Raw genomic sequence first — 243,793 nt, forward strand, 5'->3', positions numbered from 1 at the left:
ACACGACCAGGAGCAAGGGTAAAGTGTCTTGCTCAAGGACGTGACTAGGATGGCGGAAGATCGAACCAGGGACCCTCAGGTTGCTGGCACGGGCGCTCTAGCAACCGAGCCACGCAGCCCCTTATACTGTAATCAATCTCTATCCTTTCAGCAGACTATTAGGAAATTGACATTAGTTAATTACTATAATATCTAACACATCTCAATAATAATACTTTATTTTAATATTGTATTTAGTCTCGTCACGGACGTTGTGTCGTTGAGCAAGACACTTCACCCACCTTGATCCTGATGGGTCGTGGTTAGCGCCTTGCATGGCAGCTTGCGCCATCATAGTGTGAATGGGTGAATGTGACGTATAATGTAGAGCGCAATTTGTTATTCTTATAGTGTCGGCTACAACTGTTGCCTGCAGCAACATCACGTGACAACCTCTGAGGAAGGCAACAGTTGTAGCCAAAACCGTCAGATCTGGCTATAAGAATAACAAATTGCATAATTTTTGGAAAAACCTAATGAACCGCTTTGGATTATAATGTAAAGCGCTTTGGGTATTGAGCAGGTATTGTAAAGTGCAATATAAATACAGACCATTTACCATTTTTATGGTACAGTAAACATTTGATTTTGGTCTATTTATTCTTTCAGAGTACTCTGCTTTTTGAAATATGAGTCTCTAACAAGTTTGTAAATTTAGAAAGTGTAGGAAATTGGTAAACAGCAGTGCCAAACAGTTGGTTCCATACTGGAAAATGTTCAGACATTTCATGAGATTTTTAGAGGGCATTTAAGCCATTGAATTCAAATATTTAGATTTCAGACTTTCAAGACCCTGCAGATACCCTGTCATCAAACTCATTTAAAGCATGTCTTTTTGGACCTTGATAGACAGAAACAGAAAAAAAACAGCCTCCCCTCAAATATTCCCACAAAGTTAGAATTGCCCAAAATGTCTTGGAGAAAATAAAAAACTAAGGGGTCTACTCAAAGTCCCAAATAATTGTGTTTCAAATGTTTGATCATATGTGCTGTACTAAAAAGAAAAAAAAGGACTACTTGACAGTCAAGTTCCGATTTAAAATTATTTCCCAGCAGCGTTCCCACAGACACAACATTTCTAGTGATGATTTAGCAACCCCAAACTTCCCACAACATATCATGTCTGCTAAATACCAAAACTGGAAAACACCACTCTGCAGTGCAGTGCTGTACATATAGGGCACTCAATAAATATGACATAAATCAATCCCTTTAGGATTTTGCAGGCTTTTTTATGCAATTGTTGTGGCCTAAAATGCCTGAATTAGCTGCAGCTTTTTCAGAAAGTTGCAGCAAAAGCTGTGATGTTTTGAGGCTTATTTGTAATTTTAGTGAATTTGTTTTCAAAGTTTTAAGTGTTCCTTACAACCTTAACTTCAAAAACACAGGATTTCAACAAAAATTGGAAAACAAATACTGTATTGATGTTTTACTCATTTTATACCATATTGATTTAAAGGTGGACACTGGGATTGCTACTGTTTGTACCTTCTCTTTTGTATAGAATAAATTGTCAATCTTCAATTGTAGTCCCCTCGCTTTATTCAGACAGCTTTAAAATTACAAAATCTGGGAAGACCTAGTCCTTAAAAAAACGGATCCAAACAGTCTACACAAAAAAACAACATAAGTGTTGATAAGACAGCAGACATGCGCGTTTGAACGTCGCTCAGAGACAAATTCAATCGGTGAAAATTACACTGAAGTTAAGGGCTTTTCGATAAAATTCAGAGGTCACGCAGAATTTCCAGGGATTGATTGAATTTACATAAATTGGAAATATCGCCACATTGCAAATTCCAGGAGAGACCGAAAAATGAACAAAATAATCAAGTATTGTCAAAATACTTTTGAATTAAATTGAATTACATTACACTTATGTAGCGTTTTTTCATCTAAAGACTCAAAGTGCTTTACATAGTGAAACCCATTATCTAGATCTTTAAACTACAATTAAACCAGTGTGGGTGGCACTGTGAGCAGGTGGGTAAAGTGTCTTTCTCAAGGACACAACGGAAATGACTAGGATGGCGGAAGCAGGAATCAAACCTGAAAACCTCAAGTTGCTGGCATGGCTGCTCTACCAACCAAGCCCTGTCACCAAGACTTGTTTTTTTCTATCTGGGAGAGATTGCACAGTTCTACTACCTTATTTTTAGGTGCATTTTGACTTTAAAATGACCAAACACAACAGTATTTAGAAACTTTAGGGTGCTTTGAAGAATGAGTAACTGTTTGACCAGCACAAACCCACCCAGGCAAAACAAATATTTGTCTGTGCTGACTTTTTCAGTCACAATCATCCGCAGTGACTCAATACGATCGATCACTTGCAGTCATCGCGCGCATTCTTGGCTTTTGTCTAAATAAAAGTGAAGGCAGAGAAGCACTCTCCGGGTAGGTAGTAATAACTTACTGCCCTCAAGTAAAATGGACTTTAAACTGCCTGATGCCTTTCTCAAACATATTACCCACATCTCAGCAAGTGGCAGTGATAGAGAGCCTGCAAATGCTGGGAATGTGATCTCGGAGGAACACAAAGGCAAACAGGGCCAAACTGCTCTCAAAGCATATCAATAACTGAACAAACACAAAAAGCACAGCCATGTAATCTTATAGCCTTCACCTCAGCAGATTCATAGGACACTGAATCAACATGGCTTTCACTCTGGCCGAGATGCTCCTTTAATATTAGCAAAGTATGGGAAGAAGAAGACAATATCTACTGTTTATAAGTAAACAGTATACCAACCTTGGAGTAAGGCCTTCAGGATGGCAACGTCAATGTCCTGGCTCTCTTCTGAGCTGATGTGAAACACAGTGATCTGTTTTGAAAGAACCACATTTCACAGTATGAAGGTCCCACAGACTTCAATGGCTTCTTCAATTGTACTGTTACAATGTGTGTCACAAAATACATGATGTTGGAATGCACTGCGTCACACAGAGAAGTGAGTGCAGCAAATCTGAATTAGTATGATATACTGCAGTTCTACAACACTGCAATTTACAATCATTTAAATTAGTAGCAGTCAATCAAAACCGACTTTTGTATTAAAAAAAAAAGTTTTGGGACGCCACATTGTTAATTAAGTTTAGTTTAGATGTACCAATTCTTTCCTCTTCATGCACTCCATCAAAGTCTGAAAAAGATGGATGGCGTCACTCTGGCTGAAGTTGAAGGTTTTCTTGATGGTTGCAATGATGTCTGCCTCCACGCCATCTGGAAGACCGCTGGAAAAGATTTACAGCACAATGCAGTTATTCATTCAGTAGCTCTACATAAAAAATACATACACTTTACTAAACAAAGTCCTGGTGCGTTGAAGTATCGTTCGCTTCCAAAAGCAAATGTCACAGCTTTTACAGTAAGGAGTTGAACCCTGATGTTCTGGCAAATGATGACTCAAAAGCCAAAGGAATTAACTCCAGTTTGTTTTTTTTATGCTACTACATAATGTTTGAAAAGTGTGATAACCATAGAACCAGAAGATTCAAATACACACTATACACATTAATTCTGCCAATTAGATACATTATGTTGAAAGTACAAATACTATTACTTTAGCTACCTGCTAACAAACAAACATAGGATTGTTCAGAATGTCTTAGAAGACGTTTTGCCTCTCACCCAAGCAGGCTTCATCAGTTCATGCTCACAGACAGGCTTTTCTGGACACCTAAAGCGCTTTACAGTGAAAACTGAGAACCCATCATTGATTCACAAGCTACATTTGTATCCACAGCCACAGCTGGGGTAGACTGCTACAGCCTCTCAGAACACCACCAAACATTCATCTACATTCTTATCCCAGTGTGAATGTGACGAAAAGTGTGAATTAACTCCCTACATTATTTTTTAAATGTTTATATATGTACCGGTATACACACAATAATACCTTTATTTCTCTTTGGTCTATTTTTGGTATCTAACTGGATTGCGTGGAAATAACTTGTACCTTTTTGTATTGTAACCAATATTGTATTTTGATGGCTATTGTGTGATTAATACTGGCATAACGATTGTATGCAATTAATGTGGAGCTGATGTTTTATTTTGAATGTGGTGTTATTTGTCATGTATGGATGTGCGTATTAATTTTTGCCTTAATGTTGTACAAATATCAAAGCATTGTGAGATTTAAAATTTTCCAAATAAAATTCTGCTTTGGGCCCAAATTTAGCCCTGTTTTTGTTAATTCTTTTGTAAAAACTGTCATCAGTTATCCGCATGACTGGATGATGTATTAAATATGATGCATTAATTTTTTATAACTGAATATACCGTTGACCAGTTTGTTAATTTGATGTAACAGAAACTAATGCAATTTTGCCCAAGCTCCAAAGCAGTGCTTTTATTTTATTTTTACCCATAAATCAGACATTTAGTAATGCACACCTTACAAATTAAGGTCATAAAAAGTAAAGATGGACTGGCCTTTCATATTTTGATGCTTTTATGTGCACTAATGTATTACTTTTGAAAAGTGTCATCTAACAGTTAAGCTGATTCTTGAAAGGGCAAAACAAAATCAATCAAACATCTGTGGCTGAGCCAGCTCGACAAGATGAGGTCACATTACACATGTGTGCATGCTGACATTAAAAACACACAGAATGTAGCTTGTGTGCAATTCTGTGTGCAGATTTACCACCTAGTTAGTTTTAAAGAATCCTAAAGAGATCAGGGGTACCAACATAAAAAAGCATTAATATGTTTGCCTTGTTTGTTTTAGCACAAAAATGCAAGTATGTCCTACCCTCCCTCCTCGGTCTGCTTGTGGACATACGCCAGTATGTCAGCAGCTCGGCCCGTTCCCTCACACACCACCACCGGGACAGGAGGGCTTTCCTGAAGGTAATCAAGCACGGTCAAGATCACATTGGGACCGCCCTCGAAGATGAGTGCCACTACAGGAACACCTTGACCAATACCTGCAAAGGAAAAAGACTGGTTTTGTCATTGAACCTTCCGGAATGATACTAATTACACGTCCGAGGCTCTTACGCGCATGTATTCTTTGGAGGTTGATGTGCTTCTCTAGGTCCCGTCGCAGTTGTACCTCCGCGCCGTACTTGCCCACCGTGCCGTCGTCCACCAGGAGAAAATGTGAGTGGAGGTTGTTGAGAACGTTGAGTTTGCTGAGAGGGTTGAGTAGCGTCTGATACGGAGCGATGATCTGCGGTGTCCAGATACAGCAAGCATTTTAACATCAGCTGGGCTGTGATACAAAAGTGCCATTCTTAAAACGACGGCTTACGTCTCTGCCGATTAGGTCATTCCTGTTTTCAATAAATCCCCAGGATGCAATCCCAATAGTGCAAATCTTCTTTGATGATCTGGAACAGTGCTCTTTGAGAGCGTCGCCTACATGCTTTGCTACACCTGTAAGAAGAAGGCAAGGATGAGAATCATCTGCATCTTCATTACACTTGGAACCCAGAAAATAACTTAAAGGGGTCATATTAGGATTTTTTTTCTACATTTAAAACATTTTCTTGTGGTCTATAACACGTAATGTGAGTACTTTCGTCAAAATTGTACATCGTTTATGTTTTACAGACCGTTTTCAAGCTGCTTTCTGACCGTCTCTTCAGGATGCGCCGTTTATAATGGGGTGTCTTATTTACGTGCTTATATTTCGACAGCATCCTTTCCCCGCCGTCTTTGTTGTAGCGATTAGCGCTTCCATAGCAAGTCTAAGGACAGATTAGGTTTGAACTATACGCTATTTTTTTTTTTTTAGTATTAGAAATGGTGGGGGATGCATGGACTGGCAAAATGAGCCAGTCCACAACAAGAGGATAGAAAATAAGAAGGAGCTTATTGGGTACAGCTACAATAGAGGACTTGCGCAAAGCACTTTGGGTAAATGTATACCATATACAGAGGTATGCGCTGATGTCACATATGGCAAAAATGTCAAGAATGGGGAAACTTTCGTATGGCTCATTTCCCGGAAGTATGAAGGAAGGTAAGATTGTTTTATAAATATCTCAGCAATGCCTCCACAGTTTTATTTCAAATTTTTGGGACTTATGCAGTTCCCAAATACACAACAGCAGGTACCAATAGCCCGATACGATCATCCATGAGTGACATCGGCCGATACCAATAACATGTATATACCATGTATGATTTTCCCATTTATTTAAGATGGGTGCTATTGACAGTTTAACAATATTATCACATTTACAAAAGTTCCTTATTCTCTTATATTTTAACTGTTTAAGCAAAATAAAGTCAATAGTATCCTACACAACTAAAGAAAAGCAACAACTATCTACTACTCATTTACGGTACTGTAAATACTTTGTTTGTCCACAAAGTCCCCCTGAGTTCTGAGAATTATTCCCGGAGTTTAAATAAAATATTTTGAGAAAATAAAAATATCGACTTAATCACTTCGATCATACTCTGATACTACCTTGGGTATCGACACTACCAATTTATGGATCGATCTGCCCTACTCTTACATGCAGTGACAATTTTGACACACCTACAGTTACTGTTATAATATAGACCCTAATGAATCTACTTGTTCATTTCCTGTTAATATCTGCTTACCATCTACACTTCTTAAACTTTACTAAGCACTTATTTTGTTACTGTTGTTGAAAGCTAGCTTAGCGGTTAGCTTAGATATTGCTCTCGATGTGTAACATGTTTAGTCTCGTCGTTCAGTGTTATGTAATGGAGGTGATTACTATTAGCTTAGTGGAGCAGGTCTGTGTACGGAATAATACACAATAAGCTGCTAGCAGCTTCTCAGACGAGGGACTAAAAATGTCAGCAATATTTTGGTACCAAAATGTATTTTGATACTTTTCAATACTTTTCTAAATAAAGGGGACTACAAAAATGGCATTATTGGCTTTATTTTAACAAAAAAATCTTATGGTACATTAAACATATGTTTCTTATTACAATCCAAGAACAAATTTGTCCTAAAATAAAATAGTGAACATACGAAACAACTTGTATTTTATTAGTAAGTAAGCAAAGGCTCCTAATTTGGATGCTGACGTATACAGTAACATATTGTGTAATTTTTCATTCTATTATTTTGTCAAAATTATGAAGGACAAGCGGTACAAAATGTATTATTAATTTACTTGTTCATTTACTGTTAATATCAGGTTATTTTCTGTTTAACATGTTCCATCTACACTTGGGTTAAAATGTAATAAACACTTATTCTTCGGTTGTTTGGATGCTTCACATTAGTTTTGGATGATACCACAAATTTGGGTATCGATCCGATACCAAGTCGTTACAGGATCATACATTGGTCATAATTTAAGTCCTCATGTGTCCAGGGACATATTTCCTGAGTTTATAAACATAATATTAATTTTTTTTAAAAACTAAAAAAGATTTTGTGATTATAAAAAATATCGATGTAATCATTGTACTATCGACTAGATATGCTCTTGTACTTGTTATCATTACAGTGGATGTCAGGTGTAGATCCACCCATGGCGTTTGTTTACATTGTGAAGCGCCAGCTTGTTAGGAGTGACGCCGGTGAGCTATTGTATCCTCCTACGGTGTGTAGTGAAGCATGTTTAGCTATTCCTCGTTCTGTAGGGATATTTGTAAGAAACGTACTTTATTTGTCGCCATGGAGGTGAGGATTAGTGATTTAGAAGTAGCTAAAACACTGCCAACTACGGAAAGACGTTAGCCACTAGCGAGCTAGCCAGGTCTTAAAGCACCTCTTGCTGAGCGGTGCTTCAGTGTTATAGCTTCACCTTTATCGTTAGTTTTTAAGTCAAAATGCATCCACTCTCCCTTTTCTGCCGACACACTGTGTCGGCCTGTAAGTGATTGTACGTTGCCACACATGCTCCTCTGCTCGTAAAACCAGCAATGTTAGGACAGACATCATGCCCGTTTAAAAAAAAAAAAGACAACCGCTACTTTTTAGAGGCGGTATAGTAGCGATTATGATTCATTAGTATCACGGTACTTTACTAGTATACCGTACAACCCTCATCAGCAGACGGGATCTGTGTTTTTGATTGGCCTTAAAAGGCATTAATCGGCAATGGTGATGATCACATAAATTTTCACGAAAATCGACTGATGCCGATCGATCAGCACATCCATATGCACAACATCATGACAGACCGAGTGATGCCCTAAAGCAGTGGTCAAACATGAGCCAGGTCAAGAAGCGGTACAAACACGATTGTTTTACAGGGTAGAGGGAGGAAGAAAGACGTTGAAAATTATTTGAGTTTTTCACACATTGTTGTTGTTCTATGCTCGTTGAGATGTGTGAGAAATTTCAAGTGAATTCTACTAATGGGGGTCAAACGGGCAACCTTGAGAGTGCATGTTCTGCAAAACTGGGTGCAGTCATTTTTTTACATGACATATTTTTCAGGGCGTACCCTGCCATCCGCCCGAGTGCATCTGTGATAGGCTCCAACCCCAAGTGAGCTGCACCTTTCTTAAATAAAATGTTCAAAACACCAGTGTGTCTCTTTTAACAGTCGTATTATCGCCATCTTTGTATAATACATCATCTGAATTCAGCAGGAAAAGACCACTTTAAAAGGCTTAATGGTCGTCCTTCAATGAACCATTTCTATTGGCTAGTTCATTGGTCACCAACGTTTTCTAGCCCAAGATCCTTGGTCTCAGCCATGACCCAAAACAAGATCTAGCCCTGCAACTATATATATATATATATATATATACACACACACACACACACACACACACACACACACACACACACACACACACACACACACACACACACACACACACACACACACAGTATATAACAATATATATATACAGTATATATACCGTATTTTCCGCACTATAAGGCGCACCTAAAAACCGCCAATTTCCTCAAAAGCTGACAGTGCGCCTTATAATCCGGTGCGCCTTATATATGGACCAATATTGAGCCACAACAGGTCTCGCAACTACGGTAAGCAGCCGCCGACTTTTCATTTTCTTCTTCTTCTACGGGGGAAAATGAAGTCGGCGGCTGCTTACCGTAGAAGAAGAAGCGCTTCTTTTTCTACGGGGGAAAATGAAGTCGGCGGCTGCTTACCGAAGTTGCGATACCTAAACTTTATGTAAAGACCCAAAAATGGCTCCTTTTAAGAGACACGCTTACGACACAGAGTTTAAACTCAAGGTGATCAGTCACGCAGTAGAACACGGGAATAGAGCAGCAGTGAGAGAATTTAACATTAACAAATCAATGGTGCGGAAGTGGAGGAAGCAACATGATGACCTGCGCCAAGTAAAGAAGAGTAAACAGAGTTTCCGATGGAACAAAGAGAGATGGCCACAGTTGGAGGACAAACTCGAACAGTGGGTTGTTGAACAGAGAGCAGCAAGTAGAAGTGTCAGTACAATCACTATTTGTTTTGTTGACATTCCCTTTAGCGCAGCTCCATCTAATGGATGCATAACGAACTCTCCCGAAGGAATCAATAAAGTACTATCTATCTATCTAACCCCAGCCTCTACTGTAGCGTCTATTCTATGCCCGCCTTCCGCCCGATTGTAGCTGAGATAGGCTCCAGCGACCCCCCGCGACCCCAAAAGGGACAAGCGGTAGAAATGGATGGATGAATATAAATATATATCAGTGACGTGCAGTCACTGGAGGCAGGTGAGGCGGGGCCTCACGTGCCACCATGGAAAGAAAAAAAAAGTAAAAAGAAAAAAGAAAAAAAAAATTATTATATGTATCAAGTGATTATACTTTAAAGTTATTTTCCATTTAACTTCACCAGTTTTAGATTATTTTTATTCAAAATCGCTGAAATTTCACATTTGCCGTTCAAATACTGACAAGAGACGGTGCGGTGATCAGCAGCCAGTTGAGGCACGTCACTGCGTTGTGCCTCAACATGGAATGTGGACTCGGCTAACTGCTGGCCTGCTGTGCAGTGAGACCGTATTGCTATATGAACTATATTATACATTTCCATAGTTTAGTTAGCTGAGGTATATTATGTACAGTGTATTTTGTCAACAACTGTATGTGTGTAACGTATTTCTTGTGCTGAGCGATCATAAAACGGCTGCAAAAGACGCACTGGCTGAGGCTCGCAGTAATCCCGCCTCCTGGTGGTAGAGAATGCACCCCCGCCGTAGAATGCACCCCCTGACGGGAGTGTTATATCAACTAAAGCCCACACTTAAACTTTCCACGTGCAAGATTGAATCTATTTAAAAAAGTTATTTCATAAGAAGCCAAAAAGTGCAAAAACAATAATGTTCGTGTTGGAGGAGTTGTGAATCACTGCAGAGCCACAACATTAGGTACACCTGCAGACTGCAGCATGGATTTCATATTTCATTCATTCACAACTGTGGCTATTTTGAAGAAACTAGAATAGAAACATGTTTTCAGTTATTTCACCTTTTTTTGTGAAGTACATAACTCCACATGTGTTCATTCATAGTTTTGATGCCTTCAGTGACAATCTACAATGTAAATAGTCATGAAAATAAAGAAAACCCATTCAATGAGAAGGTGTGTCCAAACTTTTGGCCTGTACTGGATGTATATATTTTTATTCGCTTGTCTCTCGATGTCGCGGGGCTGCACTCGGGCGTGCGGGCGTGTTCAAGATTATAATGGGTGCCTGTTGGTCACTCTCTGGGTGGGGGTGTTACTGATGTCATATTAATACATTTTTATTTTCCTAATAATTTAGTGATGGACTAGTCGAGTCTCAAAGATCGACTGGTCGATTGTGATCGACGGGTTGGGACACCTGGGCTAGTTTGTCTCAGTCAACCAATACTACACACCCATACAGATTGAAAATAAAGCAACTCCACAAACCTGTATTGACCCCGCCGGTGAGAATCCAGGCGCCCGTAGTGACGGCAGCCTTGATGAGACCCTTGCCCACCACCTGCTTGATGCGCGGGTGCATATCAAAATTCTGGACTCCCCCGTGGACAGAGATGAGGATCTTGGGCAACTCCATGTGCCACTCCTTCAGCATCAGCCGTAGGATGGTCTCCGGACGAGAGTCGTAGGACAAACGCACATACTGCAACACAAAACAGAATACAAAGAGACATCATGAATTACCCATTTACATTTTAGGTGCATAAAGACTTTTTTAAAATTATCTTCCCATTGAAAAAAATATATTATTGTTATTTTTTTTAATCCAAAGACATTCAATATATTGACATTGACAGTCTCCCAAACCCTAACCTCTGCTGTTTTTAAGGACCCACTGCAAAAACACTAATTAAAGATCCTCTACTTGACTGGAACAATCTAATTTTTTAAAGGTCTCACTGCAAAAAAACATGGGTCAAAGATCTTCTAAATGACAGGAACACTCTGCTGTTTTTAGGGGCCTACTGCAAAAATGTTAGACAAAGATCCTCTACATGACTAGACCAATCTTTTGTTTTTAAAGGACTTACTGCAAAAAAACATGGGTCAAAGTTCCTATAAATGACAGGAACACTCAACTGTTTTTAGGGGCCTACTGCAAAAATGTTAGACAAAGATCCCATACATTACTGCTGTTTCTACATCTACTGCAAAAACGCTTGTCAAAGATTCTCTATATGACCGTGTTGTGTTGTTTTGTTTTTAGAAATGTTCTGTTAAGTCAATCCTAAAATAAGACCTGAACTACCGGGTCGGCCTGATGTCAATAATGGGCCGGATTATGCCTGTGGGCCACCAGTTGAATACCTCTGCTAGAAAGACCCCTCCTCCTACCTTGGCTCTGTAGGAGTGCGAGCCTCCCTGGAAGTTAACGACACCATAGGCGTCAGTGGGTCTGGCCTCTGTGTGTTTTTCCACCGACCACTCCTCCAACTCCGGCCTGGGCCTGCCGGAGTTCTCACCCAGCTTCACGTCCGAGTACTTGTGGGCCAAGCTGGCTGTGAAGCCAACATGCTGTCGCACCAGCCGCCCGCAGCAGCACCTGCACGATCAGAGTGACTTTATTATTTCATTGCATATTCCATCAGCAAGCTGTCTTAAGAGAAACATGGCTGATGTCAAATTAATAGGTTTTATTGTTTTTAGGTTTTTATCATTAGTGGTTCACTTCTTTTTACACTTGCAAGACTAATGCATTACATCTTGGTAAAATTACAAGACTTTCACTCTTTTTTTATGTTGCTTTTTAATTTTATTTTATACACAAGTAACAATTGAAATGAGGTGAGGTGTGGTCTGATAACTGCTTTCACGTACATCATTTCTTGTTCAATGTTGATTATGTTGTGGTTGAATAACTCTTTTTTTGATTGTTATGTGGTTAACATTCACAACAAATACTGTTGCATAAAGTTGCAAAACAAAAGTAGGAGTGCTTTGATACACCCTTTTCACTTCCGATAGTGATCTCTGAGTGTTGAGTTTTGGCCGAAACAGATTTACCAATACGATATTGGCACAAATCATACATATTTTTTATCAATTTGTAGTATGGAATGTTAGAAAAGGCTTGATCAAGGGAAATTAGTCAAACCGAAAACAACGGTAGGTATGAAAAATACTAACCAATTTATTAACTCTCTGGAATGGACTTTTAAGCAGAAGCGCAGTGATCATAGTTTTTTTGTAGACACCTTCTGGCCACAGTAGTTATTTAATTTAAGCTCACGCAGTAAGTTGACTGATGCGGACACGTTTGCTACTGATTACTTTTGTAAAACGCTTCTGCCTTAGAGATTCAGACTGTCCATATAAATAATTTGAAACTATAATTATTCGATACTTGTTCATATTGACAAATGTTAGACTGCAATATTTTCAATTGAGTGAAGTGAATTATATTTATATAGCGCTTTTTTTCTCTGGAGACTTAAAGTGCTTTACATAGTGAATTATATATTTAAGCTACAATCAAACCCTTGTGGGTGGCTCAGGGAGCAAGTGGGTAAAGTGTCTTGCCCAAGAACACAACAGCAGTGACGAGGATGGCAGAAGTGGGAGTCAAACCTGAAACCCTCAAATTGCTGGCACAGTTGCTCTACCAACCGAGCCACGGCGCACCGAGACGTTAATTAAACAGACACTCAAATATTAAATATTGGAAAAGTGTATTACAACCGAGTACTGCGGCGGTCCATACGGACCACTGTTGAGAAACAGATATTTTTTGGCAGCTCTCTCGGGGGCGCTCGCGGCCCAACAACGGGCCCCTGTCCAATGGTTAAGAAACACTGGTTTTCCACATTAATTTAAAACAATAAATATCTCAATGAGCTTTAATAATGAGGTTGTGATGATACATAATGGCTAACATAAGCTTCTCCACTCAAGTGATTATCTTCGCAAAGAATGTCACACCCTAACGCACAAAACCCAAAGTTATTTGTTACCCCAGGCGAGTTTCGTTTCAGTGCAATTGTACACTAGCTCAATTTTCCCTCGGGCTCTTTCTGGGTCGCAAAATAATCTCTCAGGCTAATCCTGCCTCCTGACCAAAGAAGAATGCAGGAAACAAAAGACTGCTGAAGCAATACTCACCGGACTAGCTGCTGGCAAATCTGGCATCCTGGAAGGCATCTAGATGGAAATTGAACACAGCTTTAATTCATACATTCTAAGGCAGCATGATGATGCAAGAACACCACGCGGGCTGCCAAGGCGCTTTAAATGGCAGAATCTGTCTGAATGTTCTGAACTCTTGCTTCCATGCTGTTGAGGAATGTATACTGTAAGAAGGTATGTCATAGTGGATGTAGCTCAACTTCATGTTGCAGTTCTTTTGTCAGCAACCTAACTGAGTCTGAATCAACAATGCCATTGTAGTGCAACTTATTATTCAATATATCTGTCACGCAATGACATGTACTGCAGTTAGGGCAGAAAATGCAAATTATTTAAGCAAAAAAAACAAAAAAAAGGTAGAAAAATAATAACTTGGTGTGACAAACAGTAAGGAAGGAATGCACCTTTTTCAAAGAGTAACTAAAACCAGAGATGGTTGACACACAAGGTGGGTTAAACAGTAAATGCATGCAACTGTGGGAAATGTTATTGTTTTACAAGATTTTTCTACTAACAGATGGATGCTGAAGATTTTAGGAAATTTGTTTTCTTTCAGTGTGGCCTGCATCCTCAGACCCGAGTCATGTTTAATTTTACATTTATCTTTTTAATAGACTGCGGTTTCATGGCCCCTGAGCCACACTTTGGACAGCTATGGTTTGAGAAGAAAATGGCTCAATGGTATTGGTTAAATGGATACTGGGCCAAAAGTTGTTAGTTTAAAAGGATTAAAAGTGTAAAGGGAAATGACAGGTCAAAGGTAAATTGGACAGGATGTTGCACATAAAGCACAACTACATTGCACAAATGCTAGAAATGTTAACATAAACTGTACATATAGTGCAGTGAACACACAGTCTATGCTGTGTAATGTTAATTATTCAAGAGCTGCAGCACAGTGCTGACCTCTACCAAGGCCAAATTGTTCTGAAGTACCTTCATAGATACCAATATTCTGCTTATTCCAAAATAGCATTAATAGTCATTTAAAATGTACTTTTTTAACAAAATTGGGGGGAGAGATTATTGATCCACACCAGAAATGTTGATTAGCTTTTGTGTAATCCTGCTGACTAACAATGAAAACGTCAATAATCCCATGAAGGTAAACTTAAATGACAGGGGAAAAAAATAACAACTAGAAAACAGGGATGTGAATGTTACAATTCGATTTTGATTCTTGGGGTGACAATTCCGATTCAGAATCGATTCTCAATTCGACACTGTTGTAAATTCAAACTTGGCCTGGGCTAACAATAATAAATTAAAATTAACTTGATAACTTGCGATAAACTGCCTTGTCTGCTTGTTTTTTTTCTTCTTTGCTCGCTTTTAAACCGGGTGCAAGCGGGTTCACTTTATGCATCGCTCTAAGTGCCTGAGCATGTTTATTCAATAGTATAATTAAATGAATGGAGAGAACCCCCTTGTCAGTCAACCACAATCTTTGTCTCCGTGGGCGGAGGCAAGACCGCTAGCTTACAAACACAGGATGCACCAACAGAGCCTTACTTGTCTTGACACGCTAGTGCAGAGCGCCACAAAATAACTAAACTTAGGACAGAAAAAAAATGGTTGCAAAGCCAAATGTCCGGTGTGGGAATATTTTGGCTTCAAACAAGTGAGCAAGATGCGTCCATCAACACGGACAATGCCAAATGTGTTAGAAAGTGATTGCAACAAAAAAAATACAAACCAAATCACCAGACACAGTTTTACCAACAGGGGAAAAACTGCACTTTAAGATGTTCAATATTTATTTAGGTGCAATTTTTGCTAAAGTATTATAATAGAAATGATCAGGATCACCCCCAAAATGGAATCATTTGTTCCTTAGCCCATACTGGACATTTCCCTAATGTTTCACTAAAATCCGCCTTTTTGAGTTATGTCGTTAACAAACAAAACAAACAAAACCCGGCATTTGCGTAACTTCCTGGCGGAGGTAGGGTAAAGTGAACTCATAAGCTACTTCTATGGAGTAGCATGACAAACATCTTTAAACTGTAATCACTGTCAGACGTTACAAAGTAGGGGTGAGAACAGACAGTGATGTGAGTGCTGGTTGGGATTTAGGCCACTATACAACTTGTCATGTATCCATGGCAACAACCACAAGGCTCACAACTAGAATGCAAACACACATACCTGTGGGGGTCCTTTGACACTGGAAGTACGTACACGCATTCCCTCTTGGTGAAAGTGCTTTCTATCCAAGGTTTCTGGGACTGCCAAGGGAATAAAAGAAGAAACATCAGAAAGCAGTTATGCAATCAAAAAAATATTGAAATTATACAGTTGAGGTGTCTGTAAATGACAATGGGTTCAAAAAGATCACTTTAATACCATTTTCAGAGCAGGCATTTTTAATTCAATCAATCAATCAATGTTTATTTATATAGCCCTAAATCACAAAAGTCTCAAAGGGCTGCACAAGCCACAATGACATCCTCGGCACAGAGCCCACACAAGGGACGTCGATGTGAATGACTATGAGAAACCTTGGAGGGGACTGCATATGTGGGTAACCCCCCCTCTAAGTACAGTCCCTAGTGGATCCACATGACAGTGAGAGTCCAGTCCATAGTGGGGCCAGCAGGAGACCATCTCGAGCGGAGACAGGTCAGTAGCGCAGAGACGTCCCCAACCGATGCACAGGCGAGCGGTCCACCCCGGGTCCCAACTCTGGACAGCCAGCATCTCATCCATGGTCACCGGAACCGGAATAACCCGGCGAGGGGGCAAAGGAGAAAAGAAAACGGCAGATCAACTGGTCTAAAAAAAGGGGGGTCTATTTAAAGGCTAGAGTATACAAATGAGTTTTAAGATGAGACTTAAATGCTTCTACTGAGGTAGCATCTCTAACTTTTACTGGGAGGGCATTCCATAGTACTGGAGCCCGAACAGAAAACGCTCTATAGCCCGCAGACTTTTTTTGGGCTCTGGGAATCACTAATAAGCCGGAGTTCTTTGAATGCAGATTTCTTGCCGGGACATATGGTACAATACAGTCAGCAAGATAGGCTGGAGCTAGACCGTGTAGTATTTTATACGTAAGTAGTAAAACCTTAAAGTCGCATCTTAAGTGCGCAGGAAGCCAGTGCAGGCGAGCCAGTATAGGCGTAATATGATCAAACTTTCTTGTTCTTGTCAAAAGTCTAGCAGCCGCATTTTGTACCAACTGTAATCTTTTAATGCTAGACATAGGGAGACCCGAAAATAATACGTTACAGTAATCGAGACGAGACGTAACGAACGCATGAATAATGATCTCAGCGTCGCTAGTGGACAAAATGGAACGAATTTTAGCGATATTACGGAGATGAAAGAAGGCCGTTTTAGTAACACTCTTAATGTGTGACTCAAACAAGAGAGTTGGGTCGAAAATAATACCCAGATTCTTTACCGAGTCGGCTTGTGTAATTATAAATAAATGATAAATGGGTTATACTTGTATAGCGCTTTTCTACCTTCAAGGTATTCAAAGCGCTTTGACAGTATTTCCACATTTACCCATTCACACACACATTCACACACTGATGGCGGGAGCTGCCATGCAAGGCGCTAACCAGCAGCCATCAGGAGCAAGGGTGAAGTGTCTTGCCCAAGGACACAACGGACGTGACTAGGATGGTAGAAGGTGGGGATTGAACCCCAGTAACCAGCAACCCTCCGATTGCTGGCCCGGCCACTACCAACTTCGCCAAAATGTTAAAGTGGTATTATTAAATAGATGTCTCTTTACTTATTTTTTAGCCATTTCAAGGCTTCAGTCTGATTAATATAGCTAATCCTTCACATAATACAGAAGGAATCCATTAAATGAATCCAATTATTCCTAAAAATATCAACAACAACCTAAAAATGTCACAACAGAAAGGAGGGCTGGACAATTCAAAAACACATTTTCACCAATTGATAAGTGATTAAAAAATATACTTGATTTGCTAAATCTATTCCACAAATCGATGACATATTTAATAAAATATACAAAAACATCGAAGTAAATCTAAAACCAAACGGAAATCAGACTACATTTAATCCAGATGTGATTCATATCGCAAATTTGGCTGCAATTTAAGACGTATTCTTGAAAATGCCATTTAACATCAGTTCAGACATTAATTTTGGTCCAATCTCACACAATATGAAACAAATTGAAGGGTCAAAATCTAGAGTGATACCAGTCTTAATCTGAATCCAATCCTGATTGCACATTTGCATTTGCCTGGATGTTAAAATATATATAGTTTTATAAATAAAAAATAAATCTTGCATCATGAGAAAATAACATGCTTCGATGGATGGTTGTAAACACGGTCAGAATCCGAAATTAAAACAAATTATAAAGTACCTACCCTAAAACCAATCCAAATATGGCTGCATTATTAACTAGTTTAATATATTTTCTTACTATACATCTCTGCCAAATCGTATCTAATGTAGATGAATTTTTTTATGAATAGTCAAAAGCTGTTGTTTGAAAGGAATCTAAATTGAACGTTAGAAATTATATTTTACAATTCACATGTTCACGGTGGCGGAGGGGTTAGTGCGTCTGCCTCACAATACGAAGGTCCTGGGTTCGATCCTGGGCTCGGGATCTTTCTGTGTGGAGTTTGCATGTTCTCCCCGTGACTGCGTGGGTTCCCTCCGGGTACTCTGGCTTCCTCCCACCTCCAAAGACATGCACCTGGGGATAGGTTGATTGGCAACACTAAATTGGCCCTAGTGTGGGAATGTGAGTGTGAATGTTGTCTGTCTATCTGTGTTGGCCCTGCGATGAGGTGGCGACTTGTCCAGGGTATACCCCGCCTTCCGCCCGATTGTAGCTGAGATAGGCTCCAGCGCCCCCCGCAACCCTGAAGGGAATAAGCGGTAGAAAATGGATGGATGGATGGATGTTCAGGTGCTAAATTTAGATTGAAACTTAGATCCAAATTCGATGACATTTACAGTAGGGCTGCAACGATTAATCTATTAAATTGTTCAAATTGATTTAAAAATAAAACTCTGATTAATATTTTGTTGCTTCAGTTAATCGTTTAATGAGTGTAACAAATAAAAACTGATAAAATGATTGCCAGGAACTTTGAATACGCGGACAGTTTCCGCACCAATAGAGCGCACGTGAGAGTGGTCGTGTGTGGGTGTTTTGATCTGTGTGGTGGCGGACAGAAGAGTTTTTTCCCCCAATTTTTATTTTTATCAACCATTACCAGAACTTCTTTCCTCAGCGCATTTATTTCCGTTTCCATAGCAGCGCACTTCAGACTTCTGGCAACATATGTGTGTTTCTACTTCCAGAAACAAACACGAGTGTGTTCTAATTTTGGCAGACTTGGTAACAGACAACGAAGACGACTATTTTTGGACAAATGAGGATTCACAACCTTATCTTTTTTAACCTGGATATACGGAGGATGAACTTCTAGTTATAGAACCTAAGCATACGTGAAGAGAGGCTGAAACATTGGAGCAGACAGATGGTGAGAGAGTGAGGTCGGCGTGTCTTGATGCTTCAAATGTGGAACTTGGAGCCAAGTTATGCTGACATAAATGGAGTGCTTACCCAAACTAAGCTGGAAAAAATGTCCACGGCCAGCTGGACCAAACGCACAACTGTCCATCGAGTGAGTCACTATAACATTGATCATGATCACGTCATGCTTGTTATTACAACTACATACTCTGTCGAGCTAGCTCCGCACAAACAAAACATGAAATGTGGGCTAATACTTTACAGACAGTGCTATATGATTGTTCATGTTTTTCAGTCAGTATAGATTAGTGTCCTATCGCATTTTGTTCTGCATTACATACTCAAAAGCCATACAACTATTGACATAGTAGCGAGCTTACCTCTTGCGCGTAGCTAGCTTACGGCTAACACTGTAGCATGCCGTCGCAAGACGATGTGTTAGTACGCTAGAAAAACAGTTACTCAGTGTTCGCTCTTACCATAACAATGTCGCTACAGCTTGGTTATTATACAGGTTATGGAATGCAAATTAAGTATTATTGGCGGTTTTTAGATGCATTTCTAAAGTGACTTGGAGGTAGAATGGATTGCTCCCATTAGCTGCATTGTTAGCAACTTGGAGCGAGCCGATTATTACAAATTAGAATGCAAAAAAAAAACAACTCAAAAAAACCTTTTGTCTTCTTGTCTCTCATGAAGATTGAAAACGATAGGCAAAATTACTAAAAAAAAGTGCAGTTCCTCTTTAAGGCATACATGTTAAAAGCGCAATTTCAATGTTGATTTGTTAGAAAAAAAGAATGACTGTTATTGTGAGCAGAAACATTTGTTTATTTAAACTGTTTTCCCTAAAATACACATTGAGCTATGAAGGATTTTTTTCCCCCCTATTACTCGATTACTAAAATAATCGATATTTGCAGCTCTAACTTGTAGACTTTGTATTGAAAAGCTGTAAAGTCAAACCAAAACTTGTGCATTTGGGTTTAAATCTGAATTCACTAAGGACAATGTAGTTTTGAGTTACAAACTGCAAAAAAATTGGCAAGTATTTTACTTTAACAAAGACAGTTGAATCCACATTTAGCTGAATCTGGAAAATCCTATGAAACATTTGAAGAGTTTTACTGTCAAATAATTTTTCATGTGAATGCAGGGTCAGAAATCTGAAAGATCAAAACAAACTATATATGGATCTGATCCACATTCAAGTCCAACTTGTGAATGAACCACTCTCTGACGACCAGTGGTTACGTTCTGTCAGGAGTCCGCATATCAACACCTAAACAAACCGATCAAGACGTCGTACCTGAGTGTCCTCTTCTTCATCTCTGTGTTTAAGGGCTTTGTAAAGAAACATTCCAGTGCTCCTTGGTGCATCTCCTAGACAAAAAAACCCACTGTCGCCGCAACCTCTCTTCAACGCCGCATCGCCAGCACCAAATAACCACAAGCTCGTCCACGTGCAACGTTCTCTTCCGTGTCAAAGTCGACAGCGATGCGGTTAGTGCAAAAAAAGTTAAAAGCTAAGCGATCAGCGAGAGGTTGCAGCCTCTCCTACCGATTTGGACAGTTAATGTGTAAGAAGTCGTTTGGGTGGCAGATGAATGTGTCCGAGAGCGGGCAGTCCATGTTAGACCCAGGCGAGGGAGGCCCAGGCAAAGAAGGCGCGGGACAGGATAGGTGGATGGGCAAAGGCCTCAATGATAAACACCTATGTGTCTATTGAAGACAAATCACCTGCTGTGACACACACACACACGCACACGCACACACACACACATATATATACATGCACACACACTCACACACACACACTAAAAATATTGCTACACTGATGTCATTAAATGTTACATAAAGTGCTACCTTTACACTTCTACAGTAAACATTGTTTTTACTGTTATATTTATATTGTGCAAGGTGGTGGTTATAATAAATAACTACTTTACCTACAAACCCCAGTGTTTCCCACACATTCATTTATTTGTGGCGGCCCGCCACGAAAGAATTAAGGCCGCCACAAATAGTTTTCGTCTTTTTTTTTTTTTTTGTCCTGTCCAGCTTCTCAGGCAAATCATATAGTTGATGTAGATGCCCATATCGGCTGTTCAGATTTACTTTACAAAAGAGAAGTGTAGGATCAAGATTTTTGGAGCTCTTTGTTCAGTGGATCAGGGGCCGTACTTATCAAGCTTCTTAGAGTGCCATTTTACACTTAAGTCCTGAAAATTTGCGAAATTTAGTCCTACTCTCAAACTTAAGAATAAAAGCTTTTTATCAACGTTCTTAAGTCTAAGAATCACTCCTACTCTCCACGATATTTAAGAGACCTTCAGAGGTGTCCTAAGTGGTTAGGAGTTGCCAGCAGGGGATGGTACTGAGGCGAGAGACGTGCGCGAACGTTCATCTTTGTTTGATGACGAGCAGCTGATCAAACGGTATCGTTTAGACAGAGCAGGTATTATTTTTGTCACAGATTTAATAATTTTCGATTCCTTGTTGATTTCTGCATGTGGCTGCAGTGGACTAGTATATATAGAGCCACCCACACCAGTTTCAAATTAGTTGCCTAATTAATGAATTGGAAAGAAAATGTTATGAGAGTAGCGTATGTGTGTGGCACACACATACGCTAGGTTACAGCATGTGAGGTGAGTGACGTCAGTGAGTGTGTGGGCGAGAGAAGAGAGGGAGCGGTAGCGTGAGTGCGGGCGGGGACTAGTTTGTTTTGTGTTGGATTGGCTGTGTGCAAGCAATCAATAAAGCAAGATTTGCAACTAATCGCCGGACTCATCATTCACCCTAAAGTCGTCCGCTGTGGAGACCCACTGTCGGGTAAAGTGAAGGGTGTTGCCCCGAGCATACATCCTGGAGAAGTGTCTCCCCTGCCTCTTTGTTACGGTCTGGGAGCAGGAAGCAGGAAAGGTGCAACAAAAAGGAAACATTTATTTTTGATTCATTGCCAATATTGTTTGTTTGTTTTGTATTATTTTGTAGTTTATTGTCAAAATATACACTCCCATTGTCCACTTAAATATTTCTAAGATATTTCTTTATTCTTAGACAAGGGATTCCCTTCCGTGATTGATCATTTCTATGGACACAGAAATGACGTCACCTAAAATTCCGTTTACGGCACATAGTAATGTCGTAATTCAGCTCCGAGTGTGACACTTAAGATTCAGTCCTACACTTCGCTGAAAGTGTGAGTAAGACGCTTGATAACTAACTTTTAAGTGCAGCTTTCAGCGAATAATTTATTTACTCTTAAGTCAACTCTTAGCAGACTTCTTAGGAGTAATTTTAAGAAGCTTGATAAGTACGGCCCCAGATGTTTGATGAAGCTCTGTGTCTATCTACCACCACTACTGTTTTCTGTTTATTTGTTACTGACTGTGGCAGGACACATCTGCCTCTGTTTCACTTTATGTTGCTGGTAAATAATATGGTTGTAGTAGTAGGCTAAAGTTAAATTATTTAGTATGCACTAATTAAAGGGGCAGAGCTTTAAGAGACATTTTAGCTTTTATATTTTTATAAGATATATTTTTTGTAAGAACCACAATTGATAAATATATTTCAGTGAATAACTTATTGTTCAAATCTGTATATAAATATGTACATAAAGTGTTGTAATTATTTTGTAAAATGATGGATGGATGGATGGATGAATGGACATTTAAAACAAAACTGTTATTATTAATTATTAAGTATACATTTTTTTGAGCCTTTTTAGAGAAAATCATATCATTGTAGTAAATTATGCAAATTACTCGATGATGTCATGGTGACCACGCCCATAGCCACGCCCCCACCGCCACAGGTTTCATGGCAGTTTATGGGAAACACTGAACCCCGTTTCCATATGAGTTGGGAAATTGTGTTAGATGTAAATATAAACGGAATACAATGATTTGCAAATCCTTTTCAACCCATATTCAATTGAATGCACTACAAAGACAAGATATTTGATGTTCAAACTCATAAACTTAATTATTTTTTTGCAAATAATAATTAACTTAGAATTTCATGGCTGCAACACATGCCAAAGTAGTTGGGAAAGGGCATGTTCACCACTGTGTTAATAATAATAATACCTGGGATTTATATAGCGCTTTTCTAAGTACCCAAAGTCGCTTTACATGTTAAAAACCCATCATTCATTCACACCTGGTGGTGGTAAGCTACTTTCGTAGCCACAGCTGCCCTCGGGTAGACTGACGGAAGCGTGGCTGCCAATTTGCGCCTACGGCCCCTCCGACCACCACCTATCATTCATTCAACATTCATTCACCGGTGTGAGCGGCACCGGGGGAAAGGGTGAAGTGTCCTGCCCAAGGACACAACGGCATGGTCAGAGGCGGGGAGCGAACCTGCAACCCTCAGGTTTCTGACACGGGCACTCTACCCACTACATGGCCTTTCCTTTGAACAACACTCAGTAAACGTTTGGGAACTGAGGAGGCACATTTTTTAAGCTTCTCAGGTGGAATTCTTTCCCATTCTTGCTTGATGTACAGCTTAAGTTGTTCAACAGTCCGGGGGTCTCCGTTGTGGTATTTTAGGCTTCATAATGCGCCACACATTTTTAATGGGAGACAGGTCTGGACTACAGGCAGGCCAGTCTAGTACCCGCACTCTTTTACTATGAAGCCACGTTGATGTAACACGTGGCTTGGCATTGTCTTGCTGAAATAAGCAGGGGCGTCCATGGTAACGTTGCTTGGATGGCAACATATGTTGCTCCAAAACCTGTATGTACCTTTCAGCATTAATGGTGCCTTCACAGATGTGTAAGTTACCCATGTCTTGGGTACAAATACACCCCCATACCATCACAGATGCTGGCTTTTCAACTTTGCGCCTATAACAATCCGGATGGTTCTTTTCCTCTTTGGTCCGGAGGACACAACGTCCACAGTTTCCAAAAACAATTTGAAATGTGGACTCGTCAGACCACAGAACACTTTTCCACTTTGTATCAGTCCATCTTAGATGAGCTCAGGACCAGCGAAGCCGACGGCGTTTCTGGATGTTGTTGATAAACGGTTTTCGCCTGGCATAGGAGAGTTTTAACTTGCACTTACAGATGTAGCGACCAACTGTAGTTACTGACAGTGGGTTTCTGAAGTGTTCCTGAGCCCATGTGGTGATATCCTTTACACACTGATGTCGCTTGTTGATGCAGTACAGCCTGAGGGATCAAAGGTCACGGCCGTAGTTGCTTACGTGCAGTGATTTCTCCAGATTCTCTGAACCCTCTGATGATATTACGGACCGTAGATGGTGAAATCCCTAAATTCCTTGCAATAGCTGGTTGTGAAAGGTTTTTCTTAAACTGTTCAACAATTTGCTCATGCATTTGTTGACAAAGTGGTGACCCTCGCCCCATCCTTGTTTGTGAATGACTGAGCATTTCATGGAATATACTTTTATATCCAATCATGGCACCCACCTGTTCCCAATTTGCCTGTTCACCTGTGGGATGTTCCAAATAAATGTTTGATGAGCATTCCTCAACTTTATCAGTATTTATTGCCACCTTTCCTAACTACTTTGGCATGTGTTGCAGCCATTAAATTCTAAGTTAATTATTATTTGCAAAAAAAAAATAAAGTTTATGAGTTTGAACATCAAATATCTTGTCTTTGTAGTGCATTCAATTGAATATGGGTTGAAAAGGATTTGCAAATCATTGTATTCCGTTTATATTTACATCTAACACAATTTCCCAACTCATATGGAAACGGGGTTTGTGTATGACACAAGCGCACCACAGCTTTGGACTATGTGCTTTATTTTCTTTCTATATATTGCTATAAATCCAGATGGAGGTTAACATGACTAAGTGGCAGGTGGAGTGATCATATATTTGTTAATCATCAAAGATTTGTACGTTTAGGGCAGCATAAGCGATCAAGCTTAATTTTGTGGATTATTTTGATTATTATAGTTTATTTCTATTCTATAACATGGTGGGTATGATAACTAAATGACAGGAGAAGTGATCATATTTGTTTTATCTAAATCATGTGAGACGTACGTTTAGGGTCGCATTAGCGATTGGGCATACCACACGCTTAACTTTGTGGATTAATCGAGGTATTTATGTTTATTTCTATCACAACACATGGTGGTTACGATAAATAAAGGCCAGGAAGAGAAATTGCAACATTAAGCGGCATCGCCCGTGTATGAGTGAGTGTATTTTGGTCTGTGAGTTTGTGGATTATTCCCAGTCCATCAATTTATTTATATTACACAAGGTGCCGGTTATCATCAATAACTGGCGGGAGGAGAGGTCACATTGATTTTAGGTCAGTGACTTTGTGAATTTTTTGGGTTAATTCGTAATTATTCAAGGTGGCAATTGTCAATTATTGGTGCGAGTAGCAATCACATTTTTAAAACTATATATGATATGTACATTGTGGGCACAGGTGCTTTTGCGTATTTCAGGTTTATGACCAAACCTTTCCATTAAACGCCGCATGGAGACAAATTGGGGCCACATTGATGCATTTTGCATCTCTCCGAATTTTTTTTTGACAAATCCTATTTACGTTTTCTAGGTGACAATGAAAATGTGAGTAATATATCATAGTATATATCATCAATATTAGTTTTAAATCTTATCTTTATAGAATGCAGAGGGCCAATACAAAAATGAGCTAGGTCCGAACATCGCCTCCGGGTCAGACTTTGTGCACACCTTACTTAGTGGATTATTTTGAGTCTGTTTATTTCCAATATGCAAATATGATGATTAATCGATGTGAGAAGTGCTCACATTTTTTAAATAATATAACACATACGTTGTTAAAGTATATAATTTGCAAGGGCTGGTGCAGCCAGCAATAAAAGGTAATGAAGTTAAAAGCCCTGTTGGAGTTTTGGAGAAATGCTGCTGAGTGTTCCTGGTGGCAAATGAAACCTGTAACCATGGTACCTGAGAATGTCAAGCAACAAAAGACTAGAGCGCTCTTTGGACGCCCTGCCAAAATTACATGCACACACTTCAACCTCCCTCCTAACTCTTCCTCTCTGCCTTTTTTTAATCCCAGCTCCACAGCAATTTGTTTTATGATCATTGTTTTACTCCCAAAACATAGCATCTATTAGGGCTATCTTCGACTGAAGATGTTCATAGTCAATAGTCAATAGGTCAAACTATGGCGTAGCTTTTAAGAAAAATATACAGATGATGATATGTAGTAGTTAGGATTAGGGATGTCACGATATACGGTATTAATGACAAATGCGGTAGACCGTTTTAATTTAACCTTATCAAAAAACTTAATTTATAACTGCACTTTGATAAACTCACGGACTGACTGGTGCCAGCTCACTAGCTTAAAGGGGAACTGCACTTTTTATTTTGCCTATCGTTCACAATCATTATGAAACCCATAACGGATGGATTTTTTTTAATGCATTCTAAATATTAAATAAACGTAAATATGGGAGCTCCACTATTCTGCCCATAAAATCAGATAAATAACTATTCTAGAGATGTCACGGTCTGAAATTGTCTTATCACAATTATTGTGAACAAATTTATCAGTTATTATCACAGTATTTTTAAATGTGCTAAAACATTTCTAAAAGTACTATTCTTTTAACCAAGTTTTATTGCAAAAAACACAAACATCCATCCATTCATTTTCTATATACTGTAGCTCCTTGAGGAATGTTGTTCTTCAACTGTCCACAGACAAAGTGGTGACCCTCGCCCCATCCTTGTTTGTGAATGACTGAGCATTTCATGGAAGCTGATTTTATACCCAATCATGGCACCCACCTGTTCTCAATTAGCCTGTTCACCTGTGGGATGTTCCAAATACGTGTTTGATGAGCATTCCTCAACGTTCTCAGTCTTTTTTGCCACTTGTGCCAGATCTTGTGAAACATGTTGCAGGCATCAAATTTCAAATGAGCTTATATTTACAAAAAATAACAAAGTTTACCAGTTCGAATGTTAAGTATCTTCTCTTTGCAGTCTATTCAATTGAATATAGGTCGAAAAGGATTTGCCAATCATTGTATTCTGTTTTTATTTATGATTTACACAACGTGCCAACTTCACTGGTTTTGGGTTTGTACATAAGAATTACATTTTATTATAAATGTGCTCGTTACAACATTACATACAAACTTACATCGTGTGTGTGTGTGTATATATATATATATATATATATATATATATATATATATATATATATATATATATATATATATATATATATATACACTACCGTTCAAAAGTTTGGGGTCACATTGAAATGTCCTTATTTTTGAAGTAAAAGCACTGTACTTTTCAATGAAGAAAACTTTAAACTAGTCTTAACTTTAAAGAAATACACTCTATACATTGCTAATGTGGTAAATGACTATTCTAGCTGCAAATGTCTGGTTTTTGGTGCAATATCTACATAGGTGTATAGAGGCCCATTTCCAGCAACTATCACTCCAGTGTTCTAATGGTACAATGTGTTTGCTCATTGGCTCAGAAGGCTAATTGATGATTAGAAAACCCTTGTGCAATCATGTTCACACATCCGAAAACAGTTTAGCTCGTTGCAGAAGCTACACAACTGACCTTCCTTTGAGCAGATTGAGTTTCTGGAGCATCACATTTGTGGGGTCAATTAAACGCTCAAAATGGCCAGAAAAAGAGAATTTTCATCTGAAACTCGACAGTCTATTCTTGTTCTTAGAAATGAAGGCTATTCCACAAAATTGTTTGGGTGACCCCAAACTTTTGAACGGTAGTGTGTATATATATATATATATATACATATATATATATATATATATATATATATATATATATATATATATATATATATATATATATATATATATATATATATATATATATATATATATAGGTGTTTGAATGTTTTTAGGGGCTCTATAGGCAGAATTGAACAGCTCCCATAAGCTGCATTTAAAGCAAACTTTGGTGGCGGTCCGCTCCCTGTACGAACAGTGTCAGAGCTTGGTCCGCATTGCCGGCAGTAAGTCGGACACGTTTCCAGTGAGGGTTGGACTCCGCCAAGGCTGCCCTTTCTCACCGATTCTGTTCACAACTTTTATGGACAGAATTTCTAGGCGCAGTCAAGGCGTTGAGGGGATCCGGTTTGGTGGCTGCAGGATTAGGTCTGCTTTTTGCAGATGATGTGGTCCTGATGGCTTCATCTGACCAGGATCTTCAGCTCTCACTGGATCGGTTCGCAGCCGAGTGTGAAGCGACTGGGATGAGAATCAGCACCTCCAAGTCAGAGTCCATGGATCTCGCCCGGAAAAGGGTGGAGTGCCATCTCCGGGTTGGGGAGGAGACCCTGCCCCAAGTGGAGGAGTTCAAGTACCTCTGAGTCTTGTTCACGAGTGAGGGAAAAGTGGATCGTGATATTGACAGGTGGATCGGTGTGGCGTCTTCAGTAATGCGGACGCTGTATCGATCCGTTGTGGTGAAGAAGGAGCTGAGCCGGAAGGCAAAGCTCTCAATTTACCGGTCGATCTGCATTCACATCCTCACCTATGGTCATGAGCTTTGGGTTATGACCGAAAAGACAAGATCACGGGTACAAGCGGCCGAAATTAGTTTCCTATGCCGGGTGGCGGGGCTCTCCTATAGAGATAGGGTGAGAAGCTCTGCCATCCGGGGGGAGCTCAAAGTAAAGCCACTGCTCCTCCACATCGAGAGGAGCCAGATGAGGTGGTTCGGGCATCTGGTCAGGATGCCACCCGAACGCCTCCCTAGGGAGGTGTTTAGTGCACATCCGACTGGTAGGAGGCCACGGGGAAGACCCAGGACACGTTGGGTAGACTATGTCTCCCGGCTGGCCTGGGAACGCCTCGGTATCCCCTGGGAAGAGCTGGACAAAGTGGCTAGGGAGAGGAAAGTCTGGGCTTCCCTGCTTAGGCTGCTGCCCCCACGACCCTACCTTGGATATGCGGAAGAAGATGGATGGATGGAATTTAATATTTACAACACATTTTTAAAAATCCATCCGTCGTCATGTCTTTCATATTGATTGTAAACGATGGGCAAAATTCCCCCAAAAATTGCAGTTCCCCTTTAAATGCTAGCATAAAGACCAGAGACATTATTGTATTTCCCCATTAAGAACTTACATAACCCAATCTAAACTTATATAAACACATTGCTGTCTGAGCAAATAAGATACTCAATTGTGCACATTGAACATAAAAGCTGTAATCTCTTAGACACAGTGATCAGAGGAATATGAGGTGTCAAGGACCGCTGAACAGAGTCGGACTCCACAATGCCGGACAGAAATAATAAACAATAATAATAGATTTGATTTGTTAGAAACTTTTCATGTAATAAATCTTACAAGTGCTACAGTACAAATCAATATTTAGAACAATGAAAGCTTAGCCATTAAAACAGATACAACTATCAGAAAAGCATAAACACAAAATAAACAAAATAGTGGGTTTTCTAACAGTGTGTCTATTTATTTTAGTTATAAGAAAAACTTGCTGCAATGAATTCGGTGTGTGGGTGTGTGTATACTGTAAGTACATTTTGAGCACATTAAAAAATACCGCGATAATGATAACCGTGATATGACATTTTCATATCATGACATTCCTAATAGTAGTGTATACTGAGGAAGGCTGAAAGTGACAGCCAAAGCTAAGATTTAGCTCTTACTCCCTAGAAACTATTTGTCTTCACACAAGAATATTTTACTAAAATATAATGGAGACATGATGAACGCAATCAATTTATCCTCCCAATCGTTTAATGTGAGACAATTCGACTGCAAGATTGATTGTTGGATCAGACTCCTCCCTCACACAACAATGCAACAAAGCTGTCAATTCAAGCCATCAATCCTTCAGCAACTGTTTAGTGTGATGTAAGAGCAGGCCTGATAACATCTGCCCTGGCGATGGAACTGCCCATGAGACAAAACAGAGGCAAAGGTGGCAGCACTTCAGGAAAAAAAGAAGCCTTGGAGGCAGACACGAAGTAGGAAATGCACTTCTGCTGTTTTTGGATTCCATTTACTGTGGCAGCAAAATGCACGATATGGCTACAAGAAATAGCACGTTTTTTATTTTTTTAACCATTCAGTTTGGATGTTCTTGTGTGCGCTGCATTGTAAACGTGTGCAGTTTAGAGGGAACATTGTGAATCCCCATCCATTGTAATGCAGAGTAGAGTCATACTCTCCATTTATCCATTCAACTCTGGCTTTAATTCACTTTTTTACTTTTGATGGAGTTTGAGGAACAATATCAAAGACAAATCAACCACTACATAGTATGTGAGTACAGTGCGCAGGAGGAACTGGGGCATCCTGCACGCCTCAGTGAGCCATGTCTCTTCTTTTTCCACCTCACAGCCTCTATTCCACACCACATCACTTTTTACAGCAACTAACTTCGTCACTGCAACTGCAATGAGCAAATAAAAAAATATTTACAAAAGGTATACTATTATACAAAATTGAATGTATAATGGCATTATAACAGTAATAGAGCATGTTTATGATATTTTTAAAGGAAATACCTACAGCGCTGTGTATGATACACCAACCACTTGACGAAGAACATCTTCATAAAAAAAAGAATGAAATATAATGAATAAGGCTTTGCTACACATCTTAAAATGCACCTTAGAGCTCTGCCATCGATCTTTAAGTTGGCTAGAAACAGAGCAGTGGGTTTGATCTTTTGTAGGGGTTTTTAGAAAATAGGCTAACCTAGCATGATGTTGCGGTTTAAATGTGAGACAGTAGTGCACATAACATGCTAATTTTGCGAACATTCATGTACCGCCCCTTACTTAAATATTATGTAATCGTATCTGGTACATGGCATCTGTTACGTTGGACAAGTGCAAAGCTCTCTGTATATATAAAAAGTGGATAAAGGGCACCATAGCTCAGTGTACTATGGATGGGCAATATGGCCTAAAATCTAATGCAATATATATAGCAGCCTCCTGTGATAACGATGTATATCACATTATAGGGCTGGGCGATATATCGATATTAGACTTAGAGATTAGACTTAGACTTCCTTTTTATTGTCATTCAAATTTGAACTTTACAGTACAGATAAGAACTAAATTTCGTTTCATTAGCTCATGGTAGTGCAGGATAAAAAAGCAATAAGGTGCATATACTGTATAAATAAATAGGTTACTGTACAGATAAATATATTGCACTTTTTCATATGCATTCATGTTTATGGATGTATGTTATATTGTCTTTTTTATTCCAGCGAGTTAATCCATTTTGGGGGGAGTTGAGGGGATAATTATGATGCGTTCAAGAGTCTTACGGCCTGAGGGAAGAAGCTGTTACAGAACCTGGAGGTTCTGCTTCGGAGGCTGCGGAACCTCTTTCTAGAGTCCAGCAGTGAAAATGATATACTCCATATGTATATCGCGGGTTTGTCTCTGTGCGATATAGAAAATGACTATATCGTGATATTCGAGTATACGTTCTCACACAGTTGCTTTTAGCTGCGGGCATTACACTGCATGCGTTTCCCACTCTCTTGTCTCTCCTTCTCACGGAGACTTAAAACAAGCGCACCTTCTTACATACGTCACGTGTGCAACGTCACACGCTCCCGCGAAGCAGACAGGTAGCGACATGGTAACGTTCTGTGATGCTAATGGTGCGGTGCTGGTGGTAATACGAGAGAGAGAAGGTGCGAATCTGGTAACAAATAAAGGAATAATTAATTCCCAAGAAAAACAGCACGGGGTCCATCGTCTGGCGGTGGTTTGGCTTCTAGCGGGAATATGTTGAACAATTATGCGGCAAAAGCGTTGCTACAAAAAGTAGCAGCACTGCTAATGTAGCATCATTTGAAAAGTCACCCGCTAGAGAATGAAGAGTGTTTGAAACTCCGCATGTCAACATCTCCGTTCGGTGCCACACAAACAAAATGCCGAAGCAACTATTTCCAGATAAACACCGTATGAAAAAAATAGTCAACAACAGAAGGAGATAACGTCCGCAAGAACCTACCACATAGCGAAGGATATATACTATTTGATTTCCTATTATGCAGCTCATTTTTATTTGATAGTTATTGAAATATCTTGTGTGACATCATGCACAAAAGTGCACTTTATTTGTTTTAAACTATTGTAGTGGCGTTCTGTACAAAAAGTGCACTTTAATTTAGTGTTGTTTTGATAAGTCATCTTAGTGACATCATGCACAAAAGTGCACTCATAGCTTGTTTTAAAATGTCTCTGACAATCTTGCACTTTGTTTTGGAAACGACATGAATGTTTGTGCCACTGCTTAGTAACAGTTCTGTTAATACAGTTTTGGTCAATTGACTTAGTTGTGATTTCCCTCTCTGCATGAAAGTTTAAAATGAGCATATATTAATGCAGTATGAACAACAATGTTTTAATGTAGACACATAGAATCATCATACTGCTGTGATTATATGCATCAAATGTTCATTCAAGGCTAAGGCAAAATATCGAAATATATATCGTGTATCGTGACATGGCCTAAAAATATTGAGATATTAATAAAAGGCCATATCGCCCAGCCCTATCATATTATATTATTTGATGTATAAATGACAACAGAAGGATTTCAAAATTAGTAGGAAATGCTCCTAATTTATCTGCGGTAACATATTTTGCATTATTTTTGGTTGTATTAAAGTACTTTCTCAAAAGTATTATTAATCTACAGGTACTTGCTAATTTACTATGAACATCTGGTTACTTTCTGTTGAAACATGATTCTATCTACATGTCAGTTAAAATGAAAAGCACAAATTCTTCTGCTGTTTCAATACTTTACAATTCTTTGGAGCTATACTACACATTTGGGTACGGATCCAACACCAAGTAGTTAAAGGAGTGGTTTTGGTCAAACCAATGCTGCTAATTAAATTTTTCAAGATCATTGAATGATTGTTTTGGATCACAATTATAATCAGACAAAAACACAGAATGATGGTGTAACAATATCAATTAAAAGTGTAAATTATTTCCTATTATTGGCTCCAGGGTTTCCCGTTAATGTATTTTATTATGGCGGTGCGCCACAGCAACATTTTTAGCCACCACACCTTAAAAATGAGGTTTTTTTTTTACGCGAAAACAAAATAAAGTAATATAATGTATAGTAGCATTTAGAAGAAGACACACAAAGTCCGACGCTCTTTTTTTTTTTTAGCTTTTATTGACAATTTTATGCTAACATGCCACGTCAGTAAGCCTCATCATGATACCTTCCAGCAAGTGTGTATGCTACTAATGCCCACTGTATGCCATGTGATGCCTTCTTCTCACTGCATCTGCTGCATATTGTTTTGTGGGCCAATGAGAAGCAGGTTTAAAGGCCTACTGAAATGAATTTTTTTTATTTAAACGGGGATAGCAGATCTATTCTATGTGTCATACTTGATCATTTCGCGATATTGCCATATTTTTGCTGAAAGGATTTAGTATAGAACAACGACGATAAAGATTGCAACTTTTGGTATCTGATAAAAAAAAAGGCTTGCCCCTACCGGAAGTAGCGTGACGTAGTCAGTTGAACATATACGCAAAGTTCCCTATTGTTTACAATGATGGCCGCATGAAGTGAGAGAGATTCGGACCGAGAAAGCGACAATTTCCCCATTAATTTGAGCGAGGATGAAAGATTTGTGGATGAGTAAAGTGCAAGTGAAGGACTAGTGGGGAGTTGAAGCTATTCAGATAGGGAAGATGCTGTGAGAGCCGAGGGTGACCTGATATTCAGCTGGGAATGACTACAACAGTAAATAAACAGAAGACATATATATACTCTATTAGCCACAACACAACCAGGCTTATATTTAACATGCCACAAATTAATCCTGCATAAAAACACCTGCGTGTTTGTTATACTAGCGCCTAGCTCCTCTGCTAGCTCCCAGCTCCATAGAACACGCCAATACAATTCAAACACCTGATCAACACACACAATCACTCAGCCCAAAAGACCGTTCACCTAACCCAAGGTTCATAAAGCTTATATATTTTTAAAAAGTTACGTACGTGACGCGCACATACGGTCAAGTTATCAAATGTTTAGCAGCCAAGGCTGCATACTCACGGTACCTGATATTCAGCTGGGAATGACTACAACAGTAAATAAACACAAGACATATATATACTCTATTAGCCACAACACAACCAGGCTTATATTTAATATGCCACAAATTAATCCTGCATAATAACACCTGCGTGTTTGTTATGCTAGCTCCTAGCTCCTCTGCTAGCTCCTAGCTCCATAGAACACGCCAATACAATTCAAACACCTGATCAACACACACAATCACTCAGCCCAAAAGACCGTTCACCTAACCCAAGGTTCATAAAGCTTATATATTTTTAAAAAGTTACGTACGTGACGCGCACGTACGGTACGGTACGTGTTATGCTAGCTCCTAGCTCCATAGAACACGCCAATACAATTCAAACACCTGATCAACACACACAATCACTCAGCCCAAAAGACCGTTCACCTAACCCAAGGTTCATAAAGCTTATATATTTTAAAAAAGTTACGTACATACGCAAAAAAAAGTTGCGCACATACGGTCAAGCGATCAAATGTTTAGAAGCCAAAGCTGCATACTCACAGTAGCACGTCTGCGTCTTTGTCATCCAAATCAAAGTAATCCTGGTAAGAGTCTGTGTTGTCCCAGTTCTCTACAGGCGTCTGTGTATCGAAGTCAAAAGTCCTCCTGGTTAGAGTCTCTGTTATCCGAGTTCTTCCATCTTGACTGCATCTTTCGGGAATGTAAACAAAGAAGCGCCGGCTGTGTACTGTTGTTGCTGACTACGTTCGAAAAATACGTCCATTTCGCACCGACAACTTTCTTCTTTGCTTGCTCAGCTTCCTTCTCCATAATGCAATGAACATGATTGCAACAGATTCACGAACACAGATGTCCAGAATACTGTGGAATTATGAAATGAAAACAGAGCTTTTTCGTATTGGCTTCAATGTGGAAGGCATACCCGTGTCTACGTCACGCGCATACGTCATCCTCAGAGGCGTTTCGAACCGGAAGTTTAGCGGCAAATTTAAAATGTCACTTTATAAGTTAACCCGGCCGTATTGGCATGTGTTATAATGTTAAGATTTCATCATTGATATATAAACTATCAGACTGCGTGGTCGGTAGTAGTGGGTTTCAGTAGGCCTTTAATGCTGCTTGTAAAGAGCTGTAAGAAAACTGTAATATATGATATTATACATACACACAACAAGCTCTCAAACATGCAAGCTGAGTAGGAACTTCATTAACAAAACAACCACAAAGCTGTGACCATTTTCTTATTAAAGTCGGTTAAAGGTCAATGGAAAAACTTAATCAGTCATCTTCAAAGTAGCAAGTGTGTGTGGTGTAAATGGATTAGAGCGTGAGATAAGAGAGCTCAGAAACACACCGCAGATAAACACACGCACAGTTGAACAAAAGGCACGAGCAATCGATGACCATTTTACAGCAGCTCAGAGTAGGAAAGGACAATATTCATTTGATCTAAATGAATACTCAAATGGGACGGGTCCCTTGGGGCTGGTACCTGCTGTACTTGTTTGGGGTGGGGCTTGCTGGGCGCATGGGGGCTGTGCCGTGCCTTCCACACAGTTGTTGACAAATGGCACATACTGTATCTATTCATACACACATGCATACATACAATCTTTAGCAAACACATACTAAGGTTTTATGGTATTCCGGTACTAATAAAAGTAAGAAATGAATTAAAAAAATAAAAAAGTATTATACTGTCATTTAAAAATACCAGTACATTTTTTTGTTTATCGACATGAGGTGCGATGGTAACATCGTTGGTATATTGTACGAGCCGCGCCGTATGTTAGTCAACACATATGCACAAACAGCACTTGCAAGCAGAAACAATATGAAGACAGAATAGGGAGAATGAATGTATTTTGGCTTAAAAACTAACGATAAACACTATGCAAGCAGTGCTTAAAAACATAGCGAGTTAGTAGCTAGCTAGCGGCTAACGTCTCTCCGCAGTGTTTTAGCTACTTCTAAATCACTAATCCTCGCCTCCATGGCGACAAACTATGGTTCTTACAAGTATCATCCTGCAGGACAAGGAATATTTTAACATGCTTCACTACACACCGTAGGAGAATACAATAGCTAACTGCTAACAGCAAGCTAGCGGCCTTGGAGGAAAACAAAAGGGTGTATATATACAAATATCGATTGTAACAATACTAAGTACATGAGCCGCATTTAGTCAATACTACACTGATTACATCGATATTTATTATCCAAAAATCTTTTTTCATTTTGTATTGTTTATAAACTCTGGAAATACGTCCCTGGATACAGGAAAACCTAATTACGACCAATCTGACCCGGTAACTACATGGTATCTGATTGGTACCCAAATTTGTAGTATCACCCAAAACTTGTGTAAAATATCCAAACAACAGAAGAATAAATGTTCATTACATTTAACATAAGTGTAGATAGAAAATGTTAAAACAAAAAGTAAGCCGATATTAACAGTAAATGAACAAGTAAATTAATAATCGATTTTCTACCACATGTCCATCATAAATTTGACAAAATAATAGAGAAATGAGACAATGTGTTACTGCATACATCAGCAGCCAAATAAGGAGCTTTTGTAAGTTGGTTGCTTACTTACTACTAAAAAAGAAGTTGTCTAGTACAGTGGTTCTTAAACTTTTTTCACCAAGTACCACCTCAGAAAACACTTGGATATCCAAGTACCCCCATAATGACCATCAGGAAAATACAGTAGTGTAGCAGGCATAAGTATCATTAAAAATAAGGCAGAGTAATTATTAACAAGTATATTTCTCATTTTGGACACTGTAACATTCCACACATTTTGAACAGTAACACGATGTTTGAATATAGGAAAATAAAACATTGTACTTAAATAATGAATCAAATATTTGGCATACCACCAAATGGAGCCAGGGTTCAACTGGTGGCAGAATCATGTATTAAGAGGCAATGGCCAAAAAAACAACAGGTGCCCAAATGCATGCAATTGCTTTCGTTTTGACACAGAACGAGCAAAAAAAAACACCTTCTTACCCTCATTTTGCCAAAATCTTCATTTGCTTTGGACCAACAATCACGGAGAAATTGTGACTTTTGTGTGAAGTACTGTATGTCGCCTGTGGGGGCTCCCTCCAATGTATTTGTAATCACTGTATGTATCAAACATTATGTATTATTCTAACTGATCTTTCTTTTTTGTAACATGCTAAGTGAATAGGTGTACTTTTGTACTTATTTCCCATATTTCTGCACAATAACTCAGATATGGTAACACTAGCGAGCAGTAGAGAATATGGAGTGATTTTTAGACCACAACATATTTTGCTTTGTTCATTATATTTCATTAAATTTCTTGCCACTTTGTTGTATATTATTTAGGAGATTTTCAGTTCACTTTCTCATCTATTATTACACCCCAAATTTGGTTTCTTCTACTCATTCAATGTCTATTTGAATTTGTGTTTGACTTTATCGTCTGCTGCTGCGGAATTGCATTATTTTGGTTTTAATGAGATTCAAAAATACTCTGTTTTTGTCGAACGCTCTCTTTAATTTGTAAATTTCTTGTGAAATTTGTATTAGCTTCGGTGTGTTCTCTCCTAAATAAAATGCAAAATGTTTACCTGGCACAAGACACTGTAATCGGTAGCTTTCCAGTGTTGTTCGCAAACCTTCACTTCCCATGCTTGTCGTCGTTCCAAGTTGCGGGTAAAGCGATGTAAAATATTTCCACAATTCTCGCGTTTGGAGCAGCCCCATGCTGCACAACAGGGCATTTTTACATGTTGAAAAACTAACAAAGAAGCACCCCAAACACATATGATCAGCTCAAAGTTTGAGCAGTCATGGCACCCTGTAGTCAATTTAGTGCCTTTAGACCAATCATTGAGCAGATCGCCTGAAACCGAGTTGGCCATTATCTCTTTATACACGACTAGTGGTACACGTACCACAGTTTGAGAATCACTGGTCTTATTAAATGCTAAAATTGGTCTTTGATAGCAGTACGATTAGGGCTGCAACTAACAACTAATTTGATAATCGATTAATCTGTCGATTATTACTTCGATTAATCGATTAATAATCGGATAAACGAGACAAACTACATTTCTATTCTTTCCAGTATTTTATTGAAAAAAAACAGCATACTGGCACCATACTTATTTTGATTATTGTTTCTCAGCTGTTTGTAAAAGTTGCAGTGTATAAATAAAGGTTTATAAAAAAATAAAAATAAAAATAGCCTCTGCGCATGCGCATAGCATAGATCCAACGAATTGATGACTAAATTAATCGCCAACTATTTTTATAATCGATTAGTTGTTGCAGCCCTAAGTACAATACAAATGTTTGATGTATCATAAGATTTTTTGTTAAAATAAGCCTATAATTAGTTGTTTTCGACCCCGAAAGGGACAAGCGGTAGAAAATGGATGGATGGGATGGATGGATGGACTCCCCTTTGATTTGAAAAGTAGGGCTCTGCGATTATACAATTGTGATCGTTGATGGCAATTAATTTGAGTTTGATCACGGTGATAAGCTGTTAGCATATTTCCTCGATCAAACATGGCAGAAATGTCTGTTAAAAGTTACCGCAGTCGTAAACAGTAAGCAGTGCTGTACGGTACAATTTACACGCAAATGTGACTAAATTCACCCTGAAGGTGAATTATTTTCATATTGCAGCTGACCTTTAAACAAAACTTTTAAAGCCATCCATCCATCCATTTTCTGCCGCTTGTCCCTTTCAGAAGTGCACTTTATTTCACATTTTGTTTTTTTGTGTTTTTGTTAGCTGAAGAATTAAGCATAGCTAAATGAGATTGGAGATTATATTTGACTTTTCTTATATTATTTTCAAGGCTTTTTCTTATCTCAAAAACACCTCTTAAGTTGGGATACTATTACACAAAACCTAGTTGACTTACTTGTTGGTAATTGTTTTTGAGTATTTGGGATCCCCATCAGTCCTGAAAATCTAAAAACAAGGCACGGTGGAGATATTTAGTTCCGTCAACGAATATTTCCATTTATAGGGTAGTGTATGGGCCAAACTATATTAAAATATGAGCTATGGTCCATATCGCCAAGCCCTACACTTGTGTTAGCGACAGTGCTAGCACAGGTCAGGGATGTTCTCCGTGTTTGAGTGTTGCAGTAGGCCTTATGATAGCATTGTGTTTAAATGTACGAGTGCACATGTGTACCTTGTGAGTAGGGATGATGTTTGATAAGAAATTATCGAGTTTGAGCCTATTATCGAATCCTCTTATCGAATCCTCTTATCGAACCGATTCCTTATCGATTCTCTTATCGAGTCCAGATAGGTTGTTGTATATGGAAAAAAACACACAATATTTGGTTTAACAAAAGCTCACTTTTATTATATAAGAAAAAAATAAAATCTAATAAATAAATATTGACTGCTACCCCCCTAAAAAAATAAAATTAAATAAATACATATTGACTGTTGTTACCCAAAGTATATTAAGTGGGATTTTTCAGAAAAAACAATATATACAGTAACACAAAAACAACCTGTCTCTGTGATCACTATAAGTGTATAAATAATAATATAGTGTTAAATAAAATCAGTCCCTTGGGCACAAAACTTAAAATAATACAGCTCTCCAAAAAGTGCACTTCCGCTGCCATTTGACATCACTGTTTGTTATGATGCTTTGACATTTTTACACTTTATTTCTTTATCGAAAAAGAAAATTCTATAAAGAGAAAAGTTGTTTGCAAATGTGGTTACAATGCTAAAAAATGAAAAGTTTAACCTAAAAAAAGAAATACACTTTATTGAGTTAACATTATTTCTTTATAGGGGGAAAGATGTGATGTTATGAGCTAGGCTAGGGAATATAACAACTACACTATCCAGCATGCAACGGGAGCGACGAGCATGCGCTGTAGCCCCGAAAAGTGTTGTTGCATGTCCCCACCCAGCAGCTAAGAATGAGGTTATGAGCACGCTGTGAAAGTAAACGTCAAGAACTCAGCCAACACGCCTCGTCTGCATTATTTATAATTAGACAGACAACACATATACAGTGTGATTTTGTTTTGTTTACAAGGAAAGAAAAACAAAAGTTAAAAAAGGGAGATCATGTCATATATGTTGTATATATACGGTATGTATGTGCTGTGGTTGCTTTAAGAACATTGCGACAGCTGCCGTAAAGGAGGTGCGTTGCTAGCCTGGTTGCTATGTTTCCGGTTGGTCGTAAAAGTGTTCGTCATGTGTTTGTACCCTGCTCAAATCTCTCAGTAAAGTTATTCATTGGATTATACCTTTTGTTTTGAACTTTATTACACCTTGGAGCGCTTTTTCTGGTCCATTTTTTTCCTGCTTTCCCTATCTGCGCCTAATGACTGAGCTACGTGACGTCATTTCTCGTGATGTCTCACGGGGCATTTCTGGTCGGGACGGGATTCGAATAAAGAACCAACTCTTTTTCTTTACTATAGTGGTCTCGATAACGGGTACCGGTTCTCAAAAAGGGATTCGAGTCCAAGGACTCGGTTCTTTTCTTATCGAACAACCGGGAAAACCGGTTTCGAGTATCATCCCTACTTGTGAGTGTTAATAATGAAATTGTAAAATTTAAGACATTTCATAATGTTACAAACAATATTCTGTGCTACAAAAAAATTATGTGCTACTAATTTCTTAAAACTCATTTGTATACTCTAGCCTTCAAATAGACCCCTTTTTAGATTAGTTGATCTGCTGTCTCTCTTTTCTGCTCTGTCCTGCGTTGAGAGGTTATCAGGTGACCACGGATCAGCCTCCACGGATTAAGCACTAGCTGTTCAAAGTCGGGACCCAGGATGGACCACTCTTCTTTGCATCAGTTGGTGATGTCTCTGCGCTGCTGACTTGACTCCATTCAAGATGATGCCCTGCGGGTCTCCCAATCGACTGGACTTGCACATGAAGTCGGGACCCGGGGTGACCACTCCTTAAGCATCAGTCGGTGACGTCTCTGCGCCCCGACATGTATACATGCAAGGGGATCCTCTGCTGGCCCCACTATGGACTGGACTCTCACATTATTAACTGTATCCACTCGGCATCCATTGCACCGGTCACCCAGAGGGGATCCCCACATCTGCGGTCCCTTCCAAGGTTTCTCGTTGTACATTGGGTTGAGTTTTTCTTGCTCTGATGTGGGATCTGAGCCTAGTATGTCGTCATGGGTTGTACAGCCCTTTGAGACATTTGTGATTAAGAACTACACTACCGTTCAAAAGTTTGGAGTCACCCAAACAATTTTGTGGAATATCCTTCATTTCTAAGAACAAGAATAGACTGTCACGTTTCAGATGAAAGTTCTCTTTTTCTGGCCATTTTGAGCGTTTAATTGACCCCACAAATGTGATGCTCCAGAAACTCAATCTGCTCAAAGGAAGGTCAGTTTTGTAGCTTCTGCAACGAGCTAAACTGTTTTCAGATGTGTGAACATGATTGCACAAGGGTTTTCTAATCATCAATTAGCCTTCTGAGCCAATGAGCAAACACATTGAACCATTAGAACACTGGAGTGATAGTCGCTGGAAAGGGGCCTCTATACACTTATGTAGATATTGCACCAAAAACCAGACATTTGCAGCTAGAATAGTCATTTACCACATTAGCAATGTATAGAGTGTACTTCTTTCAAATTAAGACTAGTTTAAAGTTATCTTCATTGAAAAATAAGGACATTTTAATGTGACCCCAAACTTTTGAACGGTAGTGTATATAAGCTTTGATTGATTGATGATTTAATTTTTTACATTTAGTAGCACCGGTGCTACAAGTGTAAAAGCTAAGCATATACCACTGGTAGGGAAGCAACGATGCTTGGTATTATGCTGCACTGAACAATCCACATTTATTAACCCTGATCCTGTGTGTGTCTGTGAATGTGTGTGTGTTCGTGTACGTTTGCGTGTGTTGTGTGAAAGTGTGTCCGTTTGCGCGACCATCTCGTTCCACCGTCGCGAAAGTCAGTCTCCTCACCACGTAATTAATATTCAATCGCGTTGTGCCTCGTCCCTTTACAAAGCTGGAAGTGCAGCCCAGAAGAACAAAGTAAAGAAATATGACTAACACTATCATAGAAGTTGAAACAACATTTAAAAAGCAGCAGCAACTTTAGTTTCACCATCTGCTGCAGCTCACCAGTAATCCTGCCTCAAATGCGGACTCGCAGGCAATTAGAGAACGTCTATGTGACTGTGTCACGACTGGGAGAATCAACACACCCACTAAATTAAACAGAAAAAGCATTTTTATATATGAATATTTTTTAATCAGGCGTTCTGTTTGTGTCTGCAAAGATTCCACTCTGATATAACATGTACTAAAAAAGCTTGTCCCTGCTGTTGGAGTAACAAACACAATAGTACCGTTATACCGATATAAAAAAAAAACCTCTGACATTTTGTTCCTGAAATAATCATTAAACTTGTTGTATGTGTTGGTACACGTCATTTTACAGTACCTCCAATTAAAATTGCATTTTAATGTATTTCATTAAACACAGTATTTGGGTTTTAAAAAGTTGTTTGCCAAAAGCACTGGAGAGAAGCACTGCTGTATACAAGTAATTAAATAATACAAATAATCATTTACCATTTGCAAGTGTTGTTTAGTAAATGTTGAAATAAAAATCTTGTAGTATTCACGACACCAATTATACTTTGTTGACTGCAGAATGTTTGTGATGACAAGAAAAAAAACAAAAAAAACAGAGGCAAAAAAAAGTTGTTCTCTTTACCCCCACAAAACATAACGAAAAAGAAGCAAAACAGTGGCTCTAAAACCAAGTATTGACTATAGCGTACGGTTGCACCTCTAGTAAACAAATATGTATAAGAACTAAATGACAGTTGTAAGTTGTTAGCATATACAGTCGTGGTTTAAAAGTTTACATACACTTGTGAAGGACATAATGTCACTTTTTCTCCTCCAAACACATTGCTGGGTATTGTGGCCGAACAGCTCAATTTTTGTTCCATCTGACATCACATGGACAAAGATAAGACCTTCTGGAGGAAAGTTCTGTCATCAGATTAAACAAAAATTTTGCTGTTTGGCCACAATACCCAGCAATATGTTTGGAGGAGAAAAGGTGAGGCCTTTAATCTCAGGAACACCAATTCTACCATCAAGCATGGTGGTGGTAGTATTATGCTCTCGGCCTGTTTTGCTGCCGATGGAACTGGTGCTTTACAGAGAGTAAATGGGACAATGAAAAAGGAGGATTACCTCCAAATTCTTCAGGACAACCTAAAATCAGCGGCCTGGAGGTTGGGTCTTGGGCGCAGTTGGGTGTTCCAACAGGACAATGACCCCAAACACACGTCAAAAGTGGTAAAAGAATGGCTAAATCAGGCTAGAATTAAGGTTTTAGAATGGCCTTCCCAAAGTCCTGACTGTGGACAATGCTGAAGAAACAAGTCCATGTCAGAAAACCAACAACTTTAGCTGAACTGCACCAATTTTGTCAAGAGGAGTGGTCAAAAATTCAACCAGAAGCTTGCCAGAAGCTTGTGGATGGCTACCAAAAGCGCCTTATTGCAGTGAAACTTACCAAGCGACATGTAACCGAATATTAACATTGCTGTATATATACTTTTGACCCAGCAGATTTGGTCACATTTTCAGTAGACCCATACTAAATTCATAAAAGAACCAAACTTCATGAATGTATTTGTGACCAAAAAGTATGTGCTCCAATCACTCTATCACAAAAAAATAAGAGTTGTAGAAATTATTGGAAACTCAAGACAGACATGACATTATGTTCTTTACAAGTGTACAGTATGTAAACTTTTGACCAGGACTGTTGTTACTGTTGTAACAAACAGTTCAGGGTGTCCCAAGTTACCGGAGTGTGTTAGGTAAGGAGGAGTTTTGTCACTCCAGAGTTGTTGCCGTAGGGCTGTGACGTAGGGTGTGTGTGGTTGTGGAAGGAGGTGTGTGATGTTGACATTTAAAGAAGCGGTGGCTACCAAACCTGCTCTAATGTCTCCCGTTTATTATTATTTTTAGATAAGTACACTGAATAGGCAAACCCAGGACACTCGGCTACACTGCTAATATGTAGCATCATTTGAAAAGTCACCCGCTAGACAATGAAGAGTGCTTACTCCGCACATCAATATCTCCGTTCGGTGCCACACGCCCACACCATCAAAACACCGAGGCAACGTTTTTGAATCGAGAATCGTGTTGAATTGAAAAAAAAAATAAAACGATTTTGAATCGAATCGTGACCCCAAGAGTCGATATTGAATCGAATCGTGGGACACCCAAAGATTCACAGCCCTAATAGAAATGTAGTTTGTCTCTTTTATCCAATTATTAATTGATTAATCGAAGTATTAATCGACAGATTATATATATATATATATATATATATATATATATATATATATATATATATAAAGATATATATATATACAGTGTAATAATGATTACTGTAAAAACTGTATTATTACTGATTGGTCAAATTTTAGAAACTGATGCCGATAATAATGAAATTATGTATTTTTCTTTATAACGTTGACGCAAATATGAATGTTTGACGTGTTTGATTCTATGTGACATGCATAAGACATATTATGTGACGTGCATATGACAAAGAAGGGACTTGTACAGAGTTAAGTCATTTGATGTGAAAGCAATGCACAGAACTGCAAGACTGGATTTGTAATGAGAGAAGACGAGAGAGACCACTGGTATGTAATTACTATTGTTGGTCCCAAAATACAGCTAGAGATAATACTATATATGTTGATCATTATTCATTACGCCAGTAGTATTTGATGCTATCTTTCTTTGGTTTAAGGTTATCAATCTATCATGAAAAGTTCCTGTAATAGATGTGGTGTGAAATAACCCCTACAAAGTCTACTGGAGTTCAGTTGATAAAGCGTTCTCTACGATCTTCTCAGCCTTTTTAAGTGCAGGCGGACTAAAGTCCTAAAGAACTTGACCATTACTGTTCATTTTACTTATTTGTTTTTATGAATACCGGTACCAGATACTGTATTTGCTGATGTAGTTATGTTGTTGTCTGTCTTGTCCCCACAACTAACAATTATTTTAATTGTGGACTTAGTCAGCAATAATTTTTCGATAAGTCGACTAGTCAAACGATTATTGCTTATTACCTGCTGTAGACATTTGAGTTGGACGTTGAGTCCGCGACTTGATTTCACTTCAATTTTCATACCTATTATTATCGGGATTTCAATTGAAACAAAAGTAAACAAAATTAATGAGAAACTAATGGTTTTAATCTATACCAAAGTGTACAACACCAGTGAAAAATAAATCGAGTGCAGTTTTTTCAAACCGCTGTCTTTTTTTGCATTGTCATCACTTTCCATACGTTCAGGTGCTGAGAGCAAAGCACAGAGTGAACCCGCTTGTAACCCGTGTGAAAGCGAGAGATCAAGAAAACAAACACACATGGACGTGGTGATTTAGCGATGACGACTAAGTCATCAAATTAATTTTCATCGTTTGTATAATTTATTTAATAACTAGGTTTACGTGTCTGTCCTGGCTAGGAATGGCTACAGAATTTCATACTTTTAAAAGGCACCAACAGAGTTCCATCAGTACTACCGGGTATCGATTCACGTAAAACAAACGGGTGCCATGTTTTGATACCTATATTGCACGTGCAAGCTTCTGGTTGCACTGCTCTACTGGCTGCTCTGCTGCTGCCATTTCTTATGCCATTTAGGTGTTGTTTTCAAGTGTTTCCCAGGTACCAGGAATTGGTACTGTATTGGTTGAAATGTGAACAGTGCCCAACCCTAGTCCTGGCTGCTCGGTACAATATTGCTAAAAATTGGATGGCTAAAAGAATACAACATGCAGAGGAAGATTGTTGCTGTGAGCTGCAAAGGGACAGCAGTGACCCTCATCCAGCACTTAAGGGGTAAGCTAAGGCATTTGACTGTCTCACGTTTCCGCTGTGGGAATTGTTTTATTTTTTTTGTTGGCCATCACAAACTTGTGTTCCTATATTAAACGTTATATGTACCACTTGCCTCGAGCATCATTATGTAACTGTATAAGTACACAAGAGGCCAATGTTACTATTTGTCATGTGATTCATTGTCATGTGCAACACTTATTCCAAATAAGGGAGCAGCCTCAACACGGGTTGTCAATACAGTACAATTTTCTCACGTGTTAATTGGGGCTGCAACTATCAATCCTTTTAGTTATTGAGTCATCAAACAATTAGTTTGTTCGAATAATCGAGCAATCAGATAAAACACACTGTGTATTTTAAGGAAATATTTCAAATAAACAATTATTTTTTCTGCTTTCCATAACCTTGTTTCTTTTTTCTAATAAATCAACATTTAACAACAACAATTGCACTTACATAATGTCATAAAGTCCATAATCCAAATATGTTTTACACTAGTCCAGCGTTTCTCAAAGTGTGGGGCGCGCCCCACTGGTGGGGAATAGAGACATGACAGGTGGGGCGCGAGGAACGGGAGTAAATTTCACTTTGATTTGTTTTATTTTTTTATTATTATATTCTTTGATTTTTTTTTTACTATGCTTTCATTTTCTATACACACTGGAAATCACTTTGTGATTCTGTCTGTGAAATCCGCTATATAGATAAATGTAAATTACTTATTTTTCTTGTATGCTTTACATTTCTAGGTAGGAGCGAAAGTTTGACAGACAGCAACAGTAACTAATGGGGGCGGGGCTAAGCGGAAGCTTTGTGAATGGCGAGTCACTGTGCGAGGATTTGCTGTTTTGCAAATACATAAAAAATAGAGCCACTGCTGATGAGATGTTCAAGATAATGGACAGTTTCCTCAAAGAACACGACCTTAAATGGGAAAACTGTGTGGGCTTTTGCTCTGATGGCGCGCATGGCAAAGTCAAGAAATGGGCAGCAGGCTCTAATAAAGAGGGTTGCGCCAAATGCGCATTGGACACAATGTGTCATTCACCGGGAAACACTCGCCTCAAGGCAGCTCAGCCCCGAATTCAATGAGGTTTTAACAGTGGCAGTGTCAAGCCTGCAACCCCGATTTGAAAAGCTGTGCAGTGCAAAACAGGCTCATTGCAGCCACCAATGCTGGCGTACTGTAAAACTCATGTTCACTTGCCCTGTCCTCCTTTTTTTGGCAAAGATTGCAAAGTGGCACTTTTATTTTCATTTATTATTGAACTTGATGCAAGTTATTTGATTTATTATTGAACTTGATGCAAGTTATAACACTTTTATTTGATTTATTATTGAACTTGATGCAAGTTATAACACTTTTTTTGATTTATTATTGAACTTGATGCAAGTTATAACACTTTTGTTTTATTTATTATTGAACTTGATGCAAGTTATAACACTTATTTGATTTATTATTGAACTTGATGCAAGTTATAACACTTTTTTTTTTATTATTGAACTTGATGCAAGTTATAACACTTTTGTTTTATTTATTATTGAACTTGATGCAAGTTATAACACTTTTGTTTTATTTATTATTGAACTTGATGCAAGTTATTTGATTTATTATTGAACTTGATGCAAGTTATAACACTTATTTGATTTATTATTGAACTTGATGCAAGTTATAACACTTTTTTTGATTTATTATTGAACTTGATGCAAGTTAGAACACTTTTGTTTTATTTATTATTGAATTGATGCAAGTTATTTTATTTGATATTGAACTTGATGCAAGTTATACCACAGCTGCACAGTTATTTTATTTATTATTGAACTTGATTTTATTTTATGTTATTGAGTTTGAATGTATAAAACTTGATGTTACTTGATGTTCAATAAATTTGAAAATGTTAAGCTTGGCATTAGCGTTCTGTTGGGGCGATGGGGGCAGGTGGGGCTTGAAAACTCCCCTTTGTCCAAAGTGGGGGATGACAAAAAAAGTTTGAGAACCACTGCACTAGTCAAAGATGGCAGGAGCACGCTGCGGTTCTTAATAGGGATGATACTCGAAACCGGTTTTCCCGGTTGTTTGATAAGAAAAGAACCGAGTCCTCGGACTCGAATCCCTTTTTGAGAACCGGTACCCGTTATCGAGACCACTATAGTAAAGGAAAAGAGTTGATTCTTTATTCGAATCCCGTCCCGACCAGAAATGCTCCGTGAGACATCACAAGAAATGACGTCACGTAGCTCAGTCATTAGGCGCAGATAGGGAAAGCAGGAAAACAATGGACGGGAAAAAGCGCTCCAAGGTGTAATAAAGTTCAAAACAAAAGCTATAATCCATCGAATAACTTTACTGAGAGATTTTAGTAGGGTAAAACACATGACGAACACTTTTACGACCAACCGGAAACATAGCAACCAGGCTAGCAACGCACCTCCTTTACGGCACTTGTCGCAACGTTCTTAAAACAACCGCAGCACATACATATATATATATATACAACATATCACCCTTTTTTAACTTTTGTTTTTCTTTCCTTGTAAACAAAACAAAATCACACTGTAGATGTGTTGTCTGTCTAATTATAAATAATGCAGACGAGGCGTGTTGGCTGAGTTCTTGACGTTTACTTTCACAGCGTGGCAACATGCAACACTTTTCGGGGCTACCGCGCATGCTCGTAACTCCCGTTGCATGCTGGGTAGTGTAGTTGTTATATTCTCTAGCTCATAACATTTTTCCCCCTATAAAGAAATAATGTTAACTCAATAAAGTGTATTTCTTTTTTTAGCTTTAACTTTTCATTTTTTAGCATTGTAACCACATTTGCAAAGAACTTTTCTCTTCATAGAATTTTCTTTCAATAAAGAAATAAAGTGCAAAAATGTCAGAGCATCATAACAAACAGTTATGTCAAATAGCAGCAGAAGTGCACTTTTTGGAGAGCTGTATTATTTTCAGTTTTGTGCCCAAGGGACTGATTTTATTTAACACTATATTATTATTTATACACCTATAGTGATCACAGAGACAGGTTGTTTTTGTGTTACTGTATATATTTGTTTCTCTGAAAAATCCCACTTAATATACTTAATAATAATATACAGTCAATATTTATTTTTTTAGGTGGGTAACAAGTCAATATTTATTTATTTATTAGATTTTATTTTTTTATTATATAATAAAAGTGAGCTTTTGTTAAACCAAATATTGTGTGTTTTTTTCCATATACAACAACCTATCTGGACTCGATAAGAGAATCGATAAGGAATCGGTTCGATAAGAGGATTCGATAATAGGCTCGAACTCGATAATTCCTTATCACACATCATCCCTAGTTCTTAAAGGCCTACTGAAATGAATTTTTTTTATTTAAACGGGGATAGCAGATCTATTCTATGTGTCATACTTGATCATTTCGCGATATTGCCATATTTTTGCTGAAAGGATTTAGTATAGAACAACGACGATAAAGATTGCAACTTTTGGTATCTGATAAAAAAAAAGGCTTGCCCCTACCGGAAGTAGCGTGACGTAGTCAGTTGAACATATACGCAAAGTTCCCTATTGTTTACAATGATGGCCGCATGAAGTGAGAGAGATTCGGACCGAGAAAGCGACAATTTCCCCATTAATTTGAGCGAGGATGAAAGATTTGTGGATGAGTAAAGTGCAAGTGAAGGACTAGTGGGGAGTTGAAGCTATTCAGATAGGGAAGATGCTGTGAGAGCCGGGGGTGACCTGATATTCAGCTGGGAATGACTACAACAGTAAATAAACACAAGACATATATATACTCTATTAGCCACAACACAACCAGGCTTATATTTAATATGCCACAAATTAATCCTGCATAAAAACACCTGCGTGTTTGTTACGCTAGCTCCTAGCTCCTCTGCTAGCTCCTAGCTCCATAGAACACGCCAATACAATTCAAACACCTGATCAACACACACAATCACTCAGCCCAAAAGACCGTTCACCTAACCCAGGGGTCGGCAACCTTTACCACTCAAAGAGCCACTTTGGCAAGTTTCACAAATTAAAGAAAGTAATGGGAGCCACAAAAAAAATTTAAAATGAAAAACACCGCATACAAAGCTTTGATGCTTTGTGCTATGTTAACTAGGGGTCTCCGACACACGTACCGGCACGCACTTTAATGTGGAAATTTGGTGTTAGTGCAGCCCACGAGTTTTGAATGAATGGCACTTGATAGCGTCATACTTGCCAACCCTCTCATTTTTCCCGGGTGACTCCCGAATATCAGAGCGTGATGACACTGCATTTGGCGCCCTCTACAGTCTGCCCTAACGGTGTACCTGCTCGACCACACGTAGAATGCAATTTCAGCTTGCTCACGGAAGTGACAGCAAGGCTACTACTTCAGCAGCCACACATCTTACACTGACGGTACCAATACCCAGAATCCCATGCAGCCCTAACTCTTCCGCTCAACCAACGCACGGAGAGGGGGGGGGGGTTGATGTGTGGGGGGATTTGGTGGTAGCGGGGGTGTATAATGTAGACCGGAAGAGTTAGGGCTGCATGGGATTCTGGGTAATGGTTGTGTTGTGTTTATGTTGTGTTACGGTGGGATGTTCTCCAGAAATGTGTTTTTCATTCTTTTTTGGTGTGGGTTCACAGTGTGGCGCATATTTGTAACATAACAATGTTAAAGTTGTTTGATACGGCTACCGTCAGTGTAAGCTGTGTGGCTGATGAGTAAGTATGCTTTGCTGTCGCCTGTGTGTGCAAGTAATAACATCATGCAACATGTGGCTGGACTGGCATGCTGTATGTATATGCTATAAAGGACAATTACTGCAGTGCAATTAGAGCACGCCCTTTATTTAATAATTAGAGTGTAAATAGGATTATTGTTTCCCTGGTAGTAATCTATGAGAGACACTGAGATCCATAATTCTCCTGGGAAAATCGGGGGAGTCGGCACGTATGTAGCTGAGCCGCATCAGAGTGATCAAGGAGCCGGAGCCGCGGGTTGCCGACCCCTGACCTAACCCAAGGTTCATAAAGCTTATATATTTTTAAAAAGTTACGTACGTGACGCGCACATACGGTCAAGCTGTCAAATGTTTAGCAGCCAAGGCTGCATACTCACGGTACCTGATATTCAGCTGGGAATGACTACAACAGTAAATAAACACAAGACATATATATACTCTATTAGCCACAACACAACCAGGCTCATATTTAATATGCCACAAATTAATCCTGCATAAAAACACCTGCGTGTTTGTTACGCTAGCTCCTAGCTCCTCTGCTAGCTCCTAGCTCCATAGAACACGCCAATACAATTCAAACACCTGATCAACACACACAATCACTCAGCCCAAAAGACCGTTCACCTAACCCAAGGTTCATAAAGCTTATATATTTTTAAAAAGTTACGTACGTGACGCGCACATACGGTCAAGCTGTCAAATGTTTAGCAGCCAAGGCTGCATACTCACGGTACCTGATATTCAGCTGGGAATGACTACAACAGTAAATAAACACAAGACATATATATACTCTATTAGCCACAACACAACCAGGCTTATATTTAACATGCCACAAATTAATCCTGCATAAAAACACCTGCGTGTTTGTTACGCTAGCTCCTAGCTCCTCTGCTAGTTCCTAGCTCCATAGAACACGCCAATACAATTCAAACACCTGATCAACACACACAATCACTCAGCCCAAAAGACCGTTCACCTAACCCAAGGTTCATAAAGCTTATATATTTTTAAAAAGTTACGTACATACGCAAAAAAAAGTTGCGCACATACGGTCAAGCGATCAAATGTTTAGAAGCCAAAGCTGCATACTCACAGTAGCACGTCTGCGTCTTTGTCATCCAAATCAAAGTAATCCTGGTAAGAGTCTGTGTTGTCCCAGTTCTCTACAGGCGTCTGTGTATCGAAGTCAAAAGTCCTCCTGGTTAGAGTCTATGTTATCCGAGTTCTTCCATCTTGACTGCATCTTCCGGGAATGTAAACAAAGAAGCGCCGGCTGTGTACTGTTGTTGCTGACTACGTTCTAAAAATACGTCCATTTCGCACCGACAACTTTCTTCTTTGCTTGCTCAGCTTCCTTCTCCATAATGCAATGAACATGATTGCAACAGATTCACGAACACAGATGTCCAGAATACTGTGGAATTATGAAATGAAAACAGAGCTTTTTCGTATTGGCTTCAATGTGGAAGGCATACCCGTGTTCGCCGGTCTACGTCACGTGCATACGTCATCCTCAGAGGCGTTTCGAACCGGAAGTTTAGCTGCAAATTTAAAATGTCACTTTATAAGTTAACCCGGCCGTATTGGCATTAAAGTAGGCCTTTAATGATCTACTTAAAAAAAACAGTCCAGTATATGACAGGGGCGCGCTGCTGTTTTAAGAACATACTTTAAAAATGCTAGTCACTGACCCTGTATATGACAGTTTAGAGCAGTGCTGTTTTTAGGGACTCACTGTAAAGATCCTGTATATGACAGGTGAGCCATGTCTTTTTTAGGCAACTATAACTGTATGACAGGTTAGCCACGCTGTTTTTAAGGTTTAAAAACAGATAGTCAAAGATCCTATAAAGAGGAGCTGTGCTACTTTTAAGAACCCATAGTAAAGATCATGTATATGTCAGGTGAGCCACAATGTTTTCGAGGACCAACAGTAAAAATGCTAGTCAAAGATCTTGTATACGACAGGTGAGACATGCCATTTTTAGGGAACTAAAACTGTACATGACAGATAAGCCATACTATTTTTAAGGACCTACTTTAAAAACACTAGTCAAAGGTCCTAATTCCTGTTCCGGACTCACTGTAAAAGATTCTCTTAGTGACAGGTGAGCCATGCTGTTTTAAAGGACCTTCTTAAAAAACACCAGTCAAACATTCTGTGCTCTGCTGTTTTTAACAACTCACTGTAACGATCCTGTATATCAGTGGTCCCCAACCACCGGGCCACGGCCCAGTACCGGTCCGCGGACCGATTGGTACCGGGCAGCGCAAGAAATGTAAAAAAAATAAAAAAAATTAATTAAATCAACATAAAAAACAAAATATATACATTATATATCAATATAGATCAATACAGTCTGCAGGGATACGGTCCGTGAGCACACATGATTGTATTTCTGTATGGGAAAAAAAAAAAAAAACAATTCACCCCCCCAACCCCACCCCGTCCGTCCGTGGGACAAATTTTCAAGCGTTGACCGGTCCGCAGCTACAAAAAGGTTGGGGACCACTGCTGTATATGACATGTGAGCAACGTTCCCTCTAAGGTGCGCGCCTGCGCAATTGCGCACTGCTCACGCGTCTTCTGCGCACAGCAAATTAATGCCGCGCAGAAAATCAAAAATCCCATCTGAACTTTAAACAAAATAAACATTACAATTTATTCTGTATGATTTGCAATGCAACTCTGTGAGTGACAAGTGACAACAAGAGTGGCCCCAATAAATAAAACAATCTTTGTCAACACAGTTCAATTACCGTCTGTCTAGACACTTTACGGACAGGAATTCCATCAATCACTTTATTGAGCAAAACTGTTTGTAACCACACCAAAAACAGGAGTAAAAAAAACTTTTATCTATAAAAACTGGTAATTTTCTGCCATACAAACCAGGCTTAAACCAACTTTGTCATCCGTCATATCATCTGTCTCACCTGCACCAACACACGCACTCATGGCACTTAGCCAGTGCTGCGTTTATGGCCACACAAAAAGTCGGACAACCCCAACGCCACACAATGTGTAAATGCCAGGTTGTAACACTCTGACTCCTCAATCAGATGTGTGCTTATTTTACTGCCATTTATTAAGAATGTTAATCTTGGGATCTTATTCATGAAATATTGTCACTAAATTTCATAAATGCTAATAAAAAGATGTATTTTACAGACAGAAAGTTACAGGAACTAAATGTAATCTCTGAAAGGGGTAACATTTCTTTTAAAGGCAGGACGTGTTTTTTTGTTATTGTCATTGTAAGAGGGCAAAATCACTTATATCAGAAAATGATTTTAATAAAACATTTAAATTGTTATGATGTCAGGTTTGGGACAGGTGTGACGCTGGTGTGGCCACAGTGTGCACGTCTGATATTGCTCACATGTGCTCCACTGAATGCTCAGGGAGTTTGTGCGTTTCCTCACACAGATGAAAAATTAGAGGGAACATTGCCTGTGAGCCACGTTGTTTTAAAAGGACCTACTTTAAAAACACCAGTCAAAGATCCTGATCCAGACTCACTAAAAAGATTATGTACAGTAAGTGACAGGTGAGCCATGTTGTTTTTAGGGATCTAAAAACTATTCAACAGGTGAGTCACAGTTATTTTTAAGGACCTAGTTAAGAAACACTAGTCAAAGATCCTGTATATGACGAGAGCGCTGCTGTTTTAAGGACTCACTGTAAAGATTATGTACATGACAGGTTAGCCATGCTGTTTTTAAAGGACCTACTGTAGTTTAAAAACACTAGTCAAAGATTGTATACATGACATGTGACCCAGGCTGTTTTTTAGGACATACTTAAAAAACACTAGTCAAAGATCTTGTGTTAAAGGACTCAGTGTAAAGATCCTGTATATGACAGGGAAGCCACCATGTTTTTAAAGGACCTACTGTAAAAACGCTAGTAAAAGATTCTCTATATTACAGGTGAGCCACGCCGTTTTTAGGGAACCAAAACCGTATATGATAGGTGAACCACGCGGTTTTTAAGGACCTAAAACTGTACATGACAAAGAAGCAATGCTCTTTTTAAAGACCTACTTTAAAAATACCAGTCAGAGATCCTGTATATCAGTGGTCTACAACCACCGGTCCGGGGACCGGTACCGGTCCGTGACGAATTTGCTACCGGGCCGCAGAGAAACATTAAATAATTAATAAACGACTGCATTTTCTCCAACTTAACTTTCGCCTGTCCCACTAGACACACCAATAAGCTTGTTTGTAGATGTAGAATAAAAAAGTTGCCATTTGTTATATTTGTTATAACTTTGTGACATGATACAATGCACATTAATGAACATCCATCCATCCATTTTCTACCGCTTGTCCCTTTTGGGGTAGCGGGGGGTGCTGGAGCCTATCTCAGCTGCATTTGGGCGGAAGGCGGGGTACACCCTGGACAAGTCGCCACCTTATCACAGGGCCAACAGATAGACAACATTCACATTCACATTCACAACTCGGGCCAATTTAGTGTTGCTAATCAACCTATGTTTTTGGCAGTGGAAGGAAGCCGGAGTACCCGGAGGGAACCCACGCAGTCATGGGGAGAACATGCAAACTCCACACAGAAAGATCCCGAGCCCGGGATTGAACTCAGGACTACTCAGGACCTTCGTATTGTGAGGCAGATGCACTAACCCCTGTGCAAAGAAACAAGCCCAGGGCTCCCACTATTCAGCCTGATATTGACTTGTATTTTTCATGCGCTTATTTTTGCTGTATTTATCTGGCAGAAGTGGAAAAAAGGTTGGGGACCCCTGCTATATATGACAGGTGCGCTCTGCTGATTTAAGGACTCAGTGTAAATATTCTGTATATGACAGTTAAACCACACTGCTTTTAAGGACCTAAAACTGGACATGACAGATAAGCCATGCTGTTTTTAAAGGTCCTACTGTAAAAACGCTAGTCAAAGATCCCGTATATCAGGGGTCCCCAACATTTTTTGCACCAAGGACCGGTTTAATGTAGGCATTATTTTCACGGACCGGCCTTCCAAGTGTGGCAGATAAATATAGCAAATAAGTGCATAAAAAATGAATACATGAAAAAACTCACCATAACATTCAATTAGTAGGAGCCCCTGGCCTTCTCCCTTTGCAAAAAAGCTCTCCAAAGACTTTTGTTTTTTTAGTCGTTTTTGCTCGTAGGTTTTTTGTTTGGCTTTAGTATCTGATGGGTTATAGGTGATACATTGCATTCAAGAACAAAAGCATGGATATATAATCAAGCTAGAAATACTTGCTATTAGTTCCAATATATTTCTGTGGCTTTTTATTTCCATTTTTATTTGCAATATTTCATATGTATTGTAGATACACATTTTTGGTCCAATTTTCCATGCATACATAAAACAGTTATTGCCAACTATTTGTATAATAGGAATATGTGCAATAACACCAGCACTTTAACTTACTAGGCCAAAGAAGATGTGTATTTTCTACCTTCAGCACAATTATTATATGCAACAATTTAGCACTTCTCCATCTGCCTTATGCACTTTAACTACTACGGTCACTTTGTTCCTGATCTGCCCTGATCTTAGGTCATCAACCTGCTCCGGACTGCAGACAGATGTTTATAAATGAGCATTGTCCCATGTAACAAAGATGTAACAAATATAGCAAATGCCGACTTCGTATCAGGAGTTGTATAATAAATCTATGATCAAGCTTATTGGTGTCTGGTGGGACTGGTGAAAGTTAAGTATGAGGAAATGCGGTCGGGTATAAATTATTTAATGTCTCTGTGCGGCCCGGTAGGAAGCGTGTCACGGACCGGTGCCGGTCCCCGGACCGGTGGTTGGGGATCACTGTTGTAGGTGGTACATCACATTCAAGGACAAAAGCATGGATATATAATCGAGCTAGGAATACTTGCTATTAGTCCCAATATATTTCTGTGGATTTTTATTTGCAATATTTCATACGTAGATACACTAATGTTAGCTTTTTTTGGTCCAATTTTCCAGGCGTAAATACATCTGTTATTGTTAACTACTTGTATAATAGGACTATGTGCAATCACAGCAGCACTTTAACTTAATAGGCCAAAGAAGATGTGTATTTTCTACCTTAAGCACAATTATTATATGCAACAATTTAGCACTTCTCCATCTGCCTTATGCACTTTAACTACTATGGTCACTTCGTTCCTGATCTGCCCTGATCTTAGGTCATCAACCCGCTGCGGACTGCAGACGGAACCTAGCTTTTGGCTACGATTTGGCACCTTTAGATTTGATATGTTTATTAATGAGCATTGTCCCATGTAACAAAGATGTAACAAATATAGCAAATGCCGACTTCGTATCAGGAGTTGTATAATGCATCTATGATCAAGCTTATTGGTGTCTGGTGGGACTGGTGAAAGTTAAGTATGAGGAAATGCGGTCGGTTATAAATAATTTAATGTCTCTGTGCGGCCCGGTAGCAAGCGTGTCACGGACCGGTGCCGGTCCCCGGACCGGTGGTTGGGGATCACTGTTATAGGTGATACATCACATTCAAGGACAAAAGCATGGATGTATAATCGAGCTAGGAATACTTGCTATTAGTCCCAATATATTTCTGTGGATTTTTATTTGCAATATTTCATACGTAGATACACTAATGTTAGCTTTTTTTGGTCCAATTTTCCAGGCGTAAATACATCTGTTATTGCTAACTACTTGTATAATAGGACTACGTGCAATCACAGCAGCACTTTAACTTACTAGGCCAAAGAAGATGTGTATTTTCTACCTTCAGCACAATTATTATATGCAACAATTTAGCACTTCTCCATCTGCCTTATGCACTTTAAATACTACGGTCACTTTGTTCTTGACCTGCCCTGATCTTAGGTCATCAACCTGCTGCAGACTGCAGACGGAACCTAGCTTTTGGCTACGATTTGGCACCTTTAAATGAACAATAACTCCTAACAGTAGCTCCTTTGAATTCCTTTCTAAGTCTATAACAAGATCTGATAGCTCAGTTAGAGCTCTTGTTATTACCAAATCTGTGTTATATGTGTTTTATGTTGCACGATTGCACCAATAAAAATTCCTAGTTTGTGAACCCGTTCTCAAACAATGGCAATAAAATCTATTCTGATTCTGATTCTTTAGATATGTTTATTAATGAGCATTGTCCCATGTAACAAAGATGTAACAAATATAGCAAATGGCGCCTTCCTATTAGGAGTTTTATAATACATCTATTAACAAGCTATTTAGACTTAGACTTCCTTTTTATTGTCATTCAAATTTTAACTTTACAGTACAGATAAGAACGAAATTTTGTTACATAAGCTCACGGTAGTGCAGGATAAAAAAGCAATAAGGTGCATATATAATTAAATAAATAGGTTACTGTACAGATAAATATATTGCACTTTTTCACATGCATCCACGTTTATGGATGTATGTTATATTGCCTTTTTTTTTATTCCAGCGAGTTAATCCATTTTGGGGAAGTTGAGGGGATAATTATGATGCGTTTAAGAGTCTTACGGCCTGAGGGAAGAAGCTGTTACAGTCTGCTTCGGAGGCTGCGGAACCTCTTTCTAGAGTCAAGAACCTCTTTCTAGAGCAGTGGTTCTTAACCTTGTTGGAGGTACCGAACCCCACCAGTCTCATATGCGCATTCACCGAACCCTTCTTAAGTGAAAAATAAAATGATGGGTTTTTTTCAAATTTAAGACAAAGTTATATGTTTTTGGTAACACTTTAGTATGGGGAACATATTCTAAGCAACAAAGACTTAATTTAGAGTTTTTTGGACACTAGGGGAACATATTCTAAGTAACAAAGACTCAATTTAGAGTTATTTGGTTAGGGCCAGGGTTAGAGGGTTAGGGTTATAATAAGGCCATGCAGAATAAGGCAATAATAAGTACTTAATAATGACTAGTTAAGAGCCAATATGTTACTAATTTGCATGTTAATAAGCAACTAATTAATGGTGAATATGTTCCCCATACTAAAGTGTTACCATGTTTATTTACTGGTGCACAAAATGAACCGTGCATGAACATCACCTTGTTCAAAGAACAAAACCAACACAGTGCATAAACTCACAATAAATGACACACCTGCAAATCAGTGTGACTTCTGCTGTTGCCGTATCCATAATATGCCGATAGGGAGAAGTTTTTATTTACACGATGAGTTGGGTGTGTCTTGACCTCCGCCGAACCCCTAGGGTTCGATCGAACCCAGGTTAAGAACCACTGTTCTAGACTGGCGAAAGTTAAGTATGAGGAAATGTGGTCGGTTATAAATTATCGAATGTCTCTGTGCTGCCGGGTAGCAAACGTGTCACGGACCGGCGGTTGGTGACCACTGCTGTATATGACAAGAGACCGTTGCAAAGAAATGCACATCAAAGACGTGTGCAGCCAGTGATACATTTGAGTGCTATTTCAAACAAGGGGTGAGGAAAGTCAAAACCAGACTTAAATCAAACAAACAACATAGTTCGGATACATGCGTGGGAATGTCAGCTCAAGGCCTGGAACTCTTTCTTACCCAGAAACAATTTTGAGTCCTAGGCGGGAGTACACGGGCTCGAACGGCGCTTGTAAATTCACGCAGCGACACCCCTTGACCTTCCTGGCAGGACAAAGTGTCAAAAACTACACACTGGCGACACCCGGACTACGTCGTCGCCATCCAGACACAAATGTGTGTAAACGGTGTCGATGGTTGTTTACACCGCTGCTAACATCAGGCTGCTAGTTAGCATGTCGTGCTACTGAGCTAGCCAGTTAGCCTAATGTGCGCTGACGGCTGCGTGGGTCCTTTCCCACGCGAGACAAGCACATTAGTGCCTCCAAAAGCCGTATTCGTCAGCATGTGTTCAGTGTCAGCATGTGTGAAATGTGGCGCAGGTATCAACACCAACAAAGTAGCCCAACTGCGCTGAGGAAAGCCCAAGCATGCGCGAAGGGGGGGATGCTGCCACAATTGGACAAGCCGACAAAAGGCACTTCAAAGGCGGCTAAGAAGACGAATTAAGCGCCTACCATTCTCGTCACCGTTGGTACGCCTCGTCGGGGCTTTTATCCATCTATCGGCGGTGCTCTGTGTTAGCCTCGGAAGGAAAGCCCGGTGGACGTTGGTGAGATCCGCTTCGGCTACAGCTCCAACGGAAGGTTGCTTTTTCATAATTGTGCGACTCCGGACTGACGCGGCGTGACGGAGCGGCTGAGTCAGTCCGCCTGGCCCAGGACTCGCAGTCACATGGCGGGGGCGGGGCTTGTTAGCACGTGCCTTTGTTTTACTATGATACGCAGCTAGCATCGACACCCACTGGCGTTTTATATGTTGCCATGACGGACTATATGCATGCTCTTATTCCAGCTCTTTTTAGGTTCCGATTCATTTGACAAATGTCAATAACACAAATAATCCATAATTATGTCTAAAACCCAACTGTTAAATACCATTTTACTAGCTATCAGACACCACTGTTGCGTCCTTAGTCTGGATCGGGTTTCTTGGTCCAAGTGACGTCATCATTTGTGGCCAATTAATACGTTTAAAAATGCCAGCCACGCCCACAATGCACCGTGCCAGCAGGACCCGGAATTCGCACTGCCTAATGATTTTGATTTGATTTTTATTAAGGATCCCCATTAGCTGGTTGCCTCAACAACCCACTAGTCTTCCCGTGGTCCACAATTCAATACAATTACAAGTAAAAGCGTATAATTATAACTACACAATACAGAAAAAAAATAAAAATAAAAGCATCAATAAGAAAACAAGCAAACAATTTACAGTCACAGAATAATAATTACCATATAAATATAACTACACAATATAAAACCAAACAAATCATCAACGAGCAAACTAATTTAAAGACTCAGATAAAATATTACTCTCTTTTTAAAAACCTGTTTACTTTCAATGCTGGTGAGAATTCGGGGCAGGTTATTCCAGAGCGATAAAGATCTATAAATAAAAGATTTCCGCAAAGCATTCTTCCTGGGACGAGGGAGTACAAAATGCCCCTTACTGGACGCCCTGGGGTTATGATTATGTATAGTGCTACTGTCAACTATTTGGGCCATGAGAAAAGCAGGAGTTTTACTACCGGTTACTGATTTGAGCAATATAAGAGTATTGACTGAAAACCTGTTCTGCACTGTTAGCCAGGAAAGAGAAGCATGCATTTGGTTCACATTGGTTCTTAGTGAACAACCAAGAACCAGCCTTGCTGCCCTATTCTGGACAATCTGGAGTTTACTGATCTCACCACTTGCAGCAGACAATGTAATGATCATGATACGTCATTATTCAGCTACATACATTCCCACTTAAATTACTGAACTTGTGTGAGCCTATGGCTTTGTGCTTTGTACTTTGTTTTATATATATATATATATATATATATATATATATATATATATATATATATATATATATATATATATATATATATATATATATATATATATATATATATATTAAAGTTCAAGTTAAAGTACCAATGATTGTCACACACACACTAGGTGTGGCGAAATTATTCTCTGCATTTAATCCATCGCCCTTGATCACCCCCTGGGAGGTGAGGGGAGCAGTGAGCAGCAGCGGTGGCCGTGCCCGGGAATCATTTTTGGTGATTTAACCCCCAATACCAACCCTTGATGCTGAGTGCCAAGCAGGGAGGTAATGGGTCCCATTTTTATAGTCTTTGGTATGACTCGGCCGAGGTTTGAACTCACAACCTACCAATCTCACCACTAGGTAGGTAGGTATATATATATATATATATAAACATATATATATTGCATTCTATTGTAGTTACTTTGAGTTTACAACCCTCTGGCCCTGATTTGTACTGTTTTTGTACTTATTTTGAATATTAATTATTTCTCGATTGTCTGTAAATGTTGCCGTTTATAAAGGTTTATAAAATAAAAATACAAAAAATACAAAAAGTAATGTAATTTAATAATGGAATTTTTCCTTTGCAACCTCATTATATTATTGGCTAAGTTTTATATTCATAAATGTAAGTTTCTCAATACCCGACCTGTTTTTTGTGCCTTTAAAAAAGAATTACAACTCTACTTTAAAACACTCTCTACCTCTAACAACCAAAAAGCTTTGAAAACGATGATGCTGTGTTCCAAATTTGGATTGTTTGTGTGAGCCTATGGCTTTACATTTTGTTACACATATATATTTTGCACTCTATTTTAGTTAATTTATTGAGTTTACAATCCCCTGGCGCTGTTTTGTACTGTTTCTGTACTTGTTTTGTTTATTATTATTTCTTGATTGTATGTAAATGTTGCATATTACAAACAAAAGGTTTACAAAATTAAAAAAACAACAAAAAAAAACAACTTAAATTTAATAATGGAATTTTACCTTTGCAACCTCATTATACTATTGCCTAAGTTTTATATTCATAAATGTAAGTTTCTCAATACCCGACCTGTTTTTTGTGCCTTTAAAAAAGAATTACAACTGTACTTTAAAACACTCTCTACCTATAACAACCAAAGAGCTGTGAAAACAATTATGTGTTCCAAATTTGGATTGTTTACGGAACTTGTGTGAGCCTATGGCTTTACATTTTGTTACACATATTTTTTGCACTCTATTTTAGTTGCTCTATTGAGTTTACAACCCCCTGGCGCTGTTTTGTATGGTGTTTGTACTTGTTTTGTTTATTATTATTTCTTGATTGTATGTAAATGTTACATATTATAAACAAAAGGTTTACAAAATGAAAAAAAAAAAAACCCAAAAAAACCAAACTTAAATTTAATAATCACTTTTAACAATACATAATCAAAAAAAAGTTGATACATTACACATTGATTAGACTAGCATGGCTATTGCATCAAATAAATCATTGTTGTTGTATACTCACAGTACAGTAGTAGCATGTCAGCTAGTTGGGATAGAATTTATTAAAAAAAAGTGAAAGTACCAATGATTGTCACACACACACACACTAGGTGTGGCGAAATTAATCTCTGCCTTTGACCCATCACCCTTGATCACCCCCTGGGAGGTGAGGGGAGCAGTGGGCAGCAGTGGTGGCCACACCAGGGAATCGTTTTTGGTGATTAACCCCCAATTCCAACCCTGGATGCGGAGTGTCAAGCAGGGAGGTAATGGGTCCCATTTATATAGTCTTTGGTATGACTCAGCCGGGGTTTGAACTCACCAACCTACCAATCTCTGGACGGACACTCTAACGAGTCTAACCACTGGCCACTGAGAAGAGACATTTATTTTGTTTGTATTTTTAAATGTTATTTATTTATTAGTTACTGGTACACTTATGGAACATTTGAATCCCCGTTAGTTATTAGAATTAAATTAAATATTTCACACACCTAATGTCCTCGAGAAAATTTTAAATTTCTACAAAAATGTTTTGCAGAAAATAGAGTAAAACTAAGTAAATCCCACTATTCTTTGTGATGTATACAGTAGTTATAGCAAAAGCACTAAAATAGCGCAAACTGGTTGAAATGTCATAAAATCTCTTGATACTTCAGTTAAATAGTGAAGGACTACCTAATTTTGCTTTTTGGGGAACATTTAGAATAGTGCTCCAATACTTTTTTTGTCCAGTGTCCTCATAAGCTTTGTCACATGTCACAGTGTTATTTTTTGCTGACTTCTTTTTATGTTTGTACATTTAATGTAAGTTTTACTCTTTTTTTCCTGAACTCCGGCAGTTAACGATTGCATTCAATCTCCTTTAGGAATATGGGAAAGAAAATTAACAACACATTACAACAACATTGGCAATTTAATGTAAGGCAAACACACATTGTATAAACAGTTTACAGAGATTTCCAAAGCACTATCAAAATGTATTATTATATAGATACAATAATTATATCAATCAAATAACCTTTGCCTACCATATGAAGGAACAAGTGTCAAGCTAAATATAATTAAGTGCTCTCTATATTTCAAGTACTCGGTCACCACCGAGGCAGAGTAGGCAATGTTTGTTTTCTATGCAGAATCTGCTATACACAGCTGTGAAAAATCACCTAATTTTAATATATATTGATTGATAATCAGCCCTTGTTTGTTAAGTTTATAGTAAAATGTAAAAACAGAAAAACATGGCTTTGGGTCAGCGTTGTTCTGTTTCTACAGGGCAGTCAGTTCTGGCATCTGTAAAGAGAAAGCAAACATTCTATAATGAAAATGAGACAAACATCAAATCAATCAATGCCACAAGCCCTCCTGGGTAAACTGCAACAGCATAAACACATTGGTAGCTGCAGGAAGGATGAAGAGGATGAGAGGGGGAACAAAACTAACTGTTGAGATAAATTAATTAGATGCTTAATTGGTTTGAGGCACCAGAGTTAGTTTTTTTGGGACGCCTAGTGGTCAGTCAACTTGTAACATGTGATCCACACTTAAATGTTTGCAAGGTTTGTCAAAAGAAGCTTAAAAAGTGGTTAAAAAAAGCTGTGAGCAAAACAAATGCAATAGAACTGTTGTTGAAGGGATGCAGCATGCACACCTGGTAACAAAGGTTCCCTTGAAGAGTCCAAAACCTGATGAAGACAAAGCCAAGGTAATAATTTTAGCTTTTCTCTCAGGCTTATACACACGCACACATTTCACAAATGTAATTTAAGTTAAACGAACAGTCCATGCACTTTGTAAGAGCTGCAGGTGCTTTTGTGCAACTAGTTTTTTCTCAAAGGCTACCGACTTGCACAACAAGGAAGTCACTGCACAAACTGTAAATCACAAACTGTAAATTATGCAAGCACTGTCGTAGCAAATCCAAATTCAAATGTGTTTTAAAGGGATTTGTGTAAAAAAACAACATTTACAGAGCAGGTAAATCTTGCTCTGCAGAAAGTCAGCACAGACGCTAAAGACGTTACACATGTAGAGTGGATTTGTACTATATTATGCGCAGAGTGGCCTATCTGCAAATTTTATTGTGTTACACCTGAGCAACCTCTTAAAAAGCCATGTGTTGATTTATTACTATTACATATTAACACATGTATTTATTGGGCATGGGACAAGGGCAAGATAATCAAAGGTGGGTGAAAATCGACCACAAACAAATGGACAATTATATACATTCCAATGTACTGTATTTCCTCACAAAGTGGCTAAGGATGTTTATTTGAATAGGCATATATTACAAAAACATTCATTATTTATATTATTGAACTATATGTAATTATTATAAATAATTTGTTTAAAGCAAGTGTGTCAAACTTGTTTTCATTGAGGGCCACATGGTAATTCGGGCTGTCATCTGAGGGCCGTTTATTACAGTGAACAACATATAAATACAAATGTATAACAGGTTGCCTCATATTATTACACAATTGCCTATGCATTTGATTTTTACGGTCAAAAACTGGCAGCTCAGCCGCCAGAATTTAACCATACAATTAACCGTGGATTTTACAGCATTTACTGTGAGTGGGAAACTGGTACCAGTGTTTTTGTACACAGGAAATCTGGCGACTGCGCTGTCAATGTTTCATCGTAAAATATATGGTTGTTTTTAAACGGTACCACCATTTTTTTAAGGTAAATTTCTGGCAACTGAGCTGCCAGTTATTTACCGTAAAATCTATTATGATTTTTGTAAACACACACAAATTTTTTTTGTACAAAAACAATATAAAAACTGTTATTAGATCATATTAAAGTGTATGCAGTTCTATGCAGTGCATGTGTTTTTATTCTGTCAAAACAGAAATAAACAAATTAAGGAAAAAATATATAAAAGTACTTTATTGATGCCTATTATTTCCAAGCTTATTACGAAAAAAACATAAATCTCAAACACATCGGCAGGCTGTACACTAGGTAAAATTAACATGGAGACGCTAAGTTCCTGGACCATAATGTACACTGACAACTGAAAACACCACAGAGCGAGCACAGGTGTGACTGGAAAGCTCCAGGTAACTTAAGATTTAATACTCAGCTGGACACTTAGTTGCTTTAGTAATTTAATATACCTTACGTGCCTCAGCAGAGGCTGCTTTTTTGGTTAGCAACAGGGCTTATGCGCTAATCATATCTATGAGCTGACACTTTTTAAATAATAACACTGCATCCATTCAAGCGGAGGCCACTAGTTGAGGAAATACGTATGTTGCTAGTTAATGTCAGTGTGAACCCTAAAGAGCTATCAGCACCACTTTTGCTTACCTCATAGCAAGTTCCAGCCCAGAAGTGCCTGATTTCGCCCCTGCATCCAGCCACAGCGGCGGACGTTATTAACGTGAAGGGCACCAGGTAGAGCAGAGCGGGCTGGGCCATGTCCGACAGCAGCATCACGGCAATCGTTGTTATCATTCCCAGTAGATAGGCTGCAAAGAAAATGGACAGGCAGATAAAATGAGGTCGATATTGTACAGTGAGCTGCAGTACAGGATCATGTTACATGACACTGCAGAGTGAAAGCTCAATGATTTTGAGATACCTATCCAGGAGCTGAGGAAGTAGACCTTCTTTTTGCTGTTGATCCAAACATCAAACCTGCTGCAATAAGCCACCAAGAGACCTATTAGACCATAATGAGTAGCAAAATGCGTTAAGTATTCACTGCATGTTTTGTAAAATAGCGTGGCTGTAATTATAAGCAGGCATTGAAGTGGGCACATTCACCTGGCACAATTAAATCTCCAAAACCCAGAATGGCAAACTGCATCTGACACACGTTCTGAGCCCAAGCTGAGAACCGTGGGACACGCATGGCGATAGGAATCTAAAAATAGATCAGATTTGGTAATTAGTAATCATACACATTAAATACAGCATCTGCAGTTAGACTTAGACAAACTTTATTGATCCACAAGGGAAATGGTTCAACATAGTAGCTCAGTTACAAAGGATGGAAAGAGTAAGGATGGAAAGGATAATGCAAGTATAAACTAAAAATGTACCATAGTAATAATATAAAATATAACACATATGTAATATATACAGTGGGGCAAAAAAGTATTTAGTCAGCCACCCATTGATTGTCAATGGGTGGCTGACTAAATACTTTTTTGCACCACTGCATATATATTAATGTAATATATATTATTTTTGTATCTAACATATACAATATATTGCACTGCGAACACATTCATGACTTTTTGTATAAGAAGCTATTAGCCAATCTACACTTCACAATGGTACAATGTAATTTCTCTATTATGCCACCATACTGTAAACTAGTAAACTAGAGATCGACCGATATGTTTATTAGTAGTACAGAAGGCCGATAACCGATACTTGGAGCCGATGTTCATTTGCGGTAAAAGTTCTTTAAACATTAATAGTGTACGTCAGCAAACAGCTGGTCAAGGCAAGGCGCTGACTTTCTTTTTTTTCATTATTTTTTAGGAAATGCCGGACCAGTAGCGACAATCTTTTATGCAGTTCTGATGTTGTAGTTAATTTAGCACTAAAAACATAAGGACATTTTACAAAAACTTTTATTACGTGTGTCTCAAGGCTGCGGGGTCAGAAGAGCATCAACATTTGCATTTGAAAAAATGGGAAATCTCCTGGGAAAATTGGTGAAAATATGGGATTTGGGATAGCAGTTTATGGATTTAATACATTGCAAGGTTTTCTAGTGAGTGAATCCTGAAATATTGCAAAAAATTAAATAAAGAATTCTGGGCTCCTTCATGTAATTTATAATTGAGACATTTTTCAAGCTGGCTGACATTTCTTCCTGGGTGTTACACAAAGTACTGGAATGTGTGAGCTGCTCTTTACTTATATAATAAGTCACCTATTTGTCATCCATATTTAATTGAATCACAGAAAATGAAACTCTGTGCGCTCCTTTAATGAGCACACAGATCTATATATATATATATATATATATATATATATATATATTATATCTGCTGGTGTAGTTCTGTTGTAGTTGTAAACATTTTTTTTTTAAAAAGGCAGATACCGATATACTTCAAAATGACAAAAATTGGCTCCGATAATCGGCCTGGGCCAATCAGTGGATCTCTACTGTACACATTAATTTTCAATACAGTGGTACCGCTTATGTTGACAACCTGTCTAATACGGCCAACTCTTGTTTGTTTTTTAAGATTTAAACTGAAGTTATTCTTTATTGGGTCTAAATTGTACAATGTTTTGATACATTAAAGCAAAAGGGACTACGCACAGTCATACATAACACACATCAGATTCAAAATAAAAGTTCCACATTGGTGACATACAAGGACATACAAGGAAAACAATGTCAATAAGCTCGTATTATTATTGTTCATTTTCTTTATGACTCTAGCAAAAGTCGCAAGTAAAAGTGCAAGCAATGGCTATTTTTGGTTACAATTACCGTTACGTCGACAACTGTGGATGGACAGCAATAAGCCAGAAGGGCGTTGACTTAAATTGGTTCCACTGTATTATCAGCACCAACCACCTGACATTCAAGTGAGGGAAGTGTGTGTCAATATGGAACTAATTTCATCTCGGAGCAGCAAAAGGCAAGTTTCAACTCCAAGCGCTTCCCTTCACACCCAGTCGGCCATATTAGAGTAGAGTAGAATGAATGGGAAGAGAAAACATAGCAAGTCTTACTTTCTCAGTGGTAGTCTGGGGCTCGGCTGGAACGTTCACCATGTTACCTTGTGTCTGTGACAGAGCCCACCAAAGCCCAGCGCACAGTTAGTCAGGAGCAAGCAGGACAGACAAGCCAGAATGTTATTAGAGCCACATTCTGGCAGGTAAGCCCAGCACAATGATGAGGAGCTTATGGCTGGAGATGTTGAGCAGGTAGTTTCTTCAACAATAACCCCATCTGAGTGAAGTCTAAAACACAAGCTACACTCCTTATGTTTCTACAGAACCTCCTGGTCTCTGCTACAACAACTATAAATCCTCAAATAAATCAATTGGATTATTTCCATTGAAGGTCCTATTGCCCCGTTTTTTTTAAAGGTAACCTATGATGATGTTCCTCTTTTCTGACTTATAAATGTTGTTATAATGTTGAATACTTGTGTTAAACAATGTCAAAGCGCAAAATCATAAGGGTCATGCATTTGAGCAAGTGAGCCTGCAGGCAGTTTTGGATGCCTCTAGTATGCCTGTCACACAGTGACGTCACAAATTGTTAATGTGGGCATTTTAGTATATGCTCTCTGCCAGCACCCTTTTCTCTGATTGGCTCTCTTTAGCCCATATTATCTCATGCCCTCCAATCTCATTCCTTCCCGCCTGGTCTGAGTCTATAAATGAACACTTTCTTGTTTATTTGAGCACAACAATTTGCACGGGACTGTTTTGTCAACAAGTTGGATTAACCGCTAAACCTTATATGAGACACGTCATCATCGAGGACAAGAGCATATAGATACTTATAAAACTAGATATATTTGGCATTAGTTCCAATGGATTTCTATTTCTATTTCTAATATGTATTCATCTTTTGTGCAATGTTTCATACAGGCTTTTTGGGTGCAATTGTCCATACGTAAACACATCTGTTAATGCCAACTACTTGCGCAAAAGGACTATGTGCAATAATACCAAAACTTAAATAGGCCAAGGGGGATGTGTAGTTTGTTCCTTCAGCATACTTAATATATGCAGCGATTTAGCACACTTACACGTTAGCATGTTAGTACTTCTCCATCTGCCTTATGATATTTAACTACTAAGGTGACTTTATTCTTGGTCTTTCCTGAGCTGAGCTCATGCAGCAATTTACTCTTTTCTATGAGTCTCCATTTGATTTTATTTGTATTATTATATCTGTGTATTGTATTGTACTGTGCATGTCTGATGTTAGTGTTGTCTAACTTAACTTTTGATGGGCCTTGTTGTATACATCAACCTGCCGGTGACTGCAGATGGAAATTAGCCTTTGGATATGATCTGGCACATTTACATTATATATGTTCATTAATGTGCATTGTTGGATATAACAAATGGTGACTTCCGATCAGGAGTTTTATTATACGTCTACGAACAAGCTTATTGGTCTGTGTAGTGGGCCAGGTGAAAGTTAAATTGTAAAAATAAGGTCATTTATAAATTATTTAATGTTTCTGTGCTGCCCTGGTGTTGAGCACAAGAGAAAGCTTTAAGTGAATTTATCAGTGTCCTGTCTTTTTTGTGTAAAGGAAGTCAGTATAACGTTAGTTTACATTTCGTGAGCTAACTTATTATTTTTAAGCTATATTTGGCTTACTCTATACAGTAAATACACATGGATAAAGTATTACTATCATCTAACCGTGGAATGCGCACAATAACAGCAATGTTCAACACGTAGTGAAATAAAGTATGAAGTTATTTTTTGACCGTGTGTAAAAGATAAATAGTTTGTCTTCAATATATATGTATATTTAACATTGTGCAGGGTCAGAAGTGGAGATGTTAATTTGTACCTGAAAGGACAGCCTCCCAAACTGTTTTGCGGGCATGCTCAAAAAAGGTTTAAAAATGTGAGCAAATTTTACACCAAAGCATATCCAATACATATAATGCAAGCCGGTGATTCTCACACTGTAATACCACTAGTGCAGTGGTTCTTAACCTTGTTGGAGGTACCGAACCCCACCAGTTTCATATGCGCATTCACCGAACCCTTCTTTAGTGAAAAATAAAATGTTTTTTTTCAAATTCAAGACAAAGTTATATGTTTTTGGTAACACTTTAGTATGGGGAACATATTCTAAGTAACAAAGACTTAATTTAGAGTTATTTGGTTAGGGTTAGTGTTAGAGGATTAGGGTCAGGGTTAGAGGGTTAGGGTTATAATGAGGCCATGCCGAATAAGGCATTAATAAGTACTTAATAATGACTAGTTAAGAGCCAATATGTTACTAATTTGCATGCTAATAAGCAACTAATTAATGGTGAATATGTTCCCCATACTAAAGTGTTACCATGTTTTTATACTGGTGCACAAAATGAACCGTGCATGAACATCACCTTGTTCAAAGAACAAAACCAACACAGTGCATAAACTCACAACAAATTACACACCTGCAAATCAGTCTGACTTCTGCTGTTGCCTGCCATATCCTTAATACGCCGATAGGGAGAAGTTTTTATTCACATGATGGGTCGGGTGTGTCTTGACCTCCGCCGAACCCCTGAGCCAGACTCACCGAACCCCTAGGGTTCGATCGAACCCAGGTTAAGAACCACTGCACTAGTGGTACGCGGGTTCCATTTCATGATACGCCAAAGAATCACTTAAATATTGTACGTGCAATTAATTTTATATGAGTCATTATTGAAGTTGTGTTTTATTTTTTCTACATTCAAACAGTGTTTCTGTTCAAACTGTGGGTAATGTTACAGCGGCCAAAAATATTAAATATACTTGTTAAAAAAAACTCTGCATTGTTTTTTAGGAATACTTAGGCCTATTATGCTACTTTGTTGTCATGTTGGTATTATGGTGGTACATGGGGTGTTTTCGAAGGTGGTACCTTATGAAAAACATTTGAAAACCACTGATCCAGACCAAAGTGTAGAATCACTGTAGGTCCCTTTTGAATAATAACATTGGAATAAAAGGTAATCAGTAAAATTATATCCGACATTTCCTCATACACGTAGTGGAAGGGCATCTACTCAACTGCTGAAAGCACTCGGCATTTATTTGGAGTAGGACTTGTGCATTTTTAAATCTTCATATAATTTTAAGCTGTTTTCTTCCACAAATAAAAAATTGGGATGAAAAATGTTCTAATAGATTGGAATATACTGTAAAATGTGATTTTTAAAAAATAAACACTACTTAGTTCATTTTACAATCCCTAATTATTTTCAGAAGGATTCTTTATGCAAATTCCTTTTTAAACACCTGCTCTGGAGATGTGTGTTATCGTGATGATCCACAGTTGAGATGATTTCAGCCATATAGTGGCACCAAGTGTGTAGCAGAGTTTGGCTTTCATTAGATTTGGTATTTGATGGAATAAAGTACAATGAAGTTTTAAAAAAAAAGATATTTTATTCATAATCTCATATAATTGAAAAGGATTGACTGCATTTCACAAAGTTATCTAAAAAACAAATCATGACTATAAAAAAAGGAAAAAAAAGAAAGCAAAGAGGCTTACCCTCTCTCCTGATGCGTCTGGACCCAAAACCACCTGCATCATTAGGCTAACGCCATTCTGTGGAAAAACAAAGCAGTGCAGATGTGTTACGTGGGCTTTGCAAACTTTGCATGATGGAAATGATTAGGAGTGTCCCGTTCCCATATTGATATTGCTCCGATATCAGTATCATTATTAGTATCGGATGATATTGGCTTGTATCTAAAATCTCTTGATATAAGCTCCGATACCAGCAGTCCTGCAGCGTGTTCACTTGTGCAAAGTTGGAGAGCCAGTAAATAGCTGAATGTTCTCCAATAAGGCAAACATGGTTGGTCTTTTATTGTATTTTAAAAAGGTAAACATAGTATGCTCCTCTATAGGCCAGGTGTCGCCAACCTGTCGATTGCGATCGACCAGTCGATCTTTGGGACCCTACTGCTCGATCACGAAAATATTAGAAACATTTTTTTATTAATGTGAAATCAGTGACACCCCCTCATACAGGCATATCGTTAGATCTCTAATTGAGATACTCCCAGAAATGATAACATGATTTTGTAACAATTTTCCAAACCTTTAGGGATATTTAGAGTGTCATACCTTGGTGAAGAATGGAGTGATGAAAACAAAGAAGATGTCATATATGAGCAGGAGGCTCAGGAGAATCACACAAATCTGTGACAAAAAAGATCATTCAGGAACAAGGAAGACAAATGCCTCAAGATATGCCATTACCCCTCCTTGAGATAAATAAGGCAGCAGTCGTAAGGACGGTACCTTGAAATTGGGCAATGGGAAGTTCTTAATGAAGTGGAGACAAAAAACAATGCTCAGGAGATTGTGCAACATCCAGATCCACCTACAAAAAAACACCACTTTATTACCTGATCATACTTTAGGTATCTTGCAAAACTCTTTCTGCACTCAGTGCAAATGCAATGAAATACTTCAAACCCAAATAGCCAATGATGTGCCTTAACAGTACCTGTCTTCATTCCTGTAAACGACCCAGACCACTGAGATGCTTATGCACACAGCTGCCAACAGGATCCCCCTCACTGACAAGTTTGTATTCCGGATAGTGAAGCTAAAAAAGTAAACAAGCAAAAATGCTTTCAGGAGCTTAAATGTAACTCTGAAAGACTTAGTGTAAATGTAAGCAATACTTCTCTTTTGTGTTAAAAATACAACATTTAAAACAAGTTTTTACCTCCCAGAGGGGCAGCCCAGTTTTTCCAGCACCGCATCACAACAACTAAAGAGTGCAGATGCAGACGCAAAGCTGAACATGGCGATGAAGAAGTAAACTGAAAACAGAAATAAAACATTTGAAAACTGGGAATACATGTTTTCTTTTAGGATGTTTTCACCTACCTAGAATATTGTAGAAGTAATACATGAGGACCAGTACTGAACACATCAGGGCGACAAAGATCAAAACTTTGAGAGGAGAGGTGAGGAAACTGTCTTCGCTGTCTGCTTTGTCTTCCGCACTTATTTGTCCTGGACCTGAGTTTGGACTATCTCTACTACAAAAACCTGAATTTAGATGTTCCCTGTTGCAAACAAAAAGATATGACATCCATATTTTAGTACTTATGTTCAACCTGCATCTTCAAGTCCCAAAAGCCCCACAAAGTAGTGCAACTTGGGGAGTTCCAGACACATTTTCTGGACAATTGGCCTTAAACGTTTAACAAAACTTGATAGTTCAAACTATAAAACCTGTGTGTCATCATCACATCTCATGAGACTTCAACTCAGTGAGTGTTCTCCACTTTCTTTGGTATTTTTTGTAGTGTCTCCAAACAAATGTTACTTTTGTGTGAGTGCCAGAACAATGTAGGCGAAACAAATATGAATTACATACACGGATTAGAAACGCACTCAGAGCACAGACCTTCACCAGGCCCTATCTCCCAATAGTAAAGAATCCAGACAGTGAGCTGGATAACCCCTAAAACATAATCACGTATTTTTCGTCTCATTTCAGATAGTTTCTTAAAGTTACATCAAAATCTGCGCATGAATGCGTTTGTTCTTGAGTGGAATTTAATAAACTGAGTGAAACCTCTTGTCACTCATCCCCTCGTTGTCTCTGTGGGGGGAGGGGTTGCTGCTAGCATACCCCCGAGTAATGTAACGATAGGAAAAGTTAATGTCACGGTTATTGTGGACATAAATATTCGGATCAACCCCAATATCTAATCACTGGTTCCTGAGCCCATTTCTGACCTTTTCTGAAAGTTTCATCAAAGTCCACTCATTACTTTTGATTTATGTTGCTAACTAACAGACAGACCGAAAATGATAATTTCCTGGCGAAGGTTATTAACCTTGCCAAGCAGATGCTCATGTAGTATCGTACACTACACAATACTAAGGTTGCACTGTCGTACCGCTAACACCTTTCCGTTCCTGTTTTATTTTACGGCGTGGCGAAGTTGGTAGAGTGGCTGTGCCAGCAATCGGAGTGTTGCTGGTTACTGGGGTTCAATTCCCACCTTCTACCTTCCTAGTCACGTCCGTTGTGTCCTTGGGCAAGACACTTCACCCTTTGCCTCTGATGGCTGCTGGTTAGCGCCTTGCATGGCAGCTCCTGCCATCAGTGTGTGAATGTGTGTGTGAATGGGTAAATGTGGAAATACTGTCAAAGCGCTTTGAGTACCTTGAAGGTAGAAAAGCGCTATACAAGTACAACCCATATGTCTATCATGCTTCCTGAAAGATTGTGTACCGGTAGTTTTACTTAGTGGTCAAGCCTACTTTATATCCTACTATTGTATAACTACTAATGGTGACAGTTTTGACTCCGGAGCAGATTAAATTACTCACCATTATTTCCTATAGGAAATTTGCTGGAAGTCAAAAAGGATTGTGGACCACTGTGTGTTAATTTTAGGGCTGCAGCTAGAGATAATTTTAAATAATCAAGTAATCTACTGATTATAGGGATGCGACGATTTGTCATTTGTCTGCACACCACCGCTCTCATGTGTGCTCTATTGCAGTGGCCGTGCAGAAACTTTGTGTATATTAAAGTTCCTGTCCGGTCTAAATTTTATACATTTTTATGAGTTACACTCCTCAAACGATTAATCGAAGCAACACAATATCAATTAAAGCTTTTTTCTCTTCAAATTAATCGTTGCTGCCCTAGTTATTTTATCATATTTAATCATGTTATAGCACAGGTTTTCAGAGGGTGGCACAGTGACCCTGCTCTCAGAGAATATAATAGAGTTGGGGCCTCCCATACTTCCCAAGAAATAGTTTTCTGTAGAGTGTATTTCTGCTCACCCATGACGGTTTACTGTATGAACTAAAAATCTATTGATTTTGTCTTTAATCATAACTGAAATCACCTCTTTGAGCTGCTGTCCTCTGGAAAAAGTATTGAGCAGTGAAAGTGACAACGAGGAGAAAGAAGGACAGTTTCTTCCCAATACCCGTATGTCCTCAACAGACACAAGCACACCCATAAAGTCTCCAAATAATTGCGCCTTATTCACTTTTGTTGCCTGTCGTGTATTTTGTGTGTATAAGCGGTGCATGATGCCAACAGAGAGTTGGATAACTGTGTTGTAATGTACATGTATGTTTTACAGTGACAGTAAAGCTATCTAATCTAATCTATTTTAGCGGGTTTTTCTTTCAACAGAGAGTTGGATAACTGTGTTGTAATGTACATGTATGTTTTACAGTGACAGTAAAGCTATCTAATCTAATCTATTTTAGCGGGTTTTTCTTTCTTCTCAAACTGTTGCACCCGCGATATCAGAGTGTCTGACCTTTCACATGCTCCGCTCCAGTAGCCGCCCAGGGCTACCGTGATGACGGAAATCAGTAGCATGACGAAAATGCTAGAGTCAAGCTTGGAGGGTTTAGGAGCGTATAATCTCGCTTGCATCCCGTCGTCGAAAACCTGATAAAATAAAATGTAAGAAAAGAAGAAAAACATTAAACTTTCATTCTGTTCGAGGCCTCCTTCAGTTTACCGTAAGTACAAAAAGTAACAATGTGGAGGAAGGCATTTTCGTCCAGAAGCTTTTTTTTCTTAAATTATTCCCCCTTGGCATATTCTGAAAATTATATACATTAATTACTAATGTATATATCTTGTACAGCCCTTACCTTTGGGCTGGTACCGAGGGCGACTGTGTTGACCAGTTTGACGCGTGTAAATGATAGAATGTCCAGTACTGTAGAACTGTGTTTGGATATGACAATCCGTTTATTCCAGCTATCTAAATTAAATCAAATGTAAGTTATATAACATAAAGTATGCTGACCTTGAATGGCACATTATCACAGCATTGTCACGGCACGATACAACACGATACCACATGACACGTCACGACACAAACACGACCACGGTCGAAAACTGTTTGTCCTCCAATCGCCCTGCCCATGCTCACACCTGAACCCAATTTAAAGAGGCTACCATAGTAACCGCACCATAGCAACAGTCACCTCCCTGTCAACCCTTCCTGGTTCCTAACAGGAAGTGGGCGGAGCAATCTGCCGAAAAGGAAATTAAACATGCTGAACCCAACAATCAATTGGAGAAAATAAAAATAAAAACAATATAAACAAATAAGGAATTTTGGCTCCAATACTCCGGCCCCCAATTCAGAAGGGCAGGATGCCATGAACAATTCAAAATAAATAACAATGGAGCCATAAATATAAACAAATAATAACCATCTTTGAGTTAGAGTTTTTTCAGTTTTGATTTTAGCAGAACACACCAATGCTTTTTTATCTGGATAAGTCTCCATGACTCTTCCAAGTAACCAAGAGCCACGTGGAGCGGCGTTGTCTGCGATCAGTACAAAATGTCATTTGGGATGAGACTTCTTCTCTGTTTGCTCCACCTCTGCCGCTCCTGTAGCAAAGGTAAATACTCTCTTAACCAGCGTTTCCAGCATAGGTCAGAGATGTATTGGACTTGTCTTCTTTTTTAGTGCAGCTTTAATGCGCATAATTTCCTGATCCACTTTGTCACTTTGTGATTTCCTCGTTTGACTCATCTCCAATAGAGTCATTTTCAGGATCCAGGCGACTGACCTCTCAGGGTCCTCCGCTGCGATCCAATACTCCAACATATCAGCTGGCCATTCTTCCTCTGTTTCTTCAGAAACATTTCCTGATCCACTTCAACTCCTCTTGAGGCTTTGTCTGCAGGAATTTGAGTGGTATTAATGTACCGCCATTGTGTGACATCAGAAATCTTGCATCTTTGCCTCCTTTTCCGACCAAGTATGCGTTGCCTAGCAGCGTACTTTTTGTTGGGCAGAGACACATCATCTTTTTTAAAGGGAAGTTCCAAAGTGTTGTGTCCATTTTGAAGCTTGCACGGTTTAGTCATGACCTTCATGAACTTCATGTCATCTCTAGAAATGTCGTGTAAATCATGGTTGTATTGATTTTGCAGCAGCTCCTCTTGCTTCGTTATGGAGGTCCTGTTAACAGTAGTAGTGGAGCAGCCAATCTTACTCCTCTTCTTACTGTAATCAGGAAGGCCATTGATGACCCACCCCAATAGGGTCTTAACGGCATATGGTCCATTTCCATGACTGTTGACCACTTCCCAGGGTTCAAGCAGTTTAGACGCATTGGTCCCAATCACTAGCTCTACATCGGCTTGAATGTGAGGAAGAGTGATACCATCCAAGTATGGCCATTTAGCCAACTCCTCTTTATTGATGAGGTTGTTTGTAGTTATGGGCATCCTTTTTTGGGTGTAGACCTTGTGAAGGTCGTAGAACTGTTGCCCAGTAAGGCTTGAAATCTTTAAGTCTGTCAGCATGTAACTGGAAATTGATGTTTTTGGGCCCATGGTTAGGAGATTGATTTGAGTTATTCTTCCTTTCAAGTTGAGCTTGGTCATCAAATTTTCAGAACAAAATGTGCCTGTGCTGCCCGGATCCAAGAATGCATAGGTTTTTATGACTGGGTGTCCTTTGCTGGACTTTATCTGTACAGGCAGAATTGACAGAATTCCATTTCCAGCCCCCGTTTGTCCACATGTTTGCAGCGATATTTGTGCATTACTCACCCTTGCCTTATTTTGGTTTGGAATTATGTTGCTTGCTCTTTCCTTCTGACCAATATGAAGCAGACTTGGATGATTTTGCTTGCATATCTTGCAGGTCAAGCGCTTATCACAATCCCTGCTAAGATGTCCAACATGAAGACACCCAAAACAGCTTCCTTTCTGTCTTATGAAAGTTATCTTCTCTCTGTGGGTCTTCTCCTCCAACTGAGGACACTGGTCAAGAGCATGATTTTTAGAGCAGCAAACACAGGCATTTGTGGTATGAGCAGGTGCACTTTGCTTTGGAGCAGGTTTGAATCTGGTTTTATTTTCCGCATCAGGGGTTTCGATTTTAATGGTTGTGGCAAAACTGCTACCTTGGAATTTAGGTTTACCTTGTGATTTCATTCCTTTTACAGGGTTACTTCCTGTACTTTGTGGTGCATTCTGGATGTCTCCAAAGACTGGGTCAGAGACAATTTTCACCTGTCGCTCAATAAATGCTACAATGTCTGAGAACTGAGGTCTGCGATGGTGGTTTTCTAATATGTTGCATGCAGAGACTCTCCAGCTTTCTCGCAGTCTGTACGGCAGCTTGGAGATCACAGTTTTCATGTGAGCTGACATATTAAGTTCTTGCATATACTGCACGTTTTCCATGGCAGTGCAACATTCTCGAAGGTACAGTGAGTAGGCTTGCAGAGCTCGTACATCTTCGGACTTCACCACAGGCCAGTTGAACACTTTCTCCATGTAAGCTGCTGTTATCTGGTATTGGTCACCAAAGTGTTTTTCCAATAAAAACTTTGCCATCTCATAGCCTCTTTCTGGGGCCATGTGTTGACAGCTACGTACCAGTTCTTTAGGTTGACCCCTAGTGTACATTTCCAGATAGTACAAACAGTCTCCTTTGTTGCTTGTGTTTTTCTCAACACATTGCACAAATGCTCTGACAAAGGTTCTGTACAGTAATGGATCACCGTCAAAATAGGGAATCTCCCTTGGTGGGAGTAGATGAGAAGTTTGTAACGACATTTGCAATCTCATTTTGCCTGTGCAATAAATCAATTACAGTAGGGGTGCCATTGGTTGGAGGGGAAATGTTAGTTTGCTGTACAGGGGGGTCCATGTGGGTTGTAGGGCTGTGGTCCTGCACTGTATTCCAAGAGACCTGCTGCTGTTTTGGTAAAGACGGTGGTGGTTGCAGTTGTACCTGTATGGGTTTAGGGTGTGAAAGCATGGACTGTTGCTCTTGCCAAAAGGTGGGTGGTTGAATGGGAAGTGGTGTCCTATATTGTAGTTGCCATGCTGTTATTTGTTGTTGCTCAGATGGATGGTGAATAGACTGTGGTGGAGGTGGTGGTGAAGCTTGGCTTGACTGCTGCTGTGTGAGGGGTTGATAGTCCTTAGCCTGGGGGTTGAGAGTGACTGGTGCTTTAGCCTGGGGGTTGAGAGTGACTGGTGGTTCCTTAGTTCTCTGTAAGTAGGAGCTCATGCCATCAGATGCTGTATGGGAGGAAGCATGAAGGCTGGGAGCTTTTAAAACTGCTAATTTCGCATCAGCAGCTGCCAATTGAGCATCCAGATCCATCATTTCCTTTTTCTTTCTGATTCTTTCCCTCTCCTCTTCTAATTTCCTTTTTATCCTTTCCTCCTCCTCTTCCAATGCATGTTTTTCCTTTAGAGCTGCAGAGCGGACAGCGAGGGCAGCCCTTTCGGCCTCTGCCTGTCTGCGAGCTGAGGAGGTGCTTGACCGACTAGAACCAGAGTGTGTGTGACTCCCATGTGATTGGAGTAGGACTGTCATTTGGATTAATTTCGTTTTCCAAATCCTCAATATTTTCCAGGGTTGGTGTTCTCATCCAGGTGTTAACATGCTCAATAAATTCATGTACATTGATCAATTTGGCTTTGTACCATATGTCGGTTTTGATTTGGTCCTCTGTAGGTAGAATTGGTAGGAGGGATTGGTGTGCACTTGCAGCTTCCTTTACAACATTGATATATTTGGTGAAAGACGATTGCACTTCCATTTTGTCCTCTCCATTTTCCATCCTCTCCATGATACGTTTCTGCATGTTGCTTGCCTTGTATAATTTGGATCTTCTCTCCTTCTGAAGTGTTTCAAATCTCATCAGTAGAGCTTTTGGTGTCATTTTCACTGTGCGTTTTTTTACAACAGATGTTTGATTTGTGTCCACTTGATTTTCCATGTCTGCAGGCTGTGACTGATTTTCAGTCATTTCTGACAATTCAGCCTGTGAAGGTTCCCTTTGACCTTTAATTGTGTCACCAATTGAATGCGTTACATTTAACTCCTCCCTTAACGCATGATCATGCATTTCCAAAGCATCATGTTTGCCTTTTCCAGGATCCATGATTATACACAACCCACAAATTCAAAATCAAATCAAATATATGGAAACCTTGTTAATGTCAGTCAAAACACCAAAAATCAAAACCCGCAATTATTAATTTGCATTTGTTCAAATCAAACCTCACCCACGAACGGGCTTGCACAAGGAATCATAAAACACCACCTTGTAATTTAAATGTACCCATGAACGGGTTGCAATCATGCACAAAACATCATAGAAAATACCCACTAATGGGTTAAACAACAATGAAAATTAACCACCAAAGCATTGGATTTTTTGTTTCTGTCTTTGTGTGCACACTATTATATGGCCATATATTAACCCGTGTAGCGCGCTACATACCTTTACTTTGTTCTTGTCTTCAAAAGAGTTTCTTCGAAAAGAGTTCAATAACTTCAAACAGCGTTGCGTGTCCCAGCGCTGCTCAGCGGTCACTCCAAACGGCGAGGGCTGCAGCTGCCGTGGCTGTTGTTCGACCAGCGCGGCGTCCTCCGTCTCGATCAGCGCGGCGTCCTCCGTCTGCCTGTCGCTGCGTTGCTCCTGGCCCCAAACGACGATCCCGTCCACTGTCTGGCTCTTCTCCTGGTCCAAAGGAGGCGAAACAGCCCGGCCTGTGGCTAAACACCGTCTCAGCGTGCGCTCCAGGTGCACACACTGCGCGCTGCTTGCAGTCTATTTACTTCCTGTTCCTAATGAAGTGTCCACTGTTTGTCTTACTGACATTCAAACTTAGTTCTTTTCCAAAACGAATGAAGACTAAAGTTTTGTATAGTGGACAGTATCTCCGCCTGTCACGCGGAAGACCAGGGTTCGATTCCCTGACGGGGAGCCATGGCCAGCTGATATGTTGGAGTATTGGATCGCAGCGGAGGACCCTGAGAGGTCAGTCGCCTGGATCCTGAAAATGACTCTATTGGAGATGAGTCAAACGAGGAAATCACCAAGTGACAAAGTGCATCAGGAAATGATGCGCATTAAAGCTGCACTAAAAAAGAAGACAAGTCCAATACATCTCTGACCTATGCTGGAAACGCTGGTTAAGAGAGTATTTACCTTTGCTACAGGAGCGGCAGAGGTGGAGCAAACAGAGAAGAAGTCTCATCCCAAATGACATTTTGTACTGATCGCAGACAACGCCGCTCCACGTGGCTCTTGGTTACTTGGAAGAGTCATGGAGACTTATCCAGATAAAAAAGCATTGGTGTGTTCTGCTAAAATCAAAACTGAAAAAAACTCTAACTCAAAGATGGTTATTATTTGTTTATATTTATGGCTCCATTGTTATTTATTTTGAATTGTTCATGGCATCCTGCCCTTCTCAATTGGGGGCCGGAGTGTTGGAGCCAAAATTCCTTATTTGTTTATATTGTTTTTATTTTTATTTTCTCTAATTGATTGTTGGGTTCAGCATGTTTAATTTCCTTTTCGGCAGATTGCTCCGCCCACTTCCTGTTAGGAACCAGGAAGGGTTGACAGGGAGGTGACTGTTGCTATGGTGCGGTTACTATGGTAGCCTCTTTAAATTGGGTTCAGGTGTGAGCATGGGCAGGGCGATTGGAGGACAAACAGTTTTCGACTTAATGTACAGCCCTTACCTTTGGGCTGGTACCGAGGGCGACTGTGTTGACCAGTTTGACGCGTGTAAATGATAGAATGTCCAGTACTGTAGAACTGTGTTTGGATATGACAATCCGTTTATTCCAGCTATATAAATTAAATCAAATGTAAGTTATACAACATAAAGTATGCTGACCTTGAATGGCACATTATCACAGCATTGTCACGGAACAAAACAACACGATACCACATGACACGTCACGACACAAACACGACCACGACCACGGTCGAAAACTGTTTGTCCTCCAATCGCCCTGCCCATGCTCACACCTGAACCCAATTTAAAGAGGCTACCATAGTAACCGCACCATAGCAACAGTCACCTCCCTGTCAACCCTTCCTGGTTCCTAACAGGAAGTGGGCGGAGCAATCTGCCGAAAAGGAAATTAAACATGCTGAACCCAACAATCAATTAGAGAAAATACAAATAAAAACAACATAAACAAATAAGGAATTTTGGCTCCAACATATCTTTTATTAGATATTACACTAATAGATTTGCGCAATATATGATATAAATTATCTAAAAGTGTCCGACAGTAGAGCTTTAAATATAGTTATATCGTGATAATGCATGTTGCTGACACATTATAGCTGTGTCTCGCAAATGTGACAGTGACAAACGAATGAATGCAACCTCAACGCAATATAGCATTCTCAATAGTGGCTAACGTTCCTTCACAGTGCAAAGGCTAGGTCAGTCAGCAATCCTCACCTCCATAGCAGAAAATGAAGTATGCAGTTTTTTTTGCAAGTATCATCACTGGAGGACAAGACATAGTTCAACTAGCTTCACTACTCATTGTAGGATACAATAAACCATGCTAACTGTAAGCTTGAGCTTGTGAATGTCAACAAAATGTGGGTGGATCTATATAAATATTGACAGTATCGAATGTAGTGTCAATACTTAAGTGGTTAGATCAATATTTTGTTAACATAAAAAAAAATTTGTTTTGGTTATTGTTTACAAACTCAGGAACGTGGCAGAAATGAAATTATTTAAATCAGAGTCAAAAGTGGAAATTATTGTAAATATTTAATTTATATTGTTACATCACTATTCTGTGATTTTCTCTGATTATAATTGTGATCAAAAATGTAATCATACAATAATATGGAAAATTTGAAGTGTCAGTATCACCACTGTAATGACCAAAACTGCCCCTCTAACTACTTGGCATTAGATGAGAGGTGGGGGAAATAATCGATTTTTAGATGCATCACAATTCGGACATGGAGGATTATAAAATCGATTCGTAAACGTCAATTATCAATAATCAATTTATTTATTGTAAAGAAAGTGATGCAGACAGTTCTAAAATTTAGCTGACTGCAGCGAGCCACCTCACCATGAGATCCGACCAGCTACTTTATTATCGGGCACTTATGTTCCAGTTTTGCACACATTTCCATTTAATAAATGTGGGAATTAATTTAACGGTTTATTTTTACAAATGCACTGTTTTTATAGTTGCACAAATAACCGCTTATTTAGTACAAAGAAATGTAAAATTGTATTATTATAAATAAATTAAAGGTGCATTATTTATTTTTTCAATCAAATCCTAGATCCTGAGTCATAATCATAATCGAATCGTGAGGTGCCAAAAGATTCCCACCCCTACATTGCATCAATACTCAAACTTTTATATCACCCAGAACTAATGTAAAGTATCCAAAAAACTGAAAAATATGTGCATATTTGTTACCGCATATGTCAGCAGCCAAATTAAGAGCCTTTGTAACCCATTTTGAAATTGTTCCATTATCATTTACATACCAAATAACATATTGTGATGTATATCCTAATATCAAGAGGCCGCAGTATATATCGCAATATAGATTTTCCGCCATATTGCTTATCCTTAATAACTATTTGCTTCTCCACATAAAAAACACAAGCTAAGATGTCAATGTAATCTTCAAATGTCTTACACATTAGCATCTTTAATGTGCAAAATGTATTTAAGTCCTTCATCCTTGCATTTTTGTGTATCTTGGTGGAAAGGTTATACATCTGTGTTATAGGGGAACTGCAATTTTTATTTTGCCTATCATTCACAATCATTATGAAAGATGCATTCTAAATATTAAACGTAAATAAAAGTCTGCTATGGGATATGCCAATGGGAGCTTCACTATTCCGCCCATAAAATCCAATAAATACCCATCCAAAAAGCGCCAACAATACTCCATTTACATTTCCTGACTTGAATATTAACCAAGTATTAGTGATATTGTTATTATAAGCGCTAATGCAGACAAACTATTTAAAGCGGCGCCGTGATCATTTCCGTGTGTGCATAGGTTTACATCATCTTGTGGTCTGCTGTTTCCTCACTTCCTGGCACCCTGTAAGATTATTGTAGATCATAAATCATGTCTCTCACCTGAAAAGTAGATGGCTTAAGATATAATCTGACAAGTTGGGACACTGACAGCCATTTAGCACTTGGAACTGGCGAAAACGACACGAAAGGCTCTTGTTTCCCCCCGCCCACCCTGTTTCTTCACGAGGCTTATGAGACATTTTTCATCTAAATGGGAATATATGAACATCCTAGCAGTCAACATCCTAATGACAGCAGACCTTATACGGTAAGTGATGTTTTATTGAGTTTTTTGGCTCTCATAAAGTCTGCAGTGAGCAGAAATCAGTGATTCGAAAGAAAAAAAAAAAGCAAAAGTGATGCGTTTTTTAAATTAATGCACCACTTATGCTTAAAATGATCAAAGTACATTAAAAAAATGTTTATTATAAATGTGCTCGTTACTACATTACATATATACTTACATCATGTATATAAAACCCTAATCGAGGTCTTTGGATGTTTTTAGGGGCTCTGTAGGCAAAATTGAATAGCTCCCATAGGCTCCATTGTGAGAGGACTTTTGATCGAATGTATTTAATATTTAGAATGAGAAAATAAAATAACATCCGTTGTTATGTCTTTCATAATGATAGGCAACATTTAAAAAGAAAGTGCAGTTCCTCTATAAAAGGACAGTTGTTTACAATGGGAGAGGAGCTAAAAACAAAACAAAGTTAAGTGAAATCTGACCTGTTGTGCCTCCAGGAAGTCCCTGTACCTCATGAGCGTGACAGGAATTTGAACCTTTGCATATTCTGAGTCATCGGCCGATGGAACAACCTAAAAAGATGAGTGGATCAGAGCAGATTGACATTTAATACAACATTTAATACAGGTTTGGGGTGGGGGGGTGACTTCCTGTTTCATGCATGACAACCGTGATGTGCAATATTACGACCACGGTGATCTTATAAACAAACAGTATTATGTCCTACCAATGTGTTATTGCTGGCAATGAGCAACACTGCGGCACCAAGGTTTTGCGCCACCTGAGCCTTTTGACTGAACGCGCAGTCTCCCCTCATCACCACCAATGCTTTGCCCTCAACCACCTCAGGACTGACACCTGACGGGTCGCACAGAATAGTGGACGTCATATTAACGAGCGGATACTGCACCTGGACGAGAGAAGACAAAATGGTGACGGATTGCCAACGTAGACACCTATATCTAATGACAGCAAGACATAACTGCAGTGCAGTTCTACACACACGGTTAAACTAATGCTAGTATTCACCCTTGTGCGGGTGTACCTTGTTTTAGCCAGCAGGTTTTTTTCACCAGTTTTACACAAAAATAAATCAGGCAAATTTGCTGGTAAGAAAGCAAAACAAAAAAAGTGGTAGCTTACAGCATCATTTAGGGTTTGTGGCAGGGGCGTCCATGAGTTGTTGTAAACAATGCAGAATTCCTGTGTTATACTTCCATTTGAAATGTGCAGTACCCCCTCTTGACAGTTTATCTGTAGGGGAAATGCAAAATTACACCAAAAATAGCAAACCACGAGAGCATGAAGTATTAATCCATATAAATATAAAAGTGCTGTTAAATGTCCTTAAAGTTTACACACAATCTGACCCTATTGAGAAAAAGTGTCTGATTCCCAAAAACTGTTCTAAAAATATCACTTTCTTTTGATTTTATCTCAAACATGTCAGTCTCAGATAAAGAGATACTTTTTAAGTTGCAAGTCACCCTTGCACAAAACCGTGAAAGAAGTGAAATGTTGCTGCATCCTTTAAATGGGAAAATTGCAAGTTAATTAGCATTTAATCCAAACCACGAGAATACGATGCATTAAACCTTGTAAATAATGTATGAGTGCTCTTAAAAATGTCCTTCAAATTTACACACACATTTGACCCTGATGACAGTGTCCCACAAACTGATGTAAAACATCACATTAGTGTTTGTCAGTTTTAGATGAAGATACATGAGAAAGTGAGATTTTACAGCATGCTTTAAATGGGAAAGAAGTATTGCAATTTGGTGGGAAAATACACAAATTATAAGCCAGTGTTAAATTAAAAATCCCTAAAATGAGCATGTTTAAAGAGGACCCATTATACAAAACCAACTTTTCTTACCTATTGGTATTGGACGGCGTGGCGCAGTTGGGAGAGTGGCCGTGCCAGCAACCTGAGGGTTCCTGGTTCAATCCCCACCTTCTACCAACCTTGTCACGTCCGTTGTGTCCTTGAGCAAGACACTTCACCCTTGCTCCTGATGAGTCGTGGTTAGGGCTTTGCACGACAGCTGCCGCCATCAGTGTGTGAATGTGTTTGTGAGTGGGTGAATGTGGAAATAGTGTCAAAGCGCTTTGAGTACCTGGTAGAAAAGCGCTATACAAGTGTAACCCATTTACCATTTACCCATTTTTGTGTATTTGGGATCTGCCCAAGTCCCGAAAATTTGAAATCAAACCATGGAGGCATGGCGGAGATATTTATAAAATAATCTTGCTTTACTTCATAATTTTCTCCAAACGAGCTGTTTGACATTTTCAACATTATGTGACTTGTCTCCCAGTTGTGACATCGGCAGATAATCCATATATGGTAGAAATTTACCCGAAAAGCTTTGCGCTAATCCGACATTGGAGTCCTTGTAGTTCTTTATCTTTCTATATCCTCTTGTTGTGGGGCAGACTGGCTTGTGCATGCACATGCTGTTGCCATCTCCCCGTGACTGCGTGGGTTCCCTCCGGGTACTCCGGCTTCCTCCCACCTCCAAAGACATGCACCTGGGGATAGGTTGATTGGAAACTCTAAATTGGCCCTAGTGTGTGAATGTGAGTGTGAATGCTGTCTATCTGTGTTGGCCATGTGATGAGGTGGCGACTTGTCCAGGGTGTACTCCGCCTTCCGCATGAATGCAGCTGAGATAGGCTCCAGCGACCCCGAAAGGGACAAGCGGTAGAAAATGAATGGATGGATGGATATAGTTCTGACTTATATCTGTCAGATATGAAAGGCTGACGGGGAGAAGACGCAGTCCAAAGTGGAGCCAAGTAAAGAACACAGCACACAAAATGGGGTATCCTGAAGAGATGGTCAAAAAGCGGCTTTTAATGGGTTATGGGTTATATAGCGCTTTTCTACCTTCAAGGTACTCAAAGCGCTTTGACACTATTTCCACATTCACCCATTCACACACTGATGGCGGGAGCTGCCATGCAAGGTCCTTAGCACGAGCAGGAGCAAGGGTGAAGTGTCTTGCTCAAGGACACAACGGACGTGACTAGGTTGGTAGAAGGTGGGGATCGAACCAGGAACCCTCAGGTTGCTGGCACGACCACTCTCCCCAAATGCGCCATGTAGATGGTTTGTACCACCATTAAATGTTATGTAGACCAGTGTTTTTCAACCACTGTGCCGCGGCACACTAGTGTACCGTGAGATATTGCCTGGTGTGCTGTGGAAAATGATGCAACTTCACCTAACTGGTCCAAAAAATATTTTTTGCAAATCAATAATTATAATCTGCAAATAATGTGCCGTTGCTTAGTGTCTGTGCTGTGTAAAACTCGGCAGGGTAACCATGTAATACTCCATGTCAGTAGGTGGCAGCAGGTAGTTAATTGCTTTGTAAAAGTCGGAATGTGTCGGGTGAGACAAGGATGGTTTGTTGTGATCCCAATATGCAGACCACAGCGGGAGGCAGCGTGCATGTAAAAAGGTATGTAATGCTTAAACTAAAAATGAACAAAAGGGAAAGGGAAAAGGAAAGGAAAAGGCAATGGCTATGCAAAACGAAATTAAAACTGAACTGGCTACAAAGTAAACAGAAACAGAATGCTGGACGACAGCAAAAACTTACAGCGTCCACAAAGTACATCCATACATGCCATGACAATCAACAATGTCCACACAAAGAAAAATAGCAACAACATAAATAGCCTTGCTTGCTAACACAAAGCAGGTGCGCGGAATAGCGCTCAAAGAAAAACAGGAAAACACCAACAAAACAGGAAGGGCCACCAAAATAACAGCATAAGACAAGAACTAAAGCACTACACACAGGAAAACACCAACAAACTGAGAATAAGGCACAAGGCCTGGTGGAGTTTCATTTTTTAACGTTTCCTGCTGGTGGTGTGCCTCCAGATTTTTTACTGAAAAAAATGTGCCTTGCCTCAAAAAAGGTTGAAAAACACTGGTCTACACTGAGCCGGATAACCCCTTGTAGACCACAATGAAATGTTTTAAATGTTGAGAGAAAATCATAATATAAACCTACTAAGATAAGGATGACTCAAAAATCGCATGCTTATAAATTAGCCGTGTGTGTGTGTATGTAAGTACAGATAAGACACAGGGTGACATAACTGTTTATCTCTTTGAGCAAAGCTATTAACTTTTAAGGCATTCAATTTTTTTCCAGAGGAAAAATATTCCCTCTGCTTTGTCAATAAAACAAAAAAACGGCATGGCACAAAACGTTCCTAAGAATTGTTCAAACATCTGGATAAAAGTATTGTTTGTTTGGGTTTAACAAATAGTCACTGCCAATAAAGGCTTTAAAACAATGTCAAGATACAGTACAGTATTTATAAACATTTAACTGCACCACTAAAGGAATGCAGCAGTTGGTTCAGTTTCTGTTTACTGGAAAAACACTGGGTTGGAAAGCACCACAGAACATGTACTCAGGTTAGAGTAACTGATGTTTTTTTTTTGTGTATTTGTACTTTTAGGTCAAAACATTAATGTATTCATTTGACTTGCCAATTACTTATCTAACAGCAGGAGCTTTAATGTCTTTAGTTAATATTTCTTATGCATGCTACTTATTTATTTGGTTTCCTGTCACTATGTTACAATGAATTATCGGTAATACTAAAGGAGAATGAGGTAGGATCTTACCATATGAAGTATAGTGCAAGCGTAAACATGTTCTTTAAAGTATCGTGAACAAAAACAACATGATTCGGCACATTACTTTTACCACGAATGACGTCAGCGAAGTTTCCTCTTACTTTTTAGTACTTTGAACAATAAACATTAGCGTTGCATTAGTATCACGCTGCCCCTTAAGTGTGCTAACATGACATTGAATGTGTGTAATACCTAAATGTATAACAAAATAGCTGTTTTGTACACTAAAAAAGAGTGAATATATGCCCAGTCAAATCTGGCCTGTCGCTCGCTAACATAGCATCATTCTTTCTGTCTATTTACGTACCTGGGTCGTCAGGACGGCGATAAACACCCACACGACTAATAAGGCTGACCGTTCCATCTCAGAGACGTTCTGTTCAATGTTCACCGGGACGTGGAGTTACTTATTTCCCACTAAACATTTATAAGCGTCGTATCGTCATCATGCGAGCTGTTAGGCAGAGGCTATACTCGTCAAGCACTTCCTGTATTGCTTAGATTCCGTCACGTGACTTCTTCCCAAAAGCAGTGGTGGTCAGCCGAGAATGCTGTTGGATAACAGGAAGTGCGCGAACTTTATAAGTACAAAAAAGGCTTAAATATTCCTGCAGATACTAGTAAAAAAAATCTAACCATGTAATGTAATAGATTCCTATACTTTATCAAAAAATATTTGTCGAGTGATATCAAGGATTGTACGTCGGTCGCCTTTCCAGACTAATCGAAATACACGGCAAAACTGATGGAAACTTGGAATAGCATTGAGGTCTACAACTTATTTTTGTGTGGCTAAAATTGTTATCAAGACTCTACAGGCCGGACAAATATGCTTCGTTTTTGCTCGGGTACGGCGTTAAATAACACGGTTATTATTTAACTTCGCGTCCACAGCCATGTTTGCTGTTGCACACGCTGTTTACGACACTGCATGTTTTTCCGGTCTTTATCAAAATAAAAGTATAGATGTCAACATTGTGTACGTGCTGAAAGCTTCATTTGTGATAGCTGCCTTTGGTAAAAGATTAACTCTTTTATGTTTTGATAACAATTTTTTTTTTTAGACTCGCCGAGTTGGTGCTTTTCGAAACACTCGTAGCAAACATGTGTTCAAGAAATACAATAAAAAATAATACTTAAATGGGAAATAATAACGGTTAAAGAATATCAAACAAACCTTTAACAAAGTGATCGCCGCTGCTCCCTTTTCTCAACGTCGTTTCGTAAAATCTTCCAATTTTCCATCCATTTTGATTACCTCTCGAGGAACTCTGAAGAAACGTTTATCCTTTCTCGCGATTTGAACAATTCGTACAGACGAAAACCACACAATCATATGGCGTTTTTCCTCCGAGAAAGGCTAAATGTCGGCTAGTAGTATCCATCGTGAATAGATAGCTTGACCACCACGCATTGTTAATGGTCGGGACGTGACGTCAGTAAAATTCAAGCGATTGACACCTGTCACGTGACTCGTTTTTAGGAACAGTATGTACTACACGTTTCAGTATCGATTTGATACCAAGTAAACACAGGGCTAACGGATTTTTGGGGACATTTTTTTGTAATATTTTTGTCTTTATTAGTTGATCATGGTTACAATCAGAATAAAATGGGGCAAACAATACAATACTATCATATACAAAACAACAAACTGTAAACCAGGGGTCACCAACGCGGTGCCCGCGGGCACCAGGTCGCCCGTAAGGACCAGATGAGTCGCCCGCGGGCCTGTTCTAAAAAATAAAAATAAAAAAAAATACAAATTTTTTATTTTATTTTTTAAATTAAATCTACATAGAAAAAACACAAGATACACTTTCAATCAGTGCATCAACCCAAACAACCTCCCCCATGCACACTCATCCACACCCACTCACACAAAAGGGGTTATTTCTTTCTGCTACCAATATTCTGGTTCCCACAACATAGACAACACATCTGCAAGGGACACAGTCCCTGAAGCACACATGATTGTATAGGCTGCTGGTCCACTAACATTTTCATTAATTACTATTTTTTATGTAATTATTTTTATATTGTTTTACTTTCTTTTTTATCCAAGAAAATGTTTTTTATTTATTTATCTTATTTTATTTTATTTTTAAAAAAAGGGCCTTATCTTCAACAAACCAGGTTGTCAATGAAATTAAATTTGTTTAAAGGGTTTTTTAAACCAGGCCCAGTCCAGATAATGTCCAAGTTGGACTCAGCAACACACGCCTTCATTCATGTACACAGAAAAAAATTAGGGAACACAACAGATTGCATATAATTTATAAACAAAATTAGATTTTCAAAATAAGCATTTATGTACAGTCCAGATTATGTCCAGGTCACTCAAATTAGGGAACACAACAACAGATATTATATAATCTATAAACATAATTATACTTTCAAAATAAGCCTTTGAGGACTTCTCATCTTTTTTTTAATGTTTTTTGGCATCATTATCGTTTTCAACCATGTAACTTTCTAAAGTTAGAAAATACTGAATAAATGTTTTAAAGAAAGTAATACTAAGTGAATATCTGTTTTTGGCCTTAAAAATAAACATTTTACCGAGTACTATAATTAAATTGACTAAATCATGATTGTCAATGAACTCTCCTAAAATAACAGAAACCACATTAAGCTTCATAAACAAACCAATCCTTAAACACATTTTTTCAACTTCCACCCAAAACAAAGACACAATATGACAATACCAAAACAAATGCAGGGTGGATTCAGGCTCCTGACAACAAAATCGGCAATCATCTGACTCTGTCATATTCCATAATTTTAACATTTTCCCTGTGGGTAAGAAGTTATAAATAATTTTAATTTGAAAATAACGATTTTGCACATCGATAGTGGTTTTATAGATTAGTTTGAATATTGCATCCCACGGCAACGGGCAGTCAAAAAAGTCCTCCCATTTTCCATTTGTGTTGTATGAGGCAGCCTTCAAAGATTTCTTTATTAAATAGAAATTATATATTTTTCTATTTATTTTAGTTCCTTTTTGCCAACTAGAATTTCTTATTAGAGGTTTACAAACTAATAATTTAGTAGTTCCATAATTAATTATTTGTTTCCATCTTTTCCCAATTACTCCAGTTAGTTGATAAAATGAAAAGCTTGAGCAAGCATCACCATACATAGCTCTAAATTCATCATACTTCATAATTTTACCATTCTCATTGATAACATCATTGACAAAAATGATTCCTCTTTCAAACATATTTTTCCAAAAGAAAGGCTTTCCATCTATTACAATATTAGAGTTCATCCATATTATCTGCTGCAAAATATCGTCTCTTTTTTCTGGCACATAAAATTGAAAACACCACTATGAGTGGATTGTTTCCTTTATGAACCCCGCCATGTTTCCCAGCAGACTCTCTGGGAGGGGATCACTTGTAAAAAAGGATACAATTTCTTTTGATACAGTACATGTTTTTTGTCCAACAGGACGTTTGTGTACCACTCAATGTTTAAATACATCTTTGGAACAATTGATGCTTTTAAAGACAGACACATAGCTTCAAGGTTGAGAAGTTTCAGGCCCCCATATTCATACTCTTTGTACAAAACCTTTCTTTTAATCTTTTCTGGTTTGCCGTTCCAGACAAAATCGAAGACCCTCCGCTCATAAATCTTAAAAAAGTTTTGTGATGGAGCTGGTAATGACAAAAACAAATAAATAAATTGAGGAATAATTAACGAGTTGGCAATAGACATTTTACCATACAAGGTTAGGGATTTCCCTTTCCATAATTGCATAATTTTGTCCAGCTTTCTTAGTCGATTATCATAATTTACTGAGCCTAGATCTTCCAGATTTTCTGGGACAACAACACCAAGTATGTTAACTGGTCCATCTGTCCACAAAACAGGCACTTTGCATTCCATTCGAAAGGACGTTCCCTTTAGATTTCCCATCCTTAACATTTTACATTTATCATGATTAAGCTTAAGGCCAGATTGCTGTGAAAATATGTCCAAAAGATTAAGAAGGTTCCGCAAACAATGAGGAAAAATCTTATCTTTGTGAATCAGCCTTTTCTGACATGAACTTCATCAAGAACCAACACAGAACACGCCTCACTGATGGACATCTGCAAGACTCACTCAGAGTTGCAGTGTCAAGTTACACACCAGAGTACAACACACTAGTTAACAGCATGCAATGCCAGGCTTCCCACTAACTGACAAAGAAACAGATAACAGATTTGGTGTCCAGTTCAAAGTGTGACATGATTTAAAAATTTGAGATTTTACTTTTGTATTTTACATGAGCTATTATTTGTACAAACATGGTGCAAAGTAATTCATGATTTGTTAAAAAATATTGGTGGCTAGCTAGTTAAAATGGGATATTGTGATTTCACAAGACTGTCTTAGAAGTGATCATTTGAAAATGTTCAATTTGAAAAATGTGCACTTGGAGAAAATATAAAAATAAAGTGTTGCATATTGATATTTATCTGTTTCTATATATATTTATTGTGAGAAATCATTAAGATGATCAGTGTTTCCACAAAGATGAATATCATTAATTATTAATAATAATAGAGTTAAAGGTAAATTGAGCAAATTGGCTACTTCTGGCAATTTATTTAAGTGTGTATCTAACTGGTAGCCCTTCGCATTAATCAGTACCCAAGAAGTAGCCCTTGGTTTCAAAAAGGTTGGTGACCCCTGCTGTAAACAATAATATTAAAGTTAAAGTACCAATGATTGTCACACACACACTAGGTGTGGTGAAATTTGTCCTCTGCATTCGACCCATCTCCTTGATCACCCCCTGGGAGGTAAGGGGAGCAGTGGGCAGCAGCGTAGCCGCACCCGGGAATCATTTTTGGTGATTTAACCCCCAATTCCAACTCTTGATGCTGAGTGCCAAGCAGGGAGGTAATGGGTCCCATTTTTATAGTATTTGGTATGACCCGGCCGGGGTTTGAACTCACAACCTACCGATCTCAGTTAGGCAATAAATAAAAAAGTCAGAATAAGTAAACAAACGCAAAGCTACTGGCTCTCATTTTAAATTATTCGGATTTTAGCCCCCCAAAGCCCTCCTGTGCCCAAGTACAATATTTACCAAGTTTGTGAACAATATAATATATGTAATGTTTAAACATAACACAGATATTTGTGAAAATAACAGCCAATGGAAAAATATTGCACTCACCATGTCATTTATTGTATCATTATACAACTATTATTTATAGGCCTAAACATATAAACAACCACTGTATTATTGAAGTGTTCCTACAAGTTCTAAGTTTACTTGTCAGCTTTGATTGCAATGTACTGTCTTACTATAAACCCAAATAAGTCACTCTTCAGCTCAGACATTTGCTTTATTGTCGCTTCTGTTCAATAAAATCACCTACAAAATCATCAAGCAGCATGTGACCATGACACACATGCACTTTAAAAGTTCCATTTAATTTCCTCAAACAAGGCTGTAAGGGATTAAAAAGTGCGGTGTGCATATATCATTTTTTTTTTAATAAACCAATTTTCCATGAGATAGTGCAATCTGGAATTTGACCAAAAATTTATATCTGAAGTCACACAAAACTTACAGTAAACTTAGAGAGAATCAAATTATTTCTTTGGCCTTTTGGCCACTGCATCCAAAAAGTTGGACCGACTCAGAGGCGAACGCAAAAAGGAAAAAACATATACACTGGACAGAAAATAATGTTACAAAGTGAGATGTGCAAGGTTTCCGTTTGACAGACCAGAGTGTTTTTTACATCTTATTTTTAATTTTTGCATGACAGTTAAAAAATGTTAGAAAAATACTCAAAACATTGCCTGTGCGGTTAATAAAGTTAAGAAAACTACAATTTGACTCTAGAACTGATTAGAGATGACATTGTACTAAGGATGTAACAATCTGAAAATGTCATCACAGTTATCGTGACCAAAGTGATCATGGTTATAATTATTGCGGTATTGCTAAATGTGCTCAAATATTATTTATACACACTGAAATCTTTTGAACATGTTTTTGTTTTAAAGAACTAAAATTAATACAGTTAGAAAAAACACTATTTTGCATCTTTTGGGTTTTTTTTATGAGTCACCGATAGTGTTTTAGTCTTAACAATTTATCTGTTTTAATGGCTAAGCGTTTATTGTTTTAAATATTGGTTTGTAATGTAGCACTTTAAGATTTATCGGAAAAAAGTGTGCAACAAATACATTCTATTATTATTATGTATTATTTCTGGCAGACGTTGTGGCGTCCTATTCTTTTCAGCAGTCCTTGAACACCTGTCTTTTATTCCTCGGAGTATAGAACAATCACTCAGTAGTAAGTGAGCACAGTTTGTAGTTCAATGTGCACAATTGAATATCCATCCATCCATCCATTTTCTACTGCTTGTCCCAATATCTCAGTTGCTTAAACAGTAATGTGTTTTTATAAGTTTGGATTGAGAGACAAGTGGTAGAAAATGGATGAATGGATGGATTGGGGTATGTCGTTTCTTAATGAGAAAAGACGTTAATGTCTCTAGCTTTCACATTAGCATTTAAGCTAGCGAGCTGGCGCCAGTCAGTCCGTAAGTATATTAAAGTGCAGTTATCAATCAACGTTTTTCGATAATTTTAATTTAAAACGGTAATACTAACCACCAGTTTTACCACGGTTATCAGTTATACTGTTTATCGTTACATCCATACTTTGTACAACTACAAACATTTCATTAAAATAATTGTTGTGGTAAAAATGATCAGTTACTAATGTTATTGCTGAAATTTGCTAAAATATACATGTGCTTCATTCGCAGTCCTCTTTATAGGCGTAAAACTACCTTTATTTGCCTTCTGCCAGGTTTTGTTCTACAACTTCTAGCTACGTTTGTATCTAGTTGGTTTACAACTTAACATGTTTTGTGCACCGGACACTAAGACAATGACAGTTAAAATTGCATTTTAAAAAAGGTACAAAAATTATCTAAAATTATGTGTACTGCTTTATCCCAATTTCATTATTATTTATGGGGCAACTGATTAGGAATATGAGCAACCCAGCAATTCAGTGTTACACCTTAGAATAAATAAAATTATTGTTTCTGCACGCCATTAAAAGTCAGCAACTTTCAGACAGAATCCGAGAATAGATCTCTGGACCAATCGCAAGCTTCCTCCTGCGCAGGGGAGCCAATAGCAGCCCTCTCAATGCTGCCACCCCCTTGTGACCATGCAAGAGTTGGACCCAACAAGATTCTTTTACAGTAGCGTCCCTGCGGTGACGTTTTATCCGGAGAGCAGTCTGCTTTGACGTGTGTCGCAGCAGGAGTGGGCGGGACAATCACTTCGCTGTATTCTAAATGGCTCAGTGGCATGTTCCAAACACTGGAGTCACGTTTATGGGTTTTTGGGGTTGTGGGGATTCTATAATGTTTCCTGGAAGGCTTTTTTGAGCAGATTCTGGTAGGTGAGGAGGATGATGATGGGTCTCTTTTAACAATGGGAGTGGACTGAGAGCATGGGATAAAGTCAAGAATTGGATTACATGTGTTTTCAGCTGGTGTTTTCTGACCTTTTTGAATTATTTTTTGAACATATAGATGTTTTAAATTAGGCTGAGCTTTCTCCGAGTTGAAACTAAACAGATCCTGTGAACAATTGTAGTCATCACCTAGCTCTTCATCAGTGTCACCACCATGTGACTGTACACTTTTGTCATTGATGTCCGCTAACACCCTGGACCTGCCTACTGATGTCTTTGTGTCACGCAGATGAACAGAAGAACATTTAGCGGACAGGGGAGTTTCTGTGTTGAAATATTTGTCCTCCTCACTCAAAAACTGTTCCAGACTTTCAGAAAAAGGCAAATCCTCCCACACCAATGAGCTTGAAGTGGTTGAATCATTCAGTTGGAGAGAGACCTTCTGCTCAGAGCTGAGCCAAGGAGGCGTAGAGGAATTCAAACAGTTCAGGACATTTCTGACTGATGAATATTCAGCAAATGAACTCTTTTTTTCCTCCTTAGTGTTACAGTTCACATCGCAACCTCTCTCTACCGGACCCACTGTTTGCTCATTGACATCACAAGTGCTCCGATCTACTTCCTGCTCTTGCTCAGCGGATGAAGTGACTAGTCCCAGTGATTGTTGCCATGGCGGCGTTGGAGTGAGAGTGCTGTCATGGTACTGTGATCTGTGAGGAGAAAAAAATGTGAATGTAATGTGGTGTCAATATTTGCATGAACACTTGCATTGGCTTTGCCGCATGTAAATGGTTGTGACAAAGTGCAAACAAAACAAATTGTAGGTAGGTGTTGCAGATGTGCCGAATCAGCATCGGACGATTTTTGTGGAAAAGTTCGTAATCGGCCTTTAAATACCAATCCCAAAAAACAATCCCCTCCTGCTGAAACTTTGGCTGACAAAGCCAGCTAGCAGCTAACTGTGTATCTCCATACATTGTGTGGAGCCGCTATTCTAAGTTAATAATCGTCACCTCTTTTGCGGCAAAAAACGAAATTTCTGACAAGTATTTGGGTTGCGCGATAGACAATATTTATTTACTGTATATATATATTTAATATATATATTTTTTCTATTAATCTTCATATGTCTTACTTGTATTTTATTCTTAAGCTCTACACATGGTTCTTCTATTTTACAGGTTTTATTATTTTTATTTTCCAACGTTCCTCAGATGAGCCATCTGCCCAGGGGTTATCGGCCGTGCTTGTGGGGGCGCTTTTGTATCAGCGTTCTGGTGGTCATGGTCTGGTGACCTCCTGGTGCAGATGGCACCTGTGATAGTGTTTACTCACATGTCTCCTCTGTACTCAGCCATGCAATCATTGGTCCATATAGTTGCATATGTATGAATGTTGTGTGTGTGTGTGTTTGGTACCTGTGTCCGTGCGTACGTATGTGATAATGGGGCATATGGGTCACCGGGGTATTGTTTTTAACTTTGTAAAGCACTTTGCGTTGCATTTCTTTTATGTATGAAAAGTGCTTTATAAATAAAGCTTAATTTGATTTGATTTGATAAACAATAAATTTGGCAGACGAAAAAGCTTTGAATACTATTGTTACAATGCATGTCGATGAAACATTGTAGCTCTGTCCTGAAACTTAACAGCAACACACGAACGACCGCGTCCTCAATGCAATGTAGCGTCCTCGCTAGCGGCTAACGTGCCTCCACAGTGCAAAGCCACTTCTTAGTTAGCAATCTTCACCTCCATGGTGCCAAATAAACTAAATTGCTTTAAAAGGTATCACATCACTGGCTTCACTACACATTGTAGGTTATGAAAAGCAATACTAACTGCGAACCGCATGTTAAGCCATTCCTATAGCTTAACATGCTACACTATGCTAACAGCTAAGCTAGAGCGTAAAGAAAGGTCTATGGATCTATATGAATACCTACAGTAATGATACTAAATAGTACAGTATCAGGTCGATAGCCCAGTGGTTAGATCGATATTTTATACGATTAAAAAATATTTTGTCGTTTTTGTTATCGTTTACAAACTCACTAAACAAATCCCTGGACACAGAATGACTTGAAAGGCTAAAATCAAAATGATTTAAATCAAAGCCAATAGTAAAACATTATTTAAATATTTAATTAATACGGTGGCTTTTTCTGATTATAATTGTAATCAAAATATTAATTTATCAATAATGTTGAAAATTTGAAATATCAGTATCAGCATTGGTATGGCCAATACGGCTTAGATCAACACCCAAATGTGTAGTATCGCCTAAAACTGATATAAAGTATCCAAAAAGCAGAATAATGAGTGCTTATTACATTTTTGGGAAAATATTACAACCGGAAATGACATGTTATTGAATATGTCAGCAGCTAAATAAGGAGCATTTATAACCTGTTTTGAAATGGTTCTATTATTTATATACCAAATAATATATTGTGATGTATATCGTTATGGCAGGAGGCTGTAACATGTATCGCAATATAGATATAAGGCCGTATTGCCCATCCCTAAAAAGTATTATTATCAAAGGGGGAGTGGAAGATGATGCTAAACATGTAACACACCAAGTAAGGAAAAGCAGGAGCAGACAAGAAGGCATACAAATCACAAATATAGCATGAAAAACCAAGAAATAAAAGCTTAGTAAAGTTTAAGAAGTGTAGATGGAACCGTGTTACAGCAGAAAGTAAGCCGATATTGCTGTTCTCACAAAATATTTTTTTGTCCTTTTTGTTATTGCTTACAAATCCTGTGCATAACCAAAGGATGTAAAAAGTAGTACCAGTAGATAGTAGTTTTTACTTTTGTTTAGTTATTGTGTACTATTGACTTTGTTTTGATCAAACAACTATATATATAAAAAATAAATACAAATAACCTAGTTTGAATATTGTGTTTATACTGTGTTTATTTAATGAGACGCTCCTGTTTCTTCTAGTAAACAACTAACTTATCTATTGGAGGATATCGTTTACGTTGCATTCGTTACCTTGGCAGTGGGTGTGATACAAGATGAGAGAGCATGACGTGACTGAAACTGCTGGCTGGTGAATCTTGCGGAATCAAGGGTGTAGACGAGATCGTGCAGGACTTGTTGGGATCGGTAGAAACCCGCTGTTCTACTGTTCTCCGAAGAAGTATACGATAGTAGCTAATGACAGAGCAGCCTTCCAGGCCTATGGCTTTGGGGGAAATCATCTGAGTGGCAGTGAACTGGGCCATGTCCTTAGGACCAGAACCACTAGGAACATGATCTTCTGACCATGGACAACTTTGAGAATTTGTCACCTGCAGAGCACAGAGAATAGGCTCAAACATTTTGTGTTACAATGCAGTCTCAAAAATTAAAAACTTACTTTGGACCGTAAATGTCAGACTCGCTTGAGGACTAGTTATGTGGTTGGCGGAAAGAAATCTGTATTTGTGCATAGCTACACAGAGGAAGGACAAACTGATGCCTCTTCATCATGTCTCAAGTGTAAGGATGAGTACCTTTCACATTAAAATCGATACGGTACCAACTTTTGATACCGGTTCCTTAATGGTATTAATTTTTGGTACTTGTGTGTGTTCAAATGTGTTGAGAAATGGTTATTTGTTTAATTTAACACTGAGCTGTGCTGTCCAGTTACCTTGTTTTCTTACACTTTTGTGTCTCATTTGCAAGTACTGTATTAAAAGTAAACTTTGCATTCAGTTGCAATTTAAATATGTCAGATGGCAGCAGTGTATAAACCAGGGGTACCCAAACTACGGCCGGATCCGGCCTGTGAGCGTCCAAAATCCAACCCGAGGAAGTCCCAAGTTTTTAAAAAAATAATAAATTGGCCCCCGGCCAAATTGTTTTAACCCATTGCGGCCTCCGAGTCAAAAAGTTTGGGGACCCCTGGTATAAACTGGTGTGTAATTATTGCCATTAAGTTGAATGTGCCAGTCTTTTCTTTTGTTGAGCCCTGCAAAGTGTACTGTAAGTATTGTATTTATTACAGGTACTCACCAGATATTGATTGTAACGTGCATCTTAGCTGTTTTGATTACCAAATTAGGAGGTGTTTAAATCGCCATGTAAAATCACAAATACGATTCTTTGGCATGTCTATGACAAACCCAATGTACATTTTTGAGCGTTATTTAGCATCGAGCTAGCACATTTTGAAAAGTGGAGCCTTACTGTAATGTTAGGTAGAGTTTAGAAAAATAATATTCTCCAATGCCTCACAATTAGAACGTGGGTGATTGATGAATCGATGCACAGATATCCAAACGTCAATTATTTACATGTTAAATAAAGTAATACAGACGGCTCTAAAATGTGCCATTAATGCTAATGTTATCTAAACATTAGTTGTAGGTTTGTTCTAAAAAGAACAACATTAAACAAATTACAATTTCACCAAGAGTACGATGCAGTGTCATTTTAAGCTACTAGGTTTTGATTAAATAAAATAAAAACGAATGCAACTGAGAAAGGCTCCAGCGATCCCTCGAGACCCCGAAAGGGACAAGCGGTAGGAAATGGATGGCTGGAAAAACTTGTTTTGAATTATGTCATTTATATTCAATGTTTTTTTTATTTTTGCAAATAGGGGGAAAAAAATCGGAAAAAATTGTAAATTGAATTTTATGTGAAAAAAAAATCGGATTTAATTTTTAGGCCATATCGCCCAGGCATACCCTGTAAGGCAGATTCCTCAATGGCAGTACGCCGAGAAGGAAGCCACCACCAGGGAAGAACCATCCATCCATTTTCTACCGCTTGTCCCTTTTGGGGTGGCGGGGGGTGCTGGAGCCTATCTCAGCTGCTTTCGGACGGAAGGCGGAGTACACCTGGACAAGTCGCCACCTCATCGCAGGGCCAACACAGATAGACAGACAACATTCACACTCCCATTCACACACTAGGGACCATTTAGTGTTGCCAATCAACCTATCCCCAGGTGCATGTCTTTGGAGGTGGGAGGAAGCCGGATTCCCCGAAGGGAACCCACGCAGTCACAGGGAGAACATGCAAACTCCACACAGAAAGATCCCGAGCCTGGGATTGAACTCATTTTCAATGCGTTTTTATTGGTGTACTTGTCTTAATCCTTTTGAATGTGTTTTACACTTTTCTCAACAGACCATCTACGTGGGAGAGTGGCTGTGCCAGCAACCTGAGGGTTCCTGGTTTGATTCCCACCTTCTACCAACCTAGTCACTTCCGTTTTCACACTCCACCCTTGCCCCTGATGGGTCGTGGTTAGGGCCTTGCATGGCAGCTCCCGCCATCAGTGTGTGATTATGTGTGTGTGTGTGTGTGTGAATGGGTGAATGTGGAAATAGTGTCAAAGCGCTTGGAGTACCTTGAAGGTAGAAAACCGCTATACAAGTATAACCCATAACCCATTTACAAGCCGCTTTTTGACCGTCTCTTCAGGATGCCCCAATTTGGGTGCTGTCTTCTTTACTTGGCTCCACTTTGGACTGCGTCTTCTCCCCGTCAGCCTTTCATATCTGACAGATATAAGTCAGAACTATATCCATCCATCCATCCGTTAACTTTCTACCGCTTGTCCTTTTCACGGTCGCGGGGGGTGCTGGAACCTATCTGGGCTGCATTTAGGCGGAAGGCGGGGAACACCCTGGACAAGTCGTCACCTCATCGCAGGGCCAACACAGATAGACAACATTCACACTCACACACTAGGGCCAATTTAGTGTTGCCAATCAGCCTATCCCCAGGTGCATGTCTTTGGAGGTGGGAGGAAGCCGGAGTACCCGGAGGGAACCCACACATTCACAGGGAGATCATGCAAACTCCACACAGAAAGACCCCGAGTCCGGGATTGAACTCAGGACCTTCGTATTGTGAGGCACATGCACCCCCTGGTACCCCAGCACCTCCAAAACCCTCAAATCTAGACTCCAAACATCCAAGAACAAGCTAGTCAGGTTACTTCTAGACCTCCACCCCACATCACTCCTACCCACTTCTTCAAAGTGGGCTGGCTCAGGGTGGAGGACAGAGTAAAACAACTTGCACTGAGCCTAGTCTATAAAATCCGCTACACCTCCCTGATACCGAAGTACATGTCAAACTACTTCCATAACGTAAATGACCGCCATAACCACAACACCAGGGGGAGCGCCACAAACCATGTTAAACCCAGATTCCGATCTAACAAAGGTCTTAACTCATTCTCTTTCTATGCCACATCAATATGGAATGCACTCCCAACAGGTGTAAAAGAAAATGCATCTCTATCCTCCTTCAAAACCGCACTAAAAGAACACCTCCAGGCAACTTCAGCCCTTGACTAATACCCTCCCTCCTCCACATCCCACCTCCCTAGATTGTAAATAATCAAATGTAAATAATCAAATGTATATACTTGTTCTTATGCTTTCTGAACTCACTATGTTCACTGCTTGTTGTACATATCCTACAAAGTCAGACCTACACTGTTTCAATGTCCATTTCTCAGATGATGCAATTGTTGATGACTGAAGTGCTGATATCAACCAAACCTAACCCCCCCCCCCCCCCCCAGATTGTAAATAATTCAATGTATATACTCTGATGATTAACTTGTGTGATGACTGCATTATGCTGATAGTATATATGTGTACCATGAATTGATTTACGTGGACCCCGACTTAAACAAGTTGAAAAACTTATTCGGGTGTTACCATTTAGTGGTCAATTGTACGGAATATGTACTGTACTGTACAATCTACTAATAAAAGTTTCAATCAATCAATCAAACCCCTGTGCCATCGTGCAAAAATGCTCAGAAACGTTTTGTACCTTTATACCAAAGACAAGACGCCTGCCGACAAAACTGTCCTCGACCGCCTTCGCCAGCAATTTGGATCTGATTGACGCTTCAGACGGTCCGTCCAAGTTCTCCACCAACCTACAACACCACAGATAAATACCAAAGCTCTCAGCGGTCTTAATTGTGCTCACCTTTGAAACTCTGTTGCATGGATGCCAAAGAAAGGGTTCAATGAGCTGCCAAATACTGTGACTCCAAATATTCTTCTGTCTCTGGTCACTCTTAGGGAGAGGCGATATCTGTACTGTAGTTGTTCCTTTAAACAACTGTAACCACATTTCAGGCATATGTATCTGCCGTAGGGACACACATAAAAAAGGATCAATTCAACACAAACTCATTTCTCAAAGCAATGCTAACAATATACTTCACTTCACTGCTAGTGTTGATTGTTTTGATGCTTACCTCGTTGTGTCCCGCGTCTTAACATCCATTCTGGTAAAGCAGCCTCTACAGCACGGATAAAACACACAAGCATCTTGGGGAAACAAGACAGTACAGTCCACCAGAGATCGCCGAAAGGACATTTTTATCTCCCTGCGGTTGAATGGTGAGCAAAAGCTAGCCGCTATGCTATTAGTTCGCATGCTAAAGCTAACAAGTCAAATATGTCACTGTTTATGTTCATTATGCCTACTCGAAGCTTTTTCATTCCCATGAATTGTGTATAAAAAAAAACGTTTGAATTGACGTTAACGAAAAGTTTAAAACTCACATTGACATAAGAAGGCGTATTGTTGACTTTTGTTTGCTCGTTGACTACTTTTAAAAAGTTAAGTTTTCTTCTGCGCTTTTTGTTGAATTTGGAAAGGTGCGTGCGTGGCGAGGTCGCCCCCTCATGGAGTCTATCGGTAACACATCAACACAAGGCTTTCATATACAGTATAATCCATCCATCCATTTTCTACCGCTTATTCCCTTCGGGGTCGCTGGAGCCTCTCAGCTACAATCGGGCGGAAGGCGGGGTACACCCTGGACAAGTCGCCACCTCATCGCAGGGCCAACACAGATAGACAGACAACATTCACACTCACATTCACACACTAGGGCCAATTTAGTGTTGCCAATCAACCTATCCCCAGGTGCATGTCTTTGGAGGTGGGAGGAAGCCGGAGTACCCGGAGGGAACCCACGCAGTCATGGGGAGAACATGCAAACTCCACACAGAAAGATCCCGAGGCCGGGATTGAACTCACGACTACTCAGGACCTTCGTATTGTGAGGCAGACGCACTAACCCCTCTGTCACCGTGCTGCCTATATATATATATATATATATATATATATATATATATATATATATATATATATATATATATATATATATATATATATATATATATATATATATATATATATATATATATATATATATATATATATATATATATATATATATATATATATATATATGTATGAGATTATTTATAAATACAGTATTTGCACAATAAACGTTTCCATCGCGATACAATATGGTAGCCTATAAAACATTTGGACATTTTATAACATTTTCTTAATATTTGGTGGCTAACATTTCTAAAAAGTTGTGTAATAATAGTCTAGCGCAGGGGTCTGCAACCCGCGGCTCTGGAGCCTCATGCGGCTCTTTCATGCCTCCGCCGTGGCTCCCTTTGGCTTTGAAACCGAATGTCAACAAATAATGGTTACATGATTTATTATATTTCATTTTATTTAGTTTATTTGAATTTAACAGTTGTTATTTTGGAGAGTTCTGAGATCTTGTCATATGAAAATAAAACACATTTTAATATATTGTCGATGGAAATGTATGTCACAGCCCTTATGCGACATCTCTTGCTGCCATGCAGTTGTATTGTTTTTAGCGGTCAACCCCTAGCAATGGACGGATCAAAAAAGAGAAACATTTTATTTATTTATATTTTTATAAATTTGCTGTTTTTATTGATGACTAGGTAGTTGTTTAAAATTTTTAGTCAAATGAATATGCCGCAGTCGTATGCCTTCAGAACATTGGAATGAGTTGATTTGTATTTTTTTAATCATTAATAAGGGAAGGAACAATGTATATCAAATAAGTGTTTATTTTCATAAGTCCTATAGCACAAGTGTAAGGAAACTATAAGTGGTGTTATCGTCATTTTAGGAATCTAACAGAGTTTGCGGCTCTAGGTGGGTTTTATTTGGGGGGAAATGGGCTCCATTGGCTCTTTGTATGCTGAAGGTTGCCGACCCCTGGTATAGCGCATTCATATAGTATTTACAGCATGTTTTATTGAATTTTTTAATTCATGTATTTATTTGCCAGGGACAGTACAATTAAACATTGCTACCCACAGGTAACCGATGTCAAAGTACATATAGGACTTCTAGCCACAGGCTAATTTGCAACCCTTGTCCCTGGTTAGGCTTTTTTAAAAAACGTTGAGAAAAGTGTAAAACACATTCAAAAGGATTAAGACAAGTACAAAAATAAAAACACATTGAAAATGAGTTAAATCCCAGGCTCGGGATCTTTCTGTGTGGAGTTTGCATGTTCTCCCCGTGACTGTGTGGGTTCCCTACGGGTACTCCGGCTTCCTCCCACCTCCAAAGACATGCACCCGGGGATAGGTTGATTGGCAACACTAAATTGGCCCTAGTGTGTGAATGTGAGTGTGAATGTTGTTTGTCTATCTGTGTTGGTCCTGCGATGAGGTGGCGACTTGTCTGTACCCTGCCCTCCGCCCGAATGCAGCTGAGATAGGCTCCAGCACCCCCCGCGACCCCTAAAGGGACAAGCGGTAGAAAATGGATGGATGGATGGATGGATTAAAATAATTGGTCCCATTTGTCCACACTACATCCAGTTTTAGTGCTCACACTTCAGATTTTCCTTAAGCCACTTTTTCAGTTTTGTGGAGAAAAGTTTAATGTCCGACTGTGACTTTAACTCCAGTGGCAAAGAGTTCCACAGATGTGAGGCCTTCACTGAGAACGCAGACTGACCAAGGGTCGTCCGGTACCTTTTCGCTCTACAGCTACCACCGACTGCAGCTCGAGTCTGCACACCTTCACTACTGTATCTTTGTATTTCTTGACACACTACACACCACACACCAATCCATTAAGACACTTAAAAATAGTTTTTAAACATGAGAAATGTATAAAATTATCAAAACTCATCATGTTATATTTTTGAGTAATATGGCAGTAATGATGCTTCATTGGTTTTTGATCAAATGTCTTTAGTGTTTGTTTATATAATGACAACATAGGCTTCACTACACATTTCGTGGCCTGTCCCCAGACCATGGCAAAATCATTGCATGCATGTAAACTTGTGCAGCTTGAACAGATAAACACGGTCTAATAAGCCTAAAACAGTTTGTATTTCTTTTTATGGTCTTAGTCATTTTTATAATAACAAACTAACACCCCAAAATTCCTTTACCTGCTCTATTATATTTTGATTAATGTTGACCTGAATTTCATGATTGTTTCTTCAAAGAGAAACACATTGAGACTGTTTCGTTATAATTTAGGGTTAAACAGTTATTTTGATACTTCAGCAAGCTGTCTGTTTAATCTCTCTGAAACCTGTTGAGGGCTGTCGGCTGCCACATAAATGATTGTATCATCTGCATACATTTGGCATATAGTATTCATGCAAATATTGGGGAGGTCATTCATATATATGAGGTGCATGTGATATATTAGTTTTGTATTTCTAATACAATTGTAAAAAGGTTTCTTATCGTAATGATGTGGTGTTGTTAAATCTTAAGGAGAAAACATGAATTCATTCCAGGCTTTTTCCGAACAAAACATTATAATTGCTTTGTAATGTTAAGATCCTAGCAACTGGGATATTTCAAATAATAGCCAGAGATAATGTATTCCATCTTTTTCAGCCAGTAGACTTGCGGAGTCACTGCATTAATGATAGTGGCTGGATAAATATCTTGTTTTCCACAGATAAAAATATGCTCCTGTACACTACGATTATCTTGTTTAAGCTCTTACTGTCAGTCAATGAGTCATTTTTAAAACATATGGCTTGTTTTTCATGCTCTGTTCTCTTGTCACTGTTCACCATCTCTCACTCAGCCTTTTATGCCTCTTATCCTTTTAGTTGTGCCTGAACAGCTCCACTAATGCATGGGCCCTACAAATCAGCCATCCAAAGCCAACTTAAGGCAAGGAGGATGTGATGTCAATCATGTGACACACATACAAGGACCCTCAATACCAATTAGCTAATAGCAAGTAGGCCTGCTTAGCTCCAGATGTAATCGGGCGTCTATCTCACAATAATTAGTTTGACAAATGCAATAGTGTAAACATGAAGTGCTCCAAGACAGATGGATAATTAGCTTAAGTACTTAAGTACTCCAGAAGTGTTGGATAAAGGAGAAATTAATTAATACTATAATTACTATTTTTTAGCATATTCTAATGGAATACACAATATAATACTAGAGGCTTCCACTTTAATAGACACCGAACCTCAATAGGTCGATTGATGCCTCATCTATATTTTTTAAAATCAAACAGCATTATTCATTTCCAAAAAAATAAATAAAAAATAGCAGCCATCCTACTAAACACATACCCCTTATATTCAGGTTTCATACAATATTTCAATATGGTAACATTATCTATTTGTGGAGATATCATTTAAACATATTGTGTTATTTATTATTATTGTAAAATACCCTATAAAATATATATTGTGTTATTTTTAATTATTGTCAAAAATGTACTTGTTTAAACAAGGGGCAGACTAAATACCTTACACCAGGGGTCACCAACGCGGTGCCCGCGGGCACCAGGTCGCCCGTAAGGACCAGATGAGTCGCCCGCGGGCCTGTTCTAAAAATAAATAAATAAATAAAATAAAAAATAAAAAATAAATAAATTTTTTTTTTTTTTTTTAAATTAAATCTACATAGAAAAAACACAAGATACACTTTCAATCAGTGCATCAACCCAAACAACCTCCCCCATGCACACTCATCCACACCCACTCACACAAAAGGGGTTATTTCTTTCTGCTACCAATATTCTGGTTCCCACAACATAGACAACACATCTGCAAGGGACACAGTCCCTGAAGCACACATGATTGTATAGGCTGCTGGTCCACTAACATTTTCATTAATTACTATATTTTATGTAATTATTTTTATATTGTTTTACTTTCTTTTTTATCCAAGAAAATGTTTTTTATTTATTTATCTTATTTTATTTTATTTTTTAAAAAAAGGGCCTTATCTTCAACAAACCAGGTTGTCAATGAAATTAGATTTGTTTTAAGGGTTTTTTAAACCAGGCCCAGTCCAGATAATGTCCAAGTTGGACTCAGCAACACACACCTTCATTCATGTACACAGAAAAAAATTAGGGAACACAACAGATTGCATATAATTTATAAACAAAATTAGATTTTCAAAATAAGCATTTATGTACAGTCCAGATTATGTCCAGGTCACTCAAATTAGGGAACACAACAACAGATATCATATAATCTATAAACATAATTATACTTTCAAAATAAGCCTTTGAGGACTTCTCATCTTTTTTTTAACGTTTTTTGGCATCATTATCGTTTTCAACCATGTAACTTTCTAAAGTTAGAAAATACTGAATAAATGTTTTAAAGAAAGTAATACTAAGTGAATATCTGTTTTTGGCCTTAAAAATAAACATTTTACCGAGTACTATAATTAAATTGACTAAATCATGATTGTCAATGAACTCTCCTAAAATAACAGAAACCACATTAAGCTTCATAAACAAACCAATCCTTAAACACATTTTTTCAACTTCCACCCAAAACAAAGACACAATATGACAATACCAAAACAAATGCAGGGTGGATTCAGGCTCCTGACAACAAAATCGGCAATCATCTGACTCTGTCATATTCCATAATTTTAACATTTTCCCTGTGGGTAAGAAGTTATAAATAATTTTAATTTGAAAATAACGATTTTGCACATCGATAGTGGTTTTATAGATTAGTTTGAATATTGCATCCCACGGCAACGGGCAGTCAAAAAAGTCCTCCCATTTTCCATTTGTGTTGTATGAGGCAGCCTTCAAAGATTTCTTTATTAAATAGAAATTATATATTTTTCTATTTATTTTAGTTCCTTTTTGCCAACTAGAATTTCTTATTAGAGGTTTACAAACTAATAATTTAGTAGTTCCATAATTAATTATTTGTTTCCATCTTTTCCCAATTACTCCAGTTAGTTGATAAAATGAAAAGCTTGAGCAAGCATCACCATACATAGCTCTAAATTCATCATACTTCATAATTTTACCATTCTCATTGATAATATCATTGACAAAAATGATTCCTCTTTCAAACATATTTTTCCAAAAGAAAGGCTTTCCATCTATTACAATATTAGAGTTCATCCATATTAACTGCTGCAAAATATCGTCTCTTTTTTCTGGCACATAAAATTGAAAACACCACTATGAGTGGATTGTTTCCTTTATGAACCCCGCCATGTTTCCCAGCAGACTCTCTGGGAGGGGATCACTTGTAAAAAAGGATACAATTTCTTTTGATACAGTACATGTTTTTTGTCCAACAGGACATTTGTGTACCACTCAATGTTTAAATACATCTTTGGAACAATTGATGCTTTTAAAGACAGACACATAGCTTCAAGGTTGAGAAGTTTCAGGTCCCCATATTCATACTCTTTGTACAAAACCTTTCTTTTAATCTTTTCTGGTTTGCCGTTCCAGACAAAATCGAAGACCCTCCGCTCATAAATCTTAAAAAAGTTTTGTGATGGAGCTGGTAACGACAAAAACAAATAAATAAATTGAGGAATAATTAACGAGTTGGCAATAGACATTTTACCATACAAGGTTAGGGATTTCCCTTTCCATAATTGCATAATTTTGTCCAGCTTTCTTAGTCGATTATCATAATTTACTGAGCCTAGATCTTCCAGATTTTCTGGGACAACAACACCAAGTATGTTAACTGGTCCATCTGTCCACAAAACAGGCACTTTGCATTCCATTCGAAAGGACGTTCCCTTTAGATTTCCCATCCTTAACATTTTACATTTATCATGATTAAGCTTAAGGCCAGATTGCTGTGAAAATATGTCCAAAAGATTAAGAAGGTTCCGCAAACAATGAGGAAAAATTTTATCTTTGTGAATCAGCCTTTTCTGACATGAACTTCATCAAGAACAAACACAGAACACGCCTCACTGATGCACATCTGCAAGACTCACTCAGAGTTGCAGTGTCAAGTTACACACCAGAGTACAACACACTAGTTAACAGCATGCAATGCCAGGCTTCCCACTAACTGACAAAGAAACAGATAACAGATTTGGTGTCCAGTTCAAAGTGTGACATGATTTAAAAATTTGAGAGTTTACTTTTGTATTTTACATGAGTTATTATTTGTACAAACATGGTGCAAAGTAATTCATGATTTGTTAAAAAATGTTGGTGGCTAGCTAGTTAAAATGGGATATTGTGATTTCACAAGACTGTCTTAGAAGTGATCATTTGAAAATGTTCAATTTGAAAAATGTGCACTTGGAGAAAATATAAAAATAAAGTGTTGCATATTGATATTTATCTGTTTCTATATATATTTATTGTGAGAAATCATTAAGATGATCAGTGTTTCCACAAAGATAAATATCATTAATTATTAATAATAACAGAGTTAAAGGTAAATTGAGCAAATTGGCTACTTCTGGCAATTTATTTAAGTGTGTATCTAACTGGTAGCCCTTCGCATTAATCAGTACCCAAGAAGTAGCCCTTGGTTTCAAAAAGGTTGGTGACCCCTGCCTTACACCAACTTGTTATATTCTAAATATATAATTTTAGCATATATTATTATTCCTTTCTGGAAACATCATTCAAAATATAGTGTTAATTGATATATATATTTTATTATTATTTTTAGATTCTTTTTACAAAAACAACAAATAAAGGCAACCGGCCCCTAAACGCCTTGCTCTAATTTTAAGTATAATATATATATATATATATATATATATATATATATATATATATATATATATATATATATATATATATATATATATATATATATATATATATATATATATATATATATATAATTAATTTAATTTAACTGAGTAAAGCTATTTATTTCTGTAAAAGTCCTTTAAAATATTAAAAGTTATTCAATAATGTATTATAATGGAAAATAAATTGAAAAAACAATGTTAATAGTTAAGTATCATCTGTTTTTGGATAAAATAATTAAAATATATATTGTTATTTCATATTATTGTCGAAAATGTACCAAGTTCCAACCATATATAACTTTTTATATTCTAAATATATTATTTCAAACATCTGTACTTATTTATTTCTGGAAACATCATTTAATACTCTCATTGTAATATATGTATATGTATATCTCAAAACATCTGTCCCCCTAAATGCCTCATCCCAATTGTTTTTGTAAAGTAGTTATTTATATCTGTAAAAGTTATTTAATACAGTATTAATATGCAAAATAATGTAATGTAAAATGCAGGCCCGGCCCTAACCAATCTGGCGCCCTAGGCAAGATTTTAGGTGGCGCCCCCTTAAGAAACCGAATAGCTTTGTCTTTGACCTTTTTTTTTACTTAAAGAAAGCAAATTAACAATCAGAATAGTTAACAAGATAAAAAAAAATATGGATAAATGAATGAATACAAAAAATGAATATATGAAATACAATATTTTTTACATACATAAACACAAAATAAAACGTGTCAACAAGTTGCATAAAATAAATTAAAAATACAATATAAATAAGGCACTGCACAAAACAAGATATCAAACCAGTATGACTTTAACAACTATATTACAAAAAAGAGGATCCTACAGAGTTCTCTATTTGTGCTTTTTAATATTGCATTAACTAGAATGACTTACAAATTGCTGTACACCAGGGAGTACTGTAATTACCTAACGTTACATTATTATTTTCCATAACAATTTAGCCCCCTCCACAATATTAACCCGACGTTAAAACAGAACTAGCTATTTATTGATTAGCAATTGCCGAATCATGTAACATTAGCTTAATGCTAAAAATACAGGTTACTATCACATTCTGTAACAGACAAATAATTTCATGTAGGCTAACGTTACCTACCTGCTACCTGTCTTTTTCTCGTTTCTCCCCTTCTTTTCTCCCCTGGGTACCTGACAGTTTTGGCCGTTTTGACATCTTGAGTTGATTTTTTTTATGTGGTGACGTCCAAAAAGAGTCATGATACGGGAAGGGAGGGGGCGCACCGTGCCGGGGGAGGGGGGGGGGGGGGGGGGCGTAATGTTGTAACAAATAATATTTCTATTAAATAGGCTTTACTTTGCATTTTAATTAACGTGGGATTATTTTATGTATTTAGAAATAATAGTACCAACTTTTTTTTTCTTTTTTCCTCCAACATTTGTGGCACTGGCGTGGCGCCCCCTGATGGACGGCGCCCTTAGCATTTGCCTATACGGCCTATGCCACGGGCCGGCCCTGGTAAAATGGCATCCCTGCTACTGAACACTTTACCCCTATTTTCAGATATTATTTTTATGTATCATCTATTTCATAAAACAAAAATACATTGTGTATTATTGTAAAATACAATGTAAGCATTTTTTATATTCTAATTTATCACTTTATTTTTGGAACATTATTTTTTCTGTAAAATGTATTACAAATACTGTAGTTGCATTTACCATTATGAGCTGAAATTATACAAATAGGCCTGCCTATTAAAAAAACCTAACCCCTAACAAGTGTAAATAAACTGCACTATGAGTAAAAAATAAAGGTGCAGTGGAATTACCCTTAACAGATGGCTTTTCACCATACTGTATACATCCTAACCTACTGTATATGTGACTTTTTAATTTAGCAGGAAAAAAATGAGATCCCAAGGGGACAATTAAAGGGATTAAAATGTCAAGAGTTGTTCTGCACGGTGACAAAATCTTCCACTGTAATTAGAGTTCACATACTGTACATTCTCAAACAGCAGTGCAGGCTGAGCAAGTTGCGCTTCACAACCATAGGGGACGCGCTGGAGCAACCATTGGTGACGTCATATCTGTCTCATCGCCATACCAAATAACCTTTCACCACATCACGACTACCTCAGGTCCCTTTTCCCCCCTGGCCTTTAGTCAACCGCAATGGCTATATTGTGTGATGCTACCAATGCCAAGTTTAGTAGGAGAGAAACGCAAGGTTGTATCATAAGTCGTATGAACATGAAGAATTTATGCAAAGAATAAACTCCTGGCTGCAGAAGAATCAAACATAATTTGTCTGAAATAGTCGATTATGTGCAGCTACCGGAAGACTGCGCTTTTACAACACATATTTTGGGTCAGCGTGTTCCCAACCTTGCAGGTGGTAAACACCTCTTGATCCTCTACTGTGTACACAAGCTGGGAAATGAATACATCCAAACAGATCCTGAATGATAGCCAAGGGGTTATTTCAAACAGCATCCGCCGCTTGCAAAAATTATATGTGAATTTTGTATTACAAATATGAAGTTGTAAAGAAATGTTGTGATTAATTATGCAATGTCACTAAAATTAACTGACATTATTTTACAAATATGCGCAGTACAGCCACAGACTATAAACATAGTCAAAAAACAATATCTTATGATTTGATATATTTACATCTTACGCTTATCCGAGGTCGGGTCGCGGAGGCAGCAGCCTAAGCAGGGAAGCCCAGACTTCCCTCTCCCTAGCCACTTCGTCCAGCTCCTCCCGGGGGATCCCGAGGCGTTCCCAGGCCAGCCGGGAGAGATAGTCTTCCCACCGTGTCCTGGGTCTTCCCCATGGCCTCCTACCGGTCGGACGTGCCCGAAACACCTCCCTAGGGAGGCGTTCGGGTGGCATCCTGACCATCAATCAATCAATCAATCAATGTTTATTTATATAGCCCTGAATCACAAGTGTCTCAAAGGGCTGCACAAGCCACAACGACATCCGCGGTACAGAGCCCACATAAGGGCAAGGAAAAACTCACAACCCCAATGGGACGTCGATGGGACCAGATGCCCGAACCACCTCATCTGGATCCTCTCGATGTGGAGGAGCAGCGGCTTTACTTTGAACTCCTCCCGGATGACAGAGCTTCTCACCCTATCTCTAAGAGAGAGCCCCGCCACCCGGCGGAGGAAGCTCATTTCGGCCGCTTGTACCCGGGATCTTGTCCTTTCGGTCATAACCCAAAGCTCATGACCATAGGTGAGGATGGGAACGTAGATCGACCGGTAAATTGAGAGCTTTGCCTTCCGGCTCAGCTCCTTCTTCACCACAATGGATCGATACAGTGTCCGCATTACTGAAGACGCCGCACCGATCCGCCTGTCGATCTCACGATCCACTCTTCCCTCACTCGTGAACAAGACTCAGAGGTACTTGAACTCCTCCACTTGGGGCAAGATCTACTCCCCAACCAGGAGATGGCACTCCACCCTTTTCCGGGCAAGAACCATGGACTCGGACTTGGAGCCTCCTCTCCAGAACACCTGAATAGACCTTACCGGGAAGGCTGAGGAGTGTGATCCCACGATAGTTGGAACACACCTTCCGCTTCCCCTTCTTAAAGAGAGGAACCACCACCCCGGTCTGCCAATTCAGAGGTACCGCCCCCGATGTCCACGCGATGTTGCAGAGTCTTGTCAACCAAGACAGCCCCACAGCATCCAGAGCCTTAAGGAACTCCGGGCAGATCTCATCCACCCCCGGGGCCTTGCCACCGAGGAGCTTTTTAACTACCTCTGCAACCTCAGCCCCAAAAATAGGAGAGCCCACCACAGATTCCCCAGGCACTGCTTCCTCATAGGAAGACGTGTTGGTAGGATTGAGGAGGTCTTCGAAGTATTCCCTCCACCGATCCACAACATCCGCAGTCGAGGTCAGCAGAACACCATCCCCACCATACACGGTGTTAACATTGCACTGCTTCCCCTTCCTGAGGCGGCGGATGGTGGTCCAGAATCGCTTCGAAGCCGTCTGGAAGTTGTTTTTCATGGCTTCTCCGAACTCCTCCCATGTCCGAGTTTTTGCCTCCGCGACCGCTGAAGCCGCACACCGCTTGGCTTCTCGGTACCTGTCTGCTGCCTCCGGAGTCATATGAGTCAAAAGAACCCGATAGGAAATCTTTCTTCAGCTTGACGGCATCCCTCACCGCTCCAGCGGGTTCTAGGATTACCGCCACGACAGGCACCAACCACCTTGCGGCCACAGCTCCAATCGACCACCTCGACAATAAAGGTACGGAAGATCGTCCACTCGGACTCAATGTCCAGCGCCTCCCTCATGACATGTTCAAAGTTCTCCCGGAGGAGGGAATTGAAAGTCTCTCTAGCAGGAGACTCTGCTAGGCGTTCCCAGCAGACCCTCACAATGCGTTTGGGCCTGCCAGGTCTGTCCGGCATCCTTCCCCACCATCGCAGTCAACTCACCACCAGGTGGTGATCGGTAGAAAGCTCCGCCCCTCTCTTCACCCGAGTGTCCAAAACATGAGACCGCAAATCTGATGACAAAACTACAAAGTCGATCATGGAACTGCGGCCTAGGGTGTCCTGGTGCTAAGTGCACATATGGACACCCTTATGTTTGAATATGGTGTTTGTTATGGACAATCTGTGACGAGCACAAAAGTCCAATAACAAAACACCACTCGGGTTTGGATCCGGGCGGCCATTCTTCCCAATCACGCCTCTCCAGGTTTCACTGTCGTTGCCAATATGAGCGTTGAAGTCCCCCATTAGAACGAGGGAATCACCCGGGGGAGCACTCTCAAGTACTCCCTCAAGTGAATCCAAAAAGGGTGGGTACTCTGAGCTGCCGTTTGGCGCGTAAGCGCAAACAACAGTCAGGACCCGTCCCCCCCACCCGAAGGCACATACACACAATTATTCATACATACATACGCACAATTATTCATTCATACATACATACATACATACACGCACACATAGGCACATATGGTCGCACATTCATACACAAATACTGTACATACATACACACACACGGTACGTACAACCAGACACACATTCACTGTACATACACATGCACATATACATCCTGCATATAATCACGTTTCATCAAACATATATAATGTTGTGAAACTGGGTAAAACACGGCACACTGATAAAGCTTAACCTATGTTTATACTATAACAATCTATAAGGTTAATATAGTCCACTCCTCTTTCTTCCCCATTTATCTGCTTTATTTTTTAATTTGAGTAGTGGTACCTAATAGTCAGGTGAAGACTGAAATATACAAAAAACTAATACATTTTGCCCATAACAAATAATGCAAATCAATTCCAGACAACCAAAAATAATTAACACAACATATTATAGAGAATAATTGTAGTTTTACAAGTAGAAACCAATGTGAAATACATATAATAAGTTAAATAGATCAATGAGCGTTGAACATCACTTTTACCTTTCTATACAAACGCCAGCGTTGTAATTTGCGCAAGTTCTTTCTTGAATTCAATAGTGTTTCTCACCTTCTTTATCAAAGCGCTGGCACTTGTAACTTTCTTTGGCCCCATGATGGCTTGTTTAGCAGCCATACTCAAGAAAAGCAGCACAGAGACTGTTAAAGCTTTTGAGCTAGCACTAAAGAGCTCAGCAGTGCGCCTGAATGCCTCATCATGTGAACAGGACATGTATAGCCATGAGCACCGTGCTTCATAGGAGGAAGAAAGAAGACATACAGTATATTCATCCTTCTGTGTACATTCTATGAACAAATAAACACACACAAGATGATCAAAAGATTCCTTGGTGGGAATTTGTCTATATTGTGCCAACTCTATAAAAACTCATACATTCTTCACGCAGAGAGAGTCACTCCTTTGTGCAGAATTATATGCAGGAAATAAACTAACGTTAGGTAGCTGGCTGGTCGTACGAAAAACGAGATGTCATACGAAAACCGGAGCAAACCTTGGACTTTTGTACATATTGCTATATTGTTTACAAACTTGAAATAAATCCTAGAACACATGAGGGCTTTACAGACATAAATTCAAACACAAAAAAAATGACATTTTGCTTTTTTTTTCACTGTTGACTTTATTTTGCTCAAATATTGTATAATTAAAATATGTTGTTGATATTCTTGTATTGTCTTATATTGTTGTATTTATTCTAGTTCTGTCAAAAGATACATTTCTTATATCCAAATGATCACACTTTAGATTGTTAATTAATCGCAGTAAATTTGTTGCTTGTAAAAGTTTTATTGTTGTCACGGCGCCTGCGCAGTCCCGCATGCCTTCTGCTGCGAGCACGGCGCCTGGGACTAATCAAGACAAGCAGCATAAAGACCAGCGGACCCGAAGATCCTGTGCCGGAACGTAGTTCACTCCTCGTAGTAAGCATCCCGTCTCTGGCTCCCCTCCCGCGTACTTTCTCTCTCTCTGTGCCTCCCCAGTTCCCACGTCTTATGTCCTTTGTGTTTCCCGCAGTGGTTTTCCTTTCTCCCGTGATCAAGCTGTGTGCCTCAACTTCCTTTTGGATTCCGGACTGCCTCCCTCGATCCTCGAACCCTGCTTGGACACTTGGACATGTTGACGCCTTGCCATACCCCCCGCCACCCCCCCCCCCCCCCCCCACACACACACATAGTCTCACGCACACACTCTTGGAATTTAGTCACACTCCATTCTCGAGTTTATTATATTATTGTTTATTATTATATACTGTATATATATATATATATATATATATATATATATATATATATATATATATATATATATATATATCCATCCATCCATCCATTTTCTACCGCTTATTCCCTTTTGGGGTCGCGGGGGGCGCTGGAGCCTATCTCAGCTACAATCGGGCGGAAGGCTCTATATATATATATATATATATATATATATATATATATATATATATATATATATATATATATATATATATATATATATATATATTAATCACACTTTAGAATTTTGATGAATCAAAGTAAATTACGTTCTTTCAAAATTTCAATGAACTTTAAGAAATAACACTGTTTTACTTCTTCCCACACCCTTTTGGATATCTTGAACTGTGAACTGTAAACAACTTTACTACTATTACTGCTAAATATTTTGACTATATTGTCAGAATGTCATACGTGAACATCTGACGCATGTCATTTATTTGTTCAAAACTTGGGAACAGTATTATGTAAAGTTGTATTTAAAGCCAAATTTGCCAGCGAGCACACTAGTCTCCTCACTCATCTTCGTACAACACCCTGTGCCGCCTTTCAGGTAATGATCCACTGTTTAGGTAAAGGTGCAATAATCTGCGAGATTATTCGGTGTGTACATGATTAATGCAATAATATTTGTAATTAATCTCCGACATTAACGCATAAACTTGGACAGCTCTAATTTACATATCGTTCATTATTGCTAGCAACTTGTCCATAGTGTACCCAGCCTACCGCCCGAGTGCAGCTGAGATAGGCTCCAGCAAACCCGCGACCCCGAAAGGGATAGGCGGTAGAAAATGGATGGATGGATGGGATATTGTAAGTTAGTTATATCTGTTATTTTATAAAAAATATTGTTTATGTATTATTATTATTATTATTTAAATTTTATTATTATTCTTCAATACATTTTGTTATAATATTTATTTTTGTTTATTTAAATTCTAACCAAGATCGCCAAATTAAAGGCAAAATCACAACGTTTTAAGCAAAAAGTATCTAACGGCGTATTTTCTTGGCATTTGCATCATCCATACTGTATGATAGATAGATAGATAGATGGATAGTACTTTATTGATTCCTTCAGGAGAGTTCCCTCAGGAAAATGAATCACTGTAATAGAGAGAGTGTTATGTAAAAGATCCCCCCCACCCCACACACACACTCCCCCTTTGTGAGAAATAATAACAAATATAGCTTTTTTAAAATTGAGTATGTGTTTGTAACAATAAAGCATGGTTAGAGGTGAGACCACACCTTGCTGCGCTCTCATTGGCACACTGGCTGCATGTGAAGAAGGGGCACAGCATACACATGCATTCAAAGAGCTCCTCAAGCAGGACGGTTTTGTTTAAAAGCTTACTGTGCATGGGAGGATTCAACATTTACGCAAGACTGCCTTTTCTCCAAGACATGAGCAAAAGCCAATTTTTACATTGCGAGTAAGTACATCATTTTCTATTTTCTGCCTGTAGCTTACACATCAATATTTTACGTGACAATATAATTTGATGAATGTGCATTTTTATTCAAAATGTACTAACAGGATGTGACATATGAAGTTAATGTTTATTTGTGTGTCTCTCTGTGTGTGTTGTGTTTGTGTGCACAAAGTGTGCAGTAATAGTCCAGCTGGTCAATAAGAACATCCATTGCAATCCTAACATTACTATCAAGATCAATATGAATTGTTAAAATAATGCACAGCAATCAACTCTATCAAGTCAGATTTGAGCAGAAGTGTGGTTTCACTCTCTTATCAGCAAGTGTCTTTGTGTGCTTTATCATTAAATCATCATTACATTTGATACATTTTAATTCAATTATAATTCATTATGATCAGCACCTAATATAATTATAATCTAATAAATAACAAGAATCCTTGCATAATTTTGTTACATTTATACTACATTTCATATCACTAAATCACTTTAGCTAATTTGGTCATTGACTACATTTTATAATGAACAATCAATGCATGTTTTTAAATGTCTTGGACTTTGAATGTTAATATTTATGTCATTAAAACATTTATCAACATATTTTGGCCCTCATTCAAAATAAACGGCAACATATCTGATTATGCAATAACACTGCAGCTCCCTGGAGGCTTTACGGTGGTGCATCAAACGAGGTGTAAAATTGCAATCAACATATCACAACCGTGAAAGGGTTCCTTTAAATTCATTTAAAATTGTACGACAACAACCACACAATTCTGCCACAGTATTACACTGTCCTACACCCTGTGTGTACAATATGGACACAAATGCAATGACATCATGGACAATTATGCAAAAATGACTTTTTAGGGATGCTCTAATTGTGATATGTTTTCCTAATGCAATTCATCTGGCAGCCCAGGGGCCAAAACTGGCCTGGAAATGCAAGGTCAGTTTATTATTGTTTATAAATTGTTTATTTTTTTGCAGCAAAATCCAAAAAAACACTGGAGTGCAACTGTTTTATGGAGGAACTTGGACCACTTTAAAGACATTGGCAGATCATTGCATTGACATTTCAACCTAGCTAACAAACATAAAACACTGTAGTCCAAACTTGTTAAACTGAGGCGTTCCTCAAGGCACCCCTCTACTTTTTGGCAGCGTCAATTTTCTTTTGTAATGTGATTTATGTAACTACCAGATGCAGTCAGTGGACATTTGTTCAACTTCTTTAGTTATACAAGTAGGGTTCCTCAAGGTTCCATTTTAGGTCCTCTCTTTTTCATCATGTTAGCTATTCGACTGGTGGCCTGCGAGTTTATCAGTTGAAAAAACATTTTTGCAGCAGATTCTTAAAATGTTGTCATAGAGATTATCTTTGACTCGCTTTGACTTAAGTCCTTAAAAAAAGCAGAGTGCTCCTGTAAATAGACCAAAATCAAATGTTTTCTGCAGACATTGGTTCTCTGAATATACAAAATAAGACTAATAGTGAAGGGAGAAGTCCGGCCCCCTGGTCCTTAGCTTTTTTTAAATGTGGCCCCCAAAGCAATTTAATTGAATATCCCTGCCCTAAAGTCTTTATGAGCACCAAACATGAGGAAAAACTTGGAAATGTGGCCCCCAAAGCAATTTAGTTGAATATCCCTGCCCTAAAGTCTTTATGAGCACCAAACATGAGGAAAAACTATCACCTCCCTTAATTGTTTTGAGAAAAAAATAGCTTAAAAGCTCGCTTTTGATATTCATGACATCATGAAGGAAAAACTCTCCAACTCATGGACATGATCACCTCTGACCCAGCCTGACTCCACCACCAAGATAGTCTTGCAAAAAAATAAAATAAAAAAAATAAATACAATTTAAAAAATCTGCAGGCTTTGCTTCACGTCTTAAAACAAATCTGGCTCTCCATCCTTGATTTAGCTAGATATATGGAGCTGCGGGTTAAAAAGTTTAGTTTTTGTTTTTTTTGCAAATAGGCCAACCTAGCATGAAGTTGCTGTTAAAATGTGAGTGTAATGTTAGCACTGTAGCTAACATAACTCTGCTACAATAAGTAATGCTAACATTTGTTTCCTTCTGTACCACTCCTTACAGTTAAATTTTTGTATCTGATAATATGGCATCTATTATGTTGAACAAGGGCAGATTTAGAGCCCAATCTACTAAGATCCAAATACCACGCATTAAACAGTGTAAGCAAACTACAAAATTGTGTGTACTATTAGTAGGCGTGTTGTGTGTGATTTACTAAGACTGCATGTACAATTGAAAAGTGGTGGAGGCCGACTTATTTAAACAAGGTTTTTGCGTGTACTATGCAGTTCAAACCTGCAACAAAATTGATTATGTCCGCATCAGAGGTAGATGAAGGTCTTCCGTATCTGACGTAAAATTCTAACTCTCAGGAACATAATCGAGCAACGCCTACAATTTAACAAGAAACTACACATCATTTTTTTGTAGACTTCAAATAGGACTTCGGTAGTGTACATCGGCCTCAGTATGGAGCATAGCAAAAATCTATGGACTCCTACAAAAATGTATTACTATCTTCTAGAGTTTGTACAGTAACTCGTGCTGCTGCACCTGTCATTCAGAGTACTTCAACATCATCTCAGGTGTACGTCAGGGATGCATAATGTTGCCCCTGTGACGCGCAAAGCCATGAACAAACCAAGCTTTGAAATGAACTGGCATGACACTAAAATAACTGACCCAGATTTTGCTGTTGACTTGGCCCTTCCTAGAGACACAGCAAAGGCTCTACAGGAGATGGCAGTTTGTCAGACACAGCAGCTAAGGTGGGCCTCAAGATCAGCACTGAAAAAACAAATGTCATGTCAGTGAAGGAACAACACCCTCTCACTTTGCAAGTGAATAACGAAACTGCAGAACATGTACAGAGCTTTACCTACCAGGGGAGCATTCTATCCAAAAAAAGAAGACACATGAATTGATAGTTCAAGCAGGTTGGGCAAAGCTACAGCTGTCTTTCGAAGACTGACTAAGATCTGGACATACAGATCCATCACATCAAAGAGTAAAATCATTCTATACAACTTCTAAATCATCCCAGGAGCCATACTGTATATGCCAGTGAGGCATGGAAGATGACAGAGGCACTATCCCAAAAGATCAATGTTTTTAATCAAAGATGCCTAAGGAACCTTTTAAACATCACATGGAAAGATGAAGTCCCAAACGAAGAGGTGCTAAAAAAGAACAAAACAAATTCCGCTTAGCACTTTCGTAACGTCGACTAACAATGTTCGGCCACACTTTAACGATGGAAGTGGGAAGACACCCAAAGTCCTCACTAGTGAACCACAATATGGTAAAAAGAAAAGGGCAAGGCCTCTAACCACATGGAGGAGAACAATCACAAATGATCTGGAGTAAATGGGACTGAACTTGGAAGAGGCAAAGAGTCTTGCTATGGACAGAGTGAAATGGAGATCTGCTGTCGCTGCTCAATGCCCCGCAAGGGAAGGGAGGAACTAGGTCAAAGTATACAGGGGTTTTACCACAGAGACACTCAATCATTGACAACACAATCATGTTTTGCTATGTTTTGAAACAAGCAGCAGACATGTATCAATTTTTACCGGCATTTTAGAAGCCGTCCTGCGGTGCATATATATTGAAAAAAAAATGTTGTGCACTGAAGGTGCGCTCATGGGAAAGGCAGCGGCACTAATGGCGGAAAAGAAAATGCATATTGCAAGAAGTTTTTTTCACGTAAGAGGTATGTTGATAATATATGTGCTAAATGAAAAAAGGAACGATATTTAAAAAAACACCATCCATTCATCCATCTTCTTCCGCTTATCCGAAGACGGGTCGTGGGGGCAGCAGCCTAAGCAGAGAAGCCCAAACTTCCCTCGCCCCAGCTACTTCGTTCAGCTCTTCCTGGGGGATCCCAAGGCGTTCCCAGGACAGCTAGGGAGACAAAGTCTCTCCACCGTGTCCTGGGTCTTCCCCGTGGTCTCCTACTGGTCGGACGCGCACTAAACACCTCCCCAGGGAGGCGTTTGGAGGGCATTTTGACCAGACGCCCGGACCACCTCATCTGGCTCCTCTTGATGTGGAGGAGTAGCGGCTTTACACCAGAAGATACAAAAAAAACATCAATTTAATTTGTTTTAATTAGCCTCTTAATTCATCCAGCAGCTATGAAATTATAACATTATATTGGTGTAGACAATATGTCTGATATTTTTATTTTTGACAGTTCAAATATGTTGGCAAGCGTACATAGTCTGGGCTGCTATGCAATCGTCTCCTTTCTCACAGGCGTGTGTGTAACTATGTCAGTTTGAACATACTTTTCAGAAGTGCTAAATAAAGATGCAAAATAGTGCTCGCAGTTGAGTTTTATTCTTGGTAAATGAAACCGCGTGTGCAGAATAATTATAATAGCAGTTTCTCCTGTCAGTATTGTGGGCGTTCTGATGATGAGCATATATTCTACATATTCATGAAAACAGACACGCTAAATAGATTGTGCTCCTTGTTCGGCTCACTTAAGAGACGCAATCTGCACACAAGTTTAGTAGATCAGCTTTGCGTGTGCGATCAAGTTTGCGTATGTTTTAGTACACGCAAACCTTTAGTAGATCAGGCCCATAATGCATACATGAAAAGCCCTGTACAATAGCGTTTCTGGTAGCCACACGCTTAGGGCCTGATTGACTAAGATCCAAATACCTTGTGCAAGACAGCGTGTGCAAAATATAACATTGCGAGTACTATGACTGGGCGTGTTGCGCGTGATCTGATAACACTATTTAAATGAGGATTTTGCGTGCATACAAGGCTTTAACTCCGGAGACACTTGATAATTTTCTGCACATCCATGTTATCATGCTCCTACCTGCGTGCCATGTGGCGAACCAGCAGCGCACATCTATAATCTGTAACACTTTTTCTGAATTGCAATCCAAACAACAGAAACATATGCAGACTGACACTTATTTCTGAGCGCTCTGCTGTGAATCGCATCACCAGCGCATCTGTGCGCTAGAATGACTCACATTAAAAAAAATGCACAATGAAAGACATTTGCTTGTTGGAGATATCCATCCATCCATCCATTTTCTACCGCTTGTCCCTTTTGGGATATATTATAGTAATATATTTCCTAAATTAAAGAAAACAAACATAAAAAAAACCCCCAGCAGACACCAAAACACTAAAAAGACAATATGGCTAATATTTTTTACTTCTGGCCATCCAAATTGTTGACACACGCACGCAGGATGGAAGATTCTCGTCTGTCCATCGTGCAGCGCGAGCACTGATCCTGCATCTGTGTGTGGAACTGTCAGTTTGCATGTTGTTCTGACATGAGCTAAATAAAAAGCAAAAAAGTGCTTGTAAAATGTTGGTGAGACAGTGTTGATGTATCAAATTGCACGTGCGCCCGTGCGCTATCAAGTTTGCATGTGTTTTTAGTACACGCAAACCTTTAGTAAATCAGGCCCTTAGATGGAGACAACACAGCTCATTAGCATTAAAGCTACAGACACATAATGGCGTATTCCCACAAGGCTAACCAAAAAGCACTTTAAAACGTTCCTGCATCAAGACTAGATTTTGGACAAGGTACTTCCAATACTATTGTGGGACCTCTGAGACCTTTAATGTATGTATGAGCAAAATTGTAACCATGCTTTCCTACCCCCCCAGCAAACATGACGTCCGTATGAGTAATTGATGAAGCGTTTGTAGTTGTGCTAAATGACAAAAGATGATTTGCATGTAGTGCACAGCTTGTGAGTCATGGATGTTTTTGATGTCTTTGTGTGACCAACACTGACCTTCACGCTTGAGCAGAATGCCCCCTCCCCAGGAAAATGGGCACTAGCATGCATCAACTGAGCGCAGACCTACAGCTCGGCAACACCAGCTGCAATGTCTCCTCCTGGCCGTGCCTGGATGACCACCTGCAGCTGCCCACTTTCACCACGGCCGCCAAAGTCCGAGTGATCATCACCTTCATCCTGTGCGGTCTGTCGGCCTTCTGCAACCTGGCCGTGCTGCGGGCGGCCTACGCGGATGGCAAACGGAAGTCCCACGTCAGGGTGCTGATCATCAATCTGACGTTGGCGGACCTGTTGGTCACTTTCATCGTGATGCCGGTGGACGCCGTGTGGAACATCACAGTGCAGTGGTTGGCGGGAGATGTGGCCTGCAGGGTGCTGATGTTCCTCAAGCTCCAAGCCATGTACTCCGGCGCCTTCGTCACCGTGGTGATCAGTCTGGACCGCCAGTCGGCCATCCTGAACCCGCTCGCCATCAACGAAGCCAGGAAGAGGAACACGGTCATGCTGACGGTGGCTTGGACCATGAGCGTCTTGCTGTCCGTCCCTCAGGTGAGCTCGCTGGCTGCAGGTCAGTTTTTAAAAGGTCAAACTCGAATGTTACTTCATTGCAGCTGTCATGACATTAGTGTACTCATTTGAATATAAGTGTTAAAAACATATCCTTTGACCACAGGATTCACCTCCATCCAGAACCACAGCAAAACTATGAGGTCTTCATCATGCTAAAAAGGGCTTCATATAGATATTTAAGATGCTGCAGTACACTGTCTTATTTTAATAGTTCACTAAACCTAAGGTCGCCTTTAAGTTTAAGCCATGACATGTTTTATGGTATAAAACATTCAAAACGTGGGCGTTAGCAGCAAATTCCACATTTTCTATCTTTAAATGATCTTTTTCTTGTGTATTAGTTACTAAAATCTTACAAGGCTTGTTTTCTATTGTCCAATGGCATATTGTAAACATAAAAAAGATTCGACAGTTACAATGTTTAGTGGTTGTTTTTGCACAAACAGAAAAGAAAACATAGTTACAGTACACACCACGTGGTGGAGGGATACGGACGCGGATTAGTACATAGCACGTCACTACACTAAGGAAGGACAAAGTCACTTTTGTTCATATTACTTTAAAATTATAATCTCCATTAAATTTGAATATCCACTTGCAACTTCCATTAAGTCTCCCAATCATGAGGCAGACTCTTCTGGCAGCAGCGTGTAAAAGAAAAGGAAAGTGACGTGAAATTAGACCATACCACATTTAAGGGCCGCCCCTCCATCTATGCAGATCATGCGCTGCAAGTATGGCCCCGTTCTGTGTGAGGAAGTGGATGTAAAATGTCAATTAATGAATGACAGGACGCTTCATATGAAATTTTATCACACAAGTATTCCTAGCACCTTCCTGCTACGTCATTGATACAAATATAATGGCAACATTTCCCGTCATGGCACATAGTGTTATTATTGGGCTGATAAACTGAAGTACTTTATGTATTAGTTATATGAGTTTTTTTGCACCAACAAAAAATTATTTGTGTTGTGTTACTCCATTATACATGATTTTCCTAAGAGTGCTATTTTCATGTTAAATATTAACATTGCAAAGTTCAATTGTTTCACAGGTGCACAATACACTGGCAATTATTCCAGTGTACGGCAAACCAAACAGGATGTAAAATCCTTTGTAGAGATGTCCGATAATGGCTTTTTTACCGATATCCGATATTCCGATATTGTCCAACTCTTAATTACCGATACCGATATCAACCGATACCGATATATACAGTCGTGGAACACATTATTATGCCTAATTTTGTTGTGATGCCCCGCTGGATGCATTAAACAGTGTAACAAGGTTTTCCAAAATAAATCAACTCAAGTTATGGAAAAAATGCCAACATGACACTGCCATATTTATTATTGAAGTCACAAAGTGCATTATTTTTTTTAAGATGCCTCAAAACAATAACTGTGCAAATTTTTCATAACATGGTCACTACTGCCTAGTTTCTCTTGTTATATTCTTATTTTACTGTTATATTTTTATTCTCATTGTTGCTTTTTATTTTTATTCTCATTGTAATATTTTTCTATTCTGTTTCCATTTATACCCCCATTATTTACTTTTTACTTTTTAAATTCGATGTCAATTCTGTAAACTGCTGCTGGAATTTTAGTTTTCCTGAGGGAACTCTCCTGGAGGAATCAATAAAGTACTATCTATCTATTTATCCAAACAGCAGCTTGGAATTTGGGACATGCTCTCCCTGAGAGAGACTATGAGGAGGTTGAGGTGGGCGGGGTTGAGGTGGGCGGGGTTGGGGTGGGTGGGGGTAGGGGGTAGCGGGGGGGTTTATATTGTAGCGTCCCGGAAGAGTTATTACTGCAAGGGATTCTGGGTATTTGTTCTGTTGTGTTTATGTTGTGTTACGGTGCGGATGTTCTCCCGAAATGTGTTTGTCATTCTTGTTTGGTGTGGGTTCACAGTGTGGCGCATATTTGTAACAGTGTTAAACTTGTTTATACGGCCACCCTTAGTGTGACCAAGTATGCATTGCATTCATTCGTGATGAGAACAGCCGGTAGATATTATGTGATTCGGACGGCACGCACGCAAAGGAAATGCCTTTAAGGTTTATTGGCACTCTGTACCTCTCCCTACGTCCGTGTACACAGCGGCGTTTTAAAACGTCATACATTTTACTTATAGAAACCGATACCGATAATTATGAAACCGATACCGATAATTTTCGATATTACATTTTTTTAAGGCATTTATCGGCCGATAATATCGGCAGCCCGATATTATCTGACAACCCTAATCCTTTGTGATTCAAAGGACATAAAACATTTTAGATTCCTATTGTTTTAACTTTCTTTGCTTAAATCTCTCAATCCTTAACACAAATACAAAACAGGTCATGTTTTTTAACGCTTTAAAGCCCTTTTGATCAAATTATGTTCCATCCATCCATCCATTTTCTACCGCTTGTTCCTTTTGGGGTCGCGACATTTGTTAATTAGTATCGATTTGCGTGACATTAATTATTTTACTGGTTTAAACGTGTGACATTATCTGATCAAAAGGCCTACAAAAGGGTCATAATCTTTAAAAAAACATTACATGTTTGGCTTTTTTTTTTAAGACTGAAGTTTATTGAGAAATTTGAGAAAAAAAACGGGTGAAAAAACTAATCAAAATGTTTTTACAACCTTTAAAAACTTAAGAAATGTTTATGTATATCCTGTTTGAAGATAATTAAAATTGAATGTCCCCAGAGGGTTGAGAAAGTATGAATATTGTTTCATATAAATAAAAAAACTGTGGAAAAAAAAGGGGGTGAGGCCCTCAAAATAAATTTCTGCTTCGGACTCTGCCAAATTTTTTTATAAAGCCTTTTAAAAACAACTACAGTTGAAAAACAAAGGGCTGTAGATGTCGTAAAAGTGGAGAAGCAGCGAAATCAACATGGGCTGTATGCCAGGGCCAAACTACATAGAGGTCTCACTCATAAGGCTTCCTCCTCCCAATAAATCTAACTATCTTGTAATGTTTCTGCCAGTGCTCAAGACAACCATAGAAATATAAAAATAGGGCGTTATCTTGTTTATGATTGTTTTAATTATTGTATTAAAATGTTTTATTATACCGTTTTATGTGTTCTGTGTACATGAAGACTGTCCATTTAGGTATAACTTAGGTATAAGTTCAGACTTACCATATAACTCAACTGACACCAGTCATAGGAATGGAATTTGTGCATAAGTTTTAGTATCTTTATTGTATGCCCCTTGTAGACTTTATTTCTTATTGTATGCAACCTTTGGTAAAAACTAAGGCATACTTTTCTCTGGCTCGTTGGCTAACTCTTAGGTATGATATCTCTATGACTTCAGTATGTGCAGAAAACATACTGATTTTAAATAGGGGACCCAAGGTGGTTGTGGTCACTGAGGTCAAAGGTCCGATCAGTACTTATTCCTTACCAGATCTATACATGTCACATGGTCCTTTTCTTGTTTTAGAATTTTCATGGTTTTATTGTGTCAACAACAGCATAACAACTAGGACTGACTTTGACTAATGATTTTCATAGTCAAATCTGATTAGTTAGCATAGTTGTTTTTTTAAACAGATTGCGGGGATATGTACTGTATGCTCTAGAGCAGGGGTCACCAACCTTTTTGAAACCAAGGGCTACTTCTTGGGTACTGATTACTGCGAAGGGCTACCAGTTAGATACACACTTAAATAAATTGCCAGAAGTAGCCAATTTGCTCAATTTACCTTTAACTCTGTTATTATTAATAATTAATGATATTTATCTTTGTGGAAACACTGATCATCTTAATGATTTCTCACAATAAATATATATAGAAACAGATAAATATCAATATGCAACACTTTATTTTTATATTTTCTCTAAGTGCACATTTTTCAAATTGAACATTTTCAAATGATCACTTCTAAGACAGTCTTGTGAAATCACAATATCCCATTTTAACTAGCTAGCCACTAACATTTTTTGTAACAAATCATGAATTACTTTGCACCATGTTTGTACAAATAATAACTCATGTAAAATACAAAAGTAAACTGTCAAATTTTTAAATCATGTCACACTTTGAACTGGACACCAAATCTGTTATCTGTTTCTTTGTCAGTTAGTGGGAAGCCTGGCATTGCATGCTGTTAACTAGTGTGTTGTACTCTGGTGTGTAACTTGACACTGCAACTCTGAGTGAGTCTTGCAGATGTGCATCAGTGAGGCGTGTTCTGTGTTTGTTCTTGATGAAGTTCATGTCAGAAAAGGCTGATTCACAAAGATAAGATTTTTCCTCGTTGTTTGCGGAACCTTCTTAATCTTTTGGACACATTTTCACAGCAATCTGGCCTTAAGCTTAATTATGATAAATGTAAAATGTTAAGGATCGGAAATCTAAAGGGAACGTCCTTTCGAATGGAATGCAAAGTGCCTGTTTTGTGGACAGATGGACCAGTTAACATACTTGGTGTTGTTGTCCCAGAAAATCTGGAAGATCTAGGCTCAGTAAATTATGATAATCGACTAAGAAAGCTGGACAAAATTATGCAATTATGGAAAGGGAAATCCCTAACCTTGTATGGTAAAATGTCTATTGCCAACTCGTTAATTATTCCTCAATTTATTTATTTGTTTTTGTCATTATCAGCTCCATCACAAAACTTTTTTAAGATTTATGAGCGGAGGGTCTTCGATTTTGTCTGGAACGGCAAACCAGAAAAGATTAAAAGAAAGGTTTTGTACAAAGAGTATGAATATGGGGGCCTGAAACTTCTCAACCTTGAAGCTATGTGTCTGTCTTTAAAAGCATCAATTGTTCCAAAGATGTATTTAAACATTGAGTGGTACACAAATGTCCTGTTGGACAAAAAACATGTACTGTATCAAAAGAAATTGTATCCTTTTTTACAAGTGATCCCCTCCCAGAGAGTCTGCTGGGAAACATGGCGGGGTTCATAAAGGAAACAATCCACTCATAGTGGTGTTTTCAATTTTATGTGCCAGAAAAAAGAGACGATATTTTGCAGCAGATAATATGGATGAACTCTAATATTGTAATAGATGGAAAGCCTTTCTTTTGGAAAAATATGTTTGAAAGAGGAATCATTTTTGTCAATGATATTATCAATGAGAATGGTAAAATTATGAAGTATGATGAATTTAGAACTATGTATGGTGATGCTTGCTCAAGCTTTTCATTTTATCAACTAACTGGAGTAATTGGGAAAAGATGGAAACAAATAATTAATTATGGAACTACTAAATTATTAGTTTGTAAACCTCTAATAAATTCTAGTTGGCAAAAAGGAACTAAAATAAATAGAAAAATATATATTTTTTATTTAATAAAGAAATCTTTGAAGGCTGCCCCATACAACACATATGGAAAATGGGAGGACTTTTTTGACTGCCCTTTGCCATGGGATGCCATATTCAAACTAATCTATAAAACTACCATCGATGTGCAAAATCGTTATTTTCAAATTAAAATTATTTATAACTTCTTACCCACAGGGAAAATGTTAAAATTATGGAATATGACAGAGTCAGATGATTGCCGATTTTGTTGTCAGGAGCCTGAATCCACCCTGCATTTGTTTTGGTATTGTCATGTTGTGTCTTTGTTTTGGGTGGAAGTTGAAAAAATGTGTTTAAGGATTGGTTTGTTTATGAAGCTTAATGTGGTTTCTGTTATTTTAGGAGAGTTCATTGACAATCAGGATTTAGTCAATTTAATTATAGTACTCGGTAAAAGGTTTATTTTTAAGGCCAAAAACAGATATTCACTTAGTATTACTCTCTTTAAAACATTTATTCAGTATTTTCTAACTTTTGAAAGTATAATTATGTTTATAGATTATATGATATCTGTTGTTGTGTTCCCTAATTTGAGTGACCTGGACATAATCTGGACTGTACATAAATGCTTATTTTGAAAATGTAATTTTGTTTATAAATTATATGCAATCTGTTGTGTTCCCTAATTTTTTTCTGTGTACATGAATGAAGGTGTGTGTTGCTGAGTGCGACTTGGACATTATCTGGACTGGGCCTGGTTTTAAAAACCCTTTAAACAAATCTAATTTCATTGACAACCTGGTCTGTTGAAGATAAGGCCCTTTTTTAAAAAATAAAATAAAATAAGATAAATAAATAAAAAACATTTTCTTGGATAAAAAAGAAAGTAAAACAATATAAAAATAATTACATAAAAAATAGTAATTAATTAAAATGTTAGTGGACCAGCAGCCTATACAATCATGTGTGCTGCAGGGACTGTGTCCCTTGCAGATGTGTTGTCTATGTTGTGGGAACCAGAATATTGGTAGCAGAAAGAAATAACACCTTTTGTGTGAGTGGGTGTGGATGAGTGTGCATGAGGGAGGTTCTTTGGGTTGATGCACTGATTGAAAGTGTATCTTGTGTTTTTTCTATGTAGATTTAATTTAAAAAAAATAAAATTAAAAATTGTTTTTTATTTTTAATTTTTAATTTTAATTTTTAATTTTTTTATTTTTATTTTTAGAACAGGGCCACGGGCGACTCATCTGGTCCTTACGGGCGACCTGGTGCCCGCGGGCACCGCGTTGGTGACCCCTGGTCTACAGTATACAGTACATATCACTAGTGCCGATCTGGTGATATGAACTGAAGACTCACCAGTGAGTCATTACATGGCTGTAATGTTAAGTTCCCAAACTGGGGAATTTTTCACAACATCCACAGCCCTTACTTGAGACAAGAACACATATGTCTTTCTCTTTTTCTGTGTGTTGTAAATATTTTAAAAACGCTAGTACTGGCGAAGTTGGTAGAGTGGCTGTGCCAGCAATCGGAGTGTTGCTTGTTACTGGGGTTCAATTCCCACCTTCTACCTTCCTAGTCATGTCTGTTGTGTCCTTGGGCAAGACACTTCACCCTTTGCCTCTGATGGCTGCTGGTAGCGCCTTGCATGGCAGCTCCCGCCATCAGTGTGTGAATGTGTGTGTGAATGGGTAAATGTGGAAATACTGCCAAAGCGCTTTGAGTACCTTGAAGGTAGAAAAGCGCTATACAAGTACAACCCATTTATCATTTATTATTACTAGGCAACTAACAATGCAGGTAATGGGGATTGATCTACTCCAATATTCTATTCGCATGCCGTTATCTGCACATTAACCGAGCTTTAGCAACAATAAGGGAATAAGCAGTAGAAAATGTATGGATGGATGGATGATTGTGAGAGCTAATACCAAATAAATACTTTTCTGGCGTCGTGACACATTGCCTTGCTCACACTCCTCCGCCAACCATTAGCGAGTAGCTAGCTACTCGACAGTAGTGATGTGCGATACCACTGATTTTCTTTACAGTCCAATACAGAGTAAAATTCAGGCTGGTATCGGTGATACCAATTCGATACCTAATGCGTCAAGTAAAATTTAGAAAGTACAGTATTTCAAATGTTGCTGCCCTTATGCTGCATCAAGATCTGGTATCGACGGTATCTATATTTCAGTATTGATCTGCACATCCATATTAGCTAACTTGAGGTGTTATTAACGTTGGTTGAGACCGGCCATAGAATGAATAATAAGGAGCTTGAGCTGATGCTGTTTTTTGGCTTTTGAGTTTGTAAAAGGTAATGTCTGATTATAAAACATGCATCTCACCTGTACAGTAGAAGGTTGTGGCACTAAACCACACGCTGCCATCTTGATACTATATGGCTCTCAACTTGGTTAAAAAGAAATGGAACGCAGCATTAGACATTGCTCGGAAGCATTTTTTATCTGAGGAGTGAGGAATCTTCTGAATTTAACAACTCAAGGAGAACACAAAAAGAAGACATTTAAACTTGACGATTTCTAGAAAGTAAAAGGTTTCTGTAGTAAACCTGTGAAAGGATCTTTACCGTTGACAGAGGGGAGCAGGGAGGGAGGCCTCCTGCCTGAGCGCGCTAGTCAAAGCTACACCTCAGGGTGAGGCAGCCAATTTTCGCGGGTCTTTGTGTTGGGACTGCGAGCTTTGTGTCTTAGGGCGAGGCATCCCTTATCAAGGAACATCATCCCAACACAGTTGTCTCACCTACCCAACTAACCTTACTCTCACGGAGTGGAGATATATGTCAGACGATTCAACAGCGAAGTTGATTGTGGAATCAGACTCCTCTGAGTCCAATGATCCACCATCCTAAGATACCCCTTGTAAGAACTCTTATTGAGTTTTGAATATCTAAGCCGATCTAACCAAAACTGATGAGGTCATATGATTACATGTTCACTGCTGCTTCTGTACCTTTAGTGTTTTCTCTTCATCTTTGTATGTCAGATATACCTGTTCCACAACGTGACCATAGAGCATCCCGAGGACTTCACCCAGTGCACCACACGGGGAAGTTTCAAGAGACGCTGGCACGAGACGGCGTACAACATGTTTACCTTCTCTTGCCAGTTCCTGCTGCCGCTGGCCATCATGATCACGTGCTACACCAGGATCCTCTTTGAGATCTCCAAGCGGCTGAAAAAGAACAACAGTGAGTTCTATCAGCAATAATTTCTAAGTCAAGTTACATTCATTGAGTTTTTTTCTCCCTGCCAGTATCCTCCGGTGAGGTGCATTTGCGCTGCTCCAAAAACAACATCCCAAGAGCTCGCATGAGAACCCTAAAAATGAGTGTTGTTATCGTGTTGTCCTTCATCATCTGCTGGACTCCCTACTACCTGCTGGGTCTGTGGTACTGGTTCCTCCCAGATGACCTGGAAGGGAAGGTCTCCCACTCGCTGACCCACCTCCTGTTCATCTTCGGGCTGGTCAACGCCTGCCTGGACCCGCTCATCTACGGCCTCTTCACAATTCATTTCCGCAAGGGCCTCCACAGGTTTTACTGCAGATCAGAAGCCACTATAGACACAGATGTTAACACGGTCACAACCGGATACACCGGTGGCACAAGCCTGCCGAAACGAGAGGTTAGCGTCAGCAGCAAAGAGAAGTTCATGATGCGTGGCAATAATCACAGCTTAACAGCAGGAAACAGCATTTTAACGAGACATAACAATGCAGGGAGACACATGGAGAGCGGCATATGAAAACATTGCGCAAATATATGACATCCTGCATTTTGGGAACAAAAGCTATAAGAGTTGAGACACACCTCTTCGTTAATCTTAATTCTTCATCTTTTTTTCCTCTAACTTTGTGGGTACCGTCTGAAGAACACCTTTTTATGAAACTAGTGCACAAAGAAAGATCTATTAAGACATGTTTATGAGTCTATCAAATACTTAGAACGCCTTTTTCTGATACTAGTGCACAAATCAAGATCTATTAAGACATGTTTATGAGTCTATCAAATCCTTAGAACAGAGATTGCAATCTAAAGAAAGTAACAATAATTAGTAACTATTTACATTTTCAATTATACAAAATACTTTTAAATACCATTTTAAAAATATCGATAAAACATAGCAAAAACATTAGAATATTATATATATATATATATATATAATATATATATATATATATATATATATATATATATATATATATATATATATATATATATATATATATATATATATATATATATATATATATATATATATATATATATATATATATATATTAAACTTCCAAAATAAAAACAAATGTTGTAGTTGTGCTAAATAAAAACAAAAATTAAAATAAAACATTATTTAATAAATCATAAAAATAAACTAAGTAAAACTGTAGTTAAAATTTAGCAATAATAAAGAAAACATTTTAAAATTTTAAAAAAGGCACAGAGGCAAACATGTTTTGTGATATGGTCTGATGATTATCTACACAAAATAATTTCATTTAAATTATTTTTTATTAACTTTAATAGATCATTAGAAACATTTAATTCACAAAAGTATGAAATGATAAAAAACAAAAAATAAAAAATTAAAACATTTACAGTTTGGAAAAAAGGTTTGTTAATGATATTGTTGGGGGAAAAAACGTATAATAGTCTGATACTTTATTTAAGGGTAATTTTTCCAAACAATCTACTGTACAATAAATACATCTGGAGACTTGAGCAAGAGCCAATCAAAATGGGTCTGTGTGTGCGCTCCAAAATTGTGTAATTGTGGTATTGCTGATTAAAAGTGCTGACTGTAACTCGGTTGTCCCTTTGAGGTGAATAGAAAAAGACATAACTCACTTTTAAGGACACACATACACTGCAAATGCTGCACTGATCCTCTGCATAGATTTCATCAGCAAACACGCCTCAGGCTTGGTGCTGAAATCTCTTTGAAGGACTGCTGCCTATTATCTGTGCTTAGTCAATTCCCAAATGTTAAGGGCCATGTTTGTTTCTCCTTCCCCAATGGAATGCATTGAGATTGGTATGCAAAAACTATCACAAACATCATTTATTTTCTCTTTCGATCCAAAAGAATTGAAGTTAAAAGACAGCACACATAAAACAGTCAAGTTACATCTGCATAGAAACTTGATATCAGACAGCTTTCCTTAAATATTCTTCTTATACGAGATAAAACATTTTATAATGTGCAAACAATCTTTATGGGTGATCATGATCTAGTTATTACCACATTTTTTGCATGTATACCGGCTGTCACCAAGAAGATACTCATTTATATACTCATCATTGGTCCAACCTGTGGTGTTTTGTCATGTTGTTGACATGCAGCACACAAATATAATATACAGGGTATCCACAGGATCTTAAAAAGTCTTAAATCCAACAATTTTAATTTAAAGCCTTAAAATGTCTAAGATTCTCCCAAATCTCATAAAATATCTGAAATTCGATTTTGAAATGTCTTAAAGTTTTTATTTAAAACATGCATAAACTTCAGTCTTGGTTTTAAATGTTTCCATATATATATATATATATATATATATATATATATATATATATAACGTAACAACAAAACGGAACTAAAGTCAGCTACCTGTGCTGCCCGGACAGAATCTATCGAGCACCACCAGCATAGGGTGCTGCGCAACTAATAAGGTAGGACTATATTTGTAGCACAAAAGCTGCAAGCACAGACGGCGGTACGTGAGTGTTCACTATTACATGCAGTAATCACGCGCTAATATCTCTGTGGTAATAGCGTCCTCACAACAGTAAAACCATAAAAGAAACAACACAATTATTTTATATTACTTCCATTATTTATTCCAAGAATTTCAGGTCAGCTTCTCATGTCTTATCTGTTCTTCAAGTTTATACAGCAAGCGATATTAAAATCTATAAAGGTTGTCTGTTTAGTGTTTACACTCAGTTTATGGTTGGATGAGGAAAGCAAGGAAGATTTACGAATGTCATCTTGTCATGCTTAAAAACTATTCCTTGTTTACTAGCAATATGTTTTCAAAAAAGTCACAAAAACAGATAAAATGTATTCATACCAGATACAAAATGAGCTGATAAAATTTGAATGGTATCCGCATTATTCACATCCAAATTCTGTTTTAGGTTTGCAAGCTACAATCGCCTTCTTTCCTTTTTAGACAATCCTTCTGTCTACACACTCTGTTTTTCATAACTGTGTGCAGATACAGTAGTAGTACTGTAGATATTTTTTCAATTCTGAGTTGTATTCACCTAACGTCCCGTCCAGCTCATTTAATGTACAAGACCCGAGCGTCTGTTATCATAGTGTTCTGGGCAAGATTTTGCCTTTCTCAAAGAAAAATACCAAATACCGGGTACTTGCCTTTTTTTTAGGCTGTTGGAACCGTTCAAATCGCAAAAAAGAAAACATTTTTTCTTCAGAGTTCCTCGAGAGGTAATCAAAAAGGGCGAAAGAGGTCAAGATTTTACGGAAGAAGACGAGAATAGTGGCAAGCACTCCAGTCCAAAGGAAGCAGATAGAGTCGAAAAATGCACGAGTTTGCAGTGATCATTGTTAAAGGTTTGTTTGATATACTTTTAATGTTTAGTATTTACCATTTAAGTATTATCTTGATATTATTTGTAATTTATCTTGTTTCAGAGTTCTTATAAAGCATTTTTGTTATGGTTTTTCGTAAACCTTTAACTTGGCGAGTCTAATGTTTTTGTAAATTTTTGTCCGTATGGATGTGAAATGGTCTTAAATTATATTCATAATGGTCTTAAAAAGTCTTAAAAGGTAAATTTAAATTTGACTTGTTGAAACCTGCAAAAACCCTGATATAAAGCACCTATACATGACTATATTGAAACGTGATCCAGCAAACATAATCTAGTGAAGGTGCACTGTGGGAGGCACTGCAAGGTTGTGATGGTGTGTCTGGAATGATCCAGTGGCAAGAAAATGCACATTGCAATATTTTTATATAATATATATTAATAATGTATGTCCTATATGATAAAAAAAAAAACACCATTAAAAAAACACCAACACGAATCAGTTGAATTTGTTTTAATCAACTCCTTAAGTCACCCAACAGCTATGAAATGATTAAAAAAAGATATTGCTGAATAGAAGACATGCCTATTAGTTTTTTATTTATGACACTTAAAATATGTTGACATATACACATTGGACTGGATTCTCTGTCCATCGTTTGTCTTTTCAGCCCGATCGCCTCCTTTCTCACAGCTGTAAATGTGCGTTTGCACAAACATTATAAATACGCTAAATAGATGCAAAACAGCATCTATCAGTTTTAGTCTTGATAAATCACAATGCGAGCGCTAAATGATTATATTTGCATCTCCTCTTCCCAGTATTGTGGGCATTCTTAATATCAGCATATATTCTGTATATACCAGGGGTGGGCAATTAATTTTTACCGGGGGCCGCATGAGCAACCCGAGCACTGCTGGAGGGCCACACCGACAATATTTCAATTAAATTTTGCTCAAATTATTTTTGATATACCGTAAGATAGATAATAATAATAATAATATTTTCATTTAACCTAACTTATCTTTATACAAAAGCAGATGGCTTTTGATGGTTTTATTTTTAACACTTTCTTACACAACACTTCCTGATGTATATTACAATACAAAAATTTCAATTTCTGTCACTTTATCCTGCATCCTCTTTGTTGTGAACGTAGCACGCCTGTAAGGTGATTGGCGAAGAAGGAGGAAGCGTTGCTGTTGCGGAAATGAGGAGTGAGGATTGGTTTTCCTTTTGGAAAGAACGAGATAAGTTGAGCTGTGTTAGTATAGCATGCTCAATAAAAGTTTAAAAAGTGCATCAGACTTGGTGTGCACTTCTTCTGGACGCTACAATTGATGTCAGAAGTGGGATGAAATGCCTCCCAGTTCGCCTTGCCATCAAACCTGGGAGTCTTCATTGAGGGAGGAATTCCCCCCGTGGCAAGCAGCGTGGCTGCACCTGTAAACGCTCTCTCTCTCTCTCTCTCTCTCTCTCTCTCTCTCTCTCTCTCTCTCTCTCTCTCTCTCTCTCTCTCTCTCTCTCTCTCTCTCTCTCTCTCTCTCTCTCTCTCTCTCTCTCTCTCTCTCTCTTTCTCTCTTTCTCTCGCTCTCTCGCTCTCTCGCTCTCTCGTCTCTCTCTCTCTCTCTCTCTCTCTCTCTCTCTCTCTCTCTTTGCGGCGAGCTCCTCACGTGGCACGTACCTCCCGATGACGTAGCACACAAACAGTGCAGTATGCGCAAAGTTTTACTTCTGCCACCAATTGTAGCGTCCAGAAGAAGTGCACATCAAGTCTGAAGCTCTTTTTAAACTTTTATTGAGCAAGCTATACTAACACAGCTCAACATATCTCGTTACTTCCACACTCACGTCTCCTCACTCCTCATTTACGCAACTCAAGAAGACAACATCTACTTCAGCAGGTTGTTACACTATATTCTTTAAACACAGCAACGTGTGCACCACAAATAAGCACACGGCTTTACCTTTACTTGGCAGTCCATGTCTTGTTGAAAACACGCCATTCGTCATCAACTTTTCTCTTTTTAGCGTCTCGGGGATAACCGGGCATCACTTGTCGCTGTGCGCCTTCCCTCACAGGACATACGCACATATAACACTTTTCAAAATAAAAGCAGCACAGTTGTATTGCACGCACGACAAAGATGTTTTTTTAAATTTATTTTGTAATTTGAGATTGCCGCTGTGCGCACGAGCATACGTCCACACGGAAGTAATACAAATAACGCTTTTCAAAACAAAAGCAGCACCGTTGTATTGCACACTCGAAATAGATGCTTTTTAAAATTTATTTTGTAATTTATAATTGGCCTCACGCGGGCCGGACAGGGACGTACAAAGGGCCGGATGCGGCCCGCGGGCCGCACAATGCCCAGGTCTGGTATATACAGTACATAAAAACAGACACGCTTAATGTATTAAGCTCTCTATTTTGCTTATTTAAGAGAAGCCATCCTCTGCGCAAGGGGCTTTGTAGATCAGCTCTGCAAGCACTATCAAGTTAGCATGTGTTTTAACACACACAAGCCTTTAGTAGATCAGGCCCTAGGTTTTTGAGCCTTTTCATTAGAGTGGACTCAGTTGCGCAGTTATTACGTTCTATAATGCAGGCGTATCAGAAATGAACGGAAATTAACCCAGTTTCTACTGTGGAAGCAAACTACTGCTAACGGTGCCAAGAAGCTCTTTCATGACCCTCACCTGCAGCTCTTTGGCAACTATATCTCTCATAATTCAAATGAGTGTCTAAAACAAAACATTTTAAATCAATATCAGATCCCATAGAAGGGGGGGTCCCTATATCTGGAGTCCCTTCTAAGTTTTCACATTGCTCCCATTGGGTTGAGTTATTTCTTGCCCTGTTGTGGGATCAGATCTGAAGATGTTGTTGTGGTTTGTGCAGCCCTTTGAGACATTTGTGATTAAGGGCTTTATGAATAATCTTTGATTGATTGATTCATTCATTTAATATTAAAATGAGCCATGTTAGAATAAGAATAAATTAATCTCCATGCCCACAGAAGTTGGGACATCACAATATTTGAACTTAAACAATAAACAGCATTTTTTGCAATTTTTTTTGACAATAATACCAATGAGTAAGATACAAATGTTTAGCAGTTCTTTACGTAAGCACCTGTCTCCTGCAGTCGCTTCCATGTCTGCGTTATGGATTTGTGCCTTTCCTCCATTGACAGAGCTCTGCAAATGACACAACCCAATCATCTGAATGACTACAGGTATAGAAAAGACTGGAAAATAATATGGCGCGTTTAGGAAAGAAGCATTGAGATGAAGAGGAAGCCAACCTTTCATGGAGATAATCGTTGCAAGCTTCTTCGCCGGTCACACTTATTGCTTGTAGCCTTGGAGATTGTGGTTGTGACACAACATATGGCTTGGTGACGTCGTGCTCGTCGAAACGTAGAACGAGGAGTTGACTCGGACGTTCATCTCCTATGGATGAACTGCAAAGGGTGGACTCCTGGACACCTGGATGAGATGCACAAACCTTCAGTGATGCTTTACTCGTCGTTTATTCATCCAATACAGTACTTTTGACATTGATTGATTGATTGAGACTTTTATTAGTAGGTTGCACAGTGAAGTACATATTCCGCACAATTGACCACTATATGGTAACACCCGAATAAGTTTTTCAACTTGTTTAAGTCAGGGTCCACTTAAATTGATTCATGATACAGATATATACTATCAGATATATACTATCATCATAATACAGTCATCAATCAATCAATCAATGTTTATTTCATCACACAAGATAATCACATTGAATTATTTACATTATTTACAATCCGGGGTGTGGAGGGGGGGGGGGGGGGGGGGGGGGGGGGGGTTAGGTTTGGTTGTTATCATCAGACATCAACAATTGAGAACAGAGAAAAGGATATTGGAACAGTGTAGGTCTGACTTGGTAGGATATGGACAGCAAGTAGGGGAGAGAGAGAGAGAGAGAGAGAGAGATCAGAAGGCATAAGAAAAGGTATCTGCATTTGATTGTTTACATTTGATTATTAACAATCCGGGGAGGGTGTTAGTTTAGGGTTGTAGCTGCCTGGAGGTGAACTTTTATTGCAGTTTTGAAGGAGGATAGAGATGCCCTTTCTTTTATACCTGTTGGGAGCGCATTCCACATTTATGTGGCATAGAAAGAGAATGAGTTAAGACCTTTGTTAGTTCGGAATCTTGGATTAACGTGGTTTAACATAGAGCTGACAGTGTAGGATATAGCGTATTTCCTCAAAAAGGAGCATGTGACATGTGCAGACTCTTATAAGGCACATTATCAATGAACCAAGAAGTAAATTTGAGCACACACACATTTCACTTATATGTCAACAAACTAAAGAGCAGTGATGGGCAAGCTACTTGGAAAATGTAATAAGCTAAACTACAAGTTACTCTTTATTAAATGTAGCTAAGCTACAGGGGAAGCTATCCCTGGAGAATTGTAGCAAGCTTCATGGCAAAAGTAGCTTGCTACATCAAAGGTACATTTAACAGCATTTATATCTATGGGCCCACATGTAAAATATACATGTTAATGTAACTGAGAGTGTACAAATTGACCCAATAAGCATCCATTACTATTAATTATCTGTCATTTAGCGGGGGACACCCTACAACTACCTCAAGGGGTCCCCGCACCCCACTGGGTGTATTTATTTTAGTTTGCTTTTTCTTTGGCCCACCCCTATAATGTTATTAATTTTTTTTTCTACTTGCAGTAAAAAACAGCATCTATCTCTATCTTTAAAAAAAAAACAAAACAATGACTTGTGCGTTGTTTGGGAACAGTTGGTAATTGTTATTTTCAGTAAAACTTTTTATGAACTCAACTCACCTTAATGTGTGTTCCTAAATTTGTGTTCCACGTCTTTGATGAAGAGTTGTGCAGTTATGATTTTGGTTTACAGAGTGAACAACTAAAAACTAAGGTATTGGACATTGTTTTCTCTAAACGCATACATTTGTCTAAATATGGCTAAGGACACGCATTATTGTGGATTTCCTGCACGTCGTCTTCATCACTAAAGGAAAAATCTAATGTGCGGGACATTTTCAAGTATGTTTTCTTATTCTTTTGAGTCGTCAGCTTGAAGCGTCCCTCCGTCTCTGACGCCCTTGTCGTCATGTGACATGAGTGTGTGTCTGTTATGATTTTGCTAACTAGTTTCGATGACCCATCTCATCTTGCCTTTGATTGGTCAGTCCGTAATGTTTTGCGCTCATCTTAGCCAATAGTGACTCATCATATGAACACCAACCAATCATTATGGATTTTGTCCGTATGTATGGATGATCTAATTTATCCAGGTCATTGGATTTTCTTAAAACATTTTTAGGCCTGGATTCGCAGTCCTTTTTCTCTCTTTGTGGCTTGTAGATTTGATGTAAGCTACCTAGCAGGGCCGGCCCGTGGCTTAGGCCGTATAGGCAAATGCTAAGGGCGCCGTCCATCAGGGGACGCCACGCCAGTGCCACAATTGTTGGAGGAAAAAAATAAATATTTGGAAAATAAAAGGTTGGTACTATTATTTATAGATACATAAAATAATCCCACGTTAATTAAAATGCAAAGTAAAGCCTATTTAATAGAAATATTATTTGTTACAACATTACGACCCCCCCTGCCCCGGCACGGTGCGCCCCCTCCCTTCCCGTATCATGACTCTTTTTGGACGTCACCACATAAAAAAAATCAACTCAAGATGTCAAAACGGCCAAAACTGTCAGGTGCCCAGGGGAGAAAAGACGGGGAGAAACGAGAAAAAGACAGAGGTAGCATGTAGGTAACGTTAGCCTACATGAAATTATTTGTCTGTTACAGAATGTGATAGTAACCTGTATTTTTTAGCATTAAGCTAATGTTACATGATTCGGCAATTGCTAATCAATAAATAGCTAGTTCTGTTTTAACGTCGGGTTAATATTGTGGAGGGGGCTAAATTGTTATGGAAAATAATAATGTAACGTTAGGTAATTACAGTACTCGTGTACAGTAATTTGTAAGTCATTCTAGTTAATGCAATATTAAAAAGCACAAATAGAGAACTCTGTAGGATCCCCCTTTTTTGTAATATAGTTGTTAAAGTCATACTGGTTTGATATCTTGTTTTGTGCAGTGCCTTATTTATATTGTATTTTTAATTTATTTTATGCAACTTGTTGACACGTTTTATTTTGTGTTTATGTATGTAAAAAATATTGTATTTCATATATTCATTTTTTGTATTCATTTATTTATCCATATTTTTTTAAATCTTGTTAACTATTCTGATTGTTAATTTGCTTTCTTTAAGTAAAAAAAAAAGGTCAAAGACAAAGCTATCCGGTTTCTTGTGAGGGGGGCGCCACCTAAAATCTTGGCTAGGGCGCCAGATTGGTTAGGGCCGGGCCTGCTACCTAGCTACATGGGCCTAAAAGTAGCTAAACTACAGAAAAGCCTACTCGTTAAAAAAGTAGCTAAGCTACTGCCATCCCACGGGGCAATCTGTCCATTTCTGTCCTCAAAGTACTAAAATACACATGTATGAATACCCAAGATCATATTTTTTCTTCACCATCTTTGAAAATTAAACGATTTCCAAAATGATGACCTAAAAGTTGGTCGCTACCCAGTACTTGAGAATGTCTGACCTAAAAACAGGTATGCCTCAAATAATGGCACTGTGCTTCGTGAAAACAAATGTATAAATTAGCGCTGTCAAATGAGTATTAATCAAACTTTAGAATTTGGATTAATCATGATTAATCACAGGTTGTTTTAAATGATAGTTATATCTCAAATTTGCCATTCAGCACAACAGTCAGAGTCTCCTCACTTATCTTTGCACTGACGTATGCAATGACCTGATCACTGACCATATTACAAACCACGCCGCCTTTCAGGTATAGGAATCCGCAGTTAAGGTAAAGGAGCGTATACAGTCAAAATGAATCATGTGAATAATCTGTATATACAAATAATGAATGCGATATTTTGTTGTCATTAATCACATGAGATAACTCTGTATTTTTGATTAACCTAATACAAATATAATAGCTGGTGGTGCATTTCCATTGCATGTATCAAATAAGTGCAATCAAGTGCAACACAATTTTTTTGTTTTTTGTCTGATGTATTTCCAAATGCAACAGGCACAGGCTGTGTGTTGGGGCCCTGGTCGGGAATCAAACCCACACCATTGGCAAGAAAGGCAGCAGCGTGTACACAACCAACAACAATTTTTTTTTTACCTTGCATATACAGAATGTGCTGCTTGACGTTCAGAGCGTAAACAGGAGTGCAGTGGGTAGCCAGCAGATGATTGGTGGGAGGAATCAGGGCACATACTGTGGCTCCATTGACGACATCTTGCATGAACATTTTCCCATTACGATGCACCAAAAGTGACTTTACGCCAACCCACAAGAGAACAAAAATATGTTTTGCAACTGTTCTTTTTATGTGTTCCTACAGTACTCTTACAGTAGTAAGCTGTTTTCCTACCAAGCCCCGCAGAAATGCCACTGATGCAGTAACAGTCAGCATATCACCACTGTCTTTCGACCTGTGTGTGAGACAAAATATATAAAGGTGTTAAGTTGAATAATACATGCATTGATTCTTAAAATAAGGGAAATCTTACACAACCTTTGCGAGAGTTGCACTGAGCGGGTTGCTTTTCCTCTCCTTGTATTCATAATATAAACTGCTCCACTTTTACAAACCACCACAAGGCGGATTTCACCTGTGGTTAAAGTCTGGGTAATATCAGTGCATGCAAGGCAATAATCCGCAAACTGCAGCCTGAGGAAGGCGCTGTCTGTTGACAGCGTACAGACTGACAAGGGAGCGCCTGAGAGAGAAACGTTGATAGTGAGAATCAAACAAGCCCCGAAGCTGTGTTTAGGGCATCAAAAGGCCTAACAAGCACAAATGGCGGTTAGCATGGCAGTCACTCAAAATGCTTTTCTTTCCACAAACTGACTCATCTTCACTATAGCGTTTTGGGCAAATTTCTCTGAGGGAAATGCTAAATATATCCAAGCTGTGGCGTTCTGCAGAATCCTTTGTGTCACAGGCTACTAAGTGCATCTTTTTTTCAGGGCTCTTTCAGATGTCACAGACACTGGCTTATATGAGAAAGTTATAGTTTTTATATTTGTTGCTAAAAATGAAGATGATTTTTGTAGCTGATGATTCATACTCATAAATGAAAGTTGTGCACATGCAGTGTAATCAAAATCAAGATCCAATGGTGTATCTAAAACGCTGCTGTTTCAAAGATAATCACTTTTTAAATTTTGATTCCCTTTAATGTATATTTTTGCAGAGCTTGTCTTGACTCTCATAAAATTGTTCAGGATTACCTAATCAAATGGCCAGTGAGTGTTTGTTCAAGCAATGCAATTCAGCTTGTACAACAGTCTGTACTGTAGAACTGATGTGAGTATTATTTTTTCCAAAGTACATTATTGACATGAATATAGGCAGTCCTGAATAGGATTATAATATAAGAACAATCCATCTATTTCAAAACCCGTTTTTTGATAAATACTTTCTGAATCTGAAATTGGTGAGTCTTTTATTAATACTGACTATTACTGGGTATATTACTGCAATTTTTCTGACTTTGTGGACCATTCCAAGCCTGATTTGGAGTCGTTCTGATTACTTAATATGTACTAGGTTTACACTTTTAATATTTACTTGCAAGAGCAGCAATTATATTAATGAAACAACACGTTCTGATCTGATTTGCTGCAAATGCAATTACTTTGTGGGCTATTTTTAGTCTTATTTGTAGCCGTTCTGATTACTTACTTTGTACAAGATTTCCGCTGTCAATAATTGAAAAAGTGGTAATTACGTAAACATCACATTCTAATCTACTGTATTGCGGCAATTTCTATGCCTTTTAGGACTATTTCCAGTTTTCCTTGTAATCGTCCAACTTTTAGTTGCTTATTTTGTACAAGAATGCCACTTTTATTATTAGGTTGCAAGAGCGGCGATTACATTTTTTTAATGACATGTTCTAATCTGGTGTATTGCTTGCAACAGCGGCAAATACATTACTGTAATTAAACGGCACCTCTAATCTGGTATATTTCTTAAGGTCTTAACTCATTCTCCTTCTATGCCACATCAATATGGAATGCACTCCCAACAGGTGTAAAAGAAAGAGCATCTCTATCCTCCTTCAAAACTGCACTAAAAGAACACCTCCAGGCAACTTCAACCGTAAACTAACAAACTTCCTTTCACATCCTACCTCCCCGGATTGTAAATACTCAAATGTAAATAATCAAATGTAGATACTTATTCTTATGCTCTCTGATCTCTATCTCTATGTCCACTACTTGCTGTACATATCCTACCAAGTCAGTCCTACGCTGTTCCAATGTCCATTTCTCTGATGACGCAATTGTTGATGACTGAAGTGTTGATATCAACCAAACCTAACCTAACCCCTCCACACCCCGGATTGTAAATAATTCAATGTATATACTCTGATGTTTGTCTTGTGTGATGACTGTATTATGATGATAGTATATATCTGTATCATGAATCAATTTAAGTGGACCCCGACTTAAACAAGTTGAAAAACTTATTTGGGTGTTATCATTTAGCGGTCAATTGCACAGAATATGTACTACACTGTGCAATTTACTAATAAAAGTTTCAATCAATCAATCAAATTCTGCAAGTTTTATTACTTTGAGGACTATTTTCAGTCTTACTTGTAGTTGCTCAACTTCTCAATACTAATTATTAAGTACAAAGTTGCGGCTTTTCTAATTTACTTGCAAGAATGGCGATTACATTATTTGAATGACACGTACTAATCTGGTATATTAATGTAAATTCTATTTGTGGACTATTTCCAGTCTTATTTGTAGTCGTTTAACTTGTGATTACTTATTTTGCACAAGGTTGCCGCTGGTATTATTTACTTGCAGGAGCGGTGCTTACATGATTTAAATGACACGTACTTATCTGCTATATTGCTGCAATTTCTATGGCATTATGGACTATTTTCAGTCTTATTTGTAGTTTTACTCATTTTGCACAAGGTTGCCACTGTCTAATGTAATCTAATGTATTGCTGTAATTTCTATGACTTTATGGAATATTTTAAGTTGGTTTAGTTTAGTCCATGTGGTTATATATGTTGTGCAATGTTGGCACTGCCTTCAGTTTCACAAGTGCAGCGATAATATGAGATAAAGTTTATTACGCACACGAATTAAGTTGCAGGTGAGCGAGTGTCCTGTAGGTTTGACTTTTCAATAATTTTGAGTCTTAGTATTTTAATTCTAACATGAGAGGATGTGATGTACTGATGCAAAGATTGACCTCAGCTTCTGTGGTCATTTTGTGTCCCATTATCATTTTACATCAACAGGGTGTTCTGATATTTATAAATAATCTGAGGATGGCTTTAAATTCCATGTGGTTCCACTGGGGAACAAAAAGATCAGATTTTGTTCTGGTCTATCTTCGAGTCAACACTGCACTTTTTCAGTTCCGTTCATTTTATTCTAGATGTGCATACCAGATTACATTACAGGTTAACAGTTTTCATTTCAACGTATATGAAAAGGAGTAGGAAGAAGCTGAGCCTATTAAATCCAACCCCTTTTCCACATCACAACAATCTTCAGAGCAATATATATATACTTTTCTTTTCTCCTTGAGTTCCAGTATACGCAACTTAAAAGTTTTTACACATTAGGTCTCAAGATGAACCATTGGGACGGAACGTGGACACACTCCTGCCTCCAGAGATGAACCCAACCCGACACCACCCAAACCGCTGGCTGCACAGAGCCAAAAGTCCAGTGCCCAGTGCCCCCCTCAAGCAGCAAGCCAGACGACAAAACCCACAAAGTGCATGTGCCATGGCTGGACCAACAAAACTGCTAGCCCTGTTAGTATTGGCACTTCCAACAATCCTACTCCTCCTGTCGGTCACATCTCGACATCTTGGGACAAAGATCAAAATGCCTAGATCCACTTAGCTCAAAGATCCATTTAGTGCGACACCGCCCCGCCCCGCCCACACCATAGAGCAGCGAAACACGCAGAGAGCACCGGACCACGAACAGCCAGATGCATGCAGCCAGAGCCCCAGAGCAGGCCAGACCAGTCACCTCATCGCAGGGCCAACACAGATAGACAGACAACCATTAACACACACTAGGGCCTAAATAGTGTTGCCAATCAACCAATCCCCAGGTACATGTTTTGGAGGTGGGAGGAAGCCAGAGTACCAGGAGGGAACCCACGCAGTCACAGGGAGAACATGCAAACTCCACACAGAAAGACCCTGAGCCCAAGGATCAAACCCAGGACCTTCTTATTGTGAGGCACACACACTAACCCCTGTTCATATAGACACTGTAAATATATAATAACTAGAACTAAATAAAATCCAGCATAACTAATAAAATAAAAAGTACAGTACGAATGACTTCAATAAAATGAATAAATATTAGGTAAAAGCCAAATCAAAATGTCATCAGTCAGTTGACCGTTTGTTCTTGAATTCTCTTACTATTTGTATAATTGTACTTTTGTGTATCTTCTGATGAATATTGAAGTTGGATTCTGTCTAATTACGTCCTCCTTAACTATCTTTTCTGTGGGCTCTATAATTGTTTTGCTAGGATAGGACCTACATTTACCAAAAAAAAAAAATGTATTGGTAGTCTCTTCAATATTATCTGTGATATATTGTCACATATGAGCATATTTCACAAAGTGATATGGATATTGAACTTTTACTGATCCATTTGTAATTATTGTATATATTTTAGGTTCCTTGAGTATAAGATATATGCTGTTCCAGCTTTTTATGATAGTAATCCCTCTTATGTATTCTAATTTCTTATTATATATTTTTTATATATATTTTCTGTTTTCTTAGTTCTATGTTATGAATCCATACATCCATTTTATTTTTAAATTATTTTTTTCTTTTTATGGGCATTTTCAATACTTTTAGTGACCCAGAGTTTATTTTGTTTATTTCTATCTTTAGTTATGATTTTTGTGTGTGTGGACAATGTGTGTCATAGAGTTTGAGTTATGTTGACAAGAAAACATTATACACCTTATCTGGGTCACTATCGGCATAGAATCCTTCCCATTGCCGTAAACACAGGTCCGCTTTGAAGGCAGCCGGCTTAAGGTGTTTTACATCTAATCAATTTGTTATTGACTGTTTTAGTTTCATAAATATTATTTAAGAGTTGATGGAAGATACAAAAGACAGGAAGATGGTCACTAATGTTGTTTATAAGTAGTCCAACTATTATTTGGTTATTTATTGTATTTGTACAGATATTGGCTGTGTATACTGTGATCCTACTTGGCTGAGTTATCAGTGGGAATAAGTTGTTGCTAAACATTCAAGTATTCAAATTCAAATTTAATTAAAATGGTAATGATAATAACAATACTTTTGCACTCACCAGCTAGCCTGTCCCAGACACACACAAGAGTGTTGCTGAGGCCAAGCGCAATGAAACGAGTGCATCTGCTGACGGCGGAGCATACGATTTCTGCTGCGTTGGGCCACAGCACAGATGGCTGAGGTTCTGAACATGTGTAATAACCAGAAATTGTCAAACATTTAGTGATGGTTTATTGGTATGAACCCTGAAAACTGAAAATTATTGTGTGACCTTGTTTGAACTTTGTTGTTTTGGACAGCATGTGGTAGAGAAGATTGTAACTTCCATTCCACCAAAAACATACAGTTATGGGACATCCTGCTAAGAGAATGTAGAAGGTTAAAAATACTAGATAAAAAAATAGATTGTTTTAAATTATGATTTATTCTACTTTACAAACCTGACTTTGGTTTATTCTGGCCATGAGAGTGACCACATTTCAGGAGAAAGTGATAAGTGCAATGTCTGAGAATAACAAAATGTAATTAGCAACAAATACATGTAAATGTCTGTATTTGTATACATTTTTTTTGCACCTAGGAGGCTCGTTCGTGTCATCTAGAACCAAACAGTGAGTTAACATGTTGGAGAAATCCGTCATGGTCGCTGCCAAACACAGAAACGTGCTGCGTTATTTCTTAGCACATACTTTTAAGTGACACGTGCATGGATTGTGTAGCAAATAGTCATCAATGTCTTTATTTGAAGTACTAATACCTGCTGATGGCATGATTTTATTCACCCGAGGAGCTGGAGACCATTTCATGTTTGCAGAGAGTTTGGGATCCTGTGGATTGAGAAGGGCACTAATTATCCAAATTGGACCTTAAATCCAAAACAACAGAACTTTTGGACATAAAAGGACATCATTTAATTCCATAAAACAATTTTTTTTATATGTATATATTTATGTTAAAGATTGACGATAGGAAGTGAATGTAAGTATTAGTAATAGCTGTGAAAGGGAGAAAGGGTAGGATGGAACTTCCTACTCCTTTTTGGACATGTTGAACTTTGTGTGACACAGAAAATAAGTGAGTTATTATTGTGTAACCTTGTTTACATGTTTGAAATGAACATAAACATAAACTAGGGATGTGCAGATTGATCAGCCAACGATCAGTATCGGAAGACTTTCGTAAAAAAGTAAATGTAGATTAGATTAATGACAATCACAAAGGCCAATCCTTTCTGGCTGACACTGTATTTATTTTCTAGTCACCCGGCTAACAAGGGGCTAGCAGCTAATTATGTGTCTCCATACACAGTGTGGAGCCTCTTCCCTAAGCTAATAATAATCACCTCCATCACGGCATAGAAACTGCATTTCTTTGTCATAAACATTCTTATTAAGTAGCATTATCACTGGAGGATGAAGCTAAATATATTACACACCGAGAGCAAGCCAGGAGCACAAAAAAAAGTATTTCAATGAGCAGTATTGTCATTTTTGATTATGCTTAGTTATGTGTAACAGTGACTTTGTTTTGCTCAAATGGAAACTGGTTTAAATTTGATCCGATATTGTTGTCTAAAGCATTCACCATAAATCAATGGAAAAATTTACAGCTAATGCATGTGATCAGTATTGCAGCGGCCAATCTCACTCATGGATGATCGGTATCGGAATCGGCAGCATAAAACCTTGATCGGAACATCCCTACTGCTGACACTTCAGAATACCTTGTTTGGAATTACTATGTGGGTGTAACTGATCTTTTAATGTCAGTGTGTTAAAAGTTAAACTTGGGTTAAGTTAAACCTAAAGCAACAGAAAAAGTGCTTAATGAAGTTTAAGAAATATAGATGGAAGCTTATTACAGCAGAAAGTAAACAACTATTAACATGAAATGAACGAGTAGATTAATAGGAACTAGAAAGAGGGTAATAAAACAACTGTTGGTGTGTTAGAATTATCAGAGCCGGTAAACAACACGAAAGAGGGCAAATCGATGCATACGTTTGTGGAGTTGATACCAAGGATAGTGTAATTGATACTAGAGTGTTCAGATCAATAATTTTTCTCTCAAAATCATTTTATTGTTGTTTTTGTTAATGTTGTCAAACTCAGGTAATAATTCCTTGAACACAGAAGCACGTTGAGTGTAAAACAGTTGATTTAAATAGTTCTAGATAATAGGTTTTTTTTAGTTTAGTTTTGTTATTGTGTAATATTGGTTTTGTTTTGATAAAATAATTGTATGTAATAAAAGAAAATAAGGAACTAGTTGACATTGTTTAACTGTCAATAGACCTAACCAAAAAAGAATTTGAAAAATGTACAGTTAATTCATGTGATCGGTATTGGTATCGGCCGATATCACTCATGGATGATCAGTATTAAAATCAGCATTAAATCCTGATTGGAACATTCCTAACAAAAATTATCTAATTTTAAATGTAGTACAGCAACTACCTTAACCTCTACTAGGCCAAATGTAACTAAATGTCAACTACAATGTACAGTCACTATACCATACTGTTATATTGCTATACTTTCTTTAACGTTAACCAGATTGTATTTATCTGTAACTGTATTTACTATACATATATATATTTTTTCCATATACCTTGCAACCTGTAATGCAACTAGAATGTACATTTACCATACTGTACTGTAATTAAATACAGCCACACAGTATATTTATTAGCCCAAAATACACTATAGTACCTTTAACTCTCTCATCCAGTCCTCTACTGGAAAGTAATAGATATCCAGCCAAATATCGGTGTTGCCTGAAAGGACAAAGTTACCGGTAAGGTATTTTTTGAAATACTGTATGAAGTCAAACTGACAACTTTAGAAAGAAAATACTTGAGGATGCCAAAATGTTATCTGTGACCCGACTTACACCTCATTGATGCAGCTCCATAGTCGCCTCCTTCAGATATTTCAAAGTTGAAACAAACATTTCTTTTGTTGATATCCTCCTGACATAAGAAAATAAAAATAGTGTCCAATAACTTTAAGGCATTACAAATCCAGGAACATATGTTGATAGTACTGTATGTAATAACTCACCAATGAGTTAATAACGCTGAAAGGATAAATACATTCCAAGTTAAACATAAAGACTCTGGCAACACCTGAGGAGACATGTGACAAATAACTAAATTGCAATTGGTGTTATTCTGTTATCTTTTACATTCATTAACACTGCTACAAAGATGATTGCAGTAACAGACAATTGTGCTGACTGTCTAACAAGACAGAGAGGCTGAGTTTAATGTACTAACCCATATCATCAATACTGGCCAGCAGATAAAAGGTCTCGCCGGTGGTGGTCATGTGAAGGCACGTAATCTCAAGCCTTTCCTGCAGCCACTGGGCCTCATGGTTCAGTGTAGTCGCGCACCACACAGACAAGCCCCCCGCATGACCTAAGCAGAGATATCTGCCATCATCTGAACACGCCAGGCAATTAGTGTTCTGCGGAAGCTGCAATAGGTGAAAATAGAATCATAGAACATACTATCATTCAAAATAATACACACCAGAAAAGTAATCACATTTCCTCAGAAGTAATTTATGTTTGATTTTACTAACGTCAAGTCCGGCTCACGTCCCACCCATTAAATATGTGTGATGGTCAAGCTAGGTCTGTTCTTAATAGGTACTAGGCGCCATTTAGCCTTCCTCGAAGAAAAAATGCCCTATGCTTGTGTTGTTTTCGGTTGTACAAATCGTTCAAATCGCGAAAAGGATAAATGTTTCTTCAGAGTTCCTCGAGAGGTTATCAAAAAGGGCAGAAGAGTGCACGATTTTACGAAACAATGAAGAGAAAAGCATGCAGCTCACACTCCAGTCCAAGGGAGCAGAGTCAAAGAATGCATGAGTTTGCAGAGATCATTTAGTTAAATGTTTGTTTGATATACTTTTAACGGTTATTATTTACCATTTAAGTATTATCTTGATATTATTTGTATTTCTTAAACACATGTTTGCTACTAGTGTTTATAAAAGCACCAACTCTGCGTGTCCAAATGAAAGAAAGCAAATGTGAGCAAAACCTAAAAGAGTTAAGTTTTTACCAAAGGCAGAAATCATAAATGAAGTGTTTACCACATACACAATGTTGACATTTATAGCTATATTTTGATAAAGACGGGGAAAAACACACTACTCGTAAATGGCGTGTGCAACAGCAACAAACACGGCTGTAGACGTGAAGTTGAATCATTAAATGCAACCTTACACAAGCAAAAACTATGCATATTTATCCGGGAGAGTCTTGATACCAATTTCCACACACAAAGTAGTAGCAGACCTCCATGCTTTTCCATGTTTTCATCAGTTTTGTCGTGTAGACATGGCGTCTGGAGCACAGTAGTTCATTATGTCTAGGAACGAGACCGATGTATAGTTCTTAATATCACTCGACAAATCTTTTTTTGATAAAGTATAAGGATGTATTTCATTGCATAGTTAGATTTTTTGTTGGTATCTGCTTTTTGCGGGAATATTTAAGCCTCTTTTGTACTCAGTTCAGACGCTACTTGCTGTACGACAGCCATCTTATCTTGGTTGACCACCACAGGTTTTCACTTGAAGAAGTCACGTGTCGGAATACAAGCAATAGACGCCTTTACTAGCGGTAGATGTCTTTACTCCACACCCACCAGCAGCTCGGAAGAAATAAGAACACAAATTGGCAAGGCAAACTCCATGTTTGGAAAGCTCTATAACTTTATGGCAAAGAAAAATATGAACATGTAAACAAAAGATCAAAATATATGAAGCTGTAGTACTACTATATGTCATGCTATATATATGTGACATGGCAAAAAAACTGTAAAAGATCAAATGAAGATAGATGCCTTCTACCATAAATGCCTCAGGTGAATAATGGAAATTTCCTGGAGAGACCAGACCACAATTAAATGAAGAAGTACGCAAAAGATCAAAACAGAAACTACTGACACAAAAGTAAATGCAGACTAGAATGGCTTGGACATGTAATGAGAATGTCAGATGAAAGAATAATTAAAATAGCACTGGAATGGAAACCCTCAGTGGGCAAAAGAAAAAGCGGCAGACCATTGACAACATGGAGAACAACAAAGACCTCACAAGCAGAAATACCACCTGGGAACAGGCTAAATCAGGGGTGGGCAATTAATTTTTACCGGGGGCCGCATGAGCAACCCGAGCACTGCTGGAGGGCCACACCGACAATATTTCAATTAAATTTTGCTTAAATTATTTTTTGATATACCGTAAGATAGATAATAATAATAATAATATTTTCATTTAACCTAACTTATCTTTATACAAAAGCAGATGGCTTTTGATGGTTTTATTTTTAACACTTTCTTACACAACACTTCCTGATGTATAATACAATGCAAAAATTTAAATTTCTGTCACTTTATCCTGCATCCTCTTTGTTGTGAACGTAGCACGCCTGTTAGGTGATTGGCGAAGAAGGAGGAAGCGTTGCTGTTGCGGAAATGAGGAGTGAGGATAGATGTGCGTGTGGAAAGAACAAGATAAGTTGAGCTGTGTTAGTATAGGTTGCTCAATAAAAGTTTAAAAAGAGCGTCAGACTTGGTGTGCACTTCTTCTGGACGCTACAATTGATGTCAGAAGTGGGATGAAATGCCTCCCAGTTCACCTTGCCATCAAACCTGGGAGTCTTCATTGAGGGCGGAATTCCCCCATGGCAAGCAGCGTGCGATGCACCTGTAGACACTGCCTCTCTCTCTCTCTCTCTCTCTCTCTCTCTCTCTCTCTCTCTCTCTCTCTCTCTCTCTCTCTCTCTCTCTCTCTTTCTCTCTCTCTCTCTGCGAGCTCCTCACTTGGCACGTACCTCCCGATGACGTAGCCGGCTGAGCACACAAACAGCGCAGTATGCGCAAAGTTTTACTTCTGACACCAATTGTAGCGTCCAGAAGAAGTGCACACCAAGTCTGACGCTCTTTTTAAACTTTTATTGAGCAAGCTATACTAACACAGCTCAACTTATCTCGTTCCTTCCACACGCACGTCTATCCTCACTCCTCATTTACGCAACTCAAGACGACAACATCAACTTCAGCAGGTCGTTACACTATATTCTTTAAACACAGCAACATGTGTACCACAAATTAAGCACACGGCTTTACCTTTACTTGGCAGTCCATGTCTTGTTGAAAACACGCCATTCGTCATCAACTTTTCTTTTTTTAGCGTCTTGGGGATAACCGGGCATCACTTGTCGCTTTGTGCCTTCACTCACAGGATATACGCCCATAAATAACACTTTTCAAAATAAAAGCAGCACAATTGTATTGCACGCACGACATAGATGTTTTTTTAAATGTATTTTGTAATTTGTGATTGCCGCTGCGCGCACGAGCATACGTCCACACGGAAGTAATACGAATAACGCTTTTCAAAACAAAAGCAGCACCGTTGTATTGCACACTCGAAATAGATACTTTTTAAAATGTATTTTGTAATTTATGATTGGCCTCACGCGGAGGGACAGGGACGTACAAAGGGCCGGATGCGGCCCGCGGGCCGCAGAATGCCCAAGTCTGGGCTAAAACAATAGCTCAAGACAGAAAGCAGTGGAGGAACTTTGCGGATCAAAGCGCTTTAGAGGACGGAATTGCCTACAGCAAGGTCTAAGGCAGGGGTGCCCACTACGTCGATCGCGAGCTACCGGTCGATCGCGGAGGGTGTGTCAGTCGATCGCCAGCCAGGCATTAAAAAAATAGTCCTAAAAATGAGCGATCATAAATCTTCACTATGACGTCACTTTCGTCACTTGATTGACATTCACGGCACCTGAGGGTCTTGTGAGATGACGCTGGCTGCTGCCAGCTCATTATTAAGAAAAAATTACGACAGGAAGGCGAGAAACACTTTTTATTTCAACAGACTCTGACCTGTCGTCAAAACTACAAAGACCGACTGCACAGTTGCACAATAAAAGCTCTGCTTCATCCTGCCTGCGCTAACAAAATAAGAGTCTCAGAAAGCTGGCGTGCACAAGCTAGCAAGCTACGGAGTTTGCCGCCAATGTATTTCTTGTAAAGTGTATACAAAGGAGTACGGAAGCTGGACAAATAAGATGCCAAGAACCAACCACTTTCATGTGGTATTGGACAGAAAGGAGGACTTTTTTTCTCCTCCATTTGAAAATGCGGACGTTATCAGCACCACTGTCTGATTCCTATCAATGCAAGTCATCAGAATCAGGTAATACACCAACTTATATTCTTGTCGTCATGAAAGAAAGAAATCTATATGTGTTAAACATGCTTGTATTATCATTAAACACCTTTAACTTATTAACAATATTAACTATATGTGTTAAACATGCTTGCATTATCTTTAAACACCTTTAACTTGTTAACAATATTAACTATATGTGTTAAACATGTTTGTATTAAATTTAAACACCTTTAACTTGTTAACAATATTAACTATATGTGTTAAACAGGCTTGTATTATCATTAAATTCATTTAACTTATTAACAATACTAACTATATGTGTTAAACATGCTTGTATTATCATTAAATACCTTTAAATTGTTAACAATATTAACTATATGTGATAAACATGCTTGCATTATCTTTAAACACCTTTAAACTAGTTAACAATATTAACTATATGTATTAAACATGCTTGTATTATCATTAAACGCCTTTAATTTATTAACAATATTAACTATATGTGTTAAACATGCTTGCATTATCATTAAACATTTTTAAATTGTTAACAAAAACATATTTTTCATAAATAAGTAAATATAAATTATATATATGAATGAGGTAGGTCCCCACGACTTGATCAATTGAAAAGTATCTCGCCTGCAGAAAAAGTGTGGGCACCCCTGGTCTAAGGTAAGGTCACATGCAGTAGAGCGTACATAGTGTATCTGTACAGCTGATGAGCGGGAGAAAGTTAACATGAAGTTGCTCTTAGAGTAAGTAACCTTACCTACAGTAGGAAGAGGATTTATATGGCTCAATTTGTCCCAGTTAACCTGATACATGAAACGTGGCGAATTGAGGTGGTACACTATTCACCTTAGCCGCCAGATGGCAGTAGTGTTGACATTTGAGACGAAGCTGAAGCAACCGCAGGCTTAGTGCATCAACAATAGCAGAGTAAGCTAGCATTAGCGCACTGCTATCAACAAGCCGCTAAAATAGGCTGTTTTCGTTAGCGCTTATAATAACAATATTTCTCAAATTTGGTTTATATTCAGGTCATGACATGGACATGGAATATTGTTGGAGGTTTCTGGATTTTTTTTTAGTGGGTTGTTCTTGTTTTACAGTACGGCGTGGCGAAGTTGGTAGAGTGGCCGTGTCAGCAATCGGAGTGTTGCTGGTTACTGGGGTTCAATCCCCACCTTCTACCATCCTAGTCACGTCCGTTGTGTCCTTGGGCAAGACACTTCACCCTTGCTCCTGATGGCTGCTGGTTAGCGCCTTGCATGGCAGCTCCCGCCATCAGTGTGTGAATGTGTGTGTGAATGGGTGAATGTGGAAATACTGTCAAAGCGCTTTGAGTACCTTGAAGGTAGAAAAGCGCTATACAAGTATAACCCATTTATTATTTATCATTTACATAGGGATTGTGAATGATAGACAGCACATATCCTCCCAATTTTTGCATATTTCCAGACTGATCTGATGGTAAGAGGGCAGAGTGTTGGCAATCTGAAATTGTGGCATTTTGTGATGGTAAGACAGTATTTTCACATACTTTGCGAATTGTAAATATAATTGGATATGGTTTAATAGATACAATGAAACACAATTAAGCATATAAAGTCAATGTATTTTCCATTCTACTGTTACTTTGAAAATGACCAACAATCACATACATATAAAATGTAGAGCAGGGGTTCTCAAAGTGGGGCCCCACGGCCAAGTCTGGCCCGCAAAGTTGTCTTGATTGGCCCGGCAAATGGTGGCTTCTCAAATTTATCGCACTGTTTTTTTCGTACTTTGCGATTTGTTATTCAAATTTAAACTGCAATACAAATAAAATCTGTTATTATTATTATGTTCATATTGACCTCTTTCTAGCACATAGTTATTTATGGCCTGTCCGCAAGGCTATCTAGTTGCCATCTGTAGAACAAGACGATCTCCACTACCTTTTTATAGAGCACTATACCAGTATAGAACAGGGATGCCAAACTTGTTTCACATCGCAGTTATGGCTGCCATCAGAGGGCCGCTTGTAACAGTGAATAATGTATGAATTTGCATCTCGATTTCATTATTAATTATATAAATTACCACTGAAAAAGCTGGCAGCTTAGTTGCCAGAATTTTTGTGTTAAATTTAAATTGTTTTTTACAACATTATATTGTTAATGGAAAAACAGTACAAGTTATTTTTTAATTCTGGCAACTTTGCTGCCATTTTTTTTCTACTGTAAAAACAAATGTACCGTCTTTCTATTTACAGTAATACACAGTTAAAACAACAACCGTAGATTTTACAGTCAAAAACTCAGCTCAGTCAACAGAATTTTAACGCAAAAAACAATAGTAGTTTTTTTCAATTTACAGTAATATGCTGTAAAGAACAACGTAAAATGTATTATCCATCCATCCATTTTCTACCGCTTGTCCCTTTTGGGGTCGCGGGGGGTACTGGAGCCTATCTCAGCTGCATTCGGGAGGAAGGCGGTGTACACCCTGGACAAGTCGCCACCTCATCACAGGGCCAACACAGATATTGTCATTATTATTAATTTGATGGGTAGTTTGCTGTAAAGACCAACACATGTTTGGAAAGTATCATAATATACTGTAATATTTGTTGCAATATTGGATACCATTAAAGTTTAAAATGTATGCAATTTCAATTTCAAGCACTACTTATATTTTTTCTGGCAAAATGAAAAATAAAACAAAATTACATTTAGTGAGAAAATATTAAGTACTTTATTGACTCATATCATTTCCAGGTGTTTGCGGGTTTGCGGGGTATAGAGCTAAAGCCCTTACTCAAAGTGCTGCTGTGCACTTAAAATCACCGTGTTTAGTTGTTGAGAAACTTTACATCACATAATTAAATACAGCACAAATTAAAACATCCATCCATCCATCCATTTTCTACCGTTTATCCCTTTCGGGGTCGCGGAGGATGCTGGAGCATCTCAGCTGCATTCGGGCGGTAGGCGGCGTACACCCTGGACAAGTCGCCACCTCATCACAGGGCCAACACAGATAGACAACATTCACACTCACACACTAGGGCCAATTTAAGACAACACAAGTAAAAAAACAAGTAAAATACAATGGTTCTACAAAATAATACAATTAATAAAATCTAATGATTGGTCAAAGCTCCGAGAGGAAAAAGTGGGGTTTATTGTAATCAAATATATATTTGTGGAAATATAAATACATTTGAACATTTTTATATTTCTGAACAAACCAAAAATATACACATCGGATCGTGACGATATATTCTTGTATTATTTAATGTGTTTCGCTGCTGCTGTATATGAGGAAATCTGTTAATTAAAAGAGCGTACCTGTGAAGCATTGGTCAGTTTTAACACGAGTGGCTTCTTTCTGAGTTTCCTCGCACTGCCAGAAACAGACGCCATTTCTGAACTCGTCGAACTTTTTATGTTATACATGGACAACCTAAAATACATAAAAATATATATTTTTAAAACAGCCATTTGACGTGTTGGTGCTAATGTCGATTCAAGTAAGATAGTTTTAGCTAATGGTAATGCTAACTACAGTACTGTGAACCTTAGCAAACTGTAATACATATTACAATTCTAGATGTAAGAATTATTACCACCTTGTTTTAATTTTAAAGGTTGAACCAGTTTAAATGATCCTTTTAGGACCAAAGTTGGAAAAATGTAGCCTTTGAAATCTCCAACAAGACAGGATGTCGACGCTTCAATAAACTTCCGAAGTCATCATGGCGGAGCTGTGTTTGTAGCCTGTCGTCATGGCAACATCGTCTCCGTGGAAACGGAGGTTATGGGATATGGTCGCGAGGATAGGTTCGTTAAGAATTGGAAGTAACAGCAGCAGCAGTTACACATTTTAATAATTAGATATACTTACGAAATAATAAAAGCTGATTAGTGTAGTAGGCAGATGTTTGTTAAAATGCAAATAAGACGTCAGAAGAATATACAAACGTATTACTTTAATATTTTATTCTTTTGAAGGGTGCACATATATTCAAATTATTCCGTATGGTAAAATATTCACATTTTCAAAAGACAAAAACTGTTTATACATATGTTATAAATGCAATTCATTATGAATAATTCCATCAGTCCAGTGCACATTGTGAAACCTCTTTCAATCTTTTTACAATTACACTTCCAGTAATACATTAAATAATTTGTCAGATTATTCTTCAATAAAAGCTAGATGCGAGTTATCCTCAGTAAAATGCAATTTTTGTAACGTTTGTTTTCTCAATTTTGAAAGTGTGACTGTAGGGTACAGACATCAAATATAGCCAATTTAAACGTATTAACATTAGAAATATATCAAGTCATGCATGAGAAAGCATCTTAATTTAAATAATATACAACAGTCTTATTGCTGGTGTATGGCCCTTCTTTCAAATTAAGTGCAAAAACAACCAGGATAAGAGTGAAAATGTCACAAAGGGTTCTGATTAATGACTGGAAGACAGTGAAAAAAACCCCAGTATACCGCAACATGTAAAGCAAATGCATATGCTTTTATTTAATTAACCAATAATGGAATAGGCGGTAGAAAATGGATGGATGGAATATGGCTTCATTATTCCATGACTCAACCATCGCTACCTGATACATTGTAACCCCCTTTTTTGTCTCTATCGGACTCAAATATATGGACAATATATAAAATAACTTCACTCACAGACAGTACCATCTAAAAAGATCCAATGGGTCATTGTGGAATTCTTCTGAAATGTGAATGAGAGAACAACCACATGCTCTTAAAAGCTGGCATTTTTTTTCATGTCGCCGTTTTGTATGAAAGGCAACGATCCGGGCAATTTTCCACTTTTGGAGGTAGCGTCAGAGCCGTAACAGAGGCGGGTATAAACCTCACCTCTCCCGTGGTGTATAAGCTATTGTCGCTCTGTCAAGTATTTATACAACACACCCTCACACCGCATGCTGTGTTCAAATTAGGGCTGTCTTCCACTATGTTTTTTCCAGTGGCGGGCCATGCGTTAGGCCTTCAGTGATGTCAGACTTCAATGATTACCTCTCAAAATACCACCATTTATATCACCATTGCTGGAGAAATACTACACAGAAACACATTTACGCACTACTGGTCATTGAATCATTGAATCACCTCAATAGTGTACAAAACGGGCTATTTTCTGGCGCATTTAAAAATCAATAAACCCGGATCAGCTATTAAAAGATAACTTATGTTGTAGTGTCAAAACTCACAACGTGTAGCACCCATTCAACGCAGTATAAGCCAGTGGTACCACTCGTAGTCGGTTGATTCGAGTGGAAATGGCAGGCATTTCACCATTTCAAGACCAGGACAGCTGAGGTAGCTTCCAGGGTTGGCTGATGTTGTCTCACAAGATGTAGTTTCTCTTTAAATATCCTTCTTGAAAATGGCCTTGCAAATATATATCTGCCACTTAATCAACGTTTTGTTCTCCTTCTTTGTGGGTTAAAAAAGTGAGTATTGGTGATTTCTTTGCTAGGCTACGGTACAACACTTCCTGCTTCAGTAAATTGCAATTTGTGATTGGATACTCACTTTGGAGTGACAAGTATCTAATCAGTCTTGTTAACGTCAGGCTACCTAGATAGGCTACTGTCAACAACTTGTGATCTGATTAGCTATCGCAACTGCTATGTGTTCTGTTCGTTTACATTAAATTAATCCGCTAACGGGTGTGGCTCTGCTGATCTGCATAGCACCGCCGCGGCTCAAACCAGTGAGTATCCAATCACAGGACGCGTAAATGTCACGTCCAACGTGAGGCCAGCTAGAAAGTCTTACTGACAACTTGTGATCTAATTGGCTATCGCAATTATCTATTAACTGTATGTGCCCGTTCACTTACAGTGCACAGACGCATTGCTGATTCTGAAGAATAAAAACTCTAACCTAAAAACAACAGCACTGGAAGGAGGATAATATAACATGAAGAGAATATGAATACTTTTAGATATTTAGGGAAAGCAAATATATATATTTTTATTCTATCTTTAATTATGATCATGATTTCTGGTTATGTTAGGCCAGCAGAGAAGGCCTTGCTGGCCCTGACGGCACACCACTGTTTTTTTCAAAGTCAAATCTGAATTGTTAGACTTTGCTCTCGTCAACTATCCGTCGACTCCACGGCATTTAAATAATAAAAATAAACAGACAAGTACTAGTGTATACTGACTGGTCACTAGGTGTCAGTAACATGCTGGATGTGCTCTATCACTTGTCTTATACAGTGAATTTCCGAAAGTTAATACATATTAAAAGTAGTCTTTCATTTAAGTGAACAAAACCAAAATGTAATTTGCAACTTTTTTTTTTATCTCAAAAAAGGTGGCGTTGGGGAGGTTTTCGGCTCTATAAGTCACAGCATTAAGGGGACATATCACACTTTATTAAATAGAGAAAGAAAATCCGTAACGTTCCGTATGCAAACAAATGAAAGGGTTGTTACCTTTGCAAAAAAAAAGCGCTACACCTCATGGCCTCGACGAGCTTCGTGTCTGATGGCAGCGCGTCCCGAAGAGCCTCAATCACGTCACCTATTTAGAAACATCCTCCCAACAATACTAGTAAAATATTGTTTTGCAGACAAAAAGATTATATAGAGCCTTGATACTCAAACTGTGGTACGCGTACCATTAGTGTTACACCAAATAATCACTTGATTTAAGTACAGTTTTATTTTCCTATTTTTAAACTGTGTGTAATGTTACTGAAGCCAAAAATATTAAATGTTCTTGTTAAATAAAACCTTTGGCCTGTTTTAATGAATACCTAGGCCTACGACGCTACTGTATTTTAATGTGGGTCAGCCATTATGGTGGTGCTTGGAGAGCCAAGTTTTTTTCTTAGGTGATTCTTGGGGGGAACAAAGTTTGAGAACCACTGTTATAGAGTTAGGGATGTGAGCGACCAATACATAGCTAGCTGATAACGTGACATCACACCAGGAAGCAACACTCTCTTACTTTCTAAAAACTACTTGTCTGGACACAAGAGTCTTTTATTAATATTTAAAGACGACGCGGTGATGAACGCAATCGATGTATCCTTCCAACACACCTGCTGTATGCCGGGCCAAAGCAGGTATTAACTCGCCTTCCTCCCTGCGGGGTAAATAGTGAAATCAAACTCCTCTGAATCACATCTTCGACTATATGAAGACAGCCCTAGTTGAAATACAGAGTTGATATGAAAGACGTCTTACGGATATCAAGCGTGCGTAACAACACCCTGACACACTAAATCAGGTATGCACAAATTTACTGTATTGGCTTTTTGTCTTTCTCTTAAAAAACCCTTTCACGCAGAGCGAAAAGTCAGAGACATCACAGAAGATCCTCCTTCACCTTTAACACAGAAAGAACCCTGCAAAGTGTCGAATTTCTGCAACTACGCAACGACACAAAATCCAACTTTGGCTATGTGCATTTTCACCTGGTAAACACATACTTAAATGACAATATACAGTACATGTAACTTGTCACACACTGGCAATTTATTTCAACGGAACAGAATGGGATTAGCTTGGCATCAAAATTTCAGTAGTCGTTTACACAGATGCTGCCCTATCTTTTACGGCCATAAAACTAACCCCTTATAGGTGGAAAATTGCGAGGACGTGCGGTTTCTACAAAACAGCGAGTGGGGAAAAAAAGTGGAAAAAATGCCAGCTTTTACAGGAAGTGTATAAGTAAGTTACATAAGGCTAAAGGTTACTCCGCTCCCTCTCTTCTCTCACAGTGTTTGGATAAGATGTCATGTGACCCCATGCCTTAATCTACAAAAAGGCCAGCATTAGAGGACGGAAGAAGGCTGCCTTAAAATAAATACATCAGCAGTTCCAAGAAAAATACTCTGTGTCACGTCACTGAATGAGCGAGAAACGTCAAACATTCACCAACCAATTTAAGTCAAAACTGAAAGGCTGTGCTGAATAAATACTTAATAATCAAGTGCAATGGGGGCAGCAGCTTTAAGCAAGAAATCTAATTCAAAGTCAGCTGCAATCAGATAGATGGAGGGTGAGTACAACTATATAAATATGAAGCTGAACCAGAGGAAATCAACTTTGGTTAAAAGATAAATTAACACAAAAGTCAATGCTACAGCAGAGAACAGGAGGCACTAGCTAAGCAGCGGACCACAAGGCTTTCTTGCAGCGTCACAAAGGACGCCACTCTCATGTGCATTTGGAAGTTGATGCTGTTCAGTGTTTGTCTTTTTCACTTTACAAGTAACCTGCTTAAAAATGTAAGACTATTTGTACGATCCCTGTTCGGGGCCTCATTGAAATCATCTTGAAAGTGATTATTGTCCATGGGTGTTACACGTCTTCCCTGTTAGCACGGAAGGGAGAGCCATCGCTACGAGGACGTCCGCGATACATCGTAGTCCATGATGAGCTGCTTGATGAAGGACAGTTTCTGGTGTAGATATTCACAGCGCTTCTTCTCTTCCTGGTAGCCTGGAAACTTCTACAGAGAATAAAATGTGCCATTAGACTGGGTTTTTCTGTCACATCAAAAATGAGTAATTACATCAAAGCCATCTACCGTAATAACAACAGAAATAGAAATAGTCAGGTCAAAAGGTCAAACTTTTACCATGATGAAAGCCATATAGCTGCATAGACAATGTTTCACCAAATATTAGTAACTGTCAAGGATAAAAAAATAAGTTTGCTCTTCTCGTATGATTTATTGAAAAATAGAGGGGCGAAGTAAACCATTACGTAAAATTAATGATCATAAACAGTTTCATGTTTCTTTAAAATCAACAATATTATATCCATATCCAAAACAATTGTATCTTACCTTTCGATACTTGTTGTATTTTTCTAATATTTGATCTTCCATTACCTACATGGAGCAGAACACAATGCTGTTTACATGACTGTACTATTGGACATAATTAATGATAAACAATTCTGTTGGGCTGGTACCTTGTGTTCTTTACTGCCGGGTGACATGCTTTTGATTTTGGCCCCAAGCTGAACAAACATGTGCGTTATGGTGGCTATTCGGGTGTGGAGGTCTTTGTATTCATTGTACTCGGCGCTGAAATCCTCCTGGTACCGCTGACGTTGCTCCAAGGTGGTGACTCTTACATACATGCTACAAATAAACAATACATCTTTGATGTATCCATTTAAACATTATCCCACTAAAAAAACATGCAAGACAATGAATCTAATTATTAATTTCTTAATGATGCAGTTGCATTTTATGACACAAGATGGCAGCATTACAAAGATTTCTATTGCTGTATTAGGCAACGCAAACAATTAATGCAGAGAACCAGTGGATAAAGCACCAGTAATTTCTGACAGTAATAAAACATTTTTAAAAAGTAACTATAATATTATAGTATTTTTATACTATTCATATAAGTTGTAACATTCTTTTTTAAAATAATGTATACAAATCTATAAACTATATTGTTATATATTGTGGGGGCAGCTTGCAATGCAGTTCAACCAATTGGATCATTATTTCTGCTAAAAAAATATTACTTAAATACAACTAAAGAAAATATACAAATACATCATTAAATAAATAATGTAATTTAAGAAATTAAAATGCCATGATGTATACAATAGCAAAGATACATATACACATATATACAAACCCCGTTTCCATATGAGTTGGGAAATTGTGTTAGATGTAAATATAAACGGAATACAATGATTTGCAAATCATTTTCAACCCATATTCAGTTGAATATGCTACAAAGACAACATATTTGATGTTCAAACTGATAAACATTTTTTTTTTGCAAATAATTTAATTTAATTTAATAATTTAGAATTTGATGCCAGCAACACGTGACAAAGAAGTTGGGAAAGGTGGCAATAAATACTGATAAAGTTGAGGAATGCTCATCAAAAACTTATTTGGAACATCCCACAGGTGAACAGGCAAATTGGGAACAGGTGGGTGCCATGATTGTGTATAAAAGTAAATTCCATGAAATGCTCAGTCATTCACAAACAAGGATGGGGCGAGGGTCACCACTTTGTCAACAAATGCGTGAGCAAATTGTTGAACAGTTTAAGAAAAACCTTTCTCAACCAGCTATTGCAACGAATTTAGGGATTTCACCATCTACGGTCCGTAATATCATCAAAGGGTTCATAGAATCTGGAGAAATCACTGCACGTAAGCAGCTAAGCCTGTGACCTTCGATCCTTCAGGCTGTACTGCATCAACAAGTGACATCATTGTGTAAAGGATATCACCACATGGGCTCAGGAACACTTCAGAAACCCACTGTCAGTAACTACAGTTGGTCGCTACATCTGTAAGTGCAAGTTAAAACTCTCCTATGCAAGGCGAAAACCGTTTATCAACAACACCCAGAAAGGCCGTCGGCTTCGCTGGGCCTGAACTCATCTAAGATGGACTGATACAAAGTGAAAAAGTGTTCTGGGGTCTGACGAGTCCACATTTCAAATTGTTTTGGAAACTGTGGACGTCGTGTCCTCCAGACCAAAGAGGAAAAGAACCATCCGGATTGTTATAGGCGCAAAGTTGAAAAGCCAGCATCTGTGATGGTATGGGGGTGTATTAGTGCCCAAGACATGGGTAACTTACACATCTGTGAAGGCGCCATTAATGCTGAAAGGTACATACAGGTTTTGGAGCAACATATGTTGCCATCCAAGCAATGTTACCATGGACGCCCCTGCTTATTTCAGCAAGACAATGCCAAGCCACGTGTTACATCAACGTGGCTTCATAGTAAAAGAGTGCGGGTACTAGACTGGCCTGCCTGTAGTCCAGACCTGTCTCCCATTGAAAATGTGTGGCGCATTATGAGACCCCCGGACTGTTGAACAACTTAAGCTGTACATCAAGCAAGAATGGGAAAGAATTCCACCTGAGAAGCTTAAAAAATATGTCTCCTCGGTTCCCAAATGTTTACTGAGTGTTGTTAAAAGGAAAGGCCATGTAACACAGTGGTGAACATGCCCTTTCCCACTACTTTGGCACGTGTTGCAGCCATGAAATTCTAAATTAATTATTATTTGCAAAAAAAAAAAAAGTTTATGAGTTTGAACATCAAATATCTTGTCTTTGTAGTGCATTCAATTGAATATGGGTTGAAAAGGATTTGCAAATGATTGTATTCCGTTTATATTTACATCTAACACAATTTCCCAACTCATATGGAAACGGGGTTTGTATATATATATATATATATATATATATATATACATACATATACATATACATACATATATATGTATACATATATATACAGATTGATTGCACAGATATGGTGTAGTTTCTGCTGGGCAAGTATGCCTGACGCGCCTCCTACAGCGCCTTGGGTCAGCTGCAGGGTCATCAGCCGGGGACCACCGCTCATTGGAGTTTTGCTCTCTTTAACCCCGGAACGTCTCCTGGTGGCGGAGGGGGGGGCAGGGATGTCTCCCTGCCACCCCCTTCAGCTGACCCATCTTATTGCCTCGACCCCCAGCACTTATCCCTCCTCCTCAGCCACAACCAGAAGCTTCCCTTTGGAGCTTAGCCCCAGTCGTTCCCACATCTCGGAGCAGCCTTATAGTTGATGTACCGACGAAGCCCCGGCAGCCTACTTCCACAGGGTAGATGGTAGTGGACCAGCCTGCCTCTCTGCACTCAGCAGCCAGATCTGCATACTTGGCTGCTTTGCGCTCGTAGGCTGCCTGGATTCCCTCCTCCCAGGGGATGGTGAGCTCAATCAGCATGGCAGACTTGGTAACAGCAGACCACAGCACGATGTCTGGGCGGAGTGAAGTGGTGGTGATCTCACGGGGGAACTGGAGCTGTTTGCCGATGTCAGCCCTCATACTCCAGTCCCTTGCCAGAGAGAGGACACTGCGGGGGCCTCGTCGGATGGTGTCTCCTTTGCTTTCCCCTGGCCTCACAAACATAACAGAAAGTTGCTTGGCTATGGGCTGGCTGTTGGCCTCTTGTATACTGCTCTCCAGGACTTCGGCCAGTTTCATCAGGACTTGGTCATGCCGCCATCTGTAGTGACCCTGTGTCAGTGCGATCTTGCAGCCTGAGAGCAAGTGCTGCAGGCTGGCGTTGGGAGCACCACACAGGGGACAGCTCTCCTCCTGGCCGAACCACTGGTGGAGGTTTCTAGGGCATGGCAAGGTGTCATAGGTTGCCCTGAGAAGGAAGCTGAGTCTGGCTTGTGGCATCTTCCATAGGTTGGCCCAGCTGATGGGTCTGCTGATGGTACCTTCCCAAGTGGTCCATCTTCCTTGGCGACCTTGAGACACAGCCTTGATGGTATATTTCTCCTGGTTCGCCCTCGAGACCTCCTCCACAACCATGGCTCTGCGTTCCCTCTTTGTGGCCTTGGACCAGAGGCGTGGAGAATATCCCCAGCCAAGCCCCGCTCTCCCTACTTGCACCCAGCCAACTATTTCCTGGTTTTGGAGCCTGCCAATGGCCTTGGCGACCTCTGGCCCTGCTTGCCATTTACGGCCTGTTCGGGTGGGTACATGTGCATTCTTCACTGTAGGATCTGAGGATTCTTCCAGCTCAAGAACCAATCTGGCCTTCTCCTGCTTATAGCCCAGGGTGATGGACTGGATCGGCAGATGCAGCGAAGTTGCCCCAAATAAGCCAGTGTCGGAGAAGCAACGCGGTAGGCCAAGCCACTTTCGGATGTAGGAGTTGGCTAGTCTGTCCAACCCGTTGGCTGTTGAGGATGGAATCTCGCACATCTTCAGTGGCCACATAACCCTTTGGTACAGTGTGAAGTTGTAGCACCACAACTTGTACTTTCCAGGGAGATGGCTCTTGTTGATACTCGCTAGGCCTTCTGAGAGTTGTTTCCGTGCTGCCTTGCCTGCGTGCTTGTCCGACAGGTCCGCATTGTACTGCCTCCCAAGGCTTTGGATGGACTGGTTGACCAGTAGAGGAATTTGCTCACCTCCTGCAACAAATATGTTTTTGTCGTTCCTGGTGCCTTTGCGCAAGGAGAGGCTTCGTGACTTGGAGGGTTTTATCTTCATCCGTGCCCATGTCACTAGCTCATCCAGCCTCTTCAGACACCTTCTCGTGCATGGGGCTGTTTGCAGCACCACAGTGACATCGTCCATGTAGCTTCGGAGTGGTGGAAGCCTCTACCCTGTCTGCAGCCTCATTCCTCCTACAGTCTGACGGGCTCCGCGGAGGATGATTTCAAAAGCTGCGACAAAGAGGACTGGGGAGATGGAACACCCCATGGCGATACCTACTTCCAGACGCTGCCATTCTGTTGTAAAATCCTGGAGGCTGAAACACATCTGGAAGTCCCTGAAGTAGCTGGTTACCAGGTTGATGATGGAAACAGGGACGTGGAAGAACTCCAATGCAAACTGGATGAGTTTGTGAGGGACAGAACCATAAGCGTTGGCAAGGTCAAGCCATACCACGTGTAGGTTGCTCTTCTCCTGCTTGGCCCTCTGGATCTGTGCCCAAATCATTGAAGAATGCTCCACGCATCCTGGAAAACCTGGTACTCCTGCTTCCTGATAGCTGGTGTAAATATAGCCATTCTCTGTGAGGCAAGAGATTAGTCTCTTGGCCATGACTGCAAAGAAGATATTTCCCTCGACATTCAACAGAGCAATGCTCCTGAATTGATTGATGTTATGGGACTCCTGTTCCTTCGGAATAAACACCGCCACAGCTCTCTGCCACTCCGACGGAATGAGTAGATTCTTCCAAGCTGTGCTCATTAGCTTCCACAAGCATTTCAGCACTTGGGGGCAGTTCTTGAATAGCTTGTAGGGGATTCAGTTAGGCCCAGGAGCTGATGCTGACCTCGCTTTCTTGACGACTGCTCTTACCTCACTCAGCCGAGGAGGGAAGCTGTCAAACTGCGTGGTTGGGTGAGGTGGAGGAGGGACGTATCCTGGTGAGCCTAACGGATTGTTCCTCTTTGAGTCGCTGTATTGGCCCCTGATGTACTGCTCAAGCTCCTCCTTGGTGGCTTCCAGTTTCCCGCTTCTTTTCTCCTCCAGAAGCTGACGGGCGTGCTTGAAAGGATTCCTCATGAAGCCAGCTCTTTTTCTCCTGCGTCTGCGAATACGTTCTGCTCTTCGCATGCTGCCCAGTTTCTGTCTCACCTCGTCCCATAACACCTTCAGGCCTTCTTTCTCCTCTGCCGATGCTTTCCTCCATCTCCTGCGGAGCTGGCGCCGATCTTGCACCAGGGCGTCAATCTCGGCCTCCCTCCTGCCCTTTCTTGGGGGGAGATTGTGCTGCTTCTTGGTGAGGCTACCGAATCTAGGTTTGCACTCCTCGTACAGGATGTCCCCAAGAAGGTTGAGTTTCTTGTCCACTTTACCATGTAGCGAGTGCTCCAGCAGTAGACTGAGGTCTGAGTCCAGTTTCTGCCATGTCTTCACATCACTTGCTCTAGGCCACTTGATGGTGCACTTTCTTCCTGGTTCCCTCTTTTCTGTTTGCTGGGTGACTGGGGGGCTGGCAGGTCTATCTTCAGCATGCTCACATGCCAAGGGGGTACTGCTCCGCTCAGGGGGTTCTTCCTCTACCATCCGCATATCAACAATGTTTGGACCCTCGGCTCTGTGGCTCTCTCCCCGGCTGGGGGTACTGCTTGTCTTATCTGCCGAAGCAGTGCAAGGACGTTATATGCCTTTCTTCTCACTCTCCTTTTTCTTCCTCCCCTGATGAATCCGTAAGCCCCTGTATGCTAACTGTTTGAATGACATTCAGACTTTACTTAAATCAATAACGGAGCAGTATCTCCTCATCCGTGGCTCACTAGTGCAACAACAGCGCCGCAAATGTGTCCCGTGAAAAACCGTCCGACCGGAACTCTCTAAAAACTATAATTCCGTGGGTGATTTATGTAAACCCACAACACCGGTAGTTTTTAGCGCTTTTATAGCGAGTCTACTGACAGATATAAGTTAGAACTTTACGCTACTTTATTTTAGAAATTGCAACAGCGGAGGATGAACGCCCCATAACAAGAAGATAGAGAAAAAGAAGAAGCTTATCGACTACGGTGCGACACGGACTACAATGGCGGACACGTGCAAATTTTCAAGACTTATGCAGATCCCAAATACACATCAGCAGGTACCAGAAGGTAAGAAAAGTTGGTTTTGCATAATTTTGCAAAACAAAACGCCAGGTAATATGTCTGCTAATAAGTGCCATTTTGTGGTCCTTAACCACACACACCATAATAATACTCGTATGTTGAATCACAGATCATCTGACTACGGTAGCCGTAATGCTCCGACAATCCATCAAGCGGTGCAACTTCATAGCTTACCAAAGTCATACTAAAACATTTTGATGGATTTGTGAGCGCCGTGTGTAATGTTCTATATTCTCAATGGAACATGTACAATTTTGGTGTTGTTTACTGGTGTCATCTTGCAGTCTACACATATCTCTTACGTGTGACTGCCGTCTACTGATCACACGTATCATTACACCATGTACCAAGAAAATAGCCTCAAGGTTAATAAGCACAACCAGAATTATTCCGTACATTAGGCACACCGGGTTATAAGGCGCACTGTCAATTTTTGAGAAAGTATTTTAAGCTTGCCTTAAAATCCAGAAAACACGGTAGATAAATCCATATTGAACATTACTAATAAATACAGCGGTTTCAAAGGATCACACATTGAGAAAAATTGATACTCCTAATGCTTATTGCATGTAATGCATTTAAACACAAACACCAACGGTAGGCTACAGTGGTGACTCAACATGTATCAAATCATGTTTAGACTCACAGTGCATAATCAGGCTTCTCCTTGGAGTCCATGTCATTTGTGATGTCACAATCTAAAAATAAGCACATAAACACAATAGATTAGGACATTGACAGTTATGTGAGTCCCCAGTGTGATACTTAAAAGTTTAGTGGTCATATACTTCAGGTCTTGTTTTTACGTGTGCGTGTGTGTGTTTTAAGTGTGTGTTCACGCACAGACAAGCTCTAAGCTCAGGAGAGGAGTTAACCTTAGGGAGAATAGTGCTCTTAGAGCTGTTGTTGAGTGAGTCAGTAACATAACAGGCTGAGGACTCATGAGAGTGGGCTTAGGAGCTGCAAACACACCCATGCTTTTGAGTTATTACTGTGTGAGTGCACCAGGAGGCTACCTGTGGTGTTTAAAGCACTCTGTGTGGTGTGGTTATACTGCTATTTTGTGTACAGAAAACTAAATTAGCAACAATGAAAAAGAAAAGGAGGATCTTACTCCCAAGTTTGTCCTGGTTCTGCTTGAGATCAGGACTGCTCTCTGACCATCCACTGTCCTGTTTGTCTTTTAACCTTTCCCGCTCTTTGTGCTTTTTGGATTTCTTCTTTCTTTGCTGCTGCTGTTGCGGCGGCTGAGCCCCGTCCAACTGAACTCGTGGTTGATTGTGGTTTATAGCTTTGGTTCCGTGTTGGCCGGACACATCAGAGATACTCAACACTTGGTAAGTTAGAGGAGAACAGTGTTGCCCTCCTGGCGAGCCGTCATAATTGCCCGTTGTGTTATGAGTCCCCGGTAAATCAGTCTTGTGTGAGTGGAAACAGGGATGTGCATTACCATGCACTTTCTTATTGTTTATGAGTCCATTGGTAGCCGGCTGCTGCTGCATTCTGTGATCACTTAGTCTTTGTCGCTTTGTGGCCAAAGCTGGTAGGGAATCAGAATGTATGGGGCGCTTCTGGATAATGAACAACACAATACATATTTTTTTAATCTGAAAGATCATTTTAATCATCACAACATCAAACATGACCACTTACCACTACTGGGTTCTTTGCGATGCTGTGATGTAGTGTTCTGTCCTCCGGCGTCATCAGTATTGATCCATTGGCTTGGGGGTTCTTTGACTGGCCATTGACTTGAGGCTGTAACTTCCTAGTTAAGAAAACAATATTGTATGTTATTTAAATTTCACCATTACATTATTACATTCATTTGTTCCATTTTCACACTAAAAAGGTGAAAAAGTAATCAAAATAAACTGTACCAGCATTTTTTTCCAAATGGCAGTATAGTACAGATCTTATTTAATTAGTACTGCAGTACTTATTGCTAGTATAACGTACATCCCTACTAAGGCGCCATTGTCAAATGACTGTACTGTTTTAATGAATTATAAGTAATAATAGTAATAAATAACGAAACATTATCAAAGCCTTCCTTATTGTTCGCTGTCTGCTCTGTCATCCACAAGTTGCAGACATTCTTCGTGTATGTTTTACGCTTGAAAAGTGTTTGTCCATCTTAAACTTTCATCTATGTTCCAACACATTTATCACCGCACATTAAGAGCATTTGTGAACTGTTAAAAGAGATCTATAGCGTAATCTTTTGCTGGTAAATGAGATACAATAAGAGATTATCATCACACTTCAACATCACGGTCATGTTCTTTGCGATGTAAGCATTGCAAGTAAAAATATGATCTGAATTGTCTTACCCCAGATAAATAAATGTTAAATACTTATAAAAACACATGTAAACTAGGAAGTGAATGTTATACACTATATTACACAGAAGGCTTATCGCTTTAGACAGAACAGGGGATTGATTGAATTTGTGTGAATTGGCGCACTCATGACATGGCAAATTTCTGGGGGGCTGCCTACTAAGTTGCCTGTGCTATCATTTTTGTGAAAAATACACCACATGGTGGCGCTGATATTAAACCCCAAACTGTGACTCCATAAAGCTTACAGACTTGAAGTTTCGCAGATAGCTTATTGTGTTCTACTAAACACCCACTGTAACTTAAAGGTGTGTAACAAAATCATACGAAAATATTTGGTACACATCTTCAGGGTACTAAAAGGGGAAATAATGTCTCCAGCAGGTTAGACTACCGGTACTGTAATGCCACTTCCCTTGCAGTACATCCAGAATGCTGCCGCTCGAGTCCTGACAAGAACCAGGAAAGACAACCATAATAGTCCAGTGCTTAAGTTATTGCACTGGCTTCCTATTGCACAGAGAACAGACTTTAAAACAGCTCTCCTTGTGTACAAGTCTTTTCATGGTCTTGTGCCAAGTACATCAACAACATGTTAGAGCCATATGAACCATCTCGAGCTATGAGGACGTCAGAGAGTGGTCTCCTGCTGGAGCGTAGAAGAAGAACCAAACATGGTGAGACTGCGTTTCGGTTTTATGTTCCAGAAGATGTGAGACAGGCCTCAACAATGGCAACAATGGTGCGAAATATTTTCTTTTTCCTGGGGGGGAATAACAGAAAATATTTGAGACGCACTGGACTACAGTGTGAGCGGCATGATTTTCTTGTCCTCATTTCCACAAATCTTGCAGTTTTCAGCCCTTTTTGATAACCTCTAGAGGAACTCAGAAGAAACTTTTATCCTTTCCGCGATTTGAACGGTTCGTACAGCCGAAAACAGCACAAGCATAAGGCATTTTGTATTTGAGAAACGATAAATGGCACCTAGAACCCATTGAAAACAGAGCTAGCTTGACCACCAACAGTATTCATTAGGGCGGGATGTGAGCTGGACGTAACGTTAGTAGCTTCCTAGCAAATGTATCTACACTTTTTGATTGATTGTTTCATGATGATTTTATTTTCAAATTTTAATTTTAATTATTATTATATTATATTCTTATTTTTTGCTTTCTTGTAATTTTCTGTAAAGCACTTGAGTAAAGCCTTGTGTACCAATTGTGCTCTATAAATAAACTTGTCTGCCTGACTGACAAGCATGTCAGTAAAATTTGACAAAGATTGGTTGAAAAACGGTCACGATTAAGACAAATGTTTTTGCACGAGCGGGACTTAGCAGCTAAATGCCTATGAGTCACTGAACGTTTGTGTAATGATTACAAAAATTGACATCTACACGGTACTGTGCTCTCTCGTAGTTGTTGCGTTTTTCTTTTGTTTCTTGCATTGAGGAAAGAGAGCACATTTCCTTGTTTTTGATTGATTGATTGAAAAGTTTATTTACACCTTAAAGAATTGAATCCATGTAATGCTTTAAAAAGGCGAATGGATGGCACAAAAAGCCAAAAGGCTTGTTTCCATACTTAAACATACTTGCCCAATAAATCTGAGTCTGATTACATGTATGCTAACAGGTCTCCCAAAGCATTAGAACATTGTACATTACATTTCAAGACAGTTTAGTTTAAATCAAACGCACCGTGACAACAACTTGCTGACCAGCTGCCGCTCCTCCTCGTTGTAGCTGGGCCAGTCCCTTCGCACATGCTTGTAGAAGTCGTCTCTCAACATGTAGCTGCTGTCTTTGAGGTTTACCTTTGCTACCTAAAACACAAGACAAATCTCAATTTGTTGCCAATTTGCTGATAGTCTGGGGAACATGAAAACATCTTGAAATTGGTCCCTAATCTTGTCACAATCTGCCTGTAAGGTTTATTATCTTTTGGGGGTAGCTGACAGAACGTCCCGTACCAAAACAAACACAAGGTCTACTGAGACATGTATTGTGACGGCATAATTAAAAACACGGCAAACGCAACATAGAAAAGGACAAGTCTGTCTAATAGCATGTCTGAATACAGGTTATATGGAGTTGTACACTGTAGCAGACTCCAAACATAACTTGTATTGTTGAAATGATACCTAGCATTAAGTGAGCATAATTACATTAGATTGTGCAAGTACATAACAGACTGTGTGGAGCTAATCCAAACAATGATGCACAATCTAATGAGAGCAGTTCTACACACATTGCAACCACAATAGTAAACATACTGTTTAATTTCAAATTCGTGCAGGTGTACCTAACAATGTGTTCAGTAAGTATCTGTAGTCATACCTCATCCAGTATGGCTCCAAGCTCTGCCTTGTCCTTGGACGAGACACGTTCCCTCTCCAGCCACAACAGCAGCTCTGGCTTCCTGTAAGGCTTGAGAGCCAGCAGGTGAATGATGCGCTCCCTGAGGGACTTCTGGTTGACCGAGGACATGCTGCCGCTCCACCGGCTTGTTACGGGAGGTTTGCAAGAGCCGCCGTCTGATGCAGATGGTAGAGGTGGCCTCTTTTGGAACTTGATGCTTTTGCCTGAGCGCACAGAACAGTAGAGCCTGATTAATCTCTTAGGGATATGCTATAATAAGCTTTACCACTAAGTCTATTGTTGCAATACACCACCCACAAGCTTGTGCTAAACTACAAAAGACCCTTAAAGGCCTACTGAAATGACATTTTTTTATTTAAACGGGGATAGCAGATCCATTCTATGTGTCATACTTGATCATTTTGCGATATTGCCATATTTTTGCTGAAAGGATTTAGTATAGAACAACGTCGATAAAGTTCGCAACTTTTGGTCTCTGATAAAAAAAAACCTTGCCCCTACCGGAAGTAGCATGACGTTGTCAGTTGTTCACTCCCTCATACTTTCCTATTGTTTTCAATGCAGCTAGAGCTATTCGGACCGAGAAAGCGACGATTACCCCATTAATTTGAGCGAGGATGAAAGATTCGTGGATGAGGAACGTTAGAGTGACGGACTAGAATGCAGTGAAATACATATTTTTTTTCGCTCTGACCGTAACTTAGGTACAAGCTGACTCATTGGATTCCACACTCTCTCCTTTTTCTATTGTGGATCACGGATTTGTATTTTAAACCACCTCGGATTCTATATCCTCTTGAAAATGAGAGTCGAGAACGCGAAATGGACATTCACAGTGCCTTTTATCTCCACGACAATACATCGACGAAGCTCTTTAGCATGAGCTAACGTGATAGCATCTGTCTCAAATGCAGATAGAAACAAAATAAATAAATCCCTGACTGGAAGGATAGACAGAAGACCAACAATACCATTAAACCATGTACATGTAACTACACGGTTAATAGATCTCAGCCTGGCAAAGCTTAACAATGCTGTTGCTAACGACACTAAGGCTAACTTAGCAACTTAGCAACCGGACCTCACAGAGCTATGATAAAAACATTAGCGCTCCACCTACGCCAGCCAGCCCTCACCCGTGCTCACCTGCGTTCCAGCGATCGACGGCGCGACGAAGGACTTCACCCGATCATCCGTGCGGTGGGCGGCTAGCATCGGCTAGGTGTCTGCTATCCAAGTAAGTAGTCTTGTTGTGTTGCTACAGCCAGCCGCTAATACATCGATCCCACCTACAACGTTCTTCTTTGCAGCCTCCATTGTTCATCAAACAAATTGCAAAAGATTCACCAACACAGATGTCCAGAATACTGTGGAATTATGAAATGAAAACAGAGCTTTTTTGTATTGTATTCAATGGGGAAGGCATACCTCTGTTCCCCTGGCTACGTCACGCGCATACGTCATCCTCCAAAGGCTTTTTCAACCGGAAGTTTAGCGGGAAATTTAAAATTGCACTTTATAAGTTAACCCGGCCGTATTGGCATGTGTTACAATGTTAAGATTTCATCATTGATATATAAACTATCGGACTGCGTGGTCGGTAGTAGTGGGTTTCAGTAGGCCTTTAAAGTGTGAATGTTACTAAGGTTGTAAAATCTGCTGAAAAAATCTGAATTCGCACATTCATCATTCGTGAGACGACAGCAAAGACTAAGGAAGGGGTGTCCAAACTTTTGAAGGCCGCACACCGAAAAATTTAAGCATGCGAGGGCCATTTTGATATTTTTTATTTTCAAAACCAATACAATATCTATTGTTACTCTTAAGGCTTCCCTCAATTTAGGTGAACATTAAAGGTCCCGGAAACCCGAAAGGGTCTCAATCAACTAAAATGATAAAAAAAATTATGATATCACTTATTTTTAACTTTAATTTTACTTAAATATCTATAGATCAACTTCAGATATATCCGTTGACATAAAGTTTTAACTCCATTTATATATGTTTTATGCCCTTCTTGTCACTACCCACTTTATTTAATAGAAAAAACATAAAATTTGCAATATTTTTCCAATGTTTAAAGTGTTTAATGTGAAGTAATTGGAGCCTTAAATTAAAACATTAATTCATAAAAAAAAATTGCTTTTGGATCATTATTATTTTTTGAGCAATAACAGTTTAAAAAAATTGTCAAACTAAATTAAGGTCTAAGATCCAAAAGGCTGTCACTCATGAAAGTGTTAAAAATAAGTCAAATATTAATGTGTATTATTTTAACTTTCATTGCTTGAATATAAACATCAACAACACTAAATTGGCCCTAGTGCAGGGGTGGGCAATTAATTTTTACCGGGGGCCGCTTGAGCAACCCGAGCACTGTTGGAGGGCCACATCGACAATATTTCAATTAAATTTTGCTCAAAATTATTTTTGATGTATACACCGTAAGATTAATAATAATAATAATAAAATAATAATTATAATTATAATAATACTTTCATTTAACCTAACTTAACTTTATACCAAAAGCACTGCTTTGGAAATCATTTGTACCCCTTTCAGAGATGACAGTTAGTTCCCCTTTAACGTCCTCATGTTGAACAATGAAATGTAAGCATAGAATGAAGTGTGCATTCCTGTAACTTTCTCTAGTAACAGCATTCCTTGATTAATATAAATAAATTAACATGAAATAACAGTAAAATAAGCACACATATGACTGAGGAGTCATAGTGTAACTTTGTGTGGTGTTTGAGTTGTCCGACTTTTTGTGTGGCCATAAACGCACCAGTGGTTTAGTGGTATGCGTGTTGGTGACAGATGACAAGTTGGTTTTGGCCTGGTTTGTACGGCAGAAAATGACTAGTTTTTCGAGATAGAAGTGTTTTACTCATGTTTTTATTGTGGTTATGGCCCAATATAAACAGTTTTGCTCAATAAAGTGATCGATATAATTCCTGGCCTCGAAGCATCTCAATGGACGTTACAATAATTGGACGGTGTTCAATTGAACGGTGTTGACGAACACCGTTAGGGCCGCTTGTTTTCACTGTCACTCAAAGTTGCATTGCAAAATTACACAGAATAAATGTGTTTATTTTGTTTAGAATTCAGATGGGATTTGATTTGGTGCGCGGCATATATTTGCTGTGCGCAGAGGACGCTTGAGCAGTGCACAATTGCGCAGGCGCACACCTTAGAGGGAACGTTGCTTGGCAGTCCGTGTCTTGTTGAAAACACGGCATTCGTCATCAACTTTTCTCTTTTTAGCGTCTCGAGTGTAAACCGTGCATCACTTGTCGCTGTGCACCTTCACTCACAGGTTACATACGGACATACGCCCATAAATAACACTTTTCAAAATAAAAGCAGCACAGTTGTATTGCGCGCACGACATAGATGTTTTTTCAACTTTATTTTGTAATTTGTGATTGATTGCAGCTGTTCACATTCACTCACAATCACTCACGCGCATACGTCCACACGGAAGTAATACAAATAACGCTTTTCAAAACAAAAGCAGCACCGTTGACATAGATACTTTTTCAAATTTAATTTGTAATTTATGATTGGCCTCACGCGGGCCAGACAGGGACGCACAAAGGACCGGATGTGGCCCGCGGGCCGTAGAATGCCCGGGTCTGCCCTAGTGTGTGAATGTGAGCGTGAATGTTGTCTGTCTATCTATGTTGGCCCTGTGATGAGGTGGCGACTTGTACAGGGTGTACGCCGCCTTCAGCCCAAATGCAGCTGAGATAGGCTCCAGCACCCCCGCGACCCCGGACGGGACAAGCGGTAGAAAATGGATAGATGGCTGGAACGTCAGATCTAGCAGCTGATACTAAGGTTTTTATTTTTGTTGAGAAATGACAGTCTTATAGGGAAAAACTGTTTACATGGTAGCTTTGTGTTATCAGTGTCAACATTCCAGCATTTTCTCATTACATAACACCTGTTTGCTCTTTTATTCCACTTTTTAATGTTTTTTTTGTAATATTTTTTAAAAAGTGTGGTGGGCCGTTAAACAATTACCAGCGGGTCGCACATTGGACACCCTGTTGTACAGCATTAACTCCACAAATGTGTATTGCTTTTTTTTTGGCAACAACAGAATGTCCTGGCTCTTCAGTACAATATGGCTGAAATGACAAAAGGTCATTAGGGATTAAAAAAGAATGGAATGTACATTACGCAGTCAAACTTTGGAGAGACTCATCTCACAGATGCAGTAATAATCATTCTCCATGTTTATATTAGTACGCAATTTGAAGTTAAATTAAGAAAGAACAGTGCTAAAAAGCATGACACATGACCATGTCCACTTCCTCAAGGGTTACACCAGTGTCATCAAACGATGCGTCGTCTTATCTTCATTTGAAGGGTCGAAAGAAATCAGTAAAAATGTTTCCAAATCTCGTTGAATTTTTTTTTAAATTAAAATTTTTCTGTTTTAATTTTGTACAATTGCATCTTTTTGTCATCTGCACCAGCGGTTTCCACACTTTTCCCACAGAGGGCTGCAAATGAAAAATTAAAGAATACAAGAGGCACTTTGGAGGCAAAGGCACTCCAATTCAATATGTACATCAGCTTATGATAAACAATTTGATCTTACTTTTTTGTGTTTATAGGTGGCAAAGCAAATAGTTAGTGTCATATCTAATAGACTTTGTTAATAATAAATTAGATTTTCAGAACTTTTCGAGGCGTTATGCTCTATTTTTCAATTGTTGGGCTATTTTGGGTCTATATTGGTCAAATGTTTTGGGTGGCCAAATATTAGGTACATCACTACTCAATACTGCTTAGAAAAATAGGCTGTATATATCCATTCATACAATATATTACTTAAATGTGTTTTAACATTAAAAAAAAAAAAAAAAGTTAAAGGTGTTGCAGCTTTTAGTTTGCCTTGGCAGTGCGCCACAATCAATTATGTGTAGGATAAACCCTGTATAGTATTAGAAGCTGTCAAGTAATGAATTCTTTACCAAAGAATATGTTTCAGTGGCTACCATCCCTGAGATTAGTGGTCGTGTCAACAGCTGGCTAGCATTAGCATTAGTACAGTGTTTTTCTGTGCTTTTCAGTGAAAAAGCCACACTTGAGTCTTGACACACGGAAGTAATTTATAAAATGTTCGGCTCTTTATTTTGGAGTAAGAGACGTGTTTTGTAGTTTTTTCCACACACCTGAAGGTGGCCCCTTTGAGGTCTAAGTGACAGAGTCCCCGAGACAGGCAGAGAGTTAGGCCGAAAAGGGGGCAGGGCGGCTGGTGAGAGTGCTGTCGCAGCTCCATGAGGCAAGTGAAATGTTTTGTTTTGCTAGGAGGTTCTCGATTTCCTTAAGGACATGGCGTCCACATATGTGGACATCACATTTTTGGTTTTGTAGACCACAATACAACATTTTCTCTACAAGACCCTGGTTTTCACTTATGAGGACATTATACTGCCAACTAGTGGTAGAGTAAGAGTATACCACGTCACATGTTGAATTCAAGATGGCTAAAAACAAAACAAAAGTTCAAATGGCAACTTTCAATTTTTTTTATTTTTATACTCATTGGGTTCCAAAGAGGCCAAATAGCAAAGATAAATAAACAATGCATTCCATACAAGAATGTGGGTGTTCCGAGGCTACACAAAAGATGACAGAATTTCATTCCTATTACGTCAATTTCCGCGGCTTTTCGCATCTGATGGATTACATTTTTTTTGGCAACTCCATTATTTTTTTAACACGGAAATCATATACCGTATTTTTTGGAGTATAAGTCGCTCCGGAGTATAAGTCGCACCGGCAGAAAATGCATAATAAAGAAGGAAAAAAACATATATAAGTCGCACTGGAGTATAAATCGCATTTTTTGGGGAAATTTATTTGATAAAACCCAACACCAAGAATAGACATTTAAAAGGCAATTTAAAATAAATAAAAAATAGTGAACAACAGGCTGAATAAGTGTGCATTATATGACGCATAAATAAACAACTGAGAACGTGCCTGGTATGTTAACGTAACAGATTATGGTAAGAGTCATTCAAATAACTATAAGATATAGAACATGCTATATGTTTACCAAACAATCTGTCACTCCTAATCGCTAAATCCGATGAAATCTTATACGTCTAGTCTCTTACGTGAATGAGCTAAATAATATTATTTGATATTTTACAGTAATGTGTTAACAATTTCACACATAAGTCGCTCCTGAGTATAAGTCGCACACCCGGCCAAACTATGAAAAAAACTGCGACTTGTAGTCCGAAAAATACGGTATACGTTTACTTGTGGTTCACTTCTTCTTACACCTGTATCACAGCTAAAATGTTTTAAGCTAATTAAAACATTGTCTGTGCATTTACAAAAATATTATTTGCTACATGTTGACTTCGGAAAATATTATTTTAATGTCCAACTCATTATACTGTATTTGGAAACAGTTTTTAGTTATTTGCAGGTTATTTTTAGGTTGTCCTGAAAGGGATTGTATTCATCCATTAAAAGGTTGTTGAGTCAAAACTTTTTACTACACAAAAGTCAATGCCTTTTTCAAAACACGACTAGTCAAATGTAGCAGTCAAAGTTGAAATCAACAACATGTTTATTGTGTAACCCTGCACAAGTGGCAGCACCGCCTCCAAAACACATGGCAGCTATTTGTCCTCCAGGTGAATCCCTCACACTGATCACTGCAATGTACAGGATGGGCATGTTGGCGCACCGAGAGCTCCGGTATGAGATAATCCAGTTATACCTTAATCTGCACTTTAAAGGTTACAGAAAATCAACATTATAGAAACAGATGCTTTCAATTTTAACCAACTGCAAATATATTGTGAATGCATTATTATTATATTCAATATAATAATAATGCATAGTAACCCATTAATCACTATATGTGTATTTTCCATAAGTTTGCCATATGTCATTACAGGGTAGTTCAAAGAGCACCTAAGGCTATAGAGAAAAAACAAAGTGCACCTATGGATGTGCATGTGCTGCATGCTCCTTAACCATCTTCACCTTAAAAAGCATGTTGTTACACAATCAACATGGGTTAAACTTGGTCAAGAAGCATCCAGAGTTTGAGCAAGAGAGCCTGGAGCTCAGTACTGACATGGGGGTCTAACAATCCTGCCAGGAAACTATTGCATAACAGCAGCGAAGGCTGGAGAGGAGGAATATACACTAATAAGAGAAAAGAAGATGGCAAAAGATGCCTCAGCACGTTATAATTAATATGTGTTCGTGATCGCTAACATTGATTTAAACGCACAACATGCCAAAAACAAAAAAATACAGATTGATAGTTTCCTGTACTGTATATCATTATATACAGCTGTCAGTTACTGTTATCACTCAGGAAGTACTTTGAAATGTAATTTAGATTTAGTGACACAATCTTTTAAAGACACACGCTGCCCAAATTGTATGGAGGTAAATTTGTGTCTTTTTATGCAATCAAACAAACAAAAAAAAGATTTGCAAACAAAACTTAAGTGATAATCTTGTTTAAAAATCTTTACAAAACTGTTCTCATAAAACAATAAAGTTGTTTGCATTCTCTTAGGTTTTGTTCGTTTGTGTCTCAAATTTTGGGTTGCAAATCTACTTCAAACTAGAGGGCAGGGCCTCCTCTAATAACATGTTAGAGGCTTTTTTTTATTGGTAAGTCTGGAATGATGGCGTGGCAATTGATTAATTCCACCCTCACAAAATATAGGAGGGTGTTTTCCGTCCTACGGCTCTTTTTTGTTTTCAGGGTCTCTGCAGGTTTCAATAAGTCACATTTAAGACTTTTTTAAAGATCATAATGTATAAGATTTAAGACGCATTTCACATCGATAGGTGGGAGGCCTTATTTATGATCTAGAATAAACTTTCCCGAGCACCAAGGCGAGAAACCAGCTCACCAGCCAATAATGTCAACATAGCCTTACAAGCTAGTTAGCTCTCTGTGATCATAGCGCCGCTATAAATATTTTGTCTGCGTTGGCGCTTATAATAACATTATAACTAATAGTTGGTTAATATTCAAGTCACAGATTGTAAATGGAGTATGGTTGGCAGTTTTTGGATGGCTATTTAAAGGGCTTTATGGGCGGAATAGGCTCCGTTGTAAGCGCACTTTTGCTCGCATTTATTTACGGGTAGGAATAAAAAAAAAACACATCTGAATTCTTGTCTTACATAATTATTGTGAATGATAGGCAGAATTCCCTCCAAAAAGTGCAGTTCCCCTTTATGGTTCGGCCTGGGCCGATAATAGGTCAATTAATTGAACAATAAATAAAACATTGACTTGAACATTTTGCTGGCATTGATAAATTGCCATGTTTGTGTGTTGTTGTCTTCGTCTCTTAAATTTCAAACAGAGTACAAAAGGTTTCACTCTGTGCATTGCTCTCAGCACCTGGACACGTTCATTTACTAGCAGAATCAAATGTGATATTTTGATGCAAACATGAATATTTGAGAATGTTTGTTTTCGCTGACATTTCACATGCCTGCAAATGAACAGAGTAATCCCTCGTCAGGCATCTACAATCTTTGTTTAAGTGAGTAAGGGCGGGACTGCTACCGACAGTGCCTCGCTAATCACGGCTGGCAAAAAAATTACAAAAGACATGAAGGAAAATTAAGGCCCGGAATTGAAAGTTGAACTTGCACTTAACCATCTTATGCAAGTAATTTGGCGTTGCTGTGGGCTTTTGTTAAGTTTTCTCTGCTGCTATGCTAAGCTAAATCAACACACCGCTGCACGCACGAGCACGCTAGCTGGTGGTGCTCGATAACTTCTGACCGGGCAGCACAGGTAGCCTACTTTAGTTACGTTTTGTAGTTACGTTATAGCGTCCTCAAAATCGAAACATTTAGGCAAGACTGAAGTTTATGCATGTTTTCAATAAAAGTAACGTTAATATATTTTTAAGACCTTTATGAGATTTTAGGAGAATTTTAGACATGTTAAGGCTTTAAATTCAAATTGTTGGATTTAAGACTTTTTACGACACCACGGATACCCTGGTTTTGCCAAGTAAATCAGAGGATGTGGGATAATCTACTAAAAAGATGGATAATAATTTGATTGGTTAAGTTTGGATAATCTAGTCTTTTCATGACCGTGTTTACCTAAAATGGCGGAATTGGCAGCAGACGATCAACACAGCAGTGTACTAAATTTGGAAATAATCGGTTACAATAAATACTATAAAAATGGGACCCATTACCTCCCTGCTTGACACTCAGCAGCAAGGGTTGGAATTGGGGGTTAAATCACCAAAAATGATTCCCGGGCGCGGCCACTGCTCCCCTCACCTCCCAGGGGGTGATCAAGGGTGATGGTTCAAATGCAGAGAATAATTTCGCCACACCTAGTGTGTGTGTGACAATCATTGGTACTTTAACTTTAATATAGAACATAAAGATGCTATAGGAAACACGGCTACAGTTGGTAAATATAGGGCTGTAAACTGTTAGAAAATCAGTGTTCTCTAGTAGATGTTGCATGCAGTTGCAATTTCAAGGCATTAGATGGCAATAGTGTATAAGCTATGACATGAATGTGTAATGTTACCATATCAGTGTTACTTTTATACCTCTGATCTCCTTTTGGTCTATGGGCGGTACTTCGAATGGCGCCAAGGTTTCCCCTTAATGTAATTGAAAGAGGCACGTCGCCACAGCATTGTTTTACCACCACACCTTGAAAATTTGGTTGTTTTGTTTTTTCACTTGACAACCAATTAAAGTAATAGGATATATTTTAGCCCCCAGAAGAAAGAACACTTCCTCATTCTCCGCCAATCACCTTTCAAGCACGGACGGTGTGTTTGCAAACATGGAAAAAACTGACATCAAATCCAAACCACACAAACATAAAACATTAACATTAGCTGGTCGTATTATTATTTGCACACTATTGACAATTGATGTACCAGGAACTTGACCACCGGAAAAACACTTTGATCACCGCAAAATGCACGCCATTGTCTGGAGCGTTGTCAGCATGTCTGCGATGTGGACGTGATTGGATAGATGCAGCTATACCCGCGGACAGCCATCTACAAAATGTGCCAATGATAAGAGGATAAACGAGAGCAACAGCACAAAGCAAGTGTGACGTCATGCTCGCTGCGGCTCTCTTCTTTCGTCAGGGACATCGAAAGACTGAAGTAGTCTCTAAACACGAGTACATTTTATAATATCACCAGAAGATGATGCTACATTTGTTGCTAGTTGTTTTTAATTTAAAAAAAGTGATTAAGTCCGTGAATACTTGAAAAAATCTCAACAAAGTACATTGTACAAAAAGCAGCAACAATTGAAAATATGGCAAAACGATAAAAAAAAAGTGTTAATACTAATTAATGAAAACAGATTTGTTTTAAATGTATGTATATATTTCTTGAGCCTTTTTAAAGAAAATCATGTCATCATAGCAAATTATGCAAATTACTCAATGACGTCATGGTGACCACTCCCCCACCACCACAGATATCTTGGCAGTGGAGGGGAAACCCTGGGCTCTGATCTTGTTTCCGCAGTACCCCTGGTCCAGAACACCAGCACATAAATTACTGACGCGACGTATCTTGGTAAGATTTTAACCAGCTTTCAGTACTGCATATGCTGACTTAAACCCTCAAATGTATCTTAAATAAACAGAAATTCTGCTTAGTATTACAGGACCCTAATCTTGTGAGGGCGGAAGTACTCGTTCGCCACGCCATCACTAGACTGGCCAGTAAAAAGGCTTGAACATAGTCTTCAGAGGAGGCTTCGCCACAAGATTAAAGTTGATTCGTAAACACAAAAAGAAACATTTGGACCGAAAAAAGGAGCCGCCACCAAATGCAAACACAAATAAAACAATTATTTTGAATACATTATTTTTGTTTACAAATCTATTTTTGTTTGATAGCTTAAAAAGGGACCTATTATGCAAAACCATCTTTTCTTACCTAATGGTACCTGTTATTGTGTATTTGGGATCTGTGCAAGCCCCGAAAAATTTAAATCAAGCCATGGAGTCATTGCGGACACATTTATAAAACAATTTTGCCTTCCTTCATAGTTCTTCCAAACGAGCCGTTTGGAATTTGCACAACCTGTGACGTTTTTCTCACCGGTGATGTCAGCAGATTATATATATTTAATATGGTAGAAATTTACCCTACGTGATTTTTCGTGAATCCGCCATTGTAATTCGACGATGTAGTTTAAAAGCTTCTTTTTCTCTAGCCTTGTTGTGGGGCAGATTTGCTGATACATCCACATGCATCTTCCTCTGTTGCCATTTCTAATACAAATTATTGTATAGTTCAAACTTCTATCTGTCAGTAGACGTGCTAAAACTACAACATGAATGACAGGGAGAAGATGGAGTCAAAGTGGAGCCATGTAAATAAGACCGCCCACAAAACGACGCATCCTGAAGAGACGATCAGAAAGCGGCTAAAAAACAGTCTGTAGAACATAATCTATGCAACATTTTGACCAAAGAACCACCATTAAATGATATGTAGACCACAAGGAAGTGTTTTAAATGTAGAAAAAAAAATCATAATATGACCCCTTAAAAGGGGAACTACACTTTTTTGAGGGAATTTTGCCTATCGTTCACAATCATTATGAGAGACATGTTGATGGGTGTTTTTTTTTGTTTTTTTGCATTCTAAATATCAAATAAATGCGATCAAAAGTTTATTTATTTATTTTTATAAGCCGACTTTTATTTACAAGTTAGAATGCGTTAAAAAAAAATCCATCCGTTGTCATGTGTTTAATTATGATTGTGAACGATAACGGTACGTACCTCGATTTAGAGGTCACGGTTCGGTTCATTTTTGGTACAGTAAGAAAACAACAAAATATACATTTGTTGGTTATTTATTTACCAAATTTGTAAACAATGGCTTTATCCTTTTAACATTGGGAACACTATAATAATTCTGTCCACGTTAATCAACATTAAACTGCCTCAAGTTGTTGCTCAGATTAAATAAAATGACAAAACTTTTCTTCTACATATAAAAAGTGCAACAATAAACAGTTTCAAGTCAACTCATCATGCTTAATTAATTACAGCATTTGGGAAGCCTGTAGTTGATTTATTATGTAAATGTTATATTATATCAACATGTGATAGCAGGGACCCTGCCATTCAAAACTAGGCTGCTGCATTACTAATGATTAATGTAATTATAGCTGAAAAAATGGTACAATAGCAATAGGAGAGACTATTCATCTCTGAACACCATGGAGTTCATGTAGGCTTAATGATGCACTTACATTATTATATCAACTATCAGAGACAGAAACTCTTCATTTAACATAATGTCCATTTTTGCTGCTTCAACACAGCTCAATCAACACAGAAAAAGGTAAAGTGAAATGACAGACAGACAGGGCTTTGCTGTCCGTAACACACACACACACACACACACACACACACACACACACACACACACACACACACACACACACACACACATACACACACACACACACATATACACACACACACACACACACACACACACACACACACACACACACACACACACACACACACACACACACACACACACACACACACACACACACACACACACACACACACACACACACACACACACACACACACACACACACACACACACACACACACACACACACACACAGCAAAATGAGCTAACGTTACGCTAAAAGCGAATTAGCCTTCACCTCAAGCCAGGACTGCGAGCGAGCTGAGCTGCCTTTTATATTTCTAGAAGGTCAACGGGCTCATAGTGATGTTACTAGTAGTTGACTGGGAGATGTTTATTATAATTTGGGGAGAGTCCGCTGCCTGATGCTTACCTGCTAAACGCTAAGCACTGACTACATGCGCTCTGAATATGCACTGCTGATCGGCTGTTACCGCTCTAAATACGCACTGCTTATTGGCTGTTACCGCTCTGTTTGTAACCAATCAGATGGTTGTGTGGGTGGGACAATGCTGGGTGCTGTGTAGAGTACTCACAGAAACAGAGGCAAAAGGAAGCAGAGGCGGCTACTTAATATGTTCGTATGGAAACTCGTTCGGTACACCTCTGAACCGAACCCAAACCCCCGTACCGAAACGGTTCAATACAAATGCACGTACCGTTACACCCCTACTGATATGGGAAAAACAGTTTTAGAGGGCAAACAAATCGACTAATGCAATGATTTAACTACTGCACTCCTGAAATCTGCCAGCGCCCTAAATAAGCTATCATGCTCGTTGTAGTTCGACACTTACTGGGGTGTGAGACTCCCGGTTTGATCTCGATGGCGGAGCGACTCCAGCAATCCTTCTCCACTTGAGACATCCTCTCACGGGTCATCTGGTAGGAGTCCTCGGTGGCGCACACTGTGATCTTGTCCTGGATGACCCCTTGACCTTCCAGCTGTTCACGGCCGTCACTGCGAATCAAAAATACAAAAGAGTTGCTGAGCCACAGGGGATTTTAGCTGTCAAAGCTGTGAAGACAAAGTCCTGTTGAGCTACCTCAGAGCAGCTTTGCGGTGGAAGCTGGCTAAGATGGCCTATGTTACCCTACTGTATGTTATGTCACAGACGGTATACGGCAATAGCCATTCATGCATGTTGCAGAAAAAAGAATAGCGGCCAGGATTCAGCTAGTGGAAAAACTACAGCTTGGGTCTAGCCAGCAAGCCTTACAAAAACTATTTTAGGACAAAAGTCATTTTCATGCGTCACACACATAATCACTAGCCTGCCTTTATTTCCATGCATGATTGCACGCTTTCTCGTCTTTGTCTTCAAAATATCAACTCACTAAGGCTACACCAAGGAGAGCAAATGAGGCTGTAAGCGTATTTTTTAAATATTTTAAACTACAGTTTATGTAAGTTGCCTATTAAAATACAGCAAAAGGGGTTATATTATGATTTTTTTCTATTTTAAACACCTCATTTTGGTCTACACAGCATGTAATGATGGTTCTTTAGTCAAAATTTTGCATAGGTTTTGCTGATAAGACCCATCTTCTAGCCACTTTTTGGCTCATCAAGCCGTTTTAAGAGGCAGAGTTGTTAGATGCAAATGTACGCCTCACGCTGACTGAACCTTTGTCCCCAAACCATAACTGTTGTTTGAGTGAGAAGCTTTCCGCAAGGTACTGAAAAATATGGTATTCTAACTTTTGAGCAACATAGATGGCAACAGCGACGCATCCCACCATATATGTACTAGCCAGAGTCAGACCCCGAGCAAAAAGGAAATGAAGAAGAAACTTCAGAACAAAGGCTTCAAATGACCACATATCAATGTCTGTCGCCCCATTAATATTATCCTTAAAAGTAGCTTTTAGAACAATCTTTATATTCTCGAAGGTTGGTAAAGCTGTTGTCCTACATTAGAAGGCAAAGCTACAAGCTACACTACAAATCAAGCTAACATTGCTAACAAATCATTCACACACTGGCAATCAACTCTTATTTTTTTACCGTTTCATTGTCTCCTCTATTGCCATAAATAGTAGGCCCTGACTCAGTCATTAAAAGTAGCTTTTGGGAAAATCCATCTTTATATTGCCGCAAATGGATCGTTTGGAGAAAGTACAAAGGAAGGCAAGATTGTTTTATAAATATCTGCCTCCAGGGTTTGATTTCAGATTTTCGGGACTTACGTGGATCCCAAATACATATAAATAGATACCAATAGGTAATAAACGGTTTTGCATAAGAGGTGCCCCTTAAGTAATGTTAAAGCTGCAAAAAGTTGTTGGTTGCTATTCTTATAGTCAAATTCCTATGAGAAATATAGCCACTAAATTGAAACAAAATCAGTTTAGTCAGCTTCCGCTGCATCTACTGTAGCTGCATACCTTGAAACATATTGATGGATGCAGTCAAAGCTGGCCTGTGGTTGGTCTTTGCAATCGCTGGATAGGTAGAAGGAGAAGACGCGAAGAGCATTGGGCGACTCGGCTGTAGGAGCTGGCAGCTTGATGTACTATAAAGTAAACAGGAGAAGAACAAAGTCCGGTGATACATACTGTAAACATACACATGGCACGCTGAAAAGATAAAATTTAGACCTAAAAACATGTATAACATGCATACATTTCACAACAGCCGAGCAAAGCAACTAACATTTTAAAGCGCTTCAGAGCTAGATAAAGCTGCTAGATCAGTGCTATTCAACTGACGGCCCAGGGGCCAAAACTGTCCGGGAATGACACCATACTGGCTCCTAAGTGCAATTAAAAACTTGGGAGACAAACATTTTTGCAGCGAATTCCTAAAAACACAAGAGGGCTTCTGTTGTACAGAGGAACTTGGACAACTGTAAACACATTGACAGATCCTTGTATTGACATTTTACCCTTGCCAGCAGACATAGAACACTGGGGTCCAAACGTATGATTTACATAACTGAGGCGTTCCTACAGACACACTTTAAGTTCACTTTAAGTTTTTTTCATAATGTGCTTTATGTATCTAAGGTGTTGCCGTAACTTGTTTACTTCATATGCAGTCAGTAGTCCTTTGTTCAACTTCTTTAGTTATACTAGTGGTGCTCCTCAAGGTTCTATTTTAGGCCCCTCTTTTTCATCATTTGGGTTATTCAACTGGTGGCCTGTGAGTTCAGTTAAAAAAACTTGTAAAAGACTTACATTTTTGCAGAAGGTCCTTGAAAACATCTGAGCGCTCCTGTAACTCTGACATAATATATAGACCAAAATCAAATGACTACTATAGAGAACGCTGGTTTTCTGGAATATATAAAATAAGACCAATAGTAAAGGGAAAAGTCCGGCCCCCTGGTCTTTTTAGCTTTTTGATGAATTTTGATGAATGACTCATGTTACTTCAAATGCAGCTACTGCCATCTTGTAGCGTTGAGAGACTCAGGTAGGCTGCCTACAGCCATAGCTGTTAATAAAAAATTATCTTGACCTGACCTGATGTTAATTACTGTACATACATTATGCTTTCAAGCACAAGGATTCAAAAGCAAGAGTTGTCTTTTTTGTTGCATTTTTTTAAAGAGAAAATCTCAAACAAAACAGAACAGTGCATACATTGGTGCTTATAATGATGGTGATGGACTAAATATAGGGTTTATGTTATAAATGACATGTACTAATAGTTTTTAACCAAATTTACTTGCAAATCATGTGGCTCAATTCCTCTGCTGACCATGGACGTGCCGATTGATAGACGATTTTCTTGAAGTAAGTGATCGCCATTGCCGACTTTAATGCTGATCACAAACAGTGCATCTGACTGACACTATTTATTTCGAATCTCCCGGCTGACAAGCGGCTAGCAGCTAATCATGTGTCTCCATATACAGTGTGGAGCCACTCCCTCATGTTAATAATATTCACCTCCAGTACAAAAATGAACTGCATTTTCAAGATTCTTATATATTATTATAAAGTACATTTATCACTGGAAGACGAGGCTAAACGTGTTACACATCAAGAGCAAGCCAGGAGCAGGCCTGTTAATAACAAAGCTAGCTTAAAACAACACCGAGAAATACATGCTTAGTAAACTTTAAGAGGTGTAGATGGGACCATGTTACAGTAGAAAGTAATCAGATATTAACAGGAAACTAACAAGAAGATTAAGTCTAGAGTGAGGTTACAACAACAACTTTTGGTGTTTCAGCATTGTCACAGTCAGAAGGCACGTAAGAGGAGGGCGGATCGATGCACAAATTGGTGTTGTCGATACCAGAGGTATATCAGTATATAATAGATTCATGACTAATTAGATATATGTATATATACGTATATATATATATTTATTTATTTTTAATTTTTTTTTCTAAATACATTTTGTTGTTGTTTTTGTTAAAAAGTTTACAAACTCCGGGAATCATTCCTTGGACACAGGAGGACTGAGGACAAAGTTTAGTGAATATTGTGTTGATATTGTTACACTGTCAACATCACTGACCATATATAAATGGAAAAATGTACAGTTAGTACATAATCGGTATTGCATCGGCTAATTTCACTAATGGATGATCAGTATCGGAAACGGCAGCATAAAACCGTGACCGAAACAACCCTACTGCTATCACTTCAGATTTTCATGTTTGAAATTGATTACATGAGTTCATCTGCTCTCTTGATGTCTAAAAGTGCTAAAAGTTACAGCTTATTGCTGCACTATATCAAGTAGGGTGGAAACTTTGTAACATGCCTGTGTCAGGGGATTCAAAATGGCTACGCTGTCAACTGCTTGTTTGTGTTCAAATATGTCTACTTTCTGCTCTAAAACATTAAACGGATGATATACTGACACTAAAACTATCTCAGCATAGTATTGAATGACAGCCCAATGTCACGACTCAGTGTTCTTGAGTGTGAAACGAGAGATTCACTCAACTTATCAGCTCACCTTGCAAGTCTTTACTTGCAGACTCCTGCAAGAATTTCAACAAACTGCTATGGCTGCTACTACTGAAAGGTCAGCTAGGCTATGTTTTGAAAAGCTTGTTTTAAATAAATTCATGCAGTAATTCTAATGTTTTTGGGCCATGATGTAAATGTAACACACAGACTTCTTAGCATTTGACATAAGTCTATAATGGGACTAAGTACGGCTTGCTTCACTGGCATGCTGTCAGGGGAGGAAGGTCATCATGAAAAATTCAAAACCTATACAAATATTCCTATTTGTCCGTTGAAATGTACTAATGTTTTTATTTAACATTTTCTTTTGTAAAAAACATTTCCTGATCGAATACAGGGCAGACATCTGAGACGAGGCTGCAGCAAGCCAAATCCTACACTATGTTCCTTTATCAACTGGGTTGGATAATACTTGCCGGTTTTGGTTTGCCAGCATGTGACCAATAGAAAGATTGCAGAACCAATTATACACCATTAATTTCTACAGCCAGTGTATTGTCTTTAAGTGTGACAACTTTAGTCTTGCTAATCGGCTAATAAACGGCAGATAAATGTTATATGGCTAGATACATGGAACATTGGCTCAACATGAGGGGACGCATGTTAGCGCACCGTCATTGTATAGAGGGAAAAGGCACAACCGCAATAAGATCCCTCTATGACTATCTGTTGGGTTCCCGATGGACTGGACTCCAACAATTCAATAATTATACCCAGTCGACATCCATTGCAGGCAATCACCCTGGAAGGAAGGTGGGGTTCCGACTCCCTACATCTGCGGTCCATTCTCAAGGATTCTTCTTTTTCCCCAGCTGGGGTCTTTTGAGTTTTTTGTGGGTTTAAATCAGGGAATATCATTGTGAGTTTTTGAAGCCTTTTGAGACAAATGTAATTAAAGGGCTGTATGAATACATTTTGACCTAAAATAAATCGGGGACTTTAAACAGTAAAGCTGGGTCCAATTGTGTTTTTTTCACTGTGTCTTTATTCGACGACATGTCTGTGTTTGCCTCCTCTAAATCATTCCCCGTCAACTCTGTCACCCCTTTTATGATGTCATCAGTGTTTGACTGTTGTGCTTTTCTAACAATAAACCACAAATAAGTTCATGGAATTTAGTATACAAATAATGCACAAAGTGTTTTCGGTTTAAATAAAAAATAAACAATGGGAAAAGGAAGTATCTGATTATTATTATTTTTTTAACTAAAGTCGATACATACCCTTTAAAGCTTGTATAAGAGACATAAAGCTCAACAAGATGGTTGTGTGGGCGTTCTACTAGATGGACCAGACATCTCCATAAAAAAGCAGAACATCGATTGTTGAAATCACATATTTTGCCTCAAGATGACTGCATTGCTTTTGTTTTGATTTCCAGGGGAATTCAGCAGTCAGATTGACTATGTGATGTGGAAAAATGCCATTTGAAAGGCCTGTGCCGGAGCACCGGGGTCAGTGTGTAAATGGAAGAACTTCATGCAGCTATAAAACTGTGCTAGCCTTGTTAAAAAGCCAGCCTTCCTCTCTGCGTTTACACTAACTGGGAGCACATGGCTGAGCATGATTTGTTTAATAGGCATGGCGTTGGTGCTGTCGACCCTGGGAAGCACGCTGGGTCGACACGTCAATGTTGGAGGAGTAGTGTAGGAAAGTGCAGATGTGACATTTATGTGATAAAGGCTCGTTGCGGAAGAATAAAGTAAAATGCTAAAATGAACTACAACGGAAACACCAAAGTGGAAGCACCAAGTGATCCTGGTTTACATCCAAATTGGTTTCATTTGAAAACATTTTCCCAATAAGAAATAAAGTATACTCAAGACACTTCAGGCACAAACTAATGGAAATAATGTTTTTTTTTTTTAATTTTTTTTAAAAAGGTGCCATATGTAATAATTTCATGCCAAGTCATCATTAAATGGCCCTGATATGTCAAAAGGCATTAATAAATCATGTTCTTTTCGAATACCTTTATAACTGATGACGGTAGTTCAGCTGGGATATGCTAATTTAAAAAAAATTAAATTTACAGCCCCGAAATCTTGTTATTGTTTTCATTTCGATGCCCCGCCCTCCACCGTTTGACCAATTAGAAAGTCTGTGAGCGTGTCACATCCAGGTTGCCAGTCATGCACTGCCACCTTTCGTTACTAAACATGTCAGACCTTAGTAAATCTAAAAGGCGACATTATGATTCTCAACTTATTCATGACAAAGCCAGGAACAAAACGAGGATTTGTATTGGGGGTGCCTTTGAAAGATAGAGACGATTGAAGGCGGAAAATATTTTTTCATCTGACGCCAAACTTGCTAAATTCCTCCTTAATAGGTAAGTAAGGCATTTATGTTTTCTTATTACTTGTAATAAATGGAAATGGACATTTCGTATTATATTGTCCAATACAGTCCATGATATTGTCTAACAAAGCTAGTATGTTCGTGCAACGAATGCTTAGCATGCTAGCCCGGTCAATGACACATCAACATATAGGCTAACGGGGGAAATATATGCACATTAGCCTGTATGTCAATGTGTCATCCAACTGACAGGGCAAAATATATTTTCGACAAATAAAACCTATGTGGATATGGGCAGTGTCAGTGCCTATTTCATTCTCAATATGCTGATACGCTGAGGAAAGGGGGTTCCGACATTAACACGGCTAATTGCGGTTTCTGGTACTGTATGTGCATCAGGCATATATATGGGGTGGTATTTGCTTGGCACAATATAATACATTACATGTAATGATTTTCTACTTTGTGTATTGACATGGTAGTAGGTTATATGATAGGCTATATGCGTAACGTGGTTTTTGCGTAACGCGGGGTGGCTAATAGAACTCTGCACTGAAAGATGGTGATTGATTGATTATAGTTTATTTTGAACATGAACACACTTACAGTATAATACATCACACAGTTTCACATAACTTCTCTTTACATCATGTCCGAAAAGGAGTAGGAAGAAGCAAAGTTTATTTAATCCTACCCCTTTCCGACTTCAGAGCTTTTAGAAATACATATGTTCATGTCTTCTTTTTGTAACACAAAATTAAATTAGTGAATGATTAATACAGCAGTTCTTGCAATATATAATTAAGCCAGTCATGATAAACATACGGAGATGAAGAATATCCCGTTTTCAATAGGGTTGAAGGTATTTTTCATAATTCGTCTTCCTTGTACTTTGTAAGCACTATTAATTTGAACAACCTCTTAAACTGGATCATATCAGTACATTGTTTAACTTCTTTGCTTAATCCATTCCATAGTTTAATTCCACATACTGATATGCTAAAGGTCTTAAATGTTGTACGTGCATACAAATGTTTTAAGTTACTTTTTCCTCTAAGGTTATATTTCTCCTCTTTAGTTATAAATAAATGATAAATGGGTTATACTTGTATAGCGCTTTTCTACCTTCAAGGTACTCAAAGCGCTTTGACAGTATTTCTACATTCACCCATTCACACACACATTCACACACTGATGGCGGGAGCTGCCATGCAAGGCGCTAACCAGCAGCCATCAGGAGCAAGGGTGAAGTGTCTTGCCCAAGGACACAACGGAAGTGACTAGGATGGTAGAAGGTGGGGATTGAACCCCAGTAACCAGCAACCCTCCGATTGCTGGCACGGCCACTCTACCAACTTCGCCACGCCGTCCCCTTGAGAAGAATCGTTGTACATTCTTGGGTAGCAGGTTATAGTTTGCTTTGTACATAATTTTAGCTGTTTGCAATTTTACCAAATTGTTTAATTTCAATATTTTGGATTCAATAAATAAAGTGTTTTTATGTTCTCTATATCCAACATTATGTATCAGTGTAACTGATCTTTTTTGTAACACGGTTAGTGAATGAAGTGCACATGAGTAGTTATTTCCCCATATTTCTGCACAATACCTCAGATATGGTAACACTAGCGAGCAGTAAAGAATATAGAGTGATTTTTGGTCCAAAATATATTTTGCTTTGTTCATTATTGAAATATTTTTTGCCACCTTATGTTGCAAACTTTTTATATGAGATTGACAGTTAATTTGATCATCTATTATTACACCCAAAAATCGAGTTTCTTTTACCCATTCAATGTCTACTCCGTCTATTTGTCTTTGTGTATGATGCTCTTTTGATGTGCGTAAATGGAAGAAAATGCAGTACGTCAGGTTGGATGCAACATGGAGTTATGCTGAAAGAAATGTGGTAATAATTTCATTGTTGGCCTTGGCTTGCCATCAAAGTAGGCCTATGCGATATATAATATACTATATATTGTTATATATTATTATAGATAATATATTTCGATGGTGGTCCGTGCGGTCAAACTAGACATTTTAGCATGCTAATACCAACAATCTGTCCCGACTCCAGACTAAAATATTGCTGTAACTTTACAATTACATTTGGCTAATAGACATTAGTAAAATGTGGCATAACTACTTAGTAAACCATCTTGCAAGAAGCATAAACAAGAGAAACCTACATCGTAGGACTCGTCGATTGCCATTTGAAATTCCTTGTAGTAGGATTCGGATTCAGTCATGGAGAGTGGGAGGGGACTACATAATTTTGACCGTGATTACAGTATCATTTCTGGCCACATTACTACATATGATATATGGCCCCTTTAAACATTATTTACTCATATTATTCAAGTGCACAAAGAAGTGCAGTAAAACTACATTCAGGTAAAACAACTATCTCTTAGAAGTTGCCTTGTGATAATAATTGTATTGCTAATGTTGAACTAAGCAGCCGAATACTACTTAAGCCAGATGTAGTCAGTAATTTCGAGTTCTTAGGTTAACATCAGTTTTGTTTTCCGCCATCAATACTATTTTTGTGTGGTGGGATCACAAAAAAATTCCACGAAAAAACAAAAACACACTTGTTGGCGTTTAATACTATAATATCACTGAGCTGAAATCTTGTCAGATTTGCTGAGATCCATCCATCCATTTTCTACCGCTTGTCCCTTTCAGGGTCGCGGGGGGTGCTGGAGCCTATCTCAGTTGCTTTCAGGCGGAAGGCGGGGTACAACCTGGAGAAGTCGCCACCTCATCGCAGGGCCAACACAGATAGACAGACAACATTCACACTCACATTCACACGCTAGGGCCAATTTAGTGTTGCCAATCAACCTATCCCCAGGTGCATGTCTTTGGAGGTGGGAGGAAGCCGGAGTACCCGGAGGGAACCCACGCAGTCACGGGGAGAACATGCAAATTCCACACAGAAAGATCCCGAGATGATGGTTTGAAATCCATGTTTTATTTGAATGCTGTGCGATTGCTTTTCATTTAAAAAATATTTGAACTTCAGATAGAAAGATTTTGTGGGCATTTGACTTCCGGTAGTAATAATAATAGTGTGTCCTAAGTTATTTTTGCAAGCAGCATGTGGTCTATGAGGATCTAATATTTGGTGGTGGATAAATTCAGGACATTTTGGCTTAGCTGGAGGTAGGCAGGTCTCTTCCAACTATTCTAGTTATTTAGGGATTTTGTTAAATGGATTGTGTGACACTGGCACCACAGCCAGGTGTTATAAGCACACAGTGATGCTACAGCACTTTGCTGGTTCCTCGTGAGATCTCCAACCAGCCAACTTCCAGACTCCCGCTGTGCAAACTGCAAGAGGCACTCTCGCTGGCTCCTTGTTGCCTCGCTCCCCCGAGTAATTCTCCACGGCAATTCAACCTCAGACGACAAGCGCCCTAACAAAAGTCTGAGCTCTTTAAGAATCCAACTGACCGTGAACAATCAAATATTTATTGTAGTCCTTTCAAGTAAAACATTCAAGGAATCTGCTGGTATATCTTTAGAGATTGTCAAAGAAGACAAACTTGAGCAAATCAAGCTTGATGAGTTAAAGTGAAACTGAAATAGGCTTACAAGCAACAGATTAACACATTGCAATAAAAGGCTGCTTAGTAGGGTATTTGGTTAGTGCTTAGTATTGCACAGTAAAAGGGAACAGGGCCAACTAAAGTCTCATCTATACTTATTGTTGCAGAGGGGTATTCCTTCAATGTCACAATTAGAATGGATCCTTTTTGTCATGTAGTCTGATAAAACAATTACTAAAACTGCCAATGAACCCTTCACACTGAGCTTTTACAGCTTCGGATCAAAGTAAAACCAGTTAACCTGGATTGCAATAATTAGCCATTTGGGGTACATTGCATGTAAAGTAAATCGATTGAGAAATACAGTAAAACTGCTACACCAACACCACTTGTGACGACGAAAAGCAGATGATTATACTGTAAAGGTTAATCCTGTCCATATTGGGTTTTTTATTTCATTGTATTATTCTTTATTTTACTATTATTATTCATCTTGATTCTGTGAACTAAGCTTGTTTTGAAGGTATATTTTCACCAACAATTTTGGATAGTTTTTTCAAGTTGTATGACTTTTGGGGTGTTGTAATTTGGAATGTTCTAATATGGATGCTCGTTTAAAAGCTCAAATTACTGTAACAAACGCCAAAACGTTAAAATAAGAGAGGATTCTGACAGGATTTGAACATAAATATGATGACAAATTATAATTTCTACAAAAAGTGCATTGATTGCAATTACTGTCAATGAAAAACAAAAGTATGTTTCTAATTATAACAAGAGACAGTTTTATAAGTCCTCATAACTGTTTCAACCGAGCCGGACGGGGAAAGGCTCTCTTTCCTGGCATTATCAAGCTATAAAGTTGCTACAAAAACCGTGAGACTGCTGTCGGTGCACGGGGCTTATGTTTCCTGCGAGCTTTTGGCCGAATGTGGGGTTGGGGTGTAGATCTCATGCAGCCTATTGTTTCCACATCCTCTGCAGCCTAAGTAATGGCCATCTGAAAACAGGCTGTCTTTTGTTCTTGCCTCCTCGGCTCCATAGAGGGATGCCATGGCACTGCCTCGCCTCTCTGGCTGATGGAGGAGGAGGAGGAGGAGGAGAAGAAGAAGGAGGGAAGGAGTAAAAGCCTGTCGCCACCACCGCTGTCTGTCACCAGCAGGAGGCAAGGCACGCCGGGCAGGATGCACGACACACACGGCCAAAAGCTCCTCTCACTAGGGTGGGATCAGCATTTCTGTCACTCTTAAGGCCAAAAATGTGCTATCTGCAGGACACACACAACACACATACTGCAGACAGCCAGGCTGCCTCCTCATTTCACCCTCATCACTCCCAAGTAAATTTCTCATCTTATCCCAAATGAAATGACGAGCCTCGTTTCATGGACCAGAACCAAAACAAATACGTCTACCAACAGTCTAAGATATGCAAACATGTTGCACCATTCCAATAACGTTTAAGTGAGAACCTATGTTGTTAAATTCCACAAATGTGTTTTTCTTTGTACGCGTACATATTTTTAAGATGCCATCAAAGAAGCGTAACAGTAATGGCAAAGAAAAAAAGATAATCATACAACCAGAAAGAGTGATGGCAATGTAGAAAGGTGGGAGATGCGTAATTGTCCTGGCTGCTCAGTACAATATGGCAAGAGTAGCAATATTGTACATAGCAAATTAAGGTACATGTAGTTTGTTAGACAAGGTGTCTTCAATAGCGCTCCCTCTTCTTTATACTTCTGTGACAGTTAATGTTAAAAAGTACTATGCCCTTAGCCACCATCCAAGTTGATTACACAACTTATTGTTTTTGAGGTTAACTTATTCATACACATACAATTGGTGGCTGTAGAGAACGCTAAATAGTACCTGTGCAGTTAATAATAAAATATTTTATGGTGGTGAATGAAGGGAATAATCACATTGACATTATTCACTATAAGAAATAAGGGTTTCTGATCTTTTGGTAACATGTCAGCTTTACCCTTGTTGAGAGAAACTGCAAGTTATTTTGGAATTTTGCCTTTATGAGAAACAAGAACACATATGTTTGCTTTTTTTTGCAATCTAATTTGCAATAATCGTCTCGTTCTAAGTGGCTATTAATGCAGCTAATGGGAGGAATCTATTCTGACCCTAAATATTTCTAAAAATGCATCCAAAAACCGCAAAAAATACTTCATTTACGTTCTGTAACCTGTATAATAACCAAGTTGTAGCGACATTGTTATTGTAAACCCAAACACAGGAATTTTTTTGTTAGCGTCATATCACATTGCCTTGCGACAGCATGCTACGGCATTAGCCGTAACATGTGTCAACAGCTGAATCGCTTGAGTTTGTAATGCACAACACAATGCCATAGAACACCAACCTAAATTGACTGAAAAACATGAACAATCATTCTACAGTATCTGTTAAGTATTAGCCCACGTATCATGTATTATGATCAATATTATAGCGACTTACTCATTGGACATTTGTCTGTTTGGTCAAGCTGGTCGGGGATGGATGTTTCCAGTTGATTTTGGGTGTCAGCACTCGATTTCTGTCAGCACAGCTTGGCTCAAAGCTTCACATTTACACCGTCAAGTCATGCCGGTCCTGACTCTCTCGGCTTCTGGCTACTATTAGTACCCAAAGATAAACTCAGGCCTCAAATTTTAACTTTTTAAGGTCAAGGCAAGTGTTGCCTTAAAGGAGGGCTCATATTTTAGGGCACCAAGGCAAGTTGGAAGGGCACCAAGGCAAACATTATTTTCTTTCGAGGCAGGAGATATATATATATATATATATATATATATATATATATATATATATATATATATATATATATATATATATATATATATATATATCTATATATATATATATATATATATATATCTATATCTATATCTATATATATATATATATATATATATATATATATATATATAAATAAAATAAATATATAAATAGTGTTCATGTATGAGATCTAGGGGGTCTGTCTCCAATATTGTCCACACCTGTCTCCATCTAAACACAGCGACGCGCTCTTAAACGCACGCCGGGCATCGAGGGAAAATGACGTTAAACCAAGAGCTTGGCTCCGTTTACTCCGAGGGGAAATCTCTGCAGCAAAGTCGGTGTCCGCCATGATTATCAAGCAAAACACCACTAGTGCGCATGCGCCTGACTTCGTGTTGCCGAAAATGCATTAATGAATGATGTTTTTTCCGAAAGGGACAAGCGGTAGAAAATGGATGGATGGAGGGTTTTTCGGTAATTAAAAAATTAGAAGTTATTACTAATCGTCAGGGATTTTATCGCAAATTATCATTATACCGTTTAACGTTACATCCCTCGTCCATTAACAAGTAAAAAGGTCAAGGACGGTCACGGCATGTTCTTGCCGCAAATGTTGGTAAATTTTTTGGGCATTACGGCGAAAGACGACGGCGGTCGCAGCACTTGCCTCAATTGCCGCGGTCACATCCGAGCCCTGTAAACTTGTTTTGCAGCCAGCAAGATCGGGACATCCATTAAAGGCCTACTGAAAGCCACTACTACCGACCACGCAGTCTGATAGTTTGTATATCAATGATGAAATCTTAACATTGCAACACATGCCAATACGGCCGGGTTAACTTATAAAGTGCAATTTTAAATTTCCCTGGAAATATCCGGCTGAAAACGTCTCGGTACAATGACGTTTGCGCGTGACGTCACAGGTTGAAGCAGACATTTTGGAATAGCACGGTGGCCAGCTTAAGTCGTCTGTTTTCATCGCAAAATTCCACAGTATTCTGGACATCTGTGTTGAATCTTTTGCAATTTGTTTAATGAACAATGGAGACAGCAAAGAAGAATGCTGTAGGTGGGATCGGTGTATTAGCGGCTGGCTACAGCAACACAACCAGGAGGACTTTGAGTCGGATAGCAGACGCGCTATCCGACGCTAGCCGCCGACCGCACCGATGATCGGGTGAAGTCCTTCGTCGCGCCGTCGATCGCTGGAACGCAGGTGAGCACGGGTGGTGATGAGCAGATGAGGGCTGGCGTAGGTGGAGAGCTAATGTTTTTAGCATAGCTCTGTCGAGGTCCCGTAGCTAAGTTAGCTTCAATGGCGTCGTTAGCAACAGCATTGCTAGGCTTCGCCAGGTGGGACAGCATTAACCGTGTGGTTACAGGTCCAGGGTTTGGTTCGGTGTCTCCTGATAGTAGCAGTAATAATAGTATTGTTGATCTTCTGTCTATCCTTCCAATCAGGGGCATGTTTCTTCTGTTTCTATCCGCAGTTAAGCACGATGCTATCACGTTAGCTCCGAAGCTAAAGTGCTTCACCGATGTATTGTCGTGGAGATAAAAGTTACTGTGAATGTCCGTTTCGCGTTCTCGACTCTCATTTTCAAGAGGATATAGTATCCGAGGTGGTTTAAAATACAAATCCGTGATCCACAATAGAAAAAGGAGAAAGTGTGGAATCCAATGAGCCCTTGTACCTAAGTTACGGTCATAGAGCGAGAAAAGATACACCCTGGCGTCCTGCACTGCACTCTAATCCTTCACTGTCACTTCCCACACAGCAGAAGCCTGCTATACGGATCCGCCTTCAAGTCGCCCAACCCGCGTTACTGTCACATTCGTTTTGGCTCCGCCTAGAGGATACAGCTCCGCCTCTGAAAATTGTACGGTCAGACAGCTGATCCTGAGCGGACTCGTGTCTGATTCGCATACGCGGACGCGACAAACTAAACCGGCGCGCGCCGCCTAGAGTTATAGGCTCCGCCTACGCGCGCTGAGCCGACCAATGTCTGCACCCGCAGACGTGGATGCGCCTACTAGCGTGTACGCGCATGAGCCAAGATCTCTGGACTTTCTTTGCTGGAACACGAACGTAAGTATAGATTTATTGATTTATTGCTACATTCGCAGTAAATATCAGCCTTTGTGTTTCCATCATCATTTATGTATGATTTTAATGACATTGTTTGATATTAGGACTAGCAGTAAAACTTTATATTCTGTAAAAAAAGGCTATTTTATTTCCAGCGCCGCCTCCCAGAATGCTTTGCATGGGGACGTGCGTCTGACGTCACGTATCCAGAAATGTAAAAATGGCTGCACGCGGTAGGTGAGGCCCGAGCGAAGAAAAGTGGAAAAGAGTGTTATTCGTCAAAAAACCCACACAACGACGGTAATTTTTTCGCCGTGCTATTGTAAAATTGTCTTTTATCTGTGTTTTGTGTTCCGGGGGACCCCGACTCCAGAATGTGAAAGTTTCCCGCGTGAAGCCGGTGAGTAAAAAGTTCAATACAGTTAACTTAGGCCATCTTTTGTTAGACGCTGTGAATGTGTGTAGGTTACATGCTACGATATTCCACATATTTCCAACTGCTTGAAACGAAAGCGTATTACTTTATTGTCAGTGTTGTTTAGGCCCAGGTCGCTAACGTTATTGCGTTAGTCAACAACGTAACGTTAACGGAGTGGAAACAGCCGTTCTTTGCCATTAATATGAGTGTGTATTATTTCTTTCTTTGTTCTTTAGTGGAGCTCGAGATCCTGTTTACTGTGGACTAGCTGTGTGTGACGCCCTGTTGTTTTTGTTTCCATTACAAAAAAAAAGGTATGTCTATGTGTTTTTTGGCATAGTTAATTGTAGAAAAAAATATAAAATGAGGTGATGTGAGTGGGAAAAATTGCTGCACATATTAAGGATCCTTTTTCTTGATCTATATTTTTGTTATTTGCTGATGTATATATTTTATATGCTGTTTTTTATTTAATTAATTTATTAGAGACTATTTTATGCTTTATTTACCTTTTTTTATTATTATTATTTTATTTACTATTATTATTATTATTTCCACATGTAAGCATAAATAATTGATCATATTAGTACATTGTTTGATTGCTTTGCTTAATGCATTCCATAATTTAATTCCACATACTGATATACTGAAGGTCTTAAGTGTTGTACGTGCGTACAAATGTTTTAAATTACATTTCTCTCTACGATTATTTTTCTCCTCTTTTTTTGAGAAGAATTGTTGTATATTCTTGGGTAGCAGGTTATAGTTTGCTTTGTTTATAATTTTAGCTGTTTGCAAATTCACTATGTCGTGGAATTTCAGTATCTTTGATTCAATAAATAAAGGATTTGTGTGTTCTCTATATCCAACATTATATATTATTCTAACTGATCTTTTTTGTAACACCGTTAATGAATGAAGTGTACTTTTGTAATTATTTCCCCATATTTCTACACAATAACTCAGATATGTAACACTAGTGAACAGTAGAGAATATGAAGTGATTTTTTGTCTAGAACATGTTTTGCTTTATTCATTATTGATGTGTTTCTTGCTACTTTATGTTGTATATTTTTTACTTGAGATTTCCAGTTCAATTTATCATCAATCATTATACCTAGAAATTTGGTTTAATTTACTCTTTCAATTTCTATTCCGTCTATTTGTATTTGTGTTTGACTTTCTTTTCTACTGTTACCAAATAGCATTATTTTAGTTTTACTGAGATTCAAAGATAGTCTGTTTTTGTCAAACCATCTTTTTAATTTGTTAATTTCTTCTGTTATTATTTGTATTATCTTCTGTGTGTTCTCTCCTGAACAAAACGCTGTTGTATCATCTGCAAATAATACTAACTTTAAATCTTTTGTAACTTTACAAATGTCATTTATCTAGACATTGAATAATTTAGGTCCTATATTGATCCCTGAGGTACACCACAGGATATATTTAGCGTTGTAGACGAAACCACCACATTAATATTAAAGATATGGTTAACATTCTTAGTGCTAAAGATATTCCCCTCTCCTTGTATCCCTTCTCCCAGCTCCACCGTCTCGCCGAGTGCCAGCAAGAGTCATGAGTACTTGTCAACTCGACTCCTCAACTGGAGATAACTTTCTAGGTAAAGACTGATCTCCAAAATAATATCTCAGCATCCAGTAACCATGGTTAACAGATCACAACCATTTAATACCAATTTATCTCCCTTAGCCCCTCACCATGGGGAAGGATGTATTCATATGCCTTCACCAGCACATGCATTAAACATGCAGAGAGTTACACAAGGTAGGGACTGATCTCTGTATACACTACACCCATAATTTCAAACCCTACTTTACGATTGAGCTGAAGTTCTGACTATTATGACCTGTACTTTTACCTTTCTTATAGTTCTTACCACCTTGGGGCACCATTCAGGTAAAATCTCAGCTCATCTTACTTGCTTATTTATATACACTAACACCTGTGCATGCTTTTGTCCACGTTGTTCCTTTGACGATGAATAAATACCCCTTTTCTTTCTTTCTACATTAAGGGTGCCTTTTCATCTGATTAAATTTATAATGAACAGGGACATTGCGGTTGTCCCAAGTGGATGGTATGATGATAGGATGGTTTTCTGGCCCAGCTATAAAAACACCGACAGAATTGAAAGGGCCGCTTTAAATGAGGTGCAGCATGAGCCAAACTGGCCAAGATTTGACGTTTCTGTTGTCCGAACTTGCGGTATGCAAATTCATAATCTTCTTGTTTAAAAATAACGTCATAGTTGCTTCTCTTTATGCTTGGAATAACCTATTGTGTCTATGTTCTGACCAGGTCTCTTGTAAGAGAGAGACCTGATTTATCATCATCAACAATAATAATATTCTGTTCAGCTCTACAGCTAATTTGAAACTCATGTTCATTTTAACATATTTAATTTTAGACAACTACAAAGACGCATTAAAAATAATGCAACAATATGGAAAGGGCTGCAACACCTCAGACCTGCAATCTGAGGCAGAGAACGAGGAGCTGCCAGAAAAAAGGAACAGGAAGCCAGTGTAAGTGTGTTCCGTCTTGTAATAGGAAGGTTATTTCCGGTAGCATTCAAAAATAGACCAGAGATGCTTGTACTATATGTATATTTGCCAATTTTGGTATTGCAATAATCCTAATGATATGGTTACCCAACAGCCATCGTCTCGGGGACTCAGATGATAGCGAAGAAGACCCGGGAAATAGTGACCTCACATCTCTGGGGTTGGCAAGCCAATTGCACAGGCAGAGTAAGGAATAATCTCTTAACATCGAAAACAACAAAACCACCACATTAATATTAAAGATATGGTTAACATTCTGAGTGCTAAAGATATTCCCCTCTCCTTGTATCCCTTCTCCCAGCTCCACCGTCTCGCCGAGTGCCAGCAAGAGTCATGAGTACTTGTCAACTCGACTCCTCAACTGGAGATAATTTTCTAGGTAAAGACTGATCTCTGAAATAATATCTCAGCATCCAGTAACCATGGTTAACAGATCTCAACCATTTAATACCAATTTATCTCCCTTAGCACCTCACCATGGGGAAGGACGCATTCATATGCCTTCACCAGCACCTGCATTAAACATGCAGAGAGTTACACAAGGTAGGGACTGATCTCTGAAATATTAGTGTATAGATAGGCCCCTTGGGTATTACCAGTCATGGTTAACTGATGGCTCTCTCACAATGCCCACCTCACTAGGAACGGCAGTCCCTCCTCGACTCCCTCCACCCCCCTCACCAGCAGCCCTCAACATGTGGCAGACAGAGGAGCCTGGATCCAGCCTGGCCTACAGGCCAACATGGCGAGGGGAAAGAATGGCCGACAACATTTCCTGCTCTGGTGAGCAATAACTGACAAATACCGGATGGTCATTCTGTGCCACAAATTTTGGAAAAAATTCAAATTCACAAGCAATCACATATTTTCTTCAAACTTTGTCAATAACTTTTGTCATTAACTAAGGTCAATAGCTAATGTCAGGATTATGAGTAATGAGGATAAACACTGAAACATGTTAATTTTATACTGCTGTTTGTCAACAGCGCCTGAGGTAATCCAGAACCTTAGCCTGCTCTAAACTATTAAGCACAACCAAGACCAGCTGATTGCGAAGGTAAACTTCTTAAGCCTTGAATAGGTCAATAATTCATAATGACATTGATTTTGATTAATTATTATTTTTTAAAGAAAGAAACAGCCTACATGGCAGCTTTGTGTGATTAGAGTAAACATTGCTACATTTTCTTGTTACATTTCACCTGTTTGCTCTTTAAATACCACTTTTAATGTTTTTTATTTATTTCGATCATGTTTTTTAAAAATGTGCCCTGGGGCCGTTAAAAAATGACCTGCAGGCCGCAAATGGCCCCCGGGCCGCACTTTGGACACCCCTGGCCTACACGAATACAAACATAGAATGATAGTACAAATATAATAAGAAAACAATGTCAACCTCCCAAAGTTGGGTTATGGATATTTATTTATCTTTTTCTGTTTCTGCCTATTGACAATATTGTTAGTTTAAAAATACAAGGCAATGCATATGTAAGCCTATATTGCTGTAGTAGGGCTTAGTGAATTTTTTAGTTTCCTATTTTATCCTACAGCAAGAACAGAAGGGATTTTGAAAATAAGATAAAGGGGTCCAAAACGGCCAGATGAGCCAGGGTTTTTATGAGTCCGTTGCTGGTCCGCGGCGGGAGGTTAGGCTTTGATCTTGGGTGCGGAGCGGATGCAGCGCGCCGCCACGGCGCACCCGCCGCCACGGCGCACCCGCCGCCACGGCGCACCCGCCGTGGAAATAAGGCTTTGATCAAGGGTGCGGAGCGCATTCAGCGCGCCGCCACGGCGGATCCGCTACCTGCCGCCGTGGCGGATACGTTCCTGAGTGCAAATGGACGCCGATGCGGGTCCGTTTCGCGGTTCCGTTCCGGAAAGCGCGATACCTGCGCGGGGGATCCGCCGCGGAGTGTTTTTGCTGTGTGGGTTTCCTCATCCACAAATTTTTCATCCTCGCTCACATTAATGGGGTAATCGTCGCTTTCTCGGTCCGAATCGCTCTCGCTGCTGGTGTAAACAATGTGCAGATGTGAGGAGCTCTTCAACCTGTGACGTCATGCTACTTCCAGTACAGGTAAGGCTTTTTTTCATCAGCGACCAAAAGTTGCGAACTTCATCGTCGATGTTCTCTACTAAATCCTTTCAGCAAAAATATGGCAATATCGCGAAATGATCAAGTATGACCAGTGTTGGGACTAACGCGTTACTAAGTAACACGTTACTGTAACGCTGTTAGTTTCGGCGGTAACTAGTAATCTAACGCATTATTTTTTTATATACAGTAACTCAGTTACCGTTACTGCATGATGCGTTACTGCGTTATTTTACGTTATTTTTATGTAGTATCGGCTAGAAACTGAAGATCTGAGTGTGTTTTATTGGAGCGCTCCGGTGGAAAAGAAGAGGCGTGCTTTCTGTGGGTGGAGACGTTCCTCCAGAGCCGTACTTCGGGTCTAACAACCTTCACTTTACCCGGAAGAGGGTCTTTACAGCTGAGGGTGAATGACGAGCCCGGCGGTTTGTTGCAACTTTGTGACTTTATTGCACGCAGCCATCCAGGGGCGCCGAAAAGGGGGAGTAAAGGAGACGGATTCTAGGGGCCCATGATGGAGGGGGGCCCAGAGAGGCCCCTAATGATGATGAAATTATAATACAGAAAAAATAATGAAACTAAGTTATTAACTAACATATAATCACACATGTTTTATTTTCCATGTCCTGGTAACAATACCTTTATTTGTTTTGGAAGCATCAACACATGCAGGGCCCTCCCTTCCCCCCCTCTATTTACGTAAAATGGTTCAGTCTGACTGGATCAGCTGCAGGTAGAGCACCGCAATTTGTCACAGACAGCGCCACAGCGGGCAAAGCGGAGGAGACAGCAGTATACCTCAAAAATCAGGCAGCCAAAAAAGAAAGGAAAATAAAATAAGAGTGGAGAAGGAGTTGAAGGCTCGACAATATGTCACCCAATATTTCCAAAAAAAAGGTGGGTTTGTTAGTTGTGGTGGAAAGTTATGCATATTAACTTTGTCCCTGTCTGTGGTAATAAGCTAGCTCACTTTTCTCACCATGTTAGCTCAAGAAAACTCTGGATTTTTACATTTTACTGCTATATTAGTTAAATAATCAATCCAGTCAAACATTTATCAAGCTGTTCTTATTCAATAATAGTTGATCTCCCCTCTGTCAAAATGATGCCTCATTCTGAACAGAGTCAAGTGCACCAGCAGCAGCAGCAGCAGCTGTCTGTCAGCCCCCAAGTCCCCCTGCCCCTGAATCAGCCCCAGTGCCCCCACATGAGGAAGGAGGTGAGCAGCTGTGTGTGTTGAAATAATAATAATAATATAATACAAAATATAATACATTTTACTACAGTCTCAAGAATCACTGGTGCAGCAAATAAATGACTCAAAATTAATTCCATTGTATTCAGAATACCATTAAAATGCATAATTGTATGTAAAATAGCATCAAAAAATGTTGCCGCTGTGTTGGGGGCCCTGTAAAGATTCTTTTCATGGGGCCCAAAATCCCTAGCGGCACCCCTGCAGCCATCCACCAAGCTAGAGCACCTACACGCACTCACTGTCGCCGCTCCCTCACCTCTCTCGCCCACTCACTCACTGACGTCACTCACCTCTCATGCTGTCATATCTTAAAGGGCCACACACACACACACACACACACACACACACACACACACACACACACACACACACACACACACACACACACACACACACACACACACACACACACACACACACACACACACACACACACACACACACACACACACACACACACACACACACACACACACACACACACACACACACACACACACACACACACACGCTACTCTCATAACAACTAACAACACATCATGGCGAAGCCAGAAGTCGAGTTTTTTAACATGGAGACATTCTAAATACTTTTCTTTTGTCGAGCACAAAGAAAATAACATTTTAGTTAAATGTAAGTTGTGTCTTGGATCAAAGATCCTATCTACTTAGAGTTAAAGTTAAAGTGCCATTATGTTGCAGCTATTTAAAATAGTTTTGTCAATTTTTTCTGGCCTGAAATAAATTGGCCCTTTGAAACATATCTTTGTCTTTGTGTGTTGTATGTAGACCACATTGCTTTCTGAGTTCAGTGATGCAAATGCATGTCAAGTTGATCAACAGATTGTATTATTCTCCAGTGCAATAACAGTACTGAAATGAAGGCTAAAAGGGCATTAATGGGAGCCTTAAAAAAAGGGGGAAAAAAAGAAGTAACTAAATAGCTACTTTTCACAGTAACACATTACTTTTTGGTGTAAGTAACTGAGTTAGTAACTGAGTTACTTTGGAAATAAAGTAACTAGTAATTGTAACTAGTTACTGGTTTTCAGTAACTAACCCAACACTGAGTATGACACATAGAATTGATCTGCTATCCCCGTTTAAATATAAAAATCTCATTTCAGTAGGCCTTTAAAACATACAGAAAAAAGTAAAATCCTAGACATGAAATACAAAGACCAGCAGTTCATCATCTGTATAGTCAGCTTCAAAAAGATAAGGTTGGAAATCCTCATTTGTCTAAAAATAGCCATCTTTGTCATCTATTACGAAGTCTGCCATGATTAGAAAATACATGCATTTGTGGCCAGAAGTAGAAACACACACACAGGTTTGTTGCCGGAAGCAGGAAGTGCTATAGGCACTGAAATAAATGTGGACAGGAAAAAAGTTCTGGTAATGCTAAAAATGACCAAATACGGTAAATATTGTACACATTCCATATTGTTATGAACTTAACTGTTACCACATTATACATATAATAGCTGTGTGTATATAAAACGTTGATGGAGGGTTTTGAAGTTGTTTTAGAGGGCTGTGTCATCTAACAAGCATTTTTTTTCATCTTGAGAATCCAAAAAAAAAAAAAAAAAAGTGCGTTCTGTCTCTCATAATGATTGTGAATACTAGGCAACATTTTAAAAAAAGCGCCCATAATACCTTGTGTCCAAACCATATTACCACACAGATCCTTCCGCCATAGATGCAATTAAACAGTTACGTCATAATAAACAGTTATGTAATAATTACAAATAAAGTGTGCCTTGTAATTATTCTAAGCATGCAACTAAAGTAAATAGTCCCATTTTGGCTGAATAAACACAAAACACCTTCCATAAAATGTAAATGAACTTAAACAGCATTTAGGCTCATACAGTGCAGTTCCCTTTAAACTACATGTTCAGGTAACGTCAAATGTTAATGTTTTGAATGATGACTCGTGTATTTTTCCCTATTTTGTTTGGTTTTTGCATCTCATTGGTACGACAGGTAGACAACAAAATCATTTCAAATGAACATTTTCTTCATAACAAAAGCACATGTCATCACTCAGTTGCAAGTCTAATTGGACACAATATCAAACAGTGCAGGTGTTTATAACTGAAGTTTCAATGTTTTTCCCCTGGCAAGCACTGCATACTGATTGCAGGTATTTTATTGTCATCTTCTATTTTCAGCATCATCAGGAGTGATGGTAGCTGCCAGGAACTTGTCCAGATATTTTGCTCCATTCCTCACACACCTTGCACACACTAAAGACATCTTTCAAGGATTGTCATACTGACATTTATACAAGTTTTATAATACAGTGCAAAACTGTAATTTGACCCAGTTTTGCAAATATAACCATTAATCTCTATTTCATCATTTATTTTTTTATGATGCTTCAGTATTCTCTCTTACTAAATTTCACATACTGGGTGATTAATGTGACTGCCTCCAGTGGGAGACAGTGCGTGTAATCAAGACTGAGCCTGTAATCACCTTCCATTCGCTTTCATTTGCAATTTCACAGACAGACAGAGCCACAAGCAAGCTCAGGGGAAAGGAAGTCAGGAGAGAGAAATGGAGGAAGAGAGGGGTGTTGTACCACAAGCATCCTTGAGGTTTTCAGTAAAACTGTGCCAAGAAGCATTTGTCTCTTGCAGGTGCCCGGGGGCCAGACTGTCAACAAATTGTGGGTCACCGCAACCCCTCTCTGTGAGCCCCAAAGCTACGGCCGGCTCCACACATACACACAAGTGCTCTTTTATTCCTCATAAGCCTTTAGCGTGGACCTTCACGTGAGGGAATTAGACGGGATGTGGTTCTTGTAAGCTAAGATGAGCTCTGCATCTCTGAGCACAGAACACATTTTTCACCATCTCAGTGGCCACTTGTCTCAAACTCACACGTTTGGATAAACAAATATGTAATCCGACCACTCTACAACATTTACAATGTCCGCTTGTTAGGACAAAGTAGTGAGTTGCAACCAGAAATAGGGATGAAACGATTATAGATTTTGGCTGTTTGATAATAGTCTGAGTAATAATCACGGTTTCAAGATTATCACGCAGTGATTACTTTCATTACAAAAAATGTATAAAATTACCTAAACATTCCTTATATATTTTGATGTGTTACGTATCACTGTCGGAAAACACAGTAATCAAATAACTTAAAAGTACAAAAAAATTAATATAAACAAATCTCCATCTTGCAACCAAAAGTAACCTCTGCTCTGTAAACATTTTGTTATGTTAGTGATTTACACTTGCTATATTGACTTGCAATGCCTATAGTTGTTTTTAAAGACAGGAAGTCACTGAATGAAGCCTTTTTAAGAGTACCTGTTGCTGTTTGTTTACACTGCCCTGACTCAACTTCAAGCTACTGATTGTAAGTGACACGCTTATATTTAACTCCCAACCAACACAATTTTTCATAAAGTAACTTACCACCAACATAATTTAACTCTAATATGTCTTACCTTTACTTTAGTACAGCAATACAGACAAAGAAATGCACAGTCTGACGCGCTTATTACATTTAATTGTCGATCTTTCCACGCAACAGTCATCAGATCCACCACAGCACACACATTTCATTGCAGCGTTCGCCACAACAGCAACACAAAAACTTCCTTATAATGCATCAATCACGGTCAAGGGGTGGATTTACCCTTAGGCAAGCACAGGCACATGCCTGGGGTCCCCAGATTTCCAGGGGCAATAGAACATCACATAAGTAACGATTAATAAAGTTATTTTAGGCCTGGACGATAAATCAATTTTGTTTATAAATTTGAGGTTTTTTGTTTTTTGCAAGCAATTTAAAAAATAAATAGTTTTTCTCCCCTTGCTCTGGCATACTTTTTGCCACTAGAAGCTTCCGTCCTCCCCCTAATTTCCTTAGTGGAGATTTACACACATAGTAAAGCATGGTTACTGCTAACGCTAACAATATGTTTGTTTCAAAGAAAAGAATAGTGTCGTCAGTGGCTTGGATTTGCGGCAAAAGGCATGGAATTAGTGACTGCACGCTGCAAAGTTTGTTAAAAAAAAAAAAAGACAGCGGCACAACTTACTCCAGCTTCTGAAAAAGAGGCATGCAGCAGAGTAGGCGAACAAGACTGTAACCAAAAAAAACAAACTCTTACCGATTACAATAGTAGAATTATTTACTGCACATAAGAACCATGTACGACAAGAAAGAGGTTGTCAAGCAATGTGTGAATCTGCCGCCCAGAGGAAGCTCTTAATTTAGTTTTTCGACAAAAATTCCATACAAATTGCTATTCATTTTTGTTCTAAAAAGAACAATTTCATAAAATTGTAAGATGTAAGATGTTGTGTAAGATGCAATGTGCAGTGTTCTTGCCATGTATCCCTACAAATTGTGCCACTAGTTTTTTAATAAATAAAAGCAAAAGATGTTTCAATTATCTCTGTCATTTGTATTTATTGGTTCTTAAAGAAGGTACGAAAAAAATGGTAAATTGCATTTTTTGGTGAAAAACAATCAGAGTTAATTTTTAGGTCATATTGCACAGGCCAGTCCTATCTTTATTTTTATTTTTTTAAACTTTTTTTTTTAAAATTTGTACGCTGAAAAATAGATGAAAATGTTTACTCAATCATGATAGTTAGACAGCTCCACTTCCCTTCTCACGATATTTCATGTTACTGCGCATGTGCATGGAAGACTTGATTCAGGAAGACGTGCCAAAACAAACCCGTTGGCATCGTTTTTATAACAATGAAGCGGAGTTACCCAAGTGGAGCAGAGAAGAGAAGAAGGCGAGAAGAAAGCAACGTTTCTTTTAAAACTACCCAAGATGTCAACCTTTTTTATCAGTAATACCTAGGTGCTCAACACAGCAAGAGCCCGACACGGTGAGTGCAGAATGCACAGGTAAAGTGGAGAGTGACGCTTTCACACATTTCTTAATATTAAAAGCACTGTAAATGGGAAACCTATAACCTAGGGTCTGGTAAGAATACCAAGCTCAGTAGAAAGGATGGACAATAAGAGAGGCACTTATTTAAAAAGTGAACAACAGTCTCGTCCCTTGTTCAAACACGGCCACCACCAAGCTCTCTTTTTCCGACCATTCACACACTTCCGGCCTTCACAATATTAGCGCTATGCATCACATCTAACCCAACCACATCTGGTCCAACCAGGCAAACAAATTAATGATTTCGGAAAAATTCCTTACACTAAATTAAATGTTGACTAATGTTTCTGTCAACTGATTAGTGATACTCATTGCACAGCTTGCCAAGATTTAATATGCAGTTTGCATGGTAGTTTCTTGCTCTCAGCCAACAATAAACACTGGTGCTATTTTTCAAAATGTTGAGGGGAGCCACACCAACCACTTATGTAGGTACAATATTACAGTATTTTTATATATTAGCCTGCTAGAATGTTCAAATTTTTATTGCGCCTATAAAACCTTCTAGGCATATATCAGTCAGGTGCACTCCGCTGCTTCCATGTTTACATAGGGCAGAGGGCTTCACTACCTTAAGTAAACACTGCATACATTGGCAGGAACAGTGAGACAAGGTACAAAACTACTAATTTGTCCAAACACAAACACTATTAGGATTCTGAAACTGTTTTTTCAAATAATAATTTACTGTGCAAATAAATCTACTACTAGATGGACTACACCTCACTTGCCACAAAAATCCACCACTACCAAGTATTTAACTGCAGGTTAAATGCACAAGTTGGGCAGTACCTTATTTTCTGAAAAAGCATTTCTGGGAAAAGGTTGGCGACTCACTAAAAAAATAGATCTATGAAATCTTCTGCAAACAATTGGAATCAGGACTAGTTGCTGGAAAGAAGCCAAGGAAAAATCCCCAAACTTCTAAGGTCACAAAAATCTGCCCTAATTTATGTTCAAAGGATCCAGAATGCATGTGAATGTTGTCATTGACTGCCACATTGAACTTTCCTAGTAAACTGTAAGCATTAGCTATCCTCATATTTTAAACTAGATTGTTACTTTGTGCAGAAAAGTGCCTGTTTGTGTCTACTCTATTATCAATCAATCAATCAATCAATGTTTATTTATATAGCCCTAAATCACAAGTGTCTCAAAGGGCTGTACAAGCCACAACGACATCCTCGGTACAGAGCCCACATACGGGCAAGGAAAACTCACCCCAGTGGGACGTCAATGTGAATGACTATGAGAAACCTTGGAGAGGACCGCATATGTGGGTAACCCCCACCCCCCCCACCCCTCCTCTAGGGGAGACCGAAAGCAATGGATGTCGAGTGGGTCTGACATAATATTGTAAAAGTCCAACACATCAGCGAAAGTCCAGTCCATGGTGGGGCCAGCAGGAACCATCCCGAGCGGAGACGGGTCAGCAGCGTAGAGATGTCCCCATCCGATGAACAGGCTAGCGGTCTACCCCGGAGCAGAGTAGAAAAGAAAAGAAAAGAAACGGCAGATCAACTGGTCTAAAAAGGGAGTCTATTTAAAGGCTAGAGTATACAAATGAGTTTTAAGATGCACACCAGGGAGTAGTAGTTGTTTTTTTTAAATCATCATGTTGGTCGGGCAGAAGCATCACCTCTACGGCAGTGCACAACACATCTGGACTGACTGTAATGCATTAGGATGAGGAAGTCAATTCATTCTGGGTGACAAAACACAGGCCACATTCCCTTGCTCCTTGTTATTCAAATTAAAAGCGAGGGTGCACACATAGAGGCACACAAAGCCAGTCGCGACGCACACTAGCGCTCATAGAAAGGCAATTGGCAAGCGCTCCCCTCACCCTGTCTCCCTCATACGCACAGACCCACCAAATAAACAAACACACAGATGGTCCTCAGGGGATTTCGGCTGGTCCGGCACAATGGGCAGGAGGTGGGACATGAATAAATCATGCCTTTTAATGCCTTCAGCACCAAAACAAGATGCAAACGCGTCATAACATGCAAAGGCAAACATTACGCACGCAACAGTGTTATTCTCACATAAAGCTGGCCAGCAAACATAGCGGAGAGAGCCGCTGTCTATAATGCTAACACGCTTGTCTAGACCTCAAACACACAGACTAGACAGAGAAAGCTGTCATCTAAAGTATTATGGCTCCTGCTCCTGTAATTTCCTTTAAACATTAATTTGGCTAAAAACTGTGGCTTGCAGGACAACCTGGTCTACCATCGTCTTGCATACAGGTCAGTGTAATGTCAGTCGTACGATTCAGCATTATGTTTTGAAATTTTAGGACAAAGCGAGCATCAAAAGAATCAATCTGATTGATTACCTTTTCTAAAAAACACATTTTAAGGAAACTTTTTTTTTTTTAAAGAGAAGCCTCAACAAGTACAGTTAAAATAAGATAATAATAGAAAGGTAAATCAATTATGTTAGAGAGGAGTGTCCAAAGTCCGACTCGCAGTTGTTCCTGTTTTTACTGAACCACAAGTTATATCAAAAAATGCACAAAATTACCTCAAGAAAAGTCTAAAAAAAAAAAGACAGGTTGTCTTACATTCGGAGTCTACATGTTTTTGCATGCAAATCAACAGGTGGCGGAAAACGACTTTTACCCAAGTGAGTCAGCCCTTTTCTTCCTGTCACTCACAGACCGTGAGCATTTGCTGCAACACAGATCCGTTGAAAAAGGGTCTTAAAAGTTATTAGCAAAGGAGGAGTTATCAGTGAATCATCGTTTTTAAATAACTGTAGAACAGCAAAGAAATATGATTCATTTTCTCTTTAAAAATATATAAAAATAAAATAAACTGAGGAGATTGTCTTACATTTGGGCCAATACAGTACCTGTATGTTGTCTTCAGCAAGAAAGAAACTAAGCGGAAGTCCATTCACAGTGTTTACCATACATTTGTGGAAGCCCGCCACAAATAAGTTAGGGCCTAACCGATTTGTCACGGTCAAAACTGTTCACCCTCTTTTATAAAGACACTGACATGACACAAAATAGGAAGCCTGAGCAGGAGGGATCAGTGCCACAAACTTGATATTTATTGAGTAATTTGATACCCTTTAAAAAATGACTAGCATCAAATCTAGTAAAGATACCTTTGGACATGCCAACATGAACATTATTGCTCTCCTCAATGGGTAGTGAGACCCCTACCCCACCTAAAGGCACTCACAGGCGGCCCCTGCTTGTTAGTAACATTTTTTTAAAATACAAACAGAAGTTACATCCATCCATTTTCTACCGCTTGTCCCTTTTGTGGCTTCATACAAAAGTTAATTTCTAGTTCCAAACATATTTGTTACACTTTTTTTTTTTTTTTTTTACTCACTTCTTGCAACTGCGTCATGGCCAATTATGCAAATTGGAAGATACATCCCCCAATGAAACCCACCACTTGGGATGGGCACCGTGCCAGCGTGAGCGGCAGTACACAGGCCGAAAAAGAATAAGCTATCGGTACTTCATTTGGGTGCTAAATGAATACAGTCGCAACAACCTGCAACTAGTGTTTAGCGACGATACTGTAAAAGTAACGTTTCGTAAGTGATGTCCAACCCGAAAGAAGCACATGGTGTCTGATGCTATTTTAAAAAAACGGTAATTACTTCCCTTAACACACCAACAGCAGCCCTCATACCGTTGCTACCACTAACAACAACACAGAGAGCAAGTTTGCATTCAAGAAACCCCGGAATTGTGAGCATTGGTATCAAAAAGTTGCTTTTTGCAATGTTTTTTTATGTTCTGTATTGCTGCAATAATTATGACAATTTGGTGTAGATATTATTACGGTATACATTTTTTTTTATGTGTTTCTTTGATATAATTTATTTTATATAATTGAAGTTTTTTAATGACTAGTCGGTTCAACTTGATTGTCGCAAAATTCCATAAGAATAAGGTTTTGGTTTTGTTTCTTAACCAAATTGTGCATGTTTTCCATTTTCTTTAGTACCAGTTCAGGCACCGTTTAAGCACCAGGTACTACAGGGGGGTAAATTTTAAGCGACACCCATTCCTAGCACACAAATAGATTGCAATCCTATGGAAAACACTGACTTACTAGGATATTCTTTAAAAATTAATTGGATTATTAGCCAGATTTGCATATACTTTTTTATTTATTTCATGTTATGACAACTATTGTAATATTGTTAGTGTGTGCAAACCGTGACAATATGCTACTTTATTTTTGTTTGAAACTATTAAAATGTGATGGGATGCTCGCTTTGGCATGGTTTGAAGGACCTAAAATATGGAGGAGGTGGCTATAGAAAAACACCAAAATACTACAATTGGGTCCATTTGCATTTTTAAGTGCACCTTTCATGCCTGTAATTTTACATTGATTTAGTGTATAATCAGTGACGTGAATGTTAAAGGCCTACTGAAATGAATTTTTTTTATTTAAACGGGGATAGCAGATCTATTCTATGTGTCATACTTGATCATTTCGCGATATTGCCATATTTTTGCTGAAAGGATTTAGTATAGAACAACGACGATAAAGATTGCAACTTTTGGTATCTGATAAAAAAAAGGCTTGCACCTACCGGAAGTAGCGTGACGTAGTCAGTTGAACATATACGCAAAGTTCCCTATTGTTTACAATGATGGCCGCATGAAGTGAGAGAGATTCGGACCGAGAAAGCGACAATTTCCCCATTAATTTGAGCGAGGATGAAAGATTTGTGGATGAGTAAAGTGCAAGTGAAGGACTAGTGGGGAGTTGAAGCTATTCAGATAGGGAAGATGCTGTGAGAGCCGAGGGTGACCTGATATTCAGCTGGGAATGACTACAACAGTAAATAAACACAAGACATATATATACTCTATTAGCCACAACACAACCAGGCTTATATTTAATATGCCACAAATTAATCCTGCATAAAAACACCTGCGTGTTTGTTATGCTAGCTCCTAGCTCCTCTGCTAGCTCCTAGCTCCATAGAACACGCCAATACAATTCAAACACCTGATCAACACACACAATCACTCAGCCCAAAAGACAGTTTACCTAACCCAAGGTTCATAAAGCTTATATATTTTTAAAAAGTTACGTACGTGACGCGCACATACGGTCAAGTTATCGAATGTTTAGCAGCCAAGGCTGCATACTCACGGTACCTGATATTCAGCTGGGAATGACTACAACAGTAAATAAACACAAGACATATATATACTCTATTAGCCACAACACAACCAGGCTTATATTTAATATGCCACAAATTAATCCTGCATAATAACACCTGCGTGTTTGTTATGCTAGCTCCTAGCTCCTCTGCTAGCTCCTAGCTCCATAGAACACGCCAATACAATTCAAACACCTGATCAACACACACAATCACTCAGCCCAAAAGACCGTTCACCTAACCCAAGGTTCATAAAGCTTATATATTTTTAAAAAGTTACGTACGTGACGCGCACGTACGGTACGGTACGTGTTATGCTAGCTCCTAGCTCCTCTGCTAGCTCCTAGCTCCATAGAACACGCCAATACAATTCAAACACATGATCAACACACACAATCACTCAGCCCAAAAGACCGTTCACCTAACCCAAGGTTCATAAAGCTTATATATTTTAAAAAAGTTACGTACATACGCAAAAAAAAGCCAAAGCTGCATACTCACAGTAGCACGTCTGCGTCTTTGTCATCCAAATCAAAGTAATCCTGGTAAGAGTCTGTGTTGTCCCAGTTCTCTACAGGCGTCTGTGTATCCAAATCAAAAGTCCTCCTGGTTAGAGTCTCTGTTATCCGAGTTCTTCCATCTTGACTGCATCTTTCGGGAATGTAAACAAAGAAGCGCCGGCTGTGTACTGTTGTGGCTGACTACGTTCGAAAAATACGTCCATTTCGCACCGACAACTTTCTTCTTTGCTTGCTTGGCTTCCTTCTCCATAATGCAATGAACATGATTGAAACAGATTCACGAACACAGATGTCCAGAATACTGTGGAATTATGAAATGAAAACAGAGCTTTTTCGTATCGGCTTCAATGTGGAAGGCATACCCGTGTTCGCCGGGCTACGTCACGCGCATACGTCATCCGCAGAGGCGTTTCGAACCGGAAGTTTAGCGGCAAATTTAAAATGTCACTTTATAAGTTAACCCGGCCGTATTGGCATGTGTTATAATGTTAAGATTTCATCATTGATATATAAACTATCAGACTGCGTGGTCGGTAGTAGTGGGTTTCAGTAGGCCTTTAATGGTAGCCAGATTGAATTTGACATTCACAAAATTCACATTGTGACAGGAAAAAAGAGTAACACACATTCTGCTTCATTACAGCCTGCAGACCTCGCATACATATGATACTAGACTGCTTAGTTACCAGTCTTGTCGAGACAGGAAGGTGGCTGCAGCTATTTCCCCACCAGTTTGCAATTAGCATCGACTGAGAAGTAAAATAATCCCAAAGGACCAACTGTAGCGGTTTCTGACTACGTGCACGCACACACACACACACAAACACACCCACAGACACACACACAAATCTGGTGACGCTTCCTGCAAATTGTGTGGCCCAAAAAAAATGAAAGTAATAGTTTCTAAACCGATGCGTGCAACATTAAATTGCACTTTCCCATGAGGCAATGGGGCCAATGTGCGTCACTGAGGGTTCTCATTTGACATGTGAATGGCTCCTCACCCCACTGTTGACTCTGACTGTGCATGTGTGTGTGTGTGTGTGTGTGCGTGTGTCTCCCTCTCTTCAGAGTGCCTCTTCACAGTCACCAGCCTGACCCAGTAACCTGCAAGCTTTCTATATGCTATAAAACCCTTACATTACGGGTCACTACTATAAATCAGTACGTGTCCATGCACTAAATTAGTCCGATTTCTCAAGTAGTCCGGCTCTAAAAAAGCCTACAACCCATGGAAACACCTTAATCCGATCATGTTCGGTTTTTGACTTAAACCCTTCTTTTTTAAAGACGAATACATTCAATTCTACTAGGGATGTAACAATTTCCGGTATTAAAGATAAACTACGTATTATCGTTTCGAATAAAAATGATCGTAAAACCGTGATAAATAACGGCACTTGGAGGAAACTCACAGACTGGTGATGCTGCTCATTTCCTGGAGAAGCCAGCTAGCATCTCTAATCGCTTGCACCTAGCACACAGATTGCTAGCAAACAGCCAGCTCCACTGATCGCTGCTATCTAAAATATTAACATGAATAGAAGCCAAATTAATGTCTGCACACTTTTAAAACCTTTTTGAACATCTTTAAACAAATGCATTTAAATACAAAATTAATTGCAGCCCTTTCAGACACTTGTGATTAAGGGCTATATAAATAAAGTTTGATTGATTGCTTTGATTGAAAAATAATATGGCTCATGAAGGGGCTGTTTGCAACCTTTACACATTGAGTTAACTTTCCAATGTATTTGAAGCATTATATCCCACCTAATTACAGCTTTTAGGACATAATGACATACACTACAAACATATGTAACACATTAGTTTTGTGTGTTGTTAGCTAATAATAGCAAAGGTTATCTATCATTGTTTGTATATTGTATCATAACAACAATAACAACAAGACGGAAAATTGTTTGTTGCTTCTTTTGGACTTCTTTTGTATGTGTGCACACGCCCTACTGTGTGTATGAGTTGATTAGACAGGGTGAGTGACAAGCCTGGTAGCCAAACAAATTTCTTTGCGCAGTCTTGCAATTTTTATTTAGTATAAATCCCCGAAAGGGACAAGCGGTAGAAAATGGATGGATGGATAGTAATTGTGAAAATATAGACATTTATAAAATATATATGTTTTCTTAAACTATTAATAGTAACATACGCTAACATAACATGTTTTGCCTTGAAAAATTCAACTGTAAAAAAGTTGATAAACCGCAGTAAAACTCCTGACGGTAGTATTATTGTGTCGAATTAAAAAGATCGTGAAATCGTGATTGATAACTTCACTTTGAAGAAACTGCTAATTTTCTAGAGAAGCAGGCTACATTTAAAAATTACAAAGCACGATTATTATTAGTTAGCAGCTAGTGCCACTAATCGCTGCTGAACAGAAGACAAATTAACACACACGCTCTAAAACCATTACAATTTAAAACAGTAAAAGAAACATCTTTAAACAAATACGTTCTAATAAAAATATCAATCAATCAATCAAAGTTTATTTATATAGCCCTTAATCACAAGTGTCTCAATGGGCTGTACAAGCCACGACGACATCCTCGGCTCAGATCCCACGTCAGGGCAAGAAAAAACTCAACCCAAATAATATGCCTCTTAAGAAGCCAGGTTAATTTTTTATGTTTCTTCTACCTCAGAAAGTATATTGTGTGTCTGTTTATTTATTTTAGAATAAATATAACTTGGTTAAAAGATTTGAGTGCATGTATAAGCACCTTTTGAGAACATTGAACAATACTATGATAATAATTAGGGATGTCCGATAATGGCTTTTTGCCGATATCCGATATTGTCCAACTCTTTAATTACCAATACCGATATCAACCAATATATACAGTCGTGGAATTAACACATTATTATGCCTAATTTGGACAACCAGGTATGGTGAAGATAAGGTACTTTTAAAAAAAATTAATACAATAAAATAAGATAAATAAATTAAAAACATTTTCTTGAATAAAAAAGAAAGTAAAACAATATAAAAACAGTTACATAGAAACTAGTAATTAATGAAAATTAGTAAAATTAACTGCTAAAGGTTAGTACTATTAGTGGACCATCAGCATGCGCAATCATGTGTGCTTACGGACTGTATCCCTTGCAGACTGTATTGATATATATTGATATATAATGTAGGAACCAGAATATTAATAACAGAAAGAACCAACCCTTTTGTGTGAATGAGTGTAAATTGGGGAGGGAGGTTTTTGGGGTTGGTGCACTAATTGTAAGTGTATTTTGTTTTTTTTATGTTGATTTAATAAATAAATAAATAATTTAAAAAACAACAACAAAAAATCGATACCGATAATAAAAAAAACGATACCGACAATTTCCGATATTACATTTTAACGCATTTATCGGCCGATAATATCGGCAGGCCGATATTATCGGACATCTCTAATAATAATGATGAAAATTAATTTATTTTATAGTTACATCCCTAAATTCATGAGTTTCCTCCGCCGGGTGGCGGGGCTCTCCCTTAGAGATAGGGTGGGAAGCTCTGCCATCCGGGGGGAGCTCAAAGTAAAGCCGCTGCTCCTCCACATCGAGAGGAGCCAGATGAGGTGGTTCGGGCATCTGGTCAGGATGCCACCCGAACGCCTCCCTAGGGAGGTGTTTAGGGCACGTCCGACCGGTAGGAGGCCACGGGGAAGACCCAGGACACGTTGGGAAGACTATGACTCCCGGCTGGCCTGGGAATGCCTCGGGATCCCCCGGGAGGAGCTGGACGAAGTGGCTGGGGAGAGGGAAGTCTGGGCTTCCCTGCTTAAGCTGCTTCCCCGCGACCCGACCTCGGATAAGCGGAAGAAAACGGATGGATGGAGATGGATCCCTAAATTCTACCTACAAATCTATCCTGACCATAGCATATTATGCCTAAAATAATCACACCCTACAGTTAAATGCTACAATTTGCAAATTTTTTAAAAATTAAGTTGTGTATAATCCCCTAGAGAGGGGGTGGGGGTTACCCACATATGCGGTCCTCTCCAAGGTTTCTCATAGTCATTCACACCGACGTCCCACTGGGGTGAGTTTTTCCTTGCCCGTATGTGGGCTCTGTACCGAGGATGTCGTTGTAGCTTGTGCAGCCCTTTGAGACACTTGTGATTTAGGACTATATAAATAAACATTGATTGATTGATTGATTGATAATGTAACTGCATGTTTTCCCTAATATCTGGGTCATTCAATCCATGTATCACAATGTTAAAGCTGGTTCTGTTTATTATGGCTGCAATATAAATTGAAAACCATCTACAACAGGGGTCCCCAATCTTTTTTCCACCAGGGACCGGTTTAATGTATGCATTATTTTCACAGACCGGTTTTCCACATGTGGCAGATAAAAAAAAATGAGCATGAAAAAAATCAACTCATTATAGCGCTGAAGTTGTAATATTAAGAAATTGTAATATACATATATTAACAAGCTTATCGGTGTGTTTAGTGGGACAGGCGAAAGTTAAACCAGAGAAAATGCGGTAGTTTATAAATTAACTAATGTTTCTATGCGGCCCGGTAGCAAATGCGTCACGGACCACTACTGGTCCCCGGACCGGTGGTTGGGAACAAGACATATACAAAAATTACAGGATGAAAACTTTAGTTAATTTCATCAATTTGGACTGAAGCTTCTGTGTTATGAGTTTAAATCAGCTTTAGGGGGGAAATAAACAAATTATTGAGCTTTACTAGTTGACAACAAGGGTATAAGTTGTAGTTAAGTAAAAAGACTTGAATAGAAGGCAGAGAATAACCGATGCACTTACCCCATGACTCCCCTTGAAACTAATCAACGGCTCACTTGGTAAATTAGCCTGAGGGGTAAAAAACGAGGGGAAAGAAGACATTTAAAAAGGGTTAATGTTGTAAATAAAACAGCTTAAACATGAACAACTGACAACGACTCTAACTACGAATAGGAAAGAAATGGAAAAAAAATGAAGATGAAGTTTTGACAAGTGTGTGAGTTCGGTACCTTCAGGTTCTGGTAAGCCTCGAGGGCTCGAATGGCGCTGTCGGTGAGCTTGACGTGGTAAAATGTCCTGTCGGGGCTGCTTTTACTGCTCTTTCTACACGTCAGCCCGTAGAGGTGCTCCTGCCTGAGGGAAGCCATCGCTGGCCGGATGGCTCTTACCACCACCGTCCCCTCTCCGCCAAATTAAAGCAGCTTGTCCTCTCTCACCGCTCAACCATGCGACGTCAGCACACGTCACAAAGTGGGCGGGGCTATGATGACGACACTGGGGTTTGGGGCGTTTCTTTTATTTGCTTTTCGGACAAGGCAAGTTTATTTATTCTCATTCCAACTACTTCAATAAATCACTTATATAAATGGTTATTACATTTTAAAGTTTACCGAGCATATATCAAGGGTAGGTGAGAAGCATTTGTATGCATAAATACAGACAATCAATCAATCAAAGACCCGGATGCAGAAAAAAAAAATTCAGGGGTGCACCTGCCAAAAATGTATTCCCGACGCCTGCTGTCGCTGCACTGCTGGTACTTTGTCAACAACCGATTACTACATGTAAGACAAACACTTTGTATTTGTGTTTATTGTAAAGTTATGTGTTTGAAATTATTTAAGCCTTTATCGTGTCCAAGACATTAAAGAGTTGGCCATTTCTATGTTATTGATGAGCTTGCAAAGGACTGTTATTGATTCGATGTTGGTGTGCTAAAACCTTTTTCTTGTTTAAAAGCTGCATACAATATTAACCGTTGTTTGTTCAAGCATAGTACAAAATTATAAAGTATTTGGATGTATTAATTAAATCAATGCATTACAGAGTTTTTGATTGATTGATTGAGACTTTTATTAGTAGATTGCACAGTACAGTACATATTCCGTACAATTGACCACTAAATGGTAACACCCGAATAAGTTTTTCAACTTGTTTAAATCGGGGTCCACGTTAATCAATTCATGGTATAAATATATAATATCAGCATAATACAGTCATCACACAAGTTAATCATCAGAGTATATACATTGAATTATTTACATTATTTACAATCCGGGATGTGGGATGTGGAGGGGGTTGGGGCGAGGCGGAGGGTGGGGGGGTGGGGGGGCTACTGACCAACTGCATCTCTGTCTGGACTGGAGCCTGCAGTGCCTCAGACTGGAAGTCTCTGCAGAGAGTGGTGAGGACGGCGGACAAGATCATCAGGACTCCTCTTCCTCCTATCGAGGAAATCGCAAAAAGCCGCTGCCTGACCAAGGCTCAGAAAATCTGTAGAGACTCCTCCCACCCCCACCAAGGACCGTTTTCACTGCTGGACTCTAGAAAGAGGTTCCGCAGCCTCCGAGGCAGAACCTCCGGGTTCTGTAACAGCTTCTTCCCTCAGGCCAAAAGACTCTTGAACACATCATAATAATTCCCTCAATTAGCCTCAAAAACGGATAAACTCGCTGGAATATAAAGACAATACAACATACATCCATAAACGTGGATGCATATGCAAAAGTGCAATATATTTATCTGTACAGTAATGTATTTATTTATATCTGCACCTTATTGCTCTTTTATTCTGCACTACAACAAGCTAATGCAACAAAATTTGGTTCTTATCTGTACTGTAAAGTTCAAATTTGAATGACAATAAAAGGAAGTCTAAATTATTGCCTGCCAAAAAGGGATTCAAAGTAATGTTTTGATATTGACACATCTTACGACTACCCTTAGGAGGTGTGCAGATGAGATGTGTGAATATGAGACGTGTCAATATCAAAATGTTACTTTGAATCACTTTGGCAAGCATACGTTGTTTGGGGGAGATTTCAGCTTTTTAAAGGATACTTCAACACTTAAACAGCACAGTATGTACTTTATTATCATGTATGTAACTCTATTGGGGTAAACTAATAATTTATGCACAGACATGTGTAAAGTATTACACTGAATCACTTTTTGGCACCCAAGAATACATTCATTTGATGAATACATCCAAACACTTGATTCATATTTATTATGTGCATGGACAAAGACCAGTTATTATAAACAAGAAAAAGGTGTAAGCACATTAACATAGGATCAACAACTGTTCTTTACAATCTCATTATTACCATAAAAATGGCCAACTCTTTAATTTTCGGACACGATAAATGCTTAAATCATTTCAAAGACATATCGTTACAATAACCACAAATATAAGTGTTTTTCAGATCTTACATGTAGTAATCAGTTGCTGACAGACAAAGCCCCAACAGCAAAGGTTTAGCGATCGACGCACTTCAACACGTAAACAGTACAGTATGTACTTTATTATCATGTATGTAACTCTTTAGGGGTAAACTAATAATTTATGCACAGACATGTGTCAAATTATTACAGTGAATCTCTTTTTAGCACCCAAGAATACATTGATTTGATGAATACATCCAAACACTTGATTCATATTTATTATGTGCATGGACAAAGACCAGTTATTATAAACAATAAAAAGGTATTAGCACATTAACATTGGATAAACAACAGTTCTTTACAATCTCATTAATAACATAAAAATGGCCAACTCTTTAATTTTCAGACACGATAAATGCTTAAATAATTTCAAACACATATCGTTACAATAAACACCAATATAAGTGTTTGTCAGATCTTACATGAAGTAATCAGTTGCTGACAGGCAGCGAAGGTTTAGTGATCGACGCACGCTCACGCAGCTGGAATCCATCCATCCATTTTGCTACCGTTTGTCCTGGTCGGGGTCGCGGGGGTGCTGGAGCCTATCTCAGCTGCATTCGGGCGGAAGGTGGGGTACACCCTGGACAAGTCGCCACCTCATTGCAGGGCCAACACAGATAGACAGACAACGTTCACGCTCACATTCACACTAGGGCCAATTCAGGGTTGCAAATCAACCTATCCCCAGGTGCATTCTTGGAGGTGGGAGGAAGCCGGAGTACCCGGGGGAACCCACGCAGTCACGGGGAAAACATGCAAACTTCACACAGCCCAGGATCGAACCCAGGACCTTCGTATTGCGAGGCACACACACTAACCCCTGTTTCACCGTGCTGCCCCGCAGCAGGAATAATAGATTTATTTAATTTACAGTTGTGATGTCACGATCGATGACTGCTGCTGATGACATCATAGGAGTAAAAATCAAATGGGTCCTCTTCACTTAATCCCAGTTGTACACATAATAAGATGTGGAAAATGTTACAGCCACACATTTTGTTTTTGTTTTTGGCGGGGACTACTGACTTCCTCTTCTAAAGAGGAAAAGTATTTAATTGGCTATCATTCGTAACTAACACACACCCCTCTTCCAATGTATGCCGTTATGGATCCGTGATTGGATACACCCTGAAATCGTCCCACCCATCGACAAGACAAAATTAAATATGATTGGATTTCGTTTCTGTCAACCTTTTCGGCTCTTTTTTATACTTAACTCAATTGTCAGTTAGTTGTGTTATTATCTTAGTCAACATGCCTTTGTTTGGATTGAACATTGTCTTATTTTTTTCTGCTCCGATGTAAAAAAATTGAGTACAATAAAATAAACAGCTTCCAGCCCAAGACGCACGGCTGATTCTGTGGGCGGGCACGGGCCGGGAGTGCATAAATACATTATTCAAATCATAAAAAGTAGCATTACGTAATATTGCAATAATTATACATTTGAATAGAATAGAATAAATAGAAAAATACAATGGATGTGATTCTGTAGTGCAAATAGAATGTACAGTGAATCTATAAAGTAATCAGAGTACTTGACTTTTTCCACATTTTGTTATGTTACAGCCTTATTCCAAAATGCAAGAATAAAATTGGTCCTCAAAATTCTACACACAATGTTACATAATCCATCCATCCATCCATTTCCTACCGCTTGTCCCTTACAGGGTTGAGGGGGGTGCTGGAGCCTATCTCAGCTCTACACTGACAAGGTAAAAAGTTTTTTTTTTTTTTTTACAAAATTTATGAAAAATACAAAAATCACATGTACGTAAGTTTTTACAGCCTTTGCTATAGAGCTCAAAGGTGAGCTCATGGGCATCCTGTTTCGATGGATGTTCCTACAGCTAAAGTGGAGTCCACCTGTGGTAAATTCAGTTGATTGGAAAGGCACACACCTGTCTACATAAAATGTCCCACACTTGACAGTTCATGGCAGAGCCCAAACCAAGCATGACGTTGGATAAGTTGTCTGTAAACCTCCAAAATCTGGGGAAGGGTACAGGAAAATATCTGCTGCTTGAAAGTCCCAATGAGCACAGTGGCCTCCATCAGCCGTAAATCAAAGATGTTTAGAAACACCAGGACTCTTCCTAGAGCTGGCCAGCTGTCTAAACTGAGTGATCGGGGGAGAAGGCCCTAGTCAGGGAGGTGACCTATGGTCACTCTCTCAAAGCTAGAGCATTGGAGAGAAGAGAACCTTCTAGAGGGAAAACCATTTCTGTAGCAATCCACCAATCAGGCCTGTATGGTAGAGTGGCCAGATGGAAGCCATTCCTTAGTAAAAAGCACATGGCAGCCCACCTGGAGTTTGTCAAAATGCACCTGAAAAACTCTCAGACCATAAGAAACCAAATTCTCTGATCTGATGAGACAAAGAGTGAACTCTTTGGTGTAAATGCCAGGTGTCATGTTTGGAGGAAACCAAGCACCGTTCATCACCAAGCCAATACCATCCCTATAGCGAAGCATGGTGGTAGCGGCATCATGCTGTGGGGATGCTTTTCAGCGGCAGGTACTGGTGGGCTCGTCAGGACTATGGGGTATTGTGTGTAGAATTTTGAGGACGAAAATGAATGTATTCCATTTTGCAATACAAAATGTGGAAAAAGTGAAGCGCTGTGAATACTTTTTGGATGCACTGTAAAATCAATGACACCAAACCAAATACACTATTTTATTATCATTATGGTGATATTATAATCCATTGTATTTGGTTTGGTAGCATAGGTTGTTTGTAAGAAGATGACACATGTTAAAAGTCGCATCAAACTATGTACATGTGTACAAAAAGTGACTACATGGACATTTTACTGCGGCAGAAAAAGTTATTGGATGTTTTAGCCACGTTCATGGTGGAAGAGTTTTATATTTATGCAGTTGGATTATTATTATTGTTATGTTATAATCCATTTGATTTGGTTTGCTGTTATTGCTTTTCCATTCTATTTGCACTTTTTACATTATATTTGACAGCAAACTAATGACCGCAAAGCAAACTAAAAATTATGATGTACAATAGTTCAATGTTTTGAACTCAAACATACATTTTTATTTCAGTGACTAAGCGCATTGGTTTTATGATTTGCAGCACTCACTTGTGTCAGCAACATCAGTGGAACTTGAACAGTAGTTATCGAAATCTACTTTTTGTATATCTCTATAAAGCATTGATCCAGTAAATACACCCTTTAATTTCATGACAGAAAAAAAAGATGTACAACACCAACAAAAAATATAACATAACCAAATTGATTTTTCACAAATAGATTTAGTTTTATTTGGTACTAAAAATCATGTGGTTGACCCTTAACCTGACTGCAAAATAAAAGCATGGAATAAAAGACAATACTTGTTTAGGATTAAACACCAAGGAAAATGTAACAACAGCAAAATGTGGGTTAGGCCTATTTATAAATAATCTTGTGACAGCAAAGATGCTTATCCTGATGAGCTAATGGGTTTAGTTATTGTCATTTTTGACAGTCTCCCCATGTCTTATCGCTTGAGACACAATAATGAGCAAACAGGAGTCACTAAATGCTGGACCTACTCCAGAGGTCGACCTTTTATCTACGTTTCGGCGTCTCTTTGGCCCCTGTAAACGTGCCTGAATTGAACGGCAGCAAGGTATGTTTGCATAACTAGAGAGAAAGCGTTGAAGTGATAGCGAGCAGCGACGGCAAGAGCAGGAGAGTCTGACAAGGATAAGCCTATTTAGCTAAATTGTTAAGCTACTGCTTGAATGGAAGGACGTAACAGGAAGGAGGAGGGTTACTGTGAGGCAAAGGAGAGAAACCGTATCTGCCATTTAAAAAAAAAAAAAAAAATTGTAACTACAACATTGTATATATACTGTATATATATATATATATATATATATATATATATATATATATATATATATATATATATATATATATATATATATATATATATATATATACATATATATACTGTATATATATATATATATATATATATATATATATATATGTATATATATATATATATATATATATATATATATATATATATATATATATATATATATATATATATATATATATATATATATATATATATATATATATATATATATATAAGAAGCTGTAAGGAGATACCATATAAGTCCACTCTCCAAGGTAAATGATTTACATTATTGTTACATTAGTTAAAAAAACTACTTTAGTTGCTAATAGTACATTCCATTGTATTGTTTTCATACAACATTTCCCATCGAAAAGTTAGTTTTTCTTTTTAAAAGACATGTTACATGTTAAGTGTGGGGGAGGGGGGGGGGGGGGTCAAACACCAATTCAATTTATTTCAATTCATTTAAATTGGAGGCATGTTTTTAGTTGAGAGCTCCATCACAGATCCAATTAAGATGGTAAGTTGAGGTACTACTATACTTGTCAGATAGCAATTGTTGTCAAACAAGATTTTGTAATAGGATTAATCACACTTTGAATTTTTATTAATTGTGATTAATCACAGGAAAAATAACTTAAAAGAAGACCCTGATATTTTGACACAGATGCAATTTTATTGTAGAATGTCAGCATACAAATATTTTTTTTAAATATCTAACTTGAATGCATAACATTTATTTGCCCAAAACTTGGTAACAGTATATTATGAAGTGCACTTTTTGAACAATTCTACAATGATATTGCAAATAATGTGCTGAATGATGAAGCAATAAAGCCTCACTCATCTTTGCATGTGCGGTCAAAATAAAACATGCGATTCATCTGCATTTACACATGATAATGCGATCATTTTTCGTGATTAATCGCATGCATTAACGCGTCAACTTGGATAGCTAAACTTCCAAAATAGCAGGTACATGAGTGTCAGGTGTTAAACTTCACATTTATGTGTGGAATACGTTACGGCAATACCTATTATTATAAGCCCTTCTCCCACAACCTGCAGCAAGTTTTGGTTTTGGTTTCTAAGAGACAACCAAAAGAAGGTTCACTGCTTGCATCCCTCCTCCTCGGCCCATCTCGTCTGTCTCCTCCACTCATTGTTTGAGGTTTGCCATCTGTTTCACGGGAAACAGCCAAAACACATCTAACTCCCGCGGGAGTGACGCTGCACACCTGAGGCCTGGACTCCCAAAATGCCTGCAAAAAAGCTGACTTCCCTGCAGTTTTTAAATACATCTTCATAAGAGTGCAACTATAATCACGTGACGTTCCATATGTTAGCATGTCTGTACAAATAAACCATACCAACACTATCTACATACTGGAATGATAATAAATTTTAGCTGCATCAAACCACACAGTCAAGGCTTCAGTGTGCAAGGTGGAAGAATTTCAAGGCTGCGTGTTACTGGCTCGTCATGTTGACAGTAGATTATTCACTGAGTCTGAAGCCAGCGTGTCTACCATCATCTATCTTCTGTTGTACTCTTGTTGTTGTAGCAAACACTCAAAAAATACATTAATGGGGATTTTGGGTCAGGCAGTCCGTCTCCCTTTTTTGTAAATCTAAAATCTGATTTCGCAGACACTTTTTCACAAAGTTGCGTCAAAAGTTGGTTTCAATGTTTTTTTTCCCGATACTATTGCATCAGATGATTTGAAATTATTTGTTGTGAATGTTTTACTGTGAGGGCGGGTAACATGATGTGGATTAGGGATATGCCAATCGATCGGCCAATTTTCTTAAAAAAATATGTGATTGGTATTGTCGATTAATGCCTTTCAATGCCGATTATAAACACCGATCCCCTTTGGCTAATACAGTATTTATTTTTAGTCCACCTGCTGACAAAGGAGCTGTTAATTTTGTATCTCCATACACAGTGTGCATAAGCTTCCCTAAATTAATAATAATCACCTCCATAATAGCAATTAAACTACATTTCCTAATATCTTCAGTGTCATAATCATGTATTATTATCACTGTAGGCCAAGGCTAAACATGTTACTCACCGAGAGCATGCAGGAGCCCGCATGCTAATAGCTATGCTAGCTAGAAACAACAGAAAAAATATGTGCTTAGTAAAGTAGTCTAGTAGTAAGTGCGTTACAGTCGAAAGTAAGCAGATATTAACAGGAAATTAACAAGTAGATTAATAAGACTCTAGAGCCGAGGTATCCAAAGTGTGGCTCGGGGGCCATTTGTGGCCTGCAGCTTGTTTTTTATTGGCCCGCAACTCTTTTTAAAAACAAAATAAACAGGTTCCGGATTTGAACATAACACAGAAAAACTAAGAAAAAAATGTAACCGATTCAACCATCTGAAAACCAAAATGGCTGACTCATGTATATGGTCTTTTATGATTCCCATGTGGGCTTCTTAATCATGTCTGCAAATTTTTTTGCAAGATATGGTTAAGTTTTTGGGTGTACCTTCAAAAAATTTAGTTGGTGGTATAATAATAAAATTAATAAAGAATATTTATTTTAAAACATTTAATCTCTCAAGGGGATTAGATGAGATAGGGCAAGTTTCAAAATGCTTTACTGATGTATAAAATTACAATATATCGAATAAAATAAAATAAAAAAATGTAATCATTATAAAATAATTATAAATTAATCTAATACGCTATGCTACCTACAACATAACACTAAGATGTGGATGTTTTGTCCAGATAGTTTAGCATATATTGACCTACATTGGACTAGTTTCAGTATCTTTAGTGTAAAATTGTATCAAAATGGCCCTCGTATCCTTAAATGTTTCCTTGCCAGAATAGGTTTCAGCACCACTGGTCTAGAGAGAGGATAGTATAACAACAACTGTTGGTGTGTCAGCATTGCCGCAGTCAGTACACAATACGTACTGTAAGAGGGGTAGTATCAGTATATGTTCAATACTTTAGTTGTTTTTGTTAATGTTTACAAATTCTGACAAAATATCCCTGGACATAGAAGGACTTTGACAGCAAACAGACAATAGTTTTTTATTTAGTTTCCTTGTTGTCTACCACTGACTTTGTTTTGCTCAAACAATTGCATCTAATAAAAGAGAATAAGGAACTAGGTAAATATTGTGTTGATATTGTTAAACTGTCAATAGCACCCACAATACATTGAAACATGTACAGTTAACACATGTGGCCGGTATTGGTATCCACCGATCTGATGGTTGATCGGTATCGAAATCAGCAGCATAAATCATTGATTGGAACATACCTAATGTTGATTTGATGGTTAAATATGAAGCTAATGTTAAGCCTTCTTTAAATAACTGCACTCTTTTTTCATTTATTTTTTGTCAATTTGTTCATTTTCCACATAAATCAAGCTTTTTGACTTTACGCTCACATACACACTCGGGCGTGTAAACAGCAGTGGCTATAAGCAAGCCCCAGGTGTGTGTGCCGTTTTATTGGGATCGCAGACGCTTTTACAGGAGCCACGTTGACACGGGCTACAGGTGTGACGGATCATTCCACGCATGACCGCAGACGAGCCAAACAAGAGCAGCTCTGTGTCCCCACCCTCCTGTTTAGTCAAGAAAATAAATGTTATTCCATGCACGTCTGTTATTGCTGTTTTGTCAAATAATATTTTTTGTTACATTCTGGCGGGTTAGCTAATGTCTGCTGTTTTAGAGCATACAAACAACATCGAGGATTTGGTCATTGGGAGCAATAGTCCACATTTACCTTTTCTCTTTAGCCTGAAAAAAATATCTGATAAAAATCAGAAACAAACAACTTAAGCAATTCCACCAAAGGAGCAGGGATTGATTGTGTCATTTAGATTTTAGAGCATTATTTTGGCTTTAATATTATTTTTCTGGGTTTTATTGTTCATCAATAATACATCACAAAAAGATTGAGCCCTTACTTGCTCTATTTATTTCCATTGAAAATTGTGGTTGTTATTCAGCACGTATATTTTGTAGTGGTGTACAACCCACACTGAACTAGAATCTGTGCAATTTTGGTAGGAATTGTGTGTGAATGCCATATGCGAGTTGAACTACAACGTTTGAATGTCCATGGTGAGTGGAGTCTGTGGATGGTGGAACGGTTCAAATCGAATGAGAATTAATGTGCTTTATGAATAAAGTTGATTTGATTTGGTTTGTAGGGTATGAAGAGGTTTGTACATTGCCCATTCATTTTCAATCGGGAAAAAAAATCCTGGTAATTCTGGGTAATCAGGAAATTTTGGGAAGCAGGAAAAACATTGTCCAGGATGAGTAGAGTGTGTGGACGGTGGAGCAGTTCACAGCTCAATCCATTGAGAAAGGTGGGATATGTAGAACATCGTATATTGGCTATTTATTTTCAAATAAGAAACTTTCCTGGTATTTCCAAGTGATTGCGGAATTTTGGGAATGGGAAAACATGTTGGCTTGAATGTCCAGGGTGAGTGGAGTCTGTGGATGGTAGAACGGTTCAATTTGGGTGAGAAATGTGGGATATGCAGAGGTTGGCATATTGCCCATTCATTTTCAATGGGGAGAAATTATTGGTAATTCCAGGTATTCTTATAATTTTGGGAAATGGGAAACATGTTTTTGGCTCAAATGTCCAGCGTGAGTGGAGTTTGTGGATGGTGGAACGGTTTAAATCGGGTGAAAAATGTGGGAGGAAAATGTCCTGGAAACATGGAATTCCTGGTAATCAGGAATATTTGAAAAAAAAGAAAAAGTTTGTATCATTTCCCAGCAGAGCCGAACGTTTTTATACTAAACGGTTCCAATCAGATGAAATGGGTGAGAAGTGGGGGCAAGAAGTAAAAAAAAAAAAAAGGGTTCAAAAACAATAATGTCTAAAAGCTTGAATTCCTGGTAATCTGGGAAGTTTTTGAACTGCAAAAGATGTTGGCTTGAATATCCATGGTGAGTGGAGTGCGTGGATAGTGGAACGGTTCGAATTGAATGAGAATTGTGGGGTATGAAGAGGTTTGTACATTGCCCATTAATTTCCAAGTGGGAAAAAATTCTGGGTAATCAGGAAATTTTGGGAAGCAGGAAAAACGTTGTCCAGGATGAGTAGAGTGTGTGGATGGTGGAGCAGTTCAACAGCTCAATCCATTGAGAAAGGTGGGATATGTAGAACATTGTATATTGGCTATTTATTTTCAAATGAGAAACCTTTCTGGTATTTCCAGGTAATCGTAAAGTTTTGGGAATGGGAAAACATGTTGGCTTGAATGTCCAGGGTGAGTGGAGTCTGTGGATGGTGGAACGATTTGAATCGAATGAGAAATGTGGGGTAGGAAGAGGTTTGTATATTGCCCATTCATTTTCAATCTGGAAAAAAAATCCTGGTAATTCTGGATAATCAGGAAATTTTGGGAAGCGAGAAAAACGTTGTCCAGGATGAGTTGAGTGTGGACGTTCGAGCAGTTCAACAGCTCAATCCATTGAGAAACGTAGGATATGTAGAACATCGTATTTTGGCTATTTATTTTCAAATGAGAAACCTTCCTGGTATTTCCAGGTAATCGTAGAGTTTTGAGAATGGAAAAACATGTTGGCTTGAATGCCCAGGCTCAGTGGAGTGTGTGGATTTGGAACGGTTCAGTTTGGATGAGAAATGTGGGATATGCAGAGGATATGGACAGCAAGTAGTGGAGAGAGAGAGAGAGAGAGAGAGAGAGAGAGAGAGAGAGAGAGAGAGAGAGAGAGAGAGAGAGAGAGAGAGAGAAAGAGAGAGAGAGAGAGAGAGAGAGAGATCAGAAGGCATAAGAAAAAGTATCTGCTTTTGATTGTTTACATTTGATTATTAGCAATCCGGGGAGGGTGTTAGTTTAGGGTTGTAGCTGCCTGGAGGTGAACTTTTATTGCGGTTTTGAAGGAGGATAGAGATGCCCTTTCTTTTATACCTGTTGGGAGCGCATTCCACATTGATGTGGCATAGAAAGAGAATGAGTTAAGACCTTTGTTAGTTCGGAATCTGGGTTTAACGTGGTTAGTGGAGCTCCCCCTGGTGTTGTGGTTATGGCGGTCATTTACGTTAAGGAAGTAGTTTGACATGTACTTCGGTATCAGGGAGGTGTAGCGGATTTTATAGACTAGGCTCAGTACAAGTTGTTTAACTCTGTCCTCCACCTTGAGCCAGCCCACTTTGGAGAAGTGGGTAGGAGTGAGGTGGGATCTGGGGTGGAGGTCTAGAATCTGACTAGCTTGTTCTGGGATGTTTGGAGTTTAGATTTGAGGGTTTTGGAGGTGCTAGGGTACCAGGAGGTGCATGCGTAATCGAAAAAGGGTTGAACGAGAGTTCCTGCCAGAATCCTCATGGTGCTTTTGTTGACCAGAGAGGAGATTCTGTAGAAAAATCTTGTTCGTTGGTTAACCTTTCTGATTACCTTGGTTGCCATTTTGTCACAGGAAAGGTTAGCCTCTAGAATGGAACCTAGGTAGGTGACCTCATCTTTCCTGGTGATAACAATGTCACCCACTTTTATAGTGAAGTCATTGACTTTCTTAAGGTTGATGTGGGACCCAAACAGGATGGATTCCGTTTTACCCAAGTGTATGGATAGCTTGTTGTCAGCGAGCCAGGTGCAAGTTCTACAGAGCTCAGCACTGAGGATTTTCTCCACCTGTGACTTGTCCTTGTCGGATACCAGCAGGGCAGAGTCATCCGCAAACAAAAACAATTCACAGTCGCATGCCGATGACAAGTCGTTTATGTATATTAGGAACAGTAAAGGTCCCAATATACTGCCTTGGGGGACTCCACAGCTCACCGAGAGTGGGGGGGACACGGTGCCGTTTACCTCTACCACCTGCTCCCTCCCCTCCAAGTAAGATTGCATCCAGCTCCATGAGGTTTTGTTAAATCCGATTACTCTGAGCTTATCCAACAGTATAGCGTGGTTAACGGTGTCAAAGGCCTTCTGAAGGTCCAGCATGACCATGCCGCAGTATTTGCCCGCGTCCACCTCATGTTTGATGTGGTCGGTCAGATAGAGAAGGCATGTGTCAGTGGAGTGGTTAGTTCTGAAGCCGGATTGGAATTTGTACATGAGTTTATTAGTGGCAAGGTAACTATCGACCTGTACATAAACTATTTTCTCCATTACTTTCGAAATGGAACTGAGAATAGAAACAGGTCGGTAGTTGCCAGGTTCCAATTTGCTTCCTTTTTTTTTTTTTTTTTTTTTTTTTTTTTTAAAGAGGGGAGTTACTCTTGCTTGGGAAAATTTCTTGTTAATTCTGGGTATTCTTATAATTTTGGGAAATGGGAAACATGTTTTTGGCTCAAATGTCCTGGATGAGTGGAGTGTGTGGATGGTGGAACGGTTCAAATCGGGTGAGAAATGTGTGAGTTATGCAAGTTTGAAAAATGTCCTGTAAAACCTTGATTTTCTGGTAATCTGGGGTATTTGGGAAAATTAAAAATAATAAGTCATCGATTCCCGGCCGAGGTGAACGCTTCAAGTGAAAACTGGGGGAGCTGAAAACCCGCAAAGTTTGATGGAAGTGGAAAAATAATTAGACATTGAGAGTTTTTGGTGTAGAATACTATATGTGTGAAATGCTTTGGCATTTACACAATCATACTGAGAAATGTTTCTAATGTTCTGACTCTGACAAAATAAGGTAGCCGAATCCTTAAAGTTGAGAATTTTGAAACTTCACCAATTTTGGTGTGAAAAATACTGGGACTGTTTTCGAGTAAAGATTTTCATTGTCAAATCTGTCCAGCAACCCCCGCTACCCCAAAAGGGACAAGCGGTAGAAAATGGATGGATGGATGGAAATCTGCTTTGTTGGATTTTGGTCAACTATGTCAAAAAAAGTTTTTTTGTATGCTAGCATTAGGGTTGCGCAATATAGGCGATATACGATATAGATAATATTAATTTGGCCGACGATAGAGTTAGAGTTTTAGTATTGTTATATTGTGACAATGCATGTTGATTACACATATTAGCTGTGTCTGCAAATTTGACAGGGACCAGCGAGCAAAAGCGTCCTTAACGCAGTGTAGAGTTCTAGCTAGTGGCCAATGTCATTCCACGATACCAAGCCACTTTCAAAGGGGCAATATTATGATTGTTTCCCCCTACATTTAAAACACTTCCTTGTGGTCTACATAACATGTAATGGTGGTTCTTTGATTAAAATTGTGCATAGATTAAGTTTTCCAGACTGTTTTCAAGCTGCTTTCTGACCGTCTCTTCAGGATGTGTCTTGTGGGTGGGTCCTATTTACGAGCCTCCACCCCAACAACGTCTTATCCCCATCATCCATGTTGTAGTTTCAGATCGATATTTTCTATTATCAAAACAAATTAAATAAGTCAATAAATCAAGTCCCCCTGAATCTAAATTATTCATCCAACCGAGACATGTTGTTCAATTCTGTGCTTCCAGCTTTGTAGGTACAGTTTGGGAAAGTCCATCAAGGCACGCTTGGATGGGTTTGGTGTGAAATAAGCCCATCAATCACCATAGGGACAAAACATAGCATAAAGGAAAGGCAAACACCCCCACAGAGATGAGTGGAAGCTCCATATTTTCATCCAAAATTTATCCTGGAGGATGTCCAAATACTTTTGTACATTGAAGGCCTGATCTGCTAAAGGTTTGCATGTACTAAAACAAGTGTAACTTGATAGCACATGCACAGATGATCTACTAAACTTGTGGATTGTGTCTCTTAAAGGGGAACTGTACTTTTTTTGGAATTTTGCCTATAGTTCACAATCATTATAAAAGACATGATGACGGATGGATATTTTTTTATGCATTCTAAAGATTAAATACATCCAATCAAAAGTCCAATGGAGTCTATGGTAGCCTTTCAATTCGGCCTATAGAGCCCCTAAAAACATCCAAACACCTCCATTACGGTTTGACAAAAGTATATATGTAATGTAGTAACGAGCAAATTTATAATAACATTTAATATTTACGTATTTTAATCATTTGTAGCATACGGAGCGCATTAATTTAAAAAACGCATCACAACTTTTGCTTTTGTTTTTCATCACTGATTTCTGCCCACTGCCGACTTTATGAGAGCCTACAAACATAATAAAACATCACTTACTGTACAAGGTCTGCTGTCATTAGGATGCCGACTGCTGGAATGTTCATATATTCCCATTTAGATGAAAAACGTCTCATAATCCTCACGAAGCAAAGGGGTGGGGGAGTCCGGAGGAACAAGTGCTTTTCGTGTCATTCTCGCCAGTTCCAGGTCCTAAATGGCTGTCAACGTGTACCAACTTCCATCCCATCCATCCATTTTCTACGGATTATATTCTCACCCATCTACTTTCCAGGTGAGAGACATGAAGTATGATCTACAATAAACTTACAGCGAGCAGGAAAGCAAAGAAACAGCAGACCACTTGTTGATGTCAGCACAACGGTACAGGGGTTAGTGCATGTGCCTCACAATACGAAGGTCCTGAGTAGTCCTGAGTTCAATCCTGGGCTCGGGATCTTTCTGTTTGGAGTTTGCATGTTCTCCCGTGACTGCGTGAGTTCCCTCCGGGTACTCCGGCTTCCTCCCACCTCCAAAGACATGCGCCTGGGGATAGGTTGATTGGCAACACTAAATTGGCCCTAGTGTGTGAATGTTGTCTGTCTATCTGTGTTGACCCTGCGATGAGGTGGCGACTTGTCCAGGGTGTACCCCGCCTTCTGCCCGAATGCAGCTGAGATAGGCTCCAGCGCCCCCAGTGACCCCAAAAGGGACAAGCGGTAGAAAATGGATGGATGGATGGAAGTGATCACGTCACCGCTATATATAGTTTGTCTGCGTTAGGGTTTATCCGCCCTGAGATCGGTAGGTTGGAGTTCAAATCCCAGCCGAGTCATACCAAAGACTATAAAAATGGGACCCATAACCTCCCTGCTTGGCACTCAGCAACAAAGGGTTGGAGTTGGGGGTTAAATCACCAAAATGATTCCCGGGCGCGGCGCTGCTGCTGCCCACTGCTCCCCAGGGGGATGGGACAAATGCAGAGGACAAATTTCACCACATCTAGTGTGTGTGTGACAATCATTGGTACTTTAATCTTAATCTTGATAATA

The 243,793-nt window shown here is 38.9% G+C and overlaps 7 protein-coding genes across 24 annotated transcripts in view; 2 read left to right on the plus strand and 5 right to left on the minus strand.

The window, feature by feature from the left end:
* trpm7 (transient receptor potential cation channel, subfamily M, member 7) overlaps positions 1-60,182 on the minus strand; it is a 116,818-nt gene extending 56,636 nt beyond the window's left edge. For 2 of the 6 annotated variants that reach the window (XR_009821667.1, XM_062024483.1), the window contains exons 1-10: positions 59,850-60,143; positions 15,714-15,793; positions 13,542-13,580; positions 11,778-11,985; positions 10,872-11,085; positions 5,301-5,425; positions 5,048-5,219; positions 4,800-4,974; positions 3,150-3,273; positions 2,792-2,864 (exon numbers count right to left, since the gene is read on the minus strand). Coding sequence is in view for 5 of the 6 variants with exons in the window: in XM_062024483.1 (XP_061880467.1) it covers positions 2,792-2,864; positions 3,150-3,273; positions 4,800-4,974; positions 5,048-5,219; positions 5,301-5,425; positions 10,872-11,085; positions 11,778-11,985; positions 13,542-13,580; positions 15,714-15,793; positions 59,850-59,852 (1,213 nt within the window). In the remaining variant the exon portion in view is untranslated. Of the gene's footprint in view, positions 1-2,791; positions 2,865-3,149; positions 3,274-4,799; positions 4,975-5,047; positions 5,220-5,300; positions 5,426-10,871; positions 11,086-11,777; positions 11,986-13,541; positions 13,581-15,713; positions 15,794-20,356; positions 20,423-59,849 lie in introns of those variants that run through there. The other 4 variants (XM_062024495.1, XM_062024518.1, XM_062024504.1 and 1 more) reach the window with 4 other exon arrangements.
* Positions 60,183-63,596: 3,414 nt separating this feature from the next.
* zgc:123258 (uncharacterized protein LOC641502 homolog) lies at positions 63,597-90,544 on the minus strand. 4 transcript variants are annotated; one of them, XM_062024585.1, is made up of 17 exons: positions 90,359-90,544; positions 85,656-85,766; positions 85,240-85,422; positions 84,995-85,084; positions 75,686-75,819; positions 73,269-73,450; positions 73,105-73,201; positions 72,880-72,981; positions 72,672-72,753; positions 72,495-72,569; positions 71,913-71,969; positions 68,410-68,463; positions 66,472-66,571; positions 66,287-66,367; positions 66,013-66,173; positions 64,343-64,376; positions 63,597-63,984 (listed from the first exon to the last, which is right to left on the minus strand). In XM_062024585.1, exons 3-17 carry the CDS (start codon positions 85,399-85,401, stop codon positions 63,944-63,946), a joined length of 1,452 nt encoding a protein of 483 aa, XP_061880569.1. In that variant the 5' UTR covers positions 85,402-85,422; positions 85,656-85,766; positions 90,359-90,544; the 3' UTR covers positions 63,597-63,943. The 4 variants fall into 4 exon arrangements, with proteins under 4 accessions (XP_061880569.1, XP_061880543.1, XP_061880551.1 ...); XM_062024559.1 differs by lacking the exon at positions 90,359-90,544 and adding an exon at positions 89,489-89,778; XM_062024567.1 differs by lacking the exons at positions 64,343-64,376; positions 90,359-90,544 and adding an exon at positions 89,489-89,781.
* Positions 90,545-94,513: 3,969 nt separating this feature from the next.
* On the minus strand, positions 94,514-104,413 carry ddias (DNA damage-induced apoptosis suppressor). 3 transcript variants are annotated; one of them, XM_062024537.1, is made up of 6 exons: positions 104,192-104,413; positions 103,882-103,926; positions 103,608-103,769; positions 103,446-103,554; positions 99,648-99,946; positions 94,514-97,350 (listed from the first exon to the last, which is right to left on the minus strand). In XM_062024537.1, exons 1-6 carry the CDS (start codon positions 104,197-104,199, stop codon positions 96,288-96,290), a joined length of 1,686 nt encoding a protein of 561 aa, XP_061880521.1. In that variant the 5' UTR covers positions 104,200-104,413; the 3' UTR covers positions 94,514-96,287. The 3 variants fall into 3 exon arrangements, with proteins under 3 accessions (XP_061880521.1, XP_061880531.1, XP_061880512.1); XM_062024547.1 differs by having other exon boundaries at positions 103,882-103,954; positions 104,192-104,412; XM_062024528.1 differs by having other exon boundaries at positions 103,882-104,412.
* An 18,953-nt stretch (positions 104,414-123,366) lies between these two features.
* wdr93 (WD repeat domain 93) lies at positions 123,367-165,117 on the minus strand. 8 transcript variants are annotated; one of them, XM_062024627.1, is made up of 21 exons: positions 161,174-165,117; positions 160,893-161,007; positions 153,633-153,834; positions 153,418-153,482; positions 153,248-153,326; positions 153,067-153,131; positions 151,113-151,182; positions 150,932-151,001; positions 150,796-150,860; positions 150,627-150,713; positions 150,414-150,539; positions 145,585-145,789; positions 145,420-145,501; positions 145,188-145,344; positions 141,236-141,419; positions 141,064-141,128; positions 134,748-134,928; positions 134,466-134,690; positions 126,751-126,809; positions 125,487-126,054; positions 123,367-123,766 (listed from the first exon to the last, which is right to left on the minus strand). In XM_062024627.1, the coding sequence occupies exons 2-17, from the start codon at positions 160,998-161,000 to the stop codon at positions 134,909-134,911; spliced, it is 1,650 nt and encodes a 549-aa protein (XP_061880611.1). In that variant the 5' UTR covers positions 161,001-161,007; positions 161,174-165,117; the 3' UTR covers positions 123,367-123,766; positions 125,487-126,054; positions 126,751-126,809; positions 134,466-134,690; positions 134,748-134,908. The 8 variants fall into 8 exon arrangements, with proteins under 8 accessions (XP_061880611.1, XP_061880627.1, XP_061880603.1 ...); XM_062024643.1 differs by lacking the exon at positions 123,367-123,766 and having other exon boundaries at positions 123,900-126,054; positions 134,466-134,544; positions 134,817-134,928; XM_062024619.1 differs by lacking the exon at positions 123,367-123,766 and having other exon boundaries at positions 123,900-126,054.
* LOC133632305 (putative gonadotropin-releasing hormone II receptor) lies at positions 125,485-135,486 on the plus strand. The gene is made up of 3 exons (XM_062024673.1): positions 125,485-126,041; positions 134,356-134,560; positions 134,626-135,486. The coding sequence occupies exons 1-3, from the start codon at positions 125,523-125,525 to the stop codon at positions 135,114-135,116; spliced, it is 1,215 nt and encodes a 404-aa protein (XP_061880657.1). The 5' UTR covers positions 125,485-125,522; the 3' UTR covers positions 135,117-135,486.
* A 5-nt stretch (positions 165,118-165,122) lies between the features above and the next one.
* LOC133632256 (RNA polymerase II elongation factor ELL2-like) lies at positions 165,123-227,850 on the minus strand. The gene is made up of 12 exons (XM_062024599.1): positions 227,591-227,850; positions 227,382-227,429; positions 192,315-192,442; positions 190,724-190,887; positions 177,388-177,632; positions 176,749-176,873; positions 174,358-174,472; positions 173,819-174,275; positions 173,351-173,402; positions 166,526-166,697; positions 166,398-166,442; positions 165,123-166,058 (listed from the first exon to the last, which is right to left on the minus strand). The coding sequence occupies exons 1-12, from the start codon at positions 227,726-227,728 to the stop codon at positions 165,948-165,950; spliced, it is 1,800 nt and encodes a 599-aa protein (XP_061880583.1). The 5' UTR covers positions 227,729-227,850; the 3' UTR covers positions 165,123-165,947.
* Positions 205,833-209,662, plus strand: LOC133662883 (uncharacterized). The gene is made up of 11 exons (XM_062067063.1): positions 205,833-205,997; positions 206,252-206,329; positions 207,562-207,639; positions 207,729-207,803; positions 207,909-207,935; positions 208,447-208,564; positions 208,698-208,789; positions 208,905-208,982; positions 209,072-209,146; positions 209,246-209,386; positions 209,590-209,662. Exons 3-11 carry the CDS (start codon positions 207,594-207,596, stop codon positions 209,622-209,624), a joined length of 687 nt encoding a protein of 228 aa, XP_061923047.1. The 5' UTR covers positions 205,833-205,997; positions 206,252-206,329; positions 207,562-207,593; the 3' UTR covers positions 209,625-209,662.
* Positions 227,851-243,793: the final 15,943 nt, after the last annotated feature.

The sequence above is a fragment of the Entelurus aequoreus genome, linkage group LG02 (assembly GCF_033978785.1).
Source record: "Entelurus aequoreus isolate RoL-2023_Sb linkage group LG02, RoL_Eaeq_v1.1, whole genome shotgun sequence".
NCBI classification, from domain to species: domain Eukaryota; kingdom Metazoa; phylum Chordata; class Actinopteri; order Syngnathiformes; family Syngnathidae; genus Entelurus; species Entelurus aequoreus.

Coding starts and splice junctions, on each gene's coding strand:
- zgc:123258 (XM_062024559.1), bottom strand. CDS start 89,545: ATGGAACGGTCAGCCTTATTAGTCGTGTGGGTGTTTATCGCCGTCCTG. Junction 75,820..84,994: donor ACTTCCTGGAGGCACAACAG/GTCAGATTTCAC, acceptor TTATTTTATCAG/GTTTTCGACGACGGGATGCA. Junction 72,754..72,879: donor GTTTACAGGAATGAAGACAG/GTACTGTTAAGG, acceptor GTTTTTTTGTAG/GTGGATCTGGATGTTGCACA.
- ddias (XM_062024528.1), bottom strand. CDS start 104,063: ATGCGAACTAATAGCATAGCGGCTAGCTTTTGCTCACCATTCAACCGC. Junction 103,770..103,881: donor AAGACGCGGGACACAACGAG/GTAAGCATCAAA, acceptor TCCCTACGGCAG/ATACATATGCCTGAAATGTG. Junction 97,351..99,647: donor GTATCACACCCACTGCCAAG/GTAACGAATGCA, acceptor TTCTCCTCACAG/ATCACAGTACCATGACAGCA.
- LOC133632305 (XM_062024673.1), top strand. CDS start 125,523: ATGGGCACTAGCATGCATCAACTGAGCGCAGACCTACAGCTCGGCAAC. Junction 126,042..134,355: donor TCTTGCTGTCCGTCCCTCAG/GTGAGCTCGCTG, acceptor TTTGTATGTCAG/ATATACCTGTTCCACAACGT. Junction 134,561..134,625: donor GCGGCTGAAAAAGAACAACA/GTGAGTTCTATC, acceptor TCTCCCTGCCAG/TATCCTCCGGTGAGGTGCAT.
- wdr93 (XM_062024610.1), bottom strand. CDS start 161,000: ATGTATAACATAAAAAGTTCGACGAGTTCAGAAATGGCGTCTGTTTCT. Junction 150,714..150,795: donor CCAGAATAAACCAAAGTCAG/GTTTGTAAAGTA, acceptor TTCTCTTAGCAG/GATGTCCCATAACTGTATGT. Junction 150,540..150,626: donor AACAACAAAGTTCAAACAAG/GTCACACAATAA, acceptor ACACATGTTCAG/AACCTCAGCCATCTGTGCTG.
- LOC133662883 (XM_062067063.1), top strand. CDS start 207,594: ATGAGTACTTGTCAACTCGACTCCTCAACTGGAGATAACTTTCTAG. Junction 208,790..208,904: donor AAGCCAATTGCACAGGCAGA/GTAAGGAATAAT, acceptor CCCTTCTCCCAG/CTCCACCGTCTCGCCGAGTG. Junction 208,983..209,071: donor AACTGGAGATAATTTTCTAG/GTAAAGACTGAT, acceptor TATCTCCCTTAG/CACCTCACCATGGGGAAGGA.
- LOC133632256 (XM_062024599.1), bottom strand. CDS start 227,728: ATGGCTTCCCTCAGGCAGGAGCACCTCTACGGGCTGACGTGTAGAAAG. Junction 166,443..166,525: donor CCGGCAGTAAAGAACACAAG/GTACCAGCCCAA, acceptor TGCTCCATGTAG/GTAATGGAAGATCAAATATT. Junction 166,059..166,397: donor AATACAACAAGTATCGAAAG/GTAAGATACAAT, acceptor TATTCTCTGTAG/AAGTTTCCAGGCTACCAGGA.